Source organism: Amphiura filiformis, chromosome 20 (assembly GCF_039555335.1).
Source record: "Amphiura filiformis chromosome 20, Afil_fr2py, whole genome shotgun sequence".
In the NCBI taxonomy this organism is placed as follows: Eukaryota; Metazoa; Echinodermata; class Ophiuroidea; order Amphilepidida; family Amphiuridae; genus Amphiura; species Amphiura filiformis.
In genome coordinates, this window is record NC_092647.1 from 61,705,431 (window position 1) to 61,993,788 (window position 288,358).

At 35.9% G+C, this 288,358-nt stretch overlaps 3 protein-coding genes across 4 annotated transcripts; all 3 read right to left on the bottom strand.

Moving 5' to 3' along the window:
• Positions 1–24,533: 24,533 nt before the first annotated feature.
• Positions 24,534–29,525, bottom strand: LOC140142511 (uncharacterized). The gene is made up of 2 exons (XM_072164500.1): positions 29,219–29,525; positions 24,534–27,295 (listed from the first exon to the last, which is right to left on the bottom strand). Exon 2 carries the CDS (start codon positions 27,283–27,285, stop codon positions 25,813–25,815), a length of 1,473 nt encoding a protein of 490 aa, XP_072020601.1. The 5' UTR covers positions 27,286–27,295; positions 29,219–29,525; the 3' UTR covers positions 24,534–25,812.
• Positions 29,526–32,934: 3,409 nt separating this feature from the next.
• Positions 32,935–58,211, bottom strand: LOC140142514 (organic cation transporter protein-like). Of its 2 annotated transcripts, XM_072164502.1 has the most exons (10): positions 57,641–58,211; positions 52,280–52,383; positions 48,930–49,084; positions 46,749–46,917; positions 42,590–42,731; positions 41,894–42,000; positions 39,799–40,007; positions 38,204–38,312; positions 37,242–37,456; positions 32,945–34,894 (listed from the first exon to the last, which is right to left on the bottom strand). In XM_072164502.1, exons 1-10 carry the CDS (start codon positions 58,031–58,033, stop codon positions 34,701–34,703), a joined length of 1,797 nt encoding a protein of 598 aa, XP_072020603.1. In that variant the 5' UTR covers positions 58,034–58,211; the 3' UTR covers positions 32,945–34,700. The 2 variants fall into 2 exon arrangements, with proteins under 2 accessions (XP_072020604.1, XP_072020603.1); XM_072164503.1 differs by lacking the exon at positions 48,930–49,084 and having other exon boundaries at positions 32,935–34,894; positions 57,641–57,679.
• Positions 58,212–65,933: 7,722 nt separating this feature from the next.
• LOC140142516 (uncharacterized) lies at positions 65,934–231,802 on the bottom strand. The gene is given in 12 exon segments (XM_072164506.1): positions 65,934–70,451; positions 73,011–73,161; positions 73,164–73,236; positions 74,760–74,829; positions 80,555–80,745; positions 85,612–85,735; positions 94,519–94,573; positions 95,084–95,225; positions 99,787–99,849; positions 104,665–104,718; positions 129,568–129,645; positions 231,073–231,802. Coding segments are annotated over 11 exon segments (1,035 nt in total). The 5' UTR covers positions 231,121–231,802; the 3' UTR covers positions 65,934–70,451; positions 73,011–73,024.
• Positions 231,803–288,358: the final 56,556 nt, after the last annotated feature.

Sequence of the window (288,358 nt, forward strand, 5' to 3'; positions counted from 1 at the left end):
ACATGGGGAGTGACCACACACATCCGTGTATGTACGTGCGCAATTGATACTCAATGATCCAGACAATAACATTTGAATATACCGCCCTTATGTATGCACCTGCTTGACACATCTTGTCACTTGCAGGAAGATATACTATACCCTAATAGCAACAATAGATACTCCACCGTAAATAGCTCTCTTCATTACCTCGCTGTGCCAGTATATACGTGTAGTGTTGGTAATTTTGAACCACATTTTGTTCAAAAATGATAGGAAGGGACTGTTTTCAGCTAAAATGTTGGTTATCAGCAGATGTCCAATGATATCAGGAAGTGTTGCAGAAAGGTAAGCGTACTCATTATTTATTCAAAATATCACATATCAATGAATTTAAATTGGAAATCCAAAAAGGAAATGTCAGGTCAAAATTCTCACATTAGAATTATTGTGAAATAAAATCAAACCAAATTTAGGCTCCGCAAACAACGTCCAATTATTCACATTGGTGTTTGCTACAAGTGTGTATAATAAATTGATAATAATAATAATTTGAGAAGAGTTAATGCCTCGAGTTTCAAAATACACCGAGTGATGTTTTTTGATCAAAAACCTCGACAATTCAAGACTCTGTAAAAACAAATCAAGAATTATCTGGGATAATTGCAACTAAGTATAATGAAAGTTATGATCTAAGCTACCAGATGCATCATTAATTTCCTGACTATGATATTTAGTTGTGGGGAAAGATTACTTTAATGTTTTGGCGGGATTATTTCCCGCCAAAAATTTCAACCAAAAAGAGCATGTAGCCTTAAGGAGGTCGAAGGGAAGCATGACCTAGTGGTGTTTGCACTCAAACATTGAGACAAATAAAGCTGACACACAAGAAGAATTGTACGGATTTGCTTGATATATGGGGTGTCATGTCTACCCTACGCGCATTGTTCATCTCGTCAAGGTGAATGTCCAAAACTTCCATTTTGAAACATTACTGACCAAGAACGACACGACCTATGGAAATATAAATGCGATTATTAGCCAACTTGACTTATCCCGTACACGGCAGTTTTTTTTAGTTAAAAAGGTATTCCATCCCACTGGCCTTAATAAATCCACCTGTGTTTTACTTGAAAACCTAAATAAATACAGTGAAAAGTAGAAGAACTTCTCTTCATTGAATTACAAACGTCATATTAACTGACGAAGAGGTCCAAAAGTCACCTTAGTATAATGGAGTTACTTCTTAAGAAAATAAATCAATCATTTCAGGTAACATCATCTGGTACATCTACCTTTTATTTGGATGTCGTTTGCCGTTGTCTTTTGGAAGTGTACAATAATCAACATTGCGTGTAGATATAAATTTATCAAATACGTTGATCAGGTTTTTGTGAATTTGTTAGTGAAACATAAAACAAAGGAAACATGATCACATTAATGCTTGCATTATTTTGAACCATCTTCCCCCAGCAAACACAAAAATGTTTTTAAAACATGCTATAAACGCGTTCTGATTTTGGCCAAAGCGATTTAATAACATTTAAATGTTGGGTTATATAAAGTTCATAAAAACGCTTTTAACGCGTTTTATATTTAAAAAAAACACTATGACAATTTTTAAAGTTGACAAATTCTTAATGTAAAACATTTATTTCCAAACAAATGTTTGTCAAAATTTAAATTTACGTTATAATTTTTTGCATCAAGTTTTCAAAATGTTTTGGCATGTTATTTTAACGTTTTATATAATATAGACCCTTTATATAACCCGACATTTAAACGTTTTCTGTCAAACGCTTTGTGTTTGCTGGATCGTTTTATTCAACAGGAACATTGTGGTTGAATAACCAATAGCCAATATCAAATTATCTCCGACAGAGTCTACATCGTTTGTCATGTTTATAGTATTATATTTGCATGACATGGTTTAACATTGCGAACCATTCACCAAATTAACATGATTTGCAATGATTAACACGCTGCGGGTTTGGTTGCCTTATTAGCGTCAATCATTATTGAAAAAAGATATTGAACTGTCAGCAGTCGATTGAGTCGATGTAAATTTTGTACGTTGGTTAGTGTGAACAGAAAAGATATATTTTACCAATCTGACTGATAATGTTACATGTTAAATCGACTTTACCTTTGACACGATTCACTTGCCCATTGTGCATACTCTGGATATTGCATTTAAGCTTAAAACTCCGATTTAATTAATTTGTGCACAATTGATAGATTTTCACAACTGATCATCTTTTCAGTCACCGTACTCCCTCTGTTTGTTAGCTTCCCAAGTGGACTACTGACTTTGGATTGCGGTTTACATGCTTAACACGGCTGTGTATGAGCTTCTATGGATGAGATTGTCAGATTTCTGGCCTACTAAAATTGGCCATGATGTAATGCATCTTTAAATGGACCTGGCTTGTGATTGGTCGCCCAGATCTCGTTATGTTTTATGTATCCTTCGGGCACCTACCATTACCATTAATAACTACATGGTACACAACTATGCGGCCTTTGTGTTGGCGGGAACATGAGCGCGTCTTGTACCATGCTTGTATTTCCAGGCTTTGTGCGTGCGGTTAAATTGGATTGATAAACAAGTATGATTGACAGTGTTGTGTTAGGGATCAAAGTTCCGTTTAAAATGCAATGTCCATAGTCGATTTTTACCTGGGACTTTCGCGATTAATAAACTGGTAGATTCTAAAATCAGAATTGTTCAGTATTGAAGTGCTAATATAATTATGACATTATGATGTTGCATTCAATAATATAAGCCTACGTATACTTTACTTTTACTGTCACTAATATAATTATATAAACTTTTTCATAACAATTTTATACTAGTATTTTGATATAATAAATATCAGTATAATTTCGAGTTCAACTGAATGCTTTCATCATGATTAATAACATGTTTTATTTATCAAAAATCGACTATGGCATAATCTATGCACGGACTGAAGAGTACTGCTGACGATACAACTGATTTGGACACTATACTTGATTTGGACACTATTTTGTTTTATATAACTCATACAAAGATTCTTAGATTTGATTGGTTAATTACTATTGAATATTTTTGCTATTTATAGAAAAGGACTATTGCACTCCACGCCAGTGCAATAGTCTATTTTTCATTGCACTGGAGCGCAGCTACCATGGCAACGCTGACAGAGGCGGGCGTATATCGCGAACGGGGACCACCTCGACTCGCCAATTATACAGCCTGTCTCAAAAAAAATTGTGCAAGTGAAAAGCGCCCTCTATAGCAATTAGAGAATACCCTTGTGACATAATGCTTACATCAACTTCACGGGCGTAGTCTTAGCTCTTAAATGCAATTTGTTCTGTTCAATTTGCTTGTTCCAATTTCGAGATATGTTTATTTAACAACGAAAGGGTAAAATCACAATTGTGCCACTTTTACTAGGGTAGAGAGCTGTAGATGTAAATCAATGATAGCTAATGTTGATGCGGCTAATGCACTCCTCCTTTCGGGGCGCATGCATTAAATGCATCAACATCAGCACGCGTGCATTATTTTGTCTAATATCTCTCCCAACAAGTAATACGCTTTCATTAACCTATAAACATGTATAAGTGTGCAATATTTGTTTGTCTTTTAACATGTCTCGAGTGACTATAAGAGAACAGTATTTACCATGATAAAATCATTGACATGCACATGTATTTAATCTTTACAGCAGAATGTGAAATATTTATCTATCTTTTAATCTATTTTAAGTGGAAAAAGAGAATCATCATTCTTGCATCATGATAAAACAGTAAAAACAGTCAAACAATGTTGTATTGTGTAACTGATGCATTCTTTTGATTTCACGAAGGAACTCTTGATAAACTTGATGCTATCACTGTTACATGTAAAGCCCTCTTCCTAGTAAAAGTGGCACAATTGTGATTTTACCCTTTCGTCTTTAACTAAACATATCTCGAGATTAAAACAAGCAAATTGAACAGAACAAACGGCATTTGAGAGCTAAGACTACGCCCTTGACGTTGGTGTAAGCATTGTGTCACAACGGTATTTTCTAATTGCCAGAGAGGGCGCTTTTTACTTGCACAATTTTTTTTGAGACAGGCTGTAGGTGTGGGTGTCGCTTCTAAGATAAATACAGTTTGTAACATTTTTGTAATATATTTTGTTTTCCTGGTGATTTATAAAATTAAGGGTGGTCTTAACCCTGGAATTATGGAAACTTTCGGGCTTCATAACTGCTAAATTATTAGTCTAAAGAATATAAAAGTATACATTTTTAGACTGGAAATGACTTGCTGAATTCATCTGTGAGGTCCAATTTGGGCCAAAATGCTCATTTTTGGAGAAAATCCCCCCAAACGGGTTTTTTTGCCCAAATTTGTTCGTGCAACGTAACAAAAAAAATTGTTTGGCCAGAAAAAAAATTTTTATTAATTTTTAAAAACTAGATAAAAATATCTAGGGACCGTTTTTTCATTTTTTGAATTTTGACCAACTTCACCAAAAATATTTTGAAATTTGGGCGAAAATCAGGCTTTTTATGATTTTTTGAAAATTTTGCATTTTTGACCATTTTTGGTGCAAATTTCTCAAAGTTGGTCAAAATTCAAAAAATAAAAAACGGTCCCTAGATATTTTTATCTAGTTTTTAAAAATTAATAAAAAAAATTTTTTGGCCAAACAATTTTTTTTTGTTACGTTGCACGAAAAAATTTGGGCCAAAAAACCCGTTTTGGGCATTTTCTCCAAAATGAGCATTTTGGCCCAAATTGACCTCACAGATGAATTCAGCAAGTCATTTCCATTCTAAAATGTATACTTTTATATTCTTTAGACTAATAATTTAGCAGTTATGAGGCCCGAAAGTTTTCATAATTCCAGGGTTCAGACCAACCTTAAGTGGAAGATAAAGAATTTTATTTGAGTTATATAAAACAAATATTGAATGTTTCTATTCGTTCAATGGGAAGAATATTTTCATTCGGTGAAATATGAACTGTTCCATTCAACTCGGTAAAGACTCGTTGAATGGAACAGCCCATATTTGACCCCATGAAAATATTCTTACCATTGTACTCATAAACATTCGACACTTGTATACTAATGCAGATTCCTTTAGACAGCAGGGCATTTATGTCTGTTGAACCCACCAGAGTTATTGTTGTCTTGTTATATATTACCATGTAAAGAACTAAAATATAACGATAGGGGCACAGTGCACATCTCATCAACGATAATAATAGCAATTGCCGGGAAGTACCAACATTTTAACTTTCATCGAGAATCCAAGCTTCTTAACCATTATAACTTCTAAATTGGTTTATCACGGTTTTTATTAACGTTAATAGTATGTAAACTACATTTTTATCTTACCTTTTGACTTTGTTCTAGCAGACGTTAACTCCAACCACTCACTCTCCTTCCCATCTTTACCGGATTGAAACATGAAGAACACTGAAATATTGATGTCAGCCCCTTCTAATATCTGTTTAAGGGCCATAGCCAATGTTGACCATACATTGTCCGATGAATAAAAGATGGCAACAGTTCTGTATTCGTAGGTAATCATCGTCTTGGCATAGAAATAGGCTGAATATGCATTTGGAGCAGTTGTCCTAGCAAAGGTTGGGTATACATTCTTGTTTGACATGGCGCTACTTGTTGAGCCCCACGATATCATAGGAACTTCCCATTCAGACACTAAATGACCTCCTGGTTCAACAATAACACTGCATCCAGGTCCTATAAAGAAATCCACTTCGCTCCTAAAATACATGTCTGTAATTTGTGGTAGTCCGACACTTGCATCACACTCCGTGTCTTTCCATGTAAAGTTTAACCTATGCCCTGCTTCGTGAAACAATTGAAACGTGTCCGTGTCATTGTTAATGGTGTCAACAGCAATGGTAACAGCTCCAGCACAATGACTGCCAACAGATGAGAAACCCTCCCATGGAAAGAGAAGTCCAAAGAAGAAGGTTTTCTGTTCGCTTAGTTTGAGTTGGGTAAGTATTGCTAACAAATGTAACTGAAGAAGCCGTTTATGTTTCATATCTACAGAAATGATAACATGGTGTCAAAAGTTTCAAAGTAAACACTCAATATAATGAGTTATCAATAAATAAATTTCAAACAAATCCACAGTCAAAAGTATACGATACAACCATCATGGCTAGTCCATACCCAGGTCCATACCATATAATGGCTGCGACAACGTCTCCATGGCAACCATTAGCGTGGTAAAATGTGATACAATAACTGGTATATGGTACGAAAATTCCAGGGCCTTTCCTAGAAACGTTCCTTTAATTCGGCCACGGGGACGACCCTCACGAAGTTGCAGGCCTTAGAGGTACTGTTTAATCAAACTCACTTTCTCTTTACATGCATACCTAACATTGATGTCGAATTTGGTAACCGAGTTTACTCATGAAAGCTATATATCGCCGGGATATTTCGTGTCGAATGTTACCCGGCCCCATTCTGCAGTCTGCACGCGTCAAGTTAAATACCAACAGTCTGGTTTATCATGGTTATTAGTACAGTATTAATAGTTTTAAATATTAACTTGAATGCTGGTGGCCAGTCCTTCGGGACCGTCGCTTTGTCAATATAACATATCATGATTGTCAAAGCTTTCAATACATAGCAAATCTGACTGCAATGACGAATCGAAGGTTTCATACATTATGAATTTAATATGTTACTTTTTAAATTATGAATTTTTAATTAAATTCGGCAAAATGCCATTTTAAGCATTTCCGAAGCTACAACTCAGTCAAGGCTACTATTATACATCAACAAATTATTTTCCTAAAATTTTATATTCATTTTAAGTTCAGATTTCCATAAATTTCCTAAGATTTTCCAAACGGGAAATATACGATATCTCCGGAAGGGAAGTTGGAATGAAGGTCAAACAACCACCTAAATGTGTATATTTACCCACACCATAATGTCATGCCAAGCAGCCAATAACTCAATTTTAGTCAGAGGTGGATGTAAGGGCTTTTGCAACAGAGGTCTTCATATAGGTTCGGCTGCGCCTCACCCATTATTTACGTTTTTTACTGTATCGGACGCATTATAATTATAAACATCTCAAAAAAGTAACTAACCCCCTTAAATAATGGCCATTATTCAAAAACGGGCTATTGTAATACAAATGCGTTAGGGATCGTTCACAAACACTTATAAGGGGGGCCTGATGCAAAAAGGGTGCCCTGAAAAATGTTGACCCTCCTAAGGGGGGCTGACAAAAATGACCACAAATGTTCCTGGAAAAATTGAGTTTATATGCTTTTCTATGGGGTTGACCCATAATTTTCATGTCAAAAAGGGGGGCCTGAAATTTTTGAGGTCTGTAAAGGGGGGGCCCTGAAAATTTTTCGCGATGAAATGTTTTTGCATCAGCTCCCCCCCCCCCTTACAAGTGTTTGTGAACGGTCCCTTAGAAGCAGAATTTATTTCTGCGCATTTTGACACCTCATTTGATACGATAGCTCAGAAAACAATAAAACACCGGTCAATTTAGTGTATTGAGGTCCAGATTTGAAAGTTGCACTTACACCAATACAAAAACACTCAGATATCATTACACAGATTTTCTTCCATTATGCTAGAATTTACTGCAACTTTCAAATCTTGGGTTACATTGATTTAAATGTACGCTGTCAAAATGTGCAGAATTAAATTCTGCTTCCAACGCATTTTACAGATTTGTAATACAATCGCTCGTTTTTAAATAATGGCCATTATTTAAGGGGGGTTAGTTACTTTTTGAGATGTTTATTTGGGTGTAAAGCAAAATGTATTATTATATTTCGTAATTAAATATAAAATGATAGGGGCAACTGCTTAATGCAACATACAATAGAAAATAGAATTACATAATAAACCGTGAATCAGTGTGATTAGCCCACTACGTGTGAGTGTATGCTGCATTCAAAAATTTATATTATTTTCGTAACACCCGTAAGCATACTGTCAAATGTAGCACTCTTTATTAATATTGAAGGTTGTAAATAAAGAATGAATCATCCTGGGGGTCTAAACAAATGAGATTTACCTCCTCCTGTGCTAAACGAACGGTATATACTAGGCCTATTCGTGGGGTAATGAACAGAACTAACCTCCATTTGAACTTTGCTGCGGTTTCTATTTGACCTATTTTTACTATCCCACAGAAAATGCAAATTATTATTATTATTATTATTATTATTATTATTATTATTATTATTATTATTATTATTATTATTATTATTATTATTATCCGGTTGGGTAGGGTTATAGTTTGGTACAACTATCTTTTATCATGTTTAAAATTATGTACATTGGCAAATTGGTTTTTTAAACATTATTGCTGCAATATTTTGGTTGTTTTTAGATTACATTTAAGGTGTAGTTTTTAATATACATTGTCATTTTTATATTGTATATTTTATGTATGTGCATTTTCCTTTTTTAGTTGTTCAATGTAAAGCGCAATGGGGCATCTGCGATGTAAATTGCGCTATAGAAATATCGGTTTATTATTATTAGTAGTAGTATTAGTAGTAGTAGTAGTAGTAGTAGTAGTAGTAGTAGTAGTAGTAGTAGTAGTAGTAGTAGTAGTAGTAGTAGTAGTAGTAGTAGTAGTAGTAGTAGTAGTAGTAGTAGTAGTAGTAGTAGTAGTAGTAGTAGTAGTAGTAGCAGTATTATTATTATTATTATTATTATTATTATTATTATTATTATTATTATTATTATTATTATTATTATTATTATTATTATTATTACTATTATTATTATTATTATTATTATTATTATTATTATTATTATTATTATTATTATTATTATTATTATTATTATTTTACGGTTGGTATCATTATGGAAGAACTTCTGAGACTTCTAGAAATAAAATCTCAAAGTTCCAAGATCGTTCAAACGTTAGTTCAGTGATTGTGATTGCCAATCAATATTGATGATGTGTGTCTTTAAATATTGTTAATATGTGTCTAATAGTTTGAAATAAACTTAAAACTTAACTTGTTTTGAATTCGGACCACGTGCGCCCCGGACAATACTGGGCACACTGGCAAGATATTCTAATTTGTCACCAGACCCAAACCATGAAGACACTCATGAAGGAACTCGACAAATGGCCCTCTTGTGGCATTTACACGACGATCTGGATTACTAGGCAGGGACATATAATACATGTACTTTATAGTATACCAATACCATCTTTTCTATTCATATGGTCGTATCTTAAATATGTGCCCATCAAAATGAACCAAAATTACACACAGGATTACTCTACTTTAATAGCATGTCAATACGTAATCCGGAGACAGAAACGTCCACATTGATGTTACAATTCGTCGCTGTTTTGACATACTGTCGTATGACGAAAATGCAGTTTTGAGAAAATCGCATTTAAAGTTTTTCCAATTTTTGAAAACCCACTGGAGAGCACCAAAGTAAAATATGTTTATTATTATCAAAGAATATAATCAATAATATATCTGTCTTTGTTCTCAACATAATACAAACTGTTTATTCATTCACTAATTAGTAGTAATTAATCTGCAAACTCATACGACAGTATGCCAAAATATGCACAATTTGAAAATCTATGTATTAATAATGATACGACAGTGTGTCAAAATAATAGGCAACTACAGTTACACGGTGGCCTATGGCGACGTATCATGATACGACTGTATGTCAAAATACAGAATGACGTTTTCGGGGGGGTACATAAAAAAAACATGTTGTATCACACTAATTCTCGCGTTTCACAATACGATGCGCCTCCAGCGGTCGCTGGGTCGAGGCCAGAATAGGCAGTGCATCATGGGAAAATGAGTCGACATCCAAAGCCCGCGTAATACGAATACAATACAGGAACATGCATCATTGTGGGTTTAAATGTCATTATGATGTTACATGCGAATGCACACTAAAACAACAATTTACAACTATAGTAGATCCATTTTCTATCTATTGATTACAGGGAATCCTTTGTGGAGCTGTTTTCAACATATTTATTATTACACTCGCGTGAAAATTCAATAGCAACTAGAACGGCGATGTCGACTCTGGAGTCGAAAATTTGACTACCAAAAGCAACCGTTGGCGGCGCATCGTATTGTGAAACGCGAGAATTAGTGCCATATCTCATTAACTAATTACATTTAGGTCTTAAAACTTTGAGAATATATAGAGTTTCATTCACAGATTTTGAAAGTTTATATAACTCATTTTGCCCACAAATCGTCATACGCCAGTATGTCAAAACAGCGACGAATTGCTTCACACACACACACACACATCAAATGGGCTGTGACATGTGGTCCAGAAAGCTATTCCATGTCAGTGTATTTTGCTGGGCAACTGCTTGGTTACTGAATGTGTTTAGAATAGAGTATTGAAGTAATCATGTGTGTAATTTTGGTTTATTTTGATGTACAGGAATTTAAGATATGACCTTGTGAAAGCCCATAAGTTTATTTTGTATTCAATATTTAATACTTGTATTGTATGCCAGTTTTTATAAACATTAGACCCTTACCATGCTTTGGTAGGAGTGTAAGAATGGCTTGTGATTGGGTTACTAAATGCAGTCGTCAAGTGGAAAGAATCAATAAAATAATTATTTCTAATGCGGCTCATACACGATCAATGTTGATTTATTTTGTTAATTTCATTTGATTTCAGGGAAAGGCTAACTTTCAGACCTTTTTGGTTTTCCAGCCTTTTCCTCCATATGTACCGTGTTTATATTTATATTTTTTTTTGTAATGTCTTTGATTTTTATGGAAATAAAATATGAATGAATGAATATGAATGATCAATATTGTGGACCCTAAATGTAGGAGTGGATACAAAATCTACCAATTTTTCGGAATTGCTTGGAGTTAGATATTGTCAAAAGATTATAAAGTATATTAAACATTGGTATTCAATTCGTAGGAAATATTTTGCCGACTCAAAAGTAGGGATGACTTCCTGTCTGATCCAGCTTGGCTGTCTAGTTTTTAGTTAGGAAATCGGTTGCACTTGTAGTGGAACACAAAAATGTGGTGCCATTTTGCACACTAATGCGCACAACTGAAGAAGAAACGACTAGATTCCAGTTGCTCACAATAGCACAAGCTCACTTCGTGGCACACAGCATTATTTGAAGTTGTTGAGTTGACCAACGTGTATAACTTGCGATCGCTGCCATAAATAAAGAATGTCGATTTCTTACCCCGAAATCAATATAATTCAATTCCATCATATAGCAGAGCATAAGTAAGCTGATTTCTATCAAACCGACATGACAATTTCACTGTAAGAAATAATAATACATATATCGATTACTTTTTAAAAAAAAGCTTTGATTGGTGGTTAAACATTGCCTCAGGTTTGGTCTGATTGGTTAAAATATCTTCAATTTAGAAATCGGCATGCATATGCTGAATTAGAAATTGACAAATGTCAATTTAAAAATCACTATGCTAAGAATGCGTCCAAAGTACATATATCAGAGTCTTTCTGCTTTAATGATTGGGTCTGCGTGGTTGAAACTTGCAAATAACGAGTCATCGTTGTGTATTAATTTGTCAATAGATTAAACCCTTTTGGTATTGTTAGAGAGCTTTAGAGGTACAAAAGCTGGATTTTGTGATAAAATATTGCATAATATTTCCTTTTCCCTCATTGAACATGAAAATATCAATTTAATAACATACCGAGGCATAGGCATGCCAAATTGGGTTTGAACTTGATCAAAATGATCCTTGATATGAGGGGAACTTGAACAAATAGGTAAAACGGGGTCGAAGGTCATTAATGAGTCAAATATCAAAGTTTGCCAATTGGATTTACTCTTGACCATAATTGGTCAGAAAAACTAATAAGAGAGTAATAAATTGTATATAATTGTATATATCGGGCATCCCTTTCGCAGTTATTTTAGCGATATGATTCATAAGGTTACATTGGCTTTTGCATTACGGTGTGAAGAAACCAGCATTACTTTGTTGCACCTGTCTGTTGTATACGATATTTCTGATCATGGGGTACGAGTTGAGCACAGATTTATACGCCCACGTCATTGACTTACGTGATCGCGTCTACAAACAAAAGGATATTGGTGCCGCTTTAGGAATTACATAAGGTGCAATCTCTAAAATTTTGACGAGACGTCGAGAGACCGGAACTACTACACCTAGACCAAGGTCAGGTCGGCCCCGAAATACAACCGCCAGGGAAGACCAATCTCCCCTGAGACTTTGTCGCAATGGCTGCACGAAGTCTGCATCTCGGCTACGAACAAAATAGCTGAGGTCCATAAACGCACCTGTTACCAGGAAACCTGTGACCAATAAATTGATTAGTGCAGGTTTTCGCGCAAGACGACCAATAAGAAAGCCGAAACTTCTGCAAGGACATCGGCATGCGCGCTTGCTTTGGTCACAGAGACATAGGGATTTGACAGAAGGCCACTGGCGTAATGTGATCTTCAGTGAAGAGGCTTGGTTCCTCCTCTACAGACAAGATGACCGATTCAATTTCCGAAGACAGGTTGGTTAAGCCCTGCTTGAGGATTGTATCCTTCCTAGAGTGGCGGAATCAAGTATGGGGAGCATTTCACAGTAGGTCGAAATCACACCTCTACATGCCAGAAGGACACATGAACCAGGACCAATACCTGTATGTTCTTGATACAGTTATGCTTCCGTTTGCAAGAAGAGACTTCGGGAACAATTTCGTGATCCAAGATGACAACACCTAGGCGCACAGAGCCCTACGCGTGAGGGAATTCCTTGAAAATGAGAATGAAGAACACCTGGACTAGTCAGATTTGAGCCCGGATATGAACCCTATGGAGAACTTATGGGCAGAAGGTAACATGGACAACCAACCAATCACCCTGCAGGAACTTAGACACGCCCTCATTGCTTGCTGGCGAGATATTCCACAAGGGCCCTTGGAAAACCTGGTCGAGGGAATGTCAAGTCGCGTAAATGACCTTGAGCTGGCAAGGGGTAGACACACCAAATTTTGAGATGTGTTTTCTCAAGCAAGAGGCTTATCTGAACATGTCACAGTGAGAGTTTAAGTTTTTGGGCGAGAAATGCGCAGCATTTCTCACGCTATTGCGATAGGTTTTGGTCTACTTATTTCCTCACAGCGTTGCAGAATAAAAATAAAATAACCGTGCTGTCTATGTAATCAGGAAACTACAGAGGCGATAGTGTACATTTAAATTTGTCATTACTACTTCATGTTGATATACAAACAGTGCTATAAAGTTGTTTTACCAAGGAATGTGTTTGTATTAAAAGAAATAATTGTTTTACAACTTGGATGAACTAGAATTACTTTTATGCAAATCCGAAAATTGCAACAGATATTTTCATTTCTTTAAGATTTAGCGGTATTGCCAGATTTTACATACAGTTGGGCTACATTAATTACCTCATTATAGCCTCAAAATACTTGCTTGTATGTGCTTGCTGTTCTACTATAGCGTATAAAATCTGTTAATGATATTAGAACCACGCAGTCAATTAAGTTATGTCAACATGTCCTATTTTGAGATCGCATGCAAACACTGAACAATGACATCTCATTTACATAATAATGAACTCATGTCGCCATTATCTTATTTACATAATGGTTTTGACCTCGAGTCATGAGTGGTGATTCATTGTTTAATTGGCATACTCCTCTAAATATCAGGTGGTGGCCGCATTGCATTCTCTAAATTCAGTAAATTTTCATCGTCAACCGTGTAATTGAATGAGATTATTTTGAAATTTTAAAACGCTTGAAATATCACAAACAAATAGGCCTATGTTGATATATAATATAAATACAAGCTAAAACCGTTGGGGTTCGATAATGAACCCCACAAAACTAACCGAGTATATTGGAAAATGCCATACGGCCGGGCGGTTTCACAAGTTGCCGGCTCGATCATGTCATCCGCCGCCTGCTAAATATTTTACGGTAAAGTCCTATGGTGGAGAGCCATTTTGTTGTGTAGTCCTACAAAGGTGGGTTTTTATTTTTTATTTTGTTGTCCTAATTTGATTGCTCTCCTTGGTCTCTTCGTCATTTATATAACTTCCAACACAAACCTTCTTAGGGACGCACCATTAGATTCTCAGGGTGGGGTAGGAAGTTTTTCAAAAAAAAACTTTCCCCACTAACTGTGTATAAATGCATGATATTAAAAAAAAACTTAGTTTAATTCTTTCAATCAAAATTTCACTCCTCTGCTAATGATGACAAGTGAAAATCGAGGTAATACTGCATTAGGCCAAATAAAAAAATAAACATGTTTCACGTCCCCTACCGCTTCCTTTTTGGAGGTTTCTTCAATTATATTTTTATATTTTGAATTTCAGTTATAACTTTTTAACAATTATGTCTAGGATGTTGAGATGCTTTCTATAGCTTTCTCAATATACAAGAAATAATTTGGAAGGTTTTGAGATCATTAGAGGGCCTACCCTCAGAACAACAAATAAAAAAGAGGCCTCCTCCTTTTTGCAGGCATTATTGTGCACGCTAAAATAGCTCTAAATATGGGTATTTACATCGATTCTGCGATACAAAATAAAAAGGCCCTTCCTCCTCCTTTTTTTCAAACACCTGGACGTGAAACATGTTTTTTTATTTTACTTGGACCTATCAATATGGAACTACACCTTTATCTTGACAATTAATTTGCTCGCCCTATTACTTTTAAAGGAATTTTTATTGTTTAAACAGTTAAGTTTGCTAGTGTCTTTAATCTCATTTTGTGATACGAAGAGACCACCAAAAAGTGTTGCGATTGTGTGATCCTTCCATCGTAATGCGCTTCCTCGGGTAATTCTTTGTTTAATTGACAAACACTGTGATGTAACATCAAAGGACATTCATATCTTTCAATTAAATTCAACTGAGCACTACACCAGAACAATAAATCTGTTCTTAATATGATTGAAAACTGCATTTGATACAAACATAAAAATATTCCAAACTTTTGTCCATGACTGTATTATCCCCAATTTACGATTTACAAATTTGATGTGCGCATAATAAACTGCTGGGTCATTTAACCCTGAATGCTGATACACTCTTGCGCAACGTCAACATCCAAGAGGTCATGTGTAGACTTAGTATGTTTTAAATTAGTATGGAATGACCCGTTTGCAATTTGCACGCCATCTGGGACTTTTAAGTCCACTTAAAAGTCCACTTTTGCAGTGGCCCCTAAATTTTGATGATCATACTTAAATGAACATACAAGCACCTTTAAAAATTGTATCATTATGACCGTAACGACACGAGGACTCATTGTGGCATTTTATCTTTTTTCAAGAGGTAGTCTAAGGGTCCTTTTATCTTTTCGGTTTCTGTTTCCGTATCCGTGTTCGTTTTCGTAAGTCATTGTTATTCTGAAGTGTTAGTGTTTATTTCAAATATTTATTTTTGAAGAGCTTATTTTTGTCAGTCATGGATCATACGGATAAATTTCGCAAAAAGGAGGGGAAACTTGAGACTAAGAGACTGAACAAGTGAGAGTGAGAGGGGGTGAGGAATAAAGAGAGGAGAGGGAGAGACGGAAAGACTAGAAAGAGAAGAACTCGAGAGGAGATAGAGAAAGGCCGGGGAGGGAGCGGGGAGAGTGATCATTCGGAGGGGGAGAAGGAAGCAAAATAGGGAGATAGACATTGATACGAGAGAAGGGCGACACTGCGTCCCTGCACAGGCCCGTAGCCAGGATTTATTGGGGTGCGACCGTTTTGTGATTTAAGGGCTTATTTACGTTATAACGTTTTTACAGAAAAATGTGGACCTTTTCATTCGGATTGGCATTTTGTCACATTCATGTGAATCAATTTAACAACATCAAAGACGAGAGGGCGCTAGAACATTCAAAACACCGGTGTTCCATAATCTTGTCTCATCCAGCCTTTATTGACACAGGCATCCACCTCTATTGAAATAAGCTGGTTGGTGCTTCAAAGTTAACAATGAATTCAAGTTACAGATCAACTCACTTAATCCCTTGCGTTTTGGTTTCTGAACAATAGAGTTACGAAAACTAAAATGATAAAAAGACCCTATTATACAGTTGGGTCATTTTGGTCACATGGTTAGTCGATTTAAAGCCATATTATAACATTTGCTGAGAAGAACGCCCTCAAAAAAAATTTAATTCAGGTTTTTTACACGATTGTAATGTACTTTAGTAAACAAAGATTCTCTGCAAAAATCAAGACTTAGGTGCTGTAGTTTTGTCAAAATTTGGAATAAACCGATGGAAACGGCGTTTTATTATTACGATAGAAATATTAGTCGAAGGCGTATGTGTTGTTCATAACACAGTACTACGTACACGGCGTGCGGGACGCGTAATTTCTTTCTGCAACCATAATGGGCCGCAATGCGATAACACATATTATATACATAATTATAGGCCTATGAGGCTAGATATAACACGAGTTTATTACCATTATTATTTCCTCTTACTTAATAAAATAAAAGAAATCGATAGAATTAAAATTCTACAACGGTTTACCTGGGGTTCGAATGCCTACACGACTGTGCTATGATTTGTTGTGCCAGAAAGGTGTTTGTTTATGATACTTATTGATTACGGAATAAAGTGTATACATACAGCTCAAAATTAAAAGGGGACATATCTGACAGTAAAAGCTTACATGGAAAATAAATACTAATCTATTTTTAAAGAAATGTTATAACATGGCTTCAATGGCAAGATTACCATTTGTTGTTGTTGTTGTGCACATTTTGATAACCGATATCTGTATATAATTTGTAGGTAAATTGTTCCATAATTGTAGCAATCAGAAGAATACCTCGACGACTCGCCTGTGACGTCATACCAGCCGTGTCACAGGTCATGAGACGTGATGCTGTAGCTATACAAAATAGTAAGTCCAGATGAAAAGATTTTAAAATCATTTTATTATCAACATTTGCATACTAAAATCCGGAACTAAAATGGGTTTTTTGTCTCCTACTGAAGGGGGGCATCGGTGGCGGAAGAGGGGAGTGGGGACACGTTCATTCCCCCCCCCCCCTAAAACTCATTACGGAAGAAAACAAGGAAGGAAATAAAGCATTAGTTTGCGCTGTACATTTGCCTTTTGAGTGTTTTGGGTCCTATACTATAGGGTAAAATTGCAAACTTTGGTACATACTGCAGTTACTGTCCGTTTTCCTATACACAATACACAGTGCTCTTGCCATTGACGCGTGACCTCTACAAATAGCGTACGTTAGAAGTATGGGGATTTGCCTAGTTAACGTCGCTGTGTGAAAAATAACCGGCCAATATTAAAAGTACTCTTCTAAAATTCTGAAAATATAGTTTTGTAACATGTCCTAAATTTTTAGCTAATTTATATGTTTGGAAATATTCGTACTTTGGTGTTTTAGTGTATGTTATAGGTAATAGTACATTGCCTAGTTAACGTCGCTGTGTGGAAAATAACCGGCCAATATTAAAAGTACTCTTCTAAAATTTTAGAAAATATAGTTTTGTAACATGTCCTAAATTTTTAGCTAATTTAGATGTTTGGAAATATGCGTACTTTGGTGTTTTAGGAAGGATATGTAAACGACAGATAACACCAAAAATATGAAGAAATTATTTCCAAACCGTGTTAAGTCAACAATCATTATGTTGCTCATTTTCAAGAATGCTGGTTAACAAAAAGCAGAGCATTGTCTCATTTCGTGAACAAAGGTCCACATACCATTGTTTCCTTGCGTTTCCTTTATAATCGGTTACCCAACTGAAGCTATAATACCAGCTCATTGCAATACCGCACATATAAAACAGACACATGTGCGCCCTCAGAGAAGATGTGATTTAATCAGTTGAGCTGTTTTCAATGAGTGTTATCTCTGGGTAGTCGCCGTTTCTTGGGGTTTAAGTCCTGCAAAGTTCGTGGTGAATTCTACTGAAGACATGACTGCATCATGACTGGCCCACAAAATAGGAAACCACACCTCATTTGGGGCTCAAATTGTCTGAAAAAAATAAAATATGCCCCCCTAAATATTAATGATTCCGCCGGCACGGGGGAGGTATAATAACTTTTAAGTTATTAAAGGGCATATCTATTGCAAAACAAGTTTAACTCCATTCGAAGAGAATAATTATTACATTATATATACAAGTTGACACTCGTTGAAATTTGTTTATTCGTATTTCTCCTGAAAAAAGAGAAATTGTGGTGGTAAAATGCGGGCTCATACTGGTCCTTTCCCCGTTCGAAGCGAAATTGATTTTCAAAGGAGCGGGCTGAATGACGTACGTAAATGAAGAGGACACTATTGGGGAGAGTGGGGGTATCCCGAACACCTTTTCATTTAAGCCTACACTGATAGCCAGAATGGAGTCAAGTGACTCTATAAGTGGAGTAAACTAGCACTGACTCTCCAAAGGAGTCACCTGATTATCACAGGAGAGTCAGTTGACTCTACCTGTGGTGTCAATTGACTCTACATTCAGAGTCGTCGACGGAGTCAAGAAATTTATGACTCTTTAAGGGAGTCAGACCCTGTAATTGCTTGGCTCTTGACACCATGGAATGTATATTCTCCCATTCCAAGAGGAGGGTGGTCAAGCTAAATTTTCTCCATCGTGTCGTCTGACAATCGCCTATGGCGTGAAACTGAGAGTAAAGTCTCTTATTCGGTCTTTACTTTGAATTTTTATCTTGATATACATTTATGTGTATCATTATTTTGTCTTTTTTCGGACTGTCGGAGTGACCCTGTAAGGGAGTCAGGGTAACTTTATTAATGGAGTCTGGGTTACTCTAGGAGCAGAGTCCAGCCACTACGCGACTCTATGCTTAAAATGACTCTATATTGGGAGTCAACTGACTCCTGTATAGAGTCACCAACAGTGACTCTTCAGCGGAGTCAAGAAATATATGACTCTTCAAGGGAGTCGAATGACTCTTCAAGGGAGTCGAATGACTCCCAATATGGAGTCATTTTAGACATAGAGTCGCAGAGTGACTGGACTCTGCTTTTAGAGTCACCTAGACTCCAGTTTGGCTTTCAGTGATATTACTACACAAACAACGTAAGATAGAATAAACCATAACAATATCAAGAGTGGGTAATACTTTAATTATAAGCACGTTCTCGTTAACTAAACCTTAGTTATGGCATATGATGAAACAAAGAAAATGGCGTCGTTCGGGATTACCCCGCGATCTGGGGGTAATCCCGAACGGTACTGGAAAGCTCATTGAAGAATCAATTTGGAGTGTTAAAAAGAATTGAATTTTTGATTATAACTTTTTTCTAGAACCTCGGTGAAAGATTAGATCATTATCCAGCTCATGATACATATAGCTCTGTAGATCAATGCAGATAAAAAAAACATCACACTCATGACGGCCGTTCTCGATTACCCCGCACGCGGTGTCATTACTGTTTTCTATAGCCGTTCGGGATTACCCCATCATGTATTATTTTTATGCACCATGGTAAATGAGCTACAGTGGGCAGCATACGGGGTTAGCTAACAGATCAGGCGGCGAGCGGCATGATAAACAGAGACGGCAAACCCGCTCACTGACACGTATTTTGTGCAATTAAAGAGAAGCCTATTGTCTTGATCCAAAAAAGCTGCTTGTCGATCAAGGAACCAGGATTTCCATCGATAAATCTGGTTTCTTGATTGAAAAACCAGGAATTGTCTGTGACTAGCGCGGTATACACTTCTTTATTTCTTCTGCATTATTTCTTTTCTGTTGTCATGGTGCTGACCAAGTGTTTTTCAATGGAATTCAGTACTTGCTAGTGCAAGTTAAACGAGTGCTGAATGCAGTGGCACTCATCAAAATTATTTACAATATTAATGCTGTTTTTGAGAAATGCTATTAAATAGTCTGAATCCTTTAATGTTTTGATTAGTGTATATAAAAATCATACCGAACTGTGAATAAAGAGGAGAATGGGTTTTCTATTGCTATTACTTCATTACTGGTAGAGTGGATAACAAGTAGGCTACGTCTCTTCTAAGACAGACCCGGATGTCAATACAAGAATGTCAAAACAGTTATGGCTGCTATTGAGGTGTAGGAACGCGTGAAAATGGATTCGTCTATAGACGAATCCATATTTTCACGCATTCCATGTACATGTACACCTCAATGGCAGCCATAGCTAGGTCCCCCCTCAGGTCTATCCCACCTAAAATGCGAAATGATGTGGCCTTGGCGGGGATATTAAACTGCATTCGATCACCCGTGTTACACGTAGACAAAAGAACATGAAAGTTTACAACACCATACAATTCAACATCGATTTTTAAGCGGATTTAATCCACCCAATTCGGCAGTAACAACACCGGTTTGGTGCAGACAGGCCGGGCAGACATGATGGGACCCAATAATGGCCGACTGAATTCTGACCATCACTTGGCTCGTTGGTTCGTCTATAGTCTAGTGCAAAGGGTGGCTCCCCATGTACCTGAATGATGAATTTTACTAACCTGTTTCTTCGTAATCCTTAAAGTTCGTAGTACATAAATTCTGTTGGTCCCCAAATAAAATATTGTCTCATGGGTGGGGGAAATGTCATTAAACTTTACATGGTGTCAAATTTAGTCTTCTTTATCAGTCGTTTTGTTTTTTAAACTTGCTGGTCATGGCTACTGCGTGACCCTAATAGTTATGATTAAACGCAAAGTTACAACAATGTTAAAGCTGCATATAAAGTCCTAAATATCATAATTGATAAATTGAAATATTCGACAAGACAAATCCACGAAAACAGAGTTTCACTCACCGTGTGTTTATATCGAGAATTTTTAGCAAATTGAGTTTTTGTATGCTTATGCTTATGTTTCAGGTTATCTTTTATTTCCACCAAAAATCCCAGGTGTGACCAATCTTTTATTCTAGCCTTTTGTTAGTTACTGAAAATTTGAAGCTCGTGAATTTCAGTTTTCGTTTTGGTAAGTTATATTGATTTTTACATAAAACCATGAGATGTGCGGTTGGGTGCTAATCTAGACAAAAGAAGAGTCTAAATTTTACGGTTCTAAATTCGCGGTAAATTGTACGGCTTCGATTGACTTGCGTTTGGTGTATATGCCTAGGCGTGAGTGGCTCGTAAAAATAGTCTTTCATTGAAATATGTAATAACAATGTTGCCAAGTTATAAGCAAAATTCTTTCAGATTGGCGATGAAACGAGCGTCTGAAATAGTCAAATATCTCCCAATGAGGCGCGTACAATTGGTGATTTGGTAATCATGTTTTATATTGAAATGCAATACAAAAAGAATTGCATTGGAGCAAAGATAATTTATTATATTCATTCGTTACAATGGCAAGCTAATCTGATAATTGGTTGGGCCTATATGCAAAACAGGGCTTATTTTCAGTCATGGATCATACTTATAAATTTCGCAAGGGAGGGGGGGAGGGAGGGGGGATACTTGAGACTGAACAAGTGTAAGGAAGAAAGGAAAGAGAGGAGAGGGAGAGACGGAAAGATTTAGAAAGAGAAGAACTCGAGAGGAGAGAGAAGGGACCGGGGAGGGAGTGGGGAGACTGATCATTGGGGGGGGGCAGGAGGAAGCAGGCTAATAAGCGGACCTTTTGTGATTTAAGGGCTTGTTTTCAACGTTTTTACAGAAAAAAGTAGACCTTTTCATTCGGATTGGCATTTTGTCATATTAATGTGAATTAATTTAACAATGTCAAAGACAATAGGGCGCTAGACCATTAAAAACACCGGTGTGAACACCGATGTTCCATAATCTTGTCTCTCCAGCCTTTATTGACACAGGCATTCACCTCTTTTGAAATAAGCTGATTGGTACTTCAAAGCTAACAATGAAGTCAGATTACAGTAAACTTACTTAATCCCTTGCGTTTTCGTATCTGAACAATAGACTTACGGAAACTGAAAAGATAAAACGACCCGAAGTTGTTGAAATTTTAATTTGGACGAATCGCGCCTTAGTGCGATAAATAAATTATACAAATCATGTTGATCTATAGTATTGTATAGCGGGAAACTCCGAATTTTCTATATTACATATTATATACCAATATATTTGATACCAACGTATAGGTGTAGGTATCTTCTATCCAGTGATACCAAAATAAGTACAAACATTCCCCATGCACGTGATATTGCTGTGGTTTAATAATGTGAGTGCGCGCCCGTGAATTTGAAAAATCCCGGAAAATCATATTATACGCAAAATATAGGCCAATATTGCTTTTTTTGCTTTAAGGGATCTAAAATGAGCGTTTATTGCGTTTCGATAGTATTTTTTGTGGCACATGAGAGCACCTCAGACCTATCGGATTGTATTCTGAATACGAAGCATGTCTTTCTGATATCAAATAATTTTCATTTTTTGAAAATCACAATATAATACAAATTTTACGACAAATTATAAAAATTTGATATTTTTCGAATTTTTGATATAACAGTCCTCGAAGTAAATTATATAAATCTAATGATATATTCTTAAAGTGTATGTAGCAGGGAGGAAAAGCCGACCGTCAATTGAAAAATTTTGACCTTTCATATTGAAGATATGGATTTTTTCCCAAAAGACCTAATTTTTTTTGGTGTTTTGGGAAAAAATCCATATCTTCAATACGAAAGGTCAAAATTTTCAATTGATCGTCGGCTTTTCAACCCACCTACATACACTTTAAGTATAAATCATCAGATTTATAAAGTTTACTTCAAGTACTGTTAAATATCAAAAATATCAATTTTAATGATTTGCCATAAAATGTGTATTAAATTGCGAATTTCAAAATTCAAAATTATTTGATATCAGAATGACATTCTTCGTATTCATTCGATATGTCTGATGTGCTCTAATGTCCCAAAATAAATACTGTCCAAACGTTCATACCCCAGCCCTTAAATCCTCGAGTTTTTGCTAAATATTACAGAGATGACTATTTCTTATATAGCAAGTTCAGTCTACATAGTTTTAGGACAACCAGTAATTTCTACAAAAAAGCCCCAAATCAAGAATGCGTGCTATGGTTTACACGTAGCCTAGTTGAATGCGTATTCGACCACTCTCTGCCCAGTGGTAGAGACATTTTGGATACAGCATAAAGCCGAATAGCTGTTAAAACGCGTTTTGAGGGATATATCGATTATTTCAGAACATGCAAGTATTGCCAATTATTCGTGTACATTCACTTCTATAATAATATATACGGTACATTACAAATGAGTGCTCACGAATGTTCTAAATTTTTAGAAGGACCAATGGAATGGTACCAAGGTTTTCAAATGCCGTTTACTATACACAAAACAACAATTTTGCGTATTCGGCACTCTGCCGTGTTCATACTAGTAATCAAATTTGGGGATACCCCGTGACGTATAACGAAGTAAAAATAGCAACCTAAAATTTCATAATGCACGTACTGAATCGCGTGTCTAACGACGGTCCATGTGATCGCATGCTTGACTTATTTGCCTTTTATTTTGTGTTTTCTCAATTATTCAGCTTTGATCAAAAGAATGCCACTTTTCACTCTCACTCTCACGTGTTAGGGTGATTTTCAATGAATTATTGTACTCATAATATCCATATGTATCGGTGTTGAAAATCGTTCCCTAGCTGTGTGCGCGTGATTGGAGGCGGAGTATGGTATTCATGATTTATACAGTAATTTGTAAAACGTTCATACAGCCCGAGTCAGAAACTTGGACTCGTCTTAATAACATTTCGAAAAATAGTTCTGGTCATTTCAAGAAAAGAGTAAGCTTTAAGTAAAAAAAGTAGAATCGTCTTGAAAAAACAACAACCTTAATCTTAAATACGTTGAGGCGTGTTTTGGTCATAGGTGTCCCATGTGTATGATGTATTTCCCTCCCCCTCCATGCGCAAGGTTCGTCATGATCGACAGGAATTACATAAATAAACATTATTTTCACCAGGTTCGCCGTCGCAAATAATAAAGGAGACAAGTAGAAAAAGTGACCCCGCCTTGGAATCGAACCCAGAACCAGTCAGGTTTACGAGACCTGTGCCTTAACTAGTCGAATATTTAAATTATATTAGGGGATGCGGGAAAACAGAATAATTAGTAGGTTTTACCATCTCAGACGGGCACAACGGGCATAATATATATATCAACATGAAAAAATGGGTTTAAAATGGATAGAAAAAACCCTAAAACATAAGGTGTTAAACCAAGATTCGATCCCGGGATACCCGCGTGGAAGTCCAGTGCTTTAACCAATGTGCCATCTGCAGTAGCATATCATACAGCCCTTTTTAAACGCCCCCCCCCCCATTCAAAACAAGAACAAGAGAGAGAAGAGAAATGGGAAAAAAGAGAAGTGAAACAACTTTTGTACATGGGATTTGACGCAATTAATCTCATATTTGACCATTTCAGCTTCAATAAGTAGAATGTAATTATTTGAAGGCTTCATAACATATAAACATGTAAACAGTGGGGTGGATTATCACACCTTAAAGAAATTTAGACTAGTAATATATTGTTTGATAACATAAATACACTTTTTAAATTATTAATCATGGTTTGTGTGTACAATGACGATCAATCTTGCCCCCACCCCGCACATAATAGCAATACATCGATGTAATACACATAGTTTCATTGGTTGCTAGTGTCCGAACACTAAATTTGCATCCAATCACTTTACCGTTTTATAAACATCACATTGCGGAAGTAACATACATTTCGATTGGAGGTAAATATTCACATGTTCGTATTCGAGCCAATCATTATGATCGTTCTTAATAACGCTGAATAATTTACGATGAAGACTTTAACGCATTCTCGAATAACAAATTTCGAATCAAATCTCATGATATCAAACATACAAGCAATAAAATTAACATTTTAGTGAATCTGCAAAACGCATTCTAAACATCACAATTAAATTCGATACAAAGTTCAGGTAAAGAAGCCTCTAATCAGTTTTTAGGACCGTAGCACCCTCTTTTTATGGCATTCTTCAGTAGCTATCAACGAAAAACTCTTATTTCCAAAATGTCAGTTGATTCCGATTTTGCGGTTGCGAGTTATGCATAATTATGTGTATTACACTGTTCAATAGGCCAGTGTTGTAATTTCGTTCTGGTTCTACCAGAACTTAAAAGGAGGATTTCGTGATCCTAGCATCCTCTTTTTTATGACATTTTTCAGTAAAAAAACAAAAAAAAGGCTTATTCCCAAATTGTCAGTGGATTCCGATTTTGCGTTTGCGAGTTATGCATGATTATGTGAATTACACTGCTCCATAGGCCACTGTTATAATTTCGTTCTGGTATACATGGTATACCAGAACGAAATTCAAATTTGACGATATTTTTGCTAAACGAATTAATCTGCAAGAAATTTTTGGTACATAAACATTATGTAGCCAGAGGTTTCCAGTGGTAAAAAGTGGGGGGATGAGGCTGTGGATCACGAAATGCCCTTTTAAATCAAATTTGACGATATTATTTTGTGCTAAACGAATTAATCTGCAAGAATTTTTTTTGTACATAAACATTATGTAGCTATAGGTTTCCAGTGGTATAAATATTTTAATTTTTTTGAGAAGGGTGGCGGAATGAGGATGTTGATCACGAAATACCCTTTTAAGCTCTTTTAATACAAACTTTCATCAATCAGGGCTGACGTTATTTTTTTCCATTAAATGCACACTGTAGTACTTTCATTTATATAAAGACAAATTCCTCATCCATTCTTTCGTAAGATGTTGTCTTACATTCCCTTGCAAATGTCTTACAGTTATAAGTGGCCAGATTGTACCTGGTTTGCCCTATCTTTGACCTGGCATTTGCAATGGCCTTCTCTGGGTCCAAACATGCACCTTTTTGTATTCTACTCTAAACAATGGTTGCTCGAACTTCATCCACTCCTCTATGACACCGTGTTCGTGGGTATTGCGTATGACTAAAAGTTTCCCTTCTGTTTCTTGGGCATTATCATGATCACCATCATCGTCATCGGCTTCTTTATAATCAACTACAATAGCGTGACACCTTGGATGAAAGAACCAGCCATTAAGAACGATATGATCTCCTGGCTTCAAATCACTGACTTTCATCACTGATCTATCATCTGAAAAGCGACGAGCTATCATCTTTCCTGCAACGCTACCACCCCATGTACCAATAGCTCTTCCAACAGCATTGCCTGTAATTCCACCAATCAGACCACCGACTATCCCTCCAACGATGGCCCCAACTGGTCCAAACAGACAGCCAAACAGGACACCTATTCCAATTTCCAGCCCGATGGAGCAAGTAATAGCGAGACCAGTAGATACAATACCTTCAACAATTCTACGAACAGACGCTTCCACAAAGTCATTCTTTGATATCTTGCTATCCTTTCTTTCTGCGTATGCTTGGCTCAAGTCCCAAATGACGAATCCTGTTTCAAGGACAAGCACTACTCCTGCTCCAACAGCTTGTGAGCCACTCAAAGCTTGTTCAATAACTTTAGCAGGAATAATCTCTCCTGCTGCTAGTGGTATATTATGTGTTACTTTTGAAATATATCGCACTCCATGCTTTGCTATTGCCCCAACGTTGCCAAGACCACAGCTTTCTTTGATCTTCTCAACCAACCAAATCACTTGGTGAGATTTCGCGATTCCAGTTTTGCAATATGTAGCAAATGCCTCACAGTTATCAGTCAACAATCCATATCCAGTATCACCAACCCGGGAACGAGCTCTCGCTAAAACCAATTCCGGTGCATTGGCCGCTTTTACTTCTTTGGGGTAGTCTATTCGGTACATCTGGTTGAACAAAGAGTTACCAGTTGAATTCATTGCCATTGACTCCTCATAAATTTGTAAATCACTTCCTTTCTTGTACCAATGGATGACAATAATCTCATTCTTGTCCTGATTGACCTCTGACACGATGGAATGATGCCAGTGGCCTATGACCCTATGCCAGGTAATATGATCTGTCGGCTTCAAGATCTCCGCAGCATACTTGGTATCTATTTTGGTTCTTGCACTTTGAACTTGAAACGCCTCGTTCACTTCGGATTCCATTGGTGTGTTTTCATATAAGACTTCTGTACCAAGGAAAGCCGAATCTTGAATATCACAACAGTTTCTTGATGCCGGTGAAAGATAATCCGCTTTCAGCCATTCTATTCCACATTTCTTGCAATATTTTCCCATGAAGTCACCATCTTTGGTTCTGTATTGTCTGAAATTGTCAGCATCGTTGTTGCCACAATGGCCGCATGGGTCTTTTGGTGTTATTGCCATGGTAGGTAATCTGTTGAAATGAAGACAAATACAATAATATTTCATAATATAACATGTACGAGTATGAGGGTATTTAGCGCCGATCGCCACATGACTGCATGCCTAGTTATGATCCCGGTTGTGATCTCACAATCATACTCTTCTGCAATAACATTGGGTCTGTTCGCCAGCTAAAGGCTGGCTATTTGAGTCGGAGAGCGGCTTTCAGAAAATAAACGATTATAGAGTACTAATATTGGTTTGAATTATTTTGCGGAGCTTTTCAGGGTGAAAATATCTTTAAGTACTGGTGTACCATTACGAAATTACAACAGTTTTGGGAATAAGATTTGTTTGTGGATATCTACTAAAATGTCATAACAGAGGATGCTAGGATCACGAAATACTCCTTTAATATTAACAATCAGCATGTGTGAAAGGTAGAAAGGACAAAAAGACAGAACAATTTGGAGTAATGATTTAAAGAGTTGACAGGAAGTTATAGGAGTTAATGTTTGGTTTGCTGTTTCAGTGTGCAAGTTCTTATCATTAATGGTTTGGTGGATTGTAATGAAACTTTTTTTTTTTTTTTTTTTTTTTTCTTGATGGATGTAAGTGTGATCCTAAAATGCCTTCCACCCAAACTAATTACAAGACCTCTTCTACATTAAAGCTGGCTTTCACTTTTAAAGGGAATTTCTTAAGTTCCTGGTTTTAGTTTTGAGTTTGGTTACATGATTTCCGATTGTTGTAGCTATGCTCTGAAGGTATTATCGATTACTTTGTCTCTAGTTAAAAACCAACAACATGAAGAATGTGTTTTCAGTTTCCTTTTAATTTATTAGGTAATCGTCTGACCACATATCTTTCAGTCTTTAAATTTCGCAGTGCAATTATTCGCTTCCAAGGGCGTCAATCCGAAGTTGATTGAGGGACACAATGACCGTGCAGTAGACACCTTGTCGCGCTTGCGTGGCGCAGATGGCGACTGTCAGTCGTTGGAAAATTTCAGGCGGCGAATGGCCTGATAGAGCCGGCAACTTGTGAAACCGCCCGGCCGTATGGCATTTTCCATATACTCGATAGTTTTGTGGGGTCCGTTCATTATCGAACCCCAACGGTTTTAGCTTGTATTTATATTATTTATTAACATAGACCTGTTTTGTGATATTTCAAGCGTTTTAAAATTTCAAAAGAATCCCATTCAATTACCATGATTACACGGTTGACGATGAAAATTTACTGAATTTAGATAATGCAATGCGACCACCACCTGGAAAATTTTACAAAATGAGCGCTATATTAAAATGAAGCCATTTGGTAGACACTTTTTATATTATTGTTATGTAAAATGTTAGTTGGAAAAACTTAACAATATTAAGGCCGTAACATTTGCTGAGGAGGATGCACTCAGTGTTTTTCACAATTCTGATTTGCATACGATTGTAATAAATAAATAAATAAATAAATAAATAAATAAATAAATAAATAAATAAATAAATAAATAAATAAATAAATAAATAAATAAATAAATAAATATTAAATAAATAAATAAATATTAAATAAATAAATAAATAAATAAATAAATAAATAAATAAATAAATAAATAAGTAAATAAATCGAGGGCTTAGAGCCAGAGCCACCTATGTCCATTTGTTTTCTAATTTGGCTACATGTTACTCATTTCGGCAACAAAATGGACGGTTAATTATGCCCTTCATAATAAATGCAAGTGACTTTGGGGTATATGCAAAAACAGTTAGTTAGACGCAAGTGACCATGCATATACCCCCAATTCACTTATATTTTCTTATGGAGGGCAGAATTAACCGTCCATTTGTTGCCGAAATGAGTAACATGTAATTGAGAAAACAAATGGACATAGGTGGTTCTGACTCTAAGCCCTAGAAATAATGATTGATGATGGCTTATTTTATTCAATAGTTCTACTTACCTGTGTATCTAGTAGTACAGTACATGTACCAGTAACCAGCAGGCAGCAATGACACTCCACAATAAGCCCGGACAGTAAGTCGCGGCGGCAAGTACTATATTGTAGAATTCTGTCACACAATATCAAGTTTAAGTCTCGGTTGCAGGTTTAATATTTTGCCTCTGATGTACGAATTGAAATATAGGCTTATATGAAAGTTACGTACACATAGGGCCTACATATTATATTATGTTTAAGCTGAATATCAAGCCCCTAATGTTTTGCGATCAATGACTTCACGAAATCTGAATCTCACTCATGCAATCGTGTTGTTATGTACTTTATATATTTGGGGATTCCCCGTGACGTAACCGAGTAAAAATAGCGACCTAAAATTTACCATTGGGGATCTGTATGGTGCATATGCTGTTGTTGGGAAATGGAAATACCGGTATTAAGTATGCAACGAGTGGGCGGCAACAGCAAAGTAAGTAAAGGCATGGTAAAGGTTAACTTAGGTGTGCAAGAGATAAACAATCTTCAACAAAATAATGAATAAATAATAGTTCATAATTTTTTTCTTCTTGAATTTATCAATAATTTTTAGCTTCATGTGTTATTGTTAATTGTTTGAGTGTATATTTCGCTTTTAGGTTTTCTCACATATTTAAAGGGGCATTTCGTGATCCACAGCCTCATCCCCCACTTTTCTCAAAAAAGTTGAGATTTTTATATCACTGGAAACCTCTGGCTACATAATGTTTATGTACAAAATATTTCTTGCAGATTAATTCGTTTTGCAAAGATATCGTGAAATTTGAATTTCGTTCTGGTGCACCAGAACGAAATTACAACGCATTGTCTATGGAGCAGTGTAATACACATAATCATGCATAACTCGCAAACGCAAAATCGGAATCAACTGAAATTTTGGGAATAGGCTTTTTTCGTGGATATCTACTGAAAAATGTCATAAAAAGAGGATGCTAGGATCACGAAATACTCCTTTAAATTATTATTATTATTATTATTATTATTATTATTATTATTATTATTATTATTATCTGCTCTATTTGTAATTACTGACATTTAATTACGTTTGTTTTATGTGCAATATTTACCGTGAATGCTTAGCTTCCCATGTATACAACCGGGTCTGTACACAACCATAATCATAATCATGTGACCACGTTGACATTTGATTGTATACTATATATTAAGTTACTGACAATACAAAACTGTGCAAAGTTCACTTTGCTTTGGAAATCCCACTCTTTTAAGGCGAGTCTGAGGAGAGCATACATATATAACCTGAGTTTGTTTGGCTTATAATTGGCGAAAATATGTCTCATAGGCTTATTTTAAAGGGCCGTCCATAATTTTCGCCAGTGGCGTAGATTTCTTTTTGACATTGGGAGGGGGGGTGGGTGAAGTTGGAAAAGAAATTCTTGAAGTATAGTGAATCCATCACCTTTTGGCAATAGAATAAGTTTATGGTATAAATGCGCGCGAACATTTTTGCCATATTGAAGCTAAATTGATGAAATATGGTGCTAAGGCCGTGTAAAATTAATATTTTGGTTCTCGTCCCCTCCCTCCTCAATTTCTGGGATTTGTCAATTTTTTTTTTTTTAGATTTTTCAATTTTTTAGACTTTGGAATGATTTATGAAATCTTCATACATATAAATAAGTTTATTAGAGAACAAGCATCACTTCCAAGTCTTTTTGTGGTTCTCTAGGGGGTTTTATCCCTCAAAATCTCAAATTTAAAAAAAAAAAAAAAGGGGCCTCATCGTTTCCTCGAGCACTGTTGGAGAAGACCGAAAACTACTGACAATGCTAATTTTACATTGGAAAAAAAACACAAAAAAAAAACACCTCCCTCCCTCATCAATTCATGAAAATCCTCTGGACGAGAACCAAAACATTAATTTTATACGGCCTAAAGTGGAATCAATTCGTGCGAAGCGCGGAAAAATTTGCACTTTTGGGGCTAAAATGGCCAAATATGAGGTTAATTTGGTCAGAAACCCACATACAGGCGTCAACATTGGGGGAGTGATTGTATGGACCATCCCCCTGGATTAATTTGATCACTTACGGGGTCACGTTGACCCCTAGATGACCTATGACCTCAAAACATCTTCACTTATCTCATGCTCCTTTACTCAGAGATTTTTATCACTAAGTAAAGGTTGACATTGAAATCTACTTTATCAAAGGAGATCAATTTCCCATCACTGAATCTAAATCAACAATGACCTCATATGACCCCTAGATGACATTTGACCTCAAATATCTCCACTCACGTGTTATCCCCCGACTCAAAGATTATTACACCAGTTTGGATGACATGTGTTTGTTGGAAGCAGATATATGATAAATAACACTACTAAGATTTAGGGTTAACCCTAAATCTTAAAAGATTTATAATATATTATATTCCTGTGAGATATGCAATCTTTCATTTTTCCATCAAAGAAATTTTTGGATAGCCATCAACATATTAATTAGTCTTACTAGCATTAACAGAGGATTTGTTTGGCATATATACCACCTGCTTACTTCTGATACAGTTCCTTGTGAATCAGCCATGTGTCATTTACAATGTTGTCATTTCAGTATAAAATGTTCGTATCATCGGTAAAAAAGTCCAACAATTTCGACGCGTTATAATAATATCATTGATTACAGGTTAAAAGTAGAGGGCCTGGTAATGAACCTTGTGGGACGCCATATATTATACTTTGAGTTGTTATTCAAGTTGTGTAGCTTGATTTACAGCCTCCCACTTTACTCCCATCAAAATGCAGGTTTTGGTATCAGATGAAAGCTCATATTTTTCTCATTAACATAATTTTTTATTGAAATTCAGCTTTCCAAATCGGTATATTTCCGGAAAAAATATCAAAATAACTGTTGAATTTAGTCTTGACTGTGGTATACCACATTTGAGACTAATTCAACAGTTTTTTGATCATATCTTCGGAAATACACCGATTGGGAACTCCAAATTTCAATATGTTAATGAGAAAAATAGGATCTCTCATTTGATATCAATTTATTGCATGATCATGATGATTATCAATATTAAAAACACTGTAGAGTAGACTACCAGTATTAGGCAGTAATTCTAAAGGAGGTAGTCACATTAACAAGGAACATTTACGTGTTCTTTTTGCATGAATGTTTGAAAGGGACGACATTTTATGTTATACATCGTCGGTCGCAACACATAGTGGCGTAGAGTGATTTTCCAAATTTTCCGTTTCACATAGTGGCGTATAGAATTAGAGCTGGCTATTATCCTACAATAATTATTCCTTTTTAACTGTTAAAGATACAGTTTAATAGTTTGAACCTTAATCTTCAATTTCAAATGGAATAGAACCACTGATATATAACAGTGGAGAAGTATTGACACCGTTACTAGTAGCATATCCTTCAAAAACGTTTTGCTCGGAAACGTTTTTTGTCCTTCACGTACGCCACTATGTGTTGCGACCGATGACATGTACGTACGTAAGAATTCGATTTTCCAAATATATCAGGTCACCTTCCTTTAAGAAATAAGGTGTCCCTGTATATCCTAACAAAAAATCATAATTCAAAATTAAACAAGCAGTCAATACCTGTACCCTTTGGCTCTAATTTAAGACCTCATTTATTGAAACCCAAAGAAGGAACGAAATCAAAAGTCGCATTTTAATAGGGCATCCAGTGGAGTTATCTGCAACTTTTGAATTTGCATCTTTTATTGGGTTTTGGATCACCGTCTTTATTTCTTGACCGATTTCAACGAATGAGGGCTTAAATCCGAGCTAAGAGATGCAGCTATTGGCTGCAGGTTCTAATTATGACATAGCTGTCTTTGTTCAGGATATACTGGGGTGAAAAATAACTGGTATCTTGAATCTTTTGTTGTCTGTATGTAGACATTGTGATATGTAATTGATCAGCGAGTTTTAAGCAGTTTTTAAAGGGATATGCTTTATAAAATTAAAGATGTGTAATACGTGTGTGGACGTTTCAGGAGCGGATATTTATTGATCTTCACGTATTTGAAAATACATATTGCTCGACCAACTAAACATGCTAAATTTATGTACAATGTTCGATCCATCCAATTCAATAGTTCAGATGATAGTCTATATATGAAGAGCTTATTTCCAAATCGTGTTAAGTCCACAAACCCATGTTTCTGATTTACCTATGCGATCTTGCAATGGATTGTGATGCTATAGGTATTATAATTAATATAAGTGGGATGCACCATTACAAAGAACAGTGGATGGATGCACAGTAACAATACTGTGTGAGGCCTTTGTTTCCCAAATGAGAACAATAGCCTGCATATTGTTACAACTCATTGTTGCTAATGTCAAACTTGTCAAAGTAATTGTGATTGTATCACACAAGTAAATGAGACTCATGGGGTTGTGGACTTACCTCGGTTTGGAAATAAGCTCTTCATTATAATAGCCGTTTGACACTTTTTTGCTTACCGTAAGAACCACAAGACATTTTTCTCAGTTTCTCGCGACTTCTATGATCAGGATCACAATGGTGATGGCTCTAAAAGACTCGAATAGTTTCAATCCTTCTACACTAGCTATATATTATTTCCAATTATTATTAAATATTAAGCTAAGAATAGATACTGGTTGCTAGGCAATACTACATGTAATGACAACTAAAGGCACTAGGATCCACAACATGCACATCTATCAAGGCACGGTTCTTTAACACCAATACATTTGCACATTCATTGAATGACCTTTGAAAATTTGGGCACAAAAACTCATACTCTGCACCTTGAGGTCAAATTTTGCACTATGATTGTTTAATTGAGGTTATTGAACTATGCCACTGGGTTGAGACCATTGTGTTCCATAGTGAGGGTGGTCAAATATATTTGTCATTTACATTTGTATGACAGGAATATGACGCAGATTTTTGGACCAGAAATTCTGTCTAGAATCTACTTCTGCATAGTCGTGACGTGATGAACATATTAAACGAAAACAAAAAAACATTTTTTGTTTATAAAAGACATAATGTCATAGTTCAAACCAATTTCAGTATTACGTTTGCTGGTCATTATTATAATGATAAAAACACATTTTGGTTTCATATTGTATGAACACTGGTCATGTAAGTAAGTCGTCATAAAATGCGGATTGGACGAAATTCATTGCCACAGACCACAAAAACGCCTTCCTGGTTTTTTAGTTTTGTTTCAATAGGTTACTTACACATTCTCAATTAGCTATTGCCTAAGTATTCTATATATACAGTAGTTACTTCTCTTCGGTAATGTCATTAAACACGCATACAGGATCAAGGAATTTAATATTATTAGCAGCCAAAGTTTGTGTTCCTTTCAAAATGTTTGTATCAAAATTGAAGATTCTTTATTGAAAGATCACACCATGTCATTAGGTAACTATGCGGGTTTTTTGCTAAAAGCAGTTTTACAATGGCATTTTAAAAATCAAATTCTACGCGTTAACATTATTGTCCTCATTTCCACCATTTTGCCCATTGTCCTGTGTCCCGTTAACCTGTACATGGTCGTCATTACCGCCATTCGACAATTTCTTTTCTTCATTAATATCATCCATGGATATTCGATCATAACCTACGCCATCTTTGGTCTTAGAGGGTGGTTTTTGTTCCACGTCGTGCTTCTTTTCTGCGAATTAAAAAAGACAGCATTTATGGCATAATATACATGTATAAATCAATGGCAAGCCATCATTGCACTCGACTGTGCACTGGCATACTGATTTTTATTGTCGAGAGATACATTGTTTGAATCAGGACTTGTGTCCTATTTTAAAAGGACGTTTCATGATCCACAGCTTCATCCCCTACTTTTCCCGAAATCAAATGAAATTTTGTGAATAAGCTCTTTTCATGGATATCTACTGAAAATATCATAAAAAGACGATGCTAGAATCACAAACTACTCCTTTAGATTCCTTTAAGCGTATAATGGATAATCACATTGGGTCATTCCAGTTGAAATCCATACACCCCCTATGGAAGATGCGAAATTAATCTCCAACACAGGGAGTGCAGATTTAAAACGGAATCATGGATTTCAACTAGAATAGCCCATTTCTACAAGTACATTCGCTAAGATAATCGCAAACGATTATGGGTTTGTGCACTTATGACACCGTACGATTATATTATTGACCATAACATGCAAAGTCTTTGGGAGGAAGCTGAATTTGTATGAGTCAGTTCTTGGAGTGATGGTGTTGTACTGTCCTTCTCTCTGGTACCTTATCCTGCGAGTTGGCGTTTTGAACTGGGTGTAACATGCTGGGATCAAAGGGATATTGACTTGGACTTCATTGTGGTGAATTTTATATATCATTCATAACCTCATGAATAAACGCGATGCGTGCGATCCAATCATATTTTATTATTTGAGAAAACGCGAACGCAAATCGAGGTCATTAATATCTCACAATTGACCGCAAAATGCGTAATTGTTCCAATGTCGCACACAATTGACTTCTGCGTGCGCCGTATTGTGCGTCCAACGAACTGCGCGCGCGCTGGCTGCCGTATTTGGATTGCGCGCTACCATATTTGCACAGATTCTGATACGCACTTTTGTTATTGGTCGTTTTGTTTTAGCCTGATCGATTTTGGGAAAGGAAAGATGTAAAAATTGTTTATTTTTACAAACTTTTGAGGAAAATTTTGTGTTATTTTGTAAAGTTAAAAGATCAAAGTGACGGTTATGAATGAGGTTAATAACTTTGCATCGGTTATATATCGGGCATTGTGAAAAATCTAAACATTTTGCTTTGGACCTCGAATATCCTCGGGGCTGCGCCCCTCGGGATATTCCTCGGTTCCAAAGGCAAAATGTTTAGATTTTTCACAATGCCCTCCAAATAACCGATGCGTAGTTATTAACCTCTAAATATACTGCCATGAGAGGTTCTGGTTAAAACTATGGGCCCGAGGTGAGATCAATAGTACTATTATCCTGAGGGGCGCAGCCCCGAAGGAAAATAGTATTAATTGATCTCAACGAGGGACCATAGTTTTAACCAGAACTTCGAAAAAGGCAGTATATATTTGTTTATATACTTCATTAATATATTCTTTGTTCATCGATTGGTTAAAAGAAAATTATTTGACGTTTTGACTCTCCAGCTTCTATCCTGAGTGAACAGCACGACCAATAAGCACAACCTATATTTTGCCCTTCAAAAAAATCGAATAGGCTAAATTCGGGCTAACCAATTGCAGCAGCGCGAAATCACGCTATGGCAGTTTTGCGTGCGTGAACTGTTCCGTCGCATCGAATGCGCGCACGCGGAAGGCATGGTCAAAAGTACTATTTACGGCTTGGAGGTACTATTTAAGGCTCATCCGGGACATTGAAAATACTATTTACGGCTTTGAGGTACTATTTACGGATAGAGTACTGATGGTAGAACTATTTTCGGTCATGTGATCTACTTTTAACCAATCAATGAACAAGAATATATTAATGAAGTATATAATAACCTCTAATTCATAACCTCATTAATATACGCGAAACCTGTGATCCAATAAAAAAAAATTGATTGCCTCACCGCGCACTAATTGCGAGGTCATTAATAACTCACAATGACCGTCCTGCTACAATGACTTCTGCGCGCGCGTGCGTGTATAAAGCTAAGCGTTATTGCAACGCACGCGCCTACGCCGGGTCGGGTTTTGTTTTGGGCCTCGGTATTTTTCCTCGGGAGCTACTGCTCCCTCGGAAAAATACCTCAGCCACAACCGTGAACAGATTGTACGGCTCTCACGTACCGTTATGCATGTTTGAACCCCACGAAAAGGGGAAATCAAATCACGCAAGTCACTGCAAGCAGCATATCCCGGTCATTTTATTATGTTTATAGAACGCCAGTTTGTTATATTTCGGTAGTTTGTTTTGGTAGTTTTTAGTATATTGACAGCTTACCATGCTATTTGTTTTTATTGATAGATACTATTACAGTAATTCAGTGTGAAATTCCACTTACTTTTGCCAAACGCTTCACTTTCTTCCATTGTCTCCTGCAGTGGTTGTCCCATGGTTTCAGGGAACAGTAAAGCCAGAAGAGCAGCAATAATAGATAACACACCAAATATGAGTAATGGCAATGGCGCCCATATTACTAATCCTAAAGACAGAATCATTGGCGTTACTATACCACTCAGATGTGACGCCATACAACATAGACCAAGACCAATAGATCTATGATTGGAAAAAGAACATTAGCAATCATGTCAATGATCAGGATGTTTATATTGTCGGCAAGCGCAAAAGGTGGCTGAAAAGGACCAGGACACTTTATATATTATAAGCCCAATCACCATTGTAACTTCCGGTTATTTTGGGACACTTTGACCTCTGACATATCGGGGAAATTGCTGTAATTATTATTAATTAATTTATTATTGAAAAAATACTATCATTAAAAACATTCAATAATTAATTTATTCAATAATAATGTTTTTTGGGTTTAAAATATTTTAGATTATATTTTGTACGCACAAAAACCAATTTTTCTGAATTTTCCCACAGGTGAGAGGGCAAAGTGTCCCAAAACTGCAAAAACTGTCTCACAATGCATTGCAAACTTCCAATGCCGATTGGGCTTATTATTATAGTGACCTGTTTTGTCTACAGAATTCCATCAGCAACGTTCCTATGTTTTAAGGTTTGTGTTAGGGATGAAATCAAACCTCGACCGGCGGTCGACTGCCGGTTCCGGGCGGCCCGTCCGGTTGGAGCTGGTTTCTACTGTTCGAAACAATGGAACACGGTACAACCTCCGGTCGAGTTGTGATTTCATCCCTTGAAAGGTTTAAGATAGTAGGGTTTGTTGCTGTTTATTTAGGGTTAAGGTAGCATTATGGACTAGTTTAGGGTTTAAAGTGAAGGCTAGCAGGGCGGGTGGTCTGTTAGTTATTATTTTCATCATTACAAGTAACTAATTACCTTACAGGCGTTGGGAAAAGTTCGGCAGCATAAATGTATACCACTCCATATGATGCTGAAAGACTGAATTTGCCTATCATTGCCACGGTTATTCTCCACGCTCCTAAGGCTGTGTAGAGGTAAATATCAGTTTATATCTATATTATTCATTTGCTTTTTTACGTAAATTGGTGGCTTGTCACCGTATTAGATCTAGATAATTATGCTACGTCCCAGCAAACACCGTAAAACATTTAAATATCGGATTATATAAAGATAATGAATGCGTTTTTACGAGTAAAACGTTATTGTGAAATATTTTGGGCAAACATTTTTGCAAACTATTTTGTCAACAATTAAATAAGATTCTGTTAGAATGTTTTGCATCACGTTTTCAAAAATGTTTTATGAATGTTGTTAAAAACCTGTTATATAACCCAACATGTAAACATTTTCTGTAAAGGCTATGTGTTTGCTGAGGGTATGAGTGAATTTGTTTTTGCACAAATGACTGGGCGTTTTATATATACAACGGTCTGCATTTAAAATTGTATACCCGTTCAAAACTTATTTCCTTTTTTATTTCTTTTCTCCCTTCCTTCTTTTAGACCCATCTTGGAAAAGAAGGCCAAAAGTAATCCCCACCCGCAAGTTGCCTTTTGGAGGACCACTTACGTGTAAAAAAATCTTCGCGTGCATTTTCCAAAAAAACAAGGTCATGTGCGTTGTGTCTCGCGGCCTTGCATGCATTCCATGAAGATTTATCTCTATGTTCTGAACTTGTGGTATAAACAAATGCAAGCAACTATATACACTAGTCTACTGAGGAACAGCACATGACCAGTTCACTGTTCCATAGCCTTATTGCTCAATATTTAATTTGGCGGGAGTTTTAAAAGCACGGGCTTTCTCAGCAAAACATGATGCGCGCGTGTACTGCCGGGCAAAGAACAATGATATCGCCGACTAACCTAACCCTAGAACTCTGGCCATAGTATCCGTTTTTACTTCCACTAGGGCCAGAGGCACTTATATTGAAAAATTTGTTGGAGATGCTTGAACGATCCAGTACAAAAAATCAATGCTTGATCGAACCAATACAAATGTGTGTCAGGTCACTAATTAACATGATAAAACCCACTTGAGAACACACAATCGTCGGTCATTTCTAAAGATGCATTTATACTCAATCGCTTTTGCAGAAATCTGAATCGCACGCATGATCAGTGTACTAAATCGCCGTCGTATTTGCCTGCTGAGCATGCGCATGAATCGATGTTTTTCAAAAGCGACACGTAGGCCTATATTGACACCCTCTGTCGGTCAACGTTCTCTAGAATTGCACACATAACTTGTGCATTTAACGACAATGATTCAGTCTGATGATGAGTAACCCATGGGTATAAACACAGCTTTACACAATGACTAATTTACATAGGCACAAAAGACCGTGTTCATGTACCGTTACTCAGCCAAACACGGCAGAGTAGGTCCCGGATGTTAGGTACATGTTCCTATCTCTTCAACGTTATACCTTTCCAACAAGGAAAGAGATACGAAAAGCGAACGTCTAGACTAACCTCATCTAAGCACTTGCATCTTGTATTTATACTTACGTATCCATATAGTAGCGATACACGCTACGCCACCGACAATCAAATACACACAAAGCGGCACACGTCTACCCCATTTTTCTATTTCAAAAAGAGATGAAGTGTAGGCGGGAATTTCAACTGCAGCTGAGCAGAACGCTGCTACAAATTCATTACCGCCCAGCGATGCTGTACTTAATGATATACCGTAGTACACCATGTTGTTCACAAACCTTTTCAAATAAAATAAAAGAATTCAATAGAACACATTTTTAAATGCCCGTGACCTGGTTCAACGTAATTAGTACACAGCGACGACGCCTGGGAAATAGTTATTTTGTACAGGCAAGGAAACTTAATCAATACCCGGAATCAATACACATGTAAGTGATGCACGATTTGATATTCACACGATAAATCTTGGGATACCAGGATAGAAAATTATGAATATCTCCCGTAATTTTTTGTTTCTAAAGAAGCCAATTTTAAAGCTTGCACTTGAATAGGCCTATATGTGTTGAAAGAATATGATAGTCGTTATCTTGCGTATTGACAAAGAACCGTGCGTTTTTCTAACTCTAATTTTATATGTGCAGAACAAAACAATGACAGCTGCCCTCATTCGTAAACAATTGGGTCACGCAAGATACACGGTACTATAGTGCAGCGTAGGCCACTGGTGGAGGCAGTCTAAAAACAGATGACGTACCATGCTCACTAACATCTACAGAGGTCAGTCACCAGGCTATTGTCAATAGCCTTAGTCGGATGTCCCTCGGCCGATTATGCGTCTCAAAACTATTAAAGACGTCGGAACAAAATGGCCATGCGTGGCTGTGGATTCGATCTACCATCATGGCGATTTCTGCCATGAAGATATCGGGACGATGCACAGCGATATTTCCCTACCCAAAAAATAGCGCCATCTCTTGATATACGGATATGTTTGACGGCGATATTTTGAGGCGTTTCCGAAACATCCCGAGTAATTGAACTATGCAAAACTATCCGTACAACCACTTTCAAAACAAAACCATTCATGTAGAAGATCATTTTACAACACTCATATTCCCAAGAATACATACTGTATTGTAGAAAATAAATGGGTTGATATTTGAATAGATTCAAGCAATTTCCGAAGGGTTATTTTGATAACATTTTCATCAAAGGCCAATATGATGATGACATTTTGTATTCCAATTTTACAATATTTTTCGAGTTTTGTTGAGAATTTTGGAAGTTTTCTGGGGTGTATGCAAGTACAATGCACACATACATGCATATGGCATTTTCCGCCTTTTAGCGGATTTTTCCGCCTTCAACCATCTATTTGGTCATATCTTCGGATTTTATCGGACCTGCCTTTTAATACATATTCCACGCCTCGGCATGCTTTTGGATGTATTACAGTACACAGACATACTTGAACAAGTAGAGGTTAATAGAAGCGAGTTTCAGTTTGCAGCTAAGTACCGAATAGTAGCATGGAATGTAAATATACCTCATGGGATCAGTTAAACTCTAAAGTTCCTAGAGCGATTTTTATAAACTCATCACAAGAATACTCTGTTAGCAATATGAACAAAAGAGTAAATCCGAGTATTCATGAAACCAGCATGGTAGCCCTCATGATAAATGCCTGGTATTGTCTCTTGAAGATGCTCTGGCCGTGCTTGGTACAACCTTGAAATAAAGTACAATGCAGGCTTGGGTTCGAGTCCAGTAAAGAAATAATAATTTGGTACGTGGTCAATAGATGAAATATCGCTGTGCGCTGACACTGTGTAGTATAAAGTTGCAGGCTTGTAGTTTCGAAACATCCCGGCTGACTGGACCGAAGTTCTCTGTTTGCCGCGCACCTGTACATGCCAGTCAAAAAGCATGTCCTTCGTTAATGGCCCATTGTGCCCAGATTTACAAATGACATACTTCTGGCTTGAATAGGTGCATGTGAAACAAAGAACACCAACTCAGTAGCAAGTGCGTTTCGAAACTACCAACTTGCGACTTTACGCTAATTCCGTGGTAGCAGGTCACATATCAGTGATTTAGGCTGTCGCAATACCTATCATGCATAAATAATATGCCCTATATTTAATTATCGAATAATTTAACCTACCAGTTAAACATCATATTTAGAGTTCGCCACCGTACATTCGGATAACGAAGTATGTCGATATACGAAGGCGCTCTTTCCCCCTCATTTTCGGCGTCCTTTTCCGGATTCTGAAAAGAAAAAGTTTCACGTTACACTCATTTATATGTAGTTCATAGTTAATATCACGGTTGTTTGACGTGATCATTTATTACATTTTCTATAATGTTCAATTCTAGACCTGGACAATACCAACATCTATCACACTAATATATACATGTATTTTTTAGCTATTTTTAAAACAAATTTTCGGGTTTTTTTATCTACTTACGCCTATCTATCATTTTCTGCTTTTTAATAGTAATTTTTATTCCAGAAACTATAACAATTTGCGCAAATTGAGGGTTATTCCTTACATTTCATGATATTTTTTTTGTGGAAAATTTCCTTCCTATTTGTTACTCTTTGTCTGATGTTTTAATGCCATTATATTAGTATCAGTGTCTACCTTTTGAAATAGCGCCATCATTGTTCACCTTTTCTTAAAAATAACGTGTTTTTACATGCCATCAAACAACCGTTCAACAAAGTTCAACTCTCATAGACGACAAAAATTATACCGGGCGATGAGAATTTTCACCGTCAAGCTCGTACCCCATACGTAAAAACCTGGCTCAGATTTCATGTGGAGTCTAAATGGGACTTAACCCAGGACCTTACCTTGATTTTAATACTGTCGGCTTGATCGTAGAGTGATAATGGTATGGTCACTTTCCCACATTTGGCTGCTTTCTCTAAGATAGGTTTGGCTTTTTGTATTTCGCCCCTTGTTAGTAACCAACGGGCAGATTCTGGAAATAATCTGTAACAAAATTAACACACTCTGTCAATATCTATGGAGGTAAAACTTTATATGTAGGTCCTACATCGTAGGTCCACATAAAGATTTTCCTTTCATAAAATTTTGAATTAATCTGAAATTGGAAGTTGGAACTATATGCGATGATACCATCGGAGTTCATTAGGCATCTGATTGGTGGTGGTACCTAAAAGCGAGTTGCTCCGATCAGACATCTGAATGGTGGTGGTACCTAATGAAGCGAGTTGCTCCGATACGATCGGAGTTCATCAGGCATATGAATAGTGGTGGTACCTAATGAAGCGAGTTGCTCCGATATCATCGGAGTTCATCAGGCATCTGATTGGTGGTGGTACCTAATGAAGTGAGTTGCTCCGATACCATCGGGGTTCATCAGGCATCTGATTGGTGGTGGTACCTAAAAGCGAGTTGCTCCGATACCATCGGAATTCATCAGGCATCTGAATGGTGGTGATACCTAATGACATGAGTTGCTCCGATACCATCGGAATTCATCAGGCATCTGAATGGTAGTGTTACCAAATGAAGCGAGTTGCTCCGATACCATCGGAGTTCATCGGGCATTTGAATGGTGGTGGTATCTAAAAGCGAGTTGCTCCGATACCATCAGAGTTCATCGGGCATCTGAATGGTTGTACCCCCGGGGGGGCACTCAACTTTGGAAGTGACGGGTATGTGCCTACCGGAGTCGCGAAGTAGGGGCCTATCGGGTACAAAGCGTTATTTTTAAAAAGGGGTCATTGGGTACAAACAAAATAAAAAAGGGGTCATTGGGTACAATATTTTGAAAAAAGGGGTCATCGAGTATAAGATTTTAAAACAAGGGTCATCGGGTAGAAAATTTTGAAAAATGGAGCAAAATTTTGAAAATTTCGGCATAATTTTGAAAAAATGGAGCAAAATTTGACAGTTTCGGCATTTTTTGTTGCATTTTGATGATGCTATTCTAGAAAAAGGGGGTCATTGGGTAGCCGCAACCAAAAAAGGGGGTCATTGGGTAGCCGCAACTAAAAAAGGGGGGGTCATCGGGTATGGCTTTAAAAAAGGGGGTCATCGGGTATAGTCGACTTCAAAAGAGGGGCCTATTGACAGGCACATACCGTCACTTCCAAAGTTGAGTGCCCCCCCGGGGTTGTACCTAATGAAGCGAGTTGCTCCGATACCAACGGAGGTCATCAGGCATCTGAATGGTGGTGGTACCTAATGAAGTGAGTTGCTCCGATACCATCGGAGTTCATCGGGCATCTGAATGGTGGTGGTACCTAAAGCGAGTTGCTCCGATACGATCGGAGTTCATCGGGCATCTGAATGGTGGTGGTACCTAATGAAGCGAGTTGCTCCGATACCACCGGAGTTCATCGGGCATCTGAATGGCGGTGGTACCTAAAAGCGAGTTGCTCCGATACCATCGGAGTTCATCGGGCATCTGATTGGTGGTGGTACCTAAAAGCGAGTTGCTCCGATACCATCGGAGTTCATCAGCCATCTGATTGGTGGTGGTACCTAATGAAGCGAGTTGCTCCGATACCACCGGAGTTCATCAGGCATCTGAATGGTGGTGGTACCTAATGAAGCGAGTTGCTCCGATACCACCGGAGTTCATCGGGCATCTGAATGGCGGTGGTACCTAAAGCGAGTTGCTCCGATACCATCGGAGTTCATCAGCCATCTGAATGGTGGTGGTACCTAATGAAGCGAGTTGCTCCGATACCATCGGAGTTCATCGGGCATCTGAATGGTGGTGGTACCTAAAAGCGAGTTGCTCCGATACCATCGGAGTTCATCAGGCATCTGAATGGTGGTGGTACCTAATGAAGCGAGTTGCTCCGATACCACCGAAGTTCATCAGCCATCTGAATGGTGGTGGTACCTAAAAGCGAATTGCTCCGATACCATCGGAGTTCATCAGGCATCTGAATGGTGGTTGTACCTAAAAGCGAGTTGCTCCGATACCACCGGAGTTCATCGGGCATCTGAATGGTGGTGGTACCTAATGAAGCGAGTTGCTCCGATACCATCGGAGTTCATCAGGCATCTGATTGGTGGTGGTACCTAATGAAGCGAGTTGCTCCTATACCATCGGAGTTCATCAGGCATCTGAATGGTGGTGGCACCTAATGAAGCGAGTTGCTCCGATACCATCGGAGTTCATCAGGCATCTGATTGGTGGTGGTACCTAATGAAGCGAGTTGCTCCTATACCATCGGAGTTCATCAGGCATCTGAATGGTGGTGGTACCTAATGAAGTGAGTTGCTCCGATATCATCGGAGTTCATCAGGCATCTGAATGGTGGTGGTACCTAATGAAGCGAGTTGCTCCGATACCATCGGAGTTCATCGGGCATCTGAATGGTGGTGGTACCTAATGAAGCGAGTTGCTCCGATACCATCGGAGTTCATCAGGCATCTGATTGGTGGTGGTACCTAATGAAGCGAGTTGCTCCGATACCATCGGAGTTCATCAGGCATCTGATTGGTGGTGGTACCTAATGAAGCGAGTTGCTCCTATACCATCGGAGTTCATCAGGCATCTGAATGGTGGTGGTACCTAATGAAGCGAGTTGCTCCGATACCACCGGAGTTCATCAGGCATCTGAATGGTGGTGGTACCTAAAAGCGAATTGCTCCGATATCATCGGAGTTCATCGGGCATCTGAATGGTGGTGGTACCTAATGAAGCGAGTTGCTCCGATACCATCGGAGTTCATCGGGCATCTGATTGGTGGTGGTACCTAAATGAAGGGAGTTGCTCCAAGAATTGGCAATTGCTAATTGAAATGAAGTGTACTCTTTCATTTAATGACATAAAATTTGAAAAATATTGTAAGGAACACTTGAGGTTTGACTTTTAAAACCTACATCTTGATCAAAAATTGTGCTTGAATAAGTCTTTTCTTAACTGATTTTCACATTCGCGTTGCTATAAACATTAAATTGCGTCATCTGTTGACGGAATGAAAAAAAGTGTTTTAGCAGGAAGTGTTAGCTTTTGTTTGATATAAAAACTTTTCTGATTGGGTGAAGGGAACATTCGGTGTTTTGACAAAACCAATCACAGATGCCGTATTTTCCACTAGTCACTAGCTAGATCTCACACAGCTCTTATGATGCTATGCACTCAATCGTGTAGTATAAACACAGACTGTGTAGAGGCTAGACTCGTTGTGCTTGGAAAAATCTGTGTACTCGTGTACTCTGTACCGAGGTGGAAACTGTGCGTAGATGCATTTATAAGCATGATAAGAGAATCGTTTTGTAGCCAAACCTTTTCATATGGTTGCTCCGATACCATCGGAATTCATCAGGCATCTGTTTGGTCATGTTGGTGGTGGTACCTAACGGGGCGATCACTATTTACGCCAGGCAGAACGGAGGATTTTTGGGGGCGTGAAATTTTTTGATTGACTTGAGAGAAGGACAGGAAATTATATACAAGGAATGGAGGATTCAAGGAGGACGTAAATTTTTCCTTCGATATGAGGGGGATGCGAAATTTTTGCACGAAAAAATATGAAAATCCTCCTCCCCACCCCGGTGTGAATAGTGATCACTCCCTAATGACGTGAGTTGCAAATCGAGTTCCAGTTTCAGGTTAATTCAAATATTAAACTACTACATGTGCTATAGATGAATAATCGACACCAAGATATCTTTAATATTTATGCTTATTACATTGTTTGTATTTCGGTGACGATGATTGAATAATGTTTCATTTTGTTAACATGGCAATAAGAATAAGATTTGTTTTAAATCATTGACCAAATAAGTTAAAATATGATTTTTCCCCAAGTCTCCTCAAGTCGATCTTTGACCCCTTTGTTGGATGAAGCAGACCACTGATTAAAGTGGAATAAAGATTTTAATAAAGCTTGATTATATCTCCAGTAAAAATACAAAATTGGTCTCACCGTTTTTCTAAATTTATTCGCCATTCACGTATTAAGATCTTTTTGGGACAACCTGTATAGATTTCACATTAAATATTTTAATAAAACTTACGGAATAAATGCAAATAGCAGAAACACGGGTACTGATATGATGAGTTCAAGAGTTTGCCAATCGCGGATAAAATAAGCTAATACTGCAAGGAGCATATATCCCAATGCAAATGCGTCTGCCATCAACACCCCAACAAGTGTACGCTTAGACGGACCCACATATTCAGTAGCTGAAAAAAGAAAAAACATGTATGATGGCCAATTTTTTTTTCTAAAAACGGAAGTATCATGTGTATGAAAATAAAGTGAGTTGAATGCGCCTGAAAAATGAAAAGACATGAATGAGTCGAGTTTGTTTCCGACACGTTTCCCGCACGTTATTAGAATGTAGAGGTGCAGCGAGAGAGAGAAACATGCAGAAAATTGGTAAAGATTGAGATTTCATGATACTTAAAACTAAAACTTGAAACAATTGTGGCAATTTTTACTCAGTTTCAGGTCCCTGTATTTTGATACTTTTAGAATGGCATCTAAATTCACACATACCTGCATACAGAGAAATACACACCCCCTTAAAAGTTATAGCCCTACCTACGGACAGAAATAGTGACTGCATACTATGCAGTGCATAGTCTTTTTCTGAAGTTCAGGCGAGACATAAGGAAAGGAACGGAAACACAAACGAGACGTTGGGGGGGGGGGCAGAGATGGTCTAGACAAGTCTAGAGATGGTCTAGAAACACCGTGGGCTAACCCACCACTATTTGCAATAGAATATATTTCACATGCACGGTGCACTCATCTCCAAATTCGCCATTTTTGCCCTGTTACCAGCACATGAGATTTGGCAAACTATTCTTTGTTTGAATGTTTAAATAACAATGCGGCTCATGCTAATTTAGAGTGCCCTCTCCAGTAATTACTCTATGCAACTATATTGAACATGAGTGAAATGTTTTGTAACTATTTCTTCCAAGATCAAAATAACAATGCGGCTCATGCTAATTTGGAGTTCCCATTCCAAATTACTCTATGCAACTATATTGAACATGAGTGAAATGTTTTGTAACAATTTCTTCCAAGATCAAAATAACAATGCGGCTCATGCTAATTTGGAGTGCCCACTCCAGGAATTACTCTATGCAACAATATTGAACCATGAGTGAAATGTTTTGTAACTATTTCTTCCGAGATCAGTTCAGGTCCGTTGGTCACATCGTCTCTAACCAAGCATTATAATACTTGAATAATCACCATCATTATTCCGTCGATTTACTATATAGAATAATAAATTCATTGTATAATCTAATTATTATTTAAAATGGTAATGTTAACAAAATAGATGTATTTTTGTATATAAAGCAAGTTACAACACCTGAATAATTATAATTCGTTATGAACACGGCAGAGTGCCGAATACGTAAAATTGCTGTTCTGAGTAAACGGCGTTTGAAAATCTTAGTACCATTCCATTGGTCCTTTTAAAAATTTAGAACATTCGTGAGCACTCATTTGAAATGTATATTTATAGAAGTGAATATACACGAATTATTGGCAATACTTGCATGTTCTGAAATAATCGATATATCCTTCAACACGCGTTTTAACAGCTATTCGGCTTTATGCTGTATCCAAAATGTCTCTACCACTGCGCAGAGAGAGGTCGAATACGCATTCAACTACGTGTAAACCATAGCACGCATTCTTGATTTGAGGATTTTAATTTTGAGACTTAACTTGGTATAAAAGTTATAAATAGTCATCACTGTAATATTTAGCAAAAACTCGAGGATTTTAAAGCAAAAATAACAGTATTGGATAGAAGATACCTACAGCTATACGTTGGTATCAAATATACAGGGTTCAAAAGAAATACCCCCCCCCCCCCTAAAATTACAAAACATTTCTTTGCATAACTTGACATATATTTTGTTGATTTCAAAAATTCAAAAAGCTGTGGATAGAGGTATCGTTTTTCAACCCTCCAAAAGTTGTTTCATTTGCAAAAACAATATTTTTTGGTCAAAAATAATCACATTTTCCAAAAATGATGCTTTCAGAAAAAGTTGCACTTTACCACATTATGTACAAAATTCACAAATTTAACGCATTGACGCAGGGTGGGGTGACGTGAGTCCCTACTTCGCAAATTATAGTGGGATTACCAAAGTGCATTGGTTTCAAAGTATCATTCGCTTGTTGCTGGCGATTGGGACTTTTATCAATATAAAAATAAACTTACCACAAACAAAGGCTACAAAGTATAAACCCATTACACTTGCAGCAAGCAAAAAACGTATGGCACAGTACATAATAAAGTTTGGTGAAAATGCCACTACGGTACCAAAGAAAGCTGTACAACCAACGGCAATGAAAACAGTTATTTGCCGACCAAGCCTGTGAAGAAATCAACAAGATTCCGTGGAAGTTGAGATTGTGACCAGATTGAAGTTGGAAAAGGACAAAATTAATTGATATTGAAGTTGCTCGTAGAGATTCTTCTTCCCTTGACTAAACTTGAAAGCTGAAAGTATTTCTTAATAAGGCCCGTCGCCTTTAAAACCTTCAATTTCAATCACAATTTAAAGTAAGGGTTACAAATGACGTTGTCAAAAACAAGGTACGTTTTAATGTTCTTGTATGGATTTTATGTTTTTGTATGTTCTTGTATGGATTACAAAGAACATACCTGAGCCACATGCGTCAAGTGACTAAAGTAATAAGCCCGGGTAATAAGATGTTTATTTAATGGAACGTGGTGAAATGGTAATGAGGGTTCGGGGTCAGCAATAATAACCATATAACGCTACTTTAAGCTTCTTTAAAAGTTCAAAACTAGTTCATACAATGAGAGCTACGCTCCTTAAAATATCCAAAAAAGTTGACATTGTTAGATTTTTCAATAAAAACACGCAAAACAAGTTGACATTGTTGGGTTTTTGTCTTATTTAATTTTAAAAAAATCGTGGTGTGATCATGAAGCAAAAGATTGTTTGACGCTCATATTGATATTTTTTTGTTTAAACGACATAAAAAATATTCAACTATTAATAAGTCCACATAATACGAGACTTTGAAGCATATTACATGAAATTCGTCAATATACCTCGACCAATTTAATCATTCTAATTATTTGCATCGCACTAAATTCCTACAGTTATTTGATCAAAAACCAATTTCTCCATTTTTTTAAATAATTTGTCATTAAACATGACGTTCCCGAATAATGTGGGAACGTAATTCATGTGATTTGAAGAAACAGAACCCTGTCATGCTTCTATTTATGACACCTCGGCAGTTGAGGCTTAACTTTGCCAATGCACTCAACATGCACTCTCAATTGTTCTATTGCTTGTTTCGGTGTAAGTTGGTCTATTTTTTTCTATTATCTGTTTAATAAGCTACATTGTTCCAAATTGTAGAGTTACATGTTCATGATATTTAGGTCTATTCATTTATAAAATGAATATATTTTCATTATGAAGTTTTCATTTTAACTTTCTTTCCCCATTCGCCACTTGCACGGTTCCGCCATTATGCACTATATGCGGGAGAGCCTCGAACTGGCAGCATACATGAAAGGAAGAATTACGTAACCTTACACAGAATGTTATATGACTGGTTCAATTCCCATTCATGTATGCTGCCAGTTCGAGGCTCTCCCCGCACATAGTGCATAATGGCGGAACCGTGCAAGTGGCGAATAGCTTACTACTAGGCATCAGACTAGCACTGGTTTCTGTGCTGTACTCTACCTGTATGATGATTTTCCAACTGTAGGATCAAAGTATTAATACTTTGGTAGGATAGTAGCTGATAGTTCACGGTGCTCGCTCCGCTCGCTATTCGAGAGGCGTCGCGGTTTGTGGAACGGGGCTAGTTCTACATCAGACTATAACTAGAATATGGACCATATATTTTATGTTAACATTGCGCGATTATTAATCATATCATTTTATTCATGGATTAGGGGAAAGTGGGGTAATCCCGGGCACCTTTCGTTAAGGCTACACAGGTACAAGATTAAATAAAGTTCATCAGTGAAAATCATATCAATGCAAAGTAGGAGTAATGTTCTAACTAGTAACCAGTTTTTAATAACTCAACATCTATAGTTAATAAGTTATAATTAAAAGTTATAAAAGAAAAAAATGATGGGGTAATGCCGGACACGGGGTAATCCCGGACACATGATTGTTGCTAAGAGGGAAAGTGCAGTAGGATGATAATCCCCTGAATGTATTAGGTACTTCTGTTACCTCAAGCATACAACTATGGGGGCTGTTGTTGTTGTCTATATTTTCGAAATAAGTGTCCGGCATTACCCCATCTGTATAGATACGCATGTGTGTCCGGGATTACCCCTCACGGTCTCGATTTATTTTTTCAATGCTTGTTCTACTAATCCATTTTTAAGATACCATAATTCATACATCCAGCTAACAATCAAGTATCAAACATAATTTTCATCCATACTTAATCTGTGTCTCTTGTCGCATTAACTGTCACCCAGCTAATAAATCACTTTTCAGATAAAAAGTCAAAATGACAATTTCTGTTTTTCGTAATTTTCACAAAGAAAGACGAGACCCAAAGCGCTGGTAGTAGTACACGTGAGGTACACCTTGAGGTAGCTAATACCCTAAGGTAGTATAATAGTGCCACCCTTCTCCGTTTAGCTGCAATCGACGTGTCCGGGATTCCCCACAGTCCGGCATTACCCCACTTTCCCCTACCTCATGATGCAAAATGCCTTCGTGCGAATTTCTTTTTAATGCAGCAGCAAAATGTTAAACTATTTTTGCTAAGTGAATGATAAAGGTAGGAGAAATTTTTCTAAACCACCCTAGTTTCCTTATTTGCATAATGCAAACTTCGCGTTGCGGAATGATGCGCACGGGAGCAGTATTTTATTCACCAAAACTTTTTTGGCAACAAAAACTTTTTTTGCACCGAAACAAACATTGCGAGTGCATGTTGAGTGCATGGACAAAGTTGAGCCTCAACTGCTGATGCCTGCAGGATTCATGCATGCGCGGTGGTTATCCTCGTGGTATTTTGTATAGCCGTGTTAGGGTTAATCATGCAATTAATCTTATAAGATATTTAGGACTATCTGCAAGAACAAGCAAAATTTAATGCCCTTTTAGTTCTATATGAAGTTATTGGATCATTCGATAAATAACACTTTTGGCAATGTTTTAATTTGATTGTTGAAATCATTATACCGTCGCCTTTTACAAATGGGACCAAGTTTCAAAAAGTGACTTTTTTTAACTTGTTGCTTTCTCTACGTTTTTATTTTTTGTTTGTTTGATTGTTGTTGTTGTTGTTTTTTGTTTTTTGTTTTGTTTTGTTTTTTCGTTTGTTTGTTGTTGTTGTTGTTTTTGTTTTTTTATTGGTTTTTTCTTGTGTGTGGGGGGGTGTGGGGGTGTGTGTGGATAGTATCTCCTTATACGTCCATGTCAATGCTATTGATTTTAATAATTAAGTGCTCAATCTTATGTAACTACTCAAACAAGGAAAACGTTTATACTATGCTTTATAAAGACAATTCAATGGACAATAAGGATATAACTTGTACATTTTTACCAATCAGAAAGCCAGCCGAAGACGAATGAACCGGTAAGGAACCCTGCTGCAAAGATGGATTGTGCCATGTCTGGTAGAGTCTTCCTCTCACAAACAAGATCATACTAGAATCAAAAAGACACATTAAACAAATACAAAAAATGAGTGTTGAGAATGGATACAACTCAATGCATTCATAGGCCTATGGGAAATATACATGTAATAATTATTTCAGGGGCGAATTTTAAGGAAGCATTTTTGCAAGCCCCCCCCACGGGAGGGAGCTTTTGCAGGTCAAAAGCCTTGTGACTTGTGATCTAGCAGTTCGTGATCTTCCGGACCCTGAAGCTTCAGGCTGTCGGATCAGAGTCACATGATTCGAAGGTTGGCTACATTCTTAGGGACCGATCGTTATTTATGGCAGGGGGGGATGGGTGTTTTGGCAAAAATATCGACAAAAAATTTCACGTTCCCCCCTCGCGTCCGCTCAAAATTTTCGCGTTCCCCTTGTTTTCCCAATTTTCTCCATTTAAAATTTAACAATCCCCCTCCTGGTTCAACTAAAAATGTCGTGTTCCCCCCTAAATTTACCCATCCCCCCTGCCATAAATAACGATCGCTCCCTTATATTGCTTTATATTGCTTGTACTTGCTGATATCCGATCAGCTGTGGGAAACTGAAGACGAAAGAGACGATGAACTTTAGGCGGACTATTAGTTTCATGAAACTTTGTCACCATAATTGAAGTGCCATATTGTACTTGACTTGTTTCTTTGTGACTGTGCAGTGCAATATGATGAAATTGAAAAATTAAAAAACGAACTTTTGAGGTCCATCTTTTTCCACAAATGAACTGCGCGCTGATTCCAAAAAAACCCAAAGCTAGTTTTGATTTTCACATTTTTTTCACCTTTCCGATGAGCTATTTCAAAAATTCAAAAAGGAATATTATCCTTACATGCTTGGGAAGAGAAACCGATGCAGCTACACAAAAATGGTTGGTTTTATTCAAATGAGTACATTGTATAACTAGGGTTGCAGCAAGCAAATATAACCATTCTTTTTGTTTTTTAAATAGACGTTCAGAGTTTTCATTTTCGGATACCTCCTAGATTTCGTACAAAAGCGCCACAAACATGAGTTTACTTCTTTTTTAATCACCCTGTATTCACACGCTCTATACCGAAGGTGTATAAAATGCAAAAGGGGTGACATTTCGGTTCGTCCCAATTTGGCACATGCAAAGGAGAGCATGGAGGGTAGGACACGAAAGGATGTGATTATTTTGGAAAGCCGAAAAGGGCGGGTATCTTTTGGGGAAATTATTGCACAGCCTCTTATGTAAAATTGAGAAAAAGTTTAAAAAAAGAAGCTAATGCGCGATGTCACAAATTGCAGATATTTTCATGTCACATTAATAAATTTACATTACAACATTTACCCGGGATTTGTCATTTTATATGAAATATGAGATCATTTTGTGACCTATTTCTGTTTTCCTTAATTCATGAAATTTGTTAAGTATATTGAACTTTTCTGTAGAATTTGTATTTGCTTAACATATTCATGTGGAAACGTTTAGTAAATAGTCTACACCGATTGCTGAGTCACGAGGTCCCTTTCTAATTCTTCGGCCATTTTCACACGATTCTTGTAATAATTTTAGTCAGTTTTTCAATGCTGTCTATGGGAATGCATCATATCGGTTTTGTACTTCCAATTAAAAACACCAATGGTATTTGAAGAAAGTTTTTAGCTATATGGCCCTATATCTATTCCTGAACCGCTCAAGATGGAAACTAAATTACTGGTACAATGTTTATTAACTACCGATTTGTTTGGTACATGTAAACCCAAAATAGTGAAAAGGCTTCAGAAATGGACGATGAACTTCACCTGACTAGTATAAAAACTTCACAGTACCTTTATAAGCATTTAAGGTACACAGTCATTATTGTACAGACTTGACATTTAATATGGAATATTTTTCGCAACATTCCAAGACTGGTCTGGACGGAGTCTGCATAGACATCGCGGGCTAAATATTAATTAGGGTGTGTCGGGATATGGTGTAAAATAATTGTTTGATAGAAAATGTGCTTTCCATATGTTTACATTATGGTGCTCATAATGTAGCGAATTTACCTAAAATGGCGGATTTAGGGAATCTGAATTTGAGCTTTGCGGGGGACACAATTTCGGACTTTATGCAACAAGGTTCTATTATTATCAAATTTATAGGGGTTTGAGGCGATATTTCTTAAACTTTGTCAGCAACTGGCATGCATCACAGCTGAAATACATTTACAATGTATTAAGTTTTTGAACAGGTGAGGAGCTTCAAAATAGGGCTCTTAAAAGCTGTACGTACTCGGAAAGTTTGAATATGGCTCCCTGGGATCAAATGTCATAAAATTACGGTACCAAATAACTGTGCGGATCCCTGGTTGTCCAATGAACTCACACTGTTTCTTTGTTTGCAGTAAGTTTATAGCATGTGGCCCCAGGGGACCATTTAAACTTTCTGAGTGCGTACCACTTTTAAGAGCCATATTTTTCAAAGCTCCTCCCACTTTTAAAACTGGTAAATCACAGGCGCATTTCAGTTCTGATGAACACTTATTGGTATTAAGGTTCAGTAAAATCGCATCAGACCTCAATAAATTTGATAATATCAGAATAATGTTGCTCAAATTCAGAAATTTTACCCCAACAAAAATCAAATTCAGTCACCTTAAATCCGCCATTTTAGGCTAATTCACTACATTATGAGCGCCATAATGTAAACTAATGGAAAGCGCCTTTTCTGTCAAACAATTATTTTACACCATCTCCCGACACACCCCAATTAATATTTAGCCCGTGCCGTTTATGCAGGCCTCGACCAGACCAGTCTTGGAAATGTGCGAAAAAGTATTCCATATTAAATGTCAAGTCTGTAATATAAATCTTAAATATAAAACCGTACTATGCCTATATTATTTTGTTCCTTATTATTTTGTTCCTTTTTTTGGCTTCACGCTTCAACTTGAGCATGGAATTGAATTGAATAAGAGGTTAAAGGTCCTTTAACATCCCCTGAAGTGATACGTATAGTCCTACATACGCAACTGATGTTTGTACAAAATTCAATTTATTCAAATACACTTCATGCCCGGGCTTCATGCCTGTTCCACGCGGAACAAACATGATAAAATGCTAAGAATGCCCCCAAAATAGATGGAGAAATTTCACGCGAAAGAAGTTTGAGATACGTCGTAGCCAGTATAATAGTCTTAGATGTTATAAACATACCAACAGTTTATTTGATTTCCTGAAAAGTTTTGTCTTGTTCACAAAACAGGTTCAATATTGAACAAGGAAAAACAAAACCTGACATCAATAAATATTTATTCAATGGAAATGCAACTAGAAATAGGCCCTCGTGTTAGACTAGGCCTAAAGGCCATCTCTCTAAATCTCTTGCGCTATACTGATATAGTAAGCGTGTGTATATCTTCAAAATATCAACTAAGTTCAAATTTCACGAGACCTATATAATAATAGACATGATAGACCTGGCCTGAAAAAACTTTTCAACTTTATAAAAGTAATTTCTTCAGATCTAGTAGTTCAGATTACACCATTAAGAAAATAATAGGTCTATACTCAATGGGATGCAATACCAGTCCTAGCGATTCAAATACGCGCAGAGATCAAGGAAGGCAATTTCAAGTGAGTCTCATTAAATCTTTCAGCACATTTGAACATTTTGCAGGTAAACAATACCAAAGGGACTGATGTGCAAAACCTATGTGTGCATTCTCAAATTCTTAAAGTGGTCTGCCAAAAATCCCCCCTTTCCACGTGCCAAAAAGTCCCTGCCCCCCCCTGCCAGATTTTGAGGAACCCAAATTTAAAACCTGAAATTATCTAACCATATGAAAATGTTGGATATTTGAACGTTCCCTAAATGTGTCTACACCTTTTTAGGACGTAATATCGAAACGGTGCCGCCACAATATCTGTGCCAAAAATCCACTTTTTTTTTTTTGCCCTGCCAAAAGGAATCTTTCCTTTACAATTCACCACCATGCACCACGGTGTACACATAATAATTGCACCACCCCAAACATAATCTATTATGTAGATGGTCATGATAAATGAACATCAGTTCTTTACTGGTAATATACACCTATCCGACTTCGCCATTACTGCGGTGTCCCCGATGTAAAACTGCGGTGTCCCGAGGTCGGGGGTTCCATCCATTATTTATTGTGTGCTATACAGAATTGTACCCGGAATTGTACACAATAGTGATATTCAATACACAATCATGAGTATTGAATTACGAATTAAATCTCCCGCTCTGGTACATCTGTGTTGCCGTCAATAGAGCGCCAAATACAGTAAACGCTTCTCGGATTGGTGTATACCCAAATTCAACTATTATCTTGTTTCCTTGAATACCTTTAATTGCTTGGATTTTCACTTGGACAGATTGCTTTCACGGCTTGAATTCAATTTAATAAAGTTAACTTCATAGCATGAGAAGATCACATACCCTGGACTGTTCAGTTGCTGTTTACCGCGATCTGAATGTTTGCTGCTGGGAGTTTGGAAAACAACACTGTAACATGATTAATGGTTAGCCATAATTGCCTGTTCAGGATTGAGGAGAAATTTTCTAGAAGATCCTTTTCTCAAAACAAAAAAAGTTGAGATTTTGATACCACTCTGGCTAAGTAAAGTTTTGTGTGCAAAATATTTCTTGTAGATTATGCTTGGCAAATAATCGCTAAATTTTGTATTTACGTTTTATTAGCCCTAACGTCCAGTTGCTTTTTGTCGAGGGGAAGGGCAGAAGGAAGAAGAAGTAGATAAAACTTTTTTGTCGGGTGCGGTTTTGAACCACCGACCGCTCGGGTGCATGCCGCTGACGTGCACGGGCCTACGTCACGGTGGTGTAGCTTGGCTGGTCAAGCTTTGACTGTTCGCATGATGACGCAATCGCATCACGTGGGATACCTGTCCGTGCATATGCTTCTATCATGTTTATTTTGTTTTTTTAATGTTTGGTACGGTACATGTTAGGGTTTTAAGGATCGACTCTGGGAAACTGGTTTCCGTGCCTATCCGGGCAAGTATTCGGCATTTCGGCCCATTTTTGACAGGCTAAAAATTGAATGTCTCTCATTGGCCCGGGTCATTGGCCTGTCAACAATGCTTGCCCCAGTAATACTCCCGGGGTTAAAAATATATTAATATTGCACCTTCTCTTAGAACATCTTCACCAACTATTGTATCGAGAAAGAAACACTTGTTTCCATTTAAAAGCAATAAATTATTATAACCATTGCTCCGGATACCAATTTGAAAGATAAGATAATACTTAGTCTCACGTCTTGTATAATGGTCCTCGTGTATTGTGATCGGTCATATGTCCATCCATCTTCACAGCCTGATGTAGTATTGGTATAATCCGTCGCATTCAAATTTGCAGAAAAATCCACTGAATCAAAAGCTAAATCATATCGAGAACATTTTGCACCAGTTGGGATCAGGGCATTCTTTTTCGCTGCTTCGCATTCGCTAGTGTTGTTGAACTGTGTGCAGTTTTGGACTTCCCATTGAGGAGGATTCGAACACCAGTGGTCTGTACCTGCTGCCAAGAACACTTGTGCAAAGATGTGTGCTCCAGTGGGTATCACCAAGATACATGCATACAAGAGTACTCTTCTCTGGTATGGTCCACATTCGCCTAAAATTGGTATAAAATCATCGAAACTCAGCATAGTGACTGTTGTATTCTCTATTCCCACAAATCTTAGTATGGCCAAGAACTAGAAAAGTACTTGTGAAAACAGCCACTGCGAGTAGTTTCCTTAAAGAAAATCAGTGCATGAGTTACGCCAAAGGACACTTTAATGCAGTTGTTTGTTCAAAGATTTACATTTCTGGTGTCGGTTCACTGCACGGTGCGTGTACCATTCAACAATTTGGTGCACTTTTTTGTATTTTTTCAATCTCCTATTCAGGTCCGGGGGTGATACTTGTATATTTGGTGTGTGCCTCGAGCTGCTAATAGTAATACCTATTTCTTGCGTAATTTTGCATGCTATATCGGACCCATATTTAATGGAGTTCATATTTTAGTTTATATGTTGATCCATATTTTTACGATTTTGGTTTGTATTGGAAGATTTCACACGAAGGCTCACTGGGATTTATGCGTGAAATACCAGCGGAAAAGTTTTAAGGGAACGTTCACAATCACTTGTTGGGGGGCCTGATGCAAAAAGGGGGCCCTTAAAAATGACCACAAATTTTATGGGAAAATTGAGTTTATATGATTTTCTATGGGGTTGACCCATACATAATTTTGGGTAGGGGGCTGAAATTTTGAGATCTAAAGGGGCATTAGGCCCCAACAAGTGTTTGTGAACGGTCCCTACTCATTCTGTATGATTTCCTAAACTTTTTTTTAAAGGGGAGGGCTTGCCAACAAATTCTTGCCCAATTTTACCATCCCAGGTCACAGCCCGGTTGCACAGCCTCTACATAATTTTACTTGCCATTTGAGCGGCACATCCCCGTAATCCGTAGGCCTGTGCCTCATAAAATCACAGTCTATGAAAAATAATGCGAGTACCCCCGAGTATCCGTCCAACTTTCATAATAATATTGATATAGAGGGCGACGTGTTTTAAGATATGTTTTACCAGACGGTATAGGGCAGGCGACACGTGACGCACGAAGCTGACTAAAACTCCAAGCTCAAATGAACTGCAACATCTATTCATCTATTGTTTCCGATTAGAGCGCTGACATAATTGGAAAATGTTGCCATATGCATGGGAGTGTACATCAGCGTCCAGTTTCCAAGTTGGGTGATTTGTGTTTGGCACGGGTGTGAATTACATCTTACTGGGCGTTTTAACTACGTAAAGCATAAAGGCGTTGGTTTTAATAATTATTAATAAGGGTAAACACTATGTATTGTTGGTCGAAGCAGCCAAAAAAAAAATCGAATTTCATTATCACATTCAATATATTATTAAAAAATAACACTTTGATGTTTTGCAAAAGTTCTACCAATCATATACTTTGAAAAATTGCTTGATTTAATGAGTTAGGCCTATGTATACGTTTTACAGAAGTGTTGTTGTTTCAGAACTCTTTACAACATAACTCAAGAACCACAGGGCCTACAAAAGTACGTGGTATTTGAATTCTTCTACACACTCGCTATGAAATGATCATTGCAAACTTTGCCAAAGCTCACTACCATTCGCATTCTTTTTGATTTTCTTTTTGTCTTGATCCCTTCTCCTCTCGATCACTTTCCTCTGGCTTTTAAAATGGATATTCGTGATATAAAATATCCATTTGACTTTATTAACAGGCCTACAACCATGATAACAAAATACGCTGGCTGTGGGATAGACATGGACCTATTATACCTGGCACCAACGCCACGTTAAGATATACCGGGCAATTTTCAGCTTTTCCTTCCCATTCTTTCTTTTTCCGATTTTTGTAGGGGACGCTGTTCTCATTTTCTGTCCGGGAGCACTGTTCCCCTTCCCCCATTGACTAGGCAGGCTGAGTGCTGAGGGGTATCCCCTTAAGTTTGAAAGATTGATAAAAATCATGTTCTAAAACAACATTTTTAGTGACCTGATACTCTTGAATTGTAAAGCAACTACTCATATCTGTAAAATCTACACCTTGTTTATGTGATTGAAATGTTTAAATTAAAAAGCGAGGTGTTTTCTGTAGACAAGGGGCAGTCTTCAGTGAACGGCTCTTTTCAGAGCCACAAAAACCTTTCAAATTGGCAGATAGGCGAGATCTGCTTGCTCTCTGTTGACAAGGGGCATCTTCAGTGAACGGCTCTTTTCAGAGTTAGGCAAGGGGCAGCCTACATGTCTCGTTCTTAGGTACTTTGTCCTGAAGTCAGAGCTACTCCTGACGAAAGCTTGAAAGTTCTAAACTTGTCCGACGGCGAACCCGCTAAAAACCCCCCAATTATTACTTGACCCATTCAAACAACACAATAAAATGATGCATCACAAAAGTGTATATAGCAAGCTTGTCACTTTTTATTAAAATAGAGACCGTAGAATCCAGATCAAATGCTACACAAGAAACAAAAAAACATATCAAATGGATAGGGTACTATCCTAACGCTTGCTAAGAATTCTATGCAAATTGGATCTTAGAAATATAAACTGGTGCCCTGTGCTTTCCAGCTTTCACCATCTCTAATCGAGTTCTTGGTAAAACAGAATTGCAGGGTACCAGCAAACTGATTTTCCTAGCCATTTCATATGCCGTTTCTCATCAAATTCAACACATTTTGATTTCTTTTGTATACTACTTACTATAGTACCAATCTACTATGGCTCATAACTAGCTACCAGTAGTAATTTTCAAAGTAGGTTATTGTTTTGCCATAATTGCTGAATACTCCAGTAAGCACTTGCTTGGACTTGACCAATTCTTGAATATATGCACTGGGTCTAGATACCCAGGTATGCCAGGTTCAAATCCTGGTCCAGGATGATTTTGTTTTCTTCTGTGGCCTATACTCATGGGTAAATTATTGGCAAAATAAAGCTTCTTGTATTCATAATTCCAATAATTGAGAGTCAAGTGATGCTAGTTGGGTATTCAACAATCACACCTACTTGTTCTTGCATTTGAATCAAGAAATTTGGGCTATTCTAGTTGAAATCCATACACCCCTTTTGAAATTCACACTGTATGGTAGATTAAATGTCTTTCATAGGGTGTATAGATTTCAACAGGAATAGCCCAATGCCATCCCTACCATATATGTTCCTATCGGTGTGCCAAAAGTATTGTCATTGTTTTCAACATAAAGATGTAACTCAATATTAAAATACCTCCCCTTGAAAACAATTGTTTAAAAGCAATTAGCAAATTTGCTGAAAACTATCAATTGATTTTCAAAACATATGTTTCTAAAAAGAGAAAAATATGTTGAAAATTTCTGCATTTATTGAATGGAAAAATGCAGTGGAATTGTATACCACAAGTAATGGCACACAACCAATAGGAAACAGCTACTCATATGTCTTATATGGCAGAACATTTGTGTTATATGGCAAAGCATATGCCTTAATATGGCAGAGCACATGCCTTATATGGCAGAGATGCGAAGAATAAAACATTATTCTATACAGAACCTTGTATTTTGGGTTTGGAAAAAACCTTTTTGCCAAAAAATTATTAAAGAGATCTGTAGCTTATTTCAAATCAAAATTAAAATTTACTTGCTGTCTAGTTGAAGAGAAAAGTTAAGAATGTTCTAGTGACTTGTTTGTTTCAATTTATTTATACAAAGACAACTTACCAAATCCTTGAGCATGTGGGCTGGTCATAGGGTAATACTCAAGTTTATTTTGACCTGTTGAAGTATACTGTATTTCCCAGAGTTTTAGCTGCAGTGTTTCTTGCTTTGCAATTATTTCAACCCACATGAATTTGAAGATCTGTAATTACTTCATGCAAATTAGGGAAACTTACTGGTTCTGTATAGAGCAACACTGAAATTCTGTTTCCATATTTGAACACACACCACCAGTGTGGAATCAACAAAAAATCCCCAGAAATCGGTCAGACCATAGATTTCTTAATTGATCGATTGTTGAGCTATTCTTACAGAATGCATGCAAGGCATTGAAGACTTACTGTTGGTACCTGTGTGTAGACTGATCTATTTCCAAAACTGTACCCCAGATATTTGTGTCATAGAGGAATCATAAGAGCACCCGCTACATAGGCCTACCTACATTTTGATGGGTTAATAATAGATTTTGTAGAATCAGTTCCATAGTGTTTGATCACATTTTCTCCATAGAAAACTATTGAGCACCATTGGTGATAGTAAGCATGCTTGTTGATGAACACCTAGAGCAATGAGCTATTCCAGTTGAAATCCATACACCCCCTATGAAAGACATGACCTTAATCTCCCATACAGAGGGTGTAGATTTCAAATGGAGTCACCAATTCAGGTAACCCCATTTGAGATTCCCACTCCTTATGTGGAAGATTAAGGAAATGTCTTTCATAGGTGGTGAATGGATTTCAACTAGAATAGCAATGAATCCACACTGGAGGTGTATGTGTTCTCATTATGAATGGAGTATGGCAAACCTTCCCCAAAACGTATCTCACTACAAAAAAATAACAATAACTCACTACAACTCAAGGCATATTTCTGTCAAGTTTTCGACAAATACAATAATAATAATTATGATCTGTAATGCAAGTTTTGGTCAACCTTGTTTGGTTTTATGTAACAAATTTATACATCCATCCATTCCTTGGGACTCATAATATAATAATAAGTTAAATAGTAAGAAATAGTAATCTTAAATAGTTCTTTACTAAAAAAGTTGCAAAAATAATATTTTCACAACATGTGTTGTGTCTCTCCCACTTCTTGGTATCCATGTTAAGGTGAAAGTACAATGTTTGCAACTTCTTTTTATTCATTCACTCTCAACATTCAAACCCTGTTGATGTGAATGCTAATACTTGAGTCCCAAATATTTTTATCATCCAAGTTTGATAGTTTGTGTCCAGTATTTGAAGGAATTAATGTAATAATTCACAAAACTGAATTCAGACAGGAACAAAAAGACCGATTGATTTTCAATTTTTTATTTTCAAAGTTTTATAATCATTTAAAGAAACCAGAATGACTTCCTAGTTCTCATAACTGGTTTAACTGCTCAAAGAAATTAATTGCCCATTACGTTTAAATTACATAATGTCATTTGCTTGATTCCACTGAATTTCAATTCAACTGTATTAATATCTAATCGGCAACCATAATAGGAAGAAAAAAATGTGACTACAACCAAAAATTGGTTTTAATCAATTTTGAAATTACTAATTAATATTTATTAGATTTTTGCATTGATAACTTGTAATGTTGAGTCTACTAAATACTTCTGGCTATTAGCACACACATTAAGCAGGCTTTCACAGCAGCCATTTTGACTAAAAATTGTCACCATGGTAACGGCTGCCATTAAGACTATCAATTATTCAAATTGAACCAGCCAGACACATTAAATATCAAACTCACAAAACAAAAAAACAAATATTTGGGACACAAGTATTCTGAATACAAATATCTACAATATACTACTGTCACAATGAAAAAAATAACCAATTAGAACAAAACAAATTTGTAAAGAATTGAACCATACGCTCTCTTGTCGGTATATACATATTAGACCCTCAATTTTATTACAAGTGTTTCTAGATCTAAACTACAAATATATCAAAAAGGCAGTCATACAAGCCCTGCAGAGGAGGAACAACAGTGAGTCTATAAACAAAGACCTCACATGAGGAAACAAATCTAATTTTGTCTAAAATTAACCTGAAAAATTCTGAAAGCAATCAAGAGAACAAACTCAACTCGTCTTTGGATGTGGTATCAGTACATAACCCTGAATTCTTGTAACTTTTATATCATTCTTCATTTGACCATTATGGGAGGAGGGAATAAACCCATCCCAGGGGTCTCACATTGGGATGAGTACTAGTTTAGCCTTTACACCCCTCAAACCAAAGGGGTGTAAACCATCACCTGGAGGGGGTCCCACCCAACCTTGAGATGAGCACTAGTCTAACTTCTACACCCCTTGATCCTCAGGAGGGAATTAAACCATCCCCTGAGGAGTGGGTCCCACCCACCCTTGAGATGGGTACTATAGTCTAGCTCTACACCCATCAAACCTGGGGAGGTCAAATTAAACCATCCCCTAGTGGTCCCACCCAACTTTAGTCTAGGCTTTGCACCCTCATACCTGCATGTTACACTCCAACACATTCTACACTTTTGATAACTATGCATAATTTCTCAACTAATATCTACTTTGGAACCTGTACAAATGGACTAATGTCAATGATTTGATATAAACAGAAAAGACTTGGGCAAAGTCCACACACCAGCTTCAATTGAATTGCTTTTATAAATCAGTCTAGTTTTATCCTAAGTCTCAACCGCTACACTTGCAGGGACTGCAGGGCTACTATTTATATTTTTTCATGCAAATATCAATATTTTTCATTATTTTAGTAATCTGATATGTGTCAAAATGTATACAAGAGATCACTTTGTTCAATCAAGTAGTACACTTATAAATGTTATACCCTGTATAATAATGAGTTAACAGTTGGCTAATTAAGGCATTTGCAACTATACAAATTCTTCTACAACAGGCTCAACCATTTTACATCCATTTTAACATCCCTCTATAATTTTTAAATAATAAAAATGTCTACAACTCCCCTGAAAAAACTCATCACACAAAAATGTACATAAAATATTTTATCCAAGGTGTGATTTGTTTGTTGGTGATTCACACCTACAGTACTGTCCGGTTTGCGAGGAAAAAAAGAACAAAACACAACGACACAGCACTGATACGACATTAAATCACCAATCCCCAGCCTCAAAAATATTTCAAAATGGAATTTTTTGTTTCATAAAATAAAATTTACAGCATGCAAAATCTCCAACTCCAAATCTGGCTGGGTGCAGTGACCTTTGACATGACTTACACACTGACAAATTCAAACCTAACAAATCACAACATGGTACCAAAAAGTGTACATTAAAGCCTCTTTCTCATATGACAAATCCTGTCCTTCCGATATATAAGAGAAGCAGGCACACTTGACCTACAACCTGTAAGGTCATGACCTTTGACCTACGAGGTGTGATAAATACAAAGACAGGGCTTGTTCTTGTTTTATAAGGCACAAGGGACATACAGTTTCATAACACTATACTGTTTCTCCAAAGAAAAAAAATACATGCATGCAGACTCTGCTATGCAACTGACAAATAAAACCAGAACAATTTGGCAGGAAATTTTTTTCTTCTTTTCAAAATTTCATCTTAAATATAAAGGCTCACTTTGTTTGCCAGGTAAACTAGTTATTGCTAGTTTAACCCACTAATAATAAAATAATAACATTAATAATAATGATAATAATAAATAATGTTTTGCTACCACTAATACTATACAGTACACTTATACGCACATCATTTATGATACATAGTAGAGACAGCTGCTAAACCAAGTCTCCCTTGTGTTTTTTTCTTGACCTTTGACATCATAATGCTGCATGAACCAATAGATCATTGCAGGAATTCACAAGACCCTTTGCAAAGGACACCGAGAATATGTCATGGTTGATGCGGACGTTTGTCTTGACAATGACAGTCTCAGAATCTTTTGCAAAGGCTTTTAAGAGTAACCAAACAGATGAATTCAAGATGAAACTAACCAGGGACATAGATCCATTTCCTGACAGTTAGACAGGTGACCTTGCTTGTATGGGACATTGAACATTTATGGGGGCTCGTCGGGGAAATATGATATGGCATGGGTCAAAGGGTATCACCCATTGATAAACATTTGCTCTCTTTATATCAAAATATACCTTGCTTTCTCAAAAACTTAACTAGGACCAACCTCAGAATAAAGATGAGAATAGACAACATGTGGTGTTGACCCACAATATAGAAATACAAGGCATTGTTCAAGCGCTTACTTTGGTAAATGGACCAACTATGAACCGGATACATTGAGTTAAAAATTTTGAAAATTTTCATTATGTTCTAATTTTTTGGCATTTTTGGGGGGGGGAAGGGAAGGGGTATATTTTGAGTCTTCATACAAAGGAGCTATTGATTCAGGCAGCACATGAGATACTAACATACAGCTGCTGATTCCATAACTGTGTGTTAAATTGCAACTAAATAGCTGCCTTTTAACATACTACATGCAGCAAATATTAAAACAGCTTCAAATCTAGAAACACTACATTTATAATAGTTATAATAATGATAAATTTCTAAAAAAATTGCAGTAGTTCTTTGCGATGTAATTTTTTTAAATCTTAAATAAACAAGTTTTCCCGTGATACTCTACATTTGTTCATTACACATATTTTATCTACAATGTTCCAATCCGACAAAGTAAACAAGTAATCAAATTACATAATTGAATAAACAAAAACAAAAACAAACAAAAATGCAAATATAAACAACACTCATCATCATAAATTCAAAATTCTTTTGACTACTTTGGTATTAATACTAAATATATATATATAGACAAAATTGACTTTTCAAATTAATACTTTGCAATGGTTCTTGCACCAATTTCAACAAAAAAGTTGACAAGCAAAATTCTGAATAGGGTACCGTTAAGAGACAATTTTTGTGCAATTAATCTTCATGCTTTCAAGAATTTGATGCTTCAGAGGATATTTCAAGGCCTTAATTTTCATGATAGTGTATGTGAACAACAGAAATATCATTTCAAGGCTTAATTTCAAAACTGAAGCCATACCTTTATAAGCGTGAACATTAATTAATACATCACAAAAATGAAACTAACAGCTAGTCTTTACAAGCACCACACATCACATATTCGCTGTAGACAGGAGGGAATTCTGATGAACTTTATGCACTTCTAAAATTAAATTGCAGAAATTTGAACTTGTTTCTAAATTTTGCACCAAAATATAACAGTGGGTTCATTATATGTTATTCGATGTATTTTGTGCTAGGAGAATCTAATTTTGTATAAGATTTATCTATGAAATTATCTATGAAAGTTCTATACTGCAAAGTATGAAATGTTAATGTGCATGCAAATTTTGCAGGTCTAGTTGATTCTCAAACTTTGCATGCACGCAAATACTTTTTATTCCTATAGGCCTTTAAGGAAATGTACAAATTTCATGTCGCAGAAACATGGGTTCTATTAAAAATGCATTTTTTTTAACTTAAATAAAGATATGATGATATTTATATCATTTTAATCGAAATTTCAACCAAGATTAAAAAATTAAATTAATACTCAAATTTGTCAAAAATGATGTGCTAGTGTCAACAAAAATATGACACAATCTAATTTGATCTCAAACTTCTGAATTTCAATGTAATGTGTTTAAAATTTTGTTTTGTTTTTTTGTTGAAAGAAACATGCATGATGATTTGGAAAATATACTAATCCAAGATTTCTGACACAATTTTGAAACCTCACAACAAAGTGATAATGATTATAAAGTTCTCATATCATTACACCCTCTTTAATACAATAACGCATGTGACTATATTTTCCTCCATTTTGATTGAAAGAACATAGTGGGCAAGATTCCAGGATCACAACTATGGAGGAGAAAAAATAAATAAATACAAAAATGTAGGCACTCCATTTACACTTACAAAGGCAAGGATGAATTTTGAACAAAACTTTATACATTTTTTTAAAGATTTGGTGCCTCTACTTGAAGCACACAAGTCGGAATAACATTTTTCTGTTCTTAACAGAAAACTGGGCAGTTTTATCAGTTTTGCATGGTAACCATGGAAACAGTAGTTCTTAAATATAATAGGATGCTTAATTTACTCATTTTTCTTAATGGAATTGGTAAACTGAAATATTAAATCGCTCATGCATTACACTGGCACATACATGTTTTTAAGTAATACAGATAATTTTAAACTTCAACAGCAACCTGATACATAAATAAAATAGGCCAATGCAAGTTGACAGCAACAATGTCAGGGCTGCAAATAGTATCCATGATCCCATAAAAATGTTGCTGGTGGAACAAAAGCTTCCACCATCTATATAATACTCTCCACCAATGGTAGAACAAAACCCATGCTTTCTTTAAATATTAATGTTGGTTTAAGATATATTTTTGACATCAGCTCAGTAACTTTTGTCATACACTCAGAGATGCCAGTCAGTGTTGTCAAAAAATCCTGAAATGGCAAATAATTTTCTGCAAAATGTACTTTGCCAATACATTTGTACAGGATCTTCCGAGTAAAAATTCCTGAAATCAGGAAATTTACTGAAGACTGGCACCACTGTACACTCAATGAAAGGTTTCAAATTGCATAGTGACCATGACAACATTATATTTTTCATGGTTTCCATGGAAACACAAAGCCAATCATAGTTTCCATAGCATTTGAATTTTATATGGCCGAATTCGGACAACGAAGCCCTGACAATGTTACTGTCACATTATTCAGTTTTTCTTGAGACAATTAACATCAATTCTTAATAAAATCACTAGCTTCCACTATGGACCACAATAGCCTCATCCCAATGGCATACTCCAATAACCTCAATTAAACAATCATCATGCAAAATTTGACCTCAAGTTGTAGAGTATGAGTTACGGTACCCAAATTTTCAAAGGTCATTCAATGAATGTACAAATGTATTGGGGTTAAAGAACTGTGCCCCTGATAGATGAGCATGTTGTGGATCCTAGTGTTCACCAAATTTGAAAGCACAGCTTTCTACCAACATTGGCTATATACGCCATCACTCAATCTCAACAGTGCATGCGCGCCAACTTTGATATATAAAGAATAGAAAGAAACCCGCATAAAATTGTGAAAGGACCCAGTCCATGGCAATAACCTAATGTTACCATGGAAACAGGGCAGGCACATGATTGGCTCATTTGAATATACCCATTGCCACATTTATGTGCAGTCCTCTTATTTGTTTGTATGTTAAGTTTCAAATGCACACACTTTTTGTTTCTGTTTGTAATTCAACAGAATTGAAAAAAAAATTCCAACTTTTTCAACAAATACAAATATTCCATAATATTTATCCTTTCATACTCACTAGAATTCCTTTTTTGTTTGGAGAACCTCTCACAAGGATATTAACAAAGGAATACATTGCAAGCCATATAGGGCTATTCCTGTTGAAATCCATACACCCCCTATACAAGACATTACCTTAATCTCCCACACAGGGAGTGTGAATTTCAAATAGAGTTACCTGAATGGGTGACTCCATTTGAAATCGGGTCATGTCTTCCATAGGTGTACATGACTGGAATAACCCATATTATGTGAAAGTAATGGAATGCTAACTTTGACAAACCTGAACACACCACCATATCTTTTCAACCAATCCTGTGTATTTGTGCTTTTGTCAGTTTGCAGTCCACTTCTTCCAAACAAACAAGGTTCTAAAACAACCATTTGCCTTCTAAAACAACCTAGAAACACTGAGCCATTTTGTCAGCTCAACCATGTTACTGTACAACAATTTGTTAACATGTTCTCAAATCTTTTTGTTCACAAGTATTACACATCACAAAAACACATATATTTATATATTATATTTATATACTCAAAAAACAAAAGAAAAACAAAAGAAGGCTTTTCTGCCCTTCTTAAGGCCCGCCTTTTTTTGTTTTTTCTTCTTTCTCTTTACAACTTTCTAAGGCCAGACTGGCATGATCACATGATCAAAATTGCATGAGTCCTCAAAATAGAAATTTTCTCTAAATATTAATATTCATAACAATATGCGATAATATACCCTGAAATAACATTAAAATAGTCAACCAAGTCAGACTTGCAAAATTATTATTATCCATGATGTATCTTACACCTTTCTACTTTTTAATTAAGTCTTTGACTCAAAATATATTATTTGAAATTTTTGAATGATTCTCACAATTTAATACTTTCTGAGCAATTCATTTTTTTGAAACATGATTGATGCAAAAATAGTATATATTAATTTTCTGGAGCTATAAGATAATATAATCTTGATTAGAACTATATCATCACAATCATGATTATGATTTTTAATCTTGGGATCACATAACATTGTTGGGCAGTAAAAACCTATGTACTTATGGCCCTTGAAAATGCTTAAAACAAAACTGCCTGGTTTTGCTTTAAACGTGTTCAGTTGGCCAATGACACGTAGGAGGTTTTTCCTGCCCAACAACGATAATCTATATCAAAAATAACATCAATGCAGACTTGTATGGTTTGATATTTTTGGATGTTAAATTTCAGGGTATTTAGAAACACAATGTACTGTCTCGACAGACGATTCCATGCTAGCATACGCCTGCCTATGTCTTTTGCCTGTCTTAATTCTGCCAACCTTCAGTGAAGTCTTTTTCCTGATGCAACACTTTTCAGTTTGTTACTCTGCAATGCATTGCATCTTTGGTTTAGTCTTCTACACAGTCTTCATTGAGGTAAGCAAATTGAGTGACTTGTTACTGTAAGATAGTCTGCTGTGGATGGATAGGAGACAACCTTGGGGTCATCGTCATTGCAAAATCGATTCTCTTTGGCTGTAACAGAGAAGAGAGAAAACAAACAATTAAAATTAATAGTTCGAAATATGGCCGTGGAAAAGTATGAAGATTTCATAAATCAAGATCCAAAATGGCATATTGACATTGCCAAATCCACATTAAAACATACGTTATGCACCAAAGCTTATCAATGTCAACAGCTAACCCTGGATCAAACTATTCTGCAGACAGTTTCAGGAGGACTTTTACAGAAAGCACCAATCATGCACTACCATCAAAATATATTCAACTAATCAATTTCTGGTTACTTGAATGCGTATTCAACCACGCAGTGGACACCACGTATAATACACTGCGTCAAGAAAGAGCAACATGACACATTGTGATCTTATTCATTCAGTTAATCGGGACCTTTCATTTCTGTTCACCTGCTTGATTTGCCGTTAGGGATTTTGATAAACATATATTATTATCCTACATTGATTGATAGGGAGGGGAAGGGTAAATCATTGTTGTAGATGTCATGTTTGTTCCCAAGCACAATATACATCATTTCCATAATCATTAGAAATTCTGCACGAAATTTACGGCAGAGTGTACCAAGCGTTCCAAGTACTTATTTCCAAGATTGTAGAAGCAAATTTGTCCCTCTGTCCTAATATGATAAGGAGTGTATCTTATATTTACTTCCCTAACATGTTACTTCCATTTGACACATAAACTGGTCAACTTTGTAAGGATGTAACCTGTAGGCTACTTTCTTTTGCTGAAGTATATGCCATACAATCAATTCACCAACATGAAAAAGTCAGTAACATTGTTTAAATCTATTTTTTCCAGATGAGTCAAATACAAAGCACTTAATCTCAATCATGGTATAAGGAAGTAAATAATTAGTAACGTATCCATGATACACCCTGTTATCATATCAGAGCCACCTTGTGATTTTTATATAGCCGTGTTTAGCACATATTCATGAGGGCCAATTGCTTCATTGAACTTCATATCACAATCGCAATTTGGGAAATCAATGTGCAATGGTAAATGACCTTTTTGGTAAATCCCATAATTCAATGCGGTAAGACCGGAAATGTCATCATTTTACGTCACCCCGATGCGCACATCGTTTAACAAACATTGCTACTGCGAATTGCAAGTCGGCATGACGTCATCTCAGGTCTAACCGCAATGAATTATGGGATTTACTGAAAAGGTCAATTGTGGGCAATTTTGTCTAATGCACTTCATGGACTGATTGGCCCTCTCTCATTGATGATATTATGTAACACAATGATGCGAACTTTGCAAATTTGGTTTCTATCCATTTCTCTTATTAATCTGTGGCTCACTTGCAAATGCCCAATACATAAGACAGTTAGTTATACATACCTCTATCTAACAGCTTAAGTGATTGGATGAACAGCACCATGTGACCAATCAGAAACAACATGCTGTGTGACATAACTTGCAATCTTCAATCCTACCTCCCTTTGCCAAAGAGCTGACATACAAACTACATGATTGTACTGATTATAATGTGCACTATGTCAGCCCCTTGAAGGGGATAATATTGAGATGATTACATAACTATGTTGTTTCTGAAAAATTGTGGTTTAGCTAAAACCAAATCTAATTTAAAGCATACATGCAGCTATAAAGAGTGTTGATGTGTGTGTGTTTATATGTGTGTGACAGCTGGCCATGCAGACACCAGTGCTCAGAAGCAAGCACAGTCATCCAACAGTTCAAAATTCCTCTCCATCTAAGTGCAAAAAAAATGTCTACATGAACAGTATAATTGAAACTAACAATGCCATGGTGATGACAATTGTGTGGAATAAAGATGAAATGAGCAGATGCTACAAGCTGGACGATCAATTATTGAATTGTAAATAAAAGCAGGCAGTTTGGTTTCAATGTGTGGCCATGTCAGCATCTATAAATGCACAAGCTTACTGTTTTTGTATTGAGATATAAACTTCTGCTTCCTGTGTACAGGGAACGATCACAATTTGGTAGTGAATTTTACACATATCGATTTTTGGAGGGGTGTTTTAAAAGCTTCTATGGGACCATGCTCAAGCAAATAACAGTGTGAAATGACAGCTATGAATGTTTAACATGCTTATTTTTAAGTGATATCAAAAGCTTGTGCCTGCCAATAGTATAGTAAGCCCCGTTATGTGCAGTATGTTACTTAGTTATACTACATCCTTAGGCACATTATTTTTGTGAGTTTAGTGCAACTAGTAAGGCTAAGCACAGACATAACGTCTCCCATTTTTTTGTTTGGTGGCATTGCCAGATCCATGCAAACAAAGGAATGGACGAACGGATGGACAGACAGAAAAGCTCGACTCGGCCACACCTAGCTACGTACGTCCTATATATGACTGGTGATGATGCAGTTTATTGAAAAATAGTAAGAGTCTAGAATAATAGTAATGCACTGAAAAGCGATGAGAGAATTTGAAGAAAAAAATTGCATACAAATGAACTGCATTGAAAATTTTGAGTTCAACCAAGTCATTGCTAACTTTTGGTCTACTGAGGCAGATAGATGGATGGAAGAGGTACATGAACTTCTTCGCTTACGTGTCCCTGCAGACTTAACGCGCCTTGTGGTGGCGCTTTCTGCTGCCTGCATGGTTGTCTGTCACATCATGAACGGTACATGTCTTGGGTAAACTTATGCGATTTGTAGGCACCCATACCTCTCCCATGTTGGCTTTGGCAAACTCCACCCAAGACCTCCCCTGTCACTTGAAGGCAGTATGACGCCTTGGAGTTGAGACAAGGCTTGTGCGGCAAAGGCTATGTTCTGTGGATAAGAAAAAATGAAAGGAAAATAGGGGTCAAATAACATGATATTACTATGGTAATTGTAACAGCTAATGTTGTGAACAAATGGAAAATATCCTTTGTTGGTGAATATCATTGATGTGCATCAGAGAATTGGAAAATAGAAGTTATACATCTGGATCTGGACGTTATCCTCTGAATAAACGGGTACCCACATCACATCAGAGTGAACTACATGAAGTAGGTCTTAACAGTTTGGGTTGTTTATCTTTTCCTTTCTTCAGTTGGCATAAAATGTGATTCAGCAGGTCTGAAGTTGAAATCTGAAGGACCATGTCAACTTTTCTACGTGTTGAGTTGATTGTTGTTAAAACCTAACCAAAATCGAATGTAGTTCATAAGAACCATCACACCAATAATTTTCTAAGAATTGATTTTCATACCATCACATGTGCAATAAATGCAGTAAAAGAGATTTTAAAGCATGGAACCAATTTGATATATGGCAGCAATTTACAAATATCCTGGCTTCTTTGATGCTCCGCAACAATGTTTTCTAATTTCATTGAAAGAGATGACACCTGGAATTGATACTGATAATTGTGGTAAAGGCACACAAAGGTCTCAGTGAGTAAATGGACAAATGTTGTGCAACAGGTGCATAACCCGGACATATACGGATGGCAAATATTATAGAATGGTATATACCATTATCATACATATAATCGGTCTCTCTTAACGTAAAGAGTGAAAAATACACCCACCAATAGAGTGAAAATCACTCCAAAAGAGTAAAAATCACCCCTCTACAATGTATGATATAAGGGATGTTATTCTTTTTCGAGTAATGTCAAGAAAGCTAATACAGAAGTAAACGTGGATATTTGCAAAAGTTTTAGGGACTAAAAATGTTTGGAAATTTCCATTGTCAAATTGTGTTTCCATATCTCTTCAATCAAAAATGATAAAACTCCTGTTTTAACATCCATACACCCCCTATGGAAGACATGATCGTAATCTCCCACACAGGGAGTGTTAATTTCAAATGGGATTACCTGAATGGAGACTTCATTTAAAATCTACACCCCCTGTGTGGAAGATTTAAGATTATGTCTTACATAGGGGGTGTATGTATTTAAACTGGAAGAGCTCATTTTGATAAAATGGTCCACTTTCGGTGACACATTTGATGTGTTTCAGAATTGAACACTTTCTAAACACTTTATGTAATTTCTTAACATGTTTAAAACCTAAACACATGTGTCAAATTCGTAAACATCACGTTTCATTGGCTTTGCTAAAGTTTGATATGCCATCAAAATTTGTAACAAGTTATAAAACTTGCTACAGCTTAAAATCGGCTTTGAAAATGTGTTTAGAAAAGTGTTCAAATACTAAACACTTTACAGTGCAGTTATATGCAGGCTTCAGAATATGATCACTATTAATTCAAACCATCAGTGGGCATATAAGTAAAAGTATTTGGAAAATATTTTGTCAAAAAAACCAGATACCAATAACACCTGGATATCGACACATTACCTGGAATTCGACGAAACAGCACGGGGACCCTCCTTTATTGTGCCAGCGTAGCCGACTAAAACCTGGGAGGCTGCAGAATAAGGGGAGTATAAAGAATATCATTAATGATTAATTGTATGACACACATTTGAGTACAGGCACAAACATTAATTAATAGGTATAGCCAAGGTATGTATGGGAAATAATCGGCTGAACCCAAAATATGACTGAGGGTACGATAATTTACCATACCATACCAATGGTGAACCCACCAACAAATTTATCATACCACCAAGTCATTCTAAATATTTAAGTGATGTTTTTAGACATTCTAATTGTTGTAAAAAAAAAGAAAAAACATTACAGAATATGGATTGTTTTGATAACTCATTCATATCAATGGATGGTTCCAAATTTGCATAAAATAAGGACATATTAGGAGTATATACGGGCATATATGCTCCCGACTAGATATAACTCACAGTAACGTGCTCTCTGACTAGATATAAAAATATATCCAGTTCGCAGTGTTCTTCGATGTTTACCTTGATTGGTCTTAGTGGTATGATAAAATTATTTCTTATGCTTTGATTGACCATTTGCACATTTTGCATGGTTGCACTAAACTTAACCATGCTACCATCACAACTCAATTTTATTAATCTTAATCTAAAATAGCCATGTGTAAGACTGCATGGTATTCACAAAAGGACTAAAACTAGATTAGAGATTGAGGATTTCAATAGGTCTGCCATTGGACAAGTATGATACTGTTAAACTTTGTCAGGATTAGCTCTTAACTTTGCAACAAAACTATTAGGAGTTCACATACACTGCCCCCTGTATACAGAGTCTCATGTATATTGCCCTTTGCCAATGATCTACAAGTAGATGATGGCTCTAAAGAGGCTGGGTAAAGAAGTTGGTACATAATTTCCTTCACAGGTGATTAATAAATTAATTTTCCAATCTTGATATTGGTCTCAATTGCCTTCTCTTAATCCAAGATGATCACGCCTACAACACTGATAAATATCCTCAGTAATCACCATAGGCAGTGATGTATCGTGCAAATTTCCAGGGGTGCCAAAGTGCAAAGTTGTTTTCCTGCTAGACCAGCTACCAGAATGACAGTACAGTGCAATTTTAAAATGGGCTGAAACAAGGTTAATTTTTATATGAAACAAGTCCAAGTTGGTCCTGAATTTTTGAGCCAAAGCCCCAGTCAGTAATCGCCTTTTATAATCAATCCAGGATAATATGAATAACAAATCTTGCCTCCCTATTACTAGTTGAACAAAGCTTAATACATATTGTACAAGTCCCAGGCTTGAGATCAGTTGGTGAATAGCAGCTAAAGTAATTATTTTCATGTGACATGATTTCAATACTGATATCAATTTACAATGCATCATGAAAATATACAAAAGGTCAATCTATGAAGTACATATTAAAATTAAAATATCAAATTACACTGTCTTATACATCTTGAGTAAAACTTCAAATTAAATACTAGCCAATATAAAATGTTTTTTCATTTTAAATCCAAGCACTGTATACATAAATGCTCTCCCTAATCTTAATTAAAAATCCTGGCATTCAGATCACTAGAATGTAAGGCAGAAAATGTTCAGGGAATTTCCAGAATTTAACCTCTCACTCTAAATAATTACAATTGCACATTCCAAACCAATTTGATATACACTGGAATCTATCACAAAATGCAGCAACACTATATTTAGATGATAGATCATTCATGGAATCATGCTCTTTATCTTCATACTCTCTCAAATGGAAACAGAAAAAAAAAGTCAAAATTGTTCATATTTTATCATAAACAAAAAACAATCAAGTTGATGTTGTTAAATACTAATAAAAGTAGAAAGTGTTTACAAGTAGATATAAACAAACAATTTGATAGGAAATTCAATTTCAAGACAAATTTCAAAATGCTATTTTTACACCTCATGGAAAGCTCTAACATGTTCAGAAGCTACTTGAGTCTGTTTCATGAAGACTTGGGCTATTCCACTTGAAATCCATACACCCCCTATGGAAGACATGGCCTTAATAATCTCCCACACAAGGGGATGAGGGGATGTAGATTGATTTCAAATGGGAGTTGCCCATTCAGGTAACCCCATTTGAAATTCACACTGTGTGGACGACTAAGGTCATGTCTTCCACAAGGGGTGTAAGGATTTCAGCTGGAATAGCCCAAAGCATGATTACCTAAAGCCAATGGATTTGTGGGGGAGGGGGATCCAGATTTATTTCAGAGAAAAGTGTGGGCCCTAAGCTTCCAAATATTATTTTTAAGGATTATTTATGGGGGAAATATTGAACTATTTTTAAATTCTTCTAGAAATTTAGGGCATAGGGCTCCCCCATATGATATGCCCACGGTTACAGAATAGTTTACGAATATATGAATTTTAAACCAGGAGTTTTCCATATTAAGTGTGTAAAATTTTAACACAAAAATCATTACAATGGATATGATGATCTATAAAGGCACATGGTTCACTGCAACTAGCCTACACATTTTAATTAAATATCCAAAAATTAAAACAGGCCCTAAGACATATCAACAAATTTGGTCCACCATTTTAAAAGGATGCTCCCTATATCCAAAACTGAAAAGGTGGCACAAATTTGTAAAGACAATGATACTTTATGGTCACACTCACATACAGGTACTGGTGTTTTTACTTTTTTTCATATCTGCACTTTCTACACTAGCACGACTTACCTCCTCCTTAATAATACACCATTGACTCATTATTTTCAGTATTGACTTTTTAGAAAAATGTCCAAAACAAATTCCTATTGACCCTTTGCACAGATCCACATATTCTTCCTCCCAAAAACAAGGTTCTCCCTGCAAACGCATGCGCTTGTCTGTACTGTGTTTTGCAAAGCGTTGTCAATTATACATGCGTCTGAAAGACGTACGCACACACAGCACATACTTTGGGGGAAGAAACTCATTTTAAGATGATCTTGCAAAGGGTCAATGCAAGTCAAAAATCTTTAAATATTTCAACTGACACCTGTAAGTCCTTGCATTATTTGTGATGTATCAGAAGGCTTCTCCAAAGGGATATTTAAATGGAGTGAAATGAAAGGGGTGAAATGGTTTTTTTGAGTGTGTATGGAGGAAAAAAGAAAGGAGGACCAACACAAAGAACATGTTGTGGGGAAAAGAAAATGAGGAGGGAAAGAAAAGGAGATATGGTGAAAGATGGGAGCACAGTGGTCTAACAGTTAGGGTGTCTGACCCATGATCAAAGTTGTGGGTTCTAACCCAATCAGAGCCAACATACTTTGTCCTTTGACTAGCACTTTATCTTGCTTGTTCCACTCTCCACTGGTGTAAAACAGGGAGTGGTAGCCACATGGTTGTGATATATCCTAATGGCAGCAGAATACATAAATGCTAACATTTTATTTTATTTGATATAGCGGGCACAGAGGATGTATTGAAGGGGAATGGGGGTAAAGAGAAAGTTGGACAGGGAAAAGTCACAGGAGGGTTGTTGACATAAAGGATGGATATGGGAACATGAAAGGATGAAGACAAAAGGGTAATGGCATGGGGAATGGTAAGTTTAGAAGGGGAAAACATCTAGAAATGAACAGAAATATTCATTTTCATCCAGTAAGTAATAATTTCATATTGTTTTATTTTTACCGGTACCCAAGGGAAACAGGTTTGAGAAGCAAAGCATATAAGTCTCCCCTTCTAAAGTACTGTTTCACTTTTAGGTCTGTATGCACAAAACAAGTTAGATCCGGGCCGGCCTTACGTCAAATCAAATTTGACTGAATTTCAAATGAAGTAAGATCTCATCCATTTTCTAGAAATGTTCTACAAGAAATTGTGTCAATTTCACCCAGATTAAGTCAAATGTGACCCAGATTAAGTCAAATTTGACAATAGAAAATGCATAAGATCTTAATATTTTACTTGAAATCTAGTCAAATTCAACGAGAACTTTTAAAGAGTGTAATGCACTCTCACTGGAGAAAAGTGGGAATAGTTAAGTTGGAAACTGACATTTTTTCTGATGGACATCAAATTATCAGTTGAAATCATTAAAGAAATCTGACTTGCAAAACATTTCTTGCTCTATGTAGTTGTAATCAATCTAATTTTCAATGTAACAAAAATACCGTACTGATTTTCACCTCTGTATCCTAACAACTTTGTAAATACCATACACCTACTAAAATGTCATGCCAAAATAAATCTCACTCTTTCTCTCCATTGCATTTGCAATTTGTTATATACATTTCGGTCGAGTATGCTGTAGTTCTAGCTGAACGCACTTATATACACTAATGTCTTCCGGGTTGTTATTTATTATACATCTCAATTATATATATATATATATATTACAATATAATATGACAGTAATCTCTTCATTAAATTTAAGGGTAGGGTTACTTGTATAGCTAAATTATACAAAAAAAAGATGGCGGCAGTAAAAAAATAGAGGAGATGGTGTAAGAAATTGATGTTATGATGGTGCGATTTGAGCTAGACCAGGCCAGGCCCATATAAATTCCATGCAGTAGGAAGAACCACAACTATGTGAATGTTAATGGAGCAATAAATGGGCCACTGACAAAATCCAAACTCGGCAAAATGATGCACCGCACACATACACACACAAATTGCATAATAATAATTATAATAAAAAAATGATGTGATGAGAGGAAGGGTATTGAACCTACTAAATATCACCTCTATAGTGGGATTTGCACCCGTTACCTTGAGTGTGAGGTGAGTGAGTATGCACTAAACCTCAGTCCAGAAGTTTGTTTGTTTGTTTGTTGACAGGCAAGTGGTAGATCTTGTAAACAAGCAAACTTTTGGACGAGATGAACATCCTAGCCTTAATTTAAATAAAAATGCTGGAATTATAAGGGATAGGCGAGGGATTTTGGTTTATAATGATAGAGATTCCATTCAGTGCAATGATGTTTTCATACCCTATAAGTGTGTACCACGTGTGCAGAGAGGTGACACATACGTACCACAGGCTATTAGTTTGATCAATTTCATTTTTTTTGCTAACATACTCAAGCAAGACTTGTTTAATCAACTTTTATTTTCCTTTTTAATGATAAAGACAGTACACAAACATAAAATAACATTGACCCTAGGTCTTTATGTTGACTGCACCAGTTTTTCAAATTCCTTTTAATGATTCTGTTATTTGCAACATTCTTGCAGAAACATGCACAGGTCCTGATGGGATCATGCACAGCAAAATTGTTTGTGCACAACCTACTTCAAATTGTATACTCTTCTTTCAGAGTATAAACCCTGGTGGTGATTAGAGTTCAGGTGATCTAAAATGATGTAACTACATAGATTGAGCTTGTAGTGCATACTCTTCCACATGGTTCAAACCATGAAAGTCATTTGTCCTTTGGTGCAATCAACTTATACAAGTCATAATCTTCCCAAAGTTAAGCTTCACCAATATTTTAGCCACTTGCTATAAATATGACGATAATTTCCTGATAAACGTTAATGCTATCATAAACAAATTTCACAATTATACAAAACATTTGACCAAGCGAGGGTGCTGTTTACTTGGGAGTAGATTATAACTTGTTCATAAACCATAAATCCTCTGTCACTCGAAAATTCACCATGTTTTAGGTACTATGTTCTGGTTAACTTAATATGATGAAGGAAGAGTGACAGAGGATTTGTCAAATGGCTGACCATACTAGAGGGTGTTTCTATTTTCATCCTTTTTCAATTTTTTGTACGAGTTGACGACGAAACAGACACTCACCCACTAGCAAGTTCTCGAAGTTCCACCTCTGAGGTGTTTGTTCCCAGATTAGCAATAAAGAGTGTGGAGCACGGTGCGGTCCCTGCCATGGCAACCATGGCTGCGTTAGCAGCTGCCACACTAACAGGCAGAGTGGGTTGGGGCAAGGGTGTGTGGGGTGGGGATGTGCAACGGCCGGGTGTGGGGTGGGGCTGTGAAACAAACCAGAAACAAACATTCAAGTGATCAGTGTATCAACTAAGCTGCCACTGTCAGCCGTTTTGTTTTATTTTTTTGTTGTTGCAAGATCATAGGCTACTAAAAAATCAATAACATCATGCTGCAGTCCTGGAGATGGGTGATCCTGTTGGAGTATACTTAAATGCTGACAACCGGCTTATTCCATTAAGACAAATCTGATCCAGTGCATGGAGTTGAGTGTGGCTTAAGTTTTAGTACAGGCAAGAGCCAGTGCACCTGACGTATTGCAGTATAATGTGCATTCCATGTTAATTATCAGTGCAAGCATTTGATTGGTTGGTTTGGTTGGTTTGCAGAAGTATTTGATGTGAGGTGGGTCTATTAATAAAGCAATGGGCTCAGTATCTAAGTATAAATCAGCAGAGGTTCAGCCAGCTCCAAGACTGCAAAGCTATATATGCATAGTTAAAATGTAATTTTGAAAAAAATATAGTCATGAAGAAAAATATATCATGTAGGCAAAATATATGTACTTGGTAAAAATGTTCAAAATGCAGAACAAAATTAACAAAAAAATGTTTGAAAAACAGGATGGATTTCTAAAACAGGCTGTGATTTTTTTGGAAATCAAGCTAGCTAAATGACAAATAAGTTGTGAGTGGGTGAATTTTGATTGACTGTTGTGATAATGATGTTATCAAGAGAGATTAAGAGAGGGCAGGCTTTAAAATGGAATCACAATTTCCACCAAGTGCTGTGTCCCCTCACAAATACTCCATGACACATATCAAATTAAATACTGTGCATGTTCATTCCTAATATATCCACAGTTTTTGATAAATTTATGATAAGCTTATTGAAGCCACTTTTTCTAATCTATACAAAGTGAGGGAAGTTACCAACAGATGGTGTCAAAAAAATTATCATCCATTTCTGACCACCCTAGATATGCATTAGTAAATAGGCAGAAATCATGATGACAAACAGCATTTAGAATATTTTTTCTTTTCTATCGCCAGGTTTAAAAGAAAAGCAAGAAACACTAACACATGTAAAAGAAATCGAGAACGGGTTATGGCGACAATACAATGATGGGTTATTACACTCAATTTGTATAGCTTCTACACAGTAAAAACACATATAATGGCAACAATTTAATCCTAATGGGATGATAATATATGCCAAATTGGAATAACAGCTTAACTCCAACTCCTTTGAATCCTACAAAATATCACATGAAGTGAGCCACCCCTTCAGTGGGGCAGGGGCAGGCAAAACATGGTACCTCCGACTCTGACTCTGTCAGGGCAATATAGGGTTTACCAATATAGGGTTGCCAAAACTAACTTGCATTCAATTGAATACTGCCCTCTACAGACTGACAATTTCAAAGTACATTCAAATTGGTGATTTTTGATTTTTCATTGTTTTGAAACTAGTGCTTTTGCTAGTAACTCTTTTACAAGGGCTTCTAGCATGGTTGAGGAACCACTCACACATACTAAAAATTTAAAAAGAAAATTTAACTCTGCATTCCAATCAACATGAATCTAAAAGTCAGATACAAGCTTACAATGGGCTATTCCAGAAAATAAGTGCACACCCCCTATAGAGGAGTTACTTTCCAATAAAAGAAATGTCTGGATTTCCAGGTCTGCTTTCTGAAAACGACTGGAATTCCAGATGCAAATGCCACTTGAAAAAGCCTGGAAATCCAATAAAATGAAGGAAAATTTACGGAAATGTCCAAAATGAGCTCTCAAATTGAGGATATTTGATTTTGAACAATTTTTCTGCTGGATTTTTTCGCCTTTGGACACTTTAAAAGTCTGGATTTCCAACAGTCACGATTGGACAAAAAGTCCGGAAATCCGAACTCCTCTATAGGGGGTGTGCATCTATTTTCTGGAATAGCCCAATAAAATAGCAGTATAATCCAAAGCTATTTCTTATTATATTTCACGTTTCATACTACAGTATGTATACTCCATTGTTGGATGTGAATTGTCTTTTTACACAATTAAACCTTCCAAATATAAATTTCACCTTACTAACTTTCCACGAAGGTACAAAGCATGGTGTATGTTTTTCCATAAAAATATAATAAGGATACCAAATCTATTAAAATATTTTCTTTTTGAAATGTTTGGAGAGCTGTTATTACAATTTGACAAACCTAAGTTAGAGTGGCTCATAATAGGTCTTGAAAAATGACAGTTCTGATAATTGAAAAAAGAATAAATGTATTTAGGAAACTGGAATTAAATTATTAAATAATTCTTTAAATATAACTTAAAGTTTGGCTTATAGGTACACTGTGCATCTGTCACCTCACATTTGTGATACAGTACTATTAACGTTTGTCCGTTGTACATTACTATATGCACCCTCAAAAATTAAACAATAATGTATTAATTGTGTCAACATCCATGGCGATATAAAAATTGTGTCAACATCCATGGCGATATAAAAATTGTGATGTTTTGAAGGGGTTAATTGACAGCACACTTTCAAGAATGACTTTAGAAAAAGGAAAATGGTGACATTATAGGACAGTAATTGTGCTTGCTTTTATGCCGATTCCGGTTGCTTCTCCTACTGTAGCTGTTGTAGTAATCTATTTGAGAAACACCCAAGAGAATCCTGATCTAAAATGGCTGTTCTCTCCTGACGCTTCCCTTTTTCGTTAAATCCCGCAAGTGTTTGCCGATTTAGCCGTATATACACCACACTGTTGTACACTTTGTTAATGCGCAGTTCACCATGCACATTAACAATGTTCGCTAACGAATGCACATCACTGTGACATTGTTATGACTAAAGCTTTCAGGATTTACCGAAAGGCGACTTCTTTTCTTAGCGAACTGTTCTGAATTATATTCTAAAATATGCAACCTGCAAATTATGTTGCAGAATATTCAACTTCCTATAAAGATGTACTTTGTGCACAAAATTCAAAAAAGGAGAAAAAAAAAGGTTTTTTTAATGCTAAGCCTACTCCTGTCTTCCCATCGTTGCTCCAAAAAAAATGGTGTAGAATATAAAAAACAAACCTCTTTGCCAATCGTGCTCTGAATTTTACTAGTATTTCTCTCAAGTCATCATCATTACAAAAAAACCTATTCAGTTTCAGAACCAAATGAGACTTGAGTAAACCAAGTAGACAATATTATGCTTTACATTGTATGAATGGTACCACAGGATGCATTGCTTCCAACCTCAACCACAGGTAGATAAGCACAAAATATTAATACAAGGAAGTTTGTTCCTAGTATCAGCTTCTATTATATCTTCATCTGACAAACAGGTTTTTTTTATCCTTTTATTTATTCTCTTCCCCTTTTAGTAATATAGGTCTAACTGGGTGCCAGGGGATGCTACAACCACCCTATGGGGTACCCAAGCTTGGTTTGGTAGGGAGGTGTGTCCAAGCATTAAAGTGGACCAATTGCTATACAGATTTCCATGAAAATTCAACCCATTGATATACCTAAATCATAAATTTTCTTTCAAACTTTTTGTAATCACAGTTTTTTATCAAATTAAAAAAAATCATAAATGACCCATTCATAGGACCTATACCAAAATTGTCCTTGAAAAAAGGTCATTGATATAGTTTTCCCCAGTTCCTCCCCTCCCCCATCAGAATAAAATAACTGAAAATTATCCCATCATCAAGTCCCCCCCCCCCCACAATCCCCTGGTAAAAAATTCTGGCTCCACCACTGGATGAGGTTTAACACAAAATTGGTGTAGCCTAGCCTGTCAACAGATCTACCTATGATACCATCCATTCAATGAGCAAATCTACAAAAACAATTCAATGTGGCATGGCATCGAGTGCCACAGAAGTGAATCACAAAAATGCCATTGTCAAAGTTTGGCTGCTCTGCATGCTTGTTGCTTGCGCTTTTTCATCATGCAATTTTGTTGTCTAGTTTGTGATGCAATTATTTGCACAAAATGCACCATTGATATTTTTACAGCATGGCACAGCACAATTATTTAATGTGTTATTTGGCTACTTTATGTTTAGTAACATTCCAAAAACTTGTTTGTTTGTAAGATAACTTTTTTCTCCCCCAAATGCTCCTATAATTTCTACAGCCAGTAAAAATCTGCACATATAACAAAGAACTGGACATCAGTACCAAACATGCCAAAACAGATAAATAAAATCGAGAAGGCGGCATGACAATTAACATATGCATATATAGAAAAAACGGCACATGCTTCATGAACATGTAACTTTGTTTATCCGTCATAACAGCAATGCTATTTGTAAGATGCCAGAAAACAAACAAAAAATGTTGGCACGATTCAGTTTTAATATAACGACATAACAGCATATAAGCAAGCACAATATGGACAAAAGAGAGATAGAAGGTAGGCAAAAAGGATGATGAAAAAAAGGTTCAACAATGCCTTGGATTTGAAAATCTCAGACATTGTTAAAATGTAGTGTTTTTGAAAGCTGTAATTAAAGTGCAATGTTCCAATAGGTTCATAATTTTTGTCTAGAATCACTAGTACATAGAAGAGAAAAAGAGCAGCAAGTTATTGTGCAGAAAATTAATGGGATTATTTTTCCTGTTCTAGAATCACTACGATTATGCTAATAAAGCGGCCTTGACACTTGTTCGAATGACAGATAGACAGACAAAACAGCAAAGAGCAAACTGCGGTAAAAAATGCTGTAAACATCACAAAAGATGATCTGACTTGGGGTTTGAATTAAATAGACTTAACGTGGCCATTTTGTTTTGCTCATAATCATTTCTTTGTAATTTAGGGTGATGAATTTTGACCCTAGATGATAAAGATATCACAATTAAGTACTGTGCACATGGTGCGGTGGGGAAAAATGCACAACATACCAGGACGTAGGTTATTCTGCCTCCGTCTCCGCCAGGTACCTGAGCGTGAATGCCTGGGTGAGCCGCTAACATCGGATGATGTAACGCTGCTGCAGCCGGGGCAAGGTCAGCATATGCTGCTAATCTGAAATGGTAACAAAAACAAGTACGAACAAGTTAGTTTTATGAATGAATTTTGTATGGATTCAATGCGACACTTGTCAGATAACTGATACTTTAAAGCAGTACGGCAAATTTTGTGGTATGTTAAATTTTGTAACATGCTCCAAGTTTCACTTATTCTATCTTAACATAAATTTCCAGATATCTGGCAAGTGCACATTTAACAATATAGTTAAAATATATGCAAAACAGTGTTATCATTAATATCTGTGCAACATTATGAGTGCTTTGTTGAGGTGAGCTATAATAGGAAGTGCTGAACATGTTTAACACACTGTTTCATGTGAGACTTGTGCATGTCATAGGTCACAAAAGTATGAAAGAAGTGGTCAAAACAGTGCATGTTTTGAGCTCCCTAGGTCTGATAAACTGTAAGGACCATACTGTTCTTTAATATTCAACTATATTTGTACTAATAAAAATAATAGTCATTCACAATAAACAAAATGGGAGCATGTTGAACTGTTCAGCACAACCTTGCAGTGCAGTGGTCTGATTCCATTACCAGGACTGATCTGTCACCCTCTGTTGGTGCAATGCTGCCCTCTGTTGGTGCAATGCTGTTAAGTACAATATTAAGCAACTTAAATCAAAGCTGACTCAAAATCTGAAGTCCTATCATTTAGCATTTGTTTTTAATGCAACATAGATACAATTTCAGTTTGAGGTAATGGGATTCCTGCATTTTAACTGGTGAGGCCGCTTTATTTCCTAGTCATCTGTATCACAGGGGAGACCTAGACTTTGTCCACTCAAGAGCAAATGTAACTAAACACTTTGTCCATGGTCGATTCCGCTTTCCTACTCACTCTCGTGTTTTGAATAAATCAAGTTCATTTCAAAAGGTCCCTGACATGGCCGCATTCATTTCATGCTGAGGTCCTATCTTGCTAATGATGTTTTGCAATGGGATGGAGCATTTGCTGATATTTCTACTGCACTTTCTTTTGTAAGTGAATTTTAAAAAAAGCAATAAAGTACTAGTAGTGAAGAAATTACATATGGAATGGTACGGTACCTACGATAGCAAATTTTCATATAAATTTCACAAAAACTGATCTGATAATCTACAAAACAATGGCTACACATTGTTATGGGGTTGTTTTTTGTTGTTGTTGCTGTTGTTTTTAACCATCAAAAGCATGCAAGTTGATCACTTATAGCATGATAATGGGAGAATTACTTAACCGCTGGGTACTATATGAACAACCTCATGGGCTGGGTACGGCTTTTTACCCAATATTATGTAAAATTTAAATTACTGAAGATAACCCGATGTTGGGTAAATTTACCCAGTTTTTTAACCTAATGCTCTAACAGTGTAAACAATTTAAATCAATGTTAATTGAACACACAATAATAACATATTTCTTTAGAAGTTGACAGCCCTGCCCTGTAAAGGCGGATTTTAGGGGGACAGCCCAGGTGTGCGCCTCCTCCCCCCAATATTTGCAGAGTGGCACCCGACTGTGTGGGCGCCGCCGCCGCCGCTGCGATCAGCACCCGCAACAGCATATGGCGCCCCTCATTGAAAAGTCCTGGATCCGCCCCTGTAAATTGTCATACAATGACTCAAAATAACATTGATTCATGGAACAAAATACCTGTGGTGGTGACTTAGTCAGAATTCGCCTATTCCTCTCCCTTCTGGTTAATTGATCACAATTAGATGTATAGCAATAAATTAATAAAGTGCAATTCACTTGAATTGTGCTATAATGAATCTCTCAAACAAAGATGAAATAAATGAAATTCAAAGCTAAAGATGACATGTTCAAATTTGTGTATGTGTATATTAAGTGGATGATTTATATATGAGTTAATAAAGCAAGAGAGGGGAAAAGATGTCAGAAAGGAGGAGGTCAGAGAGAGAATGTGGGAGAGGAAAGTGGAGAAGAAAAGGACAGGTAAGAGTAAGAGAGGGGAAAGGGGAGGGAGGGAGTAAAAGGAAGAGGGGGGAGAGAGAGTAGAGAATGCGGGGGGAGAGAGAGAGAGAATGCGGGGAGAAGAGATTGAGACAGAGCGAGAAAGAGAGTGATGAAATGAATGATTTTGAACCACAAACATGAATAGAAAATGTGAACCTACACTTTTCTCTGCTGTGAGAATACTCCATTTGGCATGTTTGGCATATTCATGTGTGGAGGGATGGACCTACTCAGCAAATAGATAGAGATAAAAGGAAATAAAGTCAGGTGATTTCACATGGATTATGCGCTTTCACAAAATAGCAAAAAACTAAATTGTTGGATCAGAATTATTTCATTTTTTTAGGCTGCCCTCTATATTTATAATTTTTTTGGTCGAAGTTGTGAAATCAGCATGGCAGTTTGATAGGAATAATCAAAATGGTGATTGTACCATTTATTGCATCAACCCCAAAATCAAAGTTCATACAGTGACTAATGTATTCCTGTAGCCAAGCATGAAGCTGGTCCAGATGGTAAGGAGGCTAAAAGCGGGAATACAGAAAATAACTTGGTGCGATCGCAGGGGACTTGATGATAAAGGGGCCTAAAATACTTTATAAAACTCTCTGTGTGCAAGTATTTACAGCCGTCTCACTCTACTCTTCCCATATTCCTGTAATGCCTGTGAACTGACTGTGTCTATCCTACCCAAAAAGACTAGAAAGTGTCAACTCTAATTGTACTAAATGAATGCACCAGATTTCTTAACTTTGTCTAATGCAGGTGATACTTACACACCATGCTTAAACTGAGCGTGGAATTTAAGATGCACTTCGAGACATAAGTCAAAACCGTTTTCTTAACTTAAGGTAGAGAGGTGAATGCAATGCCATGTAGGACGCTATGGCTCAGCTCAAGTGTTTCAGAATTTGCCTCGTTAAATAACGAAGCTTTTCATAATTTATTCTTTTACCACAGGGCTGAATCCATAATAGAGAGAGGTCAATCAATTCAATATAACAAAAGGAGTTACAGTCCAACCTCCCTTATCAGGACCTTTCTATGTTATCCATCTGATCTTCATAAGAAAACCGGTTTTTAATGTTCTGACACCATAATTTAATGCTGCGAAGCATTCAGATACCAAATACCATATCAAATACCATTGTCTACTGTCCCCAATTTTCCACTTTTGGACATTCAATGCAGAAACACACATAATTCACTTATCCAGCCAGTGTTTCATCATAACCGGTACTTTCAAACAGAGTTTTGGAAATAATCTAATACTGGAACTAACTTTTTTTTTTACAACTTCTGCTACGTTGCGTCTGGAACCACCAGACTTCATCAGGCAACTGACCCGCTGGGCTGGTCACGAGATAGATGGCTAGGTATCGTCCTGATGGCCCGGTCCCATGCATGAGGTAAGTTGAATGCATGGGACCGGGCCATCGGGATGATACCTAGCCGTCTATTACATAACCAGTCCAGCAGGTCAGTTGCCTGATTAACTCTGGTGGTTCCAGACGCAACATAGCAAAAGTTGTAAAAAAAGTAAGTTCCAGTATTAGATTATTTCCAAAACTCAATTTTGATTTGTCTCTGGGTTACAGGCATGGATCCAGGTTTTTGCAAGGGGCAGTAAAATTGCCAGGGGGACCAAAGTCAGATAATTGTGCACAGGGAGTCAAAATCACTCACTTTCACCCCTGAAATAGGTTTTCTAGATGTTCTTTTCTCCCTCTATTTGAGGTGGGGCATGCCTCCATGGATCCACCCCTGATGGGTTAGTATCTGGATTAGGATTAGTTTTCAGGATGGGAACCATGTCACTTAGCTGTTGAAAAAAGGCTTTGTCAATTGAACCAAAATAAAAAGCCAAAGAATTCTGCTTCTCTAGTAATTGTGACTTCATGCCACAGGCTACATAAAACCATTATAGGTTTATAATGACTGCATATTACAAGACAACTAATACAGAGTTTTAAGGGGGTACTACACCCCTCGATAAATTTGTGTCTATTTTTGCATTTTTCTCAAAAACTAATAACACAGTGGTAACAAAAGTTATGTATATTATAGGGCAAGGAATCCAATTACTACACTGGAATTTCAGTGACCCAAGACAAGCGGTTAGTTATTTATGATAAGAAAAGAGGTACCGCTAGAATGTACCTCATTTCCTATCATATATACTGAACCGCTTGTCTTGAGTCACTGCAATTTCAGTGTAGTAATTGGATTCCTTGCCCGAATAATATACATAACTTTTGTTACCAGTGTGTTATTATTTTTAAGAAGAATGCAAAAATAGTCACAAATTTACCACAGGGGTGTAGTACCCCCTTAAACCTAATTCATAAATAAAATTTTGTTATTTTTTTACAGCAAAATATTCACTAAAAATGTCGGATGATAGAACAATATGAATACATCCGCCGCCAAGTAAAAAAATCTGTTGCAAATAGTACACAGAATGTAATTGGACACTTTTAATACATGCTCTAATGCCTTTTTTAATTGGATACATGGTTCTAAGATCTTTATTAAGACAAGACATTGATCAACATAAGTTCAACAGATGACATGGTTCATATATATAGGTTTGAGATTAATCGGGGGTTAGATGTAGCAATCAATATTTTAAGGGGTTTAATGCAAGAAGTCATATCTGTAATAGCTGCCAGGTGTCATATTTTAGATGTGGTACACAATATAAAGTCAGAAATGGTCAAATATACATAGGGCAGCTATTGCAGATGGTCTGCTGGCACTTATCCCTCCATACAGGTGGGAAGGCAAATAGAATTGATTGAGCAGACACACAATTTTCCAGGAGTAGCGGAACTGGGTTACAAAATTGTTTTTCTAATATCAGGAAAGAAGAAAAATGAAATGTTATTTCCAGGAAAACTGGGAGGGGGATTATTTTCTTTAAGATGAAGCAATAAAACGTTTAATTTAGAAACTTGCAACTTGCAGGGAAAGGGGTAAATAATAATTTTTTTAAGGTAACACAAGACAGTGTACCAATAATTTGTATCGGAAAATTTTGAATTTATCCATTCCCCTGGCATAAATATTGATTGTTCTTAGTAAAAACTAGAGCATGTGAGTTCCTCTAAATCTAGAAATTGTCATTTATACCTATTTAAGAATGAAATTTGCTCATTGTGTATAATGTAAACAAAACAAAAATTAGTAATTCAATTTTCATTTTGCACTGTAATCATCGCCTAGGCCCCAAGGATATATGAAATGTGTTAGCTTAAGATTTGTATACATGCAAAATCAAGTTTCTCTTACTTGTGTTTGATATTTAACTGTATTATTGAACAAAAGATCTTGATCATCTCTCAAATTTGGGCCAAATTGGATGGTTTCAGAGTCCCATCATTTCAAAATTACTTTTTACTTTACTGTTTTTACCCATAGTTCAATACACACGCATATTCATTTATCGATTTATTTATGCCCCAAATGACGGAGTGTTTTGCTACTTTATGGGCCAGTGCACCAAGCATGCAAAATTGTGCAATTTTGCCCTATTTAGGCCAAAAATTTGGTGTCTTGTGCTAAAAAGGAAGATGCAGGGGTATAAGACCCCCTACCCTAAAAATTCATGGGGTCCTGACCCCCATGTCCCAAAATATGCTTTAGGTCAAACATAAAGTTTGAGAATTATGATCAAAACAATTGTTTCTTATAATAATGTTGTAAAAAGCAAGTTAAGAGCAACTTGATTCCTCTATGTTGGTTTACCTAGACACTATGGCCCCAAACATGCTCATCCATTCAGGCACAGTTCTTTATAACCCCAATAGCCTTATACAGTCACCAAATGACCTTTTAAAATATTGGGCACAAAAACTCACACTCCACAACTTTAGGTCAAATATTGTGCTATGATTGTTTAATGAAGGTTATTGAACTGCACCATCAGAGATGAGGCCATGTTGGCTCATAGTGAGAAATTGCATTTAATTTGCTTTGCTTTTTAAAATGTTAGTAGTGGTTTGACAGCTCCTTGCAATGGAATCAGTTTTTAAAGACAACATGTAGAAAGTGCATGAATAATTATATCCACTTAACAGATTTTGGTGATTTGCCATGTGTAGGCTAGCTAGGCTTGTTGGGGTCGTGACGCTGGCCGGTGACGGCCAAGGGAATGCCGGCGGTGATCCACTCCATGAAGGAGTCACTGATGGGCTGTGTATAACACACACATACACACACACAAACGAACGAGTGGTGGGAAAATTAGCATTAAATTAGCATCAAATCATAACTTAGTAATTATAGAATGAAGGTGGTCTTTGGAAAAGGTTCAGCATCATGTTTAGGGGTTACACAAAACTGATAGATTGAAAATTAAAGCATGAAGAATCATTCACATCTACAAACAAATCAATTTATTTCAATTTAATCTGTCAAAATTGTGAGTATAAGTTTCAATTAGTTTCCTCAAGCGATTTCTTCATAACATGCACTGTTCTAAGATTATGCAAATTTTGACAAGAACTTGATTAAATTAATCCATGTGCAATGCAAAAATGTGAATCTGAAATTTGACAAATCATCTATATGTCTCCCCATTGGATTCTGCTGTATCATATAAATCCCACACGTCTCATTTAGGAGTTGTATTCTCCATTACCCATAAGGGATAATATCACCTATAAGAGATGTTGATATCTGGTTTACCCCTATAAGGGATAATATCACCTATAAGAGATGTTGATATCTGGTTTACCCTGCAGCACCCATAAGGGAAATATGCCAAATGGGATAATTATTTCAATTGGGTCTCTAATTAGAAGTCAACACATCCTTGGAGCAAAATCAAATATTTGGATTCCCGTGCTAAGCTGACAATTCCATCAAATAAATATGCTTCAAGATGTCATAACCATCACCAAAAAATTGAATTTGTGAGGCAAATTACTGCTTATTAAATTTTTTGCCGATCTGTGTGATAGATTCAGGCACTGTGGCATGGCAAAGTGAAGAAACTGCCCCAGTATATGGATGCATTAGTCTAGTAAATGGGCTATTCCTTTTAAAATCCTCACCACCACTGTCAAAGATTTTGGAAATGTCTTCCACAGGGGGAGTAAGAATGAACACATTAGGCAGCTCCATTTGCATTTCATACACCCTCTGAGAATGATTCATCCTGAATCTTTCACAGGGAGAGAGAGTTTCAAATAGAGTTGGTTAATATGTTCATTGTTATTTCAAAATCTTCCACAGGAGTACTGTGAATTTGAAATGGAACAGCCCAATGTAGCAAGGAATGCCCAAAACACCAAGTTGATGACTTTATTATACCCACCAGCCCTACCCACCCCCCTAAAGCTAGCCCCAGCTTGGGGATGTAGACCAAAGTTTAGTTGTGATACAGTCTACAGAGTATTATAGGGACATTTCGATATATCATGTCTTTAGAGAATTCATGCAAGATCTTTGTACACAAAAAGTTGATCTGTTCAGAAATGGGATTCACATTAAAATTTTGCTTTTGCTTTTGTGCCCCCTTTATAGATAGAGTAAACTGCTCAAATTTTGTTTGGATACTAAATTTACCAATAATGGGATCCATTTTTATACCAGAGGCTCATATTTTAGGCCAATATTGTTTGTATGTTCTGGATAATTTTGGCACAAGATTCATTACCACCAATTTCCAAACAAGGTTAAGGGCTGGGGTATGAACGTTTGGACAGTATTTAATTTGGGACATTAGAGCACATCAGACATATCGAATTGCATTCTGAATACGAAGAATGTCATTCTGATATCAAATAATTTTGATTTTTGAAATTAGCAATTTAATACACATTTATGGCAAATCATTAAAATTGATATTTTTGATATTTAACAGTACTTGAAGTAAACTTTATAAATCTGATGATTTATACTTAAAGTGTATGTAGGTGGGATGAAAAGCTGACGATCAATAGAAAATTTTGACCTTTGATATTGAAGATATGGATTTTTTTCCCAAAACACCAAAAAAAAATTAGGCCTTTTTGGGAAAAAATCCATATCTTCAATATGAAAGGTCAAAATTTTCAATTGACCGTCGGCTTTTCCTCCCTGCTACATACACTTTAAGAATATATCATTAGATTTATATAATTTACTTCGAGGACTGTTATATATCAAAAATTTGAAAAATATCAAATTTTTATAATTTGTCATAAAATTTGTATTATATTGTGATTTTCAAAAAATGAAAATTATTTGATATCAGAAAGACATGCTTCAGATTCAGAATGCAATTCGATAGGTCTGAGGTGCTTTCATGTCCCACAAAAAATACTGTCGAAACGCAATAAACGCTCATTTTAGATCCCTTAAGATAATTTCGAAAAAAATGTTGTCATCAGGCCTGATTTGACTGATTTTGAGACCATTTTAGTACAAAATTCAATAAGCACATTGCAAATACTATACTTGAAGGAAAATGCCATCAAACTTGTGCAGTTATGTTTCTAGAATATAAATAGGCCTAATGAGATTTCCTTGAATAGTACATAACCAAAAGGAAACTGCATGCATGATTTTCTTGAAAAATAAAAATAGACGACCAACGGGCAGAGTGATTCTACAGAATTAACTACACATGCAAAGAAAGGAAAACAGCAGAACACTTTGCACCAAATGGTGATTTTTAAAACCATAAAACACCCATCTGAAAATACAACATATTAATGCAAACACCGCAAGCCACAGCAAGATGAGAATGATAAAAATATGCCTCTATAAAATAGTAAATAGATATGCGATTCAACATATTTACAAGAGATTTTTTTTTTCTAATACTTACGGATGGTGTGCCCATGTGTGAGCATGTCCCGGTAAGAACACTGTATCTAATTCATCTAAAATATTAATAAGAAAGTGAAGAAAATTCATATATTTGATTTTGTGTTATTATGAATCATGCTCTTTTATAATATAAATTATTGTCATTCGATATGTGGTTCATCTACAATGCACATATACATAGCTGACGTAATTAATTGGCAAAGAGAAAGCAGGTTTTAATTCTTTTTTTAACCCACGAAAGTGAGAAAAAAACAGCTTTTTTGGTGAACAAACATTTTTAGAAGGGAAAAATGTACAATAGAGCAATTGGTTAGAATTGGATGATGTCACCATACTAAGGAAAACAAGCTCTTCTGGTACATATAACCCCACAGAATCGATGGCCAGGCCAGCAAAATCCAAGTGGCTACCGGTCTTTGATCTTCTGCTCGGCATGAGAGGGGTCCGAGGTTCAAGTAACTGGGGGTACCAAGTAACTTCTTTGTTCATTTTCTCTCCTTTTTCGTTTCTTCTTTCCCTTCCGATAGCAAAAAACCATGGGTTGGGTTCGGGGTAATACTTACATGGGTCCCTGGGCGTGATCTGTGGTCCCATTGCCGGGTTTGTCGGCTGTGGGGATGTCTGCTTAGGCTTGGTCACTTTGGTATTGGATTTGGCAAATTCTAACCTAATCGTCTGTGGTTGGTCAGGATCGAAGCGTACACCCTGTATAAGTGGAAGAAGGAAAAAAACAGGTAAGGTAAATATTATGAATAGAACATCATTTAAATTCATGAGATTTTAGAACTGGTTTGAGCTGCAAACGAATGTTTTTCACCGGTTTTTCCAGAGCTGCATCAATGGGTGGAGAATTTGACTAGTAACACCTGGCTGGTCAGTTGATGTTTTACCAGCTATCAGTTGGATGCAATTTAAGCAAGATTTTGATACTAAACTCAATTTTTAGATTTGATTGAACCATAACCACAAAAGACTCATTCCAAAAGTATTTTCAACATATCTGGTTACACTCATAATAAGGGTATACCATTGTATACATCAAGAAACAATAGTCGATTTGATTTGCACCAAAACTATAAAATTACATTTACATTCCAAAACCAAAACCAGATTGTTTCTCAAAAAATTAGAACTTCAAACGAGTATGTGTAATATGATAGTGACTTCGTACAAGCTGTTCATCACTATCACTATATAATCAAACTTCAAGATTCTAAACCAGAAACCAATTCAGAATACATTTTCAGACTCTTGATACTTTTCACATGCTTCTCACAAGTATACAATGCATCTTAATGTATCACACATACAATATTGGACATGGATTAGTATGTTTTTGACTACGGCTATTTACTTAAGCACATTAGCAATGCAGCAACAGCGACTTAAGTAGATTTTAAACAGCTACACCGTGCCGGCTTGAGGCCATCCAAGCCTGCCGAATTCAACACAGAAAAAGGGTAAATCTGATATACTTGGCAGACATTGTATGCAGTGAATTACCTCTTATTATTTTATACAATAATACAAAAAATATGTAACTATCAGTCTACTTCATATTGAAAATATTCTTCTACTCAGGGCTGTCAACTTTTCAAGAAATGCTTGGCATGGGAATTTGTTGAACAGGGGCTTACTTAACGAAAATATTGTTTAACGATTAAATGACCAAATTTTTTTTTTGCCAAGGTGCTCAAGAATCTAAAATGTTGACGATACTTGTTTGATAATTAATTAAAGACTTGTCTTTCAATAATATTAGTTTTAAGTGAAAAACATTGGATTTATTTTAAACCCTGATTTTTCAGGATTTAGGTTTGGTCGCTGATGGCAACACAACATTTTTTCTCCTTTAATATGAAAACACAGCACCCGACAGAATACACACCCAAATGTTTCCGCAATAAATTTATCTCTTCATTATCAAAAATGGATAGTGGAAAAGGTTATCAAAGTCCCTTTAAATTTTCCTGATATATATTTCCCATCACTGAGTCAATACTCCCCCATTTTGGAATATATTCAAATACATGCAACTTGTTCCCCCAGTTTTACCGATCAGTGGAACATAATCTCACTGCATCTCCTTGTGCCGACCAAATGTTGGTATAGTGTTGTGATTTGACAAAAGCCAAACATTGTAAGCACCTACTTAGATAATCGCTATCAAAACAGACGTCGCAAGCACTTGCATTTTTATCATCGCCAGAGAGTTTCCGACGCCAATGTTTTTTGCCTCTTGTATTTATTTATTTGTTTTGCATGTACTTTAGTAGATCTCAGCTAGTGTATTAATAAGGATGCATAATCACTGGTTGGTTGGGGACTTTACCCTTCAACATGCCTTGCTTAAGATTCAACATTTTTACCATTTAAAAAAAATTTCTAGGAAATACATTCAAGTACAAATATTCCCAGTATTGGTTATGTGGTTCTAAAAAAATCCTTGCAACTTTCGAAGAAAAAAAATTAGCTTCTAGACCAACTATAACACACGCACCGATTTGTTACAATAACTAAATACTACAATACTATCAAGTTTTTTGTCCCATGATGGCCATATACGGAATATTTTTGAGATCTCTAGATTAACAATAACAATGCAGTGTTTTCATTTTGATATCAATCAGTTCTCACTTGGGCACCGAACTATCAAGTGGATATAAAGCGGAAATCTTCTGAGACATTCAACATAAGATTTAATCAATGTTGTTTACATGTAAAAAAAAGTACGGAAATATAATAGTCTGAAGGTTCCCTCGTCTGAAGGCTCCTGAGGCGAAGGTTCGCTAGTCCGGACACGTAATTTACCATTCGCTAGTCCGAATTCTGAAAAAGGTTCACTGGTCCGAATATCGGGGTCTCTAGTCTGAATAATAAATAAGGTTCTCTAGAATAAGACTCTCTAACCCTAAACCCTAACCCTTATTCTATATTCGGACTAGAGAACCTTCGGATTAGCGAACTTAATTTGGTTTTTGGACTAGCGACCCTTTGGACCAGAGACCCTTTGGACTAGCGACCCTTTGAACTAGAGAGAAGTCATGGAAATAAAATAATATATGGATCATTTCAAATTCGCAATTTTATAACTATGATGAGCAAATTATATTACAAATTGTGATAACATTCACACCAGATATGGTTATTCAGGTTTAATGGAAGCCCTTATGTCCTTCTTGTTAAAATCCAAGACTGTGTTAAAGGTTGTCATAACCAAGTATACAGCCATAAGGATGATGATTAGTCTTCATTCGCAGTACGAGCCCTGTGGGGCTGAACAAATCTATTGGCAGGCAGACAGACAGTACTACAAACCATCAGCAAGTCTTAAATAAAAAGGCATAAATCACATTGGATAACTGGAACATAATAATGCACTGATTGATGTCCTAGTAATAGCGCTATGCTGTAGTTCGGAGCGTGTCGCGTAACATAACTTTTAAGATGTATAGCACCGGTGCATTTTGTTTCCAGTATAGCAAGTCAGCAAGAGGAGCTGTGATATTAATATCAAGATTTATTTGAAAAGCTCCTTGCGGTGATGGGAAAGGTAAAAAGGCCCTGGGGATAGCGAATGATGTGGTTCTCCATTGATAGGAGGGATGTGGTGTCTATGGCTACCTGTAAGTGAACTTATCTCAATTGTTCTAGAACCGAGAAATAAAGGACAATTACATTTATATATACAAATATTGTTTCTGTAGATCATATAAATGACTTGAACCCCTACTTGTGACGTTTCATGCCGGGTTTCATGGTAATTATTGTATTAGTTTTGATTTGATGCGATAAAGGGTTTGGTTTCTTATTTCTATAGCCTATACCTAGAAAACTTTTTCTTTATTATAGGGTCCATTAGAGAGCAGTGTGCAACTTAAAAGGTATCAAAACTGGACATGTAGTTCCGCCATCTCTTTACAAACACCTCGGACACTTTAAAAACAACACATTTAGACACTGCAATAACAGTGTTTAGAAATAGGGGACAGATTAGTGTTTAGAAAGCTAAATGCTTAGCATTTACACACTTAAACACATAATCATAAATGTGTTTAGGATCCAAACATTAACATGTTTAACAGTTAACTTTCTGAACACTTATCTGCCCCCTATTTTTCAACACTCTTTTTGCAGTTTATACTAGAATGAAAGTTGATCTGCGTTGGACTTCGAAGTCATCATAATTTAGTTCAGTTTGCAAAAAATTATAAATAACAAGATAGGGTTGGAAGCAAAGTGTGGGGATTCATAAGCATTTCCCTTTCTCTTTATGATGGCCCATTCCTTTTTTAAAGGAATTTTTATTCCTTATGGTGGAATAAAATTAAAATCAAGAACTTGACAAGATGGACTTGTAGTGCACTAAATGGATATAATGATATCAAGAAAAACATAACAAATTGTTTTTCTTTCAATGTGATGCCATCTCAGTAACCCCTTATAACACTTTTTGAAGTAAATCTACGGAGCTCAGTACTGACAATGGGATACAATAGCCAACATAGTGTCTGGTTCCATGTTACAATGCATAGCACAAAAGGACCTTTTGAACTCATTCTACCGCTTAGAAAGCTGCCCGTGATATTTCCACGTCTAAAATTACCCGACTCAGAGAAATCCAACTCTCCAACGGTTTACATTAAATTGTGTTATAGCCTGGGACACTGTAATGCTAGTTGGCCAACATAAACGATGTGATGGTTCAGTTTCTCCAATCCTTGGATCATTCATAACCGCTCGTTGGCCTAGTGGACAATGCAATGTCCAGTACTTGTCACCTGTCCAGCTTGACCGATCGGTTGGGGATATCGTGTAACAAGTTGTCTTGCAGACTGTGAAACATTATCATCATGATGGTCAAATTTTCATGTCATTTATTTTGATGATGCCTTTAACTGACATGCAGAAAATAGTTTTATTTTTCCATTTACCAGAATCCTCTTCGAAATGAACATTATCTTCTATATAAAATATAGGTCCATTGATTGTGGCCTAAAAATCATACAACATGATTTTTACTAGATTTTCATTTAACTTGTAAAAAATATTTTAACAAACTAGAACAAAATGGAACATTTTGATCAGTGGCATAACTAGACTTTCCATAGTGAGGAGCCAGGCAGGGGCAAATATGCCGGGGGAATGGGGGTCAAAATACTGATCCTCTACAAAACAGTCAACTCATTTAGGGGGGAAGGGACAAGGGCTCCTACAAAGCAAGGGCTCCCAAGGGGGTGGGGCTCCCTTTTCAGTTTCATCTTACCTGTAATGCTTGCTTTGCTGCTTCTGCTCCCGTTCTTGAGTCAAATGTGACGAATCCTACAGGCTGTAAGTAGAATAAAAATTGAACAGTTCAAATTTTAATTCTATCAAATGATATAGATGATAAAATACAGACCTTTTCATGGCTTAACTATAGGGGCTAAAAAAAGGTCTTTCAATAACCACTGAACAAATCATGTTTGTCTTAATTTGAAGACATTTATCAAGTAGATTTCAAAAGTTGTAAGCTTTAAATTTTCAGCATTTTATTTGATTTTATTTTATTTTCAACATTTTAAAATCTGATAGCTCCAAGTGAAGAAGTGCAACTTCATGTCTGCATTTATATGTATGTATCTGTGATGCAATTTACTTCAGGAGGAAAACTCAAAGTACAGTACATTTGAGCGAGATTTAGGTCAAATAATATCAAAATAAAAGGTCTCTAATGCTTTGTCTGTTTATTGTAGCTTGAAAATTAAATGGCACTGCTCTTTGCTGGGAAGCCTTTGAAAGACTGCTAAGTTGCTAGCAAAGTCTGAAATTGAAGGGAAACATGCCAAGTGACGGTGATATAAATGTTCTACGCACGAAATAGCGACAAACCTTTATATTTTAAAGTGGGACAGCATTTGACTCTTCCTATCTTAACAGTAAATTGTTGCTCTTATGAATCAATGATCCCTCTTGATAAAGAAGTGGGTAATAGCTTGAGTTGTGGAGTATTGAAGACTGTGAAAGCTTCAAATCAAGTTGTAGAACCCAAGTCAGGTGAAATGAACAGTCATACATTTGGTAGAGCTGCCTGAAACCATGTTGAGATTTGAGGGGCATTTTATTCCTGTTCTGATTACACTTAATTTTAATTTCATCTTTTGAAAATGGGCTATTCCAATTGAAATCTATTCACCCCCTATGGAAAACATAACCTTAATCTCTCACACAGAGAGTGTAGATTTCAAATAGAGTCCCCCATTCAGGTAGCCCCATTAGCCTTTTCGAGATAAGGCGGACACAATAGGATGGCGCTGCACTAAGTGGGTAAAGTCTTTTGAATTTGGTGGTTTTTACCCAACTTGAAGACTGCCCTCCTTTTGTGTACACCATACTTCAAAAAGGCTAATTTGAAATTCAACTCCCTGTGTGGGAGATTAAGGTCACATCTTCAATAGGGGGGGGGGGGGGTGGATTTCAACTGGAATAGCCAAATGAATTTTCATATCACTCACTATTATCTATCAAGATAAAATGATTTATATTTTTACTTATGACCACAAATAGTGGAATACACTATGTTAATTTCTGAAAGCCTTGTCATTTTCAATCAAATATGAAATCCAGTTTCCTGTTGGTCAGCGTGACCAAAGGTTTTTGCAATTTTTTAATTTGCAAAAGTCGCCGCTGGATTGGTTCGAATCCCGTTAAGGTCAAATTTTTTTACTACTAAAAAATCATTTTAACTTGGATTAGAATTTTTTTTACTTCATTTGACTCAAAAATTTTTATGAATAAGACTTTTTTTCACGCTAGATGCTGTCAAACAGACAAATTATAGCTCTACTTTTTATACTGAATCAACCGCCCCTGCACCCTTTCCCCCCAAAAAAATCACCAGCAAAAAAGACACCCGATAACCATTGTTCAAAAACATTATGACTAAAACAATGTTAAAAGAATGTATGGGTTATTACAAGTCCACACAAGATACAGCCTTTTTGTTGTTGAAAGAGTCACCCACCCAATCCATAACCAAACATATCAATAAGGCAATCGACAGCCGATCACCTTCATTTATCTCTTGTTAATATCAACTCTGCCCACATTATCAGCTCGTATGCATATTATGCTGATAATACGCGACAACAGATATATTTACATTAAAAAAGCGATACTGAAGCTCTCATTAATAACATCCATCCAGCCACAATCGGCCAAGTCACTACTACGCTTTGCTTGCTTGTATTTTTGCGGCTCGTTACCATGGTTATGACCATGCTGTCTGTGCATTTTCAATGACTTGGATTCACTTCTCTTCACTTTTGAGAGCTTGACTGACCAAAGCTAGAAAAAAACATACAATGCTACCTTTTGTGTGCAAATGGACAGGGGACCAATGCTTATTTTATTGGTTCTTTTTACCCTTTTTCAATATAAATTGAATTCTGTCCAATTCAAACCTATATTTAAGTGTATACTACTGAGTAGCTTTATCTTTACTCAATTTGTTTTTAATGGGAAATATGTGTTTAAGCGTCAGAGATGTGTTCAGTAGTATTTGCCAAAGCGCCACAAATGTGTTCTATAGTATTTGCTGTTCTCTTTTTGTCTTCACGCTATATATAAAGGTTTCATATAATTACTGTCGATTCTAAGATGAAATCCCAGTTGACACTTTAGTTGATTTAACATGGTCCATGTAACTTATATCTTTATTGCAGCATCATACCCCTGAACTACAACAAAGTCATCTTTCCATGAATTCTTGTTTTCTCCTGAACTGTGTAAAGAAGCATGAGATGATTCTTTAGCACGTGCCATTTGAAGACATGAAAAAGAACTTAACAGTGAACAAAAACTTGAAGGTTTATAAAGTCTCTCTCAAACAAAATTTTCTTTTAACCAAAAATTGGGCCGAAATATATAAAAACAGGTAAAAACTACTGAAATTTAAACAAAGTCCTTTTACCTGCCTTTAGTATAATTACAAGAATGAGAAGAAACCAATAAGAGTAAACACTGGAAAAAACTAAATTGCAGAAAAAAACCAGATGATGGATTTAGTTGATAACATTTGAAAATGGCAATACAATAGGCTCTTCCAGTTGGAACCCCCCAGTCCCCCACTAAGGAAGACACCGCCCTAATCTCCCACACAGGAGATTCATGTCTTCCATAGGGGGTGTATGGATTTCAATTCAAATAGCTCAATGAGGCTTGATTTAAAGAACTTACGTGGAATAACAGGTTCATAAAGAAACAGGATGAAATGTTATTTTGTTGAGAAAAAAACCTAACCAGAGGTTGCGGGAAAATTGGAGGAAACGGAAAGACGCTTTTATAAATCATACTGAAAATTTCATAGAAATTTTAACTTAGTCTTCATGCAAAACACTCCCAAAATTGTAGCATGTACTTGATGAAAACAAATAAAATATTAATTTTCAAATTTTTTGGTAGTTTTTAATAAAAATGGAAAAGCAATTATCATTAAGCTTGATACAAACAAGGTCCATGCTATCTAAAGCTCTGGAGGCTTTACATACATGTACTAGGCCTGCTAAGAATACACGATTATGGACGCCAAAATATGCACCTCGATTTTCCATTTTTTTTTTTTTTTTCTTGGCAATTTGTTTTTGGCGATTTTCAATTTCTTTTTTGAAAAATTATTAGGTCAATGGACTCTCCAAATCCTTGAATAGAAAAAAAAACATTTTTATAAAGATTTTTCCCCAAATGACAAAAAAACATTTCATATTTGCGTATTCTTAGCAGCACTGCGTTATACACTTCCCATTTTTGTAAAATGTAAGCATAAATAATGAAAGTAATTAACTAATGCACAGTGATATGATGGTGGCAAACAAGGCAATTTTACCCGAAATAGACTTGCTACATCTAGAACAAGTAATAACACGGAGGCTCTACGTGGAACAAAATATACAAAATGGAAATGTATGTATACAGGAAATGTGAGACTGATATGAATTCATAATATCTTGTATTTTTCATGTGTAAATTGACTGTGGGACTGATGTGAATTCATGACAGCAAGCTGATATGAGTATTACAAATAAGATGCAAATTGTGCCACTTCAGAGAATACGATTCATGCGCTGCGGCTTTTTTGTATGATAAAATGCCATTTTTTTATCTTTGATATTGATGCAAATTATCTGGTTTAAAAGTATATATTTAAGAACAGACCATATAAAGGACAAGGGGACCAGTCTGCAGGAAAGCAGTATTCTCTATATTTTATTTTAAAAAACCACTTAAATGTGTTTATAAATTTGATTGATTGAGTAAGGAGAGCAAATAACGGCACTCCAGAAAGCTCACCTCAAATACATTAGGAGTGACATTCTCAGCAGTAATGTGCACACTGATTTGCGCCAACAATTTAGTAATGTGCACCACCATTTCACATCACTCTCCTAAAAACTTGGAGAGTGATTTGTAGCCCTCCTGTATTGGGCTTTTCACCAGAGAACTGTTATGTGTAATCCAATTATCACTCTGTCAACTGGATCACGCTTTTGAGTTCTGCACCATGATCGAAATGATCGCAACACAAAGTCTATGGCATGTACTATACCAATTCCAAAAGGTGTGTGATCCAGTTACCAAGGAGTTATGTAACCACTTCACTGACGAATTGCAGTTGAAATCCATACACCCCCAATGGATGACATGATAATCCTCCACACAAGGAGTGTGAATTGGGTTACCTCGGGGGTTACCTGAATGGGTGACAACACTTAATAAACACTTTATTGACTTCAACATGTTTGCATATCAGCTATATAACATGTTGTAGTGTTAATTATAAGCAAAGCCTCCTATACTATATGTTTAAGTGTGGAAATAAATTCGTTGAAGTGTTTATTAAATGTTATCAACAACCCGTATCAAGGATTTCATTTGGGGGCGGATTTTGAAAAAGTGGACTTGGGGAGCGGATTTTGAAAAGGTGGACTTGGGGGGGGGGCTATTTTCTTACAAATTTGGACCTTAATTAACCAAAAAAGGCTAAAAACACTACACTACACTCGCAAATGGGGCAATGGGGTCATAAAGGGGACCTCCCCTAGTTACGGGCCTGATTATCAGTTACTTAGCTCAGTACATAGTACGGTTAAATAGAATTATCACTTACCGATGAGTTTTTGCCAGGTTTACTTGTGACCTTTAGTAATGAACCTTCGTAACCCTGCAATGAAAATAAACAAACAAAGTGGAATATTAGTGAATCACTTCATGCATTATACATGTATTACAAAATCAGGGTTATTATATCAGAGGTTATTAATATTCATTTGCATTAATTTTTGATATTGGTGAGAACCTGATGAAATCATACTTCCAAATTTCACACTCATTTGATCCACACCTGTGCTGTTGTCGATTTCTTATCCACACTATCTGCTATCTTGTTAAAATCACTACCATACTATTAAATATAGCTCTCCGTAGATATTGCACTCAGAAAGCCTTATTATTACACCAAAAACAGTTTTAGGGAGGAAAAGTCAGTTTCGAACCATTTTGAGGTTCATTTATTTTGAGCTTGATTTCATTCATTTACTTTTTACCACGTTTGTCATTACAATTTAAAAACATCAAATCACATCAAAAATTAATGATAGACGATGTAACTCAAATATTATGGAGAAAAATGCTGCGTGGCCCAGAATTACAATTTTCATATAAAATTCTGCTTTAAACATGGTATTTCAAAAAATAGGCTACTTGACAATTTTCACAGATCTTTCCTGGAAACACACACTTACAAACCATGCCCAGAGGGGAGGTGTATAACATATGGAATAGCCTGTTCAACACAGCTGGCATGCAGGTCACAAATATCTCATACATGTGTAGTAATATGCTCAAAAGCATTTCATAACTGATAACAATTAAATATTCCCATTATATGAATAATTCCATGATAAAATCATCTTTCAAACGACCATTTTATAGTAGGCATGGGAACACTCAACAAAAGAATTATGAATATGTTATGCTAAACTTACTTTCATGATATAATCAGCTTTACACTACTCGAAAATTTAAAAGATCAGACACTGACAATACAGTATACTGACAATATTTTAATTTTTTCCTTTCTTTTCCCTTTTTTTTCTCAAGGTGTTGACCAAAGTGTTTTTCAATGTCAGGGGACTTCAGTACTTGGTAGTGCAAGACAAGTGTTCCGATGTCTGAACATTAATGAATGACGCTCATCTGATTTACAAATCTGGTTTTCTTTGAGTAATATATATGGTTGATATATATGCAAATATGCTATCTTCAGTAGACATCAAAAATATGCCATTTGTTGTTAAGTTTAAGCAAAAATCAGAGTAATGTATAATGTCACCTGTTTCAAATCAGAGAATTATCCATACTCTTGAACTTATTCACTGTCTCAAGTGAAAAATTGAATTGGGAATGGAATTATTAATAAAAACTTCTTTGACAAGCAACCAAAGTATAAAATGGATAATGGAGTCAGTCATTATGAATGTCTAAATGTCCATCATATATATGTCTGATGAATGTAGAAGTTTGCAAATCAAGCTTTTAACCATTTTTGATTAATTTGAAATGTACATATTTTGAACAAATGTGCAGTTTCACATTTTCTCATATTTTTATATATAAAGCTTAATAAAAATTAATCAAAACTGTTCAACTTTAAATTAAAGAGCAAAAAGTATGTTTCATTGAAATTATTCTCTATACCAAATCTCAATTTACCACAACTCTCTACAAACACCTGAAATTAATTATTAAAAATATTGTCTGAAAAATACAGCAAAGATGCTTGCATTAACAATAACACTAATAAACAGATGTACACAATCAGATATTTTATCATCAATTTTATGTACGTTATTAATAGCAAGTCATTAAAATTTCCATTTTCTCAATTCAGCAAAGGTTTTCATTGTTCGATAACAATGATTTACAGAAAACAGTGCAGTAAAGTCTTATTTCATAATCACAGTGACAGACAATTGCAAATAAATATAGGTGGAGGAAACAAACAAGATGCATTAATTTTGAAGATGGAGAAAAATTGTTTGTTCACTTAATTTTTATCTGACAAAACAGATAGTGGAGTACGTGTGGCCGAGTGGATAAAGGCCCGACTCATAATCCATAGGTTGTGAGTTCGAGCCCCACTCGTGCCAACGTGTTGTGTCCTTGGGCAAGGCACTTTATCCTCATTGCCTACGAGGGATGGGGTGGGGTTGGATGTTTGTATAGTTGTTTGTTTCAATGTTGCAATATTGGCGCTGATTAAGCTGCTGCCTGCAAATTGCATTGTGTCTGTTTACGTGTGTTTAATGTACAATTCTAGCAATTTGACCTGCGGGTCACCATTAGAGTTTGAAATAAAACCTTTTTTTTTTAGATCCCTTTCACCATTTGTGTAGTGTACAAATAAAAAGCAAACAAACTATTTTATTTTCTCCACCGCATCACCCATTAAATTATTCCAGACTATATTTTCACTGGTATCAGCTTACAGACCACATATTCCTATCTCATCCATTTCACAATAAAACTCTCAGATAAAACTCCCACAATTATATTCAATCAAAATTCATAGTTCATCTCACTATGGACCACAATGGTCTCATCCCAAATGGCATAGTTCAATAACCTCAATTAAACAATCATAGTGCAAAATTTGACCTCAAGTTGCAGAGTATGAGTTTTTGTACCCACATTTTCAAAGGTCATTCAATGAATGTGCAAATGTATTGGGGTTAAAGAACTGTGCCTTGATAGATGAGCATGTTGTGGATCCTAGTGTCTCACCACCTGACGTGCATCTTTGGTTGGTCTCAAAATGCAGTGAGAATTGGGGTAAGCCTAGTCGGAGTTATTAGGAAATAAGAATACTGTCAGGTCTGGCAGAATTTACATTTGCAGCCTTTTTTTTCTTCAAATACTGGCATCTTTGTACCACCACACTTATGCAAATTGCATCACGGTTTGGCAAATTCCTTATCTCAGTTGCTACTTTAGGCTATTCTAGTTGAAATTTACATCCCCTATGGATGACATCACCTTAATCTTCTACACAGGGAGTGTGAATTTCAAATGGGGTTACCCAAGTGGGTAGCTCCATTTGAAATATACACCCCCTGTGTGTGAGATAAAGGTATGTCTACCATAGGTGGTGTATGGATTTCAACTGGAATAGCCCTCTGCATAGTCTGCTCTTGTTTTATGCCATCAGTATGTATCAATAAAACTAATGAGGTAACAGAAAATGTTGCTTTGAATCCAAAATGATTCAGATTCATGAAAACCTGCATCCTCATCTAACAGCCCGCAAGAACAAAAAATGCTGTCATAGTTTTATCAATTTTCTTATATATATTACTCTTTTATGTATTTTGGAATAGGAATTAGATACACCACATCACACAATCCATTTTGATATGGATTTGCACAATCTGAATCAATATAGTTTGAAAAATACCTCATGAAAATCCCCAAATAAAAAGCAAGGAAATCACCCCGGGGGAGTGAAAAATGTAACTAATCAAGAAAGCGACATTTTGATATTCTTTTGTTATAAGGATCCCATTATTACATCAATTTTAATCAGATTTATGGCAACATGAAATCGGAGCATGCTACTCAAACATACACACATAATCTATATACCTGAAAAAAAGGCTTTTTTTTCTATTTAAAAAGTATTAGCCACAAAAACTGCGAAAGCTTTGCCACAGCATTTGTAGACATCTACTCAAGATGCCATTTTTGGTATATTTATTAAAAAAGCAATTTTTCAATTTGCTTAAAATGTTACACCTATGACAAACAATGGTTCAGTTTAGAATACGATTTTGGTTTTAAAAAGCCTTTTCAAGTTCCATTACAGTAAATGGCAATGTAGTCTAAAAAAGAAATCTAAAAGCCTGTTCTTTGATAGCTCAATATTCAATGGGCTATTCCAATTGAAATCCATACACCCCTTATGGAAGACATAACCTTAATCTCCCACACAGGGAGTGCAGATTTTAAATGGGGATATTAAATTAGTGACTCCAATTGATATCCACACCCCCTGTGTGGGATATTAAGGTCACGTTTTCCACAGGGGGTATATGTATTTCATCTGGAAGAGCTAAATTCATAAGTCATAACAAGCAGACAATCATAATTGAAATATAGTTAAAGAAACTACTGAAACATATTTGGTTAAGTATATTCACAATCACACCAGCACAACTGAAATGCCTGATCTTAAGAGCCATAGGTTTTCTGTGTTAGTTGAGTCAAAATTGGTTATTTTTTGACAGCTACGGTATGATAACATTCAAAAGCATACTCCTCAGTAGCACTGCATTGTATGTGTATTCAATACAAGAATAGCTGCCGAGTTGATATTTGCTGTCTTTTGATGGAACTTGATAAGCGACTGAAATTTTTTTAGGATGCTTGCTCAGAGTCATTCCAATCACAAGAATCACATATGCGGCGCAACTGGGGGGGATTTCCGCTTTTTGTTGCAATTTTGCACAAAATTTGTTAATTTTTCCCCCAGGCCCCCCTACCCTGAAAAAATCCTGGCACCACCACTGCTATCCCATGACATACAACGAGCACAGTGAAAAGCATATATACACAGCTCCCAGAAACAAATCAAAAATCAATCAATAATGATTTTGTTTATGCAGAAATTAAGATTGAGACTAAAATGTATGTATCTGATGTTTTTCCAGATTATTATCTTCAAAATCAGGAAAATGCTAATTTTTTGCTTTAAAATCAAAATTTGGCTAACCTTGCATATTATTCCTTTAATATGACTATGAATTAACAGAAAGAAAACATATTTCTTCAGCCTGGTGTTGCAATCAAGCATAATAATTGTACATATCATATGGCAGCTTTTCGTAACAAGGCTACACAGAGTAACTTGTCTTCCGCTTGACTAATCCCATCAGCCTCCAGCAGCGCCGCACACTTTTGTCACAAAGTGAACAAATAGTGTCTTATTCAAGTGCAATTAGGCTTCAACAATGTTGATTTTTTTCGGGGGCAATTTTCTTTTTTCTATGCGACATACAGATTAAAGCTTGAGTTGAATTTTCCCTCTTATAGATTTTTATTCTCTGTTGTCATGAACCATGCAGCGTTAAAAATTCAAGACGCGATGCGTGATTTGATGTGATTTTAATTGTCTTGCCACAAAAATATTTTATTATAGATATTAAATTTACCATCAGTTTCTTTGGCTTTATCAAAAAATGGTGTTTAATAAAAGGCAAGGATACTTCAACATCCTGGCAACTTATACAACTCAAAGCTAATATATTGACAATGGCTAGACCGATGCGACGAAAAATCAAAGTCGTCCTTCATCAGTTTAAGACCGATGCAAGAGGGTTGCATTGTGCCTAGTATTAATTACAAAGCACTATTTTGTATTGACGATGGCTACACTGATTTCATGAAAATTCAAAGTTGTACTTGTGAGTTTTTAAACTGATGAAGGGCAATTTAAAATTTTGACATTATTGAATTCTTTTGCACCAGTCTGATGACTGATGATGCAAGAAAGAATGTTGTATAATGCCAAAGATAATCTAATTTTTAGTATCTTTGATAATGCATAATATTATAGTTGGGGACCTAGGGGTGGTAAATTTCGACAGAGAGCTATATTAATTACAAAGCACTAGTACAACTTCAGTCTTGTATTCATGCATCACCTTGTCATCCCGTCTACTCGGCTCAAGTGATAGTCACTCTTATCGGAATAATTTCTTGAGTTTTTCACCGACACTTTGACATTGCAATGAGTCAATACAGTCTGATATTAAAGCCACTATTCCACAATCAAACATGACTCGGATTTCCAATCGTTTATGCAAAGAGTGAGATATGATATAGCCTATATAAACTTTTGCAAAATATCATGGCTATACGTTTGCGAAGACGGCAAATTATCAAAGGTCAGAAGGATTTTCTTCGTGTACGACAAAGCTTAACTGCGCAATTACAAATCAAGAAGATTTTCAAACACCCACCTGTTAAAATAAAGATATCTTAGAAGATTAAAATTAGGTTTCTTTTCTTTAGAATTTAAAAAGCACCTTTTTTGTCGTCCTTTAACACACATAGTATAGAACAAGTACGAGAAATCTAAAACAAGTAAGTCACAGTATAAGAAGAATTTCTTCAAAATAAATATTTAAAAAATTATAATTCACAAGAGATGCTGTAGCTTTCTCATATAAAGGGGCATAACCACAGGCATGGGGAAGAGAATTCTGACATGGCAAGGTAAAATCTACAGAGGTGAAGGTAACAAAATTTTGTTACATCATATCTTTCTAATTCCCACTTTCCGTTGGGAAAACATTCTCACTCAATTGCCAGGCCTTTGCTCACTTAAAGGCTGTTTACATGTGTGCTCCTCTATCTTTGGGAGCATGGTGGCCAAGCAGAATGGGCTCCGACTCATAATCGGAAGGTTGCGGGTTCGAGCCCAGGCGATGCCATTGGGCGATGCCACTGTATCTCCATTAATCCACTCCACCCAGGTATATAAAAGGTAACAGACTCGCTGTAGAGGAGGTGTAGCGATTCCCCTATAGTAACATTACATGGAGGAATCCGGCCCAATCGCCAAAGAAAGAGAGATGGGCACTCCGATCACTGTTTATACAGGATCATCTCCTTTTCTTTTTTTTTACTATCTTCAAATATGGTCAACATTACCACTTTCCTGACTCCCCTCCCCAGCAATCAAGCTACCTTCCCAGCGCTTGATTCAAGTTGAGCTTCAAAACAATCTGACAACCAATCGAACAAGAATCAGAAGAGCATCACTAAGCTGAATGTAGAATTAGTGGGTTTTTTGGAAAATTAAAATTGATTTTTGTGATATAAGTTTTTATGAGAATCGTTATTACTGAAGGATCCCTCGCTCAGCTACTCAAGCAAGTTATCTTTCAAGGTGATATGTAGTTAAAAAAGTAAACACTTCAAAAATTAATAGACCTACTGCAAAATAAAAATATATATTGGTGCTTACTGCTTATAATGCAAAATTAAATTGCCTTTGAAATTTTGCTTCTACATAGTGTACATTTTTAGCAGATGATATCGTAAAAATCTTGCCTTGAAAAAATAGCTTTTCAATATTTTTCAAGACATTTACCACAAAAATATCAATATTTTGTTCTTAAGAAGTGCAATGAACTGACCTTACCAATCTACTAAACCACAGTAAAACCAAAATTTACATTTTATGCATAAAAAATGATCGACCTACTAAATTATTGCCATCAAGATGATATATTTAATTGGATGTGGTCCATTTAGAATTTGATGTGTTAGTTTACAATGCTGACCTTGGTTAAAAGCTTACGTACAGGAAGGTTAAGGAAAGTACTTTACACATTTGATTTAAAATTATTTCATTGTTCAAGAATTTCAATGGATAAAATTTAAATTATTAAATATAGCACATAAAATCATGACTAGACATAAATATTGTCTTATTTAACCAAAAGTATTAAGGCAGTGCAAAATGCATGATTTATTTTCTTGAATATCTAATGAAATAAGAAATGTACTGCAACTCAAAATTTTAAAACATCGCTTATCAAACTATAACAATGAGCATTATGTTAAAACAACTTATTTATTTTCAGGTCCACAACCTATATATTCTGCAGCTAAACATTCACAAAGCCATAGGCGAACATCAAAAGTTGCACTAGTGGTAGTGGTAAGCCAATGTGCCAAATCGCAGACAACCTTAAGTGTGAAACCATTTTACCAAAAAAGAAGACATTTTGTATTATGCTGGAGAGGAGAAAATTTCCCTTCATATAATTACCCTCTATTTTGACTGAAATCTGGTGTATATTCTGTAGCATAATGTGACCAAATTTTAAATCATTTCAAATTCAAATCCACATCAATTTTTTAATCTCTAAAATTTCTGACAACTTCAAAATAAATGCCTATTTTTTGGGACTACGAATGTTTTTTCATGACCACATTTAGAATCAGCATGAAAAATGCATCAAAATGAGTACAAACAAGCCTAGTATTGGTTTGGTGGTTCTTAAGATAGCTCTTGATATTTTGAAACAAAAAATGTCTTTAAAAAGACTATGCCATGGATGAAGATGTTTTATTTTGCATTGACAAGTACTAGGAATGCTAGTAATTTTGTGTGTGTGGCACAACTAATCAGGTGGGAAATATTGGTATTTATTGGTAAATATCACCAATGACATACAACTCAAGAATTTTCATGTAATCATGTTGAAAGCTAAATTGAAATATGTGTGCTATATAGGTCTACATTTGATTCATACTTTTATATTGAAGCCTATGGCTAGCACGCAAAATACTATTTTATTTTAAATGGGACCATTTTGTCTCATCATCTTTCTCTCATTCATCAGCTGTATAACGAATGGTAGTGGTTAACAAGGAGCATAAAACCAGATGAGTATAATAGGGACGGAACTGTTACAAGTAATTACACCGCCACCTTTACCCTAATGAATTTGGCACACAAAAACGTACCTAATGTGTACACATCCTGACAGTCAAATCACTACAGAGAGCAGACGACACACAGAGCAGACGACAGCGGATATTGGATGGTACATCGATTCCCTAGAAAACATCCCCACGTTTTGGCGCACTTGGTTATTTACTAATTTGTAGAGTGGTTTGTCAAAAATGGTTGAAAAATGAAATGCTGACAACATATATAAAGGGACATCATAATATATATGTTGTTGTATAATTGGCATTGATTGATATCATAAATGTAATGCCACAATGTGTCTATAAATCATCATGATGGTGGTATTGTGCCTGTGGCAATTTTAATGGGAAAATGCAATTCAAAATTCTGAAGTTCAAGTCCAAATATTATGACTATTGTTGGCTGACCTACATACTATTGTGCTTTTTTTCTTTGCATTGTTCTATCAAATTTTCATTTCCTGTACTATGTTAATATTTGATGCTTGCATTGAAATAACTCATTCAATCATTATTTTCTGCAACAAAATTGCCCAGTATGTTTGTGCATGTTTTTCATTTTGCAATACGAAATGTGCTTTCTCTGGTCCCAACTTGTAATCTTGCGTGGATATACTATTAAGAGCATTAAATAGATTTGTGCATGTAATTCTTAGTATTGTTAGCTCAATTGCAGTACACACAAATAAGCAATCACTAAAAAACTATACTTCACAATGTACACTGACGCATCATATGCATTGCAAAACAATACACATCCAGAGGTGCACTGCTTTTCATTCCTTGAGCAATATGCAAATATGGAGCAGAGTTTACCTTCTCCTCTATAAATTCCATGGACAAAAATCAGCCCCTTCATATCAACATAACCAGACTCCCCTCAAACAGGACGTAGGATGAAGTGTTTTAACCCCAATATGTCTTGACACTCATTGAATGACCTCTAGGTTTTCTGTACAAAAACTCATACCTTTCATATGAGGTCAACCATTCTATGAATGATTGTTAAATATAGTACAATGAACTACACTCTTGAGGATGATGCTATTTTGCTCATAGTCGGTGTCCACCCTCAATGACTATACAATGAGCCTCGTAATCTCCCTAGACCATTGTCTCAATGATATGTACATCTACAAATCTCATGAAATAACCAACAAGAAGCCTGCAAGAAACAAATTACTCAACCTTGTATCTCGGCACACAATCTTAGTCCTATTGAAAAGGCGTTTTCAATCTGTGTCACTTCCATAAAGGTGAGATAACTTATCACAATGAACCATCTCAATTTGTCATATGGAATAAGGAGCAGCTAGCCACATGTTCCAAATAATCCAAAAGTGGTTTCATGATTTAATATATAAGCTACTTAAAAGCAACCCTTGCATGTCTAAGACGAAAAATGGTCATAGTTGGGACTTTAGCTGTAGTCATATCTTTTAAAAGGGCATTTCGTGATCCACAGCCTCATCCCCCCACTTTTCTCAAAAAAAAGTTTAGATTTTATACCACTGGATACCTCTGGCTACATAATGTTTATGTGCAAAAAAATTCTTGCAGATGAATTCGTTTAGCAAAGATATCGTGAAATTTGAATTTCGTTCTGAGATACCAGAAGAGGATGCAAGGATCACAAAATACTCCTTTAATATATAAGCTACTTAAAAGCAACCTTTGCATGTCTAAGACGAAAAATGGTCATAGTTGGGACTATTAGCTGTAGTAACATGGTCATGCCGATTATCTATAGTGTTATACAAAACAAAAGGGGGATGTATTTTGTAAATGTAGTTATATTTACACTAAAATTGTAATGCACATAGTGCCCAACTATTTGGTTTTGATTAGTCGGACTACTACAAAGGTAGTCCATTATCAAATCCAAGTTGAGATTTAGTAGGACTACGCTGCCTCTTGTCCTCTTCATCCCCAACACAAGGATGTGTCATCTTGCATTTTACACTGCAACATCCGAACACCGGCCGGCGGAAATATTTGGTTGTCCAACGTATCGATTCCCTGGCAATTGTAATTACGCAAGGCGATATCTATTTATGAATTGGTGATGTGCGAATTGAGCCGCTGGCTGGGGTTACGACTTCACAAACGACGAAAGACAACAGCATTTGGCTATTCCGGTTGAAATCCATACACCACCTACTATAGACATGACCTTAATCTCGATCACAGGGAGTGTAGATTTCAAATGGACTTGCCCATTTAGGCAACCCCATTTGAAATTCACACTCCCTGTGTGGAAGATTAAGGTCATGTCTACCATAAGGGATGTAAGGATTTCATCTGGAATAGCCTATGCATTTTGTCTTGTGTATGGCTCGTTGTGATACTCATCACCATCTGTTTCAGCAGATGTTGTAGTCAGATTTTTTCTTTCATGCAGGAGTGACTGAATAATATTTGCATCCCATCTTTTACTGTTGAATCATAAAAATATGGAGATCCCTTTTAAAACATGGTGTTATCTACACGCACTGCTTGTATGCAATCAGATTGAATTGGAAGCATTGCTTCTAGTGATTTTGTGATTCAATGTGTTTTACTCATGGGAATTAACAGTCCTGATTTTTAAAATCTCATCACCCACAATGGATATTATTGTCATGGTAACCGTACCTCAAGCAGTTTTGGGATTATCAACATTTTGTTCTTCTTTTTCTTCAATGAATATATCAAATTCATTTCATATTGGAAAACTTTCTTCTTTATTTTATAAACAATGCCGTGGTTTATTTCAAGCAAATTGACTTCTTTGTATAAGAGCGAATATGCAGACGTGTCTGAATACAGAGATACAACAACCATTTTAGATAATGCAGAGCAATTTTAAGTAAAATGAATCTAATGTTGATATGCTGACCATGGTTCATTTGGATCTTCATGAAAATAATTTTTCTCGTTTTAAACACTTTATTGTGCTGAAACTTGCAGCCAAATTGAATCACTCACTTATTTGTAAATATAAACAGTAAGTGTCCCATCCACAATAGAAAACCAAATTCATGCTTAGTTGAGTTGCATCCATTCAGCGATTTGCTCATGCCGAAAATCATAAAAATCAAAATTCTGTTTATGCACCTTTGTTAGTAGCATAGATGTGCTATTATAGCCCGCTAGTAATCAAAAGCTAGCTGTGTATTAAAGACAAAATGGGACATTTTACATGAAATTGTCTACATGTTTTCCAATTACCTACATGTATTTGAATATGACTTCAACCATTTTTATTGCCAAAAATTGATCAGTTCAACAATTTTGAACATACGATTATTGAATCTAGTTGTAACATTCAGAATGATTCGATAATGCACATCTATAAAAACAAATATCTTCACACATTTTGACTTTTGAATTAGTACACTCATCTGGAAAGCATAAAAAGCATCAAGCATTTCATAGTTACAATTTATTATGCTTTTAAAATGGTTGTTGAAGTAACAGCACTATTTACTCTACGAACCTAGCAACTGTAAAAAAAGCAATATCACCCAATATCTTGTAAAAATTGAAAAGTTTGGTACAATTGTGTATAATTTTTACATAGTTGCTTGGTAAATGAACATGTAGTACTTACTATTGTGTACAATTGTATACAATAACATTACGAGCACATTTTATATTTATAACATACTGCCTGCTATATCTCAATGAGCTATTCCACTTGAAATCCATACACCCCCTGTTGAAGCATTGCCCTTAATCTCCTCCACAAGGGGTGTAGATTTCAAATAGGAGTCACTCATCCTGGTAACCCCATTTGAAATTCACACTTCCTGTGTGGAAGATTAAGGTCACATTTACCATAGGGGGTGTATGGGTTTCAACTGGAATAGCCCAAAATTAATCTAATTTTTAACCAACAGTTGTTATGTTCATATAGTTGTGTGTTTTTTTGGTGTTTTTTTTTTTACAAGAAATCACAAAAAGAATTGCATTGCAATCACAAAAGATCACCTTTCATATTGTTGAACATAACTGTAAACTGTAACATTTGAAACAACAATATTCACAGTAAATTATGTTATTTCAAATTATTCATATCGTCAAACATCCCCATGTAACATTTTAATCCACCATATTCCAGTATATTTAGAATCACCTTATACCTGCCACATCTTGTTATCAATTCAAATTCAAATCCAGATTTGCATTTGATGTATGCGTATGCTTAGCTGTCAAGTACTACAGGAAATACAATAAGTGTTATCAAGCATTGGCTTCAGGTGATAGGCAACAGATAAATCTGTTAGAAAACGTTTTAGCGATTTGTTTAAAAATCGCAGCAGGGTTGGCAAATATTTTCCGCTCAAATTGCCGGTCAAATAATTGAAAAGTCACCCAATTTTTCTTGTAATCATTGGTTTCTATCGACAAAAAACTATCATAAGTCGCAGAAGCCAATTTTTATCTTAACCACTTGTTTCAATAGGACAGGAAACAATCTTCAAAGTCACCCGATTGGGCTCCAAAATTGCAGGTTTGGTAACATTGACTCACAGTAGCAGTGTGAAGACGGAAGTTGTGGATCTTTTGCATAGATCTATAACATTCCAAAATCCCTTTTTGCAGCTGAATAGACAGTGTGATTATGCCAAAATATTATATATTCAAATAAATGAATATTTATTGTGCTTCAAAAGTTACTTATTTGATTTAATACCGCTGACATAATGAGCAAAGTCCTCAATTTTATACAGCTACATTTCAAATTACTAATTTACATCATCGATAAAATATGGCTGTAAAATATGCAACAGCATTACTGAGGATCTCATTCATGTTTTACAACTTTGAGTGATACCATGGACCCTGGATAAATATACATTTTGAGGGCTATAGAGCAAGAAAGCCCTATTTGCAATAGCTGCCCTATAGATATCTGACAAATTCTGCATTCTATAGCCTACTGTACACATCTTACAATCACACATGGTAGCTATTGCAGATGGGACCTTATTGCACTAACATCTTGAACTAAAATGATATTACCATGAAACTAAAAATGGATCTAGATGCAGCTATCTTTGACAAATTGAACTAGTTTGGGTGACAACAATTTTAACATTTATTTCAATTTTTGCATAATGTAGTTACTGGTTACATTTTGAAAGAGTTCCTAAAGAATGAAGGAGTAGCAGTGGAAGGACTATTCCAACAGCAAAAATCATAAATCTAGAATTTGTCAAAAATATACCTTTTTCAATTTTGTCTTTGCTGAAGACATGTTCATTTTATTCCTTCTCTCCAGCACCACTAATAGAAATAAATATCCTTTTCACCATGCCATTCAATGTCATGCAATAATATCATCTCTCTGCATCCATTCATATTGTTCAATTGTAATTTTCTTTTATTGACTTAACTTGCCACAATTGTTAGATATTTCAAGATGAGTTCATCCATAGCAAAATTGGAGATGAAAAAATAATTTTCCACAAATTACACCCACAAATATGATGTCCATACATATCAAAAAGAAAAGATAAGAAAACATTAAGACTGCGCCTTATTGTTTTCCAACTTCTTGTTCATTATCCATGATGTACATGGTCAATTGCACAGAAAAAATATAAATTCCTACAAATTATTAAGAATCAATGTTGTGTTGGCAAATAAGAGTCAAACTGAAAAATGGAAAACATGCAACTTTCACTTTCTGACTGATTTTCAGCTATTGCAAATGAAAGTTCAAACAGGACGAAGCAAGAGAGGGAAAGAGAATAGTCTGATCTGAAAAAAAACGTAGAATGTGACAATTATGTGAGTTTTAAAAAAGGACAAAATAAGAGAGACAAAGAGGACGCAGTGATTTCTGATCTGTTCTTGACATGAGTAGTGACAATATCACTGGTGTATCTGCCGACATGTTTATCCGGTCTGAAGAACTAGTGCAAATATCTAACAATGTGTTGACTTTTAAGATACCTCCCGGCATCCATATAAGCATTACGTCAGCTGTCTAGAGTGAGAAAACCCAATTGGATGCGTGAAAGAAAATATGATGAGAGGACGGAGGAAGAGAGAGAGAGAAAGCTGGCAATGGTAAGCCCTTGTTGCCCTGGGGGCATGCTGAGGGTTACCTATAATGGTAAGCCCTTGTTGCCCTGGGGGCATGCTGAGGGTTACCTATAGCTAGGCTATACGTCCTAATGCAGCATGGCAGGTATATGTGTGTATATATACTACCTGTACGTGATTCCGAGTTGTTGTTGTCAAATGCATGTGCGTATGGTATAACACACATGCAACGATACACAAACGCTCTCTCTCTCTTCCTCTGCTGCATACATGATAAATGGTTACCATAGCAACTGTCATAATGGCTGCCTGGTAAAGATAAAAAACACTACTGTGTATAGTTTGTAGATAATTCCCATTAAAAGGTGAATAAAACCTACTGGGATATGGCGAGGAGGCTGGATAAACAAGATTGACATCAAGCGATATCATTTCTTATCCTGGGGATGAAACAGATGGAGGACGACGACGTGTAACGAAAAAGTGTCGTCTCGGAAGGAATTGATGAGCCTGATATGTCAAGGTCAAGGGCAGCATTGTATCATTTGCAAAGCTAAGGTATCTCAGGTATAAACCCTAGAAGCGTTTTAAGTACAAGCGATTGTTGACAAGCGCTTATGCACACAGGAAGTGAAAATAAAGCAACATATCAAATATTTCTTCCGGCCATATTTGGGAAAAATTTAGTTACGTTATTGGATTAATCGTTTGTTTAATATCTTTACATACTGATTTTGATTTGACGCAATCCTTTCAAATCTGAAACCGATGATTTAATAAGTTATTCACACCACTTGCGAATGAAAGAATAAATTCCATCTCATATCAATAAAAAACAATTTGTAAAGTACATTTCTTTTCAAACGCTCCTGTCAAACACCTTCAGATAAAGCTGAGAGTGCATTTGCTTTGCTTGTCATTGATGGTTAGGTTCTTACAACTCAATACTAGCAACGATCGTTTTAGCAAAATTTACATCTGTTTATTACTGCACGCTCATAGTCTCATATAGATATAAACGTAACCTTCCAAGAAATACACAATGCAACATTTTCATTTCAAATGGTCGATTGAAATAGTCGTTTTTTTAATAACAAAGCTGTTCTTCGTTATAATCTTCATTATCTCATCAGTGTATTCAGCTGTGTGCAAATGTGGAGGGGTCAAGAACACGGAACAAAAAATAAGAGTTAAAAGAAAGAGAAGTCATCATCATGCATAGAAAAATCAATTGGACATGGGTAAATAGCACTTTGTAAGCGTTGTGGGACGGGGAGTAAACTTCAGCAATATTTCTAATGCATTGCAAGTGTCCAAATCTATTGTGACCTTCAAATCTCAAGCAGGAAAAACATACATGGAGAACCAGAGGTAGACAGCACTTTAAAGATACATAGAAATTGCTTCGCATGGTATCCAAACATGCTGCAATAATCTCTCTATGTATAGGAGAAATACACACAAGTATATCAAGTACACCTACTTTAGGAATAGAGCATTTCACTGCCTTAGATAAATAGTTTTTTACTATCTTCAGTAGATAGCATTTAGCTATCTTCAGTAGATAGCATTTAGCTATCTTCAGTAGATATCATTTAGCTATCTTCAGTAGATAGCATTTAGCTATCTTCAGTAGATAGCATTTAGCTATCTTCAGTAGATAGCATTTAGCTATCATCAGTAGATAGCATTTAGCTATCTTCAGTAGATAGCATTTTGCTATCTTTAGTAGATAGCATTTTGCTACCCTTAATAGATAGTATTTTGCTATCTTTAGTGGATAGCATTTTGCTATCTTTAGTAGATAGCATTTTGCTATCTTCAGTAGATGGCATTTAGCTATCTTCAGTAGATAGCATTTAACTATCTTTAGTAGATAGCATTTTGCTACCCTTAATAGATAGTATTTTGCTATCTTTAGTGGATAGCATTTTGCTATCTTTAGTAGATAGCATTTTGCTATCTTCAGTAGATGGCATTTAGCTATCTTCAGTAGATAGCATTTAACTATCTTTAGTAGATAGCATTTAACTATCTTTAGTAGATAGCATTTAACTATCTTCAGTAGATAGCATTTAACTATCTTTAGTAGATAGCATTTAACTATCTTCAGTAGATAGCATTTAACTATCTTTAGTAGATAGCATTTAACTATCTTTAGTAGATAGCATTTAACTATCTTCAGTAGACAGCATTTATCTTCAGTAGACAGCATTTAACTATCTTTAGTAGATAGCATTTTGTGATCTTAAGTAGATTGCATTCAGCTGAAAAAGGTGAAACTGAATTATCTTAGGTAATTATAAAGAGTCATGCATATGGTATCCCAAGATTATCTCACAAAATGCAGAATAGCACCTGCATGTAAACCTTTAACATAACCTTCAAATCAACCCTTTCTATATGATGGCATGTCTTGCTTTACCATGGACATCTACTGGAATTGACCTCATAGAAGACATGAATAAATGCAGAAAAACAGTCTGTGTGATGACAGACCAGCATTGCACTTTGCTCAATCTATTCAATGCCTGCATCTAGACCTGGCTGCTTGAGGTGCAAGAGGCCATATCACTGGGTACTTGGGGTGCTAGTTGTATGTACTTATCACCCTGCTGTCAGCCTCAATCTACATACAATATAAAGCATTGGAGAGACATACAAGAGAAAATACACTGATTGCATGGGAATTTCTTTTCTCTAAAGACATTTTTACACCAAATTTAGATATAAAATTGGGTTACACACAATTTAAGATTGGTATGTTCCCATTTCTACATGATGTCCCATACTACTAATTCAAGGACTATTTGGATGGAAGTGTGATGCCAACATCCAAGTTGTGCACATGTTGAAGTTTGTTCGGCTTATATAAGGCAGAAATTATTCGGCTCGCGTAAATTCACATAAGCGTGCGCCAGTCACGCATTATGCGACGCACAACTAGCGTAAGCATTGTGCCCAACTGCGTGCATGCCATTCTATATCAATACACGGTGTTAAGAGTCTTTATTTTTTCCACCTTATATAAACAGAACAAACTTTAGAGCTTTCATGGTGTGTCTGCCTTGTCCGAGTTACATTACCATGTTTAGGTTCAATTACTACAACATGCATTTAAGCATAATCTCTTCATTTTAAAATGATAATCAAATCTAATTAAAGCAGCATACTGATAACCATCTCACGATGAAAAACACATAGAAGTTTGAATCTAACTAAAATGTGTGTTTGAACAGTTCTAAGTAAGTTATCCATCATCAAATCATGCCTAATTTAATATGTAAACATTTTAAACAGCCAAAGATCTTACCAAGATATTAATAATTCATGTCATTCTATCCTGTCAATATTTACTCTTTACACGATATAAACTTACAGATAAATCTAGAGTCTCAAATATACGAGTAATGGAAAGCTATTGATACTGAAATTGTTAAGAGAGCCTGCCAAACACACCAAACTTGAGAGCAAAATGTGTATCAACCATGCTACCACTTGAAGCGTTAATAAGTCTGATTTGCTCGCTAGTACTACTCCGCTGCATATATGTATATTAAATGACCCATGTCAAGTTTTGACAGAATTTGAAGCTGCAGGAACACGCAATTGTCGTCTATGTTAATCATGTTCGCCATTAGTTTATATTACACACACTCATTGGATTTGATTCTACCAAGATGATCACGATGATCGTCAGGTTGCGTTGATTTTATTACTAGATGGGATTGCATCTCAATTAGTCAAGTTTGACTTATGGTATAAGTGGTAGATTTCAAACAGGTCTTATTTTCGCGAGGGTTGTATTTTCGCGAATAGTGGTAAAGTTGTGAATTAAACACCACACGATTATACACTTTTGTCATTTATGATAACACTGTTAAGCCATGTATTATGTGAACATACCAACACACAAAAAGGTCCCCTTTGTTCGAAGTCAAAGTCAAAGACAAAAAATAATGTATGCAAAAATCAGCATTTACGCAGTATTGAAAACAGATGTGCTTGAAGCAGTCGTGTTCAAAGCAGTTTAGTTGATAAATATGATTAGTTCAATTGGTTGGATAAGCTTATGATGACCGAGGACAGATCTTCCAAGGATGACTGGTTAATCCAGCTATCCTAACAAATAACCTGCTCCTTAGAATTCCCTATTATTGTTACTGGAAGTGAAGATGTTTCTGCCACATGGCCACACACATCCTATCCTGACCCAGGGGGTGGGTGCAGGGACTGCTTCTCTCATCTTTTCCAAAATTAAAATATTCATCTCCTCCACTTTTACACTGAAATGTTACTATAAAATAATTTTTTCACTAATTATTTGCACATTCTGTATTATACTGTGCATCACTAGAAGCTTTGTTTAACTTTAACAAATATATTGAAAATAAGTTCTGCCAGAGCTACAAAAATTGTCAATTCAACACAAAGGTTGTTGTGAAAGGGGCCATTTTACATCTTTAAAGATGCCTTCTTGCAAAAAGGGATTTTAACCTCACACCAGCAAAACACACTTAAGTTGGATTTTCAAAAAAGTAAGCATAACCAATATCAGTAAGTGATCTTAGTCAATTAACTGTATTTTTTTTTTCATCAAATGTATTATTTGGCAATTGATAGCACACTGTCAATGACATACAGCTTAAACTTGTCACCACATAGATCACACTTATACGAGGGATCCCTTTTATTATGTCCTCATCCATATTATAGTTATCATCAAATGGCTACCATCATCATTGCCAAGCAGCAGATGCGACTAACGACTTTTGACAGCATATGACGACATCATTAGTTAATGATGGCGTCGTCATTTGGGCATCGTCCACAATCCCGCCATAATCATCCCGCACAAGGATATCCCTATAATTCTATCATCCTAATGCAATGTTGAAACCTATAATGCGGCTTTAAGTTGAAGATTAGAAAACGTAGGCATAGGTAAATCGCCATCAATTGCAGTTTAATGTCTATATAAAGCGTTTGCGGGTAACTAATCAAGGGTTTTGTCAAGCTAGTGAACGGATACTTAGTCCATCATGCCAATAATCACTGTGTCAATGCCACCAACATCAGTCCTCCATGTCAGGCATTGCGCTAAAATGATTGGATCAACGACGCACGGTCACACCAATATGTTTTCCACATGACTGTGTAGAAATCGAGAGATATTCCGTTTGCGCCTCGGGCACGACATGGCTAATTTTGTCACTAATATCAATTGTAACCCTGCAGGAAATTTGACAAAATGAAAAAAAGAAATTCTCGACAAAATATACACTCAGTGTGTCTCTCCACTACACAATTAATTTGCCATGCCAAACTGCATATGAATATAAAGGAGTTACTGCAAGGCAAATACCTTCAAGACAAACCACAGATTTGGGCTTCAATAAATCACGAGTTTAGAGCAAGAAAGGCCTATCTGCAATAGCTGCCAGGTTGACACCTGTACAATATAGAATACAGAAATGGTCAAATTGTCTATAGGGCAACTATTGCAGAAAGGCATTTCTTGAACCAAACCCTCAAAATAATTAAGAACAGAAAAACAGGGTTTGGCAAAAACATTTCAGTTACTTCTATCCACACAAATATTGCATATGTGATGCAAATCCTGCGATCCAGCAAAATGAGTCTGAAGTCGACTCAAATCAATTTCCACATTTTGATAATATTCCTAATATTAGTTATTTTATATCTTGATTTCACTAATAAATACATGTTTCTACCATCTTTTCTTAGTTATTAAAAGTTAAAATCATCACAATAACAAGGGATTACACAGGAAATACTGACATAATCAGCAAACTAGAATTGTAAACTTCCGACTCATTTTGCTCGATCACATCGCACATACGCTACAAGTATGTGATCTATATTTTACAATTCAAATCAAATCCTGTTTGCTTATATTCTGCTATACCTCACATCCTGCACACAACATAAATATGACTTACAAAATTCAACATAAATATTATTTTACATCCGTCAAATATTTTTGCTTACAACTAGAGGTGATGCATTTGTCAAGATTTTGAATTTTTCATGTCCACTTCAGAGAGAATTTTCATGCTACCATGAATGATCAATTTCACTTCTGCAACAAATTTCAATTCTTCACACTACTGAGGTAACCGAGGGTGCACAGATAAACAATTAACTTTGTGAAGGAAAATAATTTTTAAAAGAGCCACCAACCACCTTAAAACATGATTTTTAACATAGTGCACAAAGCAAGAATTGTGATCACAAGTGATTTTTCACACATGAAATTTGATGAATTATTTTGCAGCTTGTCATTTTTAAAAGCACTTCCTGATAATTTTATGCGCACTGCTACATTTACAAAAGAAATTCTTTGAAGTACAGACAATTTATTTCAATAGCTAGCTATTTCAGCTCAATTCAAAGTACAGTATACATCAATTAATCTATACAGACAATGTAATACTGACAAAAAAACCTCCTGTTTTGTATCCCTTTGAAGAACTAATGCATTGAAGTAATAAAATATAATGTAATTGCTTTATAGGTGCACACAGACACGTGGTAAAGGCAGTCTTATACTGCTTAATTCTGTCATGCTTGTCAGTGATATCATGTTAATTCACATATGGTGTTGTTTTTATTTAAAAAAGATTAATTATGCCAACAACAAGAGTACTGAGGTATTGATACAGTATAGATCATGATTGTGTTCTGGAAGTAATACAGTGGTGGACATAACAGTAAAAGTTTGTCTCGCACACATTGAAACATTGATATTCATTATCGGATGAGGCTAGACTTCCCTAGCTATTTGCTCTCTATCTTTCTATATAGCCTTTTTCAGCAGCTGATCGGAAATCTTCGCAAATTTGTTAAGAAAAATGTCACGTGCGGTAAACAAAAACACTATAATCAATCACTGCCGGCAGTGCTGGGCTCTTACTTGACACAGCATATTGAATACAGTGTCCACTACATCATGGTCAGATATGTGTTAAAACCATCAGAAAAGTATCAATGAAAACTGGTCTTGAAAAAAACCACTGAAAATCATGTTTTTTACCATTTTCTGTGAATTTGATTCAGAAATAGACTAAAAAACAATGAAAACAATAACATTTTCATGCCTGGAAAATAAATGGTTGAAGCATTTTTCATAAAAGTCCCCCTGCAAAAGTCTATAAAAGCTATCTTCTTTGATAGTACCAGTAATACTTTTTTGACCAATCACATCTTTGAAAATAACCTTAACACGGGAGTGATAAGTAATTATTAAATATTTTACATTCTCTTGTCACCCTAAATCATGTCAATGTTACATTTTGAAGTAAATTCCAAAAGGGGGCAGCTATCAATGAATAAGTTTGCTGTAGTCACATAACAATTAAATTCCAGGGATTCATCTTGCGGTCTTGCCACCAGCTGCGAATGGATAGCTATTATGGTGATGGAAACAATATCAGCTTCAAATAAAAGTTTTTAATAAAACAGAGAAATATAAATTACCATTTATTTATTACTTAACAAGTAAAAATAAAAAGATTTGAATAAAAATTTATCAACAGGACAAAATAAACCAATCCTCCACATTTTTACAAGCTTTGCTTCGCTATATTATGTGCCATAAAATTATGTACAAAAATATCTGTAAGTTTGGTGGACAAATGAGTGGGTTCATAATGGACAGGTATTTTCATACATATATTTACTGGATCACCCAAACATTCCATTTCATAAGCATTAATTAAAAATCTTCAGTGGATAACTGCATTGTGGTACATCTAAAAGGATGAGCTATATTCAGATGATAGCAGTAATACTCACATTATAGTAAGTGGCATAATATCAGCAAATAGCAATAATTGTTGCAAATTTGATCAAACATGCTATCTTCAGTAGAAAGCAATGCCATTCTATCAGAATTCTAAATTAAATATCCAATCTTCAGCAGATAATCAGTAATTGTAGCAGATCTAAAAAAACATGCTATCTTCAGAAGATAGCAGTAATACTCGCAAATATCTGCAGTGAACATGGTATCCTCAATAGATAGCAATAATGCAGCAAGAAATTTAAAGTTTAACAGTAATACATGTACAATACCTAAACTAACTAGCTATACATGCTATTTCCAGTACATTGCAACTATCCTATAGCAAATCGAACTTCATCATTTGGTAGAATTCAGTGCCAAATTTGGTTCATTCAAAATACGGTCAAATTTCACCAAGCACTCTGTACTCATGTAATAAGATGCAAACCGTACACGGCGTACAGGTATGATTCTTATTTGCTCTTGGGCTAAGTGTACCCATGTTAACTGCCTTGGTAAATACAAGAAACAAGTTTAATAACCCTTAATATAAAGCTGCCACCAGCAGTTATCCAAATAAACGCTTGGGATATCAACTGCCGGATGATATCGAGAATGCAACGTGACAGCATACAAACACGCCGGTGATGAGTGTTTTCTTAACAGATAATACCTGTGTATAGGAGTTAATATTGGGGGCTATCTGAAGGGATATGTCAAATCTACATTTACTAACTGTGCATCAAAACCTAACCGATACTGTAAAATTACATTTTACGTTTTTTTAAACTAAGCTTGCATAACATTAAAAACAGGCGAAACTGTTTATTTTATTTTATTTGAAATTTGGAATATTGAAATCAAACAATTTTTTTTTGAATTGCTGACGCATTGTGATTGGTCGATAGATATGCCCTGTCTTCCTCCCACTTGACAAGAGCATGTAATCCAATTATCCTCCGCAACAAAATTTCAATTTACAAGCAAAAGAAGTTGAAACCAACAAGCCTGTCAATAAGAAATTATACAATTTGCAACCTGTCAATAACACGTACTAAAGAGACATATCTAAAATTAACTACTCAATTATTAAAGCAATTTCAAACACCAAAATGCGTAAAATGCTAATCACTCACTCACTCACTCTATCAGCCGATACCATTTTTAATCTATCTGTATATTATATTTATAGTAATATTCACTTTACTTTGCTCACCATATGGGATGCAACCATTTTGTGAGCACAAGTGGAAAAACTAATGAAAATATACACAAAATTAGTAGAAATTCTTTTTCAAACAAAAAGCTCTTCTAAGATGACAATTACTGATCAATCTCAAACATTTTCCTTAATTTGTTTTTTCCCACTCATATGAGTATCATGAATTGTCAAAATACTGAATACACTGAATGACACTTAGGATGATTACTTAAGAGAAATAACTTGTGTTCCACCAACTCATTTCCTCAGCACAATGGGCTATTCCACTTTAAATCCTCACTCCCACTGTGGAAGATATTGGAAATAGCTTCTACATGGATAGTATGAATTTTAAATGGAATGAACACATTAGGAGCTCCATTTGAATTTCATACACCCTCTGAGGATGATTCAACCGGAATCTTCCACAGAGGGAGGGTGAGTATCAAATAGAGCCTGGTATATTTTGCAACAAAGTTCAGCCACTTTATACTAGGAATTTCAATTGAATGAACACCGCTTTCAACATCTGTATGCGATCCAACTGCAAATATTTCAAAATATAATGCTAACGTATAACCTTGAATACATACTAACCAATCACAAGTGAGTTGGATTCACTTCCGCATTAAGCTCACGCTGGCGTACATCGAGTATTGTACACAAAAAATCGTCAAGCTATGTCAGGCTGTGTTCATTCAATTGAAATTTCTAGTATAGTAAGAAATTTAAGTTGAAAACTTTGGTTGCATAAATATGATTGAAGTATGGGTCTTTTCTTATAAACCCCAGCATGCAGTATTCTACAGGGTAACTACTACCGGGTGGCATTCTCTTTAGCACATGTTTCTACTTCCAATGTCAGTGTCTCTCAGGGCCGGATTTACCTTTTTGGAGGCCCTGGGCCAGGCCATAATTTGGAGGCCCCCAACACACCGTGAGGAAGGCATGTGCACTCAAGTTGCAAAATGTTTAGATTTTACAAGGACAAAATGTCAATTTTAGCCCAAATTGAAGTTGAATTTTGCTATAGGCAGTGCGCATCAAGCGCGCAAAATTTTGCAATATTTTACATTATTTTGGCCCAAAACTGGAGTTTTTCGGCTAAAATGGAAGATGCACACTGCACAGGGCAATTTTTGGGGGCCCTGGGCCCGGGCCCATCTGGCCCTATGGTAAATGGTAAATCCGGCCCTGGTGTCTCTACTCAGTCTTTAGAATATGGGTGCATCAAATGAAGCATTTTTTCTGAATTAGGACAATTTGGGCTAAAAAATTCTTCATTTTGACTAAATATAATACAGAATTACAAAGTCTTGTGTATCACTGTTGACAGCAGATTGTCAAATGCATGCACATTGACGAGGATGCATAGCAGGAAGCGCCCCTTGAATATTGCATCATGGGATATGATAAAATGGTTTAATATGAGAATGGAGAAATGATGACAGATGGGTACTTACCTGATATGCTCTGAAGAGGAGATATAATTCCCTAGGCTTGGCATCCATGGGAAGTCCACTTACAAATAATGTTCGCACCTGCACAATAAATAAAAACAAGAGAAACTTTAGATGGAAATTCATAATACATTGACCATAAGGAATGCTAGCACTAAAATTTAATGTAATTATGGTAGATCTAAACATATATGCTCACCTCTGAAGATGGGATATTTAATTTAGATTTCAGGTAGAATTACACTGCTATCTACTGAAGATAGCATGTTTTTTAGATATGTCACAATTACTGCTATCTACTGAAGATAGGATATTTGATGGACTTGTGCTTGATTTTTTATCAAAATATGCTTAGAAATTGCTTAGTCAATGATTCTGGAAGAAAGAGGCTACATAAGTTCGGCCCATAGAGTAGGTGAGAAATCAAAACATTTTTGGCACTTTGTGACCTAGATTCTTGTGAAATTTTACCATGGGAACATATTCTAGAATTGCACTTCACCTCCAAAGGAAAAGGAAAAGTCGACTCATTATTGGGCGCAACAATCAAATAATCCTGCTACTTTCCAGAATTGCAAATGGCATTTTTTCAATTTCATTTGAAACCAAATCCATTCACCGTTTCTCTTCGAATATTTCCGTCATCTCCTCATTGTGGCAAGGAATCACATATCACAGTGTAGCATTCCCTTGTGACGTGGAATGTTGTATGCAAGGTGTTTGTTTTTCAGTAAAAAAAGATGGTATGTTGAAAATTCTATTTCCAGATTTAAATACATGACTATAGAATGCTAAATGTTCACGTTAGCAGTTTCTTTTCATCTAGGAATTGACTATTTCAGTGATGACAAATAGTTTCAAAATGTCAACCATAATTATTAAAGACTTTTGCTGCATTGATAAAATTTTATTTTGCTTTGCATAAATATTTCATTGCTGAAGGTACAAAATTAGATGCTGGTAAGAATGGAGATGTACCTGTAATTGATTGATATATAGTTATACTTAATAATGTTGGCATGGCGGGTGGTTTATGACATTCATGGGTCACATGCACACCCGTAATTAAAAAGCATCGCTGGTTGCTTTATAAATGAAAATCAATCAAATTAAAATGAATATGAAAGCGTTAATTTCCACACTTGATTAATTAATTTTTCAATTAATTAACAACTTTTTTTCCAGATATTACTTGGAAGAGTAATAATAGATATTTTATTTCATTCAAATGAGAATCAAATTATCATCCTTGGATAATAATTACAATCATATGATTTCAGATTATTTCCTACATTTTCCTACATTATTTAAAGTGATTCTTACATATTACTCTTTGTTTCTTTTTATTTTATAAATGTCATATAAGTTGAAAACAACAAAATTGTAGAATTCGGTACATATGGTACATATGACCAGCACATGCGTGGCCAGCTTTTTAGTGTGAGGGGGCAAAGCCAAATATTTGTCCCCATTGGTCCATTTTTGTCCCATTTTAAGGACATTTTACTCTTTGTCGTCCCCATTTTATGCCTGAAAAATTTCTGTGGAGAGGTATCCCAACCCCCATGCCACTGGCAACAAAATTATGCATAGAAATATTTAATTTTTCGATACGAAATTAAATAATTTCATAAATTTTATACAGTAATATGTTTGTTATTTTGCAATCCTAAAATGTTGTGCTATACTGTATTTTCATAACATGATATGACTATGATAATTTTACAAACATTTCAAATAATAGGCCATTTCCAAGCACTTGGCTCATTTTGAGCTCATCCTTAATGACAAGCCATTCAATTAAAAACACCCGAGCTTTATTGCAAAAAGCATTCTAATCGCACTAATAGCCACTAACAATAGGCTTTAACTAGACTACTGCAAAATTATGTGGGCCTCGGAATGATGATTAAAAATGAAAAATTGAAGGGACACAAACCTGTATCTATGCTGTTGGGAACGAGCAGCTAGCTTGCGTGTGCAGCGCTTATAAAAGTATAATGAGAACTGGTAAAATTAATCCTCTATAGATGTGCAAAATAAAGATGAGATGATGACAAAATGATTACAAGCTTACGGTTAGTGGTTTCCAGCAAGCAAGTTAGCCATCAGACATACAAGAAATCAACCAACTGCTTAACTCAACACAATTAACCCCTTTTCTACCGGAATTGTTGACTAAGCGATTTTGTCGCGTATTTGACAAAAATACAAGCGCAAGTCATCAATATTCATTGTACAATAACAAACTTGACAAATACTTCAACGAATGTAAACATGACAATGTGAAGGATGTAATTTGGAAAATTAACCTGTTTTTCGGTGTGAATAATGCAAAAATACAGCATAATCATCGCATGTTCATAATAGGCCTATGTATCCTAAAATCACTAAAGGAAAGTGTAAATGTATCCTTTGATGTCTACTTCACTAAGCACTCCCTTAGGAATAAGCAAAATTCTTAGTCAGTGGGAGTGGTCTAGTTCGTAGACACATTTCTGATTGGACAATCTCATGATTTCGGTGCCGCCTATCAGGCCGTAGACGACCCCACGCCATCATGCATCTTGATAATGCGTAACACGCGGTAGAGGTGCGCGTATGTATCGCGCTGGATGCGTAGACTAGTGCGGAATACGCCGAACGCGCTTAGCAGTACGCGCAACAGAATACGTGAAGTTGTAAACAAGTTTCGCTTCATTTTATAATGAGGGAGTTTTTATGACGGTAACTTAGTTTTTGCTTTAAAAAATTGTTTACAGTTATTAAAATAATATTTAACTGACTAAGAATGAGAATAAGCGATAGGAATTTTTATTTTGCCTATCCTCTACCTATGATAGAAGACAGGCAGGTCCAATATTTTTTATCGTAGTGGATACCGCTGCGCCGGCATCCACTACTCAAAATATTGGACCTGCCTGTCGCCTATCACAGGTAGAGGATAGGCAAAATAAAATTCCTATCGCTTATTCTCTAAATCATGTATAGCAGGACAATTTTGCGTAAGTCTTATTTTCGCGCATTGCTCAGTTAATTTCAGAACCGCAAATTTAAAAGGCAGCTTAAATATAGGCATAGAACTGTTTGAAACAGGGAATTAAAGAAATTGGAAACTGTTCAGAATGGTTAGAATTGCAAAATATTAATACAGCTAAAATAAAGTGTTATATAGTAAACTGCTGGATGGGTGAATAGATGGGCAGATAAATATATCAGTTAAATATTACAGGGGATCCAGTCATGTAGAAACCAGCAAATGTGCAGAAAACAGGAATGGATTTGCTTAGAAAGGGCCATGGAAATTCTTCTTATTAGAAAATTAATATTGACAATTTTGGGAAAAAATTGGGGCTTGTTGACTAATTCTGACATCTATGCATGTAGATATATCATTGCCTGCATATAAAACTGACAGCTATTATAGCCATCAGTTTATGTAGAGCTTGTTTTTCTGTCCCTAAACATTTTCCTAGAAAATAAAGACCATTAACCTCCGTTTTTGCGAGACCTTGTTTTGAAATGGAAGCATCTCTTTTTTCACATCATTTACAAACATCATATTTTACTTATTCATTTTCAAACATTTTATGAGCATAAGCATTTATCAATTCAAAATTAATAAAAACCATCAAAATTACCTTTCAATTTGAGTAACTAAATATCAAATGTGATAAGGCCTCAAATAGCATCTTCCTAATCGGTTTGGTAACAGAGACTAGAAACACTGCATTTGGTTGGAATAAGAGACTATTCAAACAAATCACGAGATCGTATTTGGTCAGAGAAGAGCTATTTTTACACGCAGCACAAATTTCCCATCCATAATGCTACAGACAATAATTTTGTAGCCTTGATTGGATTTGCAAATCTTCATTTTATCATGAAACCGCTCGTTTAGAGTGAGCTCTTTCTCCTTGAAAACAACTCACTGAACAAAAACAATTCTAAAAATAAATGTTATTATGAAATTTTCAGTTTGTTGATCAAATGGAAAATTGTTTTACCAAATAAAAATTGCGTAACTTAATTTGAGTAAATTTTGTTGGGCAGAATTCAAATATAATAATTCCAGAACAATAAGAAGCCAAGGAGGAAAAAATTCATTCAATTCGACTTTTGTCTTCCCCAATTGTCATGGCAACTAAAATGGTTAGTGAAGTGCTTAGTCTCTGTCTCAGAATATAAAGTCTCTGATGATTATTACACAAAATAGCTCTCTGCATGACTTCTTGCCTTTGTGAAAGAGTCATTTCATCCTCTCAAGGTCTTTCAATAAGTGCAGTCATGGTGAACACAATTTTTTTATTATAAAAATCGTCATTAAATTGAAGCATTTCTCACTCCTAGTGAACAAAATATTCTTCTAAATTGACATCAATTTTTTTGTATCATCATTATGATGACCTTGAAATTTTTATATATTTTTTTAATAACAAAAATACAACAAGCTGCATGGAAGGTAAAAAACCTCAAAATAAAATAAAAATTTAAAAAAACCTTGAAATGGTCAATGCTCCAGTATGTCAGCTCTTTCACTCCCCCACAATGTTTTTCAAAAGGAAATTAATAAAATGTACATATTGTACATATTGTGTTTAAAATAACCATCAATTCTTTCAGTTTCCTTAATTTGTTGTCCCTGCAAAATATCATTTTTTATGTAACTGATTTGATACTTTTCTTTGAGACCTTCACATCTTGGTTTTCAAGACTTTACCAGAGACTACCCATTAATATCATTACCTGCTTACTAAGTTACCCTTCTGTATCACATTCTGGTTCCTTTAATACAATCTTTCGTCAGAGACTAACACATTGTACTCCCATAAAACAACCTTGGTATCCTAAGAAATGGCATATTAATGAAATGTTTAAAGTCTTTGTTAGAGTCTATTCATCATGTCTTGGTCATTATTACACACTCATTTGACCTTGACTTGTTTTCTTTTCATTTTGTGAATCAGGAAACCGAGGTTCGGTCGACGATAACAATCGTTTTCCAATTTGACCAACAAGCTATCCTAACCACGGGGCCAACAACGCCATTCAGTTCTCCATCTCATCGACCAATTCTACAGAGTGCGCCCTATTTATTTTATTCAAATCAAAATTGCATTTTGTAATTTACGTTCAGTTTTATCTTCATCAAATGCTTACGGAAATTATGAAATGGACGTCAAATTAAGTATCAATCCTCCTGTATTTCACCACATTAGGGGCAAATTTATGCTCAATTTGTGCCACCAAGAATTGCAGCTCAAATATGCCGAAGTAAATCAATCTGTACATATGATTTGCTGGACTATTGATATTATGCACTCATTCATTATCAAAGCTGCTAGCAGTAAATGTACTTAATTATTTACCATATACTGGATGACATGCAGGCAGTATGAATCTGTTATAAATTTTACAACAAACTTCAGGTACTGCTTCTGAAAATTTTGCACAAAATTATTCATATCACTCTGAAGACCAGATCAGAGTAAATCTTAATTTTATAATATAAGCTTATATTGCATCTATGGACAACTTTTAGATACAGAGTATTCAATATAAATTAATATCTGTTCCAAAATTTCATGAAGCATAAAAGGCCAGTGGCCTGTTGGTGTTTTTTTTGCATATTACAACTAAAATACACAATACAACACACATGTTTCATCTAAACAAATTGTTTCAAAATTAATTAGGCAAAATTGCATATGACATCAACCATTATATTTCAAAAACCTTTTCAGTCTAAATCATAATTATGCAAATGACATTTGCCCAAATGAGGCCATGTGATTCTAACTGCTGTTACTGGGAAACACACACATGTATATTTATTCATCTCTCTTTATTTCAATTTTGTTTTCAAATTTTAAAAGAGAGGACTGTACATGCCCAATTGTACATGCTGTGTGAATGTTTGGGCTGCAAGCCATAATCATCTATTATATCCATGTCATTGATAAATCACCTCCCTTATTTTGTCAAATCACATAAAGTAACTTAAAATTACTATTAAAGAATATTAAACCATTCTTAATTTCACAAATTTCATGAAAGGGTCTGAATTTAATAAAACCATGATCTTTCTTTGTTCCTTTTTTTAAAACAATTATGAACTCTAATAACGGCAAATTTTTGTACATGTGTATTTTTTATGATTAGGCTGCAAAACGTTTTCTAACATTTCTAACATTATCTAACAATGTGTCACAATGTTATCAGATGAGATCAGTAGCATACATCTGAATTTGATCATAATATAAACTTCTTGCCAATAAACTTGATGAAGGAAGAATTTTATCAAATGAATGAATGAAAGTCTTCACTAAAATTTAAAAAAATCATAGCAAAAATTACTCTGCCATAAAATTCCTCACACAAAAGCTGGTGCTTAACGAGCAGAGGCATCATGTCTACATACAATAGTACCATTGTTATAATTCAGTTCCAATTGAGCTCAAACCATATGGTTCATCTTGGAAAGATGGAAAGATATGTGTACTAAAATTTGATGAACAGTGACTCGAGTTTTAATTTCTGTGGATACTGTAACTAAATCAAATTGGAAAACAAAAGATTCATCTGGGAAAGATGGAAAAGATATATGCGTGAAAATTTTAACACACTTCTAGGCCTACATGAGAGAAATTAGGGATTCAATTTCTGTGGATAAATAAAATTGATTTGGAGAACAAAAAGATACATTCCTCTGGTAGTAGAGCATATCACCATCTCTCTTCCATTTTTTTAATGCTGCAATTTTAAGACCTGACAATGAAACTTATCATAGGCATAATATTAACTCAACGCAATGATAAGGTTTCCTTCAGTTGTAAGTTACTGTAAAAGTACTACAAATTCAAATATTACATGTCATATGCAGGGTTATATGGTTCTTTAGATATGGTTATGGGTATTATTTTAGCACTTACTTATAGGGAGGTGTGATGTGCTATTACTGGAAGAGAACATTATATTATAGTATTAATCATGCTCCTAATGAACTGAAGTGAATGAGCTACCAAGTGATTTATTTCTACCACACCCAAACACCAAATACCAATGTTCATCAATGCTGTCACTGTCATCACATTGGTAGAGAGCTTGTTCATTTTGCTCCATCTCTTGACATTTCGTTTGCGGTCCATGATCATAAGGAACCACAGCATAGATTCAATTGATTATTGACTTTTCATCCCAGCTACATACACTTTAAGTAGATATCATTAGCTTTAGAAAGTTTACTTCAAGGACTGTTAAATATCAAAAATTAGAAAAAATATCAAATTTTATTAATTTGTCATAAATTTGTATTATATCGCAAATTAAAAAAAAATCAAAATCGGGACATTCCTTGTATTCAGAATTCAATTCGATATGTCTGATGTGCTCTCATGTCCCACAAAGAAACGTTCATACCAGAACCCTTAAGCAGGTACACTGAAGAATAACAAATGGTGCCACCATATCCATATCCATATTCAAAATAAAATTTCTGATTGATTTTCTTCCACCACACACACACAATATCAACAGGATTCCTTATCAACAGGAGCTTGAATATTTGATACATTTCTAGCAATCTGGATCAATAAATTGCCAATGCACTAAACAGATCAATACCTAGCATAATCATTAGATTGCCTTCTCCGATAATCGGCAATAGACCCGCTTATTGATGCGTATTGATTGTGATGGTTTGAAAAGGAGGCTAACGAAGATTTACGTTCAATTATTTTTATCCATATTTTGTATATGATTTAAGTACATTGACATGTTTGATATGTATATATGGTTGTATTGACTATTTCTGGAAATAAAATATCCATCTTTTTGAGTTACATGCCTGTTGACAAACTTGTTGTAACTGAAGTCACAGACCCTTTAGCCGGGCCCTTTAGACCCTTTAGGTGACATTAACTGGGTCACAAATATTGTATACTATTTTGTAGGGTGGCCATCAAGATGTGGGTGGCAAAAACATGGTTATGCAGCAAAATGTGTGCATCATATTTCAATGAAAACATAAGATTTGGCTTAAAAAGTGGGGCTGCTATGGCCGACACCCAGTCACCCTGCTTGCTGTGGTTCTGTAATAGCCTACAAAACTGCAATCTCCAAAGGCTCAAACATAATACTCGGTATTCCATTATGAACAGGGATCAAAACAGACAGAACAAATTACATGGGAAAAGACATAAACATCCATTTTATCTTCACACTCGGCAGCGCTCCATTTATAAAGCATATAAAAATTGATTTTATCAATCATTAAAAATATCTGCTATTCAGGGCTACTGGGGTAAAATTAAATCCCCTATAGCTGTTTAAATATTAATGAGGTATATTTGAAGGTCCACTTCATTTAAGTAAAAGAGGGGGTCGTTCCTCATCAATGACACCATTCAGCCCCTTACCCCTGTCGGAGGCCCTGTGCTAGTCATGTGCATACCATGGGTATAATTCAAGAAGCGAAGACATTCTTAGAATCTTTTAGATCCCATTAAAATAGAATTTCAAGGAGAACCTACGTATCAGTTATGGAGGCCCGAACCAGAACTTATTTTGGGGGCTTTGAAAAAGTGGACCTTTTTGTCAAAATTTGGACCTTTTTGGACTAGGGGCAGATTTTGAAAAAGTGGACTTTTTTTCAAAAACCCTATTTTTTTCCACTTGTTACGCTTGCAAATGGTACTTTTTTTTAGACCTTTGGCAATTGGGGGGGGGGGGGCATCTGCCCCAGCCCCCTCTGGTTACCGGCCTGGCCAAATGTATTCTTTGTTTTAAACTGTCACTGCTAAGTTTGAAACAACATGGTTCCATTAACATCTGTATAATTCCTCTTGCCATATGTTCATTCCACTGAAATTTATCAGTTCAAATGAATGAAATTCCTAACAATTTCTTAATTTTTCATTAAATCAGTGACACTTCAGGTTTGAAATCAGATGTGATAACAGCTTGCATCAATACAATGACATGAAAATCACAAAAGTACAATGATTTTATGCTAAGTAAACAAACCACTACAAAAATGGGCTATTGCAAAAAATAGATGCAGACTTTTTGACCAGGACCAATGAAAAATAGTTCAGTTAAAAATTTGATGGCCTCATTTCGCATTTTATTGCATTTCCAAGCTTTCCCAGCAAATCTGGATATCCAGACCTTTCTTTTATTGAAAATTTACTCCTCTTTAGGGGTGTGCACTTATTTTCTAAAATAGCCTTATGTAAGTAGGTCTTATTTGATCATATATTTTAGTTCACTTAAGTTGAAAACTTCAGAACCTCATTTTGTAAATAAAATAACACTGTTATAATCTAATGACACCTGCTTGGGCACTTAGTGAACATTTGAAATGTCAAATTAGGATTGAAAATTGAAAATTGAATAAATGTGAGGATGGATGCATGATGACAAATCTCTCCTGGATCCCTTTAAACCATTTTAACTGCACTGTACCCGGGGCACTGTACCTTTAACTTTCCACTTCATCTTCACAAACAAGAAATTCTGGTTACTGTAATACTACTCATTATTTTCAAAATAAGAAACATCTCAAATTCATCATTAATTAAAAATTCATGAGCAAGATGCACATAAAAATCCCTATACCAGGTGATAGTCATAGTTAAGGTCATGGGGGCAAATTGTCAGAAGAGAATGGTGAAGGAAGAAATGATGATCATTGAATATGATGACTCTGCCCTTCGGGTTATTTTTCTCCAATCATGACTCCAGGAATGCCATATCAGGGGTTTCAGGCAAAAAAAAAGCCCAATCTGTTATAGCTGCCAGATGTATATTTTGAGATTATGTACAATATAGAATGCAGAAATTGTCAAATGTGTACAGAGCAGCTATTGCAGATATGGCTTTCTGGCAACAATCCCTCCATATGATCAATGATACTCATTTCAATTTATTTTGGTGAAAAATGTCTAGTTGATACATCACAGGGCAAGGGAGGAGGAGGATGACAGGACTTATTATGTCATTAGTGTGCTCACATACAAATTAGATAAAAATAATTTCTTAATAACATAGGAATGTTTAAATTCTAAATGGCTGTCACATATCGACTTGGAATCAGTGCTGAAACACATTCTCATAGTCTAGGTCAAACTACCACATATAAGGTACAATTACATAGGCCCCTTTTCGATCATTTATCAACCAGCACACAGGAAAAAATTGACAAAGCCATTTTACCCTGCCGGGTTTGCAGCCGATTTATGACGGTTGAACGGAAAGCATCAAGGCATCGCTATACAACTGGGTTGGCACATACCAACATATAAAACCACATTCATGTATCATACAACATTCACTATGACAAGATAGCACAGGAAGACGACAATTGAGCAAAAATGGATTGCATCCGAGAATTTTTTTGAGTGGCATTCCAAATGCAAAAAATGCAGACTATCATATTGGCGTCTTTTGCAAAATGTTATGTGTCAATTTTCAAACAATCCTGACATTTACAATGAAAAATATGACAAGAAAATAATCATCCCGAGACACCTTGAAGCTATATGCCTGCCACCTTGGTTCTGTAGTCTATCTTTCATCAAATATATCATAATAGTGATGATATTTAAGCTTACTTACACACCCAATAGTTTCCTTCAAACTTTCAACTATATTTTAGCATTCTTTCCCTCTTGCTAATCTTAACATAGAACCACTGAACCCAGACTGGGCCTGCATGTAAATGGGATCCATCTGTGACATACACTTCAAATATATGGTAAAAAATGTTGTAAAATTATGCATGTTACACATTTTCTGCAGAAACATGAGGTGCGCATGGAAAAGGCAAATGTTCCTATCAGCGTGTGTACGGGATTCAACGTTATATACCCCAAATTGCAAGCAATGGTAAAGCCATTCATCTCTGTTGGTATTATTATCATGCTATTTTATTACATAGTGGTAGGTAACACATATTTACTATTGAGCATACTCTGTCAGAAATACATTCTATAAAATGCTTTATTTCATTTGAGATGACTATAATTAGATTTCATTTCACATGAATTATAATAAACAAAATCTGACAAGGAGGGTAAAGATGTAATAAAAAAATAATTGTGCATGTTCTAAAATACATGGGAAGTTTTTTAAAGGAAAACAAAAGCCTGTCATACTTTGAACAAAGACCATCAAGAAACCCATTATTATAAAAAACTGAGAAATTGTATAGGATGAGCCACATCGATCATCATTATTCGAGAAATCAGCCATTTTGTAAAACGGGAGCCATGTACTGTCACATAACTGTCATCATACCTGACCTGCTTCATCAAGTCTTCATCTCCACAAATCAATTCTACTAAATTGCATATTTGTTTGTGTTGACATAAACTGTACTATCAAATAAATTGTCATTTCACTGCCATGGTTGTCACAGCCATCGTTGTCGACAAATCCAAGATGTCTACCTAGCAACTACCTCAGCTATTGCTAGCTAAGTGAAGTTTAACCATATATGGCTACATTTAGCTAACTCTCCTTCCAGGCTCAAATCTAATGCTTTGCAGATTTATAAATAAGTAACACTTCTTCAAACGCATCGTCACAGCTTAAGCTAGGGAACCCAAGTAACACAATATGGACTAGATGTACTAGCTGTTACGCTGCGCTGCAGAGTGGGGACATAATAAGTGCTGACAAGCGAACATGTTTTTGGCATCATGTACAAGCGAAGCTGCAAAACTTCTGGTTGGTCGATACATATGCCCCCATCTCAAACGTTTGCCTCTTCCTTTATAAGGTAATACTGTGATTATAAAAAAACAACTATATATGTGGGCTAATGGAGCCTTGATGAGTTCAGAATTGGCAAATTTTGAATGGTTGAAGTAGTTTATTATCTTAAAAGCCATGTAAATTTAGGAACAAGTGGGTTCTTAATCATAAAATATATTCAATAAATCTTCTTTTTCCTGTAGAATTAATAGTCAGAATGATAATTTGGACACATTATTTTGTTAATCTCATTATTAACCCACCACCACAATCACATTTTTGTATCTCCTAGTGCATCCATCATGCCATAATATAAGCTGCTACTTGGAAACATGATTGACAAAAATATCCAGCCCAATTGTGCTGCACACTGCTGCTTTGATAATATGAGCAGAAAATCAAAAATTGATTTTACTTACAATGTATGTTATAATCGAAAAGACATTCTATATTCTGTAATATTATCCATTGGCCTCACAAAATCAGATAATTATTGTAGATTATCTCTTCTCTCTATTTAATATACAAAATGAAACATTCAATTGTTACATTTCATCCTCCTTTCAAGGATTTTATTGAGAAGATTACACATCAAATGACTAATTCTTTTAATCTGGAATAAATTTGCTAATCTTAAGAGATGATCTGCTTGGGTTGTCTTAATGTAGGATTTATCTCATGGAATTAGCCTGGACTCAGTAGCCTTCAGGCCTTCAGTTGGGTTTTACAATAGATATAATCAAGCAAAGCCAGTATGATTCAGGGTTACCAAACCTGCATTTTAGGAGCCCAATTGGGCCATTTTTGTAAATTATCCCAGTGACTTGTAACCGATTCCTATTCCAAAGACCCGTAAAAACCTTTTCTAATTGGGTGTGGTTTGATTTGACCTGCGTTTTGGACTCTGGTCCGATGTGAAGAGAAAGATATTAGACCATGTTTGAAACTAATTTTGACCTAAAGATGTAATTGATTCTATTTCATTTCACTTCTTATATTTCAGGATAATGGCCAATTTGAATGTGGTTTCATTATGTTATATACCATCTAAAATTTGGACTAATTTTACTTGAAAATACCAATTGAATTAGCCAACAAGAGCACTTCTTGCTTATAGCATCACATTATGCTTATAATCTCATCATCAATAGTAGTAACATTTTTATCTTCTACATAAAATCAAGATATCTAAGGCACTCAACCAGAACATAATTCAGGTATTGATCCTGGTGGAGAAGAGAATCCTTTTTTAAAAGTGGTGTTGGTTTGGATTTGTGTAACATTTTCAGCCTTTTGATTATCAATGACCCCCTTTTTAGGCCAATTTTGGTAATGTTGGATGGGTCCTTTCCAAAATTTGTCAAATTGTTTTTGGAAAAAATCCCAATTTTGCCTCGCTGTACCCAAAATTTTTGAACTTTTCCAAAAATTTGTAGGAGAAATTTGTAAAAATTAAAATTTGGCCAAAAATTATGAATATGGTATATCGATGGTTTAAATTTCTTGAAAAATTGGTATATTGATGGGTCCACTTTCAAATTCTCAACAACACACCATACCAAAACCAAACTTGAGTACCCCCCCCCCTCAGGAAAATAGTATTATTTAGGATTTTGGTAGAATTTTAAGTCTATCATGAGAGCTTTAAGCTTCCATCATCTATGAATGATGCAATGGAAACAGTTCCATTTCTTGAAGTTTTCAAGAAGAAAAACAAGACGATGGAGCATCACCTTAAAGCCTTGGGATCTTCCTCTCTGCATCATCAAATATAAGTATGCTAAGTATGGGGTCAGGAGGAGTACACCGAAATGAAAACCCACTGAATAATTGATGTTGTTGAACCCATGTATATAATACCATCCATTGTAACCGCATAGAATGTAGACAATCATCCCAATCAATGGTATAAGGCCTTAAGAGGACATCCCTAAAGTGAAAGAACACTACCCTAAGACTCCATTATCTCAGGATCAATACTTATGTTATATGCTGTTCTATCTATTTTCTTACACACTTGAAGACCCACTTGATGGAGTCTCGGTCTGGTAACCCATCTATGGGTAGCCCACATGCACAGTATTTTCCTATCTTTAACCAATATCAAGAATATAAATGGTGTAGCATCAATACAGTCATGTAAATATAGTACACACGACCTTTCAGAAGACATAGTCCAACCTCCGGTATCCAGACCTCTTAATTTTATACAAATCTGTTTTTCTGCTGTGTAATCTTCATTAAGACATGTTGTAGTAAAGTAACTACAAATTTTGAACGTTTGAGGACTTGTTCTCAAGTTGTAGAACGTTCAATAATTAATATAAATACTACCATTATAAACGAGTCCCGATGTCTTGCCCCAATTTTACTAGTACTTGAGACATTTAATACAGAATCACTTTACTCAGGTAGTTCACTAAACAATGGGCTGTTCCAATTAAAATCCATGCAAATTGAGTTGTCATTTCAGGTAACCCCATTTGAAATTCACACTCCCTGTGTGGAAGATTAAAGTCATGTCTTCCATAGAGAGTGTTTGAATTTCAACTGGAATTAAAGCCCAATGCTTGGGTCCATTCCTGGGTCCATCATGGCGGACACCAGTATGAGACTGATGAAGTAATGAGGAGAGTTCATTTGGTATAATACTATAGTGATGTATTCTATTCTTTGTATTTTATAATTCAATTGTTTTTTGGTCCAAGAGGTCAGGAAAGGAACTAGATTTACAACTACTTGAACTGATTTTCGCTAGAGTAAATATTGCTTCAAAAGTTTTGATTTCAAATAGCAGTCATCTTATTATTAGTACTAGCATATTATTTAGGTGTTTAACAATAAAAAAAAGTAGGTTTTTATTCCTGAACAAGCATCTTTTCATTGAGGTGATGAAAAAATACTAGTATAAAACCTCTTGAATATGTATAAGTGCTTTACTTGATGAAATTGATATTAACACAACTGTCGGAAGTTCTTGGAAGCCTACTTGTGATATTAGATCGGGTAGGATTTATATACAAAGTAGTCACAATGAACCCAGAATCAGATGAACTCAGAATCGATTGCTTAACATTAAAGGCTAATTTTAACAATGTTAAATTTTGGTTTTGTTTGAGCATTCACATCATTTTAATTTCTTTAAATAACTTTTAAAAAATTAATGGTTTTGGTATTGCTGGCTTCAGCATCCAAACTCCTTGATCCTTACAGAATCTTCTCACTAATATGCTGCATGTGGAATTGAATCCTACAAGCCTAAATCTTAGCACTTTGATCAATGCCCTGAATCTGGTTTAAATTTGCATTCCCAACTAAATCATCATTTTAATAGGCATTTTTTTACACACAAAAAACCCATAATTTTCACAAATAATGACTGAAATAGGATCAAATTTGTTTGCTTCTTTTGTTTTATATGTTTTCATACACAACCATGTAACAAGGGTAAAATAAACATGATAAATGTTTAAAACAGTTCTCAACAAAATAGTGACTTACTTTTATATTTCACTATGTAACAAGTTTGTTTACATTTTACAAGCATGCTTCCTGATGTGTAAAGACCCAAGCTCAAGTTGTTGGGAATATCCTCTATTCCGTTCTTCATCTTCCAATTCTATTTATTTCCTTCCATAGGTCAGCATGCTTAAGTCTAGTCCTATCAGGACCTAAGAGTGTCTCTGCACGGAAAACTGTTTACAGACATATAGACACGTTTTATTCAAAAATGAAACAATCACATCACCTGAAGATCAAAAGCTGTCCCTTTAATGAGTCAGAAAAATAGTCGGGAATTGGAAGGGCGTCAGTAAAAGATGAACTGGGGTCATGTGAGGTCAATCCTGGATCTGTTTTGTCTGCCATAGTAACCCAGGGAGACTTAACAGTGAAGGTGTTAAACAGGTACCCATAATGCCCTGCAGCCATCAGCGACTTCAGGTACGTGTGAGGTTCAGAAAATAATCATTCTTAAATACGCCTAGCTTTTCATAGTGCAAGTTGTGTTCTAAACATATGTCAATAGTGTCCCGTGTGTATATCTGTGGGATGGCATGTGTGGGATGTGTGCAGGAGCTACCCAGGACTGGGGGCCACTGTGGGTGAGGTATCTCCTAAAAGACCAAAAGAGGCTGATTTTGCACGCTTTTTGTATAAACACCCGGGGGCACGTGCCCCCTAAAATAGCGGGCCTTGATACGACAATGGTGTGTGTACATGATATGTAGGTGCATGTTTGTGAGCAAAGGACAAACTATAATTTTCAGCATTTAAAATGAGGACAGACCTTCAAAAGATGTGGTCCACTCTGCCTGTAGTCAGTGTTAATAGTATCATAGATACACACCCTATCTAAAATGGTCACAGATTGGGAAAAAATTGCTAAAGGGGCAACATAATCTTACATGAAATCCCGGCATGAAATGTTTCAGAAAGGTACAAAAGTAGTCAACCTTAGAGGTTTAGGTCCACTGTTTACATTTTTCTCATAACAGTCCATGTTTTGAAATCTGCAGAACCCCCAATAAATCGTGCTGGCTAAAGTAGTCGGCAGCAGTACCGGTATCTGGATAAAACGCTGTTACTGGTTGGACTTGGCAAGTACACTTGTAACATTAAAACATGTTGAATCCTGATTGAAACAGACAGTACAACATGCTAGCATTCTGATGTCAGATCAGGCAATTCCACCTGGGGTCATGAATAAAATGTCTTATAATGACAGAAATGGCTCACTTTTAAAGGCTCAATTGGTGATTTTACGGATCCCAAAATTTATCAAAATTTATTTTTGTTGTTGTTTTCCTTCCTTATGAATAAATGTATTAAATACATTTGATACTAAATATAATATTTAGCATAAAGTTACCATAATCAGGCAAAACACTTTATACAGAAAACTTTTGCATGTGCCTTTAAGTTGAACTTGAACCTACATTTCACTATGCCCTTTCTATAGACTGATGCATGCTTTACAGGTTGCATTGAGTTCAACCTGTTGTATGCAATTATTATTATGTATAAAAAGATGATGATTCAATTTAAACTCTGAAAAATTGACAAAAGCCAACCAATGCCCCAATCACGTTGGTGTCCCCCTCCCCAATTACTTAATTTGCGGCTTTAGAGGTGGCAATACTTAACTGATGGTAATATTGGTTATATACCAATCAAATCTAATTTCAATACATAATTTACTGTACTTTTAATTTGATAATAAAGTGATGTGATCTCATTTGGTGTAAAAAATATGAACTTTTCAGGGGTTTGCTTTAAAATCCTTACACTGTCCAATTTGTGGTTAGCACCGACAGTAGTCAATGAAATACCAAGCATACAAAAAGTGAAAGCAAGACTTGTCAATATTGTATTCATTGGGTCAACAAGCAGTTTTTGCTACCCTTTTGCCCTCAATCCACCAAGGTGTACAAAAAAGGTTTCAGCAAGTATTGGCTAATTGATGAATCTTTGTTACACTCTATTTGTACACTGACTTTCAATTCTGGATCAAAACTAGCTAAAATTCAAAATTCATTTTAATAAGTTGAACTTATTTATTCATATTAGTATTATTACCAATAAATATCCCAATTGACGAATTTATTTTATCGTAATTATCGCAGGTATAGCAGAGTTCATAATTCATCATGGAGATGGTATTTCATACCTGGACCAAGAAATAACATAATATTATTGTAATATCAATTTTAAGCTTTGCCCGTGATATCAGTAACACAGCATGAAGAATTTAGTCTTTGCCCATATTACCTCCACACTCGCTCAAAAATTTTTACTATTGTTATATAAGTCAATACACAGAACCACTCAGTGCCCTGAATTCTGAAGGTAATTTGAGTCAATGAATTTACCATGGTAACTATACGCCATTCTTTCACCAACTTTGTACATATACACTTCCAAATAGCTTGGGTTATTCCTAACTATCCCACTATCATCACAATGATTTTTTACCAATTTGTCACCGGCCACTGTACAAATATACCCCATGGGTTCGTTGACCTATTGCTTAGGAAGAAAAAAAATTGTGAGGAGAAAGACGTGCCCTGTTACCGAGTCTATCCACGGTACAACATGATCTCTATGGCTTGACGATGATGACTATCCCCATAGCAATTCAAGGAGCTGTTTTATTGTGATTTGAATGTGTCTGTCAGGTGATTCTATGGGGGACTCGGCAAGTGATCGCTGTTTTATTCCCCCAAAAGGTTTTATTTTCATGCATTCTGCAGATAGGAAGAGGTCTCAACATGTACTGTATGCCATTATATAATTACTGTGATAAAGATTTTGATGGATAAAAACAACATACATAATTATTCTGTGTCAAATTGATAGCAAATATTATGAAAATGCAAATTACATTGTCAGGCCTACTTAGGCATTTGATTACGAATTTTCCGTCACATTTACAGAAAACAAATGACTCAAAACAAGGCAACTTTTGCATTATTCATTACTTCACCGTTTCATTATCAGTCAAAATGCCGAATCAAAGTCCTCTCACCAATTTGCAAAATAAATAAAGATGACATGCTCCATCACCAGCAGGTATAATAATACGTAAACTTGGGTTTGCAAAAACAATAATTAAATTTTCTGACATAAGCAAAGATTTCAAACACAGGCCAGCGATGGGATACTCCGAATCAAGGGCCTGTACAGTAATACATGCAAGACTGACCTCTAATACCATCTTCAGAATGAATATAATGTCTGTACTCGTTTGAAAGCACGCTCTCATTAGGGAGAGCGTGGCGCAATGGTTAGGGTACTTGCCTTTAGTGCATGAGGTCCCAGGTTCGATTCCCGGCGGTGGCGATTTGCTGGGATATTGACTTGGAAAAAAAAGTCTGAAATTAATTGGCAACTTCTGTAGATTAAATTCAGACTTCCGCTCTCCCCATGGTTCATTTAGAATTGGATAATTGAATCAATCCGTCCTTCGGAGGGGACGTTAAGCCGTCGGTCCCGTGTACAGAGAGCCATACCTGTACATGTATCTCGCAGCCAGTTTCGGAAAGAGTAGGGTGTTAACCCCTGACTGTTCCCAACCCGTCCCGGTGTTCAAATGGACCCCAATGGAAATAAGCTTCAATAGAGGCTTTCTTGGGTTATCCAGGGTTGTTAAAACCCGAACAAATCAAATTAAAAAAAGCAACCATGCAAATTTCCACATTTGATACAGAAATATTTTAAAATCTAAATATTTGTTAAATTTTGCAGAATTTGATGTGTGTCGTCTGTTTGACGTGAAGGGCATCCTACTATTTAAGAGCTCATTATTGATGGGTCAAAAGATCCACTAAAATATGTTTCTCCAGACATGATAGGTCTCGTCTAGGCCTTTTATTATGCTTTTAGGTTTAACCTACACGGATTAGGCCTATTGCACTATTGCATAGACAATCATTCAATGCCACATTTTTTGCAAGATTTTCATCATTGCACAAAACTGCTATTAGGATGCCATGAAACACAGTAAAATCTAAGTCAGATGAATTTTAAGAAAATCTGGTTTGAACTGATTCTGTACAGAATGCAACTTCAAATTTATTCACCTTGAGCTACCTTGCCAGCTTTTAAAAACTTTAATATTGAAATCCTATATCCTAAACTTCAGGCGATACTAGAAATATGCACTTTCCTCCCCGCCACATCCACTTGGCATTATATAAACACCCTATCGGTTTGGTAAATACAGCTTAAAAGCATAGAATGAACCATTTTGTAGCCTTTTGTATATTTTGGCTAGGATGAAAGAAACACAATGGCATACCCCAGTGTATTTCTTCAAAACATCTGGCTATATTTTGGCTATTGGGGTAAACTATCTATTCACAGGAGGTCAAAAGGTCATGGAAGGTCAAAGGTTGTGTTAAATCTGGGGTCCTATCATGGTGTCATGAAACACCTGCAGGAATGTGCTAAAGTGATACCTAGGACCTTAAATGCATGATTCACACATTAAAGTCTATGGAAAATTGTCTGATATTTGAAAAAGTAGCCCACTCCCTAAAACAAGATTTGCTCATGTGGTCTACCCGTCTACAAATGATGTCAACCCTAATCATGATACCAGGCCCATACACAACGGGGCATACGTCCCCCCTAAACAAAAAAAAAAAAAAGTATATAAAAAGTTCCAAAATATTCCAATTTGCGAGCATAGCTAGCAAAAGATTTTCAAAATCTGCACCCCCCCCCCCAAAAAAAAATCATGTGTAAGGGCCTGCATGATACCTGTTAATTTGAGGCTATATTAGGAATTCTGGTGAAACTTCATCTCATTCTGTTTCATCCCATGCATTGCTCTTGAAACTGTTCACCTTGTTAGTACAGGGTGACACATATGACCCAATTAGTCTCATCCCCATGCCACAGTTCAGGGAGCAGTTTAAGTAGTAGCATTATGCAATCTTCTTGATTAATTCAGGAAAATGACCCAAGGTGTAAGTTACAATACCTGGAGCATGCATATCAGCTGCTCAGTGCCAGAAGTGGGTAAGTGCAATAGCTGCCCTGTGAACATTTGGCTATTTACACAGTATATTGTACTCATCTGCAAATGGCAGCTACATATGACAGCTATTGCATTTACCCACTTCTGGTACTGAAAAGTCGAAATATAAATTAGCAGAAAGTTAATAACAGGTGTGAGGATGAACAAAGCACAGGTTGCTGAATTGATGGTGGGACTTTTTACTGAATAAATTTAGTAATTCTGATTACCATGTGACTGTCACATTTTGTGGACCATTTTGTACATAGACCGTAGGCAAACATAGCACAGGCTCTGTGTTGGATACCTATTTGAATGATCTAAGATTCAGGCTCGCTATTCGAGGAGCATCACGGTTTGCCGACCGACCAGGGCTAGTTCCAAGACAAACAGCCTGGTTGGTCCAAAGGGACAGAATCTCATCAGGCTATTCCAGTTGAAATCCACACACCCCTATGGAAGACATGATCTTAATCTCGCACACAGGGAGTGTGAATTTCATATGGGATTATCTGAATGGGTGAATCCATTTGAAATCTACACCCCCTGTGTGGGAGATTACGATCATGTCTTCCATAGGGGGTGTGTAAATTTCAACCAATTTGTCTGTCAAAGAGTAATAACTACACTTTTATTCCCAGCAGCCCCATCGGTCCAATGGGACAGAGCCTCATATTTATATGGACAATTTGTACCTGGTCAAGAGTAAATGGCCTAAGAGGAATCCACAATAAATGTTCCACTTCTGTCCTACATGACGTACAACAGAAATTTAGGCCAATGAAAGTCAATTCCGAGTTTATCGTCCCCCGCCCGCATCACTTTTTGGAAACCAAAAATACCCGCGTCAAATTTTCAAAAATGCCAAAATAATTCATTATTTTCAAAGTATCAATGTTTTCACCAGTTTCAGCAATTGGAAACATATACTTTTGTTTGTAAAACATATAAATTCATAACTTGGAAGCAAAACCAGGCTCTTTTCTAACTTTTCTAGTCCCAACCTTTCGTACAAATTTCTTCGTCGCATTTATTTCCATTTTGCTTTAAATCAGCACGCATTTTAGGTCAATAATGAAACCTGATGAAATAATGAAAAATGAAAAATGAAAAAGTCGCCTCACCAACCTGGGAAAAAAAAGGGACGATAAACTCGGAATTAACTTTCATTGGCCTTATCTAAAACCTCCAGTTTGGTAACATTATGTCCTCCTGACAAGGAAGCTTTATTTTCTTAATCTGCACATGTTCTGTCACAACAAAACCATCTATAGTACAATTAAAGGGCATATAGTAGGACTGCTATAAAGAATATGCAATTGCATTATTTGCGCCACAATTGGCCATTTTGGCTCCAAATGTGTCTTTTGACATTTTGGAAAAAAAAAAATCATTTTTTGGCCTCCAAAATCGCGTATTCTTAGCAGCCCTAACATATGGAGAAAGGAAAAGTTGTCATGTACTTTACTTAATGTAGACAAAACAATGAATGAAAACATAGACTTATCTATTATGTCTGTGGAATTATTGACCATGGCTAGTTGCAATGTTATTCTCTCTATAGTTTGACCTGCTTGATGGGGTTCTGCTTCACATTGGTCTGTGCATCGTTGATGGTCACTCAATTTGTGCAAAATGGTTGCTCTATTTAAGTGTTATGGTCATTTTGTGTTTGACTGCTAACCTGACCGCATTTTTGATCAAACACTTGGTTGCAAAATTGCATGTCAATATAGGTCAGTGAGAATAAATAAAATGGTGATGGAATCAAGAAGCCATGTAAGAAAATATCAAAATTTACAAAGAAATTCAGTATTTATACCATTTCATGTCACTATTTGAAACAAAAAATAATAACGAAATATGCAAATATGATTGCTGGTTCAGTTGATTTTGGGAAGAGATCCAGATTCAATGACTTTCTCATAAAGAAACCCAGCAAAAAATCCCGGAGTCACTCCCATTGTGGCCTGTACACCATCTGTGATAATAAAAACGCGTAAAAAGGGTAGTTTTTCGTGGGAAGGCATGAAACGCGCATCGTGTTTAGGGTGTCAAAAACATGAAAAATTGGGAAAAAAGGGTAGCAAAATTGCAATTGCTAATACGTGGAAATGAAATTTAGGGTATGAAATTTGATGCAAGGAATAAAATCCCTGTTTAGGGTGTGAAAACAGGTGCGTGTTCCCTGTTTAGGGTATCGTTTTAGGCAAGGGTTAAATCCTTGTTAATAGGGTGCTTTTCAAAAGTTGATTATCGCGGGTGGTGTAGCCTACAGGCCACAATGGGAGTGACCCCCGGGCAAAAAATGAACTTTGCTGTCACAAGATGCAATTAAATGAATTTCTGTACAATTATACAAATTAACATGCCCACAATTTCATAAAACTAAAATCACATAACCACAAAATTTGTTAAATGATTATGACATTAATATGACTTCAAATCAACCTGTGACTCCATGAGGTCAATCAGATCAACACGACAGCATTCATATCTAGTTTACCTTTCAAAACCTCTTAAGAAATTTTTGTGCTGATTAAATTTTGTAAACAAAACCCAAAAAACACCTGCAGTTCATTGGCCAAAATTTTTTGAAGACTATTTCATCTACCGTAGTAACATGTATGAACTTGAGATTTCACATAAAGTTTGCAAGAAAAAAAGTGTGCCAAATCAAGTTATCGGTGGTTGGGCACAGATCCTAAAGGTCTATGGGTTAGGCCTACATGATTGTTACAGGATTAAATTGCTATTATACAAGCAAATATCTCTTACGAAGTCCCAATCTGTGTGTGGCGAAACCATCAGGTGCAGCATACAAAAACATTACAGCAGGAATCGCAGTAGGGCCACATATTAACCCTGCATGGCCATCCTTCATTAGGCTGATACCATAGACTGTATGCTGATACTAAGACCGAGTCAATAGCCAGAATTTGTCATATAGGTGCAGTACAATCAATTATCTTTAATTTTCTGTAAAAGTTGCAGCAAGCAAGTGAAATGCATTTCATAAGCCTGTATCATGTATGATTTGAAATGGGAATTTTATGTTCATTCAGGCATTATGATCATTCAGTAGAGTAGGAGTTAGAATCAAATCAAATCATCTATAGCTAGCAAAGCTATGACCACCTGTTAACTTCCCACCATCATCTCCTTATGCATAACTTTACATTGCAATACTGTATCGCAGGATGTTTTAGCGGTATTTAAACTGTTTTGAACAGTTTGTGCATTTATTTGTATTATAATTTTTATTCACGGTTTCAAACAGCTCAACATCAAAGCATTTCGGAAAAATATTATTTTGTCAGCTTTTTAATTTGAGGCTCTGAAATGAATCACAAAAATCAAAACCTCAAAATTATCCCACTATCACTGTACAAAAGGCCTGGATTGAATGAGTAATGATTCCAACAAAAATCCCTCTAAAAGGGACTGCATGATTAACATCAATGGTTCAGCGTATTATTGGAAGATATGAGAATCAATCAATCAATCACTGACATTTATCGAGTGCCAAATCAAAAAGAAATTGCACTAAGGTACTATCGTTGGTATAAATCACTAAAATGTTTTATTGTACGATTGTGTTATGAAATATGTCCCACAAAATTGGTTTGCTGAATTAGCTGAATATAGGTCGATGTCTAATAAACATAATTTTTTCACCAGGTTTACCATCGTCACAAAGGTCAATGTCATCAATTCTACCTTCCTTAAACTGGGAAGCTCTTGATCCTGGTCGAATGGAGAGGAGAACAAAGTAGAGCAGCCTCGTGGAGTAGAGAGTAGCCTCAAACAATATGTATATTCAGTGACTGTTAGCATAGACCATTTAAATGGTCTATGCTGTTAGCCGTGCATCCCTTTAGATGGGAAATCACAGTTCATAACATGTTCAATGACCTTGACAGTGAGGCCTCATGCAAAGACCATACTATCATCTTCAGTTTCAGATATGAACATAACATTATTGCTCCAATGAAATCACAAGTGACACAAAAGCAGTTCTGCCAGAAGTATTCATGCTACTCAAAAAGTCACCTTTGATTTAGCCCATGCACAAAATATGAACTATCAGATGGGCAAATACTACTGCAATATTGGGAACAGGATAAGGGTTATTTGAGGTACAAAGGAGGGAGTATGAATTTGGGAGGGGTATAGGGTTAGTTAGCATGCAAACAAGGGCGTACTTCTGAAAAACACAATGATGACCGAGCCAGCAACTGAGGATGTCCACTGTTCTCTTTCCATTCCAGCATATTGCAAACAACGTAAAAATGCATTTAATTACACTGGTCATATCTCAGCTGGATAGTAATGTAGTCAAGTTGATCCCTGGTTTGGTGCTTTATAGCCCGATCGGGTGTGCAAGTTGTAGTTGTCTGCAGGTTTTTACAAGTAGGTGGATATGTAAATAAAGAGATCCACATAAAGGAATCGGGGAACATCAGTAAGAAAATGCTGTAAAAGCATTACAAGTTACGCATCCTTCCATTTGAAGCACTTTCCAGTTGATTTCCAACCCCGCAATCCCAGAGTATAACCTGTAATATTTCTTACACATAACCAAAGGCACAACACATAAAGTAACATTAAGTCTCCCTTGAAATCCTGGCATTCCGACATCACATAAAATTACACCTGTTCAAGAAACGATTCCTGCAATCAAATATATAGATACACATAGGAAGAAAACTGCAGTGAGGCTAGCGGCAGATGCTGTCCATTCTCATTGTGTATATGTGCCTCTGAAGTGGCAGTTAATGCGTCGGGAAATCAGCACTGCACTGAAGAAACAATTCAGCTTCCATATTACACTGACTGTGGCACTTGAAGATGTACTCAAGTATAAGCCCATGGGGATATTGGGACAATTTGGACTCATCATAAGCAGGATGGGATTATACTTGACTACTATCTGTTTATAAATCACAATCATATTTTAAAGAGAGGTTACGATTGTGCGTTCCACTTTTCTTTTTTCGTATTTCTTCTACTTTCCTTCTGTACATCAACATATCTCTTTTTGATTTCTTTTTATTTCTTTCTGCATTTTGTATATTAATTTGTTCTTATTTGGAATTTTTAACTCCATTTTTCACAAGAAACAAAACTCAATCTGTATTCGTTCATACCTTTACAGTTTGAAAACAAATGTATTCAAAACATGTGTAACTGTGCACATTTGTTTGTTTTCCTTTCTTTTTTTGTGCATTTTGCGGTTTTTACACACAAAAAATTTTGTGCAAAAAATTTTGTAAAAAATAGTTTTAAAGTTTTAAATGAATTTTTTGAAAGAATTGTGCAATATACACTTTAAATTTACTTACGAAAAATAAATATGTATAAAGAATGATAAGTTTCATTTAACCGAGCAGGAGTCCTTGGTTATAAGAAATGGGCCCTAAAATGTGCCAAAAAGTCAATACGCTCCACTCCCGGTCCGAATACGCTACTGTTTAAAAGAGTATGTTCCTAAAAATCCACATTTTGATAAAATAATGACTGCTTAGAAATTAAGGCTACCACCTAAAAGTTTGTATGGTCTATTCCAGTTGAAATCCATACACCCCTATGAAAGACATGCCCTTAATCTGCCACACAGGGGATGTAGATTTCAAAATGGAGTTATACCATTTAGGTAACCCCATTTGAAATTTACACTTCCTGTCCTTAAGATTAAGGCATGTCTTTCATAGGGGGGTATGGATTTCATCTGGAATAGCACGTATGTGCATGCGTCCCAATAAATCTGGTATGAGCTATCACCAAGCTGTTGTTCTAAATATATTAGCAGGAAGCCTATCAATTACCCATCCTTGATCCAAATTGTAAATTTTAAAATAAACATATCCCACCATTTTAACGCCAATTCTGTATTGATATGCATTTAAATAATACTTGTGGGATGTCGTACACAGTAGAGGATGAAACGGCATGTTCATAAAATTCAACCAATAAGACTAAAAACTAAAATATCACTACTTTATGGACTAATTGAAAACCAGCATGAGCACACTAATATCCCGCTAAATCTTCATCTACGTCCACAATAGCTTAGAAACAGTAAGCTTCTTGACTTGTGCAACGTTAGTGATCATTTATCTCAACATTACCATACACCAGGGTGCATGACTCGTGATGACCTGAAACCGATGCCAACATTTGTACAGAATTTACCACAGGAATCCACAATAATACACTATGCGTGGCACGTAATTTGATCGTGAGGGAGTTTCAACGTCTGCTGTGAGGATAACTGACTTGTTGATTGGACGTAATAGCAGAGAAGAAAAGAAACAACATGTCTACCAATGTGTTTATTGTAGTGATTTTAGATCAAATAGAACTGTTCTAATTCTAGGAAGTCTTTTAAAAGTCTTGTCTTGTCCTGTTCTGTCTTGTCTCATCTTACTGCTTCCATAAATCACAACGAGGAAGCAAGATATGTGCTAATAATAACAACATTTTAGTCGTTGAATGAAAGTCAAGCACTTATCAAATTAAGGAAGTTGAAAGTATAAAATATGACTGAATTGAACTTCTTTGTTGATAGATGGTAGCCTAACGAGCTATGCTAAGTTTCTATTACCTGTTTCAGCTATGTGTGTATTGTCTTGGGTAAGATGGTAGGAGTTGATTTTAAAGGGGTGTGGTCCACAAACTTTTCATGATCTGTTTTCTATCTTACATTGAGATCTACCATTAAAACAATGTGTTTCCAAATATTGTTCCAGTGGTTTTGATATGAGCAAAAATGTGTATAACAATGCCCCATGGCCATAGTACAGTACATACAGGCAGGGGCTAATGTTGAACAGTCACAATCTTTTCCCCTTAGTTATTGTTTTTTTTGGACAGAAAATTGTTGGAGCACTTGTACAAACTGCATTCATTTAATAATTATTGTTCTTATTAAAGCACCAGAACCAAATGTGTTGGATCAACGTCGATGCTGCTTTGATGCTTGTTATTAACGAACTATTAATCAGTATTACTAGTAAATTTGTATTGATCAATATCATTACATGTACAGATTCATATGTAATTACAATTAAAAATATTCAATTGATTTATTTTATAAATAATAAGGATTGACCAAGCATTGATGGGTGATCAAAAGATCAAACCAATTTGGTTCTATTGCCCAACTAAAACAAATTAAAAGAAAAACCATACATACCTGGTATATCAAACAGGATCATCGGAGAAAGCCATATGAAAGAAAACACACAAGCAAAAAATATGGTTACTTTTAGCTTCAACTTTTTACCAAAAGATACATATTAAAATATTTCAAAATAAATGTTGGCATTTATGGTGCCTTTGAAAAGTTATCAAAACTCTTTATACATTTTTTTCACTGCAACTGGCATATCAGATGGCTGCCATAGATGGCGTTTTGGCACAGATAACTCCAATCCGGCTGGAATTAGCAACGCAGAAAGTGACAAAGATTGTCCTTTTTTCTGCTTCGCGAATTCCGGCATTGACTGGAGAAAGCTGAGCCAAAACAACTAGAAACTCCATACCTCCCATACTTTCGCAATTGGTCCATCTGACGTTTTTAATGAATACGCTTATCTTGGCATTGTAAAAATTCAATTCCATTTAGGTTTGCTGGAATCCTGTCTGACACCCTCTGATTCATTAATACTACATCATACACAGAATAAATCACAGCTTGTGGGTGGTGCAGTGTTGTACTGTACAACCTAGCCAAGCCATAAAGGTTACATAAAAACTGTTCAAAAATTGCCCAATTGGACTCCCAAATCCCAGGTTTGGCAGTCCTGGCTGAAGAATGTTCAAATCTATTTTAGCGGCCATTTTGCTGTCAAATGTCGCATACTGATAGCATCACACACTCATTAAGTTGTTATGTTGAAGTTCAACCCTGTTTTTGAAACAATTACATTCCATATATCTTGTTTGTTTTGTTTATGTTTTGTGAAATGTTAAGTGGGAGGTTTGACTGTTAAAAACAAAATCTTCAGTGATGGATGTTCTGCAACAATTATTACTGACTGTTAAAAAATTTTTATTCGGATCTTCACAATAATAAATATCCACTACATGCACTTGCAACAAAATGGAAAACATGTTTCCAGTCACTAGTGCATGCAGTGCTAATTTAACAAGGATTTAGGAATTACGTCAAGCATGACTAGCCAGCCAGACTCAGTTAATGTTTTTTGTTCTATTTCAATCAGAAGCGACGTTAGGGACAAGGTTCGGTGGTGCAGACTTGTCCATCCAACCATCCTTATCCTCCAGAGATTGAGTCTGTGTCTTCCCAACAAACATTGCACAACTTTGTAATCATGTGTAACAAGTTGCATAATTTTGATACCAGCTTCTACTCAAATATGAGTGGAAAGCAAAAATTACCTAATTGAACAGTGTTTTTAAACTGGTATTAACAGATAGACCACTAGTATAGTGGTGTTATTGAACCAAAAAATGCCTGAAATGTCTTGAAAAGACAGTTTGTTCAAATTTGTTGCAAAATATTGCATTGCACCATGGGAAGTTGTCAAATTTCCTCATCCCTATCCCCCACATACTAGAACCACTTGAGGTCAGGTATGCAATATGAACTATGCAATTGACAAGGTAGGATGATGTTGAACCGTGTTGTTGTTTTTTGGGGGGAAGAGGAAAACATGTTGTGAAACCTATTATTGAGCAGAGCAAGTAAACAAACATGATTACAAAGAAAAACAACCTATGTAATTATTAAAACCTATTTTTGATAGTTGTAGCCTGTAACTTGCAGTCAATTAGTAAAGGGTGCATTTCTGATCCACTGTTCCCAGCTCATTTGGATGTGACTTGAAAACACCCAGGTTTGTCAAATCATTAAATGAATAACTAAAAAATCCCTTTCCCTTCATTAACAAAGACACACTTTGCATGTAAACAATAATTTAGTACTGAAAACTAATGCAGACTTGATATGTAAACCTATAATTTTGTGGTACATTTTGTATATAAAACTATGTATATCAACACAAGAATTTGTCCGATTACTAACAAGATTAATTTGACTGACACTGTGATAGTTTAATCAGTACAAATATTTAGGCCAAGAACTATTAGCATGTTCATAATATCAACCTGCGATGATGGACCAAGAGTTGAATGGACGGACGCAGTGATGGTGATTTTGAAAAGTCTCTACCAGTGATGGTGATTTTGAAAAGTCTCTACCAGTGATGGTGATTTTGAAAAGTCTCTACCAGTGATGGTGATTTTGAAAAGTCTCTACCAGTGATGGTGATTTTGAAAAGTCTCTACTTGTAATTGTATGATATGTTCAATTATTTTTTTAATTTTTAATCGTTTTGTTGTTAATACACATAACTTAAAAGTTGACACAATATTTACATTTACTTAATGGGAGCCTGGGTGGGGGAGGGGGGGGGGGGTGAATTTAAAATATTTGCCTATAAGTGGCAATAGTTGCCTAAAAGTGGCAATATTTTGCCCAAACTGGACATTTCCTGATGTCCTTCATCAAAAATTACAGCTGCCCGATTTACACTATTAAATGAGACCACATACCAAACGGTCTTCTAAAAGTCGATAGAATAATGGCAAAATGCAAGTTCAAACAACCTTGTTTTAAGCATAAGAAAGTAATAGCAATGGTGAATATAATATATCATACATGCAATAACAATAAGGGCACTGGAGTTGAACTTGGGAAACCTTAACTTGAGAGACCTCCAGGGCACTCCCGCAACTTTTCTTTGTAACCACCTTTTATGAAAACGTCACCCATTACCCAAAGTCAATGGTTAACAGAAGCAAGAGTCAGTTTTTGGTATTTTAAGTTGCTGAGTAATCTGTCAGCCATGACAGGTTGACAATAGAGCTTGAAATGATTATTTCAATGTAAGCTTACAGATCTAAACAAACTAGAGGAAATGCACCATGACTAGAAATACCAACACACTGAACTTGGGTTCATTGAGAAAAAGCACTGCAGTGGAAAACTAAATACCAATGCCAATGACCAATTATTTACCTGCTGCACAAACATATTACTGATTTTTTTATAACCATAAATATTTGTATTTAAGTATGGGAAGAAAGTGATATACCCCCCCAATGTGATGTCATCATCAGAAGTTTACAGTAGCTTCTAGCTAACATAATGTGCACTGAATGATAACCATCTGTACTCCTTGTTACAGGTGGTATAAAGATGTTGTAAAAATTAACATTCTTGCCAATCTTTCCACCTTTAGAAAACTATAGAACTTGGGATTATCCCGACCACCAGACTTCTTTGTTTTAAGCATGATCAATGTAGTGGAAAATGAAATAAACTTGATCATTGCATACACTGGTTCTGGACACTGGTCTATAACTTGGAATGCCATCCAGGCAAGAATATAATTAAAGGCAATAGTTTCTCGAGTTAATCGAGTGTAATGCAGTGGAAAGATTACAAAATGCTTATGTATGTTACAAATTGTTATCAGTGAGAATTGGTTACTGTTTGGTAATGATCATGTGAATACAAACAAATGTGTAACAAAAACAAAAACATATCACTGACCATGCCATACAAAATCAGGTGTTACAATATTATTGACATAATTCGAATCACTTGTAAACAGACAATCAGTTGTAGAGGTAAAAGTAAGGTCTGCTTTTAGCCCTACACCCCCCACACACACAAATTTCAGTTTGTAGCTACATGTACACCCAACTGCATGGTGTTCATATTTAGCAACACTGTCGTTTGTCAACATTTTATGTACGCAAAAGCTAGCAAAAACACCAAATTTTAACTCTTTTGTGGGGATGACTGATACTGATAGTGTCTTTAATCTATAGATAGATATCCTCCATTTTCTCAACTTGATGTCATTTTTTAGGGAAGAAAAATACATAATTTGCATTCAAGCCTGTACACATAGGCCTAACAAGCCATTTTGCACTCCGAAACATAATTTTATGGCTTCTATTTTTGAGTAATGGTCTATTCTATTCATGTTTACTAATGGCTTCACTCAACCATGGAAGTCAGCATATTAAAATCAAGCCATAATTTCCGCATAATTTCAAAATGGGCAATAATTTATGGCAACTCCAGTACACGTGGCATTGACAAAAGATTTTGCGATAATTACATGATATTTTTGTCTCTAATTTCAAAGGGGTCAACTGTTGTGTATGCACAAACCACAACCCTTTAATACAGGCGACAACTAGAAACTTGCATTAATTTGGTTCATTATCTTTGGGCATCGCTCTGTACTGGTGTGATAGTGATGGCTTTCAAGAGTCCTGGTTAAGACACGGTTTCAGATTTGAAGCAGGTTTGACTGCCAAAAATGGCAAAATATAAAATTTCAAAAAATATTGTTTTAAATATGTTTTCTAGACTGAAATTTTGTGCAGAATTCATTTCTGAAGTCAGAAATGCACAATCTGTCATTGTTTTCCTGATACGAGCATTACAGTAGAGGCATATGCTTTTGACGGAAATAAAAATATGAGATCCATAAGTGACAACATCATCACAACATATTTGAACTCTATTGGCACACTTATAAATGCTCTGCAAGGCTCACATCATGTTGTAGTGCAAGTCTGACATCTGATTGGTGCACACACATTGAATATAGGTCACATGATTGCGCAATATTACAGGTACTAATTGTTCCGAGTTTGCTCAAAAATGGGGTGGCGAGTCAATTTGATAAAAAAATTAGAACTTAAAAAAATATGCATTTTAGCACAAGTTTGATACTATATCCCTGTAGTACTGTATCATGGGAATAACTGATTAGTATTTCTGAAGTCAGAAATTCACAATCTGTCATTGTTTTCCTGATATGAGTATTACAGTAGAGGCATATGCTTTTGACAGAAATAAAAATATGAGATCCATAAGTGACAACATCATCACAACATATTTGAACTCTATTGGCACACTTATAAATGCTCTGCAAGGCTCACATCATGTTGTAGTGCAAGTCTGACATCTGATTGGTGCACACACATTGAATATAGGTCACATGATTGCGCAATATTACAGGTACTAATTGTTCCCGATTTTGCTCAAAAATGGGGTGGCGAGTCAATTTGATAAAAAAAATTAGAACTCAAAAAATATGCATTTTAGCACAAGTTTGGTACTATATCCCTGTAGTACTGTATCATGGGAATAACTGATTAGTTTTTTAAACATGTCGCCCTCATATTTTTTTTTTTGCGATTTTTTGAAATGCCAAATTTTACGTAATTTACAGATGTCACAAATTGATAAAAAAATTAGAAAAGAAAATTGAAAAGGAATGGAAAGATATTAATGTTATACCCAAGTAGGAACTTATATTGTGCATAACTGATTAGTTTTTCAAGCCTATAGCTCTTGTAGTTTTCTTGTAATCCCGATTTTTATAAATGGCGGGAATTTTTACACACATCTAAATTTTAAGGGGTAGGGGAAACATTTTTACATTTTGCAAGTCCTTCCCTTAGTTAAAATGAACAAATTTAGGTATCAAATGAAAGCCCATTCAATACTGCATAGACTGGTAGGTCAGCCATCACTGTAGCACCTTCCTATCAAGAGTTATGATTTTTCAAATCAATTGTTTTGCCGAAAACGGCTTATTTTGGCATGTCAATTGTCACGAGGCATGTCATATTTGAATGATTCTGGCGCACAAATGATTAAGTCAATCACAAAACAAATACCTGAATCCATCAAATAGTACCCTCAGCTGATATGTTAACATTTTAAAGGGCCATATCTATGTATATTGTAGACTTTATGAGTATACAAGGTTGGCATGTGAAAATTTTTGTCACCCAAAAAGTGCATTTTTCGGGCAAAATCGGCCACAAATCAACATTTTGTAGCAAAACGATGTATGATGCACGCGTTTTGACAAAAAAATCATGTTCTACAAACAATTTTACCCTAGAAAAGACACCTTAGAAAGTAAACATAGCTATTTTCACTCTGGGGTGAATTTTTACACACTTTGGCAGTGAAACCTGCTTCAAATCTGAGACCATGTCTTAAATGGTCCTTTATCAATTGAATTCAAAAATGCAAGTGACAAATGGGCTTTTTACACTACCATCCTCACAATATATAACACAACTGCATAATAATATTATTCAATAGTACAATGCACTCTACTTAGGAATAGATGTAAAAATATATACATTTTCAATTCGACTAATAAACTCTTCAATCAAAGTTGGAATCTGAAATAACAAAGATTTGATCAAATTACTATAAAATGTTTTAGGATTTGGATTTTTATAACAAAGAATTGGAAGAACTGAGTTTTCAGATAATGTTAAGTATGGCAAAGGGTGCCAATTTTAACATATTTTGAAAAACTTGGGTCACCACCCGCACTTCCGCAGTATTTATTACATGGACGGCTAGATAAAATAACTAAGGTACAGATTATAAATTAGGGTTAGGATTACCAGTATTTCAAAAAAAATTAATAATAAATAAAAATCGGGTAATGCTCTTTTAATTATGTATTCGACCTTTGTTACAAAATGGATGTTGTCTACTTACAACCAGAAATGAGGCCCCTTACTGTTATTAAATGTTTCATCTGTTTTGGGAAACAGGACAGCACAGATACCGGCATCTGCTGTCGGAAACCACCATGAATTTTTTATGCACTTTCCTCTTGTTATATAGGTTGCTAATCAAACACAAGTAATTCTGCTCAATTTACTGCATCCAATTTGTCATTTATTTGCTTAGTTCTACCTCCTTGATGCAAAATATAATATAATTTTATTCTTTAAACAAAATATTACGGAGAAGCAAAAAACTGAATAATATGGACAGTAGCAAGTTCAATCCATCCAGTGGGTGTCTAAAAATACGAGAAAATAAATTTTTTGATGTTTTAGAAACAGAATATTTTGGTATTTTAGAAACAAAAATTATCAATGTTTTGGAAACAAAAATTTCGATTTTTTGTTGTTGTTGTTGCTATCTCGACCCCCATTTTTGCACAATTTTCAGACTCTGTAAAGGGTACCCATCAGTTCAAATACTCACCCCTTCGCACTCCCCCCAGAGTGACCAATAGAGCTGTATTTGCCTTCAAAAACCCCACCTGGATCCACCCCTGAGTTCAAGTACACATAATCTAACATGACAACACTTGTTTCTTTCAGATGCTGCCTACTTTTAAATTGCCTTGTTAATAACAAATAAATAAATAATAAACATTCCAGATCATTAAAGACAACATCATGAATGAATAAATAATCACATCGATAGATGCAAGCTTACCAGCAAGCCTCTCATGATCTTAAACTAACGCGACAACAAGCTTGTTTTCTAATTAGCTCTAAAACAAAAACGCACATTTTTTCAACATCAGTAAACCAACACCTCGGTGCTACTACGGTTTCATGATTGTTATTCTTTCTCCTCGTTCTCTCGGCTCTCCACATGGACCTGCAATCAAGCGTCTATAGTTTTCATCATTATAATTGTCATATGATAGTCCTGAATGACACTAAATCAGTCCCAAGTAACATAATAGGACAAGATGGCATCAACGGCTACTGCGACGCCTTAAAAGATTGGGCCTATTACTAGCGATATCGCTTGCTGGGATTAATAGGACAATAAACTGATGTCTTTATCAATATCGTACTGACATTTGGTTGTATCTGACTCTATACAATGCTATAAATAATTTCATTTCTGTTGCAAATCATTCTTAAGGTGTACGTGCCTAAACTATTCAGTAGTATTTGCTAATTGTGATATGTGACAGGGGAGAGTCTGATTTGGGATTCAGCATAAGTTTTATATGGCTGCCATTTCAATAATTACGTATAGGCCTACACCATTGTGGTTGGTTTGCATAAGGTCTACATGAATCCATGTTCAAACAACTCTTACGTGTTAAGCATTCATCAATGTTATAAGCTCCTCTAATGTAACATTAAATCCAGATTGATAAATGAGTTCAAGAGCATGTTTAGTCCTACAGGAAGGACAATATTTGGTCTTTTGATACAAACCAAAGCATCAAGCAAAATGGGCAACTAGGGCACATTCATCATGTTCATAGACAATTGAATGGTCTATGGCACACCACAGATCCTGGGGCACACCAAGATGAGACATTACATTACAGACAGACTGGTATCACACTATCCGTAAGGAGAAAATAGGCCCACACCTACCTAAACCAGGAGCGTGCCAAGAAACTATCAACCAGGGAGAGGGGGCCATAGTAGCCCGGACTAGCCCCACCCCGTCATTTCACCTGCTATATGCTGTTGTCATGTGACAAGCAGAATGTTGGTTTTTGTCTTAGTTTTTTATGCACATGTTTAAAGTCCCAATTTTATCTTGAATAAATTCACAATACACAAGGCGCACCTGACGTAGTATGTGATATGTGACCACCTGCAATATGCATGATTCTATCTATATATGTTGCAAGTCCTACATCTTTAACCCAATTCCCCCATTCTGCATCCATGATGAATACTAGATGCTAAATATCCGCTCCTCCTCATTGGACTAGAGCAGGTTGCTACAGGATCAATATAAGGGTGGTCATGTTATGATAGTTTGTAATATTACTGACACATCATACATAACATATTGGGATTGCTGGCTAATTAATTTGAAATGTAATCCAAGTAGTGTGTGAAGGAGGAAGTCATCATTCATGCTACACAATGATGGCTTCATCTGTTCAGTTTATACAGGGATGCTACAAGCCTATCTACATAATTGCAATTGGACAATGTTTATATAAAGCGTAAAATACACTTTTCATATTGGAGTATACTTTTATTTTAAGGCCAAGTAAAATAAAAAGCATGTTTCACTTCTGGGTTTTCGAAAAGGGAAGAAGAGGGGCTTTTTATTTTCTATTGCAAAATCGGTGTAAATACCCATATTTCGAGTTGTTTTAGCATACAATAATGCCTGGAAAAAGGAGGAGGCTGTTTTTTTTCTGAGAGGTAGACCTCCTCTAATGATCACTTAACCTTCCAAAAGTGTTTCTTGTATATTAGCAAGGCTATACATGTAGAAAGCATCTCAACTTCTTGGACATATTTTTTGAAAAGCCGGGGGTGTGAAACATGTTTTATTTGACGTTACGATTTGCTGATCAGCTTCATCATTTATTACATTAATTTTTATGACATCCCAGTTTCATCATAACATTGAAATACCCCGTTTTCAAGAAAATTAAAAAAAATTAAATCTAAATTCTAACTCAAGACATTTTTAAGAGCCCACCAATGTACCAATATCTTGACTAACAACATCAGCCAAATCAATGAAATTCCTTATTTACTAGAAGAACACCGCTCATTATAGACCAGCAATACATGCTACAAAGAGCGGAAATTATTGAAATTACATTTATACAAAAGTAAAGATGAAAGTAAAGAAACACTATAAAAGCAGGGGAAATTATTTGAATAGCATTTAAGTTGGAATGAAAAGCGGAAAACAGTGAGGTCAACAACCAAGATGATATTGGCCTATCATGTGTAAGTCAATAACATAATACAGGCTAAAAATGAGTTGGCAGTGTGGTATGGCAGCTTCACACAAAATGTCAAGTTCAGTGGATAACTGATTTTGTATCATCTTTAAGTCTCATCACTGCTTCTCTGTCAGTTGAGGTTACAATCAAGGGCACCCCATGCATCATATTCTCTGTCACTTTCTTCTTTTTGTCACATTTGTCACATCACTCCTCTCACCATCACCAAGTTCCTCTGGCCACAGACACATCGAGAATCACCAAGTTCCTCTGGCCACAGACACATCGAGATGACTCTTTATCCCACCCCCATGAAATAATACTTGATATGCCCGGCTCCCGATGAGGTTGTTTTGTATGCCTTTTCTTCCAACCCAGTTACTAAGCATTGACATTACTTTGGCACATCCCTGCATGGAAGAGGCCCACATTTTGGCACATACCTGCAAAAGCCCAGATTTTTGGCCAAATGTTAACAATTTTGCAAAAACCAAAATTGACCAAAAAAAGGGGCCATTGTTATACCAAATGTTTGTAAAATGAGCCACATATTAATGATATTAGCGACCCACACTTGCGGTCGTTTGTACAGAGTATCGGGGAGGGCGGTAGTTATGGTTAGGATTGAGATTAGGGTTAGTGTAGGGTATTCCCGAGCTGAGTTATTCTGCGATCTTACATACTCCTAAGTAGGTCTGAATTATGGATTGGACTAATTCTACTAATGATATGCAGTGCAATTTTGATCATATTGGTCTCATTATTTCAATAACAAAAATACCAAACCTGCTAACTTAAATATTCTGGACGCAGATGTGCATTGATAGTTGTGTCAAAATATTCACAGCGACGTTAAACATGAGGCATTCTGGCTAACACACGGACCCCAAACATCGACTTTGCTGACGTGTATCGATGCATGTAACATATTTGTCACTATGGCAAGAAGATGCAAGGATTACCGCATCATGCATGCATAAAATTGGTTGACTTCTAACATGTCAAGGAGTTACATCATCACAATCAACAAAATTGCACTGATGCAGACTACAAAATTTGGGAGCAATTTTGTGTGTGTGAAATTTTGCTTCTTCACAATATTTCTACAAACCAAATTACTATCCCAAAATTTCTCTAATCATATTGTGTGGTTCAATACAAATTATATTTGTATCAATATTTTGAATGCCCTACATATATTTTAATATTCTAATTAGATTTGATATCAACACAAGCAGTGCTTGTGATTCTCTAGATAAGTCACGATGCACCAATCTTGTCATTGTGTTAGAAACGGCCAATAATCTGACACCTTTTTCGTCAGCCATCCTAAAAAGCCTCTGAACCCGCGTGAATTATTCACCAACTTCCCGTGGGCAGCCGACGCTCACGCGCACAACAACCTTAGCTTATTATAATAGCCATATTCAGATGATGCTTCACTAGTTTGTAGCATTATCAAGTTTCTGAGTTCATAACAAAAATGGAACCAAGGGGGCACTTCCGTCTTGTAAATATTGATGGCTTTGCTGCAATATTCACCACTACTACTATCACTCTCATCTGATTACCACCAAGTTCATTAGCCCACATTATGTGCTCATACCACTACTGAACCGTGCCTGTAGTATTGCATCGGAGCATGACCTCCAGGTAAACAGCTTCAAGCGAGTGTAATACCGCAGGTAAATCCTCTTAATGAGATATTAAAGTTGCACGGCAATTCGTTTGTCTGATGTAGAGAGCCATGTTACTAATCTCTTCCGTTGATGGTGGGAATTATCTTCTCACAAAATGATGCGCATTACTTCCAAGGGTAATTCCACCAGGTCGTTGCTAAGGGGATGCATATTGCCAAGGTCTTCAATAAATAAATCGAAATGGAAAAATTGGAAACCTGCTGCAACTGCAACATAAATTGCAACATAAAACCATTCTTGTTGAAACCCAGGATTGATAGCTAAACATCCCATTCAATTAAACAATGAACTTACTGAAGGCACGTACATTGTTATTAGGTCTACCATGAAAATCAACTCAATCTAAGTTGTTTAGGTCATTTTGAGTTCTTTTTTATCCCCATGAAAACTACCTGCCGATTGGCCAAAAAGAAGTTTCCATTATCGATTGGACCAATCAGCAACATTGTTAGAATAATTTCACCACACAAAACAATTGGGTGAATTATTTGCAAAGCTCCATTCTGATTGGTGATTAAAATGAAGATATCATGTAATTGACCAATCAGAGGCAATGTTAGATTGGCAGGTAGTGCTCAGAGGGTTAAGTAAAAGAAAAACAAATCACATGATTTGTTTAGGCAAGATGCCACAACAAACCCTGGATTCAAAACTTATTGTCCTAGAATAATCACGATTATTATTTTAGGTCATGAGTTGAGGCAAATCAACATCATTCAAAACAACTGAGTACAAAAATAATAAAATTTCATTATTATTATAGGTCATTTGAAACCATTGTTGTTTGAAAAAAAGTTGTAAATGTGTTTTATTAAGGAAACACAACATGATCTAACACAAATAGCGGCTAATGTGACCTACAGAGATAGGTAAGCAATTAACTGCCTCATCTTTGACTGAAAACTTACAAATTACTAAAAACAGTTCAATCTTACGATAAGAAGTTGTGCTTTCTCATAAAACACATCGAGTTATTTATTCTTTTAACTCAGGGTCAGTCCATGTCGAAACAGATTGAGTGTACACCCACCCTCTTGGATTTTGCTCTCCTTTGGCTCAGGGGTACCTTTCATGGATCCCTAGGTGAGGTCACAAGAAAAAATTCAAATTCCATTTCGTTTATGAATGGCGGGCAATCAAAGTTTGGCGACCTCGACCAAAATTGTGAATTTAAGGGGTCCAAATGACAAAGTGCTCTCTTTGAGGGCACTTTCTTCTTAATTGAATCAGTTGTGATCCTCTTTTTGAATGTGGTCACTCACTGGCTGTGTCTGAAATACCTAATGCCAAAAAGATAGATTTCGAATTTCGTTGGGATTTCAGAGGGGTCAAAATCAGCACTTCGTACTGTTCAATCAAATTATCTTGATTTTGAAGGACCCATGATAATGTCACAGTGCACTTATAGGTCCTAATTATGTTCAGAATGGATTAACCATATGCTAATGTCTATGAGCAATTAAAAAAAGAGAAATTTCTAGACCCTACAGAATTTTAGGCCACCCCTAAAGTGGTTCAGCCACAAATGGCACTTAAAGTCGGCAAATTTTGACCCCTAATAACTTTAGGTGTACACCAGATATGAATTTCTAGTCTTTTGCATCTGAAAGAATGTAGTTTAATGTTACTAGGAACATAAGATTTGTTTTGTATTTTTGTGTTTTAGTATTAAGTTGACGCTTTCAAAAATAGTCATTTTTGCCTAACATACCATGCATACAGGATACGGTACAAAATGCCAATTTTAGTATGATATTTGTTTATATTTTTGATCACTTTATAGCCATTTGTATTATTTATCCTGATATTTCAAGTTGCTCTTGAGTCAAGTAATAAGAAAAAACTACTTTCTAATCCTCTGTATGGATTTTTAACGGGGTCAAAAATGCACTTCCTGGCAACGATGCACATGCAAAGTACAGGTTATGGGGGTCAAATTTTCAGAATGCTCCCAATTATGTCAAGTAATATATCAAATTACTCGTATGGTCATGAGGATTCCAAAAATGTATAGTTTGTTATGTGTCAGACCTTTCAGGAGGGCGCTATGATGAAAAATGTTCATAGGTCAACGACCTTTTTGAAAGTATCTAAACACAAAAAATACAAAACAAATCTTATGTTCCTAGTAACATAAGACTACATTCTTTCAGATGCAAAAGACTAGAAATTCATATCTGGTGTACACCTAAAGTTATTAGGTGTCAAAATTTGCCGATTTTAAGCGCCATTTGTGGCTGAACCACTTTAGGGGGCCTAAAATTCTGTAGGGGTCTAGAAATTTCTCTTTTTTTTTAATTGCTCATAGACATTGGCATATGGTTAATCCATTCTGAACATAATTAGGACCTATAAGTGCACTGTGGCATTATCATGGGTCCTTCAAAATCAAAGATAATTTGATTGAACAGTATGAAGTGCTGATTTTGACCCCTCTGAAATCCCAAATCGAAATTCAAATCAATCTTTTTGGCATTAGGCATTTCAGACACAGGCAGTGAGTGACCACATTCAAAAGAGGGTCACAACTGATTTAATTCAGAAGAAAATGCCTCTCAAAGAGAGCGCTTTGTCATTTGGACACCTTAAATTCCCAATTTTGTCAAGGTCGCTAAACTTAGATGGCCCGCCATTCGAAAAGCGAAATTGAATTTGAATTTTTGCTTGTGACCTCACCTAGGGGTCCATGAAAGGTACCCCTGAGCCAAAGGAGAGCATAATCCAAGAGGGTGGGTGTACACTCAGTCTGTTTTGACATGGACTGACCCCTCATCACTCGAACGGTGGTCACCAGTTTCTTTTGTAATGCATAGTTGCGCTAAAAGTCGATCGACACATGTTGAAATCAGCACAATTCAGAGATACAACCGAGGACATACCAAAAATGTGTATACCCAAAACTACACCCCAGGACTTATAGCAGGAGATATTACACTTCCAGTTCAAAAGTGGTAATTTCCCCATCAAATCCCCCTGGTCCAGATCCCTGGTCCAATAAAAGGAGCTGGGAACAACTAAATGACAAGTGCATTATTAAGTAGGCTGAAAATATAACAGAAATTGTTGAATTCATTTCACTCTCCTCCCATTCTATAATAATAACACATTGGCATGAATTCAATCATATTTCCCCATATCCACAACTGCAAATAGTGCATACATATATTACATAGTGGCAAGTTTATCCCTTCAAATTTCCCTGTTCATTATTGGAATCAACCCAGCAGATATCAACATGCCAAATTGAGCAGGTCCCTAAATATGCAGTGATTGATCACAGTGTGTCAAAACCATATTTGTGTTTTTGTTCATGACCCCTGCCTTTGATCTTGACTTTGACAGAGCTACATTCTAATTGTAACTGATTTTACCCATTATTCTGAATGAATGACAGCCCAAACAATACTATATTGTCGTAAATTTTGAAGTGGTAGTATTTTCAATTCTTCAATCGTGAGTATACTGTACAATTGTTGAAAATTGTCTGTTTTCTTTAATACACGATCCCAACCATTTTTGGCACAGAAATTAATTCATCTGCATGTAGGCGGTGTACAATGTAAATTATCCACTGTATTACATGTCACATTAGACCCATATTTCATATTGCGGTTTCAATTAAAGTATATCGGTCGTAATATATTCACCATTTCAAATGACTGCCATTGCAAGATTTTTGCCTGAAGATATCATCCAAAATCAGTAAAATGCTGGATTCACCTTTTATACAGCAAAACTTCAATATGAACAATATCTTCATTCAGTGGTAAATATATTTGCTTTGGGGATAGCAGATTATGAGTTCTGACATAAAAACCAATATATCAATTTTTCTCAATTTGAGAAATAGGCCAATACCAGTCAAATATGAAGAAAACAAGAAGGCTAACAAAAAAATGGATATCTTTCCGCGAGACTGGAGACATTCTACAAAAAAGGGTCTTTCTGTAAGATTGGGAAATATTTTGGGTAAAAATAAAAAAAGTTTAAATTTTTATATAACATTTTCAAAAGACCATTGGATAAAAAACAAAGACAATGTAGTTCTTCATCTCCTAGACAGTCACGTACGTATGTGTCCCCCCCCCTTCCCTCCCACACACACATGCTCCTATAGATCAAGGAATATATACAGAACAAAATGATCAATATACAAAATAACATGGGCAGCAATTTCAAGAGCTGACACTTCCAATTTCCCAGAAGCTAAAACATGGTAAATTAGTCCTAAATGCATCCTCCATTTTGATGCAATTTCAAAATTAGCTATTTTATGCAGTCATTCATAATTTACATGCATGGGTTGAGTGGAAATGGCACATCCTGCATGATATGTACAGAGTTCAGCAATTAGGGAAAATACCAGCTTTCAGGTCATTTAGTAAAGAACAGGGTATAATTTTGTTTTTCAAAGAACGCAAATTAAGCAAGAGGAGCAATTATTACTTGGAATTGAAATGCAACCAATGAAACCTCACAAGTCCAATTTGCACAGATGTTGTGTGATACCTAATTAAAAAAGATCCCATGCAAGGTCCTACTTTTCTTCTTTACCAGTTAGATACCATATATAGAACAAAATGAAGCTCTTCGCCCAAGAGGCCCAATTAAAATCTACGTGGTTAGCGATAATTTTAGCTCTTTAATGAGGTATTTTGCGGCTCTCAAGTATTTGAGAGTAGTGTTACGGAACCCAAGAGATTGATGCAACAGATACAGGTCTACTGATGGGCTTATCATAGGGTGGCTCAGTATCGATGACTACAGCAGCCCTGATCTTGTTGAGTTTTCCAGACCAGGATGGTAATCCAAGATGGCCGATCAGGTGTCGCTATGACGATGACTTCATACTAGCACAGAAGTGCCTCTGTAAACTGTGGTTTATTTGCTACAAAACTGTAAGGTGATCATGAATAATTCTTATTCCGACTGATGAACAAAATAGATGGGTATAATGCATAGCTGACATAAAACATGGAGAAAAGATGTTGTCAGAAAAAGATCACTCACTCAATGTAAAGTGATGATATATGAAGTTGATACTGATAGTACCGTCAATGCAAACAAACTTAAAAGTTCTTTATTTTGTCCAAACGTTCCTTTTAACTCAGAAAATTGTAATACATATGCATCCCTGGCATTCCCTGCATCATCTCAAAGTTGATATATTTTAAACCTGCACACAAAAATACCTATAGTTGATAATACTTGCAGCTATAAAATGAATCATAGAATTTAAAACAGATTATAACCAAACATTTCAGCTTCCATAAACCTACATTTGTACAATCAAGTACAAATAAGTCTTTGTTAATAAGTATAGCGACTCTTAAGCCTTTTGACAGCCAACTATTCATTCCCTTCCTCCATCCATCTCTCCTCCATCCTTCCTCTCTATCCTCCATGATCTTCTCCTTCCAGACTCTCCTTCTGAAGTGCCCCCAAGTAACCCACAACTCATCCAATTCCTGAAATTGATTATTTCCTCCATCATTCCTCCAATAATTAAACAAGGAAATGAAAGTATCCATAGCCCAGAGAGTGAGCTAATCTGTATAAAGACCTCACAATGACAAATTAATAGCCTCTTCTACTTGTATTTACCCAAGTTGTTCACTGCATATTTTGTTCAAATACGTTTTGATTTAGTGCAAATATTTGCCATAAGATGTTTTGTGCCATTAGTCACCTTAATGCAGTCAGTCGTACTCTACTGCATACTATTGCTTGGAGCACTTGGACAGGGCACAACAGTCGTACTCTACTGCATACTATTGCTTGGAGCACTTGGACAGGGCACAACAAGGTTTTTGCGCGGTTTCAATACCTGTGATGTGCCTTTAGATTTGTTTTTCCTCCACACAATTTAATTTTCTCTACACATACTATTCCATCTTTTGCATAATTCACATATTTCATGGCAAGTAAAATTGGAAAGTTGTGCGATATTTTTGGACTGTTTTACTGCTTCTTTTCGGGATTCTTTTCTACTGTTTGGATCAAGAATTTTAAGAATCGCAAATTTAACTTTAAAAGTACCCTTGTGCAAGTAAGTATACATTCCCAAAACTTGTTATCTTACAATGCTCTCTGAAATCCTGTTATTTTTATCTACCATCATCATTTTCCAAAATGTTTTACAAATTACAGGTACATGTATAGAATTAATAAATTATGCTATTTCAATCCTGCACTATTTGCTCTATTTCAATGTCTAGTATAATCATGATAATTCCCTGACCAAATTGCTTTATTTTTTTAAGCAATTTCCTACTTTTGCACAACTCAACAGCCAAATTCAAAAACCAAACTGATGTTTTAAAAACCTATAAATATTTTGTGGCAAATATTTTATAAGCTGATCCATCCCAGTTGATATTGAACCTACCATGTCGTGCCTGGAGGTTTGACTTTGAGACCAACTAACTTTTTTATTTGGCCTAATGCTACCAATCAGTATTAGAAACTGCAGATATCAACACACATACCATCCATAGTTGAGACAAAGAGTCGCTCCGTGCGAACCAAAATTCAATTACTCGTTTTGCATCTCATGACCAGATTAAGATAATTTGTACCTCTTCTTAGAGCTAGTAATAGATGGGTCAGATATTATAAGACGAACGAGAAAGCACGCAACAGGCATAAATAGATCATAGGCCTGGTCATAGATCTATCTCACACACACACACAGCAGGCAAACCATTCTCAGGCAGCTGACATCCCGTCTGTACCCATAATACACTCCTATCACATTCGCCATTGGGATATAATGATAACGAATAGCGACCCCCCATGCACGTCTCGATCATCGCCGCAGGGCTGACATTCAGTCTTCGTCACATTCTCCTATATACTGTACACAAAAACAGAAGGTAGTGTACACATCACGACAGCTTACTGGGAAAGATTTTAAAAATTCTCAGATTTTTTTTATTGCGTAAATTGACCCAGTTCATCCACGCACATCGGGAGTCGAAATAAAACAATAAGGTAAAATGCCTGGTCGCTGTAGGTTTAATAAGTAGAAGTAAAAGCAGACAGACATCATGCCCTGTTTATATACCTACAACAAGTCGGCCATCATTTATTAGCGAGCAGTCATGAGGAATGGAATAATTTGATAATAGTTCATACGGCATCGCATGCAATATGCTTGTATTCGGTCAACGGCCAGGACTACTGTATGTGGTATGGCTATTACGCGTGTGACGCACCAAACATGTATGTATGTTGTTATGACATAGATTTGCCTGCTTGCTTGGTATAAATAACAACATTATTACAAGTCAGATTTAACTTCTAAGTCAGTGACTCCAGGAATCATGAGGTTAATGTTTTAAGAATGTACAAGATTGATCAATATCAGCAATAGCTGCAGTGGCGGCGTCAGGAATTTTTTTCAGGGGGGGGGGGGCATTGAGGGGGCAATAATCAACAAATTTTCCCCAGATTTGCCATAAAAAGTGGAAATTTTCGTAATGTTGAGTTTTACTGGTGGGGGCAACAGGGGGGACAAGAGTTCTGATTGGGAGGGCATTTTCCCCCCTTGCCCCCCCCCCTCCCCGTGGCACTGCCACTTAATAGCTGCCCCATAGACATTGGACAATATTTCTGTATTCTATATTGCGCACATATAAACATATGACACCTGGCAGCTATTGCAGATGGGCCTTCTTGACTAATTTCTCAACAAGACCTTGCTTTGTCACACTAAATGTTGAATGAGAAGTCAGATTTCAAAGGATAAACTGAAGAAAATGAGAAATGAATAAAGGATGATGGAAAACGGATTAAATGAACGAAAAAAATGAAATGTCTTCATCGACAGACAAAACAAAATGTCCCCCCGCACATAATATGTTGGTTTTTATACGACACATTTCACATGTATCAAAGCAGTTTACATTTATTCCCCTGCGTAAGAATAGGTCAACTGCCATACAATGCCGAAAGCATGATACCTTTGGGTGGCGCTCAATGGACAATATTCATAACAGCTCCCCATTTCACCCCTGGGTAGAGTGAAGCAAGTTAGGTAAAGCACCTTGCCCACGTGAAGAACACAATGGCACGGCCGGGGCTCGAACTCGTAAGGCGGACCCCGTACCACTGCACCCGTGTCCCACATGCCCACATACATGTATATGCAATGATGCACATACAGTACAGTACACCCCACACAACTACTATTTAATCCCATTTCATTTTCTGACTTCCAGTCACACATTGAAAATCAAAATCTGGCTTTACAAGCGTGAACATGTGCGCCTCATTCAACCCTGGTTTGATGGCAAACAGATAACAAGAGATAATATCATGAGGCTCATCTCCCTTCAGTGAGGTAGGTTGCCATGGTAACTGCAATGGAACCATCTGGTGATCCTGGTCAAGGTTTATGCATACCTAGTAGTCCAACAAGTATATGACCCTTTTTTAAACCAGCACATGCCTGCAGTTATGCAAAATTAACAGATAATGTTATACATTAAAATTAGTCCGACTGTACATGACTCATTTCCCCAGGTCTCCTGTCCTCTCAGCCATAGCAGCATAGCCTGATTATCCAGATGAGGGGAAAAGGGGAGCAAAGCGATTTTAATTAAGGAGGGCAAGTCTTGACGAAAATGGTCATAAAATGCCTAAAACCCAAAATTCACAACATTAATATTATATTCTGTATTATATCTGTTGGGTTAGCCTATATAAATTCTTGCCTTTTTTTTTTTTTTTTTATCTGATAAATGTACCGATTCACACAATATTCCACACAAGTTAGATGAGAAAAGTAATCAATATTCAAATCGCACAGTGCATCAAGGTCATTCTATCAAGGCAGCAACAGCCTGTTGAAATTGAATCAGTCCCCTTTAAGTAAAATTGTATAACCTTTATGGTTTCAGGTTACAGATCAAACAAGTCCTTCATTTTGATTACAAAACAAGATATACAATGTACAACAAGTCTTGCATCATCGTTGTTGTTATGTCGTTATTGTTTTTGTCTGATGTTCCAGATTGTATCCCATTTCATCATCTTCTCCAGGGATGACTTCTAGAACACAAATGCGTGTCGCTCTCAGAATTTGGATTAAAATTGTGTTAATCATTCATGATCTGCAAATGTACCTGTTGCATACATTGTGCTCATTTTCATACAACATGCAACAAAATAACATCATTTCCAATGGCATGGTTCTGTATAATCCATTCAACAATTGTAGCTGAAAATTGACCTGACGTAGTGGGGTATGAGTTTTTGTACCCAATTCATTCAGGTCATTTAATGAATGTATAAGCATATAGGTTCAAGAACTGTGCCCTAGGGATGATGTTGTTTGAAATCATAGAAGTGCAGTAGCTTGTCATTTCTTGATGAAGCTTTAAAAGGTTGATAAGTAATTCTCTAAGAAAATGAGATTTTGGTTACAAATTGAAGTAAAATAATACAGCTCGGGTGATAATACAATATGCAACAGCGGAATTGGAAAGCAGGCTTAAAATATGCAGAATAATCCGCAATTGTTTCTTCAACCCGACATTAGCATCACAGAGCAAGGTTTTTTCTGCATACACCCAAATTGAAAGCAGATTACCTACATGTAGTATCGATTTACAAAAATAAGATAAAGTATATTAATGATGAATTGATATTAAACAGGTTTTTTTCGGTTAAATAATTATGATCATATTAATCCATTTTTGTGGGTACACTTTTAAGTAAAAAATACTGATCTGTACATCAAATTTGAAACAAAAATTTGAAAAAATAAATCAGAATTACATACAATTTGATTCTGATTTGATATCAGATGTAAGCTTTAAAATCAGTAAATAATTTATCAGCATGTGCATCTGTTCACACGCATGTAGCCTGTACTATAAGCTTTTCAGCTTGGATATCGATGCAACACCACTGCCTGCATTCATCGTCATTGAAATGGCCAAGAATCGATCACCACCTTTTTTATGGAAACTCTCTCATCCATACACTAATTCAAGCAGTTACTTTTCATTACATGCTCACAAGATGCAAACATGTACGAAAAATCAGTCCTGAATAGACGAACACAAATTGACCAATCTTAACGCCTTTCACTTATCAAACATGCTACCCCCAGTGCACAATTTTAGCAATAACACTGAGTGCATTTATGTGTGTTGGGGTGTTTGTGTCGGGTGTATTTGTGTGTGTCTGTGCAAGGATAAATACAGGATATGGATATAGAAAATTGCTAAAAATTTATCCATAATCAAAGCGGTCATTGAGGCCAGCTGTTACCTGCATTTTTCACTTCTGTTCCCTTATTGAACATGCATACCTAACTGCTTTGCAACAAAATTACATTAGCAATTCCATAATCGAGTGAAAAATGAGGGTTGGATAATCAACTATTAAATAAAGGCAGCCATCTTGGTTTTGGAAAAGCATATATTTATAGGTAGATAAATGGTAATATGATTTGGTTTGACAGACCATGGTCAGTCCGCCATGACAACGATCACTATTACGTACTAATGATTAGATACGTTAATCGGGTCATAGCATCCGTCCAGCTGTACACAAGCGGTTTGCTTGTCATTAGAATGCGCAGCCGTGAACAAGAGAACAGAAGCAAAATAGACATAATAACTAAACATCAGTGAGCTAATTCAGGGAGGATTTAATTGAGTTGTACAAGCTACAAAGCTGATATCATCCAGAAGCTTACACGCATCCCCGCCATGACAATAATCATGCCCCGATTCGTTCAAACCCATCAAAATGAAGAACAGAAAAGAGTAATGAAGCATAAGATGTGCACGGTCATCTGTGAGTGTTTGAATAAAGCACTTGCTCAAAACACAATTCAATATATTATCGCAATAATTGTCCACCTCGTTGATTGCATACAAAAAATTGTAGTGATGATGTTGGTGTTTCAATAAAAAGAAGAAAATGATAAAAGTAAAATTGCAATTATTATTAAATCAAGAGAGGAAATAATATTGAATTTGCAATGCTAAACAAAAAGTCACGAACGAATGACAATATCGTTTGTGCAGGGGAGAAAGGTACTGTGTCATGATGGGTTATTATTATAACCAAAGCGTTCCATCCAACAGCGAGAAGCAATGCTAATATTTCCATTCCCGGCAAGTTTCGCCATAAAATTGAAATTGTTGTGATTTTAACCGGAATCGTTGTGGAATAGAGAGTAGGGCCGGTGTATATTTGAGATCAGGTAAACTATTCATAGCTGGGGGCTTGGTTTGTTTTACTTATATCTACTTGCTTGCTGTCTGTTTACCCATCTTCTTGATTGTCTGTCAGTCTGTCTGCCTACACATCCTTGTCTGATTGTCTGTCCATCTATCTGATTATGATGACCAACCCAAATTGTATATATTATATTAGTACTTGCTCTCTAACATAAGTGACTGACGCAAAGTAATGCATGACCCCCCTATTTTTTCATGGTAGGGACAACATCCCCTTAAAAAGCTTATTTTTTTTAAATGAAGTAATAATTGCCCTGTGTATCTTTCTTTTCAGCCTGCGAAAAACAAACACTGTTTTGGGTTAAAATATAGGGTAAAATTGCAAACTTTTATTGCACAAAGGCCTATTAAATAACATATGTCACCTTCATTTTGGGCCACAATAGTCTGATATTGAATATTTGCAAATATCCAGTAAAACCTAAATAAAATATGCTCGTCCCTCCCCTATATATGTGTATGCTTGTCGCCACTGCTTTCTAAATCACATTTGGAAACATTTCAATCAAATCATATCCGGAGTTATTTGTCAATTTGTTTTCATAAGATCCCAAACAGTAATAATTTCCATTTGAATTACCCATATGCATTGATATCATATCACAACGGATAACAGTGATGCTTATTTACATGTATTACACAGTCTGAACCATTTTCTCATTACACATTACATATCCAAATTCATCATGACCACACTCCATCAAACTCGACATCTATATAATATGTAATCTTCCCTAATTTTTGCGTAAAAGCAATTTACATAATATATTTTGATTTTTGTGACCTTCGCCATTCACTACTCAAATGCGGGAGCTGAAAAGCTGTGAGTTGTCTTTGTGGTGTATGGCTTTGACTGGTCTCCCATTCCTGTCTATACACAGATTCACAGAACACAGCTCTTTGAAATTACTTTAGCTCAATTTAGCATGCTTCGGTGCTTGCTTAAAATAAACACTCCAATCAAGCAGGGACAACAATAGAAAGCTAAGTGTGAGGAACTATCTTCATTAGAAAAAAAGAAAGGAAAAATCAGAGTTGAGGAAAAAACATGTCTCAGCACAAACATGGGCTCATAACAAGAGGATTCCTCATCCTCACTATTTCAAGAACGGCTTATTGGACATTGATAGCTGCCATATAGTAAAATGCTAACTCCTTAGGAGCATAAACCATCCCATTAGCCTAATATTCAGGGTGTAATCAGAAGGGGTGAGAGGGGTAAACTACCCACTCAGAAAAAAAATTGGGACGGAAAAAAGTGAAAATTATGTTGAATCGGCCATCTCTTCACCTACTTTAAAATACGCAATTTATATAAAAAAGTAGAAGAAAGTGCACTGGTCATGTTTGGACATGTGGCAGCATTTGGCAATTCTTTAGAAATGTCTTCTTACACCCACAAAACTTCTCTCATAGTGAATGTAAATTGAATTAGCACTCTACTAATTTTATTATAACTTGTAAATATTCTGAAGCATTTTGAAAAGTCGCTATTTTTGGTTTTGACCTTCAACTCTGTAGTGTTGCGATTTTGTTTTTGTTGATATGGCAGCTTCAACAGTTTTTTTCCTCGCTTCATCCCAGGTTTGTTAGTTTGTTGCAAATTTTCACTGGGTGCAGTGATCATATCATTCCCATACTGTTGTGGTTCCAGTAAGCATCAATTGCCATGGAAATGTTCCCAGATAAACAATGTTAGATAGGAGTATATAAGGTGTATGCGCAGCAGTCTTGCTTCCTGATGGGCATCACTCCCCAGTGGTGTGGTAGCACCAGGTATTTTTTTCCAGGGGGCATGGGGGAATCAACAAATTTTGCCAAAAATTACCGCCAAAAGTTGGGACATTTTTGTAATTTTGGGTTTTGACTGGAGGGCAACATGGGGAAAGAGTTTTGACTGTGGGGGTGTCACTCCCTGCAAATCAGGAGGCCCTATGCTTCAAGAGGGTCAAGCTTTTGGATGTGCAAAATTGAAAAAGGTGTTTTATATAAAAATGTCACAATAGATAATTTGCATTTATAAACAACTGTGAAACTAGCTGAGCCCAAAATAAACTTCCCCAAAATAAACTTGATCCAACAACAAACTCAGCAAGCTTGTTTCATACTATAATGATGAACACAAATGTCTGCATCTAACGCAAGCAATAATTTGTGTCATTATAAGCTTCCTCATTCCTTACATCTTTTGAAGTGCATGGTATAATCTACATTCAGGTAATCTTACCTCATTGACTTGGGTTATGTACAACATACCTTTATATAAAAATAAAGGACCGTTCCCCTTACCATCACTAATTGAAAATGAATCCCGTAGGGGCATCGTTAACGCAACAGTTGTGGTGCGTTCACCCATACAACCACCACCTTTTTGCTCCCTTATCATTATATGCTCAACGACTTGCCCTGTAAGTCACAATATTAATAATTAAGCTGATATAACATCACCATGTAATTATGCTTATGGCTGCTTACACAGAGCAAATGCGCAGTGCTTATTTAAGACTAAACTCAGTGTAGGGACTCATCTTTGCTAATTGGTGTTTGTTTATGACCAATGAAATGAAAACATCTACGATTGAATTGGTCAAGCATGTTGGTTATTTATGTTTTATCATAATTATTGTTATTATTATTATCATTTATCATTTATTTATAACGTTCAGTCGAAGCCAGGAAAAGCTCAATAGTGCTCAGAGGCTACTAAAATATGACGGAATAGGGATGTGGGAAGTCGGATTTTAGAAAACCGGACCACTAGGAGAAAAACCTGCGAAGACGAGTATGGATCGGCAACCAAACTCGCATGTGGCAATACGAAGAATTGAAGCTGGGCTGCAGTGGTGAGAAACGAGTGAGAAGACAACTACACTAACCCATCCTCCTCATTATACAATATTCATATGGTATACAGAAGCACCACCGGGCTTAAAAGTAATTTTTATGTGATATAAATGAAACTTTCCTTAATTATCTCCTTGACAGAGTCATTGAACTTCTGAAGGTAGGTCCCAATCATTACAAGGACCCTGTTCACATTAGAAAATTTTCTTCTTTCGACGAACCTCAAACGAAGATTAAAAATCATTTTTTCCTAATATGTACGCACTTTTCGTCCTTCGAAGATTAAAATTGCTTTGTTCAACAAAGCTAAAAAAGTCATTTCGACGAAGGAATACTTCGTTCGACGAAGCTAATTTTGTAATGTGTACGCTCGCTTCGTTCGACTAAGGAAAGTGATCATGTGACAAGTGACCTTCGCAGGCTTTAATAGCCAGGCGTTATAGCTTCGTTCGAGCTTCGTTAATTTGCATGAAATGTGTACAGTGCAATGTCTTCGTTCGATCTTCATTCAGTGTAATGTGTACGCATTCTTAATTAGTTAATCAAAATTAACTTATCTTCGTCCAATAAAGAAATTTGAACAGGGTCCTTTACAGAGTCATTGAACTTCTGCAGGTAGGTACGTACCCAATCATTACAAAGATGGCCAGTTTGCAATTTTCTTTCAGAAATGGACAAAGGCTTTTATAATTGCTTGATTCCGTAATTACTCCTTGAAAGTCCATGTACTGTCTCCATGAGAATACTTACATATGGTAGACAAAGATTCAAACCCAATCATTATAGTGATGGATTAGCAATCAACGAATGGCAGTCTTTTGTACTCAAATAATAGATACATGTATATGAGGACGAATAGGGGAGAGACTGAGAAAAAGAGGAGGTGGACAGAGAGAAAAGAGATGGAGAGAAAAGATATTGGCACTTGGCAGACAACAGGAGGGATGTCCATAAACCTGGAGAGGCTGAACGACTAAAAAGTACACAAAATAGACCATTTTTTTCAATGCAGCAAACCCTTCCCCGGTCATACACTTGGACAAAAAGATTAGAGGAAGGAAGGAGGGAGGGAAAGGAGGGAAAATTGCTGCCAAAAAATCAATTAAATGTGCATCATGCAGAAAGGCCTTGTCTAAATTTCATCTTCAGCAAGAACAAAGCTCTCGCATGAAGCTAAATTAACCTTGACATTAAAATGATTCCTTTGACCTTCCGTGAAATTGACTATTCATAGATTTAAAATGCAGAAAAATAAACTGCAAGATACCTTGTAAATAAGCTGTAAACAAGATGAAAGCCGGAAGGGATAGGAGGGTAATCAATCAAATCGGCTATACTTCACTTTGTTATGTTAGTAAAGCATGAAGCATAAGAAAAATGTCCAAAGTGAGAAAAAAAAGCATTTGAACTGTGAAAAGTACACCCACCAGTTTTAGGATACGGCTTTTTCTTCATTTTGCCAAACACTGCATTTTGCTATCAGAAGTCGAAGAAAAAACAAAAAAGAAGAGCAAATGAACAAAGAAGTCACTTGGTACTCCCGAGATTCGAACCTTAGACCCATCGGGTACCAACCACACAATCAATGACCAGTAGCCACAAGGGCTGCGCTGGCCCGTCCAGCGATTCTGTGAGCATATAGCACTTCTAGGTGATTGCGTCATTGATCACATGGGATTCATGCATGTGCCATGGTTATCATTGTGGTATTTTGTGGTGTCTATGGGTGTTAGGGTTAATAGTACAAGACAATTAATAAAATATAACAGAATAAAGCTCATTATCCCTCATGTAACCTTTTCAACAAATTTTGTGCACTTTCTTGCAGGATAACCCTTCATTTTCGGCCTAAACATTTTCATCTAAAACCATCATAGTTTTTTGAGTTAAATTACTACAGCAAATTGGATACAAGAAACATGTGTCACAATGACCAACTGATAAATATCTTATATTGAACAAATCGTATTTCTCAAAACAGCTAAAATAGCTCACCTTTGGGTAGCTTTCTGTCTGATAAATTTCTTGGAAATTTTGTATAATTTTAGATTTTTTGAAATAAAGTTGAAATAAAGTGCCGACCACTAATCAGGTTCTGGATTATTCTTTTGGCTTTGTCACCTTAGTCTCTTTATCTGCTTCATTTTGAAGGGCTACCCTTAAAGAATAACATGTTTCTTCAAACCAGTTGCAAAATAAAACAAAATGGAAAACACATGACAAAAATATTTCTCCTAAAAGAATAACAAGTCAACTTCTTCCAAAATATTTCACTCCTCAAAATTCAGAACACCTGAAAAGTGACATGGTAACCCATCAAAACCATAGAAGATTTAATTATTAACAAGATTCCTTCAACTGAGGCAGACTTTCCCTTTTAAAGGGAATGTTTATTTATGCTTCATATTTAGGGTTAACATTTAATTTGATATTTTTTGTCCCTATTGGGCCCTGCCTGGCATTTGCCAAACACCATATATATAATAAATAAATATTATATTATAATCATGATAATTGAAAGGACTTAAAAGTACATGCATACACAGACACACACAAATGCAAAGTACCCTATGGGAATAAGAAAATATAGGTCATGACAAGTTATTAGGCATGGAAAAATGGGAATAATTCATTTATAAGTTAAGATGCATCCAGGGGCTATGAATGGCACATGTGTGTTAAGCAAAGTGAGTTGGACCATATCATTTTTGACTCTTCTTTTAAAAAAAAAACGATTTGGGAATAAATTTCTAACTCTAAGCAACTGCATCAATGTATACAGAATCTCTTAAAACAATAGAATACACAAGAATCTGTGTGCATGTTTTAACCATATATGAACTGAAAATTCATTTTCTTACCTGCGAACCAATTGTCTTACCATATTCATACGAGATTAGATTATAAAAGAGTTATGCTATGGGGAGTTTATCTTTGGGGAGGTTATATTTGGGAGTTTATCTTTGACATGTGTAAAAGTCTTCTTGGGGTTGGATACCATGCATGTTTTAAAACTCATTGAGTAAAAACTGCCTAGACCTATTGGGATTATGTTGGAGATAATTAAACATTAACTTCATCCAATGAATTATTTTTAGCTGGAAGTGGACTACACCAGAGCTCTAACATCGGTGCCCAGATGAGTCCTGGAGTTGCTATCTTGCAAATGTTATAACTATGACCTACCCTGTCCGAGGTATACTATAGATGCCATTGAATCAAAATTCTGGCTGGCAGTGGTCACTAGATATTTTGCAATCAAAAGGTAGGGACAGTTTTGGGACTTCAGTGATCAGAGGGTTTGTGCATTAGACATGGTTTATGCCCTAGCCACTAGACTGGACATGTTTATATCAGGAGGGGTCTACCCACATTGTACTAACGAACAGGAGGGATTTACCCACATTGAACTAACAAAGAGTCCACCTTCTGCAATAATTCTAAAGCTTAACATTATGCCAGAATCAGTTGCTACAACAGATTGGACATGTGTTTACCCGCAATGAATATGTGAAAAATAAGTAAATGCTATCTACTGAAGATAGCAAATAATGGTGTCTATTGAAGAAATCAAATGCTGTCTACAGAAGATAGCAAATAGTGCTGTCTACTGAAGATAGCAAATGTTGTCTACTGAAGATAGCAAATAATGATGTCTATTGAAGAAGTCAAATGCGGTCTACAGCAGATAGCAAATAGTGCTGTCTATTTAAGAAATCAAATGCTGTCTACAGAAGATAGCAAATAGTGCTGTCTACTGAAGATAGCAAATGTTGTCTACTGAAGATAGCAAATAATGATGTCTATTGAAGAAATCAAATGCGGTCTACAGAAGATAGCAAATAGTGCTGTCTACTGAAGATCAAATGTTGTCTACTGAAGATAGCAAATAATGATGTCTACTAAAGAAATCAAATGCTGTCTACTGAAGATAGCAAATGTTGCCTACTGAAGATAGCAAATAATGCTGTCTACTGATGTAAATGCTATGGTTTCATTAGTGGCATCATGATTTGCATTATCAGCATCAAAACCAATGCATTGATTTTGAGCATGAGTAGTTATCTCTTTCTTCCATGCTTCACAATACATTGGATGCACTTGGGCTGGGAGCAATGACCATACAGATGACAATACCGAGTGAGTAAACATTGTATTTAAGTACCCACATGGCACAGGGGTCTATGTACTTTTTCACTCTTCCTAAGCTATCAAAAAATACATCGACATATTTTTTTGTATTTTTTGAACAAAATACAATGTTTACTTTCTGTGTCACCTTTTATAAACAGCCAAACGAGTATTTCTCATCAAGTATTGTATAAAAAGTGGCAATATTCACACAATCAATTTTACATGCTGCAACAACTTCGACAAATTACTTGCTTTTCATGTTTCTTCAGACTTGCACAACTACAGTATTTTTAATTTTGCCCAACCTTGCAAGAGTACACAAAGCGCTAATATTGTGAATATGTAAATGGTCACTTCGACAGTATGCGACAGTATGTAATACTTCCATGGTAATACTGAACATAACATGATGTTCTATAAAATAAATGTTACACACACAGCGTGTAAAACATTGCTGCATTGCACATAACACCTACATAGAGACATCCAATTCTACCCGACTCATCCATCATGTTAGCTTTTGAAGTGAAGACATCACATTAACACTATATCACATTGTTCAGTTCTGACTCAATGCAGATGCTAATTGCTCCATGTCACTTGTGTTCCATGGATAGGTATAGTGATAGATGCTTAATCAGATAGCGATTGAGATAACAACAGGATGGGGAGGACACCGATATTTATTTTGGTAAACGTACGCTCAAACATGTTGGCCTCATTGGTTATATGTACATCAGTTGGTTTAACAATCTGGTCTATATGCTGGGAGGGATGAAACGGGGTGGTGCTTCCACTTTAATTGTATTATGAAAACATAGTAAATAGGTGTTATGTGCGATCACTTTTCACCCCGAAACTGTAAAATTATGCATTAAACATCACGGTCATTGTAATGCATTGTATCTGTGCTCAATACATCAAATGAAGTCCCTTTAAACACTGCACCTATGATACTCATAACAACAAACTTGATATCATTGAGGCTGGCCTCTCCATCTGTACAAGTTGGAGGTGTGCATGCCATCTCAATATCAATACCTGAACTGCACCCTTAAATCAAGTCACTTTCAAGTCTCGCAAGATAAGACAATATTAATTATTAATAATTATAAATATTCACATCAAAGACTATGCTAACAGTGACACTCTATCTAGCTGCAAGTTACTTTCCTTGTAAGAGTGAGAACTGGACTCGACTACACATTCAAAATTCATAGTAAGCACCTTTAAGCGATGCAACCTGCTGTATGCTATACCATAAGACAACAATAGTCTGTCCCTCTGTCTGTCAGCCGATCCAGTGCTTGACTTGGAGAGGGAGATACCTAACTACTCAGTCATCACAACACTTATCTCTGCTTAAATCATAGACAAATATTGACTTGCAAATATTCTACTATCTATCAATCACGCTTTGCACTTTGTCTTCCTGGCATCAAGTACACATTCAAGTGGTTGAATTTGGCGATATCGCCAGGAATCAAATGAAAGCCGTAGTCATGAATACCCAAGTCAAAAGGTCTCCCGCTTATTTTGCTTTCCTAGTCCAGACAAAATTGAAAACCATTACTAATTTAGTCATATCCCAATATCTTTTCTTGTATTCCATATAATATTACTGCCATGGAAATCTAGACAAGAACACTAGAAACTAAACACAATTATTTTTAAATGATTTTAAATTTAACACATTTATACAAGTTTTTTAAACACTTTTGTTAACACTTAGTATTTAGTTTGTCCTCACCTAGATTTTTCTACTCTTATATAAAACAGGAAAATTATGGATTGATTTCTTTCCAGGATCTGTGGTACAAGGCAATATCTTCAATAGCTGCCCTATAGACATTTAGCAATTTCAGCATTCTATATTATAGATATTTAAAAATATGACACCTGGCAGCTGTTATGCATGCAGCATGCTTCACAATAACACCTCGATTTGTGCAAAGTTGACAATTCCGGGATGTGGAGATGTACTTTGTAAATGAAACATGAGTGCCATCATATATGTAATAAAATACACAGAATAAGCTCTTTTCAACCTTTTTACAATATCTGATATTCAATGATCACTAGGAAACTCATCTGTAGGACACAGTTCTTTAACCCCAATATGTTTGTACTGTCTAAGAATGACCTTTGAATGTGTTGAGCACACTAACTCATACTCCACAATTTATGAAATGTCAAATTTAGTGTTGTAAATTATTGAATGGATGGATGTTAAGGAAATTTGATATTGAAAATTATACCATTTTGGTTCATATTTTTCTTTCCTTTTTATATCAATTTCATCTATACGTGAAATCATAAAAAACAAATTTCAGTTGCAAGTGTAAGTACATTTACATACGTCCTATTCCAAATCAATTTTCAACCTGCTTATTCAAATCAAAGTTACATTTACTATCATTTCTTCTTCACAAATTAGAAGTGTCAGTTAAGCATATAAATAATTGTCCGCTTACATCCATTCCTATGTTAAACAAAAGGCTACAAACATTAGCCATTTAATAAAAGTTGCAATTGACAAACGCAAGCAACATCCAGTCCCCCTAAATAGCCATCAATGTCGTCGGCTCTGACAGGAACATATGTAGTCACGGGCAAAACAAGCTCATCAAATTCTCAATTACGGTGATAATCCTGTTTGGGTGAGCCTGCGGAGCTAGGCTATAAGATGGTTACGTGGTTGTCCAGCCATATTGCCAACTTGCACACACGCTCACACAATGGTGCATTAAACACATTGATACTAGGAACAGTATTGAGTACTATTAGTAAAATTTAAATTAAGTTTGTAAAACAAAGTGATTATGTTCTGGTAAGTTTCATTATTGTCTCTTTGTATCGTGCCTAGGATGAATCAATTGTGTTTCACACGCTGCATGGATCTCAATATTGTCGAGGTATTTTCAAGGCTCTAGGGTTTCTGCCCAAATACACCCGTAAATAAGCTAAAAAAAGAATGATGGGATGGAAAGAAAGAGATTTAGAAGGAGATGAAGGGACATGGATGGAGAACGAGTGTGAGAGAGAGATAGTTAAAAAGACAAGTCAAAATTGACAATAGAGACAGAAGACAACAGACAAAATAGAGGAGAGAGAAGAGGAAGAAAAAAGAGAGAAAAAACACAGACAAGAAAGGGAGAAAGAAGAGAAGGAAAAGAATAGAAAAAGCATTGGAATAACAAAAGAAGAGATTGAGGAGCAACAAGGGAAATGTTCTTGTGTTGTGAAGAGTGAGAAATAGAAGAGGTCTTACCGAACCGTTAAAGTAGGGACTTTCGTAGGATTTTTACTGTCAAAGTGGGGACTCAAATGAAAAGTGGGGACATAGGCAAGTCCCCACTTCATGGTGAGCTTCATAAATGCATTATAGGAGGGACTGCAATGTGGGGACTATAGTAGGGGGTTATCTGTCAGAGAGTGAGAGAGTACAAATGCAAGCTTTAGGAGATATGAAACTGAAATAAAATGTGGGGACGAGAATAATTTGACCCCCACCACACACACCCCCACTTTATTTTTATCTCACTTTTTAAAGGAAACACATATCGGGAGAGATATTTTGAACGCCAAATGGAAGTAGGGGGCCCTCTATAGACTGGTGGCACCGGCACAATCGTATTTGGCTCTGTTTATCTCTTTTGAGCCCACAAAGAGTGTGGACGTCCCCACTTTAACGGTTTCGTAGGGATAGAGAGCACAGACGAGATGGTGCAGAAAGAGGGAGGGAGAGTGTGGAAGATGAAATAGAAAGAGAGGGGGCGAAAGAGAGAAGACACATAACAGGAAAGGGAGAAAGAGAAGAGAAGAGCAGAGATGAAGTGAAAAAGGAAGAGATGGAGAAGCAATGACGGGGAAAAGTTATCGTGTTGTGAATAGCGAGAGGGAAATAGTGAGACCAAGCAAGAAGAGAGCAGGGAGAGATGGAGAGACAGAAACATGAAGTGCATTTTTGTGTGTTTCACGCTTGGTTGCACACGATACGAATTTGAAGGAGTAGAACCAATTAGGAAGATTGGATGCCTGTTATTTTCTACTTGATGGAACAATTTCATTGCTGTTCCTCGTTCCTTCACTACTCAATCGACTGACCCATGTTAGCCTCCACTATACATCTATAATAGCGAGCTAGTCAGAACTACTACAAATAGAGTTTCTCATCCAATGCATTGTGGCTCAATTAAAAGACATTGACATCCAATTTTATTGTGTTAAACACAAATGTACATATGCACAGGATGACGTCCTTTATTTATGTTGCTTTTGATGTAGGTATTTTTACAACAAACACACTTGCAATAATATCCTTGAGTTTTTAGTTGATTAAATTTATGCCAAAAATAAATATTGCCAACTCGATTTTCTTCATCATTCCCATCCTGTGACCAAGACTGGAGCATCTCCAAAGGCTCTAAGTAAGAATATATACAAATACTAAATGGTTAAAGGGGAAATATGGCAATCTATTTGCTATACTTTGGGCGCTTTTTCCATTTTTCTTTTCCCTTTCTTTTCCTTCTTTCTCCTTTCCATTTTTTGTTGCCTTCCTGATTTTCTCTTTTGTTTTCTTGTCGGGAGGGGGGGACTCTGTCCCCTTACTCCCCAGCTACGCCAGCTACGGATGGATTGACATTTCTCCATGATCATGATCGGAGGACAGACAGATCCGGCAGACAGATTCCCATAATTGAATCATGGAATGGGCTATTCAAGTCACCTTTAATAAGGGAGTATGGAATTCAACTGGAATATCCCAAATAAATCCTCGATTCCAACAAATCTGTTTGTTTGTTTGTTTACCCAGGTTGATCTGTGAGGGACACATGCTAATCCATGGGAAATTGAGGGCTTTGATCTTGCAAATACTTGGGTGTTTTGAGTTACATCGCAAATGTAAAGTCACTATCCACCATGTCCTATTTGATTAATTACATATAGAGATGACTACAAACATCAAGTATGCCATCAATGACAATTAAACATCAAAGTGCTAGTTAACGAGGCCCAAAAGTTCCTCTGGAGCCATTGGTAAATTTATTGTGTACATGTTAAAATGCTCAATTAGGGCCTACAATCCTACATACTTTACATGTTGTATTGTCTTGTTTTCAGTTTTGAGTGAACTACTTTCTAGAATTTACCTAGTCGCAGTTTGTGGCCCTCACAGACTTAGCGAGCGTCGAGCGCGTAGCATGAGGCGTTCAACCGACTGCTGACGCAACCTCTCTGGTTAGTATACTATAGCAACGGCCTGAAAGTAGTGCTAGAATTTACTATGATCTGTCTAATCATGAAGCTATTGTGGCCAAATGGTTAAGGCATAGATCTCACAAACCAAAGGCTCTGGTTCAATTCCTGGGTAAGATTACATAAAGATCTTACAAACCAAAGGCTCCTGGCCTCCATTCAAAATATGTCATATTAAAGCAAAACTGTTGGAACCTTATGAAATTGGTTAGCTCTTATGAATTAAGCCTCATTTTCTCCTAATATAAATGACTGTTAATAAATATTTTCACTGCTGAGAACATCCTGAAGCAACTTATGCCGTTTTCTAAACTCTCATCTTTGTCATATAGTGAATTTTCATCCTGTTAATTAATATGGGCAACAAAGATGGAGACAAATTCTATTTCTGATATAATTGCCACTGATGAAGCGTGTTATTGATTCAACCCTATCCGTTTTCCTTTCCCTGTCTGCATTCCAATGACAAACTCTTGCTTTCCGATCAGGACAGGCAGTAACATGCTTTTCTGACAGAACAAAGAAACCTTCAGCTTGACAATTCCACTGCTCTAATCTAACCATTTAACCACCTCGCTACAGAATATGTTGCAATCCTATACAAAGAACAATAAAATCTCTATAAAAAGTGATCAATGTGAGGCTAAATTTCCATAAAAATCTACTATAAAATACTGTTCAAGAGAAAAGCGATACACCAGTGTGTCAAAAACAAACCATTTCTAAAACTAACATGTCATGACTCCGAAATAACACTCACTCGCTTATCTACTAATGATGGTCTAATCCTTAGGCATATTTGCGGAGGGATTTCCGAACTGGATATTTCATTTGCAAAATTTTGACTATGCAACTGTATAGCCAATAATAGCTAATAATGAGGTATCAAACATATCATTACATTAAGCACAAATTTATGCCAATAAAACAAACATAAGGGTTTAATAAGTTGATGAAATATGAATCACATAATATTTTTTAATTCCCCTTTTTGATAAAATTCTGGTATGACATACTGAGCCAGTAACAAGAAGCTCAAGAGCTGTCCTTCGTATTTTCATACCCAACTTAGACAACACACAACAACATGGGCGTTCTAACTATGTGCAAAAGAAAACTGGTCACAGATATCAGACTGTCATCCTTGTCATGTGCTATTCCATAACATCTACTCAATTTTAACCTGACATGACATATCAGTCCAATGTTCCAATATAAACAAGCCTTGTACTATAATGTTCCCCCTCCTGTCACGTAAAGCAATGCAGCATGATATAACGGCCAATGAATTGACTTAAATGCGACAAAAACATTGAATTATAAAGAATCAGAGGATCCAGTTTCTGCAATTGGAGAAACTGGTGTAGTCCTACATGACAAGGAACTTCAAATTTGGTTTTTACAAACAAAAATCATGTGAAAAGATATTTGATAAAAGCTGCTTAGGGGTTAATTATGTAAATTCTCCATTTCAATGATATTTAAAATAAAATTGAAAAGTATTAAAATGGCCAATTTTTAGATTGAGAATAGTGAGTATTCATGAAAGATGGAATAAAAAAGGTCTTAACCAGGTGAGACTATGATCCAAGTTAACCAGCTGAGGATAAATTCCAGGCATTCGTAGCTTGGATATTCTCCCGGAATATTACTACATCTTGATTGCCTTAGGGCATGAATAGCCAGGTAGCCGGGGATCAGCGAAATAAGAACTATCCGATTCAAAATAAATGTTGCGTAGGCTGTTGGGCACGGAGATTGTTTTGTGGTAAGCTTCTCCAATGATAAACTGATGATGGACACCATGTTAAGTATCAGATGATGGGGAAGGGGCTAGCTTGTGAGCCTTGTACAGAGACTGCAGGGGAGAGCTACACACAACTTTCCCTTTGGGCACTTTGGTTAGCGTATGTGGTATGTGGGGCCAATTGAAGTTTCTGAAACAAATTTTATCACAATTTAATTTTCAATATCTAACTAAACCTTGGTCAGAATCAAACATGGAAAAAATTGTGGCTTTGAAGAACTGCTGGAACTTGGCCATTTGAAGATGGCAAAATCCTGGTATGAGAAAATTGTTCCATGTTGGAGGGGAAACAGTGCCCAAGAGCAGAGGTGTAGCCAGGAGTGGGGAAAACTCCCCCAGAAAATGTTCAGGGATAAAATGGAGATGCCAAATCCTTAAAATGATTTAAAATGGGACCCAAAATTGAGAAATGGGGATGCAAATTTAGTTTTGCCCCTTCACACTTAAATCCAAGAGAGGCTGATTTGACATACAATTTAATTTTTTCATCCAGATATCACCTACAATACAAATCTTGTTCTGTTGGGACTCTACCCCCCCATCCCCACCCCACAGCTGGTAACACCCCTTGAATGACAAATTAGGATCTTGGCTGCCATGCACAACATAATATAGGCCTATATACCCATATGACATCAGTGTCAACCCCAGTCTTTGCCTCATAATAAACATGGAAGGGGCTAGAAACAAGCAAATAAATATAGTGATTGAACTTTATAAGCTGAGTCAGCTTGTCTGCCCTTAGCGAACTTGGTGATCATCATCATCATGATCATCGGCATCATCTGCAACCCATAAGATGCCTTGGAAAAGTATATATTAGATGGACATAGAAGATGCATGTACCATGCTGTCCTTGCATGGTTGATAACTTTGAACTATTTTCAAGCTCAGATGCACATGACTGTCTTCAAAACAACTTCATAAAGCTTTGTATAATATGTTAGGGCTGCTAAGAAATCACAGTTGTGTACTTACATGCCGTGCAAATCGCATATTTTGGCTCCAAATGAATTTTTATTTCATTGGTGAAAAATTCCTAAAAAAATTGTCCAATTTTTTTTGGCATTTTTTTCACGGACTTGACCTAAAGTGCTACAATCATTCCACAAAAAGGAAAGTAAAAATCGCAATAATCACATTTTTTTGGAAAATCTTATTTTAACAGGCCTAGTGTGTAGTATGTGTGCCAAAATAATACAAAATGATTGGTTGATGTGGAATTGGTGATGCATTCTCCTTTCCTATCACATCAATAAATTTACCTAATACGACAAAATAAACCCAATTTCTATTTTGTGGCAACTAGTTTGAGGATTTCAATCAATAGAAATAAAATATATATCAATGATTCTTTAATTTTCACACAAAATATTTGAAAATAATTTAATTTTGGTTTAGAATAAAAACACATACGATATCTGATTTCTTCTTTAAACTAAAAAAGTTTTTGTAAGATCATATTTCTACTTTTACCTCAAACTTGCTTATATTTTTACAATCTAAACTTTCGATTCAGTTTCCTGATTTATCATTCCGTGCATTTGTATTTCAAAAGTTCAGTTTCATATTTCAAAAAATATATTAGTCCTTTGAAAATTTGTAACAAAAAAGTGGATATTCTATAGCACACTGCTTGCCCTTCCTAGAAACAAGTTTGGCTTACAAACATACACAATGCTGTCAATTTAATTAAATCACTTCCTCATCTAAAGCTTTTTTAATCACTGTACATCAATTTCCTATGTACTTGACAATTTTCACATTATTTTGCCAAAAGGTCACACTTCGATCCTCTCTGTCCATAAGCATAACAATTGTATAATTATAAATTTGACAAATTAGATTTTTCATTTCGAAGGTCAACAGAGTTTAAAATTGACTTTAATTTTCCTCTACACATGCCCTTGAACCTATTGTTTCACGTTGCGCACCGCACTCGCACTTACACAAACACACACGTTCAGACTGTCTGAGGTTTATTATAAACTTGCAAAGCCACAGCAGCCATACATCATGGCTGAACAAATGATGAAATATAATTCACCTCATATAGAATATTAATTATATCAAATTGGCTTGTAGGCAAACATTTATAGAGCAATTTATAACCGAAGGAGGTGAAGCGTTGAGCACTCCAAGCATGCCATTCACACCTATTTACCAAGTCACAGCCATTTGTAAATGCCTCCTAGGCCCTCCAGGAGATAAAAGTGAACTAGTCAAGATATGCGATTCATGTGTGATGTTGAACTCATCAAATGATGTCAAATCAAAATGGCTGCTGTTGGACACACATTTGTGGCTTTGTTAGAAAAAGTTATTTTCCTCCTCCCATTTTGACCACGGGAGGGGGGGGGCACTCACATAAATGGTCTGTACGCATACGTGACCAAAAAACAAGGAAAAGGGGGTGTTTTTTTTAGGCAAGGAAAGTTATTCGAGTGACGCATTTAGGGTCTAAAAACACTGATTTTTAAGAATAAGGGTAGTTTTCTGAAACTGAACAACTTGTTTAGGGTACCTTTTCAAATTTAAAAGTCTAAAAAGGGTATATTTTTTTTTCATTTTTACTAGCCAAAATACTCATTAGGGGGTAAATTTTATATTAAATCACCTTATTAAGGGCCTAAATTTGCTGGTAGGGTAAAACTCGTTTAGGGGGTGTTTAAAGAAAATTTGGTCATGCATGTGTACACTATCATACTTGAGTGGCCCCCCTGGGATTTTGACCTGGTAGAGACCATCTTCAAATGCCTCTTCCCCAGCTCATCAAGACAACTATTAAAAATGTTTATGTTCTCAATTTTCCAAATGTTTCTCCTACATTAAATCAAGCAAACAAGAAAACCTTTCATGCTTATTTCCATACCCTACACAGTTACATTGAAATGGATTTATACATGTTTGAATTTGTAAAAATACATTACACTATCTCTCGTCTAGGGAATGGAAATAAATAAAATTGAAATGTATTTTTATATGTTTCGGATTTGCCACCCTGCTGTATAGGTGATAATTTTCGCATGGGCTTTATTTTTGTGAATTTTGCCAATAAAGGTTAGGTCCTGAATTTAACAACATGCCAATATAAACGTTTGTCATATAATATAAGACTGTTAAGGCATATATTTTATGAAAATACCAACATGCCCAAAGGTCCTCTTTGTATGAAATAATTAAAAATTCTATACAAAAATAAATCACTTATTTTCATACAGTACATTGTAGCTTTGATGTAAATCACAAATCCCTCTACTGTTGAATAACAACTTAGGTCTTACCTGTAGTTGGCATATTCAGTCAAAAATAATCCAGATGAACGAGAAGATGAATTGGTAGATATGAAATAAGAAAACAAGAACAAAATATTATATGAAAGAGCTTAACAACTTTGAAAGTAAAATGTCATTTTGGTTAGCATAATAATCAAACAAATTCACAGTATTTTGTTATTCATATGTGGAGGTTTATTGCTACTGGTTATTCTGCATCTTGGGGATGGATGCAAGACGTATCTTTTAACATCGGAAATGGTAAATCATCTATTGTACGGAGTCCAACAGTTTTGGTTAGCAAAATAAACAAATTAACAGGTTTAATTCCTAACTAATCAAATTGCTGAGTAAAATGAACATTTGATTAATACTGCAGTTTACCAAAGGCTTTGAAATTTTTTTAATTAAAAAGTTTTGAATATGATAGTAAATATTGCTTAAAGGAGGATTTCGTGATCCTAGCATCCTCTTTTTATGACATTTTTCAGTAGATATCCACGAAAAAAGCTTATTTCCAAAATTTCAGTTGATTCCGATTTTATGCTTATGAGTTATGCATGATTATGTGTATTACACTGCTCCATAGACAATGTGTTGTAATTTCAAATTCAAATTTGGCGATATTTTAGCTAAACGAATTAATCTGCAAGAAATATTTGGTACATAAACATTATGTAGCCAGAGGTATCCAGTGGTGTAAAAATCTTAACTTTTTTGGGGAAAAGTGGGGTGATGAGGCTGTGGATCACGAAATGCCCCTTTAATAGGTCAATACTGGGCTAATGTTATGTGTTGATTAATGCAAGGGAGAATAAGAAAGTTTGAATATTGAGACAATGTGGTACTAAATGTTTTAAGCAAAAGTAACACAGAATGCAGAATATTTAGCTTCAAGAAAGTGATGAAAGTGGCACCAGGTCCGTTGGTGGTTATTGTGTATCTCATACTTAACACCAATGTGCTATGTTCAATGTTGCTTTAAACATAAAATGTTACCCATACCACAGGTATTTGCATTAGCAAATCACACCATTACAGGTGATGACCGGTAAAATGTATAAGCGGCAGCAATCATATGTCATTTTCAACTCAAGCTAGAACAAGATTGCAATCCGTACTAGTTTAAGACATCTACTTTGCCCACTCTATTAAGAAGAAGACATATAGCAGACAAGATAGGGAATTTACCAAGCCATTCATTCTTCAGGTTATTTATCACTCCACAAGCACCCTCCCGTATAACTATAACACAATATGACGGATCTAATTGCCGAAATGCTTTTCAAACAATTATTTTTCAGGAGGCGAAAAAATAAGTGAAAACAACCGACTGATTAAAACGATGTGCCAATGGTATTATGCGCTGTATAAAAAGGTATGGATTTTTGCCTATGAGGATTTTTGAGTGGGGACAGATTGCCCAAGTGAGCAGGAAATAGCCATCTTAACAGGCTGGCGTGGTTGTATATTAAGTAGCTCATACGATATCGTCGTAATTGAAAGGTGTCTTCAGTTACAAAATACCTCTTGTTGTACTAAAATGATGGCAAATTGTCTTGTTGTGTTCGTATGCTGTGTATGTAGCTACTACTAGTAGTAGCTGGCCGGACAGAGAAGGATGGCTACAATAAAAAGCCGAGCATTCACTCTTGAAATTAGATGGCGTTAGCTGATGATCGCGTAACGTAACACTGACATGTCTGGCCACACTGTCCACTATTGTGATAGTCTCATTACCATGTTAGTTTGATTGGATATCTGTCAATATATTATACATTTAGTAAACTGGGGAAGTTAACACCTAGTGTGTGGCGCTAAAAATAGATCATTCCTCAGGTGGAATAAAGGTGCTAAAACCAATACATCTCTTCTTGGAAATTGAATTTGTTCCTACGAGGTGTGCACTTGTGTGTGCATACTGACTATCCATGTGCAAAGGATGCTCACACAGTTACATGTGTATGTGGAGTATGCATATGCATATTGTGTTTGTAGGGGCGGGTGTACCTGAGGGGTGTGCAGGCCTAGGGTGGGGGTGTACATGTATCCATATCCCATGCATGCATGTGCCTATCACAGATCTCTCCAAAATTATTTTTCAGATGTTTTTAAATCAAAGAATGCCACACGCCACACGGCAAAACACAGCGCGCCACAAGTTGCCCGCCCGCCTGCCACTATTTGCGAATGCCTGGTGTAAACCTAATAAATTTACCGACACATAATATATTATTTGCTTAAAAACAGTACATTATAATTATACAATAATTGTAAAATAGGAAGTACTGTATTTGTGCAAATAATACCGGTTCATGTTGCATGAAGAATGCTTGAAATATGGTGAAGTGTAATTTAACATACACTTTAATATATGTTTGGTTCTGCAAGTCTGGCCATTAGGAATTCTACACCCAAGTTGAATCCCAAACCAACGCTCTTGTTTTTGTTTTCATGGTCCACGATCACTGTTTGTCAGTAGGTTTTAGTCCAGTGAATCTTTTCTCACTATTCCTGAGTCATCGCTATTCACCTGTGCAAAGCCATGAAAGAATATATCAGATAATTGTCCAATTGGGATGGGACTCCAAGGTTGAAGTAATTGCTACAAAACATGCAGAATAACAACATATCCAGGAAAGTGCTATTCACTTCATGCATTTTATACCTTTCATCGTGTTCAATCATATTCATGTTCTCATGACCATTGCAATGTAATTTCAAAATGTCTACCAAAGCGATGAGAAAATGGGACAAGATTGTCAATAAATATAGAATCTGCTACTAAAAACAACCATATATCCAACTTCCACCAAAAATGTCCTCCTCCTATTGTAACCATAGCAACAACATCTCAATTAAAATGGCCGCCAATCAGGATGAGATTGTGATATTAGCGAGCAGGGTAGGAGACACCAATTACCAGATAAAGACTACTTCGTTAGTCCATGATGAGTTATTAAGCCAATAATTACAGTTTGATTTGACAAGCTCATATTAAGTATACTGCATAAGCTGAGGACAATTGGATGGCTGATGAGAACATATGAATTGTAAGGCTTCTCTATTCTATGTCAGCTTTTACTATGATTGCAAGCCAGAGCCAATTAAAGTAAAGCACAATAAGACTTTTACTTGGACTCTAATTACTTGATGCGTCATTAACTTGACCACTTTAATTAGCTGTTATTTTACATTTTTTTATTCATTTTTATAAAACCTTTTGCAATGTAGGTCTTGTTTATTTGGCATTTTGGTTTTTGTATAATTATGTGCATTTTTTGATCTAAAAGCAGTAATTTCCCTGGGATTAATTTTTATAATATATGGCAATTCTTACTTCCAAGCACAAATCAAATAAGGCCAAGTGAAAAAAGAAACAAGTTTCTCGTCCGGACTTTTTCAAAAAAGGAGGAGGCAGGGCTTTACTATTTACTATTTTTAAATTTTTTGCTATTTTTTCCAAGATGGCCGCCATGCTAAATATGGCTGTTCAATGTATATTTAATGACCGATATTGTGCTATTTGAGAATGCTGATGCAATGTATGGTCAAACAAATGGTTTGTATCATTTTTAGTCCATTTGCTAAGCGTGTTTCAAAATTCAGAAACGGTGAAAATGTACATTTGTTCAGATAATAGGCATATTCGATATACCCAATTTCCTGGTTTATATCGGTTTGAAATCAATACCGAAACCGATAACGAACATTTTTTTTTTCAATTTTTAAACATTTTTTTAAATGTTTTCGTACCCTTACACAAACTCTAACCCACCCCCAAATATACACCCACCCAAGCCCAACTAACCTTTAACCTAATCCAAAACCCTTGCCCTTACTCCCAAAAGGGAATTAGGGGAGAAATTGATTTCACCAGAAAATCGGACCTATATTTAATGTATTAAAATGCATGAATGTGTTAACGTTTTAATTACTTTATTTTGCCTCAATTCATCGAAATTGTTATTTTTATAGCTAATAAAATAAAAGAGAAACCTTTCACATAATTTTGGAAATTAAATTTTTTTTCTAAAATTCTATTAAAAAATACCAAAAAAGTACATTCAAGTGCAATTTAAGCTTTTTTTCTTCTGGGTAAGAATTTTTTTCTTACATGCAACATCTTTTTTATTGCACGTTAAAAACTTGATAAATAGGTCATCATAATACAAAATGCATGCATGGGCCTATTTATCAAATTTCTAACCTGCAAGAAAAAAAGCTGTTGCACGTAAAAAAAATCTTACCCAGAAGAAAAAAGCTTTTGCACTTGAATGTATTTTTTGGGTATTTTTAGAATTTTTTTGATGAGATGAGGCTAAATAAAGTAATTGAAACTTTATTAACGTAATTATATTCATGCATTTACTAAATTTAAAAGCTACATAGGTCCGACCATTTTGGGGTGAAATCAATTTCACCCCTAGTTCCCTTTTGGGGGTTGGGCCAAGGGTGTTTGGCTAGTTGGGCTTGGGTGGGTTTGTATACACATGTAGTAAGGTTTGGGGGTGGGTTAGAGTTTGTGCAAGGGTAGGAAAAACAGTTAAAAACTTTTTTTTTTCATTTTTTTTTTTTTTAAATAGTAAATAGTAAATAAAAGGAGGCGGCGGCCAAAAAGGAGGCGGGCGGGGACGAGAAACTTGTATTTTATTTTACTTGGCCTAAAGTGGTACCCACAGAATATATCTATTCTTCCCATAATACATTTCTCCCATTTCCATTTTGTACTGATTGCTATCCAGTGCAACATAAGCTGATAGTGATGAAAAGTATTTCAATGAACAGAGCACATTTCGTTCTGGCAAAATGTTTATTTCTTGACTATCAACTCCTGTTTTAGCCAGTAAATTCTCAAAATGAAAACAAAGGGAACCTGTACATAGCTATGGGAATGTCATTTGATGAAATGAGGTGATGCATCAGGTTGCAAATGATTCTGCGAAGTGTATATTGTTATGTCTCCTGCACACTGAAATACTCACATGAGATGAGATCTTTCATCTCCTTATTCTGGCATAAATGATGTTTTTATCCTTTTCTTGGGACATATATGTATGCAAGTAATGTTTCCTTTATAGTAGGCCTACTGGACCAATTTCATGATAACAAATTGTACATATTTTCTCAGCAAATCATACAAAACCATCATTTTTTAATTTCAGTGTGAAGAGAAAAATGATGCACTTGAATATAGCATGTGCAGAGTGAGGCACGATATAGGTTTCAGCTACATACATTCGCGATTGCAACTTAGGGCTCATATTGAAATTCCCTTACACAGGAAGGTGTGCGCCATCCTGCAGCTTTCCTGTGCTAGCCTTCTTTTGTTAAAATCCTGGGCAGGGTGTATCACTGATGCATATAATCCATCCGTTTTATGACCGAGCTTTCCTGAGGCGCGCGCTTAGCGAGGGGAATCCTGCCTTCTTTCTGTGTGAAAACGTGGTAGGGTATTTCAATATGAGCCCTTACACTGATCATAGACCATCTTTATAGGGTCTATGCACAGATGATACAAAATGGCTCAAAATCTTAATCAAAGAAAATAATACAAAAATGTCAGCGTCCTACTTCTCCTAGTCATTTCTTTGGTAATCCCACATATCTCATGCTCTGAATAATATTCCCATTCTGTGGACTTAATAATTTACAGCAATTTCCATAATTCTATTGATTAATTATTTCCTATTTATATGACAAACTTGTCAGTGGGAGTATTGAACATAAATGAACTCACGCATGAACCCAAAACATATGATCACAATGGTTTAAACGTGATTTAACTTTAATCCGAAATTTGTTGTTAAAGTGTATTTGACCTTGGCGTGCACCGCAACCAGTACGATTAGTCTCTTTTGGCAAGAGTAACTAATATAACAATGCATGATATTGTTGCATTCGCTCAAAGGGCTATATATACACGCATGGTTCCAATGTTGAATTGAATTGTCCCAGTGAATGATCATGCAAACAAAACCACCAGAAATATGTTTGTGGGCTACTTTCAGAAGGCAAGTTTTTACTAAGCAGCTTAATAATAAACTTGAGTTTATATTAAATTTTTATGTAATTTTTATAGGCGTAAGCTTAAATGATGTCTGTATGGAAGAGATATGGTGGGCTAATATTTTGTCCACATTTTTAGTTGTGATCAAATATAAAAATGAGACAGATATGGACCCCATCAGCACTCAAAATAGACGGGTTAAGGGTGAAATGCCAAAATGAAATCACGGGGAGGGGACTATTAATAGAAAGTAGCCCCTGGAAGGAAACTATTTTGAGGCTTGTGGCTCTAAATAAATGGGGATTTAGGGCATTTGGCCCCTGAAATTCTGAAAGTAGCCCCCAAAAGTTCAATTAAGGGGGAATTTTTTTTCAAAAGTAGTCCCCAAAATTAAAAAACTTATTTTGAGGCCTGTTCACTACATCCACTTTAACTCTTCTACAAATGTACATAAATATATCTTTTAGCGTTTGCTGCAAATGACACTTTGATTGAATCTGGTGTCTTTATAACTAAGATGTGCATTGTGTAGAGTTACTATGTTGTCCCTTAGTCAACATAGCATAGCCTGATACAAGCAAATGACACAGTTTTCTTTGAACTGAAATCATCATTCTATTCTAAGTATCAGGTCAAATATCATCAAATATTTGCCTTTGTCGATCCCTGACACAAATTATCACCGATTTTACTTTCTGCCTGGGACTAGCTGGTTTTTTAACACTCACAAGTTCATCACAGTTCCATTTAGTGATAATTTTTGTGTAAAAGTGAAGTTTATTATGCCAAATTAATTCACTTCAAAATAATTTATCCACTTTTTATTAATACCTATGCTATTTCAGCTGGCAAATCACGCTGCAAGTTTACAAGCGGTCAAATAAGGCAAACTGCGCTTAGATGATCTGCTCCGTAATAAAGTCATCACTATTTGGTTTCCATGGCAACAGAACATCACCTCCCAAATCCACAGTCCCTTGCTTACAGTGAGTCATGCTAATGAGGGTATGAGTGAGTAGTGAATGAATTGAACAATTTCACATTTGTGCAATTTGCTAGGATATGCTACATGCAATTACAATGTTTAATTTTAACAAATCAGAAAGCCAATTCTTTAGTGAAAACAAGCTACAATATAAAATGGCGGCATGACTCTGGGCAGCGTCGTCAGATGAGTGAACGGGACAATTTAATTTCTGTAATTTGAAAGGTTGCTTAATAATATTTGGATGGGGATGCAGTTTTCACTTTTGTCGTAAAATTCACATGAGAGCATCACAATTGTCATATACATACAGCAATATACTTCTACTTTTAAAGACCTGCAATCAGGGACCTACAACGTTTTCCTATCCAACCGAGGACCTTAAATGACCAAAGCGCAACTCCAAACTGTGAAGTTGTGAACCATATTTTTACTATCCAACTCAGACATGGCCCTACACCATGTTACAAAATATGGTCTTCTATGCATTTTTACGTTGTTTGCAAGTGGTAGAGAGAACCATGGATGTCCTCAGTTCCAGGATTTCCTCGGCTATCAAGCTATTTTGCAGGGGTACATCCTCGCTTGCAGGTTTCTACAAACGCACCTCCCCACACCCCCAATGCACAAACGTATATGCACATAAACACAGGAAACAGTTCACAGCAACACAGCGGTACATAGGCATTATTGTTGTGTGGGGTCATCAATCCTTATTAGAGTCAAAGCTTTTAGGGAAGCATAACTGCTTCCTCAACCTCATCACAGGAAGTCATTCTCTTAAGAATTATGCTATTGACGAAGCTATTATTGACAAAGCTTTGGAGCTTTGGCAGTGGTAAGCATAGCAAATGAAACAACCTCCATCAAAATCAAAATACCTACCAAACAGAGTAGGAAAATGAAGAAGTAGCAATCTTCTCCATTTTATGCAAATCCTTCACTTCATATTTCTATAAAAATTTCGTAAAATTTTGTTAGGATTATATATCAGAGGATCCATTTAAAGATGATTCTTCACTTTATTTTTTTTTTCACATCTGCATGTTGCTATGACAAATATCATGCTTTCAGGAAATTGTGGAGAGATCTAGTGAACATGGTGAAATTAAAATGACAAAATCAATATTGAAGAAAATTGAGCAAAAGTAACATTTTTTAGATAAATTGTTAAAATCCCGGTTAAAATTTTCGTTCCATTTAAAATAACCCCATAGTTGCTGTTGTGTGCATAATCATGTGAGCATTTTATGCTTCATTTCCCCTCACACTGACAGCCTACCTGCAACTAAACTTGCATTCTGTCCATCAGCATATTCATCTCAAAATCAACCGAAATAAAAAGCTGCTCTTCATTTTTTATTACTTTCACACCCATCAAAATGGCAAATATATGTGCACCAACTACTGCATAATATTTCAATGCTGCCTAGATTAGTAGTCGATATTATTGTTGGGGGAAAAATGCAAATTTTGATACATCACTTAAATAGATTGCATCATGCCTGGCAAAGTGGGATGGGAGAGAGAGGGAGGAATACAGATATGAAGAAAGGAGACGGAGAGAGAGAAAACACACAAAGTGCTTCATCCCGTGCTGCTCCTGCCCTAAAAAACAAATCTCCCTTGGCCTGTATTACATCTTCCTGTACCAACACACCAAGCCAATTCCATTTGCTATCGACATTTCTCCTAATTTTGTCTCCAATCTACACATAAATAGCAAGTCACGCTCGCGAGCTGTCTATATCCTCGCTATGCTTTAATAGACAATGGTTAATGGAGAATGCATGGAGAGAATGAATATCCAGAAGGAGAAATTTTAACTCAATTGATCAGTTGGGCACTATTCATCCCTGGTATTCATCATACCTGTACCTTGCTTTTAACATTCTGTATTTATGATCTTAGGCCGTATAAAATTAATGTTTTGGTTCTCGTCCAGAGGATTTTCATGAATTGATGAGGGAGGGAGGTGTTTTTTTTGTTTTTTTTTTTTTTTCAATGTAAAATTAGCATTGTCAGTAGTTTTCGGTCTTCTCCAACAGTGCTCGAGGAACGATGAGGCCCTTTTTTTTTTTTTCAAATGTGAGATTCTGAGGATAAACCCCTAGAGAACCACAAAAACTTGGAAGTGATGCTTGTTCTCTAATAAACTTATTTATATGTATGAAGATTTCATAAATCATTCCAAAGTCTTAAAAATTGAAAAATCTTAAAAATCTTAAAAAATCTGACAAATCCCAGAAATTGAGGCGGAGGGGCGAGAACCAAAATATTAATTTTACACGGCCTTATGTATTCCTTCAACAAATTTTGATGACGATTTGCGCTTGCTCAAAGAACAGGCTGGGTAGTCACTGAATCAAGCAAATAAAATTATAATTGAAACCTATGTAATTATTGTTCAGTTTGCTTTGATTTTCACCCATATTCTGGAATTGTTTTTGCTAATAATAACAACGGCTGACTAATAAGCTATATGTAAAGTAGGTAATGGTAATGAGGCTACGCATCCTGCACAAGAATAAATAAACACAATGGGGACAATTGCTTGTTACAAGAGGAAACTGAAAAATTAATAAGAAAGAAAAAACAGTTTACCAACCCAAAGTGTTACAATTTAACTAGACAACAAATAAACACAAATCCCGACAGGCACACAACCCAACTTGGCAAAAAAGCAAGGGAATGTGCCGGCATGGGATTCGTACCCACAACCTTCCAATCTCTAGACGGACACTCTATCCATTAGGCAAAAAAAAAAAAAGAGGTTTGTCTCAAAGCTCACGAGAAATATAAAAACATATGCGAAATGCAATTTTTTTATTTTTTTATTCCCAACTTTTTTTCATGGTATTTTGAGAAAAAAGTTTTCGCCGATTCTTTTCTGGAAAAACTATAAAATGTTTTTGAAATAAAAAAAAATCCCGCATTTGTTTTTTGTCAAATCGTGGTATTTTACAAACGCGCGCGCAAGCTTTGAGACGAACCTTTTTTTTTTTTTGGCCTTAGCTAAATTGCTAAAAACCTTGGTTTACTACATTTTGCTCTAATATTGATTCAGTCCTATTAACATAACTAATATGAATCTGAACCCCCTCATTAGCCAGCTGTAACAACTTAGAAGTGGGTCAAAATAGCATTGATGTTTTAAGGAGTATCTGTATATGAGAACTATCAACATTTTTGAAATCTAACGCGGGGGGGGGGCACTCAACTTTGGTGTCAACAGGGATGTGCGGACAGCAGTTCGAAACTTGGGGTCTTTTGGTGAAAGCCTAGATACCGTAAAAGGGGTGTCTTTCAGTGAGAAAGTCCCAAAATAGGGGGGTCTTTTCATGAGACTGGGGAAAATTTTGGGTCAAGATATAGTAAAAGTTGATAAAATTTTTTCAAAAATTCATCAAAATTTGAAAACATTTGAAAAATTTGAAGAATAATAATGAAAAAAATGGGGTCATTCAGGGAGAGATTATCAGAAATTTTCCAAACATTTTTGAAAAAAAGGGGTCTTTTGGTGACAGGAAAACAAAAAGGGATCATTAGGTGAGAACGAGTTCAGTAAAACAAAAAAGGGGATCATTGGGTGAGAGGGAGTTGAAAAATAGGGATCAATGTGACCGCACATTCCCGTCACCCATTTTTAGTGAGTGCCCCCCAGGATCTAACACTCCCAAACTACATTAGTTTCCTTTCATCTTTGGTTTGTTCCCTTACATACTACAAACTTGAGACAACTAAACTTGATCAGGCACATCTGGTAATCAAGTATTCATGAATTGATCCAAATATTGCACAAAACCTAAGTAGTCTATAGGTTTGTATGATACCCATGCTGTAATGATGTCTGCTAGGGCTCACAATAAACTAGGGTTCCCACCTGTATTATTCATAATGCGGATGAACTACCGATAGTAACAAGACAATCTATGCAGTTGCTACAAATTACCATTCCAATTTACTTGAAGCAGCCAAGGAAAAATCAACAAGGATTTTTCCCCCTTGCATTGTACCACCATGATATAGTGCTTAATCTCATCTGTAAAACATGAGAAAACAAACGCATCCATTTGCTATGTTTTGAGTACAACTAAATGTTGTTATTGCAAACATTTTAATCACAATTTAACTATTTTGAGTCAAAACACAGGTAATTCTGATCACCCTGCGGGTAATATGTGCGCATAAACTCAACTTTTTCCAGGGCCTCCTTTACTTCTGAAGATGGCTTCAGACAAAATGTTGACTTCCTCCTATGTTTGATACATTACAATCCCCCATCGTGAGGATTTACGATTCCTGATCCCGCGTGTGTGCAATGACGAGCCTCGGTGAAACCGAACGCAGCTTAAAGTACTCGAGTACCTGCTCCGCTCGCCAATGATACTCGTAATATTTGCCGAGCACTACGGAACTTGCATACAATTTCCCTTGTGCTTTAACAAACGCTGCGCATAAATATTCAAGAAGTTGTGCAAATGTAAGTGTTTGAGCTTCAATGAAAGTACTGGGTCGAAATTTTATTTATAATTTGTAGTGTTTTCTTTTGGGACTTGTTGATAAATGATAAGCGGGAAATGCAAGCGCATCTCAGACACATGGATATTGCGATTATTGTTATTAGCTTATTACCAATTACTTGTCCCACATACAGGAAGAAGGCAATAATTCAGTCAGGAATTAAATCAACATCTTATGTTATTAGGCTATACCAAATGCTGGTGACGAAGATGATGACCATTAATTATGGTGATGAGGAGTACGAGGGTGATCATAGTTACCATTGCAATCATGCATGAAGATGACTTATGATCAAGGCGCAGTAGCAGCACAAGGAATTGGGGGGGGGCACTGTGAATGGGGGAAAACAAATTTTGTGCAAAATTGCAGCAAAAAGTGGAAATTTTAGGTTTTTACTGGGGGGGGGGAGAAACAGGGACAAAAGTTCTGACTAGGGATGCCCCAGTGGCGCCGCCACAGTCAAGGCAGTGATTGTGACATTGACAACAATGATAAATTTGTATTGTATTTCAATGGAGAAATAAAGAAAAACATTCAAGCTTGCACAAATTATATCCTGGAATCTCCAATAATGCATTTTTTTACCAAATCATTGTTAAAATTCTTCACAACAGCATATTGCAGTTATTGCCTTCTATCTCACAAAATCCACAACAATTTTTTCCTGTCTCTTTTATTTTATAATTTCATATATTGCAAATTGGATTTTTTTAAACCATGTACAATGTATGCGGCAGTATGCCTACTAGACTGGCCCCCAGTCTCGGTTCGGTTCCATCTCTGGATAATGCCCTATGAAAAAAAAATGCCAACTCCCCCCTTATTTTCTTCAATGCCAAAAACCCATTCCTCATCATCCACAAATCGACGCCACTAATTACACCCACCACAGTCAACCATGCAGCAATATAGAAATATACTCGTATTATAAGTGAACGCGAAAGTCCATTGAGCGCTGATTCCTCGACTGGTCCAATCTGTTAGAGATCTCACTTCCAAATATTCGTTCAACGAAGCACGGTGATTCCGATGTCAATTCGAAAGCCCGCCCCAGTTTCAATTCAAATATGGTAGCACAAAGCTATGCCGCGGGATGTGACGCTTAAGATCGGATTGGACACTTGTCAACAACTGAGAGGTATTGAGCTCAAGTGGCACGCGCCTGATAGACCCATGGTACGCCGCAATAATAAAAAAGGCAACCACTCGACTCGGACTTAGGCCTATTGTCCAGATTGCGTTCATTATCGCGTGCGGTTTGCAAATGTTTGCACATTATTAAGCTAGGAAGCCTTTTCAAATATCCCCGCGCTGCCAAGCTGCGTTGATTGGTCGGATACAATATCGTTGTTTAGTCGCTTACACAAACGCGTTAATGTAGTGAAAACATGGACGTGGTATATAGAAAGATTGCGTGACTCCAAATCCGTAAAAGTGAACTTCCAGCAGTTTGTGGGAGCTGGAAGTCAAATTGCCTACAGACTGGGAGGGTCCGTGTATTGGGTTGATTTTTAATGCTATGTAATCTACATTACCAGTCGTTCTCCACGGACCCGAGGGAGGGTCTATATGCCTACATACATCAAATCTGCCAAAACACTGCACACACTATTATACATCAGCCATATTAATCCTACATATAATCACCATCAACAGCTGCGCAGACAAACAATAAATATCGCTACAACAGCGCCAGTTTTTCATAAAATTAGTCACCAAAATTAATTTTAGCTCCTACAGATGTCATCTTGCAATTACAATTAGTTTGGTACAAGGGACTACAAGCAACAACATGTACTATTTAGTATTTATAATGATCAGTACATGTCAATGATAATTTTGTCATCTTGTTCAAAAAGCTATTTTGAGATTAGCTGTAACAAATTATGAAGCCATCTCCCCTGCATAATGCGACTAGACTGAAGGGCACATAATTGGACAATCTCTTCCCTTCCTAATTTAGGGCTCTGATAACGACGTTTTCACATATTTTTGTGGGACCTGAGAGCACAGTCACACCAAATTACATTTTGAATATGAGGAATGTCCTTCTAAGGCCCTTCACAATTGAGTCTTAGTTTCCTGTTTCATGGTTGAAAACAAAGGATGAGGCGACTTTTAATTATTAATTATTAATTATCTATTATTTTCTTTATTTTAAAACAAGTGGTCGCATCCTACATCAACCTGTTTTGATCGGAACATGCATTTAATTATTTTACAACTATGTTTGATTTTATACATAAGTATTGGTACAGTTATGTTCTTTGTTTATTCATCATTATAGTTGATACAAACAAAGTCAGAAAGTAGCAAATGGAAGTCATTAAAAGTTATTTTAAAAGAGAAAATCCAAAATAAAAATAAAATAATTAAATATTTTGCAATTCTCTACTTTGGACGCGCGCGGGAAACAGGAAACTAAGAATTAATTGTAAAGGGCCTAATGTCAAATAATTTTGATTTTTTTTTTAATTCGCGATATACAAATTTTATGGCAAATTATTAAAAATTGACATTTTTGACATTTGACAGTCCTCGAACTAAATTGTATAAATGTAATGATATGCACTTAAAGTATATGCAGCTGGGAAGAAAAGCGGTCCATCATATGAAAATTTGGACCTTTCATATTTCACCATAACCACCTAAACATTTTAGGTCTTTGGGGGGGGGGGATGTATATCTTCTCTTTAATACAAAAGGTCAACATTTTCAATTGATGGGGGAGATAGCTTTTTATACATATCATTAGAAATTTATATTATTTCGTACATTCAGAGTGCAATTTGGTGTGCCTGATGTGCTCTCAGGTCGCACAAAAACACTGCAAATGTGAGTGACCGATCCCTTAATGAGTCAAGTTGCTTCACAAAATCATCTAGGGTGATAAACTTCAACATGTTCACAATCATGTTGAATTTCAATGAATCGTTCATAAAATAAATCCCCCTGTTCCAGTTGAACATGATAAATGAACTAATATGAGAATCATCATGTAACATTAATACACGTATTATCCTTGTTACCATGGTAACCGTTAGCATCCACACTGTGTCATTTCACTACACATGTAAAATCTTGTACATCATATTCCCTCGTCAGTATTCCACATACATCATTTCATTCATTTCATCAAAATAAAAAGCATACATTTTCATGTAATACTAATACCCATGGATGTAACAATGCCATTTTGTTTTCCCATTTCAATTACATGGTATTTTTTCTAAAATGCCAAGCACATGCATTCTGTTGATTTGATGACTGATTATTTTGTTTGAATACAGAGGAGTAAATAAACATGATGTGGGATTTCCACTCCATTGCTGCTAGCACAAATTGCATGCTTAGTGACTCCTATATATTTGTACATACTACTATGTGGCAGCATTGGCAGTTTGTACTATGCTATTCATTTTGAGTTTTTTGATACATTCAGGGAAAATTATGTCAATTATGATGATAGAATGTTACCGTTGTTTAACAATTTGAACACATTTCGGGGCATTTTCTGTGCTATCTCAGATGGAAGTTACAACCTCTTTCTTATTTTTGGCATTGATTTATTTTCATTGCTGCAACCTCTAGTGTTCATCTGTTCCCAGTCCCTCCCTATGCATGGGTGGGGGTATGTGTGTGGGGGTGGGGGTACTCAGTAACAATGACCATACAGGAATGTGCTTCAAATATAGGTCACATTATCGGGTTTGCTGGTAAAACAAGGGCCCTTTACCTCAATTTGGTATAAATCAAAATGGGTTTGTTTCCAATTTCACCTAAATTTCAAAATACTTTTGAAATCTGTTTTGAATTTTGCAAAATTGTGTTAAATTTTGCCAAATATCTGGGCTTCAGGTACAAAAATGGATCAAATTTTCTTGAAAAATGTGTATAATTTAAAATATGGATCCTTTATCAAGGGTACATCCCAATTTAAAAAAACAGGCTCTGCAGTCCTTGGGTATGCCTCCGATAGGATTTTGTTTCATTCTCCATAGCTACTGGTTCAGATCCGAAAAAACTTTTTTTTAAATCTGACCGTTACAATACAATGTTGCTTTGTATCAATAAAACAAACGGAAAGTGTTCAATTAAACCATATTTCAAAATACATTGTAAACCTATCAAATAAATGACACTTTGATTCCATACAATCACACCTTAAAAGTTTAATTCAGTTGGAAGGGATTTTCAGTAACCATCATACTCATCTTGAGTGTGATCGCTACTCATCCGATTCCGTAGGCGTATTTTGCTCAATTATATATACACCCGTTACGATAGTTGGCTACAATCGAAGGTCAAATCTAGCAAGTTAACAATAAATTTCTGCTGCTGGTTGTTACCATGGTAACAAATCCACTAAGGCTAATTAAAATAGCCAATTTTGACGACAACAATTCAAATTTAGCACTTACAAATTGATGTGAATAGACACATAAAAACGTGGCAATTGTCCAGAATGGAAATTGAGATTTTAGACCTTTAAAATCATTCAAATAGTTCAAGTGCGTATCAAGAATAATTTAAATTAAATGTGATGTTCCTCTCGAAATTTGGTTAATATCTGATTTGTTTTTGAAAACAAAAAGAATCTGAATGTTCTCGGTTTTTTATGTGCAGGGCGGAAAGTCTTGAGCATTTCACTGAAGGTGTTAGCTAGCCACCCGTCCACCCGTCATTTTGGACGGGCAATTTGCTCCTGGGACAGGCAACATAGTTCTGACCTCTGACATATGCTAAATAAATCATTAGCAATAACTAATTAAACCAACTGAACCCCCAGAAGGGGCAAATGTCTGGTTTATGTTTTCAGGGTCAATTTTTGTTTTCAGGGTCAACTCCTTTTTATTTAGGGCAATCATAGACCATGGAAGATTCGATAACAAAAAAAATCATATTTATGTCTTCAAGTTCAACATTCATAACAAATGCCATTTCACTCAAAAGATGAACCAAAAAAAATACTTGGAAAGTAACTCTTCTCAGATTCAGGGCAATGTATCATACGAGCCTCATGAATTATGCATCTGCGTTGCTATATAAAATATCTTACAGGTTTTTCCCCCCAAGTCTCCCATTAATATTACAGCGCATACATAGTAGCAAGTTTCATCTCCCCATCGCCGTTGTCAATATTGATCATTATTCTCAATGGATGAGGTTATGATAGCACATATGAACGACCCGTCTACCAAGCTGAGATGAGCTCGTTCGGATGCCACGGTATTCAGTCGACTTCGTAAGCGCACACTGGGACACCTTGCCTTATGCATACAAAGGTGAAGCTAACCCCGTCGACATAAAATAGCGCTGTGACACAACTTCCCTGCGAGGGGTAACCTGTTCAAGTAAGCAATCATGATACTAAGTTTGGCTGGATATATGAGGCCCATACAGGCGTGATATCGACGGATAGGTCACCTTAGGTCATGGTATGGGGACATATATTCTATAATCTCCTGTGGTCCTATGTATGTCTAAGATGAGATGACCTTCACCTTTACCCATGCACACTGAGATTCTCACACTATGAACCACAATGGCCTCATTCCAAAGGCAAAGTTCGATAACCTCAATTAAACAACCATAGTGCAAAATTTGACCTCAAGTTACAGAGTATGAGTTTTTGTCCCCAAATTTTCAAAGGTCATTCAATGAATGTACAAATGTATTGGGGTTAAGGAACTGTGCCCTGATGGGTGAGCATATTGTGGATCCTAGTGTCATATAAAAGCCCTTTCCAGGATCTGTGCATGTACCAACATCTACCACAAAATGTTGGTCAGATAAAATGATATTTGTTGGTTTCAAGTCTCACTATGAGGATGCGTAGGGGATCTGGGGTTACAAGAGGAGTCTGCAAGACCTGAGAGTTGAGTGTTTTACACCCTAGGCTCCGATCTCGTCTAGGTGTTAAGCAGACTAAGAACACCTTTGGCAAATATTACATGTAAAATAGTAGTGCAAGATTTCCATTGCCAAGGTAGCCATCAGAGCCCGAGGCATGTCTTAACATACACAAGGAACATCTTACCGAACTCCACTGTCACTTTCCTGATCAAAAATGTATGCACACCTTTTTATACAGTACTTAAAAATTACCACTTGGGCCTACTCGTAAATTTGAGATGCACATGTAGGGGTCAAAAGGGGTCAATTTGAGACTGTACTTTCAATGCAATGTAAAGTAATGGTCGAATGACCTGGTGCATGTAGGGGTCATATGTCAATGCTTTTGCAAATTGACTTGGTTGGTGGGTGTTTCCCGGTAAGAAATACGTGTACGGTGTGCCCAGTGGTAACATGCAGGTTGAGAGGGCACCTAGCCTGATTGAGGGAGCACTGGCCATTTTACATAAATTTTTAATGGAAATTTTCAAATTTGCATTTTGATTTAGAGATGTGCCTCCTATAACATACTGCATGACACCATGCTGCTAGATAGCACTGATCATCACATCTTCTGCAAAAAGACATTTTGGAAGGTAGATTCACTGGAAAGGACAGTGTTACTTTTGGCATAAATTAAGCATACTATCCCGATAGACAGGTTGCATCACCACTTTGTGTTTGGTCAGCCCTTCCAGCTGGCCTCTGATCCAAGGGCCAGACTGTTCTTTCTGGGGTCTGCGAGGCAAAGAAAGGACTGCATAATAGATCGTGATATAGATTTTTGTTACTTCTCTTCTATGCAACTATGTATGGATGAACTACATTTTGTGCAGTGTATGTTTTGATCCCATCAACGTTATCATGAGCTAATGTTTAAGCAGTTGATTTATCACTATGTGCTTTTAGAAATTCCATAATGTTAGCCTAGCGGTGACACCAAAGCCAAGAATATTTCATATATTCAAATTGTTCACATTTTCTTCTGAGCGGATTTACAAAAGTAGGCTTATGACCTTGAGATGTGCTATAGTTCATTCAGTGAAAATTATTCCTTTTTTGTTACTGCACATGTACTAACTTACGCTCTCATATATTTACAAAAACGAAAGGGCCAATCACATATTACGCAATGCGCAACTAGCGTAAGGCACATATGCCTTTCTATATCGATACATGATGTTAAGTTTATCATTTTTTCGCTAATAAGTCGAACAAAGTATAGAGAGCAGTTCTGACAAGAGCATGCAACTGTGCGATCGTCTAACTCTTGCCATGTACAAAATCTGTGGCACAGGTTGACAGTGAATAACTGGAGCCATATGCAATTGCATTCGCATAAAATTCTTAATACAGGCTCAGTAGATAGGGTTTCCTGAACGAAGAATATATCATTAACCTATCCTATGCTGAATGCAATATGACTCCAAGAGCTTCCAAGCATCAAGATAGTCATCAATTTGTAGCCCTAAGCTGTAGAGATTAACATTCTTGACTTGTCTGTGATGCTAAGTAGCATATTTAGGATAAATGTAAAACATTTTGCAGTCATATGTTGTCAAAGTAGGGTATTTAGGAGAGAGGAGAAGATCATCTGGAAATGGGTGTTAAATTCAGCAGACTGCTGACGGAGATAAATTTCACCATATTTTTTAATCACAAGTGTTGTGCAGTGAAGTATTAACTTGTTGAGTTCCACAACGGAACTAGCAAGACTGCGCACAAACAATGCCGGCAGCCCCATGCAACGACTTATTTAAGATGCACAAGCCTTGACCATAATATTTGATTTCATTTCACTTAAGAACGAGAGAGAGATAAACTATCCTGATATGAATTTGGAAGTATGGCCTCACACTATTCCAGTGATATTGAATGAACGGTAAATTGTGCCTCATATATTTGATATTTTTGCAAAATAGGGCCATTTAAATATCTCATACTGTAAATACTGTAGTGTTATTTTTCGCAAGGGTTTAATTTTTGCGAATTTGCAGTTGGACGTGCAGGCGCAAAAAATAACAATAATATAAAGTTACTTTGCGCTTGTACATAAATGTGTGACTCGCAAATTTCCACAAATACCAAAATCATGAAATATGCAGCACGCAAAAATATAGAGTTTTCAATATAGAATGAAAACCTAACTGCCCAGTAGGAATTTTAAGAGTCGCATTTTATCTTGTCACACTACACAAGGAAGAGTATGTGGCATATTTGGAGCTTTACTAAATTGCAATCTTCAATTTCTAATCAGGTAAATGATGAAGCACTTGATATAGTCAGAACAAAATTTGAATCAATTTTATACCTCAGTCAGCATGGTCAGTGTATGACACCAGCTGATGACCACTACCAAGGAGTTGGAATGCAATTGTTGTCATAAGGGGCAATTTCAAAGTGGTGAAATTTCATGCAAGCTTCGTACCCTTCGGTGTAAAAATTTCACATCTGCGGTGGCGCATGCATTCGTGTCGGTGGCACCTTGTGGAAATATGCCCCCAAAGAGTAGACGACCATCTGACTATAAGACCAAGCTAGGATGATGCGCTCTCTGGTCCTACAGGGCATAGGGATTATACTTCCTATTCATTTCCTTAGTAAAATATCTGCTAGCTCAGATCATAATGGTCTCGACTTCTATGCAATGAACATATAACAGAAGGCGTCAAAAGATGATTCCAGGGGTCACAGTGGGGTCAAGAGTGAATCCGGAGAGGAAGGAGGAAGTGGGAATATCTTAAGATGAGTAAAGTGATGTTGATTCAATGATATGTGCGGTGTTTACCATTTTGAGCAGGTACACCAGGTTATTTTCATAGTAACCGTGGCTTGTGAATAATATGTAACATCCCACGGCTAGGGTAGGAAAATTGTGTTATTGTAAAACTGTCCGACTGCAATGCGATCCAATTTATAAACCATTTTATTTCCAACAACTTATTTCAGAAACTAAAACACACTGAAATGATGTCTTTTACCAAATTTATTTACATTTGAAATTGGAAGTAATTTTGCAAGCTTTGCCATCTTGTTTGCAAAATGAAGTTGTGTTTAATACAATGTACAATGCGATTTCATCGTTTCAACAAGGAGGCCTCTGCGGTAAAGACGACTGTGAATGCTTGAGTAAGTTCATCAATATTTGAGTTTGACATGGGAAGGTGCGGGAACTGGCACCAACTGCAGGTATAATTGCACGGTCACAGAGGCCACGAGCTTGCCATTGATCATGCATGTATAGAAAACGCACTGAAATACATGTGTAATATGAAAATTTAAGCCGGATGTTGTGACAGACAAAAAAGTCAGCAGATATTTAAAACCTAAATGTACAAAAACGTTTTCAGGACAGCATACATACATACATACATACATACATAAAGGTATTTATATAGCGCCTTTAAAATTTATCAAGGCGCTGAACAAGGAGAGAAAGGATGGGGAAAAAAGAAACACAGTGGAACAAGAAAGAAGCTAACTGAAAAGGTGAGTTTTCAGTTTCTTCCTGAAAACTGGAATTGATGGAGACTCCTGATGGCTTTAGGGAGTTTGTTCCATTCCCTCGGGCCAGAGACAGAGAAGGTATTTAAACCAGATCCTCTATGTGCCCTAGGCTGACTAAGCAGGGTCTTATCGGAAGAAGATCTCAATTCTCTTCCGGGAGCATAGGCTGAAAGAAGCTCACAAAGATAATTGGGGGCACGGCCCTGAGAGCACTTGAAAACATAAAGCAGAAGTTTAAAAAGAATTCGGTCCTGGATTGGAAGCCAATGCAATTGAATGAGAAGGTCGGAGGTACCAGTTGAGCGAGGGACAGAGAAAATCAAACGCACAGCACGATTTTGCAGCTTCTGCAGTCTATTTCTCTTTCACCTTGAGTGATACCATAGAGGATTGCATTGCCATAATCAAGTCGGGACAGTATGAGAGAGCGAACAGCATGGTGACAGGTATCCTGGTCAATGAATTTACGGATGCGGTAAAGATTACGAAGATGGAAATTGACAGACTTTGTGAGGGTGGTAATGTGGTCACGCATAGACATGGTGGGATCAAATATGATTCCCAGATTCCGGATGGAATTGGAGGGCTCGATGATGACTGAGCTGCTCAAATGAAGCGTAACATTGGAAATGGAGTTAATGGCACGAGGGGATGCAGCAGCAAAGAATTCAGTTTTTTGATCATTCAACTTGAGTTTATTGATTGTCATCCACTTCTTGATATCTGAGATACATGCAGACAATCTGGATAAAGCTAGATCAGAACTTCCAGGAACAGAAGGATCAAAGGCAGTATAAAGCTGTGTATCATCTGCATATACATGGTATCTCAGATGATGATGAGTTATGATATCAGCGACAGGTTTAGTGTAAAAGGTAAATATGAGAGGACCCACAACTGAGCCCTGAGGAACCCCAAAATCCACAGATTGCTCATCCGAAAGGGTGCCAGAGATACTGACACGATTTGTGCGGTTCTTGAGGTAGCTGTCAAACCAGTTCAACACGAGACCACGCAGCCCATAAGATGTAGCAAGGCGAGATGTTAAAAAATCATGGTCAATCGTGTCGAACGCCGCCGACAAATCCAACAAGACAAGATAAACAGCCCTGTTATTGTCAATCTCATGCATAATGTCATTTTTGACACGTAGAATGGCAGTTTCAGTGCTATGGTTGCCTCTATAAGCTGACTGAAAAGGTTGTTCCAGGGAATATTCCATGATATATGAATCAAGACGACGAGAAACAGCATATTTAATTTAAATTAAATTTAATATTTTAGTTAATTTGTTTGGGATTTAAATCTAACCGTTTTCCAAGAAGGCACTGAAGGTGACGCAGCGGTACATGCTCCAACTCAAATATGGAAGGCTACGGGTTCGAGCCCTAGTAGTGCCATCTTGTAATTCTTGTTATTCACTTTGACAAGGCCAGCAACCTCAAACGTGTCTCTCTCCACCCAGGTGTATAAATGGCATATACATGTACATTTAGCACTGGGAAGGGAAAACAGACTGTGTACGGTAGTGGTGAACCCTCACAGCAAGTCAATTCAGGGGAGTTTGCTTCAAATGCCATGCAAAGAAAAAGAGATGGCCACTTTGGCTTGTGAGTTAAATCATGGAAGTAATTCCATGGTTAAATGCTCCTGCATGACTTCACCTTACATGTAATTTACCTTTTGCCCTAGAGGGTTGAAAATGTCAAAATAAGGAATAAAGAGAAAAAAAGAAAATTTTAGGGTGTTGGTGCTACATTCAGGACGTTTGTTCAATCAGCGTGTTTTGGCAAAAAAATATAACCAACCCGTACTGTGCTTGATCATAATAGGCATATTCGGTATACCGAATTTCGCGGTTTATATCGGTTTGAAATCAATACCGAAACCGATACCGACCATTATAAAAAAAACCGAAAAACTGGGGAAAAAAAATCGATTTTTTTTTTTTTTTTTTTTAATCGATTTTTAACAATTTAAAAAAAATGTTTTTCCTAATCTTATAACCCTCTAACCCACCCCAACCTTACGACTATCCCTTCTGCCAAACCTTACTATAACTATACAAACCCATCCAAGCCCAACTAACCTAACACCCTTGCCCGAATCGGGAATTAGGGATGAAATTTATTTGACCTAAAAATCGGACCTATATATATTTTTTTTCAAATTTTATTTTGTTTAAATGTTTTTCCTTACCTTATAACCCTCTAACCCACCCCAACCTTACGACTACCCCTTCTACCAAACCTTACTATAACTATACAAACCCACCCAAGCCCAACTAACCTTTAACCTAACCCAAAACCCTTGCCCCCTTATTAGGGGAGAAATTGATTTCACCTTGAAAATCGGACAGGTATTTAATTTTTTATGTTTTAAATGCATAAATGTGTTAATAACGTTTTAATTACTTTATTTTGCCTCATTTCATCGATTTGCTATTTTTATTGCTAAATTATAAAAGAGAAACCTTTAAAAGAATTTTTGAAATTTCAAAAAAAAAATCTAAAATTCTGAAAATACAAAAAAATACATTCAAGTGCACAAGTTGTTTTTTCTGGGTAAGAATTTTATCTTACATGCACCAGTTTCTTTCTTGCAGGTTAGAAATTTGATAAATAGGTCATCATATACAAAATTCATGCATGGGCCTATTTATCAAATTTCTAACCTGCAAGAAAGAAACTGGTGCATGTAAGATAAAAATTCTTACCTAGAGGAAAACAACTTGTGCACTCTAATGTATTTTCTTTGTATTTTCAGAATTTTAGATTTTTTTTGAAATTTCCAAAATTATGTGAAATGTTTCTCCTTTTATAATTAGCCATAAAAAAATAGCCATTTTGATGAGATGAGGCTAAACAAGGTAATTGAAATATTATTGACATATATTTATGCATTTAATAACACTAAACATGTGTAGGTCCGATTTTAGGTGAAATCAATTTACCTCTAATTCCCTCTTTGGTGTTGGGGCTAGGGTGTTAGGTTAGTTGGGCTTGGGTGAGTTTGCATAGTTATAGTAAGGCCTGGGAAAAAGGGTTATAGTTTGTTTAAGGTCAGAAAAACATTAAAACAAAGTAACATTTGAAATTTGAAAAAGAATATTTTTATATGTTTATAGGTCCGATTTTTAGGTGAAATTTAAATTCCCCAATTCCCCTTTGGGGTTGTGACATGGGTGTTAGGTTAGTTGGGCTTGGGTGGGTTTGTATATTATGTAGTACGGTTTGGGTTTGGGGAGGGTTAAGAGTTTGTTTATGGGTAGGAAAAACATTAACAAACTTGTGAAAAATTTAAAAAAAAAAAAAAAAAAAAAATCGATTTTTTTTCTTTTTTTTTTCAAAACCGATTTTTCGGTTTATATCGGTTTTACACAGACGGTTTATCGGTTTTCGGTTTTTACAATACCGATTATGCCTAGATCATAATACATAAGTATGACTTTCAATATTCATCAAACATCCAATGACTACATGAGCACTAAAATTGCCATGTGGCAAATCATTTTCTGAATAAAACGGCTTAAAATCACACAAAAATGAGATTTATTTCCTCATTTTGGATTATGCAAAACAGGAATTAGCCTACAGTATTATCATCTCCAGGTCATCAACCAAGAATGTACAGACAGAATTGTCATATCTGGCCTAAATCCTTCTTTGTGTGTGAATGGGGGAAATAACACTGTGTGGCTTATGAGAGCTTAACTTGCTTTACAGTTTCTCTCTCTGCATATGTGTATCAAGTTATCTAATCTGGATTTAAAATGCGTGGTAAGCCATTAGAGATTACACTGGCCCAAATCTTAGCTTTATTCCTGCAAGAATTGAGGAAATTTTTGTGCTTCATTTATTTCCACTCTTCCTGTTGTCAAATGCCAAGCAGCTTACTTGAATTTGAAACAATAACACATAAATATGTTCCTATTGTGTAATTACATACATGTGGGTCAATGTAGAAACACATATAATATATTTAAAGTTAAAAACAGGTAAAAGAGTAATATTCCCACTTTTATTTACTGTATATCAGCCCATAATATCAGTATGAGAGGCATTAAGCCAAAAATCACTAGCAAATGAGGCCAGCACTGCCAGACGTAGGGATAATCAAGAAATGTCCTCTACAGTATATGATAAATATTGATAATTTCTTGTTTAATAAATATGCTGAACAGCGTCCATACTTGCACTCGATAGTATTTATTTTACATTTCTGATACCCCAGTATACCAAGCTCGTGCCCACATACCCTTCACTGAAATGTGCCAAAAAATAGGCTAATTTTGAATGATTTAACAAAACTGAGGGGCTGAAGACACAGCCCCAAACTCCACCCCCTGACATGCACCACTGTATACAAAGTCGTGTTCAGCAACAGAGGATTCTAAATTCTGTTAAAAACAAAAATCTTGTCTTTATACTACTGCTCCAAAGTATGAAATTTAACCTCAGTCAAAGTAATAGTAGCACAAATTTGCCAACCATCATTGACAGGTTATTTTTCTTGCCCTAAATAAGTAAAGGCAAAGAGTAATACAGCCAAGTGAAATAAAGTCAATACTGGTAGTACTGTTTAAAGCAATGGTCAAGTATCCTTTCAACTACGACTGTTATGAAAACACTACCAGAAAATGGGCAAAGAAAGAACAAACATTATTTGAAAAACGAAATCCCACAAGTAGCAGTATGACACAACTACTGCACTATTCCATCAAAATAATGGGTTTAGTCTCAAACAATTACTATTTGGTCACAATCTCAATTTTCCAATAATGTGTCAATCACAGACAATCATTGTGACCTAAGGAAATATAAATAATGACCTTATGTACACACTTGGTATAATATTTGTGGTAAGCAAACTTTTAAGCTGATAAGGTCAGTGTGATTTCATTTTTGTTGAGTGTTGACTTTGATGAGTAACCTATCTCTGATGTGATGATAATCAGGTTCACATTATGAGTATGGGGAAACAGAAATAATGTGGTTACCATGGCTACAGGACAAACAAGAGGAGACAACAATTTCCATTGTCAAAAAATCCTGCAAATGCCCAGAAAACTAAAAAAAATGACTTTTTTCGGACAAAAATGCTTTGAAAAATTGCCTGAAATCTTATATTTCTTGAAAACTGGAATTTTCGAACAAATTACAATTTTAAAATCATATTTATCTGGAAATATAATAGGAGTTTGTAATTTCTTACAAGATTTTCCTCCATTGTATAAACCTAAGCATGCTAAGGGGGATGAATTGTGAGGCCATACACAATCAATACTTCCCCCATATTTAAACACAATGCATTTATCGTTAGAAAAATGAAGACAATGGTGATGTTGTCCACAAGAAATAGAAGTAAATTATGTCAATGCTGAAATACCATTAGGCTGCAAAGAAATTTCCACAGCATCACACAAAAAGAAGCTAAAATCCTTTGAACCGGACAATATGTCAGATGACAATGCTTTTCAAATTTGCTTCTTTCAGAATTATAGCAATTCACAAGGTCACTTCTAAAATATTTTCATTAAAATGATTTCAAAGCCATAACTCATCAAAATGTGTATGACATTATGGCATAAGTCAGCTTCATATATACAGTGGGAAGGAGTATTTCAAATAAACATTGTGAAAACTTTAAATAAACATGATCATGATATGCTGACATATCATGAGATTGAGGAACCTACAGACAGCAGGTCATTGCTTCTATGCTCACAAGCTAAAACAAGCAATTCAAAACCAAGTGAAAACATTTGAAAACATGTCACAATTGATTCCCAATCGCATCTATTATTCACAAATTTGTTCATTGTATGTTGACAACATTACAGAAAATACAAACAATCTCATTTCCCTCCAGTGTGGACTTAACTCTCTCCACGCGGGCAGACGACAAGTTTCAAATTTTATTTGAATTTTTCAAAAATTTCAGAATTGTACATTTTCATGACCATATTTGAAATCAGCATGAAACATACATTAAAATGAGTACCAACAAGCCTAGTATTGGTTCAGTGGTTCTTAAGATAGCTCTTGATATTTTGAGAAAATTTCTCAAAACTTGGTCTTTTTATGTTGAAGCTTATGACTATAGCACGCAGACCATTAAAATCAAATAAATACACACACAAGATATGAAAACGCAATATTGTGATAAGTTGTGACAGTTCTCACAATGGTACAAGCAATCATTCTTAATAGATCTTTTAAATATTTTGATAAAAGATGCAATGGAGTGGTACAAATTAACAGGCAGTTCAACACTTTATATTTTTGATTCCCTGCTAGATAATATTCGTATTTCTCTACCACACTGTGACCATAGAGAATTATTGGTATGCCATAATTGCATGTGAGTGAGCACATTTAAGGTGTTTGGTTTCATAGCCAAAAGCGTTACTAGTGTTTTATCGTTACCATCCGCCCCATCTGCATTTTTAGCTATACCCACGGAAAGCTGATTGTGATGATTTGATGTTTTGATGATCTAAAAAAATGTCTTGGGTAGTTTTTTTACTAAGTCTGTACAAACTTGTAAACAAGTCTCAAGGAAGCAGAAATATTTATTATGTATTTTTCTTTCAAAAATGGGCCATCTTAACCTCAGTAGTAAGACAGATAAACATCATGAATTACATAAGTTAAAAAAATGCATGTTTGCCTCAATTTTTATGCATAAAAAAAGCATTTTATCTCAGAAGTGATCTGGGCATCGAGGCTTGTTGACAAATAATTCTCATGACATCAAATAGATCAACTAATTAATGGTGTCAAATGTTTCGATAAAATGTACATCACAAGTCAATATTTTCTCATGTTTAAACTTTAACAGCTAAATCATTCAAAAATATCATTGTTTCCTTGTTTATTCATTTGAGAGCTACAAAATTACAGATAGGCCAACATCAAATGAAACTGAAAAATGAGATATTTTTAAACGCTCCTGCTACATTTGCCCGCTATAAATTTACATTATAAAAATCCACCATTACTTATGTACTATCATCTTCATGAAGCACATATCCATGTTCTGTTTGTTTTGTAAGTGATCCCCAGCATGTCATAGGCTCGGATTCTCAACACAGAGTTCCAATGTCGTTCAATGAACTATAGTCTTTACCATGAGGTTATTTTGGTTGGTGTTGAATGGTGAAAAAGGGCAAGACTCAATAAAGAAGCTAAATGATTTCTGCTTAGTCTAATTTGTCCATGGTGGTATTATAAGAGCAAGATGAGAAGAGCGAAACAAATTGCCACATTGTTGTGATATGACTGGAATTCAATACTTGATGGTTTACACAATTATTCCACTTTGAAGCATAACAAGTGATGCGCTACTCATATGAAATGAGCCATTAGAAATGCAGGGAATCATACATGGAAGTCATCTGGATAGGCTTCTCCCATCAGATTTCAACATCTTTCACAACATGGATGACATGGCAATCAGTTGATCCATGCATCAGAGATACCTCTTTGTTGATGACCACTCCTGTTACCATGGTAACCATATAATGGAAACAACCTGGATTTAAACCAGAGGGCATGTTGGTTAAATGTAAATATTGCAAAATCAATTCATTTTCAAGCATTAGTTGGCCCAGTTAAAAAGCCCAGAAAGATGAATAAAATTTCCTTTAAAAGTCGCAAGTTTACCATTTATATATCTAATTTTTTTTTTATTTGGGAAAGCAAAATGCCCTCTAAATACCAAATTTCCCTCCAAATACCAATTTTTATACCGAAAGCCAATATTTCCAACAGCTTTCTGGATTCCAAATTTTTCCAGACATACATGTAAACCACAGGTCTTGATACAAAAGTGTTGAAATTATCTGAACAGGGCAAGCATGCTTCCAATAAAAAACTGTGTTGCTTTATAATTTGTGATGGTCTCAAGTCATCCTGCTCACTGCAGATGACACCATTGCAAACAGAAAATGAAATTAGATGAGATGTTGATTGTCATTTAACACGGACACACAAGGGCACGACCTGTATCAAATTAAGGGCATGCGGGAGGTGATACAAGAAAGAGTTTTAAACTCCTAAATTACTGGTATTTGACATCATGCAACATTCCCATCTCAGCTTCTTCAATCATGATATGATACAACTACAACATTGCCTGGTATTATTTATGTATATTGCACATTCCGGTACATGTACGTATAAAATGTTGGTCAACGCATTAAAGCGCATCATCATTATCATCATCTTAAGGGCCATGTGCTAGGAGATTTACAAGAAAGAATCAGCATGTTACAGCAGGAGTTAAATTAGCCATGACAGGTCCTACTGGTATGCCTTTATTCACTGGCATAGGCTTTTGGTGCGATTATCCTCCAGCAGCATGACCATTTATTATGGCACAGAAAAGTAGTCCTACAATGCAAGACATGATTTTTCTTCTTTTGCAAAGATGGGTATTTATATAGACTCACCCCTAAAGACAACATTGGTGTTCTGTCAAGTAAAGAGTGATCAAGATATTACTGTAAATTGACATCGCAGTATGAACATTCCATTTTTTCAACAATAATATCTGTGAGAGGTGAAGCCGACTTGTAAACCTTTTTAGTTATGCAAGGAATTATTGTAAGTTCAAAGCCAAATCCAGTAAGCTGGACTGTCTGGATGCTTAGATCTGGATGTAATTAACCTGTCACTGGCTAGATAAAAGATTCAAATGAATTGGTATAGAAATAGATAGCCTGGGTCTTGTCAGCTGGACATTTTATGATGATATTCAAAGCATGGTCAAAGAAAATCAGACCACATCTGTGATCAGACTCTTTGGCCATTGACCATTTGACCCAGATATGGTGTGGAAGTATGGACACATGTTTAATGGTCAACACATGGTTGACCTTCACCTTGGAGAGTTAACCTGGACAAATTGCACTAGCAAATTGGTGCATGATTAGGGACGCACCATTGGATATTATCGGGGGGGGGGGCTAGGGAGTTTGGGTCAGGCAGAAATTTTTTTTTTTTCAAGCCAAGGCGGGAAATTTTTTTTTTCGCTGCCTTTGGAGGCAAAATTTTTTTTTCGCCACCTTTGGCGGCGGTTGTATTTTTTCAATACCTTTATACAGAGCTGGGTAGGGAAAATTTTTTTTTTTGCTCATCAATGAGGCAAAATTTTTTTATATTTTTTTTTATTCATCAGTGAGGCAAAATTTTTTTTTTCAAAACTCCCTAGCCCAACCCCCCCGATAATATCTAATGGTGCGTCCCTTATGATCAGATGATGCAAAAGCAAATGCTTGGAGAATCACTGACAAATGGCACAAAAGAATCCATCTCCTAGGACAAGGTCACCTACGGTCCTACTAAAGGATCTTTCTTTGGTGTTGCTAGTCCATGTGTTTTTGGATGCAAAGAGGATCTGTAAATAGCAGGTCTATAGCAGTCGGGATCCTTGCTGCCTCAACCAAGGGTCATTTAACTAGGCCAAGTGCAGGAGATATATGGTCTGCTGACATGATAACATGCAAAAACATTTGAAGTCAAGTAACCTGGCCCTCCTCAATACATACTTGCTGATGACGAGTGTCATGGTCAGGGGTAGAGGTTACTTTAGTTTGGGTTAAGAGTTAAGATTTGGGTTCTAGGCATCATCAATGCACTCCTTAATCACGAGTTACACCCAAACATGAAACAAAGAAATGAAAAATATGAAAAAAAATGAAGAAAATGGTGTTTAGTCTTACATGTATCCGAACTTTGTAAACTTTGTGGAAACATGCACCATATCAGACCATAGATTTTATCAGACCTTGCATTGCAGACAAAACAATATCCCAAAGCTACAAAATTCATGTATTTTCCCATGAACTCATATTTTTTTCACAGCACATCTCTCATGATGGCTGCATCTCATTTCATTTCCAACTACTTAATAATCACACCTTATATTCTATTAATCACAACACCTATATCAGATTTCGGTCTACTCAATGCCTACGCACGAGTTTTAAAGGTTTTATCTACTCCAACACTGTAATAACATCCCTTCTTCAAGAACATAACAGTTTACAATATTTTTTACAATGAGACCCCGGGAATGAGACAACGAGATTCTCCCGTGGTTCATGGGCGGGATTAATGACCAACGCTATCAAGTAACTTAGATCGTCAAAACATAAAACCGAAAACAAAAATGGCCGACTTGTCTTGGATCACCCCAACTCCACATTCCCTGCACCCAGGAGGCGTGAGATAATTGGGCTCGCCATAATATGCTCCCATTGCCTGGCCTGATTCTTGATTTCATCTCCATGTACATATGCACCATAACACACCATTTCTGTACAGGCTGGATGACCAAACCAAATCCATACCAAATTGAGTAAAAAGGGGAGTACAAGTCATGTATTGCCCTAAGCATTACTATAAAATTCATGGTCACGTTCACCAGATCCACTGCAAAATGAGTTGTATTTGTTACATTGTATTGGCTATGCATGTGCTTAGAGGCTATATTTCCGCGGAACACACTATAGCTACATCAATAACATCATCAAAACATTCATTTTCTAGGTCTCTCTATGTTTTCCCTTTCTTCTTCCTCCAATTCCGATGTATGCAGCAGTAATTAGGGTTGCTAGGAAGGAACATGAAATTATAGCGCATCATCATTACCTATAAATTGCTTACTGGCCTTGTAGTTTGTACAATTTATGCTTTTTTTAATTATATAATTAGGGAAATGGGCAAATAGCATGAATAATGGGTTTGAATGTTTGTTTTACTTTTGAATAATATGGAGCTAATTTTGCTTTTATCTTCTACCATTTTCGCCAAGAAAATTAGAAAAGCTAGATTATTAATCAAACTGAAAATATCTTCACAGACCCTGGCATCTTTTTACACTGAATTTGGTGATGAGATGGAATTCAGAGGCTTTAAAAATAAAAGATGAGGTCAACCAACCTGGACCACTCAACAAAACACTATACAGGTCTTCTAGTCTTTTACACATTTCCCAATAAACTAAACTGAGAACCAGAATTCCTCCACAAGAAAGTAAACACACAGGTGAATGAAAAAGAAACCACTCATAGGGGGAAGGGGACTATATTTCAACAAAACAAACATATGGCATCAGCGTACTAGTGGTAGTGTGTAAGAGACCAAAATCAGTCTCTTACACTCAATATTCCTAGCTGTTTTGGGCCATTTTTAGAGTCACAAACCCCTTACCCTGATCCTAAACACTAATCAGTAGCATAAAAATTAAGAACCACTGTTCTTCTGACCATCTCGGATGGGAGGACCTGTTCACGCTGGCTCTAATTCCATGAGTCCAACTGCCTTAATCACCCCAATAGCCATCAACCTTTCCTGAGCCATTCAATACAGCTCTTCACTTAATTAGATAAAAGAATACAGGCTCATTTATACAGATATCAATTAAGTACAGGCATCAATGATTCCGACAAATGATAATTACCAATCAGTAATCATCTTTCCTCCATTAGGATGAGGCCTATATGAGCTCCAACGAACATCACAACGGTGCTTTCATTGTAATGGTCTCATCAATTCTAGTTTTCTCTGATTGGCTTGACTGCATGGAGTAGGTCTACTAATAAATTAATACAATTTTAATCATGATCTGCTAAATTATCAAGCTGAACTACCATCAAGAAAACAAGCATCAGTATGCTTTGTTATTTCAGTCATTTTTCTTCTGGAAAAAAAAATGACAAAGCTTGATTCTTTGCTCCTATCCTTGCCTGATGAAAATAAGACATTGATTTCCTTGGTTTAAATTTTTTTAAAGTCCGATAACATTTTGTTCTCCCTTTACCTGGGACTCTCTACTGCCAACAAACATATTCACAAGAGGGATTCCCCACCCCACCCACCCTTCACAATCACATATATAAACAACCTCACACAATCCTATTGTACCCCCAATATACACACCTGCGCACCCCACCCCACCCACTCCTTCACATAAATACCCCCTCACACAATCCTATTGTATCCCCCATTGACCTTATTCATAAATGATGACTAAAATACCATCCCATAAATTAATGAGTTAATTAACCATGCATACTATTTCCTGCTAATTATATCCAATTCCTCCTAAAACCTTGACTCTACAAAAGTGGTTTTCTCTCTCATTGCATACAACAAATCCTTCAATCCCCTTTGCCTTGAGAAGTATGCCTGAGTGGATGTGACAGTATGATGATAGTAGCTAGGAAATAAGCTGTGAAAGCTTACATTCCTCCTCTTCCTTTATTTGCTTGTCACACCCACTGAAAGAAAATATCATTGATTACATCTCCATCTCTTCCCAATCTTATTTCCTCTCTATCTTAATTCATTGAATACCAATTCAATTGATGAAAGTCATCTCCAACAACATGAGTTAATTACATGCTATGAAAAGAAATCAACATCTTTATAGTAGGAAATAAAATTGTGGTATTTGCATGAATGGATAATCAAGATGAAGATGAATAGAGGGCCCTAAAATACCAAGTACTGTCTAACTCAGTGAGTCAATACAAAGTAACAACAGTGGTTTAACAATAAAGAGTTTAAATTGGTCTGAGTATTGGTTCTTTGATCAACTTGCTTACATAACTGTATTGGCAAATTCCATTCATGCAGAATCGGATTTTGTGGAGACAACGAGCTTATACTTATATCAATTGAGTATGGGAAAAGGACTAAATCTATATGACCTAGGGCCATCTTTGTAAAGTCTCTTTTTTTTGCATAAAAAAGGAAAAACATGTAATCTTGTCGTGAGACACTGTTAACATAATGTTAGTGGGTACTCATAGTGCAGTGGCATGCATGTTAATTTTCGCAGAGATCTTGTTCAATTCTGCTTAGCTCAGATGCGAGTTACGGTGAATTGAGACTGAAGAAGTCCTAAAGGACCTCAAGAGTTGTGTATTCAGGGGCTCGTTTGGCAAGTTGATCTTGGGAGAGCTTAAAATGGTGGACGTTTTCACATATAATTCAACCTTTTGAAACTCGATAGGAAAGAAACTAGTGGTGCACGACTGCAGCTTGGTGTATTGTCAGTCACGCTGTAGTGATAGTAAAGGAACACTGATGCGTGGACTTCCAAAAATGAAATAACATTAACCCTTTACTGCCCTTACTGTAACTTTTCACGGGAACCTCCCGTCTGCTATAATTAACAATCCAAAATGATATCATGATATTAAAATGCTTTCCGGTGCGTGCTACAGAATAAATTCTCAAAATATTATCTGGTTAAAGAGAAATGATCGATAATTTAGAGCACTGTCACTATGAACACGAGCTTAGCCTCGTTGAATTGAATGGATTGTGGTCTTTTGATGAATGCCCTACTCATCAGGTGTTTGTGCGATCTGAGTCAACGGGAGAGCAAAATGGTGGAGAAATCGATGGACAGAAAGAAAATAAAAGTTATATAAAACTCATAATTATCACCCACCTCTTCTTCCCCGGCGGTGCTGGCCGAGTCCATACTAACTGTGGACATCTTTCGCCTTTTTCTGCAGGGCTCGGCCTCACTTTCCTCTCCGTAATTACCCACTGTAGCTGGCGTTGTGCTTGTTGTCTCGCCGCCCGCGGCTAACCCGCCTGCAGGCGCCCCGGTAGAAGGGGGTGGATTGGTTCCGATCAAAAAGACGGGTGGAAAATGGGGTTGTTGCAGAGGAGGGCCTTTTAGTACCTCAGCAGATGGTGGTGGTGCCAAAATGTGTCGTGGAGGAGCAACAGATGAAGGCAGTAGACAGTCCGGGCGGAGATGGCCTGGCGTTGTCGTCGTCGCTGCCTGCCCGACTGAAATAGGAAAAACCTCAGCCGTAATGCTGAGTTGAAGTTCACCCTCACCCAAAAAACACTCTCTCTCTCTGAGTTGCTGCCTACCCGAAAAAAGCAGTGCAATGGTGCTGTCAATATATAAAATTCACTTAAAATAATATATAACACTTCCTACAGTACAGTACATAAATGCGTTGAGACTGACAGTAGTGTGCGTAGGTGCCTGTGCATGTGGATTGGTGCGATTCAAAGTGATGCCAAAATAGTACGTGGCTACATGGATGCGGTCGTGCGAGGAACTGAACAGAAATGATACAGATGATGCGCCGTGCTTACCGCAGCTTGATCAATTCACTACTACAATAGTAAAGCCGCCAGTCATTCGGTCAGTCAGGCAGCCAGAAAGCATGTATGTCACCTACGCCAGCTATTATTATGTAGAATACTTAACATGACGTCATCACTCACTCATTTATCTCCCTACCAGTCTCATCCCGTAAGACACCTGCAAGATGATGAGGATGCTACTCATTGTTTTAACCATGAACTGAATGTCTAGCTTCTTTATATCAAAGATGGAATAACTGAAATAATAAACTCAAGACCTTTCAATTTGTTTGGATTTATTTAACTAGGTCATGGATGGTGAAAATTAAGATGTTTCACAACTTGGGAGACAAGGTCAAGGTTATCAAGATTTGAGTTTTCTTCGCATGTCAAGTATTCTGAGATGATATTCATCTCAGAAAAAAAAAATCTGTTATATTATAAAACCGATAAACCCCCACTATTCAGTTATTCTACTGTCTATGGTTATTCACACGCTCAAAAATAAACCTGCAAATATCATAATTTTTGCCGTACCACGAGGGCGCCAAAACGATCTCTCAGGAGCGTGGCGCATGGCAGGCCAGGCAAACTACAGCCAGCAAAGAAAGAGTCAATTCCAATATTTTCAAGTGCCCGTTTCCCGAAACAGCTCACGTAATAATACTCGATTTCAAGTGATACCTCTCTTGTAATAGAAAAAAAGGAAGAAACTTATGATGGGAAAAGCGGATGTGAAACAGATCAATTGTTGATCAAATCCAAATATTAACCAATAGTCTTGTGAGAAAAAATGATCAGTTTTGACGTAAACCTTGAACACTGAAAGACATGATGAGGGTTTTTTCCGGGATTTTTCAGCTTTGATATACTAGTATACCTCCAGAGTTTTTCTTCTTTTTTTCCTTCTTCCTTGCTTTATCCTCCCAAATTTGGGACCCCGCATCTTGGACCCTGGGTGGTAAACCAGGCCCCTTATCTATACCGAACAAGTGTCTGCTAGCCCACACCCCGGATATTAATCATTTTCAATATGCTGCAGTTGAATCGATTCAGTAAATGTAAAGAGTGAAAAACTCACTCCCTAAAGAGTGATTCACTTATAAGACCACTCAAAGAGTGAAATGTGTTTTCTAACTTTAAAACCACTCAAAAAAAAAGAGTGAATACCACTCTACAAGAATGAATTTTAACTCTTTCAAGCAGTTAAATGAAGGACAACACATTTTTAGAGTTGTCCTTCATTTAAATCCTTGAAAGAGTTAAAATTCACTCTTTTAGACTGGTTTTCACTCTTTTTAGAGTGGTTTTAAAGTTTAAAAAAAACACATTTCACTCTTCATGGTCTAATAAGTGAATCACTCTTTTGGGGAGTGAGTTTTTCACTCTTTTATATTTAGCATTTTAGCTGCCCAGAGAAATATTTGATGAATCTTGGCGCCCGCGTCCTGACTCAATGTCAAGTTTCTCTACCTTCTCAAAGTCTTCCGAATTGTAGACATGTCATATCAGTCATATGAAAAAGTAGGTTTATTATGTTTTATAGCTATAGTAAAATACAATGTATATCCTCAAGTTTTCACCTAAGGTCGCGTGTCGCTTGTCAGTCTTATTAGCCCCTTGACAGTAATTAGTCAAGGATAATCAAATTTGGGGCAAGTCCCTACTGCTATAATAAATCTGAATCTCAGGTCCCTCACGGCATTCTGAACAACGCTTTACTGTGTCAAGGTCAAGAATGCCTTTGAAATTAGCATAAAATGTCCTTGAAGAAAGAAAGCCAATGCACTTCTTCCCCAGGCTGGATCTGTGGCGATTGGCGAGTGGAAGTAAAGACAGGAATGGCATTCTCCCGTAACCCTTTGTAATTTTTGTTAATGACATTGAAAGCGTTTGTTTCAGTTTATCACAAAGCAAGAGATATACGGCCTACATCTGCATTCATTCATTCGTCTTTTTGTTTGTTTGTTTGTTCGTTCATTTATGCATTCACTTCATTCATCTGTTCATTTATTCATTCCTTCATTCATCTTTTCGTTCGTACATTCATTTCAATTTTCATTCATAAATAAATAAATTGATGAAATTTTATGAAATACTCATTTGGCAAATACCATGATAGGACAGAAGAAATACGATGGGTGGTCAATAAGTTCATTACCATGCGACAAAGTAGCGTGCTTTGTTCTACTTAACTTTTGACCGCCCTCGTAACACTAACAATAATCAAGATATAATCAAGCAAAACAAAACATGAAATGAAAAAGCTTTGAAATTGATCAAACTGTGGAAGAAAAGGAATCCTTTTCCTTGCAGGCAGGGTTGGGTCTCCTTGTATAATGATAGTTTTGTGATAGGATAAAAAGAAAATGACTTCCGATGGCACTGGAAATGGAATCGGATTGATTTGAATGTTTTAAGGGTTTGGCGCCGTTTCCTTCTAAATTTTGTAGTGGCAAAAATACCAAGTTGTTGTAATTGTTTGATGTATTTTTACCAGTAAGCTTCAAGCCACTTGCGAGATACTGTGAGAATCTATATCTTCAGTAGACAGCATTATTTGCTATCTTCAGTAGACAGCATTATTTGATATCTTCAGTAGACAGCATTATTTGCTATCTTCAGTAAACATCATTGTTTGCTATCTTCAGAAGACAGCATTATTTGCTTTCTTCAGTAGACAGCATTATTTGCTATCTTCAGTAGACAGCATTATTTGATATCTTCAGAAGACAGCATTATTTGCTATCTTCAGTAGACAGCATTATTTGCCATCTTCAGTAGACAGCATTATTTGCTATCTTCAGTAGACAGCATTATTTGCTATCTTCAGTAGACGACTATTTGCTTTATACATTAGATAATCTTCAGTAGACAGGATTATTTGATATCTTCAGTAGACAGCATTGTTTGCTATCTTCAGTAGACATCATTATTTGCTATCTTCAGTAGACGACTTTATTTGCTTTATACATTAGATAGTCTTCAGTAGACAGGATTATTTGATATCTTCAGTAGACAGCATTGTTTGCTATCTTCAAAAGACAACATTATTTGCTATATTCTTTAGACAGCATTGTTTGCTATCTTCAGAAGACAGCATTATTTGCTTTCTTCAGAAGACAACATTATTTGCTATCTTCAGTAGACGGTATTATTTGCTATCTTCAGTAGACAACATCAGTTGCATTATTCATTAAACAATCAATAGATTGCATTATGTTGTATCTTAAGTAGACAACATTATTTAATATCTTCAGTAGACAACATTATTTTGCTATCTTCAGTAGACAACATTATTTGCTATCTTCAGTAGACAACATTATTTGCTATCTTCAGTAGACAGTATTATTTGCTATCTTCAGTAGACAACATTAGTTGCTATATTCATTAAACAGTATAATTAACTATCTTCAATGACTGCATTATGTTATATCTTCAGTAGACAACATTATTTAATATCTTCAGTAGACAACATTATTTACTATATTCAGTAGACAACATTATTTGCTATCCTCCGTAGACAGCATTATTTGCTATCTTCAGTAGACAGCAGTATTTGCGATCTTCAGTAGACAACATTATTTGCTATCTTCAGTAGACAGCATTATTTGCTATCTTCAGTAGACATCATTATTTGCTATCTTCAGTAAACAGCATTATTTGCCATCTTCAGTAGACAGCATTATTTGCTATCTTCAGTAGACAGCATTGTTTGCTATCTTCAGTAGACAGCATTATTTGCTATCTTCAGTAGACAGCAATATTTGCTATCTTCAGTAGACAGAAATATTTGCTATCTTCAGTAGACAGCATTGTTTGCTATCTTCAGTAGACAGCATTATTTGCTATCTTCAGTAGAAAACATTATTTGCTATCTTCAGTAGACAACATTATTTTCTATCTTCAGTAGACAGCATTGTTTGCTATCTTCAGTAGACAGCATTATTTGCTATCTTCAGTAGACAACATTATTTGCTATTTTCAGTAGATAACATTATTTGTTATCTTCAGTAGACAGCATTATTTGCTAGTTTCAATAGAAAACATTAATTACTGTTTCAGTAGACAGCATTATTTACTATCTTCAGTAGACAGCATTATTTACTATCTTCAGTAGACAGCATTATTTGCTATCTTCAGTAGACAGCATTATTTGCTATCTTCAGTAGACAGCATTATTTGCTATCTTCAGTAGACGGCATTATTTGCTATCTTCAGTAGGCAACATTGTTTGCTATCTTTAGTAGGCAGCATTATTTGCTATCTTCAGTAGACAGCAATATTTGCTATCTTCAGTAGACAGCATTATTTCCTATCTTCAGTAGACAGCAATATTTGCTATCTTCAGTAGACAGCAATATTTGCTATCTTCAGTAGACAACATTATTTGCTATCTTCAGAAGACAGCATTGTTTGCTATCTTCAGTAGACAGCATTATTTGCTATCTTCTGTAGACAACATTATTTGCTATATTTTAGTAGACAACATTATTTGCTAGTTTCAATAGAAAACATTAATTACTGTTTCAGTAGACAGCATTGTGTGCTATCTTTAGTAGACAGCATTATTTGCTATCTTCAGTAGACAGCAACATTTGCTATCTTCAGTAGACAGCATTGTTTACTACCTTCAGTAGACAGCATTATTTGCTATCTGCAGTAGACAGCGTTGTTTGCTACCTTCAGTAGACAGCATTATTTGCTACCTTCAGTAGACAGCATTATTTGCTATCTTCAGTAGACAGCATTATTTGCTACCTTCAGTAGACAGCATTGTTTGCTATCTTAAGTAGACAGCATTGTTTGCTACCTTCAGTAGACAGCATTATTTGCTATCTGCAGTAGACAGCGTTGTTTGCTACCTTCAGTAGACAGCATTGTTTTCTATCTTCAGTAGACAGCATTGTTTGCTATCTTCAGTAGACAGCATTATTTGCTATCTGCAGTAGACAGCAATATTTGCTATCTTCAGTGGACAGCATTGTTTGCTACCTTCAGTAGACAGCATTATTTGCTATCTGCAGTAGACAGCGTTGTTTGCTACCTTCAGTAGACAGCATTGTTTACTACCTTCAGTAGACAGCATTATTTGCTTTCTTCAGTAGACATCATTATTTGCTACCTTCAGTAGACAGCATTATTTGCTATCTGCAGTAGACAGCGTTGTTTGCTACCTTCAGTAGACAGCATTGTTTGCTACCTTCAGTAGACAGTATTATTTGCTATCTGCAGTAGACAGCGTTGTTTGCTACCTTCAGTAGACAGCATTGTTTGCTATCTTCAGTAGACAGCATTGTTTGCTATCTTCAGTAGACAGCATTATTTGCTATCTGCAGTAGACAGCAATATTTGCTATCTTCAGTGGACAGCATTGATTGCTATCTTCAGTAGAAAACATTATTTGCTATCTTTAGTAGGCAGCATTATTTGCTATCTTCAGTAGACATTGTTTGCCATCTTCAGTAGACAGCAATATTGGCTATCTTCACTAGACAGCATTATTCGCTATCTTCAGTAGACATCGTTATTTGCCATCTTCAATAGACAGCATTATTTGTTATATTCAGTAGACAGCATTGTTTGCTACCTTCAGTAGACATTGTTTGCTATCTTCAGTAGACAGCATTATTTGCTATCTTCAGTGGACAGCATTGTTTGCTGTCTTCAGTAGACAGCATGTTTTGCTATATTCAGTAGACAACATTTGTAGACAGCACTTGTTTTCTTCAGTAGACGCTGTTTGCTATCTTCAGTAGACAGCACTATTATATATCTTCAGAAGATAGCATTCTTTTCTGTCTTCAATAGACAGCAATATTTTCTATCTTCAGTAGACAACATTTGCCATCTTCTGTAGACAGCACTTGATTTCTTCAGTAGACGCTGTTTGCTATCTTCAGTAGACAGCACTGTTATATATCTTCAGTAGATAGCATTCTTTTCTGTCTTCAATAGACAGCATTATTTGCTGTCTTCGGTAGACAGTATTATTTGCTATCTACAGCAGACAGCATTATTTGCTGTCTTCAGTAGACAGCATTATTTGCTATCTTTAGTAGACAGCATTGTTTGCTATCTTCAGTGGACAGCATTATTTGCTATATTCAGTGGACATTATTGTTTGCTATCTTCAGTAGACAGCATTATTTGCTATTTTCAGTAGACATAATTACATGGTATCTTCAGTAGACAACATTATTTGCTATCTTCTGTAGACAGCACTTGATTTCTTCAGTAGACGCTGTTTGCTATCTTCAGTAGACAGCACTGTTATATATCTTCAGTAGATAGCATTCTTTTCTGTTTTCAATAGACAGCATTATTTGCTGTCTTCAGTAGACAGTATTATTTGCTATCTTCAGCAGACAGCATTATTTGCTGTCTTCAGTAGACAGCATTATTTGCTATCTTTAGTAGACAGCATTGTTTGCTATCTTCAGTGGACAGCATTATTTGCTATATTCAGTGGACATTGTTTGCTATTTTCAGTAGACATAATTACATGGTATCTTCAGTAGACAACATTATTTGCTCTCTTCTGTAGACAGCACTTGATTTCTTCAGTAGACGCTGTTTGCTATCTTCAGTAGACAGCACTGTTATATATCTTCAGTAGATAACATTCTTTTCTGTCTTCAATAGACAGCAATATTTTCTATATTCAGTAGACCGCATTATTTTCTATCGTTAGTAGATAGCATTATTTGTTATCTTCAGTAGACAGCATTGTTTTCTATCTTCAGTAGACAGCATTGTTTGCTATCTTCAGTAGACATCATTGTTTTCTATCTCCAGTAGACAGCATTATTTGCTATCTTCAGTAGACATCATTGTTTTCTATCTTCAGTAGACAGCATTATTTGCTATCTTCAGTAGACATTATTTGCCATCTTCAGTAGACAACATTATTTGCTATCTTCTGTAGACAACATTATTTGCTATCTTCTGTAGACAGCAACATTTGCCATCTTCAGTAGACAACATTATTTGCTATCTTCAGTAGACAACATTATTTGCTATCTTCAGTAGACAACATTATTTGCTATCTTCTGTAGACAGCACTTGATTTCTTCAGTAGACGCTGTTTGCTATCTTCAGTAGACAGCACTGTTATATATCTTCAGTAGAAAGCATTCTTTTCTGTCTTCAATAGACAGCAATATCTTCAGTAGACAGCATTATTTGTTACCTTCAGTAAACAGGAATATTTGCTACACAGCATTGTTTGCTATATTCAGTAGACAACATTATTTGTTATCTTCAGCAGACAGCATTATTTGCTGTCTTCAGTAGACAGCATTATTTGCTGTCTTCAGTAGACAGTATTATTTGCTATCTTCAGCAGACAGCATTGTTTGCTATCTTCAGCAGACAGCATTATTTGCTGTCTTCAGTAGACAGTATTATTTGCTATCTTCAGTAGACAGCATTGTTTGCTATCTTCAGTAGACAGCATTATTTATTGTCTTCAGTAGACAGCATTGTTTGCTATCTTCAGCAGACAGCATTATTTATTGTCGTCAGTAGACAGCATTGTTTGCTATCTTCAGTAGACAGCATTATTTGCTATCTTCAGTAGACAGTATTATTTACTGTCTTCAGTAGACAGCATTGTTTGCTATCTTCAGTAGAGAGCAATGTTTGCTATCTTCAGTAGACAGCATTAATTTCTGTCTTCAGTAGACAACATTATGTGCTATATTCGGGATAATTAGTTTTTATTTATTTATTTATTTATTTATTTATTTATTTACCACTAAAGCGACAATATAAATATATGAAAACAAAGTCATGTGGTGGGAGGTCAAACATAGCAAAGCTTGAAAATTCAGGCTACCCTTCATCTTCAACATTTTTTAGGACATATTACAATCAAACACGATTAAGGACATGTGAGATTGGAAGAGACATGTGAGATAGATGATGTTGGCAATGGTCTTAAAATATTGGTATTTTAATGTAATTAAGTTATTCATAGCTGGAGAACAACTCACTTTAGGAGTGTATATGAACTTTGAATACTTGGACTTATAAGTTATATAGACATCAACCTTTTTCTAAAGTATAGAGCAAAATTTTCTCTTCTGTAGAAAGCATTAGTTGTTTTCTTAAGAAACTTCATTCTTAAATTGAGAAGTGAATGTGATCTAACAACTCTTTTTCTGTTTTCTTTTTAATGATCACGAAGAAACAAAACGTTTGCACTATTCATCAATCAAAGCAAATGGCCATTCAATCAAGCAAGCATAATATGTTCTTATGCATGGTTTACTAGAGTTTTCCTTGTATAGCTTGGACATACAGGGAGATATACTGTCTTTCTCACGTACAATACAAAATCACAATGCACTTTTCATGTATGAGACAACAACTATTTTTTCAACTACCGGTATACATTTGTTATTTGCTTGCACAGGGACTATCAATATGAAACAAAACCTTTTAATCCAGATCTGGAATAAGTTACCCAATCTAGATTGAGATTACATGCATGAATATGCTGTGGAAATTATACTCATATTATTGCAGAAAGTACACATTGCAGTCAGCAGCGTAGCCAGCTTTTTAGTGTGAGGGGCAACTTTACACTGGTTGTCCTATATAACTTGAAATAATCAGTTGCTATCTTCAATAGACAGCAATATTATATAGTTATCTTCAGTACACAGCATTATTTTCTATCTTTAGTGGACATCATTATTTCCTATCTTGTAAATGAAATGTGAAATTGTGTTGCAACATAACTTGCATACAAAAATTAACTTGGAATCAAATCCGATATATATTTCAAAGAAATTTAAGGGTCATTTTTGTCTCGTGATTTCCAAATGGTTCAATTTTTTAATCACCTCATATGTTTTTGTAAATTGTATTGTTCCAAGAACTATTCTATTACACATGTAAATTGTTTAAAGGTTTAAATGATACATTCTTCTTTATATATTGTGAAGTGCATCAAGGCTAGGCAAAATGCACTTTACAAAGTGTTTTATTCATCACTTGTTTATCCATTTATTAAATTGCACATTCAAACATGAAAAGAAGCGGATCTATTCAAAATGATGCAAAGCAGCAATGGAAGTTTTTCTTCCACATTGGGCTTCAGTTTCAAACCCAGTTGTGGTCAAACCAATCTGGATATTTGTTTTCAAGTGTGATTTAAATAGTCCAATGTGACAAGCATCGCTTCTTCTATCACCCAAAATATTTATTGACAAGGTTATGTGGGCTATAGTGTGTTCAAGATGAACTTGAATTATCCTAGGCATGTTAGACTTGGTGTTTAGCATTTATGTAATGTAATGATGGTGAATTCCACCTGTATATTCCCAGCCCCTGGATACCCAGGCTCCAGTTTGCTTGTAGGAGAGGGCTATGACCAGAGGCGGATCCCTGGAGTAGATCCAACATTTGAAGTTAATATATCTTTTATGGATACTTTTGAGGCATGCACCATTTTGCCCCAGTGTGGATCTGCCTGATATGAGGACATAGTGTGGGATATGGTCCTCACCAGCAAGACTTGGATAGGGGCAGTGGCATAGCCAGCACTTTCTCAGAGGGTGGGCAAAGGGGGGGGGGGGGCAAGACAAATTTTAAGGGGGAAAAGTACAAAAAAGACCGAAAAATCTTAAATATCAGGGCAAGACATAGGGCAAGACTTTTCACAGGGGGCAGCTGTCCCTTAGCCAGGTAATTAGCCAAGTAATTTGATTGGAATATGTAGTGCACTGAAATTGAAAACACCCAAATGACAGGGAATCTCCCAAGTTACCATAAACAGACTATAAATCATTCCAGTTGAAATCCATACTCCCCCTATTGAAGGCATGACCTTAATCTTCCACATATAGGGAGTGTGAAATGCGTATGGGGTTACCTGAATGGGCGACTCCATTTGAAATCTACACCCCTGTGTGGGAGATTAAGGTCATGTCCTCCATAAGGGGTGTAGGGATGTCAACTGGAATAGCCCAATAGTTATCCACATGATTGACAAATCATCATCATCATCATCAGTGATGGTGTCAAGGCTCCTCTACCAAGGCAACACAAAAGATGACAAATCTAATCAAAGAAAACACTTCTTCAAAACTAATCACACTCCAATGAATCAAAAGAATAATTTGACTCAAACCAAACATCAAAGTCATTTTTTGTAAGTGTTAACAGTACATCTTTGTTAAAACGCGATTTAGAATACAGATGTAATTTGTTTTTCTTATCAAAGGACTAAACTTATGATTATCATCTGCAACATCATCATTGATTTGCTGCAAAAATGGAAAGTTTTTTAAAAGTTCTCAGTTAAGATTGGATTAAAGGGACATTCAGTGATCCAAGCAAAAGTGTTGGGACAATTTGTGATAATGTTATGTTGTATTGTGTGTTAGGGATGATTGTGTCAAAGGCATAACAATTTCATATCAGAGATTCAAGTCGAAGGCGTAGTACCAGTCATCCTATTTCAGCAATTTTCCTGTGGGATATTCTAATTTTTTTAATCGATTGGGGGGGACATGCCCCAATGACCCTATGATGCTACATCACTGATGCAAGTCTTTTATTCTTCTGAAGGTATTTCAACATAACAAGAGGAACATATTATTTTAAGGATAGACGAGGTATTCTTGGTCAAAGCAGCCAAAAAATTGATTTTCATTGTCTAAATCAATATAATTATTATTGAGAAATAACACTTTGATGTTTTGCAACAGTTTATTCTACAAATCATATACTTTGAAAACTTGTTTGATTTATTGTTGTTAATGAGTTATGTACATTTTACAAAAGTGTTGTTGTTTCAGCCCTCTTTACAACATAACTCAAGAACCACAGGACCTGCAAAAGTATATCTGTGATATTTGAATTCTTCTACACACTCGCTATGAAATGATCAATACAATTTTTGCCAAAGCTCACTACCATTTGCAAGATGCTGTGAACTGCCATATTGCAAGAGTTTGATACCCATTTACCATGGTCTGTTCCCAGAATCCACACAGAATGCCGCATGCAAGCTGAATGTCAGGAAATGGGCTATTGTATTTGAAATACATACACCCCCTATGGAAGACCTGATCTTAATCTCCCACACAGGGAGTGTAGATTTAAAATGGAATCACCCATTCAGGTAACCCCATTTGAAGTTCACACTCCCTGTGTGGAAGATTAAGGTCATGTCTACCATAGGGGTGTATGGATTTCAACTGGAATAGCCCAATGGATCAGTTGATTGATGACCTTGATATAGCACCCAACGCAAACTACAGCAATTATAAAACCACAGTAGGAATTCAAATAAAAACTTCGTAATGAAGCCGTTTTGGGTAACAATTGTTCATACAAGGTTGAAAAATGCTATGTGATTAAATTTGGTCATGTATCTTTAAACTTTATGCCCGCTAAACAATTTCATGGCTCACTTTTCCATCATGTAAATGTCAATTGTGATAGGCAGGTAAATTGAAGACTATAGATAGCCATTTCTATTCAGCATTCTGTTTAGATTTAAGACGTAGAAATATTGGGCTATTCCAGTTGAAATCCATACATCCTGTATGGAAGACATGACCTTAATCTCACACACAGAGAGTGTGCATTTCAAATGAGGCTACCAGAATGGATGACTCCATTTGAAATCTACACTCTGTGTGTGGAAGATTAAGGTCATGATTTCCATAGGGGGTGTATGGATTTCAACTGGAATTCTTTTCTACTGATAATACATTTGTATATCCAAACCTTGGAAAAGAACGTTTTTGACATTGAACAGTGCTGAACATGTTTTGGTTGCCTCAAAAGCTTGTACATAAAGCAATAAATTTTCATAAAAATTGATTTGTATTTTCTTTTCCACAAAATGTTGGTTTTCACGGCCAGATATATCCCCTTTTAATTTGGAGCTGAACAAATGAGGTAAAATAAAGAAGATCACTATTTAATTCCAGTGATGATATTGCCAATATGCGTTATTCCGTTGGTAGTAACTGAGGTCCATCATCTTGACATTCTATGAACATCTGCACGCCATGTACATGATATAAACGTTGAGTACCCATAAATATAACATGACATAACAACAAGTATTTATATGTGCCTTTGCCTAGGGATTCAAGGCGCAAGAGAAAAGAAACCAAAAAATTCAAAAATATAAAAAGCACTGGCAGCAAAAATTAAGGAAATAAGTGAGTTTTGATCAATTACTTAAATGAGTCCAGGCTGATGGCATTCTCTTGATTGTAGATGGTAAGCCATTCCAAAACCTTGGGGCAGTCACTGAAAAGGCTCTATCCCCAGCATATTTCCTTGTGCGAGGAATGATCAAATTAACACTCTCACTGGACCTAGTACTCATATCATAGCATGTATGGAACTCTTGGTAGGACATAGCATTTTATTACAAATACAGCACCTTTAAGGCTTGTTTTTTCCAGGTATATTTAGAGAATAAAGGTATTGTTTTCAGCTGCTGTCGGGCATCTATCATCTTATACAACACAGGCAACATCATTATTTTAAGTAAAATAATGAGGCGAAGCCGAGTTGTTTTACACCAAAAATAATGATGTCGCGTGTTATATGAGACAATAGATGCACAACAGCGGCTAAAAACAATACCTTTATTCTCATTCTGAAACGCTTCAATTCAAATAAATATATTATTCATAAGTATACCAAATTTAAATCAAATTAAATCCTACATTTTACAAGGAATTACCTAGGGCTTAGAATCGATCAGTCCCATTGCTATGCACCTCCGATTGGTTCAAATAGCGCGTACGAGTATCACGTTGACACGCACATGCTAAAGTGTGTTATATCGTGTCATATCACATATCGGCTAAGAACCAATAAGATTGCAGGAACTTTCTTAAGTGTTAAGGAATACTTTTTTTAAGTACATTATAATCATGTCACAATCAGAATTTGGAACAATATTGAGAACCTTCTCCTCAGCAAATGATACAATCTTGCCAGTGATTTGACGAACCAGAACACTTAAAATTCATCAAATTAAAAAATTAAAAGGAGGACAAAAACTAATAATTGACAATAAAGGTTGCCAGCTTAGAGTCTGAACAGTTTTATGCTTAATCAATGCCGGTAAAAATACAGTGGCATGCCCCAAGGGTGGCTGGAGGAGAGGGCTCCAACTCCATAATTATCTTCAAAATCATGTAAAATCGCCACAATTTACTTTCTATTTTGGGTGATCAAGCGCCTCTAGTAGCATACTATTCTAAGCAAACTCCTGAAGCAGATCATCTCATATACTTCATATCTACAAGCTCTCTGTTAACCATATTCCATGCCATCATCTAATAAACTCATCTTTTGCACCGCTTACTACCAAAATTAAAGACAGTAATTTTGAGCAGTGTTGAATGGGTTATTTCATGCCAGTAATTTTGAGCAGTGTTGAATGGGTTATTTCATGCCAGTACTTGTTTAAATAATCAATTGTTACAACTCTGGATGACTGGAAAACTGAATGGTATGGTTATTAGATTACTCTAATTGAATAGTATGATTCACAAACTTAAGGGTATGTAAAACAACAATTTATAGGAGGAAAATTGAAGCGTTCTGATGTACTATAAGCCATTATATGCTGCCTTGTGTAACTTTTATCAAATTTGTTCAAATATTGTTATTTTGTAATTAAAGGTGGGTGATGTGATTAGGGCAATGCTTGGAGTTTCCCTACTTGACAAAATCCGCAACAATTCCATCAGACAGAGTCTCAACATCACTAGTTCCATCAATGATGTTATCTGCCGGAGACGTTTGAAATGGGCTGGGCACATCTTCAGGATGCCTCTACATCGGGTTCCCCACCAAGCTTACATTAATGACTTCAGCAAGAAAAGACCATCAGGTCGTCCACCAACCAGATGGAAGAACCAAATTCAGAGGGACTTGGGTATGACCCCACAGGAAGCAAAGACACAAGCAACAGACAGAACTGAATGGAGGAGGCTTACTCGGCAGAGCGCAAAGGGCCACACCGGCCTGCGCATATAAGTCAAGTAAGGTGAGTGATCTGATTACAACACATGGTGTTTTGTACCACACATACATGCCCATCGCCCAAACATTATTCTGAGTTTTGAGTTAAAATGCTCCAGCAGTTTGGATTCTAGAAAAAAAAAAATGTGTATCACATTGGCCCATAGAATGAAACCCTCTCCCCCCCCCATGCATGTTTTAGTTCATAACCCCTAATCAAAACATATTTCAGGCCTAAAACCTTTGTGGAAAAATGAGCTTTCATCTGATACTAAAATCTGCATTTTTATGGGATAAAGTAGAAAGAGGATGTCTGTGACAATCAGGTCATCCACCTGTAAGTGCACTTTTTTAATGAATCCAAGCTTTTATGATATTTATCATACAAGTTTGGCACTTTTTCTGCCATTGTAAAATGTTTTGCTAACCGTCCAGTGTGTATTATTTTGCGCAAAGTCCAACGCACATGCTTCGCGCTGGGCGTGTACTACACAAGGACTATGCTTGAAAAGGATGTAGCATTTGGCAAAACATTTTAGTCCATTAATACATAAACACAGAAGTGGAGCTCTGATTTGATCCAATCATAAAATATTGGAATGGATGTCAACTCTATGAGGGACTGGGGCACATGCACACCCCCCACAAACACACATTTTTTGTTCTTTTCAGCCACAGACCAACTTCTCCCATTCCCACTTTTCAAGATGGATTAATGCTGCTAAATATCAGCTCCTCATTCGCAGAACAAGACTTGTATAATCAAATAACTCCTTTTGCTTGGGTGCATGTCATAATTCAACTGCTCAAATTATTTACGAAGTCCAAATAATACAAAATATTGTAATGTTTGTCATTTATAATGTGGTAAGACATGTGTGTGTCCTTGTCAGAGTCCACACTAGTAAATGTATCCTAACAGATTATGCAAGAGCAATCATTCAAATAGGCTATTCCAGTTGAAATCCACACTACCCCTGTGGAAAATTTTGAAAATATCTTCCACAGGGGGAGTATGTTTTTCAAATGTAATTGGTAAGGGCTATTCATTTTGAAACCCATACTCCCCTGTATCACAGCTTTACATATATCTTCCATAACTGGGGTGAGTATTTCAAATGGAAGTTATCCAATTGTCTATTCTATTCAAAATTCATACTCCCTCTTTAGCTAAATCTTCCACAGGGGTAGTGTGGATTTTAAATGGAATAGCCCAATGGCAGCAGTGTCCATCTCAAAATTCACTCATTGAGAAAAACACAATTCTATGACAATTTATTTTGTTTTCGGGCAAACTCTCATGGTCACATGTTATCAAGTCATCTATGCATGGACAATTTGAATTAGAGAATAAGGCATTGTTTTTAGATGCTGTCCAGCATCTTTCATCTCATATAGCACAGGCGACATCATTTGAAATCAAACAAAAAGGCAAAGCCGAGTTGTTTTATGCCAAAACTAATAATGTCGCCCATGTTATATGATGTGATAGAAGAATGACAGCGGCTAAAAACAATACCTTTATTCCCATTCAAAAACACTTCAATTCAAATAAAAATATTAATCATAAGTATACCAAATCATACATTTAACATAAAATACTTAGTGTTCAGAATTGATCAGTCTCGTTCTTGCCATGCACCTGTGATTGGTTCAAATAGTGCGTACACATATTGTGCCAACTCACACTCACTGTACCGTGTGTACAAGTGTTAAAAATAGAAATTATTTGCTTGTATCATTTTGGAATTGTTTTTAAGGCTTTTTACAGATACCAATTTGCTCAATAAGATAGTAATGTGGATCCAGGTCATTTCAAAACATTGATACCATTTCGACAGGTTGTATCTCAACATTTTAGCTTTGACCGCTTTGCCGATTTTGAACTACATTGCTAGATTTTTATTGTGTGATTTTGAGTTTTCTTACATAGACCCATACATTAAAAGAACATATTCTCACATTTTTATTTTCGCGGTAGCTGTGTTGCACTCGACAAGTGTGAAAATTAATGTACTGTGAAAATTTCCAATTTTACAGTAATGCTTTCTACTGACAATAGTACTATCTACTGAAGATAGTAATTAACAGTATCAGCAAAATGCTATCCATCTACTGAAGACAGTTCTTAATGCTATATACTGACGATAGTATTTAATGCTATCTACTGAAGATGGTATTTAATGCCATCTACTAAAGATAGAATTTAATGATATCTATTGAAGATAGGTATGAATGCTATTTACTGAAGATAATATTTAATGCTATCTACTGAAAATAGTATTTACTGCTATCTACTGAAGATAGTATTTACTGCTATCTACTGAAGATAGTATTTAATGATATCTACTGAAGATAGTATGTATTGCTATCTACTGAAGTAATGATATCTACTGAAGTTAGTATTTAATGCTATCTACTGAAGATAGTATTTACTGCTATCTACTGAAGATAATATTTAATGCTATCTACTGAAGATGGTATTTAATAATAATAATAATAATAATAATAACAGGCTCGTATATAGCGCCCTTAACCCAGAGGGTCTCAAGGCGTTTAACAAACTAAAAACAATAAATGAAAACAACAATATTTTTCCTACTGAAAATCTACTGATGATTAAAATTTCTTTTTTAAATTAAAGATTAAAATGCAGTTGATGTGCTGAACTGACCATTGATTGCACATAACTGAAGAAAGTTCAATATTATCTGTTGCTATCTTCTGAAGATAGCACATGGATGCTATCTTCTGAATGATAGTGCAATGTTTTCTAATGAAGATAGCACTATGTTACCTAACAAAAATAGCACAATGCTGTCTTATTAACTAGCATTTATCATATCTACAGGGTATGAGAGGCTACAGACCAAAAACAAGGAAAATTACTAAAAATTGGGGTAAAAACATCAAATACGGGCTGAAAGTTTTTTTTAATGCATAAATTTTGGCAACAAAAAAAGAGGAAATCAGCTGAAAAGAGGAAATCTTACACCCCTCTATCTACTAAGAATAACAACAAAAATGATATCATCTACTACAACAAGGAGTATGACAGCAACAGAATTCATCTATTGAAGAATGTTCTTAATTGTATTCTAAAGACAGTACACCTGCCAAAGGTAACCAGATACTGCTATCAATGTAGTAATTGTAAAGCAACACAGATAGCCAGTGTGATAAATCAAGTATCAATTCTTGATGACCCAAATCTTTTCTGTTATTGGGCTATTCCATTTGAAGCATGCACCCTTTCCCTGAGGAAGATTTTGTAATTCCATCAAAAAAATTTGAACAGTTTTAGTCTTTCCTGATTCACCCATATTCATTCAAAACAATGGAGAAGGAGTAGAAGACTTAATCATCTCAAAACAAATTTCCCAAAAGGGGTTCAAATAGACTGACCACACTATAATTGAGACAGCTGTGTCATCTTTCACAGGGGAGGGTGGATTACAAATGTAATAGCCCATTGTACACTTCATCAGCTAATTGCACTTTTCTAAATTAATATCATACAGATCAACTTAGTCTTTTACAAAAACTTTTGTTTCAGTTAACTATCCAAGTGTATACACCATAGTAAGCAGATTGGTTCAGAGACTAAGCATTACAGATGTAGTCCCACACCGTCCTGCTTTTACTGCTGGGTTTTGTACCTATTGAAGTTGCCATGGTGAATTTCAAAGACTGTTAATGATATGTTTATTTCCAGTCAAATTTAATCTTTTTCTCACAGTCACTCCTCTTCAATGAAGACATGTATTCTCATTTAGGTCAAACAAAAATGATTGGTTGCTTGGTTGCCCTCCTCGACTTCAGAAAATTAGAAATCTTGGGTCGTTTTTTTAAATCACTTTTTTAAAAAGAAAACTTAAATATTGACAGTGTCAAGGACATTTTATGTTATTCATGCATATTCCGATTAAAATTCAGTTCAAAAATGCACAATGTTTTACCCTACAATATTCAACCATCCCTATTCAAAATGGACAAAAAATGGAGGAAGAGCCCGTGAAAAAAATTGACCTACAGCCTTCCAAATTTTTGTCTTGGTAGGACAACCAAACAATTTCTTTTGGGGGCCTTAGCAGTGTAGCCATGCAGCTTTTAGAAGCTGACGGGACAGAAAACTACCAACAAATTTTTTTTCTAAATTTGCCTACAGAATTAATAACGAAGACATGGAATTTCCCAAAGATCCCAATTATCAATAGAATTTTCCCTAAACTAGTAATTCACAATTTTGCCAATGAAATTCTAGTCTGGGAATTCCCAAGTTTTTAAATAAATGCAGTTGTTAATTTCTGGAATAGCCCATTCCTTTCAAGACAAAATTCACTTGTTATGACCAATACATTAGTGTAAAATATTGCAAACCCTTGTGCACTTTTTTGTCCCATTAAAATCATTTGTCTGGACCCTGCTTTGCAATTTTTCTTTCAATAAACAGGGAGCTAAGAAAGTGTGGGAAAATTCACATAAGATGGACACAAATCTAACTATTATGCTATTATGCTATTATTGTGGTAAATACTTATTACTATTCAAACTTATACTTGCACCTGTTATTCTTCACATCTGTGTTACAAATTGAAAGCAATTGTTTTAAACATGAATTAGACAATAGGAATTAGTCACAATGTGTGTATTGTTGAAAAAGATGGTTAAATTAAATCAGTTTTCTATATTGTTATATCTTGTATTTATCATATTTACCTCTTGTTCACTGGAAATGGTTAGTATAATGGATATGGAACATGTATTGCATCACAAATGTGTACTTTGCTATGCATTAATTAAGAAATAAAGGGTTAAAGCAGTATCCAATACATCCAGATAATGTGTCCTATTGGCAGTAAAAACACATACTGTAAAATATGTGTGCGCTATCAAGCGCTTTTGAAACATGAAATTGTACCAAAGTCCGGTGCTTTACCAACTGAGCTAATGGGGTTAAGACACACATTTGCAGGTTTACTTGTTCATATAATCTATGTGTGTCGATGATTTGCTCAAAACCCTTTACACTTTTGTGGATGGGGCTCTTCATGTTTGCATGTTTTAAAAGCGCTGGATAGTTTTTATGGTATAATGGGAGAGGCATAAGTATTGCAGAATGATGAACTTGCACATGACAGATTTGAAAAAATCACAAAAATTTGCTATTAATATTAATTGCTGTAAGAACTATTGTAAATGAAATCTGCATGAAAATAAGTACAAATATGCCTAGTATCTGTGGTTTAGTGTAGTTTTTGATACAAATTAATCCTAACCTGAACTATTATATGGTAGAATCTTGTCTGAACAAGTCACAATTTTATCCAGAAATAATTCTATAGACTCCCACATATTCTACATTGAATACAATGCTTTTGTCATTATCATTCACATGAATTTCACAATAATGGACTTTATCAGCTAAAAAATAGATTTCTAACCTGACCGTACTTTATATTTTGAAAGATAAAGGATACATTTGATTTAATAACAAATTCTTTATTCAGTATTACAGGTCAGTTATTCATAAAATCATTACAATAAATAAATCATATGGATTTGTGGATAATAACTCAACATTTTTTGTTTGAATATTAATTTATCGTCATTCCTCAGAGTTCCGTCTATAAAGGTGCTTGTTCTAATTTCAGTTTGTTCTCATATTTTCCATTAGCAGATTTATACACAATTATGTAATCCCTCTGAAAATTTGATTTTAATCTTGGCTTTCTTCAAACATAAAAAACATGTTGATAATGGATTTTCTTTCAGTTAAGAATGTACTGAAGGATATTTTGATTCAATTTGGTCACATGCATCTTATAGGTGTTAAAGTCTACAATCTAAGAAAGAATGTGTTCAAGTACTTACTCTTAACTCACATGTTCTTCTTATGCATGTACTATTTGAGTCAATCATTTTGAAGAATTCTAATAGTATTGCCTCAATGTTCGTCCTTCATATCCCCTCCCCTTTCCCCACCAATCAATGTTAGAAGAACATAATTATAGTGTAGTGATGTGGGTAGAAAGGGCATCATTTCCAATTAGGCCTTCATAAGTGTTCAAACACTTTTTTCTTGAAATTGCAGTAACAAAAATCCATAGCTAAGTTTTATCATAGTGTGTCATGCTAATATCCTGCTGGTGCTTGAGCCAAAAGTTGTACATTTTATACAAAACTGTAATAACTCTACTTTAGTAGAGACATGTATTTGAATGGGGATTCAACTTTGTCAATAATGCTCTTTCCTCGTTTTTTGCTTAATGTTTCATTATAAAAATACCTAATGACAATTTGAATGACTTATCCTTCAATTTTCATACTTTTGCTGACCTCACTGAATGTGCCTTTAATTCTGTATCACAAACTCTTCTCTCTTCTATATCTTCCTCACACCTCCCCCTCTCTTATGCAATTACTTCCAAAAACAATAAAAGTGCTTGGTGTCTAACCATGCTAACTGCACTTCAATTAAGAGGGAGCCGTTTATTATTTCAACTAAATTTGCTGCAACCAATTGTCTTGTGATCAATGTTCATCAATAAACGTGGGTTGATTTGCTGTATTACATTGATTTTCACTCCTAAAAAGAAATCTTCCTCGCTCTTTGTGGTTGTTTAAATGAAATGTTGGTGATTAAAACTTGATTCATTGGTATATTGGTATTGATGCTATTACCAGTTTGGCTTCAAATCGTAGTACATGGAGAAAGTTTGCAGTCCTCTGCTTCACAGCCGAATGAAATGATGAATCATTGGTACCACTAGTACACATCAGCAACATCATTTCTGCACAGAAGCAGACTAATTGCTAACAATTTTAGCTTTAGCAATGACCACACACAATTGAGACTGTCAGGTACGTAATATATCGAAACAACTATTTCCCTGTTTTGCCAAATAAAATTTAGCTCAATCCTAACCATTTAGTTGGCACTAACTGGAAATAGTCATTTAAGAAGCAATCATAGTGGCCAAAAACATTGTTGCCCCCCCCCTTTCCCCACCCCCTCCCACGCCATTGACAAGATGACCCATGTACCCCTGACATTCATGTATATCATTTAATGGCATGATTACAGCTTTCTCTCGGGTTAAAGCCATTTCCATAAAATGTTAGCTTTTACTGTCAGATATGTCCCCTTTTAATTTTGAGCCGAACAAGTGAGGTAAAGCATAGAAAATTGGAATTTACTACTAGCACCCATGCATGTTACTCCTGCGGTTGTAATACGGTATGATCCTTGGGGGGTGTGTGTATGTATATCCCGCACACGGCACGCCGTGTACGTACTGTGCATACATGTTCGACTAATATTTCCATCGTAATAATAAAACGCCGGTTCCATCGTTTTATTCAAAATCTTGGATTTTGACAAAACTACAGCACCTAAAGTCTTGATTTTTGCAGAGTATCTTTATTGACTAAAGTACATTACAATCGTGTAAAAACCAGAATTAAAACTTTTTTTGAGGGCGCCCTCCTCAGCAAATATTATAATATGGCTTTACGGTAATCAAATATTGTGAGAAATAAGGAAATGTGATTGTGACATTGTCAAGAGTTAACTGGTTAGAAATCAATCATTGCAGTCTTATGAAGGTACAATTGAGTTGATTGAACTGGAAAGAGGGATTGATTGAACAATGAAGAGAATCTACTTTCTACTCAATTCAAAATACTGATTGGAATGGGAAATGTTAGGTTCCGATTCAGTAAACATGACACAATCTGATCCAAAATGCATGCGAAAGTAGGGAATGTTCGAAAATATTAGTTAAAATCATCCTCAACTTGCACCAGGGGTGGGTTTAGATCCCTCTCCTACGGGGAGGAAGAAACAAACAAGAGAAATACTCCTGCCTAGGGTAGCTTCAATTTGTCACAATGTTTATGATATATTTTGAGCAACCCTTCATTTCTAAAACCTGGATCTGCACCTGACCAGTGGTGTAGCCAAGGGAGAAGGGCAAAGATGGCCATCTTCCCCCTGTGAGAAGTGATTGAAATGATTGGATCACCTTGATGATATCAAACATAGGCATTTGAGAATAAGTAATAACTTTTGTTTTTACTATCCTCTATCATGTCGTAGATGATTATAGGTCTAATCTTTTGAGTAGTGGATACCAGCGCATCTCATTTTCAATCAGTTAAATATTATTTTTAATGACTAAAATCTATTTTATTTAAGTCATCGTCATGAAAACTCGAAAGGTAATTGAACAAAATGGTGTTGTTCAACGATGTTTTAATATAAAATTATACACTAAAACTCCCCTTAGTCTAAAATGAACGAAACTTGTTGACAACTTCTAGTTGCACATATTACGCACTAGTGGCATATATGCCTATGAGATGCTACATATGTGCAACTCGACCAGCATTTTCTGCAACGACAAAGTCACTGTTGTCTATTGACCAAGGGACCATTGAAATTTAGTGCTTACAAACTAAACCACACCCCCTGAAAAATAATGGGATATGAACCATTATAGTCCATATATCGACTGCTCAGTGCCAGAAGTGGGTAAGTGGAATATCTGCCATGTGTAGATGAATACAATATACTGTGCGTAAATTGCCAAATGTTCATAGGGCAGCTATTGCACTTACCCACTTCTGGCACTGAGCAGTCGATATCATCTGTTATTATTAGATGATAACATGCCATAGGTTTAAACCAATACCTTTATTTCTCCAATTAGTATGTTAATTCAAGCAAACTGAATTCTCATAAACTAAGGATTTCGAAAACAATAGAAAACAGAAGAAATGACACCCTTGTCTTTTTGATAATCAATTTTGATGACATCAGATTATTGCGCTAGCTCGATGGCATTGCAATTACTTATGATTTGATCTACTTGTCAATATGATGTCAAATTCAAAATTGTTCACTATTAGTTAAGAATCTTTGCACTTAAAATCAATTCCTCAATTAAGCCCAGGTATCTTGAATAATTGTTTTGGAGCAATAATGCGAATTCTATAGTCTGTATAACTTCCTCAAGTCAGTAATTAAGATACTGTTTTTTATTGTATCTCTTAATGTAGTGATGAGAAGCATATTAAAGTATACATTTTCAAAAAGGAAATGATACAAGGAGTCTAACTGGCATAACAGATTTTCTGCAAAAGTTAATGGTTTTTGAGAAAATCTTAAAATTAGATTTTACTTTACTGATCTACACAATGATCTGATCCGCCAATGGATTGGTTGCAAAGTTATCAATATTTTTGATGTCCATGTTTATGTTTGTTATCAGCTATTTTCCTTATTTTTGCCTATATCTCATTATTGCTAACTTTGGTCTGATTGTTCTCACAATTGCATTTCAATTTGCAGTTCCATACTTTTGAAAGACCATGGAGGCTTTGCTAAGCGGAAGATGCCTACTTGGAAATATATATTTTATAAGGTCATTTGGGAGCTTTTGGGATGTGAACTATGAAAACTATAATGTCAAATCAATCCATTTTCAGCCTGTTTGCCCTTTGGTAAGGCAAAAATCCTCCTTAACAAACTGTTGCACCTCAAACTGATCAGGCCGGTTTAGAACAAGCTCAGTTTGCAGATTGCTATGGCTATGCCACAAAAATTGGGCAATTAAGCAAAGGAAGTCATGCCAAGGTATATATAGTGGCTAGTGAGTGTCCCTCAAATATGCGTAAGTGAAGCAAGCCTGTGAAGGCTCGCAGGAGACTCCAAACATCAGCAAGCCTTCTTACAGTTGCTCTATCAGGATATCTCTGACAGTATCAGAAGGCAGTCAGTGCTAGGCTGGTTATACATCTCACACCTTTTTGTATTTGCAAAAGAAGTTGCAACCCCATGGTCCATGCAAGTATGGGAAAATAATGTGATCACATTAAAATAAATAATAATAACATCAACACATAAGAAAGATCCTGAACATACACTGCATAAAGAATAGACAAGCAAAACAAGGTGCAAGACATCAAGTGGAGCATCATGTTAAATACATGGATTTAAGATTTCTCAGCCGGAAATGCCTAAATATCTTCCCACAATGCGAGAGGCATATTGAATAAAAATAATTATGCAATACAATACGCCTAATGTACAGATTTGCCTAATGGCACTCTCGGGCTTTGTTGCCTTGGAGTAAATTTCATGTGCAAATAGAGAGCCCCCTCCTCTAAAATACAAACAAAAATTAAGGTTCTGTGTCCTTTTTTGCTGGTGGGAATTTTACAGGAGAGCACTTTTAGGTTGTACCTAAAATTCCACTTATGGCAAGGAGTCAATAGCCCCATTTGGCTTAATCTTTATGGTATTGCATTGTGGGAACAAATGTTGGCAAAATTGACTGTCGGTTGAGAAATCCTAAAATCCACATATTGAATTTACCCAGTAGGGTGGTGGTTTAACATACAATGTATAACCAAACACACCGCTGAGTTTACTTGTGAATGGGGCTATCCATATGGCACTCTGAGAGTAGATTTAGTCCAAACATGATCAGATATCTTAGTGCGGCTGGTAGATTTGGGGGCCATTTTCAGGCTTTTAGGTTTATCTCTGGGTGGCAAAAATTTCAGAAAAAATGGTTTAAACAAGAGGTGCTGTTCAAATTGTGATGTCCACCAATTTTGGATCATTTTCCCGGGGGGGGGGGGCCACGCAATACATATGTGTTGTCATCACCGAGCAGAAATCCACGGAAAGGGTACTTTTTTTCACGCATAGTCGCGTCCAGCATGGACCGCTTGAATAGGGTAGCTATTTCATGCTATTTTGGGAAAAAGGGTATACATTTCAACACAGGTCAGCGTTTAAGGTATGGATTTCACGGACATGAGGTCGGCGATTAAAGGTATGGATTTGGAGGACATGAAGGGCCGGTTTGTTGACCACCTTTTCTGTCAGTGAAAAGGGTACCTTTTCATGGTGGTCGGTGAAAACAGTGCCTAAATATTAGTGGTCAGTGAAAAGCCTCCCTTTTTTACAAGAAGGTCAGTGATTAGGGTAGGTATTTTCACATGCTCGAGATCCGTGTTTAGGGTGTGAAATTTGAGGGTCTGCTTGATGATGACAACACATAAAAGCATATAAGTGGCCCCCCTGGGATCATTTTGAAAGCCCTGAACATTAGTATATTGATGGGTCTCTTTTTCATTAAATTTGACTTATTTTTGGAGTCAGTTTTTAAAATCCCAGCCACAAATCCCCATTCTATCCAAAATCAAATCAAGACCCCTCCCTCTCTATAAGAAATGGGCTATTCCAGTTGAGATCAAATCAACCCTTATGGAAGACATGACCTTAATCTTCCACACAGAGAGTGAGAATTTCAGATGGGGTTACCAGAATGGGTGACTCCATTTGAAATCTACACCCTGTATGAGATTAAGGTCATGTCTTTCATAGGGGTGTATGGATTCCAATTGGAATAGCCCACTGAAGATGGGTCATGTGCTTTATTCTAAATGTAGATTCCATTCATATGTGCCATGTGAATAGTCCTCCAGGTAGGCAGCTAGCACAGAGTATCCCATTATTAACATCAATACAACAGTTTATTCCAGAATAATTCCAGAAATTCTCTGTGAAAGGCAATCCAGAACATAGGTATTAACCATCTTGTAAATATTATCAGAATAGTTTAACTTTATTCCAAACTCTAAATGTAAGGAATTTACAAATTAGCACCATGAAACCCCGACCTCTGTCTCCACATTCCAGGTATCTGTGGGTACTCATGCTCATCATCGAAATCTGAAAACACCCCCTTTGCGCCTCTCATTTCCCGAAATTTTCAGAGGGAAAATAGTCCTTTCTTTTAAGAGATTTCGCACAAAGATACCGTTTTTTTGACAGAAACGCCCAAAACTGAGTAAAGGTTGCCCAAAATAAGAAATATCAACTAATATTATGAGCATGATAAATGATATGCACATTTATTGTACTTGATTCATATATGAAGAACACCCTTTTCACAATTTCGCGTATGTGTTTTGATAATGACGTTTTGTGAATTGTGTTTCTTCAGCAGAAATCACCACATATTTCGCAAAATTTCTGACGAGCATGAGTACCCGCGAATAGAGCATGAGTACCTGCGAATAGAGCATGAGTACCCGCGAGTGCGGGGACCGGGCATGAAACTAACCTCTCATCCTAACAAAAGGTACAGCTAGCTTTTAAAATTAGGGAGTATCCAAAATTACCCATTACTTATGTTTTCTGCCTTAAATAGATAAGTTCTGGAATTTTCTGGATCAAATTTAACATTACATAGATGATATACACATGACAAATTTAGCAATTCAATAACGAAAAACCTTCAAGTTTTGATGTACCAATAATAAACAACTCAAACCAACTGACAACTGGCAATAAAGAACTATTTTAAAATCCACTAGCTCTAAAGACTTAATTTGCCATTTGGAAAGGTGGTTGCTAAATATGGTTAGCTCCAAGCAAATTGTGACCCGTTTCTACAAAACACGGAACATCAGCTACTTTTTGTAATAAAGCATTAAACAGAATACAGACCAAAAAATTGTTAAATATCCTATATTGAAGTCTTATTGTTTTTGAATGAGATACCCATAAACCTTAGAATAGGCGCCACATCTAATTTGGTCCTATAGTGCTATCAGTGCCCTATTACATACATTTTTGTACCGATGGCACTTTCTATCATTTCCTGGTGATGTATTAAATTATATCAAGCATAATAATTAACCTTTGCACAATGTTATCAGTTTTCATTTAATTAAAAAACAAAAGCACTGTGCAAATGTTCAGGGTGCCATAGAAAGGGCCATCAGTACCTATCAGGGCACTACATGTAATAGCGCTACAGGACCAAATTAGATGTTATGCCTTACCAAAGTACAAAAGGAGGATTATAGTCTGCTGGCATGAAACTGGTCTTGAAAAAAAACACCACTGAAAACCATGTTTTTTTACCATTTTCTGTGAATTTGATTCAGAAATCGGCTGAAAAACACTGAAAACAGTAACAAAAACACTGAAATCAGCTAAAACCCTGAAAATTTGCATGCCTGAACATCACTAGTCATAGTAGTCAGTGCAGTGAATTTGGATAAATCAACTGAATTTCTCTGAATTGCATTGACATTATCCAAAGATTCTTGACCAATTGTACTTATCTTAACCCTTCCCACGTGTGTCGACTGCAGACGAGAGACAAGTTTCAAATTCTCTTTAAAAAATCCAAAAATTCCAGATTTCTTCATTTTCATTACTATATTTGGAATCAGCATGAAAAATGCATTCCAATTAGTACAAACAAGCCTGGCATTTAATGGTTCTTGAGGTAGCTCTTGATATTTTCAGAAAATATCTTCAAACTTGGACTTTAAATGTTGAAGCCTATGGCAAGAGCATTAAAGGTATAAATGGGACAAAACTATTTTGGTGTTGTTTTGAAGCTTATTTCCTAATCATTATATCAAAATCTTAACAAGTCCAATTTTGATGTGTTCTGTGTTTTGTGCAAATGGGTCAGATTTGCCAATGGCATCTTTGGTATTAAGTCCTGCATTATTCCTAAGCAGTAAATCAAAGCGTTTTATAATTTGTTATACTTTTAAATAGTAAGCGTTTGATTTTTAAATCATACAGTGAAGGTATGTGCAATTGGTCTCTGCTTAACACCTAAACACTAAGTTGAACACGCTATATGAATTAAACAAATCATCTGAATAAACACATAAAAGTATTTACATTCTAAAAAAGCTGTATAAAAAGCTGCATGTTTAACTCATAAGCAGGGTGATTAATTTTAAAAATTAAACATGAATCTAGTATTAAATTAAATTCAGTGTTGTGGTGTGTTTGATTTGATTTAGCAATTGCAAAATATAAATTTTAACACCTAAAAGTGTTTAAAAATGTAACAAATTACCAAACCATTTTGATTTACAGTTGAGCAGTAAATGAGTTCAAAAGAACAAATGCAGTAGATAGGAAGACAAACCTCACCCACATGGCTGGAGGCACTTTTAGTGATCACGAGTTGTGATTTGTTTTTATTTTCTGAATTAGTGATTCACTAATTTAAAGAACAGTCCAGGTAAACTTGTACATTTCAGCATATATTGATATATTTCCTGGGCTTTTTACAGGTATTCAAAAAGCGAGGACATGACCAAATCATATCATCTCCGAGTGTTTGGGTTGCTTTAACAATTTCTGTACGAATATCTAGATAAAATGTATTCCATGCATTTTTAAATGAAATTGTAAATAATTATAATATGTAGGATTAATACCTGTTTCCATAAAAGCTGTAAGTTTTTCCCTTCAATTTTGTTCCTTTGTTTTTATCAATGGGCTTTTAAACTCCTGGCTTTTGCCATTAATTTTGTTACAAAACATAAATACAATCCCTGAGAAACTACAGTTATAGTATGGTGTTTTTTTCTTTTCTTGCATATTTTTGTTTCTTCATTTCCAAGAAAATAAAATTAAAATAAACAAAATAATTTTTTTAAAGTGTACCATTTAATAAAAAAATGTGCCATTTTTGGTGAGGTTTGCATTTTTACATAACTGAAAAGTCGTCAACAAAAACTGCTCTTACTCCTTTTGACAAGAAAATAAATTAAGAGTGATTATGTGCTTACCTGTAGTGATGTGCAGGCTATCTTAAAATTCCTTCCGGTTTCAACAATAAGATGATACCACAACACAACAGGTGGTATCAATGATATCACAAACGCAGAGGTGAACTTTTGAGTCTCAAGTATACAGTGCAGCTGAGTGAATTCTGTGCCGAGACAAAATCTCTTGTCTCAGTGCACATTACAATCAAGTTTTTATGATTTTAAACTCAAGTTTATTGTTAATTTGATTGCAGAGTGTAGTCTGTGATTAAGCCCTGGTGGTGGTTGAAGAAAGTGCCTAGTGCGTCTGGCTGTAAATAACGTATGCTGCTTGAGTGCGATTAACTGCGGACTAAATTGATAGCATCCAACAACTGAGTGACTAAGCTCTATCTATCTGAGATTGGTTTACACGCATCCAACGCCTTAATTACGTGGTGGCAACAAAAGAGGATGGTGATGATAGTGATCATCCATACATAAAGACACAGGTAGTAACGAGGAAGTAAAATGGAGCTTCCTTTATTAGACATTGACAAATAGGGGCGGGATTTGAAGATCAAACTGCAAAGCTGTAGGTGATTTTTATTGTTGAAATTTATTATTTCCTGGTTGGGCTATTCACACCGCATCAAGTTGAAATTATAATTGTGAACCTGTAGGCATTTAATACTAGCTTGAAATTCTTAGAATCAGTATTTTTAATGTATTTTGTTTGATACTGATATTGCAGAGTAACTTATAATTGTATTTGTTGCACTTGTTTGTTTACAATTTTGATTGTTTGCCTTGGGGTGCTCAATACAAATGACCATATGGGGGCGTAGCTTGAATCATCATATGGGGGCACTGACCATGACTGGGGGCACCGGGCCTGATGGGAGGGGCGCACAAGTTGTTTTTTGGCAATTTTGTCTTTTGGTATAATGATGGGTCCAAATTTCTCAGAAAATTGGTATATGGATGGGCCCACTTTCAAATTCTTAGCGGCACATCCCTACCCAAACTCTTTTTGTACCCCATGGTTGTTGCAGACCAGCTGGTTTTGGATTTTGGTTGTTGCATACTTGCTTGCTCAGCATTTAAAAATATGATTTTAATAGATTTGGTTTTTTTCTTGCTCTCCAACTTAAATTTAAAGTTTTGTTAATTTAGGGGAGGGTTGGGATACCCTTGCCCCCTGAAAGACCAATATTTTATATGCAAAACCACTTGTAAACCTTGTGAGCACTAACTGATCATAAATAAAAAAATTCTAATAATTTTTGCTAACTCTTACAAGTATTGTATATGTGAATATTTTTCTATCTACACAACATCCATCATTTACATTCATAAGTATAATACTTGAATTTGCCGCACCCACTGCGACATTGTCAGTTGACTGTCACATCATGATACCAGCAGAACTAGCATCTTTCACGCCCACAATGACAGCACCAACCCTTCAACTTGTGGTGTTCTCTGATTCCTGCTCATATCTGGGGATGATGATACAGCCTTTACACACCAAAAAAAAACCCATCTGTACTGGTATGTGCAGCAGTGAAAATTAAAGCCATATTATAACATTTCTGTAAAAATAGATTAGTATTTATTTACCATAAAATGTTAGCTTTTACAGTCAGATATGTCCCCTTTTAATTTTGAGCCGAACAAGTGAGGTAAAGCAAAGAAAATTGGAATTTACAACTAGCACCAATGCTTGTTACTCCAGCAGTTGTAATACGGTACGACCCTCTGATATGTATGTCCTGCACGCCGTGTACGTACTGTGTCATGTGCTATGAACATCGCATACGTGTTCGACTAATGTTTTCATCGTAATAATAAAACTACAGCACCTAAAGTCTTGATTTTAGCAGAGTATCTTTGTTTACTAAAGTACATTACAATCATGTAAAAACCAGAATTACAAAATTTTTTGAGGGCGTTCTCCTCAGCAAATGTTATAATATGGCTTTAAATGCCACCAAAATTAGTTAACTAGAACAGATGCACACGAAGTGCCACAATTGTCCACTTTTAATTCAAATTTGGGCCAAAATGAAGTTGATTTCGATTTTGACCCAAACCAGCCTAAAGGAAACATGCACATTACACATTTTGCTCAATTTTGTTTTGGAATTTCGATCCAGGAGTGACAATCTCAGCGGCACATCCCTACCCAAACTCTTTTTGTACCCTAAGGCTTGTTGCACACCAGCTTGTTTTGGATTTTGGTTGTTGCAACTTGGCCCCTTACTCAAGCCCGCAATGCACAATAGCTCACAATTGGATGAAAATGTCAGCTTGTAAGTAAGTTATAACTTGCAGATATTAGTGTCACACATTTTTACCAATAAGATGGTTACTCTGTAAACACAAAATGTTTTACAGAAAATATCTAAATGTCTGGTTTTATAAAGATTATAAAGGATATAAAATATTTTAATAACATTCAGAGTGTTGAAAACTTGCTGCACAACATTCTAACATGCTATTCACACATTGACAACATATTTTGCAAAATTATTTTACCATAACATTACGACAACATTTTTCAATTGTTATAGTATTTTTTCATATAAAACGTTTTTAAATTTGTCATGATCTTATTATAACCGGACAATAATGTTATTAAAACATTTTGACCAAAACAAAAACATGTTTATAACACATTTATTTTGTCTCAAAAACATTTTTGCCTTTGCTGAGTAAAAGCCATCACATGATTACTTTCTGCATTTCTTGTCAAATTCATAATTTATCTGGATGAGTGACTGCCAGTGATTTGATGAAATTCTGATCATCATCACCCTTGATTGGTTGTCAGCATTGTCTTCATGATAATACTTCCTCCCCTGTACAATGAGTGACTGAAGTACAGGTGCCTCTGAAATAGAAAGAAATAAAGTTACATTTCGTCATATGTGATGTGGTATATCAAAAAGAGACACTTTTGGGCAGGTTATCAATTTTGAGTGCTTAACATTATCTTAAATATAAAGATATTTTGCTCCACAACACCGTTTTCCCCAACGAAATCGGACATTCCTAAGCGAAGATATTAAGTTCGTAAGTTATGGTATTATAAAATTGAAAACTGAGATATCGGCCTTTAAAAATAATATTGACAATGTTGAGAGTTGGAATGATCTTGAAAAATGTCTGAAAAAATACATGATGCCAGTTATATTCCGGTCTGAAACTATCAGACAATATTTTAAACATTATTAACATCACAAATTTGCAACAAACCCAAATTGAGAAAAATAGCCTCTGGGTAGATTTTTTGCTATTTCTCCATTTACAATCCTGCCCAAAAGTGTCTCCTTTGGATAAACCATGTCACATTACTTGATGAGACTTGTGATACCATGATGGTTTCAATTGTATAGAGATGGAAGATGTCATTAATTACAGCTATACTTAACCATGGTGGGATTCGTTTAAAGCATGTTGCTGCATAATTTCTGAACAAGTCTTTTTCTCTCATCAGAACAATCACTGCACTGATTGACTTGGCACTTTCAATCTACAGCTGCTTTGAAAAAATGAAACCCCAAACTTCATGTTATTTCAAGGAATTAAATGAAGGAGAATACATATCTGCCATGTTTGCTCATCATGTTCATCATTTTCCCATAGAACACTCCATTTTAAATGTGTAAGATTGGAGAAATCTTGTGAGTCCTTTTACTGACAGTAAGAACATACCAAACAAATATTTCCTCATACATAGAACACCTGAGAAAATAATCACACAAATAAATAGTATATATGATGCTCAGATGAAAAACAGTTGAGTTAAAAGTAGAAGTATTACTAAATACAATTTGGCAATGTTTCAGGCATAGCCCTTAATCAACAAATGTAACGTTGTTTACTTTTAATGGCCGATGGCCAAGATTAAAGGTTATGCCTGAAACATCACCCAACGTATATAGCCCATTTATAAACAGTTAACTCTAATATCATGATCATATTTTTACAATATTTGATATAATCACACATGTATCACTTTCTTTACAGCCCCAAACCAAAACTGTTTTGTACTTTCTGAATATTCACACTTTCCACTTTTATTGAAGCTAACATTTATTTTCAGTTAAACAACATTATACTTTAGATACATACATTGAACACATCGAAATCAAAGTATGTTATCAGCCTAGTTTCAAGCAAGTTGAATAGATAACATTACTTTACTCCAGTGTGAAAAATTTGTTACAAAAATTACCATTCATACATTTAATTCACATTTCCAAATGCTTTCAGTATATTTACCAGTCTTTACCCCAGCACACAGCTAGAGGACACTATTAACCTCTCATGCATTCACATTATTTGTAGTATTTCCTGAGTTTAATCTAAGAGTTCAAGAGTATACAACAATATCACAGAGAGTGTGTGTTTGGTATCGATTTATAAGATTCATGAGCAAAAAGTATTTCCTCTGTGGAAATCCAGTAGTTTTATGCCATGCCATTACTCGTTGACTGCCGATAAAACGCCCAATAAAGACTCAGTCACCGGACCGCGCCGGCCAGTTAAAGTACATGCCCTATCACACCACTCCACACCATACATAAATTCTCCCAGTCACATTTCCCAAATATGAAATTTAAAAAAGTCACATTTTAATTTAGTTCTTTTAAAGTTTGGCAGAGGCGGGGTTCGAACTCACGACGCAATGCTTAGTACTCTATGAGCCTAGCGCCTTAGACCACTCGGCCACTTGTCTTGTTGTTATTCATCTGAAACTTATTTAAAAATATAATCGCAACTTCAACATAGGCCTACACGTGACAAGCAAAGGCAGAAAACGTATTATATTTTGGAATTTTATCTGCTTAAAACATTAATGTGTATTATAATAGAGCTACCGTTATTTATATTGTTGAATTCTCAAGCGCATCATTTCGAATTGGGTTTGGAAGATATATTCTCCTAAAGCCCGATACTGACTCCGCCTGTACATTTTAATTTCATCGCGGGATGCTGAGATGTTTGAAAAGCATCGCAGCATCGCATACCGCTGCGAAGTGGAGTCAGGATCGGGCTTAATTCGAACCACCAGCATCCATGGTTCGATGTAGAGAGTCTTTCCTATTCAGAGGAAATACACACCTTATTGCCTTTTAACAATAACCAATGACACTAGCACGTAATTCCAGTCAAGCACCAATCTTTAATCCTATTGTTGAAGAGGATAATAAGCTTATACTTATGTATAGTATTATTAAAAAGCTTAAGTCTTTGTTTGGCTAAATCCTGTTCAAGTGGTGGGTTAACCAACAATTAACAATGAGAGGACATTCCTGAACCTCGTTCAGTTGGGGGTGATTTGAAGTGACCGCCAATTATGACCATTTGATATTTAATACAGCTCAACTGATCGTACTTTTCCTACATTCGACCTTGCATGATTTTTGAGTTGACACAGTCATGAAAATAACTATAGATACTTGACAGACCATTAGTAGCCCAGTTCTGAACCTTTTCATTGATCATTCATAACAATAGGTATCTGATGGATCAGTGAAGATAAGAAGGGATTATAATATATCCGTAACCTTGATATTATAGTACATCTCGAGGAAAAGTGCAATGGACATGTTTTCATTTTATGTTTCAAATATCCCAGCGCATGAAAATTGAGTATTTAACCCAAAATGGAAAATGGAACAATTTATTGGAAATCTGTTTAACAGATTTTTTTGACATCTTTTTCTGCACTGTATTATACCTAAATTAAGAAATTTGATAAATATTCAAAGAAAATATAGGTCATCCAAAAAATTTAGATTTTTACACATTTTGGGGCAAAAAAGGAAAAATAAGCAAAAATATCAAAATCTGTTTAACAGCTTCATTCATCAAGTCATAACAAACGGCCTACATGCTTAATTTCTAATAAAATATTGAAATTGTGAAAAATATAGGTATTTATTGATTTTCATGTTTTTTCTTGCAAATATGCTAATAATAGGCCTATGCAAATTATGAAATTGCAAAATAAAGTTTCTACATAGCATACATCTTTCAAGTGTGATGTTCAAAATGACAGACATCAAAAAGAGATTTGATGAAATGTAAAGGTGTAGTAACAATTTTGGCATGGACTGTCTGGTCAGGAAAAGTACGGTAATTTGAGCTGTACCAGCAATGTGGAAAAAAAGAAATAATGTAGTGCCAACATAATGTACCCTTTTACGTAAGGAGCAAAGTTCAACGAGTTATAACTCCGCTTCTGCAGTACGAATGTCAGCGGCGAATGTCAGGTTATTATTTCCCAGTCTTGAAAAAAAAATTGCAGGCAGAGGTGGGAATCGATCTCGGTACCTCCCGGTTAAAAAGCACTGTGCAAAACCACTAAGCCAACTAAATATCTGTTGTGAGCTGCTTGACATTAATCTTTGATATTGCTTAAGGGATCTAAAATGAGCGTTTATTGCGTTTCGACAGTATTTTTGGGGGGACATGAGAGCACCTCAGACCTATCGAATTGCATTCTGAATCTGAAGCATGTCTTTCTGATATCAAATAATTTTCATTTTTGAAAATCACAATATAATACAAATTTTATGACAAATTATAAAAATTGATATTTTTCAAAGTTTTGATATATAACAGTCCTCGAAGTAAATTATATAAATCTAATGATATATTCTTAAAGTGTATGTAGCAGGGAGGAAAAGCCGACGGTCAATTGAAAATTTTGACCTTTCATATTGAAGATATAGATTTTTTTCCCAAAAGACCTAATTTTTTTTGGTGTTTTGGGAAAAAAATCCATATCTTCAATACGAAAGGTCAAAATTTTCAATTGATCGTCGGCATTTCATCCCACCTACATACATCGCTAAGTATAAATCATCAGATTTATAAAGTTTACTTTAGTACTGTTAAATATCAAAATATCAATTTTGAATGATTTGCCATAAAATGTGTATTAAATTGCAATTTCAAAAAACAAAATTATTTGATATCAGAATGACATTCTTCGTATTCAGAATGCAATTCGATATGTCTGATGTGCTCTAATGTCCCAAAATAAATACTGTCCAAACGTTCATACCCCAGCCCTTAATGGAACAAATCGCGGAATTAAATCAGTAATAAAAGAAGTAGATTCTTATTTAGCGGCCAAATTGGATAAAAGGGTAAATATTTGTCCCTGCTCTAAAGAAAATATAGGTTAGAAAATTATCAAATAAATTTAAATTAAAAATTGAGATTTTATATTTATTTATTTCACGAGGCGCATTATCACAGACAAACACTGTATACGCTAAAAACTCGACCCTCATTACTAGATGATGGCATAGCTCAGTGTTAGAGCATCAGACTGGTAATGTCAATATCGTTGGTTCGAATCCGCCCGTCAGCAATGGTTATTATGATTTTAATGCTACGCTACAATTTGTTCAATTTTTTTCGTTTATTTATTTATTTATTTATTTAAATAATTTGATATATTTGAAAGGGGTATTTGAGCAATTTGAAATTTTTACCCCAGTATAATCCTATGGGGTCATTTTGAACCCACCCCCCCCCAAATTGCCAAACTTAACGCACAACACCATATGAGTTTAAATCATACATAATGATCAGTACGTCCATCATGAATGAGTGGTCACTGCATTCATTTGGGAATGTGTAGGGACTGCAGCTTGATTGAAACTGAAACTGAAATATGATAATGTGTGCACATGCTACATTATATACACTTGTAGGCCTATGTTGTTGTTGGTGTATATGGGCCTTGCAATTGAAATGCCTCAAGCTTTTAATCCGATATTCAGATTATCTATTTGTTTTCATGAATTGGAAGACATTCTTTGATGTATTACTGAGCTCAATGATCTGAAATTACTGGAGTGTGAGGTCAGCATAGTATTTTATTAACAGAAAGTATAGAGGCCCTGCATGAAATTATCGATTGGCTCCAAACAAAGGATTTGAGCCGGTGTCCTTCACCGTAGTTATGGCGGAGTGCAGTCCATTCAATCAAATGTTGTCATCAACCTATTTGAGTGCAATCATGCTTTTGTTGAATGCATTTGAGTAGTCCGCCATATTTACGGGATGATATCTCACATGCAAGGCCTCTATTCTCCAAATTCATTTCCTAATAGAGGCCTTGCATTCTTTTATCGATTGGCTCCAAACAAAGGATTTGAACCGGTGTCCTTCACCGTAGTTATGGCGGAGTGCAGTCCATTCAATCAAATGTTGTCATCAACCTATTCGATCGTAGTGCAGGGTTATATGAGCGAGACGAACTGTCACGGTAGATTGCAATCATGCTTTTGTTGAATGCATTTGAGTAGTCCGCCATATTTACGGGATGATACGTCACATGCAAGGCCTCTATGTATGTGAGAATGATACAATAATGACATGATGAACATAGTCATTGATGCATCAGTTTTAAAATAGACTAGGCGGTTACCATATTTGGCGGTTCTCGGCTGGGCGCGATTACCAGGCTGATGGTGACATGCCCATACGACCGTGAGTTTTTACTAATTTGACCTCACATGACCCCTGGCGACCCCAAAATGACCTTCCAAAAATTTGGCTCTAAATGTTGACTGTACTCACCAAGTTTCATGCCCATACGACAGTTTTTAGTAATTTGACCTCAGATGACCCCTGGGTGACCTTTGATGACCCCAAAATGACCTAAACTTATAACTCTAAATGTTGACTGTACCCACCAAGTTTCATGTCCATATATGAGTTTTTACTAATTTGACCTCAGATGACCCGTGGTGACCTTGGATGACCCCAAAATGACCTTCAAAAATGTTGTTTTAAATGTTGACTGTACCTACCAAGTTTCATGCCCATACGACACTTTTTAGTAATTTGACCTCAGATGACCCCTGGGAGGGACCCGGTGTCAGATGACTTTAAAACGAACATAAACATCTTCTTGCCAGGACAGAACTACACCCACCCACCGCGTTTGAGCCCGTGCGACCTAGTTTTATGCCCATATGACAGTTTTTAGTCATTTTACCTCAAATGACCCCTGGGAGGGGCCCGGGGTCGGATGACTTAACGAACATAAACTTCTTCTTGCCAGGACAGAACTACACCCACCCACCGAGTTTGAGCCTCGTGCGACCTAGTTTCATGCCCATGACAGTTTTAGTCATTTGACCTCAAATGACCCCTGGGAGGGGGGGCCCAGGGTCGGATGACTTAAAGGGGCATTTCGTGATCCACAGCCTCATCCCCCCAATTTTCCCAAAAAAAGTTGAGATTTTTACACCACTGGATACCTCTGGCTACATAATGTTTTTGTACAAAATATTTCTTGCAGATTAATTCGTTCAGCAAAGATATCGTGAAATTTGAATTTCGTTCTGGTGCACCAGAACGAAATTACAACGCATTGTCAATGGAGCAATGTAATACACATAATCATGCATAACTCGCGAACGCAAAATCGGAATCAACTGAAATTTTGGGAATAGGTTTTTTTTGTGGATATCTACTGAAAAATGACATAAATAGAGGATGCTAGGATCACGAAATACTCCTTTAACGAACATGAACATCTTCTTGCCAGGACAGAACTACACCCACCCACCGAGTTTGAGCCCACCCCGTCGGACCTCGTTTCATGCCCATATGACAGTTTTTAGTCATTTGACCTCAAATGACCCCTTGGAGGGGGCCCCGGGGTCGGACGACTTAACGAACATAAACTTCTTCTTGCCAGGACAGAACTACACCCACCCACCGAGTTTGAGCCCGCATGCGACCTCGACGGCCTCACATTAGCAGTCACAGACAAAACCTAAATCTACAGAATATATCCATTACTCGTCGATACTCGAAAGAGCTCAAAATAAATAACTTAGAAAATTTTCTTGATGTCCTTTAACATGTTTCCATAGTTAACCATCGTTAGCCATGGATATCTATGCTGTAGAACTGACCGGTGACTAAGTCCGATTTATTGGGACGTCTATCGACCACTCGACGAGTAATGCAGAGCAAAGCAAGGCAAGACAGAGCAGAGAAATATGATTATGAAGGCAAATAAGTATGGCACAGAGTTGGTGCAAAATAATAAAGTGATTTAAATCGCGATTTAAACCAAGTAAACCCTGCTGAAAAAAACCACCACTTGGATCAAACTGGGTTATAATATTTAAAGGCAAATATTTGGCAAATTTATATCATATGCTTGTAAGGATGCACCATTAGACATCAAGGGGGGTTAGGAAGTTGGGGTTGGGGAAATTTTTTTTTCTCCGCCGAAGTTCTTTTTTTTTCGCTGCCTTCGGCTGCAAGTTTTTTGTTTTAAATTTCATGCATTTATACACAGTTAGGTGGGGATATATGATAAGGACCCAAAATAGGAATATTAACCTGGGTCTTTGAGGAGTGTCATCCCCGGTGGGGAAAATAATTTTATTACATTTACGGTCGGGGGGGGGGGGAAAAAATTTCAATACATTCTTTACTTCTTTCTCTGTCATTTGACACTCAGGGGGTCATACCTTTGTGGCATTTCGAGATATGACCATTTCAGACCAGTAGCATTGCCAACGGGAGGGCAATCTGGAGGTCAAAGGAAAAGAAAAATGGCAAGGAGCCCCTTTTCCATCAATATTCGTCCCGATCAATGGGCCAAAATATTGTAAAATACAAAAATTTTGCCCGCTACGTGCGCACATTGTCACAATAAAACCATCTTCATCCCGATCATGGATGAAAATAGTGTCAAATTCAACATTTTTCTGTGCTGTACGCACATCGTCCTGATAAACTTTTTTTGGAAGCTCGAAGACATGTACAGTCTCTCTAAAAACAAAAATTGCATGATGCAACTGCAATTTCTTTCAGCTGTGCCCCTGAAATTTTATGTTGCCCCCCCCCCCCCGACCAAAAAAACTGCCTACACCCCTGTTTCAGACCAAAAGGTTAGTCAGTCTGTAAGCAAGTAAGTAACATAGGCTGATACCATTAACAGCAAAATCACTTCCTACACAGTACCTAAGCAGGTATACCAAAATTACTTACATTGTAACTTCCAATATGGTCTGGGCCATGGCCGGGGTCTGGGCATGTTGTGTTTCTGGAAAAATTGAAAGGAAACTATAATTGTTCATTTGTCACTAAAACTTTGCATGGTATCTTAATTGTTGAAACATAACCTTATGTGATTTGACTGATTTTCAATTAGGATTTTATAGTAGCTTGACATAGGATAAAGAAAAGATAAAACATAATCAGGCTCTACAGAATTATTTACCTATCTGGCAAGGATGAATGTTGGTAGTTACAATAACTAATTATCCAGGCATGCCATTGGCCATTCAACCCAAAATTGTAAACTTCTATCCAATAGCAGCCCATGTATAATCAATCAAACAAACTCTTTCACAAATTCATAATGCTAGTAAAAGTCAATGACACCAAAGAGGGATTAATCCATTCAGGGTCATGCATTATATGTGTCAGAGACCTTGTTTCATACTAAATGGAATGTGAGTTTATAAGTTTATGCTTTTGTGTAAATGTTCAAAAACAATTACATTTTGGACAAAAAAGTCAGGGTTGTTAAATAAGTTTAGTAGGCAACCATGGTTAGATTTATTATAAGACAAATTGCATAAATACACAATACATAGACCTTGCCTTGAAGGACTAACCATCTAATGCTGTAAAAGCCATCAATTCTTTGGATACACAATATAAGTGTACATAAATATTATGTATATTTCAACTATAAAACACATAAAGCCTTAATGTACAATTTTCTTTTTTAATTTTTAGATTTTTCTTTTTTTCTTCCAAAATGATAAAATAGTTAATATGCAATCATTATGAAAGTTCCCAATACATTTGGATGCGAAAAACATTGGAAATTTGCAAAGAAATAACATCATAAACTTCACCTCTATCACTCGAAATATCTCACACTTCTTGTTTTAAAATGTTTACCTGTCAATTAAGTCATCACTGGTTCACATAGTGTACCAAAAATGAATATATCTGCACATTTTTTAATTTGCTAAATGGGGCAACAATAAATGTGAGTGAATTTTTATTGCTGTTATCATTGTTGCTGTCTTCTTGTTGCTATTCTTGTTTTTGTTGTTCATGTTATTGTAACTCTTATTTTTATTTTGTTTGCTGCTCATATGCTGTTGTTTTATTTGTCAAAAGTGAACCTGGAATACATACTAATTTTTGCATTTTGGGTGGAAAAATGCAATTTTTTAAGAGATGTTTGTGATATTTAATTTAGGTTTTAGGGTCATTTGCAAATTTAGTCAAAGCCAAAAAACACCCAACTGACAAAACCCTACTTGAAAGGTGTGCCCGCCCGTAGAACAGGGTGTTGTTTTTTGTTACCATTTGCAGATGTGTATTTTGCATAAATGCACATTATAAGTCACAAATGGAAAAACAATACCCAATGGTTTAAATATCAAAATATTCCTAAATTCACAGAGAATATTGGAATATTAACATCTCAATTTTGTCTGTTCCTCCACAAGAGTCTCAATTAATTACATCAGGTCACACATAGAATCTCATTTGCAGTAATCAGCTCTATATGAACAATACACTTGTATATTGGTATTTCTTTGATGTGGTATTTCATCAAACTTGGTACAAACGCGCTAAAAGAACAATAGATGCATTAGTAGCAATTCATTCACATGACAGCACTCAACAAGAAAAATACAATCATGTGACATGTGACTGACTAAAAAAGAAAGAAAAGACAGAGTGAAATTGAGCGAAATTTCATTGCTGCCGCTACTAAGTAAGTACTTTGATGAAATACCTATAAATATAGCTTCTTGCCACTTGAAATTTCCTCTGATGATATAAGGTATGTTCACATGGAGGACATTTTGCTTAAGCAATATGGTTCTCAAGCAAAAACTTGGGGAAATCTGCCGTGTGAACTGTCTTGCGCATTTCAATCCCTAACTTATATTAAATACAGCTCAATTTGGCACGTCACTAGATAGGTCAAAGTCAGTGGCATAGATTTCTTTTTGACATTGCGGGATGGGGTTGGAAAAAATTTCTTGGTATAGTATAGTGAATGCAGCACCTTTTGGTAACAAAAATATTTTACTGTACAAATGCCATTTTGAAGCTAAACTGATCAAATATGGTGCAAAAGTGGAATAAATTCATGCGAAGCACACAAAAATTTGCACTTTGGGGCCTAAAATGGCCAAATATGAGATTAATTTGGTCAGAAACCCACATACAGGCATCAACATGGGGGGGAGGTGATTGTATGGACCACCCCTGCCAACATATTGGGGTTTATCCCCCCCGGATCCGACTATGGTCACAGTAAGCTTCCAGTTGTAATTCCAGAGCTGATGTCATCAGGCATTGCAAAATTTGAGGATTCCAGGCTTCAATTTGAGTCATGTACACTTGCACTCATGCAGGAATTGATTTAGGAATCACAATTCTCTACAAGCCGACCATCCAGATTTCTACGATCATCTGAACACGACTACAGTGAGATGTCTATTTGAATGGTGGCTTATTGTTCTATTGTTACTAGAATTGTTACTTTGCAATAAAAAGTGATCAATACTGGTGTAAATGTCTGTCTGTTTGTCTGTCTGTCTGCCTATTTGTCTAAGTGTATGCATCTCAGTTGGTCTACTCATTTGTTCAGATATTTATTTGTATAAACTCTTTGTTTCATACTTGTGTGCAATATGTGCAAAATAATTCCATACAATTCTTGTGCTATCTTCAGTAGATAGCAGCGATCTCACTTTGCTTTTTTTTTTCATTTCTATAAATTCTGCTTCTAATCCAAGTTGCTAGTGAAAATCCCAACTTGTGTTTATCACATGCAACATTCCCTGTTATGCAACAGTCACAATATTAGTAAGCAAACCATTTTTTTAATCCCAGGATCTTATCACACTCCCTAATAAATATTTTTATTCATGTATCATCAGGAACTTTTGAGCCTTGTTGGTGAAACATGCTGTAAGCAAGTGTGTGTTATCTAGATCAAGTCAATATGTCCATTTCAATAAGCCTATATTCACACTTAAACTGAAAGTAATCTGTAAGAATTATGACTGATATTCAACATTATTTATAGACATTCTTTGACCCAGATTTGGTGTTAGTATCAAACATTCTAACATCTGCTAATTGTCATACTTCATAAAACTAACATGCAATTAATGGAAAAAGGCAGAAACTTTAAGTTGATGCTTTCTAAGTGTATTAAAATGTTTATGCTTCACAAATGAGATGTACTATGATCCTAAAAGGCCCAGATTTCTGACAAAGTATAAAGCATATAAAGCATATTTAATGCTGAAAACAGCTAGTGATTAAAATATTCAATAATCGACAGTACATCATGGTACAAAATAAGACATCAATCATCATTTGCATGAATAACACATCTGGATTATCATGGGTAATTATATTTTATTTTATTATTTATTTATATTTTTTTTTAATTTCATTTACACCAATAGAAAGTATAAGTTGGGCATAAGCATCACTTTCATAGTAACAATAATAATAATGATGATAATAACACTAATAATAATAATAATAACAACAACAACAACAACAACAAGAACAACAACAACAACAACAACAACAACAACAACAACAACAACAACAACAACAATAGTTCATGAAAGGATTTTGACATTTCATTGCACCATTTCAATAAAGATTATGATGGTATAATTTTATATCAAATTTTCTGTAAAAAATTGATATTGTCAAAAGTCTATACATGCAATTAACACTCCAAGTACATTTGATATTTATGTAGTTCCTGTATACACCAATAGTTTCACGTACAGATATTTTCGAAGTATCACTGACAATTTCGCCAGGTGTTAAATTTGTGGTTGTTGGCAACTTATATAATAAAATACATAACAAATTTCTTCATTTCAACATATTCGCGGGTTATTATTTTCGCGGGCACATATTAATCCGCGAAATTCATGAAAATAAAACCACCGCAAAAATTTCAGCGCATACAGTATTCACATTAAGCATTGTAATCATGTGGTAATGAACTTGCACCATGTGTACTTTATTTGCTTGTATTTGTCAAATGATGCATTCAATGATTTATATAAGCCATTAATTTGATTAAATCTGTGTTATGTCCTTGAAATAAAATGGGTGATTTAGAGCATATAGCAAAATACATGTTTCTGTTATACTTAGCAAAATCCATGTTTTTGCTGCTATGTATTTTTTGATTAGAAGCATGAGAGTTTCCACACAGACGTACATGGTCCAAAGTTTATTTTAAGATGTGGAGGTATTGGATTTGACCCTAGTGATCCCTATAGAGGTCACGGAAGATCATACAGGAGTAAAAATTAAAAATTTCTCAAATCTTGTTTAATGACACAACAAATTATTTGTCTGATCACAAGGATTTCAAAAATGTATAGTTTGTGTTTTCTATGACTTAGGGATCATATGTATGAGTATTATCGCACTGCGTACAGACAAGCTGTACTTATTTTTTACTCTGGAAACTTAGTAGATGCAGTGTATTTTTGAAGTACAGTCAACAGTACCGGGATGATTCCCTTATGTCCTTATTAGAAGCAATGGAGGCATCTTGACAAGGAAATAAGATAACACAAGTTTTTTAATAACTTTGTATACACTTGCAAAATACAAAAATATGTGTAGTCTACATACTACTTATTTGATTTTAACTTATGAACCAATTAATACCACTTGAACCAACAAGTGTTCACCGGATCGAAGTCAAGTTAGTCAACAACCTTGGGTCAATATGAAGGTTGTCCTGGACATGGTTCAGTTTTGTTGTGCAAAAGACACAATATCCAGTAAAACTGTACTATCTGCAAGCATTAGATATTGATTAAATTATTTAAACTAAAATAAAGCAATTTAATCATTTTCAGAAATAAATCGGTAATGATTTCCACATAGATATGGGCAACCTTTTTAATCAGATTCAAATCAGATCGTTTCCTAGGTACCACATCTGTATTCACTTTGACTAACACATTTTTAGAACCAAAATCACTTTATAATCAAATAACTTATTTTGCAGCCAAGATTTTATAGGAATATATAAATCATAGGTAATTTCAATTTCCTGGCACGTAAGATAACAGAAATGTGATGATGTAGGTAGAACTTTTAGATGACCCTCGTACTTGCCATCTAAAATGTACCCTTTACTTGTTAAGAGCAAATATGTTAACAATCAACAATGTCCATGGTCAGCCAATGGCTGATGACTTTTTTTACCCTCTACTTTACAAGGTTAACACAGTAGATATGCAAAACTATTCTATTTCTGATACCATTCAGCTAAACACACAATTTGCCATCATTTTTCCCAAAATGAGAGCAATTTGAAATTTGTACTCCTGTATAACCAAATATTTTGACCAAAAATGTGTTTTTTCTATAATAACTGGGTCGTAGATAGCACAAACTATACATTTTTGAAATCCTTATGATCAGGCGAACAATTTGATGTATCATTCAACAAGATTGGAGAAATTGGTCAAATCCAAAATGCATCCAGATCTTAAAATAAACTTTGGACCATGTGCTTCATGTGTGCAAATTATTATGCTTCTATCAGAAAGAGCGCAATTATTTTGCTTAGCAGCTCAACTTTGTTGTTCTTGTTGCAGATAAAAATGATTGATAAATCAGTAAATTACTCATAAACAATGATAAAGGAGCATTTTATGACTCTAGTATCCTCTTTTAATGGTATGGTTGAGTAGGTATATCCATGAAAAAAGGTAAAAGGTATTCCATGAAATTTCAGTTAATTGCAATTTTGCATTTGTGATGATAACAATGAGGATGATAAAATAAAAATGACAATGATGATGAAGATGATGATATAACAAATGTGGGTGAGGATGAACCTGACAATGATGATGAAGATGATGACAATGACAATGATGAAAATGAAAATGAAAATGATGATGATGATGACAATGCCGATGATGATGATGATATAACAAATGTGGGTGAGGATGAACCTGACAATGATGATGAAGATGATGACAATGACAATGATGAAAATGAAAATGAAAATGATGATGATGATGACAATGCCGATGATGATGATGATTAAAATGAAAAAGACAATGGTAATGATGATGATGATCATAATGATGACAACGTACCAATATCCCATCTGCATGCAACCATTTTAAATGGTCTATGATGCAACACCAGAAAAAATTGTTGCAGTACTACTACTGAACATATGGATGGGATACCAAGAAATGTATCCTACACATACCCTGATAGGACTACTACACTACACATCTGATGAAGCTATTGGTAAGCAAGACATCTGGACTGGCTATTAACATTAGTGTCATTTTTTTAGATGACATATCCCCTAGAGACATATCCTGGCATGAAATCAGGAATCATCACACAAAAAGGAAATGAGTGAGTAAGCAATACTCAAGTTTAAAGTTTCTTAATTTAGTCTTACAGAGGGCCAAAGGGGCAAAAATATAACAGTAGAGGAGGCTGGGGAGTGTCCGCCCTCAAGGCAAGTCCGCCCACCCCAGAGACGGATGTTTGATTCGTTTTTATGGTCACTATGAGTTTGTTTTAAATAAAACCATGTGATTCATGCTTGATAATTATTTTTCAACAATTAAGGCATAATGTTGTGATTGCCGGAGACTTCCTTTAATTTAAACACTTTCAAACCATCATTTTCCATGAGATATGCTAACATATTTAACAAGTGATTGACTTGATTTAGTTTATGTTCTCTTTTTTCCCAGTCAGTAAGTTCTCAACTAGATGTTTAATTTTCTATACTTGAACTTTTTGAACCGTCCGTAAGACTACGTAGCCTATGGCAAAAATTCTTTATGTCGAAAAAGTGTAAATGTAGCTATATTTCATTCATAATTGCCACATCTATCTACTGTAGACAGCAATACAAAAGACCATTAGTTTCCCCTGCTTGTTCTTACAAAATACAGGAAAAAATCTGGTGGCTCCGGGCCCCAGCCTCCCTAATAATGTTGGTGTGCATGGGCCCAAGTACATTAGGGCCCCAATAATTTCAGCCACATAGGCCTATATATGCCACCCCCCCCCCTATTTAAAATCTTCTGGAGTCTGATGCCATATCAATTTGTAAAGAGCTCTTTAGCAAAGTCATAGTTCATTGGCATTACCTTATGACAAAACTTTTTGCACAAGATTTGCAATTTAAAGAGAATTAGCCATTGCTCATTAAAATGAAGCTAGTATTATGGACAATATAAGTGTGGTCTGTCATTTAATGACATAAAATTGAAAAATATTATAAGGAGCACTTGAGGTTTTGACTTTTAAAACCTTCATTTTGGTCACAAATTGTGCTTGGATAGGTGTGGAAGATGAAGGTTGTGTCTTCCATAGGGGGTGTATGGATTTCCACTGGAATAGCCCAATTCAGAAAACAACATTTGATGCTCACCTCTCACATACTGGCATATACTGTTACAAGTATGAAATAAGTATTAAAGCAACATTATGTCATTATGTTGTAGATTTCTGAATATTTACTTCTAAAATGCTCATAGGTCACTTTGACATGACAACAATGAATTATTTTATGTGTTATTAGTAACCATTAAAGCCATATTATAACATTTTCATACAAAATAGATTAGCATATCTTTGCCATAAAATGTTAGTTTTTACTGTCAGATATATCCTCTTTTATGTTTGAGCCGAACAACTACACACTTAAAACTACGGGGTCAAAAAATGACCCAAGCGGGGTCATTTTGACCCCAGCATAATTATCAACTAAACACCATACCACTAACGGGTCATTTTGACCCCATTGGTCGAGGTCATTGCAATGACTACGTGTTTGGGTCAAATAATAACCCCATTGGGGTCAAAATATTACCACATTTGGGGTCAAATGAAATGACCCCTTCAAAAGGTTGCCTTATTGGGTTACTTAATGACCTCATTTCGGGGTCAAATGAAATGACCCATTTGAAAGGATTGTTTATAACAGGGTTACTCAATACACATTTAGGGGTTGTTTGGATTTTTTAGTATCGTCATGCTGGTCCCACCAGGACATAAGTGTGTTTCTGCACAGAGCAAACATTACATAAACAGCAAACTGCAAAATGCATCTGTGTATCACACTCACACGCAGATCAGTCATCGCCTATGACAGGTCACGCATTATAAGCTTACATGATATAAGCTTATAACAACTGCAACCAAGACACCCGGCCACGACAGCATGAAATTGGAATGAATTTGCGTGCATAGACAAGGGTCTATGCATCCTTGCAGTCTCACTTTTCAAGTAACTTTTCATATTCCATCATGCAGACAAGTACACACGACAATAAGCCAAATCGGCATTAGAAGTTTGCAATGCATTGTGGGACAGTTTTTGCATTTTTAGGACAGTTTGTCCTTTGACCTTTCACGGAACTTCAGAAAAATTGGTTTTTGTGCATATAAAATATAATCAATAAAGTTTTACTTGAATAAAAACAAATCCAAAAAATATATTTATTATATAAATTAATTATCTAAATATTTTAAATTGTAACATTATTAGAATAATAAAAAAATAAATAATAATTAGAGTAATTTTCCCAAAATGTCAGAGGTCAAAGTGTCCTAAAAGTGCTCTCAAAAACCGGAAGTCACAATGGCGATTGGGCTTATCCGCTGAGCTGCACAATCAGAACAAATATGGCGCTGATGTCACATGGGAAGCCGATGCACACCGTGTGTGCAAATAGTTCCGAAATGCAAGTCATTATAAAGTTGACAAATTGGGCAACTTCGATCAAAAAATTAGTTTTATTTATTAATCAAAAAACATTAATTGCAGCTCATGTTTAAACTCATCTATGAATTGAGATTTTCAAAGCGGAAGATTGAAACTGATACCAATGCGCGACGGTATCGGCAAAATGACCACTAAGTTTTTGACCACGTTCGTCGTGGCTAAAATGACCTCGTGAATGTGGTCAAATTAAAACAGTACAACCCCTTGAAGGGTCAAAACAACCCCAAACGTGGTCAATTCAAAATGACCACGGAAAATATAACCCCGTAGTTTTTAGTGTGTACGGCAAAGCAAAGAAAATTGTAATTCACTACCAGTGCATATGTCGCCAATACGTACCACTCCTTCGGTCATGTTATGGTACGACCCTTTGTTGTGTAGAGCACCATCCCGCACGCCGTGTACGTACTGTGTAGCTGTGTGTTATGAACATCGTGTATGCGTTCGACTAATAATTCCATCGTAATAATAAAAGGCCGGTTCCATCGTTTTATTCAAAATCCGAGATTTTGAAAAAACTACATCACCTAGTCTTGATTTTTGCAGGGTATATTGGTTTAATAAAGTACAATATAATTGTGTAAAAAAATTAATTTTAAAAAATCAGTGAGGGTGCCCTCCTCAGCAAATGTTATAATATGGCTTTAATGTAGAAATGCATTGTGTATTAATAATAAGACAGAGAGAGAGAGAGAGAGAGCTCTCACTGAACTGTTTAAGTGGGGACATTCATAGGAATTTTCACCATCATAGTAGGGATGCCCACTCTCAATACAGTTTCCACTAGAACGATTTTTCATTTACTGTGTGCGTGCACTCACACACGTATTGTCTATGGAGAAACTGATCGATACAAGAAATCCCAGGCATGTTAAATGGGCGTACATACTTGTTTTGATCCAAATGTAGGCCTATATCAGGGTGTTTCAAGAAATTCCTGATTCCACCAGAAAACATTCACCAAACTTTTTCCTGTTTGGTCAGTAAATAGAGAGGACCTTCCTGCATGAAGAGATCAACTTTTTTAATGAAAAATTTAATGAGATGAGAACTACAACAGGTTGAAGTGACACCATTCCGTGCATCAGGTGTTCAAACGCAATTATCTCCGAATTTGGAGTGAATCAGACAAGCAAACTTACATACTCATAAAATTTAACTATTTATGAAGACAAAATGTGTAGGATGTTAAGAAATTTAAGAATGTTTAAGCCTACCGCGCCCATCTCAAATCATGCACTTCCCCGTGCACTTCTCACTACCATGTCCATTTCATAGGGAGTATAAAAACCGGGGACCATCATGGCTTCCATGCACACAGTGTATTGCTCAATGTAGTAAAGATAACCTTTGAGTTGGGGCAAATTTCTCAAAATTGGTAGTGATTAATGTTACCAAACTTATGCCATGATGAAATATAATAATTTTTGAAGATAAAATGTGCTGACCTTAAAAGATTGAACAATGTTTAAGACTACCGCTTTTCATTTGAAATAATGCACTTATTGTTCATCTCCTCTATGGAGATATTTTCCATGGCGGCCATCTATGATCATGCTTGAGGTTTCAACAAACAAACCACGGTTTTGAGGTCTTATAGTTTTTGTTGTATGTCAACAAAATCGATTAAATTTTCAGGATGATCTTATTTTCATGTTGTTATAAGCAAATATAATGTTCCAGATAAGATAGTTAATAAATACATTAAGAAAAAGTACCTTAAAGTTGCACTTTCTGTTAGTATTCCTTTTGGACTTTAACTTTTTAACATGTTCTAGCAGCCCTATATAAAACCGTGACACTTTCGAAAGGCCATATCTCTGGAATGAAACGTCCGATTAAGATTATTTAAACGCCAAAATGTTTCTTTCATCAATTCCCATCCAATAAGTTAGGTCTGAATCAATTTAAAAGTACTTCAATTTTTAGTGGACATGCCTAATCATAGTGGGGACTCAAGTGAAATGTGGGGCCATTGCATTGCGATGCCCCCACTTCAAAGGTGAGCTTCATAAAAGCATAGGCAGAGCTGTTGCAACATAGGGACTATTATATATAGTAGGGGTCCCACTAACACGGTTGTTTTCCTGTCAGTGAGTGAGAGTATAGATGCAAGATTAAGGAGATATGACAGTTGAACTAAAATGTGGGGACAAGAATAATTTGACCCCACTATGCAGTGGAAACACACACATCCCCACTTGATTTTTATCTTACTTTTTTAAGGAAACACATATCGGCAGAGATATTTTGAGCTTCAAATGGAAGTAGGGGCCCTCTATAGACTGGTGGCAACGAAATAATTGTATTTAGTTCTGGTTAGGCAAAAAAACAAACAAGTTTGTTTTCTGTAGCGCACACGCATTTTGTTTTTGATGGCTTATATGCGCATTTTAATTTTTTTTTTCACTTACAAAGAAAACAAAAAATGGAAAAATCACAGAAAAATAATATAAAACACTACTGGAGTAAACATTTACCCATTACACAAGAAATAAACAATATAAATATTCTTGAATATGAAGAAATATGATTTTTATTTGTGTTGCAGCGAAAAGGGTTTTTTTTTTTTCCATTTCAAGACATAGATTTAAAAAAAACCAAAAAAAACATTTCGCATTTGACTTTTTGGACCTGCTACAGGAAACAAACATGTTTTTTTTTGCCTTATCTCGTTCTGGAGACTAAGAAGTGGGGACTGTCCCACTTTAACAGTTCGGTAGGGCAGAGAGAGAGAGAGAGAGAGAGAGAGAGAGAGGAAGAGTGAGAGAGAGAGAGAGAGAGAGAGAGAGAGAGAGGGTGTTTTGAATAAAAAGACCTGTCTGCTTCCGAGCCAAACAAAAGCATTTGTCATGACTTCCTATTTAGTATTTCAATCATTTCAGAAAACTGGAACAGCTTTCCTCTTTATACTGTATTCAATATTTCGTCACAATAGGCACATCCACATGGAGAGATTTTGGATTAACCAACATGGTGCTCGAGCATAAACTTAGGGAAATCCACTGTGTGAATTGGCTTGAGAACTCCAATCCTAAGTTTGTCCCCAAATTTATCCCCAAGAAATTTGAGGGGTTTTGCAATTTCTGCGAGTGATCCTCAAATGGTCCTTGATTCTGCTGTGTGAATGAGCCATTTTGCGATTCTTGATTGCTTAGCTGAACTTATGACCTTGATCTAATTATTATGGTTCATTTCTACTAGATATGTCACAATAAGTTTCCGGTTGTGATATCCAAAGCTGACATCATCTGACAGGCATCGCAAAACTCAAGGATTCCAGTCAGGGATTGACTTGGGAATCATGTACGCCCGATCCCCAAGAATTTTATAACCATTTGAACACACCTTGTATGGACTGCCAAAATAAACAAGTGCGATAAGATTCAAAGAGAACCAATAATTCAGAATTGCTTTGTGTGTAACTTTATGGTGAATCTTCCATCTTGGTTTGTCACACATGGTGACCAAAATAGTGTACAACTGGTATTTATCAGTAAAAGCCTTCCATCAAAATATTTTTATTTTATATCTTTAATGCTCTGCATGCTAGCCATAAGCTTCAACATAAAAAGTCCAAGTTCTGAGATATTTTGTCGAAATATCAAGAGCTATCTTAAGATCCACTGAACCAATACTATGCTTGTTTGTACTCATTTTAATGCATTTTCCATGCTGATTCCAAATATAGTCATGAAAATGTACAATTCTGAATTTTTAGAATTTAGAATTTTTTTTGGAAACTTGTCGTCTGCAGTCGACACCCGCGTGGAAAGAGTTAACCTTGAGGTTAAAGGTTTGCATTGTGTGGCACTTACAGTGCACTACCAGCATATTAACTCAGAATGCAATCAGAATGCAAACAAGAACATTATAGTCTTGAGGTACATTTTTGCCCTTCGTTAGCAGATGAGTATTATACAAACATGGCAGAGTTGGTACTCTTTGGGTGTAATCTCTTTGGGATGTCAAAAAGGTCTACTTTTGGTGACAAAAGTTGGTGACACAAATTGTCTTGTGTTTTGTTTCATCATCATGTTGTTGTTTCTTCTAGACTTAGCTCAACCAATGCTCAAATGTTAAACATCAAAATCAGTGTAGCAAGCTAATCAGAACTGATATGATAAAACTTTAAATAAATGTTTCAAACTACATTCAACCTTGAACCCGGTCAAGCAAAATGTGGGAAATGTATTTTCCTTCTTATTCTCCTTTTTTTAAATTTATTGTTTGATGAAAGGGATATTTGGTGAAAAAATATTTCAAAGATTTAGTTATGGTACTCTATAAAGATCATTTCATTTCAAAATAATTGCCTTACAGTAGTGAAATGAGTGCCTTACAGTAGTAAAATGATTGCCTTACAGTGAATGGAAAAGGTGAAAATTACTCTGAAAAGAGTGAAATTCAATTTTGTTTTATAAAGATGCTTGTTTACATAATAAGTTTGCCACCTTCCTCACACAAATAAAATATGTTAAATTCCTGAACGATGAAGCACCAGCAAACTTTGTTTTGTCAGATACTTTGTTTTTCATTGTAAATTTGGGCCCATGACATTTTCAGGTATAGATGTTACAGAAGTGTGAAGATGACATTTTGATGATCCCCTTGATCCCCCACGTTCATGTAGCTTAGATACTCTCACTGTAGCTTAGTTCCAGCTAAACTCTGATGAAGACGTATTTCTGTCAACAAGGTAACACAAGAATAATGAAGCATACATTTTAAGGAAACATACATTACTGATAGACCAGCACACTACATTACTTTTACAGTGCAAATGGAGCACAATGTCATCGCCCCGATATCTTCATGGCAGAAATCGCCATGGTAGGTTGAATCCACAACCACGCATGGCCATTTTGTTCTGACCTGTTTAATAATGGGCCGAGGGACATCCGACTAAGGCTATTGACAATAGCCTTGTGACTGACCTCTGTGTGTGTGTGAGTGAGCATGGTATACGCCGTGAGGTCATCTGCTTTTAGACTGCCTCCATGAGTGGCCTACGCTGCGCTATAGTTCGGCACATATAAAATCAGAATTTTTGTCAGTTTTTGAGCTCAATACGCACGGCTCTTTCTCAATACGCAAGCCAATGACTATCATATTCTTTCAACACACATATTCAAGCGCAAAGATTTATCATCTGAATATCAAATCGTGCATAGCACATTTGAGTGTATCGATCCTGTGTATTGATTTTAGTGTCTCTGCTGTACAATGTAATTATGAACCAGGCGATGTCGGTGTGTGGAGTGGGATTCCCTACTTGAACATCTTAAATGTACCAGCAATATTTCAGGATTTAAAAGTGCAATTCTTAGGTATCTTCCTAATATCTAATCCAATGAGGTCCAAAAGTTTCCTTTCAATTAAAATTTATTTGTTTTTGCATCCCGTTCTTATCTCCCTTGCCAGCATAGCCAGGGTGTACAATAACATATATAGTGAACTGCATCCCTAGGCGGTCACAGCCAAAGACCCATGGTTTTCATGAATCTGGTGGGTGATACAACAAAAGCTTTCTCATCGCCAGATTTCTTTAAACACACACATTCAAAGACTATTATACCCTTTCAAGATGCTAAATTTGGTAGTTGAATAGCAAGAAACAAAACAAAGATTTTGACAAATATAGCAAGAGATGTTTAATCCGCAATACTTCCATTTAAAAATCTATGATTGCAGACTCCCAGATGTCTAGCGATTAATAACTGCCTGATGTAACACTGTTGATAGTCCCAGTTGGTTCGGTACAAAACTGAATGGTATTTTCTCAACACTCAAGAGTCTCAGAAAACGGAGCTTAAAATATTTAAGTATCATTTAATATTTCTTATCTGCATAATACTCACTTGGCACATTAGTATAAAAAATACAATATATTTAGAGGGGAAGTAGTATAAACTACCGGTCCCACAGTGTTAGCTGATTTTGACTACTTCCCAACATGTGAGCATAATGGAAGGGGTGAAGAAGTTTTTTTGCTACTTCCCTGTGTCTGCGCAATTACACAAGTGTCACTATATTGTACTTTAATACTTCCTTACATAAACTATGGTATCTTAGCATGGGGAAATACTTGTCAAAAATATTTGGAAAAGATTTTCAAACTTCAAAAAAAAGCCCTTAGAATGATATCGAATAGTCACTTTTTAAGTCACTCAGCCCCTATTTTCAAGAATTACAATTTGCTTAATGTTTATGATAGTTATGATCTCGAACTAAGCACTTTTATGTACAAGTATAATACCAATCAGTTACCAAAGGCCTTCAATAGTTATTTTGTTGAGCAGAGGAATCACCTCAGGTATCACACAAGAAACGCTGAAGATTACAAGATCTGTCTTACAAAAACAGAGTTTGCTAACAAAACAATAAGAACCGCCAGGCCAAGAAAATGGCATTCGATTGACAGATGCGCCAAAACGGCTACATCAGTAAAACTCTTTAGATCCCAAATTAAAACAAACCTTATAGAAATGTACACTTAATACCTCTTAGTTTGGATTTACTTATTTTTATTTTTCTCCTTTTAAAACAAAAAATCGATTAAAATTAACTGATCTCTTAGCATTTATACTATATTCACAAAATGTCAGCTTTCTTGTGCGATATACGTCGTGAGCAAATGTTATGAAATCCTAATTTATATTCTGCATGTTCTTTATTCATCATTTTTTTCCTGCTTAGTTCGTTCTACATGAATGTATGAAAGAGGGTGGGGGGTGTTTGTATGTATGAAATTGTATTTTATTAGACAAATTAAGAAACTTAGGCTAAGGTTAAGGGGTGCTTGTTCAGGCCTTTTTGGCCTTCTGAGCATCTCCTCATTCAAATGTGTTGTTTTGCTGTTATTGTATTGTTGTATTTTGAATGAAATAAAGATTGATTGATTGATTGATTGATTGATATCCACTGTAGAAAGCAAATGTTGCTGTGTACTCAATATATCAATATTGCTATCTACTGAAGATAGCAAAAGTTGCTACCTACTGTAGACAGCAAATGTTGCAATGAAATCAATATATCAATGTTGCTATCTACTGAAGATAGCAAGCGTTGCTATCTACTGTAGACAGCAAATTTTGCTGTGTACTCAATATATCAATATTGCTATCTACTGAAGATAGCAAAAGTTGCTACCTACTGTACAGCAAATGTTGCAATGTATTCAATATATCAATATTGCTATCTACTGAAGATAGCAAGCGTTGCTATTTACTGCAGACAGCAAATGTTGCTATGTATACTCGGTATATCAATATTGCTATCTACTGAAGATAGCAAATGTTGCTACCTACTGTAGACAGCAAATGTTGCTATGTGTACTCAATATATCAATATTGCAATCTACTGAAGATAGCAAATGTTGCTACCTACTGTAGACAGCAAATGTTACAATGTAATCAATATATCAATGTTGCTATCTACTGAAGATAGCAAGCGTTGCTATTTACTGCAGACAGCAAATGTTGCAATGTACTCAACATATCAATATTGCTATCTACTGAAGATAGCAAATGTTGCTACCTACTGTTGACAGCAAATGTTGCAATGTACTCAATATATCAATATTGCTATCTACTGAAGATAGCAAATGTTGCTACCTACTGTTGACAGCAAATGTTGCAATGTACTCAATATATCAATATTGCTATCTACTGAAGATGGCAAATGTTGCTACCTACTGTAGACAGCAAATGTTGCTATGTGTACTCAATATATCAATATTGCAATCTACTGAAGATAGCAAATGTTGCTACCTACTGTAGACAGCAAATGTTACAATGTAATCAATATATCAATGTTGCTATCTACTGAAGATAGCAAGTGTTGCTATTTACTGCAGACAGCAAATGTTGCAATGTACTCAATATATCAATATTGCTATCTACTGATAGCAAATGTTGCTACCTACTGTTGACAGCAAATGTTGCAATGTACTCAATATATCAATATTGCTATCTACTGAAGATAGCAAGCGTTGCTATTTACTGCAGACAGCAAATGTAACATACTTACTATAATCATCAATATTGCTATCTACTGAAGATAGCAAATGTTGCTATCTACTGTAGACAGCAAATGTTGCAATGTACTCAATATATCAATACTGCTATCTACTGAAGATAGCAAGCAT

Excerpts from the sequence above, each read along its gene's own strand:
- LOC140142511 (XM_072164500.1), bottom strand. The coding sequence starts at position 27,285 with ATGGCAATAACACCAAAAGACCCATGCGGCCATTGTGGCAACAACGAT.
- LOC140142514 (XM_072164502.1), bottom strand. The coding sequence starts at position 58,033 with ATGCTGAGTTTCGATGATTTTATACCAATTTTAGGCGAATGTGGACCA. Across the intron at positions 40,008-41,893 it reads CTAAATATGATGTTTAACTG|GTTTGTGAACAACATGGTGT; the intron begins GTAGGTTAAATT and ends TTATTTGAAAAG. Across the intron at positions 34,895-37,241 it reads AAGTGAAGCGTTTGGCAAAA|AAAAGAAGCACGACGTGGAA; the intron begins GTAAGTGGAATT and ends TTTAATTCGCAG.